The sequence below is a fragment of the Tenrec ecaudatus genome, chromosome 5 (genome assembly GCF_050624435.1).
Source record: "Tenrec ecaudatus isolate mTenEca1 chromosome 5, mTenEca1.hap1, whole genome shotgun sequence".
Classification (NCBI taxonomy): Eukaryota; Metazoa; Chordata; class Mammalia; order Afrosoricida; family Tenrecidae; genus Tenrec; species Tenrec ecaudatus.
In genome coordinates this window covers 48,503,558-48,784,064 of record NC_134534.1, presented here as the reverse complement: position 1 = coordinate 48,784,064, position 280,507 = coordinate 48,503,558, and the positions used below count along the sequence as shown (strand labels likewise).

Sequence of the window (280,507 nt, the reverse complement as noted above, 5' to 3'; positions counted from 1 at the left end):
GTGTGCCTGGGTTGGTAAAGTGGACGTGGCTTTTCCATCTTCTGAGATCTAAAAATATAGTTTCATGATCTAAAAACCACCATTTATGTGGTTACAGCCACATGCATACCAGCCAGTTTCCCCAAGATTTAATGAAATGGGTCATGTGTGTGTTCATCTCTGGTTACAACTATGGAAAAGTTCCACATGAATGACACTGATGAATGAGAAAATGTTTGATGTAAAAGGTAACGTGCTCTCATCCATGTGTGAAATTGTTGCAACTTCAGCTGGTTTTCGTTAAAGCCTCAAAGCAATTGGAGGTCGTAGCACTGAATCATATATTGAGGAACTATGCTTGTTTTTTCAGGCCTTCTGAGTAAGTGAAGGAGAATGACTTAGTTTTGTGCTGTAATCTTTTAATCTCCCCATTAGGGGAAAAAAAGCAGAAGCCTTTCGCTGAAAATTTAAAAAACAATATCTAGGGAAATAATTCTTGTGATACTTAGGTACAAAATTATCTTCTACATCGAAAAAGTACTGGTTTTCTATGTATGGTAGTAATGTATCATAACACAGTCAAAAAGTTACAATTGAAAAACAAAATCCTTGCTATCAAGTCCATTTCTTCTCATAGCGACCCTGTAGAGGAAACTGCCCCCATAGTATTGCTGAGGCTCCAACCTCAAGGAAAGCAGACTGCCACCTCTTTTCCCCTCTGAGTGGCTGACGGGTTCAAACTGCTGACCTTTCAGGCAGCAATCAGCCACTGAGCCACCAGCATTTACTACAACTAAACGATCCTGTTAAGATAATGCATGAACATGCTGTAGATAATGTATGAATGTGATAGCAATTATAGAACTAGTAGGTGACTGAGAGATGAAGATTCACATCAGTTAGGAAGGGGCCCAGTCTGTGTTTTTAATCTCAGTGGTGCTAAGAGTGACATTCGGAGTGTAATTAAAAGTAAGTAGTACATCGAAGTGAGTTCCACAAACCAACAGCAACAGATAACCCAGGAGCTTAGTAGCAAATTAATAGTCCACCTCAGACCTACTTATCAGCCTCTGGAGAGTGACGTCTAAGCATCAGTGCTTTAACACATGCTCCGGATGATTTTGAAGCATGCCGAAGTTGACACTGAAAGATGAGGAAACGGAATTTAGAAGGCTTTCCTCAAACTCTAGAGCTGTGTGAGGCTCACAAAACCCACTGCCTGCCATCAAGTCAATAGTTCTCACAAATGACTGAGTAATAATGAAAAATATCAACTTCCGAATCCCTGAAACTGAACATACTGCCTTTCATGGCAAAGGGGTCTGTGCAGATGCTGTTACAGGTCTTGAAATGGAAATTGTCCTGTAATGTCTGGGTGGATCCAGGGTAATCACCAAAGTGCTGTTGAAGAGAAGGCAGCAATGTGCAGACAGTGAAGATAGCAATTAGGGAAGTAGATGTGGAATGGGCTAGGACCATGAGCCAGGAACTGAAAAGGCAAGGGAAGATTCTCCCCCTCAGGGCGCCAGCAGGAAGGCAGCCCTCCCAATCCATTGTTGGTGTGGGTTCTGAACCATCTTTTGGATGCACAACCTCCGTAACTGAGTTAACCTTGTGTCTCGTAAGTTACTGACTTGTGATGCTTTGTTAGACCAACGACAGGAAACATTCAAATACTAACGCACAACCCATCCCATTAACTGATTCTTTCTATGATCTGTACTCGCTCAAGACAAGTCTCACATAGAAAAACCACCAAGCATAATAAATAAAGGAATATCTGGAGCATCTGTTCTTGACATTTCAGGATATTGGAAAAGAAGAAAGAAATATGACACATACAGAGCATCTCATTGTGTTTCTCAACAACTACCCTGGGAGCTTAAAGGCAATGAAGCAAAGCCTTCAGATTCTGAGGGCAAGTTATTGACAACCTAGACTTCTAGCCCTGGTCAAATCTACACTCAAGTCGGGGGGGGGGGGGGTAGAATGAAGTCATTTTCCTACATGGAAGGTGGCAAAAATTTCTCCTTCCAAGCACACATTTTTTTAGGAGACTTCTAGGAAGGGTAGTTTCCCAAAAATGCGGCAGAAAATAATAAAAGATGATGCTACCCACAGAAAAAGGCATAAGATATAGAAAGCAACATTTTTAAACTGCCCTAAGTGTGTATTGTAATGAATACCAAAGACAACTTTAAAATAATCATTTTAGTATATAGTTTTATTCTGATATATAGGCAATAAAAACTTGATGTGTCTACCATCTCCAAATGTACATTTCAGTGGCATTAATTATGTTTATCATGTTCATCCATCATTAACCTTTTCATCACCTTAACAGACGCTTAATGTCCCCTAAACCTTGTATCTCCCTTTCTGCTTCCCTCCCACCCACCTCCCACAACCACATTAAACTTTGATCACTACACATTTGCCTGGTCTAGAATATTCCATATATGTGAGATCATATCCAAGATGTATATTTTTAATGATATATATTTTATTTTGTTTGTCCTGCCCTGTGCCATCCCCACAATTGTTCTCAATGTTTGAGATCATCAATGTAGCCACTGTGTCAATTCATCTTGCTGAAGGTCCTCCTCTTTTCCTCTGTCAAGCTACTGTCTGTATCAAGCTTGATAACCTTCTCTAGGGACTGGTCTCTCCAGACAATATGCCCAAAGTAGGTGAGATGGAGTCTCGCCATCCTGGCCTCTAAGGAGCATTTAGACTGTACAGATGTACAAATTTGTTAGAATGACGGTGCTGTCAATACTAATGAGAATATTCAAAAAAAGTGCCTTTAGGCCCTAAAGTAGTAGTAATTAATTTTAAAACGATTGCAGTTGAGTCAAATGAGTGTTACCAAGTAGAACTGTGCTTTGCAGAGTTTTCACAACGGTCAACTTTCAAAAGCAGATCATCACATCTTTCTCAAGAGTTCCCTCTGGTGAGTTCCAATTGTCAAGTCTTTGGTTAGTAGTGTCTTTGAGGATAAACCACTCAGATCTTGCATGAAGCTTCAGAGGATTATTTAGCATTACAGAAACATGGATGGAAAATCACCAGTTTCAGAGGCTGAGTTCCGAGTGGGAGTAGTTAAAGAAGAAGGAACAAAAATATTACAATAGAATAATGGATTGGTTCATTGAGGTCACAAAACCCAAAGCTCACTGTGATGGAGTCAAATTTGACTCACAACAACTTCATAAAGAAAGTGCTAAAAAGTGGGGCAAGCTTTTCAGTAATATAAATGCTTAGATATGTCCAGGGAACAGCAAATTTTACAATCAATATCAGAATACCATATATATATATACTTATATATATATATAACCATTCATAAATAAGATAAAGCTGATTGGAAATATTAGTTGAGCCTGGAGCTGATAAAAAGAATGAACATCAAGTTTTGCTCTTTAGAAATTACTTGCTTAAGGGAAACCTAGAACAGTTCAAGATTCTGTTTGGCTTTAATTTTGTTTTTTGCTTTTTCTGTGTGTGCTTTTAAACTTTGTAATGTGAATTAGATGTTTGCTTACATTTCAAATTATCAATTTGGATCCAACAACTTAAACTACTTATCAAAACTCCCAATTCCCACCCCCACTCCCACCCCTTTCTTGGCTTTATTTTTGTTTTGAGATGTTGTTTCTATATCCTTACTATGACACAAATATTTATTTTTTCCTATCTTATTTACTTATTTATTTATAAGGAGTTTTATGAGGACATAATCCATATATCATACAATTTAATATTTCAATCATATCAAGAAGAGTTGTACAATCATTCCCACAATAAATTTAAGAACATTTTCTTGTGATGATGGCAACAAATGTAAAAATGTTCTTGACACAATAATTGCATGTGTGTATTGTGATAAGAGTTGTATCAGCCCCCATTAAATCATTTTTTAAAAGGAGGCAATGTAACTAGATGAAGAGATGCAAAAGCCAGATGGTAATGATGAGAATGATCATATATTGTGAAAAATAGAACTAATATCACTGAAAAAGGGGTAATTGACACCATGAAATTTGTATAAAATTATAAAATGGAAACCTAATTTGTCATTGTTAATTATCACCCATAACACAATATATATTTTTAAATTTTTAAAAACATTTTTCTTCTTTCTTGTACTCCTTGGTATTAGTTCCTCATTCCCCCTAACCTTCCTCGCCAGACCCACCAGAAAGCAGTTCCTTCCCTACAGACTCTCTCATCCTGGTTTTCATAGACCAGCAAACATACACAAACAATCAGGGACGCGAACCACCGTAACAAACTAAAATCGAGGGAAAACCAACCCCATTTGAAAAGAAGACAGAAAATATTAAGACTAGAACAACTTTAAAATGGGTCAAAAGGGAAATCAAATAATAAGGTATTAGATTTTTTTAAAATCATTTTACTGGGGACTCATACAACTCTTTTTTCTCTTTTCTTTTTTTACATTTTATTAGGGGTTCATACAACTCTTATCGCAATCCACACATATACATACATCAATTGTATAAAGCACATCCGTACATTCTTTGCCCTAATCACTCTCAAAGCATTTGCTCTCCACTTAAGCCCTCCGCATCAGGTCCTCTTTTTTTTTTTTCCCCCTCCCTGGGCTCATACAACTCTTACCACACTCCATACATCCCTCCATTGTGGAAAGCACATTTGTACATTTGTTGCCATCATCATTCTCAAATCATTTGCTTTCTACTTGAGCCTTGGTATCAGCTCCTCATTTTACCCCCTCCCTCCCCATTCCTCCCTCCCTCATGAACCCTTGATAATTTATAAATTATTATTATTTTGTCATATCTTATACTGTCCTACATCTCCTTTCACCCACTTCTCTGCTGTCTGTCCCATATGTAGATCCTTGTGATTGGTTCCCACTTTCTACCCTACTCTACCTCCATTCTCCCAGTATCGCCACTCTCACCACTGGTCCTGAAGGGATCGTCCGTGTCCTGGATTCCCTATGTTTCCAGTTCCTATCTGTACCAGTGTACATCCTCTGGTCTAGCCAGATTTGTAAGGTAAAGTCGGGATCACGATAGTGGGGGAGGGGGGGTGGCGGGGCGGGAGGAATATTAAATAACTAAAGGAAAGTTATATGTTTCATCGTTGCTACCCTGCACCCTGACTGGCTTGCCTCCTCCCAAACACCCTTCTGTTAGAGGGTGTCCAGTTGCCTACAGATAGGCATTGGGTCTCCACTCTGCACTCACCCTGATTTACTATTATATGTTTTTTGTTCTTTGATTCCTGATACCTGATCCCTTTGACACCTCATGGTCACATACGCTGGTGTGCTTCTTCCATGTGGGCTTTGTTGCTTCTTAGCTAGATGGCCCCTTGTTTAATTAACTTTAAGCTTTTAAGATTCCAGACGCTATATCTTTTGATAGCCGGCCACCATCAGCTTTCTTCACCACATTTGCTTATGCACCCGCTTTGTCTTCAGTGACCATATCGGGAGAGTAGGCACACACTGATATGATTTTTTGTTCTTTGATGCCTGATACCTGGTCCTTGATGCCTAGCTATCAAAAGTTATAGCATCTGGGGTCTTAAAGGCTTGCAGATAAACAAGCAGCCATCTAGCTCAGAAGCAACAAAGCCCACATGGAAAAAGCACAGCAGTCTGTGTGACCACGAGGTATTAGATTTTAACCAAACTACATCTGCCACAAAAAGTAAAAGGGAAATGAATATTTCTTAAGGTCATTTGACACCAATGTAGCTGCATTAAAACTGTCTTCACTCAGGCACATTCCTTTCACATCCTGGCCTAACTGCATAGACCAAAGCCCCTCCATTAGGTCTGACTTCTGGCAATTAATAGAGAGAGGCAGAGACGGAGCTGAGCAGAGACGGAAACACTGAGGCCCAGGCAGGCTGCTGGATGAAAATAATAGTCTGATGCAGTGAGAACGGAGTTAAATTTAATCACTCAAAAAAGTTTGGTCCATAAGACTATACATTTCTCCCTTTTAGTAGCCAATTTCTTGGCTGTTTGTACCATCCCCAGACCCCGCTTAGACCCCAGTGAGTACAGAGTTAGTCATAAGCTCTGGCGGCACAATAACTGGCTTGAGTGTGCGGTCGCCAACTGAAAGACTGGCCGTTGAAACCCTCCAGAGGCACCTGAGGGAGAAAAAAGTGGTAGTGGTATGCTTCTATAATTGTTGTTGTTGAGCCCCCGTTTAGAGGACTTGGACTAGAGTTGGGGAGTACTGGGAGAGGCAGAAGCAGTCCATGTGCGCTGCAGTCAGAACGCACACGATGTAGCAATGGAGGGGACACTGGAAGAGGGAATATTTAAAGTTACTCCGAGGTGCTGGACCTACCTAACTGGATGGGGAGACTAGAAAGTTTTGTTTGGGTTCTCTTTGGTTGGGGCCCTGTTTGCTTTTGGGCGGTGAATTAAAGAGACTGTTTTGCTTGCAATGAATTTGAGAGGTCTTTTAGATATCCACCTGGACGTTATCAAGTGGGTAGCTATCTGGAGCTCCGGGAAGAGAACAAACCGTAATTTTAAATGCAGGAATCACTGGCGGAGAGATGGTTCTTTTCAACTTTTGAAATTGAATAAATTTCAATAAAATAAAATAAAATTCAATAAAAATAACAAGGTCAATAAGACTTTTTGAATTCTTACAAATACCATCTAATTCTGAGGTGTTAGGATTAGTGTCCCCACCAGACAGGAAACGGAGATTTAAAGAGGTTCCTGAGGTCTAACTGACGAGTCCTAAGTTATTGCACAATCTAGGAAGAGCACCGCTGTTAGCGATTAGCCTGAAACAGCTCTGGCAAAGGCACCCTTCGGTGCCTAAATATAGCCTTCCTCTTTCACTTGCTGAATCCCTGATGATACGCTGGAGCACTTTCCAGAATAAAAGCCAATTCATGTTCCTTTACACTAAAAGAAATCTCACCAGGTCATCCGAAACAAATGGGGGGAAAAAGTAACTATAAGCAAGACTCAGAGACAAATCAGTCATGGGTCATATTAGAGTTAATCAGTCATTCTTAGTCTTCTCGTATAGAAGTACCAATGCTGGGGAGCATGTTGCCAAAGAAATAAGCATAAAGGTGTTGACTGCTTTTCTCAACTTTTTATATTCCAGTTGCAGAGGAAAATATGTGTATACAAAATAGCTAAACGTGGTAGATGGGCGTAGAGATATCTACCAACCAACCAGTTGCTGTCAAGTCAACTCTGACTCATGGCAGCCCCACGGACTCTATAGGGTTTTCCAAGGCTGATTTTCCAGCTGTAGATCAGTATAGGTGTCAGCAGGTGAGGGGTGGAGACACTGGTAGGGGAGAAAGCCATGGAAAGATACCAGTGCAGCCACAAGCCAAGGAGTGCTTGCAGCTACTAGATGATGAAAAGGGTGAAGAAGGACTCTATCCAAGAGCCTTCGCTGGGAAAGCGGCACTGCTGTTTAAAACTTGGAGCTCTGACTTGCAAAACTGTGAGGGAACAATCTCTGTCTTTTGTTGATGCTGTTGTTTTTTAACACTTTTATTAGCACTTCCTCCACATGACATACAATCTAATAATTCCATCATATCAAGAAGAGTTGTACAATTACCACCACAGTCAATTCTAGAACATCTTCTTCTTCGAAGCCATTGTTGTTCATGTAAGGATCATTTTTTCTATTTATGGCAAAAATATACACAACAAACCATTCTCCAATACGGCAACTTCCACATGTGTACTCCAGTGCCATTGACTACACTCTTCGTGTTGTACAACTATTACTGCTACCCTTTCCAAATTGTTCCACCACCGTCAACACAAACTCAGTGCCCCGAAGCAGCAACTTCTTCTCTTTCACCAATGGTGATCATTGGTCAGGTTTGGTTTTGTCTGTTTGTTTTCCTAGTAGCTTTCTTGATAATATTAACATATCATACACGTCCATGGTTAAACTGCTTTTTTAAAAGAGTTATAGATATACTATCACAGTCAGTTCTAGTGCTCCCTCCCCCTTCCTGCTCCTCAATCTCCTTACACACCCTACCCCCATCCCCTCCCCACCTCCCAGATAAACCATTGCATCAGTTATTTTCTCTATGTATCCATTCTTGTGCTTTTTAAAAATAATTTTATTGGGGGCTCATGTAGCTCTTATCACAATCCATACATACATGCATTGTGTCAAGCACATTTTTAAGTTTGTTGCCATCATCATTCTCAAAACATTTTCTTTCTACTTGAGCCCTTGATATCAGTTCCTCATTTTTCCCATCCCTACCCTACCTTCCCTCCCTCATGAACCCTTGATCATTTATAAATTATTATTTTTTCATTTCTTACACTGCCCACTGTCTCCCTTCACCCACTTTTCTGTTGTCCATCCCCCAGGGAGGGAGTTATATGCTCCTGTGCTTTACAAACTGGAAAATCCAACAAAAAATAGTAAGAAACAAAACACTACAAAATTGTTGTTTGTTGTTTTAACCTACCAAGTTTGTTATGGCCCCTTGAGAAATTAATACACATACATTCCTTACTGTAAATGAACTTCATTTCTTAGGCCAGTTTAAGATTTCCAGAATTATTGAAATGATACTGGATTTCCCACATACACAGGGATGCTGTTTCCCTTATTGTTAGTATGTGACATTTGTATGATTCATTTGTCATAATTAATGGTTCAATAAACCAAAAATTTGAAACAAACAAACAAACCCATTGCTTTCAAGTTGACCTCAATTGCAAGTGACTCCATTGGAGAGATGACAGCATTTTTACAGAAGCAGACTTTAATCACCATCTAATGACTTGCTTTGTCCCTTGTGATGAAACTTGCTTTAAGTCTATTTTATCAGAGATTAGTATTGTCACTTTTTCTCTTTTTGAAGGTACTGTTTGCTTGACGGAGCCCTGGTGGTGATGTGAGTTTTGCACTGGGCTGCTAACCATAAAGTCAGCAAACCGAAATCCCCAACTGCTGCCGTAAAGAATGCAGCTTCCGGAACCCTCAGGGGTAGTTCTGCTCTGTCTTCTAAGGTCGCCATGAGTCAGAATGGCAGGGAGTTTGAGTTTTTCCTTGCTTGATATATGGAAAATTAATATGTTAAATTGAAAGTAAGATATATTTAATTAAAAAATTGGTTCCATAACTATAAATATTGATTCAAAATTTATAAATCATGTATTCATGTGCACAATACACACAGACTACTAAAATTATAACCATGTTTATTTTAATATTTTAAAATTATCTGCATTTAAATTTTTTTCTATAATAAACAGATAGTTGTTTTATAATTTTAAAAAATTATTCTTTAAAATTAATGCTCTTTCATCTAGGAGTCAAAGGGCATTTATGGAGGTCTAGACAAAGACATGTACATGCAACTATATATAGGAGGATGGGGAAATAGATCTATGTGTTTATATTTATAGGTTAAGTATTAAGGTGGCGGAAGGACCTTGGGCCTCTACTCAAACACTCCCTCAATGCATGAATACTTTCTTTTATTAAATTGGAACTCTATGATGCTCACTCTCCTGACACAACTGCTGAAGCCAAAGTGGGTGAACAAGTAAATGTGGTGAAGAAAGCTGATGGTGCTCAGCTATCAAAAGAGATAGTGACTGGGGTCTTAAAGGCTTGAAGATAAACAAGCGGCCATCTAGCTCAGAAGCTACAAAGTCCACATGGAAGAACACACCAGCCTGTGTGATCGAGTGGTCCCGAAAGGATCAGTTATCAGGCATCAAAGAACAAAAAATCATATCATTGACTGCACACCTCCATGATAGGATCGCTGAAGACAAATGGGTGCATAAGCAAATGTGGTGAAGAAAGCTGATGGTGCCCGGCTATCAAAAGAGACAGTGTCTGGGGTCTTAAAGGCTTGAAGGTGAACAAGCGGCCATCTAACTCAGAAGCAAAAAAGCCCACATAGAAGAAGCACACCGGCCAGTGCGATCACGAGGTGCCAAAGGGACCAGGTATAAGGCATCATGCAAAAAATATATATATGTGTGTGTGTAATGTATATATATGCGTGTGTGTATGTGTATATATATTCTACCTTGCAGGGCTGGATAGGGCAGAGGTTGTACACTGGTACATATGAGGGCTGGAGGCACAGGGAATCCAGGGTGGATGATACCTTCAGGACCAAGGGTGTGAGGGGTGATGCTGGGAGAGTGGAGGGTGAGTGGGTTGGAAAGGGGGAACTGATTACAAGGATCCACATGTGACCTCCTCCCTGGGAGAGGGACGGCAGAGAAGGGGGGGGGGGGAAGGGAGACTCCGGATAGGGCAAAATATGACAAAATAACGATGTATAAATTACCAAGGGCACATGAGGGAGGGGGGAGCAGGGAGGGAGGGGGAAAAAAAAGAGGACCTGATGCAAAGGGCTTAAGTGGAGAGCAAATGCTTTGAGAATGATTGGGGCAGGGAATGTGTGTATGTGCTTTATACAATTGATGTATGTATATGTATGGATTGTGATAAGAGTTGTATGAGTCCCTAATAAAATGTAAAAAAAGAAAATGATTAGGGCAAAGAATGTACAAATGTGCTTTATACAATTGATGTATGTATATGTATTGACTGTGATAAGAGTTGTATGAGCCCCTAATAAATTGTTTTTAAAAAATTAATGCTCTTTCACAATATCTCAGGATATTATGCATCACAGTGAACTCAATGAAAGTGGAATTTTTAGATTTGTTTTGTTTTTTTATGAGTCATTAGCATAGCACAACCATTAAGAAGGTAAATTAGACCATTTGATATGAAATTAGAAACATGTTTTGTATTTGAACTCAAAATACTACTCATCAGACAAGTGTACATTTAAAATGCCCATACATCATTTTATCATTGTCATCAAATCTGTTTTAGACAATTTTACAAAGTCCTACCCCCAATAATCAAAAGAAATGAGTATGTCGTGTCTGAAAAATCACATTTGTTGAGCCTTCACCTTCCGCTTGAGAGACCCTATTTGATTCTTGGCCAATGTACCTCATACAGTTCCAAGCACCTGTCTCTCACTGGGGCCTTGTGTGTTGAAATGAAGCTGAACAGATGTTAGTGGAACTTACAGACTAAGACAGACTAGAAAGAAAGGCCTGGCTGTCTACTTCTGAAAATCAACCATTGAAAAGTCTATGGATCTACAACAGGTCATGGAGCTGGTACAGATTTAGGTGGGGTTTTGTTTTGTATTGTATGAGACCGGACAGCATTTCATTCCATTGTACTTGCAGTCACCACGAGATAGAGGTTGAACATATGGCAATTAATAATGGCAAGAGCTTAATGAAAATGTATGGAGATTTGGAAATTGAAACCAAAATTCCCATGCTGAAAATTCCAACTAAACTATATAGGACTTTTGTTATGAGATGATATTGCTAGTATTTATTATGAGTTAATATTTATTGAGTAACTGTTTTGAATAATGTTCTCATCTCGGGATCAATAGGGCTGCAGTTCACGTGTCCATTAGTCCCTTGATTTTCTTCATTGCTCCAGACAGTTGCACCTTGGATGGCCATTCACAAGCTTTTAAGATCCCGGTCACTACTCACTGAACTGGACTGCAGAATATTGTCTTTGGAGACTATGTTACGCCAATTGACAAGACTGTGGTCCTGAGTCTCTAAGCCCAGTGTAGGAGAAATCTCTTTTGAGATATGAAAGAGTTAAAGAAACCAGCAGTGAAAGAGGGACCTACGACCACCAAGAAAGAAGAGCCGGGAGCAGAACACGTCTTCTGGACCAGAGGAAATTGATGCTAACACATATGGGCAGCTCTAAGAAGCGTAGAGTCCAAAAATGTTGAAGGGTGACAACAACCTTGTCCCAGAGCAGCCAGAGCCTGAGTTCAAAGTTCCAACTTCCTTAAACTGACCTAAAACATTTTTTACTGTTAAAACCACCCATATGAAAAAAAATTTTTTAACAACAAAAAACCCCACCCATATGTGGTTGTTCTGTGATAGAAACATTCGATAATTACGACGGGGGCCATGCGTACTTGAATGATGTTCTTGGAAGTGAAGATGGAGAAAGGTGGCAGATTCAAGATGTATTTGGAGCTAGAACAAGGCTTGCCTGCAGAAACTGGGAAATACAGAAGGAAAGAGAGGAGTCATGAACAAACCCCAAGAATTTAACTTTAAAATGTGATTGGATGGTAATATGTGATCCTGAGACAGGAAAACGTGAGGAACAATCGGATTTGAAATGAAAAAGTAATTCAGTGTGTGCTACATTAAGTTTGAGCCTACAACAAGAAGTCTGAAATATCAAATCAAAGCCTATGGTAATATAACAAGTGAAATAATTCAGACAGTGAGGGGCTCTTAGGATCAAAGTGAATAATTACACTACTCATCAATTCAGTCAGAGGCCCTTATTTTCACTGTATTACATATAAGCAGAACCACAATAAGCAGAGTACGGGTTATCAGCACCCAGATTCTTCCATCCAAGGGGGAGGTTTTTAGTCAGCTCTATGCCAGCAAGGGAGCAAACGGGAACTCGGACCTGGGGTTTTCATTGTATAAACCAGAGGGGGTATGTTTGCTCAACTGCAACCTGGGGAAGAGAAGTAAGAGGAAGTAGTCTGTGTTCAGGTGCACCTGGCCTAGCCATTGTCTTTTGTTCAAGTGCAAAACACCGTAGCCAGAAAGAATATTCCTTCTGATCTAACTGCAAGACTAATTTTGTAAGTCTGCCTGTTCTGATGAATAATGTAACACGTTAGAAGTCAATAAGAGAAACCGCTTTCCTTGGAGTGCATGCTTAGCAAGAAAGAGAGTGACTGTGAACTTAGAACAGTGGGGCAGGGGGTAGGGGCTTCTCTGATAAGAAGATGGGACTAGAGGATAGAAACCCACTGGCAGGAAGTAAATTCTGACTTATAGGACAGAAGAGAAGAGAGACACCCAATTCCTAGGCTCCTTATCAGAGAAGGTTCTGGGCCCAAGACTGTATCAGTCCAGACCCAAATCATAATGGCAGACCATCTCCCCAGCATTTGTGACAAGAGAAGTACTATTATTCTTTTTTATAAATCCAATTCATAGCAACCCTGTGCGACAGGATAGAGCTGCTCTGGGTCTTCAAGAGGATAAATGTTTGGGCAGTAGCCTCCTTTTCCTCCATCAGAGTGGCTGATGAGTTTCCAACACCAACTTTAGAGGCTTAACCTGCTGTGCCACCAGACCTCCTTGAGAGATAGCTAGTTCGATGACGTTGGGAGTCATAAGTACATAGATCGCACATAGACACTATTAAAATTATATAAATGGTAAAAATTGCCAGGAAAGAGAATAAAGAAAGGTTGTATAGAAAAAAATTTACTGAAATAAAGGAAATAGTGTCTGTGGCCATAAACACTTGCTTAAAACTATCAGCCATCTGAGTTGGGAGGTGTCAGCTAAATCCACATGGAAGGGTCACAACAGCCCCAGTGATTCGAGCATTCTAAGTAATAAAAGTCAAGATCAGGGCTTAAATTCTGAGCATGCAGGTTGCCAACGGCTATGGATGACAGTGAAATCCCAAAATCCATTTATAGAGTCCTCACTCGGATTAAACCTCCATTGAATTCCCTCAGAGCAGAGACCAGGGACGTGACTAGTCAAGCCCTCAAACAGAATGCACGGAAAAGTGGATTAGGGTTGATATAGTTATGCTAAAGTTTAACACATTATCACTTGCTCTTCCTTTTGACCCTTTAAAAATATATTTTTATTGGGGCTCATACAACTCTTATCACAATCCATACATACCTCAATTGAATAAAGCACCCTTATAAATTCGTTGCCCTCATCATTCTCAAAATTCGCCTTCTGCTTCGGTTCCTAGAATCAGCTCATTTTCCTTTTTTCCCTCCCCCTCCCTCCCCTTTCCCCCATCCCTCATGAACCCTTAATAATTTATAAATTATTATTTTATCTTATCTTACACTACCCGGCGTGTCCCTTCACCCACTTTCCTGTTGCCCATCCCCCAGAGAGGAGGTTATATGTAGATCCCCGAGATTGGTTCACCCTTTCTACCTCCACTTCCCTCCCAGTATCGCCACTCTCACCGTTGGTCCTGAGGAGTTCATCTGTCCTAGACTCCCTGTGTTTCCAGATCCCAACTGTACCACTGTGCATCCTCTGGTCTAACCAGGTTTGCAAGGTAGAATTGGGATCATGATAGATGGAGGCGAGGAAACGTTTGAGAACTAGAGGAAGGTTGTGAATTTCATTATTGCCACACTGAACCCTGAGTGACTCATCTCTCCACTACCCCTCTGCAAGGGATGTCCAGTTGTCTACAGATGGGCATTGGGTCCCCATCATGCACTCCCCTCATTCACGATGATATGATTTTTCCCCCACTTTTTTTGCTTGAAGCCTGGTCCCCTTGGCCCTTCATGATCACACATGTTGGTGTGCTGCTTCCATGTGGGCTTTGTTGCTTCTGGGCTAGATGGCCGGTTGTTTACTTTCAAACCTTTAAGTTCCCAAATGCTACATCTCTCAATAGCCAGGCACCATCAGCCATCTTCACCATACTTACTTATGCACACATTCGTCTTCAGTGCTTATGTGGGGAAAGCGATCACACAATGATGGTTTTTGTTCTTTGGTGTCTGCTACCTGATCCCTTCAACACCTCATGTTCACTTAGGCTTGTGTGCTTCTTCTCTGGGGCTTTGTTGCTTCCAAGCTACATGGCTACTTGTTTACCTTCAAGCCTTTAAGACCCCAGATGCTATATTTTATTGATAGCCGGGCACTATCAGCTTTCTTCACCACATTTGCTTATGCACACGTCTGTCTTTGGCGATCATGCTGGGAAGGTGGGTATCATGGTATGACCATTTAGCTGAGCAAGGTCCTATTGTATTGAGGGAGCGTGCGCAAAGAGGCCCAATGTCCACCTGCTACCCTACTACTGAATCTATAAATAAATGCATAGTTCTATTTCCCCCATAATCATAAATATATTTACATATGTACATGTCTGTATTTAGGCTTCTATGGACGCCCTTTGCTTCCTACTCCTTTCCTCTATTCCCTTACACTTTCCTCCTGTCCCACTACCATGTTCAGCCTTCATTCTGGTTTCAGTAATTCCTCTCAGTTACCTTGCCTTTGGTCACTCCCTACCAGTCCTCTCATCCCCTCCCTCCACTGGTTTTGAATCACTCATTCCCTTGCCCCTGGGTTGGCCAACACCTCCTCCCTTCCCCTACCTCCCACACTCTCATGTCCCTCCAGGACCGCTGGTCCCATTATTTTCTTCTCACATTGTTTGTCCAGCTTATCTAGGTGGACCTGCAGTTATAGTAATATGTGCATAAAAATGTGGATGGCTTTGACAGCACCCAAGTGGCACATAAGAATGTGGCGTTGACAGCAGCAACACCTACATGCTGACAAACAAAAAAGCCACTGACATACAAAATTTAAAAGAAGAGGAAAAAAAGAAAACAAAAAGACAAAACAAAACAAAAACCCTGTTAGTAGTTCAAGGTCTGTTTGTTGGCCTTTATGAGTGTTTTCCGGACAAGTCTGATGGGGTGCCACGTCCTGGCCCCAAAGTCCATCCTTTATACTCCCTTGGGACCTCCTTGTGCTGCTTCCCCCACCGCTCCATTGCACACCCCAGTGTTTTGCCTCAGTGTGGTGGAGTCAGCTCAGACACACATCATCCACTGTGTCTCAGGTGCTGTCCCGTGTAGGGCCATGGGCCTTTGGACCCATTTTTTAATTTTTTCTAATTTCTATTACCTTCTACTGTCTCTTAGATTGGGATGTTTCTGTGTTTTAATTCTTTTGTTTTTTTCCAGTAGAAATTTCTTTATATGAACTCCAAAATAAGTAAATCTATAGAGAACGTAGCTAGGATTATAACAAGAGGGGTAAAAGGAAGCTAACAATAATGGATACAAGAATGAAGAAGATGAAATTACTGAAACCCAAATGAAGGCTGAGCATGATAGTAGGACAAGAGGAAAGTAAAAGAAAATAGAGGAAAGAACTAGGTGACAAAGGGCATTTAAGAGGTCTAAACATAGGCATGTACATATGTAAATATATTTATATAGAATGACGGGAAAGTAGATCTATGTGCATATATTTATAGGTTTAGTATTAAGGTAGCAGATGGACATTGGACCTCCACTCATGTACTCCCTCAATACAAGAACACTTTGCTCAACTAAACAGACATTCCATGATACCCACCTTCCCAACACGATCGCTGAAGACAAATGTATGCATAAGCAAACATGGTGAAGAAAGCTGATGGTGCCCGGCTATCAAGATATAGCTCCTGGGGTCTTAAAGGCTTGAAGGTAAACAAGTGGCCATCTAGCTCAGAAGCAACAAAGCCCACATGGAGGAAGCACACTAGCCTGTGTGACCACGAGGTGTCTAAGGGATCAGGTATCAAAGAACAAAATATCCTATCATTGTGAATGAGGGGAGTGTGTATTGGGGACCCAAATCCCATCTGTAGGCAACTGGACATCCCCTTACAGAAGGGTTGAGGGGAGGAGATGAGCCAGTCAGGGTGCAGGATAGCAAAGATGAAACATACAACTTTTCTCTAGTTCTTTAATGTGTCCTCCCCCCTATTATCATGATCCCAATTCTACCTTACAAATCTGGCTAGACCAGAGGATGTACACTGGCACAGACAGGAGCTGGAAACACAGGGAATCCAGGACAGATGAACCCCTCAGGACCAGTGGTGAGAGTGATGATACTGGGAGAGTGGAAGAAAGGTGGGGTAGAAAGGGGGAATTGATTACAAAGATCTACATATAAGCCCTTCCTGGGGGATGGACAACAGAAAAGCAGGTGAAGGGAGTCAGATATTGTAAGACACACAAAAAATAATAATTAATAGATTATCAAGGATTTGTGAGGGAGGGAGTGCAGAGGGAGGGGGAAAATGAGGAGGTGATAGTAAGAGCTCAAGTAGAGAGCAAATGTTTTGAGAATGAAGATGGCAACAAATGTACAAATGTGCTTGACACCATAGATATATGTATGGATTGTGATAAGAGTTGTACGAGCCCCCAATAAAATGATATTTTTAAATGAATGATGAAGATTAAAATATTTAAACCATTGAATTGTATGGCTCTTTTAAAAAATATATATTTTTAAAGAATTGTGGTTCTCCAAAGGGTATTGAATAGACTGACAGGAAGAATACTGCATCATTCTGTCAACTAAGTCAACATTGGAGAAGCACACCATCAGTCACTGAAGGATTGGACATCATATAATCTGAAGCTGAAGAGAGATTCATATCAGAGTCTAAACTGAGAATTCAGTTTACAGAAGGCTATGGATGACAGTGAGAGCCCAAGGACCATTTGTGGGAACTACATAGGAAACAAGCCTCCGGTGAACTCCCTCTCTCCACAATTAAGGGATGGGTAGGAAAGTGGTTCCTAAACAGAGAGCATTGGAGAGATGAGTGTATAAGATCAAAGGCATAAATCTGACTTGAACAGTGAAAACTGTAGCACTTCAGAATGAGTGCATTAGCAAATATGGTGAAGAAAGCTGATGGTGCCTGGTTATTAAAAAAATAGCATCTGGGGTCTTAAATATTTGAATTTAAACAAGTGGCCATCTAGCATGGAAGTAGCAAATCCCACATGGAAGAATCACACCAGCCTGTGTGATCATGAGGTGTCAATGAGAATAGGTATCCGAAGTTCAAAAACAAGCAATCAAATTGACATGAAGGAATATAGAAAAAGTGGAGACCCAAAACCCACCTGTAAGATAATTGGATTGTCCCTCACAGAAGGCCATGTGGAAGGGACGAGATATCCAGGGTGAAGTATAACTGCATTGATGAAACACATAACTGTCCTCTAGTTCTTCAATATTTCCTCCCCCTTACTATTATGGTCTTAGCTTTACCTCATTAATCTTGAAGACCTGCATATATTAATTTGTATAACTAAATCATTCTATGCATGAAATCCAAGATAGAGAAACCCTTCAGAAATTGTAACAAGAGTAACAATTCCCTGAGCATACAGGACGGGGGAAGCAATGATGACTGTATAGCCCCACTCGAGGGGAATGAATTACAGAATTGTAAGTGAACAAATATATTGAATAGTGTAAGATATGGCAGCAACAATAATATATAAGTGTTCCTGGGGGGGTGGTAGAGTGGGAGAAGGAGGGAATAAAGGGAAGCTGATATAAAAGATTTCAAGAAGAAAGAAAATGTTTTGAAAATGATGGTGGTAGCAATTGTACAACTATGCTTGATCTCCCAATTTAGAGAGAGAGAGAGAGAGGAAAAGAGAGAAAGGAGGAGGAGGGCGAGGAGAAAGAAGGAGAATGAGGAGGAGGAGGAGAAGGAAAAAAAGAAGAAGGAGGAGGAGAAGGAGGTGGAGGAGGAGAGGAAGGAGAAGAAGGAGGAGGAGGAGGAGGAGAAGAAGAAGAAGAAGAAGAAGAAGAAGAAGAAGAGGAGGAGGAGGAGGAGGAGGAGGAGGAGGAGGAGGAGGAGGAGGAGGAGGAGGTGGAGGAGGAGGAGGAGGAGGAAGAAGAAATGTTTTTTCAGTTGATCCCAGCTCTGATGGATGCTGGACCTGATCAGATTTTCAACATTTTCTGTATTTTTGTTTTGTTTTGTCTTGTTTATATTAAGGTCTAGCTCAGAGGTGTCATGCCATTGGTGGTCACCCTCATGAAGTTGTGTGATATGTTTTTATGTGTTTCAGTATATGAAACCCAGGATTTGGGGACATCAAGTAGAATCAGGATTTTGAGGAAGGGTGTGGTGTGGAAGGTGAGTAAAATGGAGATGATATGAAGGAGTCCAGGAAGAAAAAAAAAAGTTTGGAACCTGATTGTGGAAGCAATTGTACAATTCTGCTTGATGTGATTGAACTATGTTATGATATGATATATATACTAACTCCCAATTCATAATATATTTTTAAAGAATACTACATCTCTCCCTGCAACATGTACACTCTGTATGTCTAAGTTATCTAATTGTTTTAAGTTACTCATAATTATGAAATATTTAAATCAGGAAGATTAGAAAGAAGAGCATTTATTATTTGTACCCACAAACTCTTCATTTAAAAAAAATTAAATTACGTCCACCTCAGGAGAGAGGTAAAAGATTGACAGGGGAAAAAGAGATACATTTTTTAAGACTCCGGTCTTAAAAAGGACCTGAGATTGACAGTGGAAAAAAGAGATATATTTTTAAGACTCCGGTCTTCTTTTCAGTTCTCTCTCGAATATTTTGCATAATCATGGGTGATGGTCAATAGTGGACCACACTCTAAGATCACAATTCTGCAATAAAACATTCAGCTAGACACCTTGCTTCTTGGTTTTAAGATATGATCAGTTCCAATGGTTTCTAATCCTTTCAGGTATATTTTTTAAAGTAATTTATAATCCCTCTGCCTACAGGGAAGTTTTTTTCTTCAGTTGGAGTTACTTAAAGGGCCTTCCTCTTTGCTACGATCTCTTTCATCTCGTACAAACATACTCAACATAAAAGTTCTCAGGGAGTAGAAGCGCTTTGCTTCAGAGTAAAACTGCCCTTGAACTATAAGTCTTAGTTACCCACCCAGTTAAGGCATTTGGTTATTAGGAAGTCAATTAATATTTTAGGCCAGGTAAGGGAAAACGTCTTCAGATTCATAAAGGAATTATGTCACCCACTGATTTTTATTTACACTAGTAAAATCTTTACTAAGGAAAAAATTTTCCATTAAGGAAAAAACATAACTCCTTTTCTTTCTCATTTCCTGTTCTGGATCACAACCGCCCTGTCTTTCCCTCCTAATTATAGATCCATGGCTGCATTTGACCTGTGTACCCAGACAAAATTGGGCCATGAGACACAATACCCTGGACTTTCCAATGACATCATGGAGTGAACCTGTCCCTCAAATAGGCAGGTCAAGCCTGAGGAGACAACTCTACCTTAGCTCCCCGGTGAACTGTCTTTAGACACCGATTTCTATCTGACTGCTAAAAACTGTCCTTCCCCTGAAAGGAGGAGAGAGTGCAGACTTGAATTCCCCACTGCAAAGGAAAATTTGACTATTGCTTCTATTAAGTTCTTTAAGTTCCATTGCTTCTATTGGTAAATCACAGCAAAATAATTCTAGAGTTATTATAATATGGAGAGAAATACAAGGGGTTGTCCCTTTTCTTTCTGGAATGTGTAATAGGTCTTCTTCAAAGCCGAGTGTTCTGTGTCATACATGTACACGGTTGAAGTCCCCATTTATCTTTCAAACCTGTAGGTCTATACCCCTACAATCTGTTTATCAAGTAAGAGCTAGGATAACTCCAGCAAGTGCTCTGATTGTTCAGAAAGGACACAAATAGGCCTACTTGATATACTCTACTCCCCACCCCCTCAGTCCATTCCGACTCATGGCCACCCTATATGGGGTTTTGTAGACTGTAAATCTTGACGGGAGCAGTCAGCTTCAACTTTCTCCCACGAGCGGTTACCGACCTTGCGGTAGGTACCAAGCCACTACCTCATTATACACTGGGACTTTACTCTCCTGCACTCTACAAACGAGAAACCAAGGAACCTCATGGTTTTTATTTTTCCTTTAACGCCACAGGGAGAAGCTGTGGTTTGCAAAGGAGGATCTGGACTTGATTGTTTCCTTAACCCTGAATTACTTAACCTTGACTTCACGACAGAATTACTTTCTGCGTTGAATTTTTGTTAAAGCCGTGTGTTTTAAGTAATGGAAACCCTTTTAAATGATTTTTATATTTTTAGGTTATCCGGATTTTGATCTTGTTTGGGGATTGGTGAAAGGAGGCCCGGCTTCAAGATTCACGCAATTATGCAAACTCCCACCAGATGGCAGCAGGCAATCAGAGCGTCCCACTAAACCCCACAGGCAGGTGAAGGTGCGCCCCCGTAAAGCCTACGGATCACAAAGGGTTAAAAGTGGCATAAGAACTCTTTCTGCCTGGACCGTGTGATTTGTCTCCCAAAAACTTTCTGCTAATGAGTTTGTGGAGAATTACGTAATCTATCTGGGTCTGGACGAAAGTGTTTCAGAGTCTCATAAACCGACTGTTTTCAGGAACTCAGAGCGTGTGTTTCCTTCCAGATAAACCGACGTTTTTTTGTCATAATTATACTTCGATCCAGTGACCAGTATCCAAAAACATTTCCTTAAATAAATCTCAAAGTGTCAGAAATATTAAAAATTTTGGTAAGACAATATTAAAAAATACAGTATCAACGAAAGAATTGGAGTAAATCTAGTACCTTTTATGGAGGGGTTTTTTTTTTTTTCAGTAACTGTGAGGTAACCTATAATCTATATTTAAAAGTCTTTGGGATCGTGAAAGTGTCCACTGAAAAGCATTGCAGGAAGTCTCCGTGGGGTACCAGAAGAGGGAAGATGTAAAAGCCCCTTAGCACCATCGCTTCTGTGCCTTAAATTTCAGCCACGCTGTACAACACCGTCTGCATTTCCGGTCTTGTGATTCTGCCTTGAAAGGCTTTTTCTCTTCTCTCATGCACAAGAGGAACTTTGACTCGTCATTCCCAAACCGAGGGACACGCCCGTGCACCCCGAGAGGAAGGGGCGTTGGCTGCACATCTGTGAACTCTCTGCAGCCTGGATGCTCCTTCATGTTGGTTTGGTTTGATGAGTAGACTGAAACCCCTGAGGTCAAAAACGATTCTTTTTATTTCCATGATTACAAACTGAATCTCCCAAGTTCTGTAACAGCATATGGAAATGAATACACTGTGAGAACCAAGGTAAATTTTATCCACTTGACGATCATACATTTTGAATTGCCAGGGTTTCCTATGCGATTAACTGCACTGCCTCTGGGCTCCGACTGAGGTCCCAGCCCTTCTCCCGGGGTACGCCTATCTGTGTAAGTGACTTTCCAGTTCTTAAGGATGTATTTTTTTTCCTCGAGGTCCATTCGTTTCAGGTGCTTTGAGTGTGCATTCCTAAAATACAAAATGTATTACTCTTTGCGCTTAAAAAATAATTTTCTTATGTAGACAAAAGAAATCATTTAAAGCACCAATTTTTAAATTATTCTAGGAGACTCAGGGATCCTGACAAATATACTTGAAGATTCCACCACAGTACATGTACATGTATCTTTGTTTCCCAAGAAGATGAGATGCAAGGATTTTAGGGAAAAGAAAAAGGAAGAGCCTGAAGGGTATTGTGCACTTCTTTAATATGACCTGAAATTTCATTTATTTGCAAAGATGCCATATACTGGGTTTAAGTAGGAAAATAGGGCCCCATTTGAGACTATTGTGATCATTCAAATTCAAGATAAAATGTGTAGTGAGCAAATAACTTAGCTAATATATTCCATATGCTTCTTGACAAGAATTTGGGGAAGAAGGGGAATTTTAGAGGACCAGTCTTAAGAGGTGTGGTAGTGTGTTAGTCTGGGTTGACTACAGAAACAAATTCATAAACACTCATATGTGTATAATAAAGAGCTATTTATACACAAGAGAAGTTGAATATTGAGAAAACATCCCAGCTCAGGCCAGATCAAGTCCATAAGTTCGATATTAGCCCATATGTCCGATACCAGTCTATAAAGTCCTCTTCAGACTCATGCAACACATATAAGGACACCGAATGCAGGAAGATCACAGGCCAGTCGGTGGGAAGTCTAGTGGATCCAGTGGCAGTGGAAGCATCTCAGTACTGGCATGCGTCTCCCTGTCGCTCCTCCAGCTCTCTGAGTGTGGCTCTTCAACAGGAAGGTGAAGCAAAGAGGGAGGAAGTTCCTAGAACCCTCACGAGAAGGCCGCACCCACAAGGAGGCCTCTTGAGGCTCTGACCTGATTGACAGGCTAGACTCCGGCCCTATGCTTATCTATCAAATTGACATGAAAGGATGTAACTAGCACAAGCCCCACATGGTTCTGTCTGTTTTTTTCCCACGTGTAAGTAAATAGTGAGCAACGAGACCTAAGATATCCATAGGCCTTTGCACATTCAGTGTCCTCTGCCCCATTCCTGTCCTCCCAGCTTCATGCAGTGAGCTCTCCTATTCAGTCTACCAGTTTGGATTTAGCCTTCAAGTCCCACATTTTAGCACCTATATTACGCTCCTATGGAATCCCTGGACGGTGTCAACATTTTAATACACTCAGCCACTGACCAAAGAATTAGCTTATATTAGCTATTTGCTCACTACATATTTTTTTCTTTTTTAAACATTTTATTAGGGGCTCATACAACTCTTATCACAATCCATACATACATCAATTGTATAAAGCACATCCGTACATTCTTTGCCCTAATCATTTTCAAAGCATTTGCTCTCCAATTAAGCCCTTTGCATCAGGTCCTCTTTTTTCCCCTCCCTCGCTCACTACACATTTTATCTTGAATTTGAACGATCACAATAGTCTCAAATGGGGCCCTATTTTCCTATTTAAACCCAGTGTATGGCATCTTTGCAAATAAATGAAATTTCAGGTCATATTAAAGAAGTGCACAATACCCTTCAGGCTCTTCCTTTTTCCTTTCCCTAAAAGCCATGTGTCCCATCCTGCTCTCTGGAGTGCTGCTGATACATGTGCATGTACAGTGGTGGAATCTTCAAGTACATTTGTCAGGATTCCTGAGTCTCCTAGAATAACTTAAAAATCGGTGCTTTAAATGATTTCTTTCATATACATAAGAAAATTATTATTATTTTTAAGTGCAAAGAGTAATATATTTTGGTCAACCCCACTCCACCCAGAGGCAGCTCAGTAAAAAGGGATGGTGATATACCAGGTACTTTAAAAATAAATCAATAGATAAGCCATGGAAAACCCTGTGGAGAACAGTTCAACTCTGACCTGGAACTAACTCTCTGCCAACTCGATTCCCGGCTGTGCTCCCTCAGGACATGCGTGTTCCTTTCTTTGTCTCTAACTGTACCCCCAACTATGTTTCGCTCGCCACACAAAATACGCCCCACAAAATAAAGCCGGGCGGGAATGTACGTGGTACTTCTTTTCTGAACAACGTCAGCAGAGGTTAGGTGCCATATCATTGCTTTTTTTAGAGATCATCATTTCTTAATGGATGGGAGAGATGGCACAGAGGTGGGGGCGGGGTTGAAGCAACTGCTTTAAACTCTAAGGTCAACCACTTTACCACAGTAAAATCTTCCATTTGGGACATAATTCTTATATTCTTAAATTCTTTGACATCATTCAAACAGTAGAATGTCCTTTTTTTAAATTTTTTTTTTAGAAATTACCATTGGCCACTTCTGTATCCATGCCTATTGTAACCTACATTTATTTGCTGACTAAAGTGGCCTTTTTTGGGTAATCTAGCCAGACTTTCTCCTCTGGCAAGTGGTGCTGTTGCCATGGTAAATTGGAGAACATCAACTGTTCCCTTCCTCCACTGAGACGCTTCGTAACATAGCTACTGAAAATTAAAGGAGAATCGGAGACAGGGCTTGCCTTCAAGGGTGGCAGAGAGGCTGAAAGCTTAGCATTTGAAGCATCCCCTACATGTCAGATACTGGGCTAATTATTATAGAGGGAGAGACATAACCTAGCCAACAATGACAATACGATGCCAGAACTTTAACAGAAGGGAGCACAGAGCCCCACAAAAGCACACAGGAAGGCATTTCATTAGCATTGCGTGTTAGGAAGGCTTCCCATAGCGGAGATGTTCCAGCTGGGTTTAACGAACAGGGGGTGGTGGTGGCTTTTCTTGAGGTCATGAATTGGAAGGTGATGGGTAGAAAGGAAGATATTGGAGATCAAATGGGTAATTTATGATCAATTAATTAGCTAGTCAATTATTCGGGGCTCACTTCGCACTGAGCACTGGATGTGATCACGCAATGAAATGGCAGCTTAACCTTGAACTGGACTTGAGTAGCAGACAGAGTGATCTTTGCAGAAAGTAAACAACATCATTTCACTCTCCTGGCTGAAGACCTTCAAAGGTGGTTTCTTGAAAACACCATGAAATTCAAATTCTGCACCATGAAGTAGAAGACACAGCATGATCAGGCCCTGCCAATTTCCACAAAGCCACCTTCCATGGCATGCACTATCCTCTGGTCACTCTGGTCTTCCCTCTGTTGCACGCGCAGACCTTCCACTTCCCTGGGCCTTTGCAGTTACTCTTCCCTTTGCCTAAGCTTCTCATGCTCAGCAACCAATTCTGAGCCCAAACATTCGAACAAGCCTTTCATTTTCACCCCATGATAGTAGACCTACTCCCCCAATCCACCACCCAGGATGCGTCAGATTACATAAGCATGTTTATTATATCATAGTTCTTATGAAAACCCCAAAACATCTATTTACCTTGAATTATCTGCCTCCTTCAGCTGTCCTACCAGCTGTATAGAAATAAGACTGCATCTCTCTCTTTCAGACAGTGCTGTAATCTCAGCACCTAAGAGCACTGGCAGCTAAATGTTGAATAAATGATTAGAACTCTGAGAATTATTAAGCTGGAGAGTGTTCATGATCCGGAGAGATGAAATAAGTTTAGAAGATTTTGCTGGGTGAGGATAAATGCATGGATCCATTGAGAAAGCTGTTGATAATAATCCATGGGAACTGCAGCATAAAAGATGCTCGAGCAAGTAGCTGGACATTGTAAGTATGACTGTATGCATAGTGAATGTGTGTGCAATCCTAGAAATTTGTATCAAAGAATTTAAATTTTGATCTGTGCGACTCTATGAATAAACTGGTAAGGGATGGTCGCTATGATGCATCTTCTGGAGGATAACATTCAGTGCATCAACTACCATTCTTTCAACTACCGACCCTACCAAAGGCTCTCTATTATAGGATTAGTGTATTTAATGAGAACATTGCCTGAAATACTAAGAGAAGTTAAAGTGAGTAAAAAGTATACTCTCTAGAAGTGTCTCATTATATTGTTTGAAAGTTTTTCAACCCGCATATATTTATGCATTATTTACAACAATAGCAAAAGAAACATGCATCAACTTGATGGAGAAGAGAGTAGCCATTAGAAAGAATATCCATGTAAAACACAGAGAAATATGTATAATAAAATGCTTAACTGAAAACATGCAACAAAAATAATATCCATACTATAATATTTGGGGTCAAACAGACTGGATTATGACAATCCTGGCTAAAGAACATTTAGTTACTAATGAAGGTTATGACCCTGAATATATCTGTGGCAGTTACATAATCTACTGTCAATTTAAGGAAGGGATGTAGTCCAGCCTGTCGGTCAGGTGGCAGCTTGATGACCTCATTTGGAAGCTCACTGGAGGCCAGACACACTCTGTTTGTGACACATTGCTGTTGACAAGCCACAGGTACCTATGCTGATGGAGCCAGAGCCCTGGAGCTGGAGGAGCCATGTGGAGACTCACGCCAGTGCTGAGATGTTTCCACCATCACTGGGTCCACAAGAATTTCCACCCACTGGCCTGTGATCTTGCTGCGTTCGGCATGTCCTTGCATGTGTTTCATGGGTCTGAAGAGGAATTTATAGACATATGGGCAAATATCAGACGTATGGACTTGAACTGGATGGGGCTGGGATGTTTTCTTAATATACAATTACTATTTGATATAAAGTTCTCTCTAACACATCTATGAGTGTAACAATCTTGTACATATTTTTTGAACACTAACAATAATGAAGCTGTCCCATTGCTTTCTACTTCACTAAGCAACTCTTAGGGACTCTGATGGCTTCGTGATTACTCGCTTGGCTTCTAACCATAGGCCAGCAGTTCAAAAGCACCAACCAGCTCTGCCACTGGACAAAGATGAGGCTTTCGAATCCCATAGTTATAATTGTGGAAATTCACAGGGGCAGTTCCACCCTGTCCTATAAAGGGTGCTATGAGTCAGAATTGACTCAATGACAGTGAGTAATAAACTCTTACATCATAGGAACTGTGAACTTTTCCATGTAAGTATCTCTTTTAATGTGCTCTCAATACATCCAATCTTTCTACAGACTTCAAAGGAAGAATTTGCATTAGTGTGTTAGTCTGGGTAGATTAGACAAACAAATTTGTAAACATGTATATGTACATAAGGGAGAGATTTATATACAAGAGGAATTGAACATTGAGAAAACATCCCAACCCAGTTCTGTCTAAGACCATAGTCTGCTATTAGCCCATATATCCACTACCAATCTATGAAGTCCTCTTCAAGCTCATGAAACACATACAATGAAGCCAAATGCAGGACGATCACAAGCCAGAGGATAGAAAGTCTTTGGGTCCAGTGGCATTGTAAGTATCTCAGTGCTGGCAGGGGACTCTGTGGCTTCTCCGGCTTCCGAGGTCTAGTTGCATCCATGTGGCTTGTCTTCTGCAGTGTCTCCCCGGGAGCAGCAGAGAGAGGTGTCTTCTGCCTCTAATGAGGAAGCACCAGATCTCCCAGAATCCTCAGAAGGCCATGCCCACACAGAAGTCTCATTGGCTATCTCCAGATTGACAGCCTAGACTCCACCCCTACAGTCTTAATCCTTAAATTGACACCAGATTAGATGACTACCACAATTAGTACATAGGGAAGAAGGGAAAGCTGAAAAAAATTAAAACTTTCAGGAAAGTAGAAATCTCTGTGAACATTTTCAGCATTGTTTTTGCTGTTTTTTAAGAATACAATAAGCAATCTTTGTAAATCATCTATCCTCATGGTAAACTATAATCTAGCAAATCATGAGATAGGGAAATCAAGCATTTAAAAAGAAAAAGGTGATTTTGTCATATTTTCTCTCTTCTAATAAAAGGTAACGCTTAGATTCTGGCATTATGAGCTAGAGGAACGAGCACTAGAAATGAAGGCTGAGTTCCAGACCTGTCCTGTGGTGGGACACTGCACTGGACAATTCAACTGATAGTCTTACTTACACTCTGAAGTTTCCTAAAATTTCTACCGTTAAAGACTAGGGAATATCACATTTAGCAAAAATTCATAAATCCAAAATCATCTAGACAGGGGAAAAAACTTATCTATCCCGGGCTCCTCCTGTGAAGATAATATTTTGGGTTGCTTTCTTGTCCCGGGAAGACAAAAACACTCCACGGTCAGGTCTGAGACACAGAGCAGATAAAGTTGATTAAGACTTGGTGTAGTAATGACGGGGCATCTAAGGGGCTGTCCTTGGGTCCTGAAGCTGCTTCTCTTTTTCCTAAGGCCGTGGTTGACAGAGAGACCTGGGAGTGGCTGCGCTAGAGAACAGGACACTCTTCTGACAGTGAATTCAAAAGCTAAGAGAATGCCATTGCTGTGATTCTTTCAAATAATGTCTGGAATTAGCAGTATAGCTTTATTGCGTAGGAAGAAGAGAAGGTTAAATAGGAAAACCTGAGAAACGAAACCAAAATATAATACTTATACAAATAAACTGAAAGTGGAAAAGCACAATCACCAAATAAACACTACAAATGAGTATACACTTAGCATTATTAATGTTTTATTGTACATAATTCTAAGCTATGCATAAATGTACATACATATTGTAGATTTATTCAAAAGTGTTAGTAGCTTTTTAAGTTTAATAGGCACTGCATTGTGTTGATGGACAGTTTTCTACTTTTTAAATTGGCCTTTAATGTGGGTTAGACATAGGGCTCTTATCCCAAGGGCAGCGATTCACGCTCACCAGCTGCTCCTCAGGAGACAGATGAGGTTTTTTGATCCTGTAAAGGTTTACAATCTCAGAAACCCTTTAGAGCAGTGGTTCTCAACCTTCCTAATGCCGTGACCCTTTAATACAACCCCTCATGTTGTGGTGACCCCCCAACCATAAAATTATTTTTGTTGCTACTCCGTGACTGTAATTTTGCTGTTATGAATCATAATGTAAATATCTGATTTGCAGGATTTAATTTCATTGTTACAAATTGAACATAACCACAGTTGAATATAAAAAGACCGATCACCATCCAGATTAAGTTCCCTTGGTACAGATATATATTTTTGCAGTAGTTGATGATTTTATAGTACATGATTTTTACATTTACTCAGTAATTATAAATCATGAAGTGTCATTTCACCTTCAATACTGCTGCTTTCAACACAGCAGCCACTTTCTACACAGTACCTGTTCTCTACACAGTAGCTGCTGTCTACACATGTGTGATTGGTCTGCATAAATACATTATGGTGCCAACCCCGTCACATACACCTGTATTTGTATGGGGTGTATGTGACGGGGTTGGCGCCATGATGACATCATGCTGGGTACTCATATATGGGCGGATCTACATGTGGGAGAACCCTCCTGGCAATGGATAGAGAAGCAGTGTCTCAGTTCCTAAGACCGTCAGAAATATGTGTTTTCCGATAGTCTTAGGCGACCCTTGTGAAAGGGTCATTTCACACACACACACCCCAAAGGGGTTGCGACCCACAGGTTGAGAACCACTGCTTTAAAGGGTCACTATGAATTGAAATTGATTGGATGGCTGTGATTTTGTTTGTTGGTGGGTGTGGGGAGACTTTTAATTTGGAAGTCCTGGGCCATTCAAATGTGAAAAGTACAAGATTCTGCTCTTTGTGCATTGTACTTTATAAGAAGGTCTTAATTGTTTGGATGTATGGGGACTTTTTATCTTTTAAATAAAGTTTATATATCCTTGAAGATCATTATAAAAGCATCAAGAAATCAGACTCGTTTTTCTTCACTCAAACAAAAAATTAAAAAAACTCACTGCCATCAAGTCAATTCTGACTCATGGTGACTCCTCTGTGTTTCTGAGCCTGTAACTTTTTATGAGAGTAGAAAGCTTCATCTGTCTCCTGTGAAGCTACTGGTGGTTTCGAATTGCTAACGTCAGGATTAACAGCCCAAAGCATAACCAACTATTCTACCTATTTATTTCATGTTGTCCCCAAGCATGGAAAAATGGAATGAAAAGATAATGGAATTTTTCCATGAGCCTTTAGACGCCACCTCAGATTTAAAGCAAAATTAAAACTCTTTGTCATCTGTATGTACTTAATCATGTTGCATTAAAAGCTTCATCATGCTGTTTTTATCATCACATTAACCAGCTGTAAAGCACTGAACGTTATCTACGTCAGACTAAGATTTCAGGATTCATATACGGAAAACTTAGTTACCTAATTTGAGAAGCAGTGTTTCGTTACAGTTTTCAAGTTGCTGATAAAGCGAATCTAATTTTAAAATGTGTAAAATATTCTTGGAAAATCATGGACTCGTTTTCTACATGCTATTCCTCTTTTCCTTGAACACGTATAAGCATCTTTTTGTGAACAGAACGACAGCCATATCGAGTTTAGCACCCGACCATCGTTCCTGGGAGAATACTTACTGGTAGGTTATTGCAAACCTTTACGACTAGTATTCATGGAGAAAGGAATGTTTTCAGTGGGCAGCCATATAATGTCGTGCCTATGAGCTTGAGCTTTGCATGAGCAACTGAATGGAACCTGTTTCTCTGCAAGACTTCATCCAAATCATGAGAGCATCAGAGAGAGTAGGAGCTCCAGAATCAACTCTCTTGCATTTTAATCTCAGGTCTTCAAAATAACTTGAGGCAAATTGCATTTCTCAGCCTTGTCATTGGTAGAACTAGGGAAGAAGAAAATATCCATATATTGGATTGTTGTTGACACTGATTAAGCACTCTCTACTGTTGATATCACTATTAAGCACTTGATAGGACTATTGTTACTTATCTTTCTATACTTTTATAATTATTTCTTAAGGATTAATTTGGAGAACTGGAATAGTGTTGACGGTCAATCATTTCCTTAAGGCATTTAACATTTCTTTTTTAATGGGAAATGTATGACCTTTCCACTAGTTGTGGGCAGAAGCTACTAGACATGTGTTCACATGGCCAAAGGATTTTATAAAATTTGCATAGTATATTTTCATTTATTTTTTCTTAAATCAGGATCTCTCAATTTTTATATGCTAAGTCTCACAAGATCTAGATCTGGTCTTGGTCCTGGGCTCTTTCCTTTCTCCTCTTCATCTGTTCAACAGCAGTTGTTGGACGTTCCTTATGGTCAGGCACTGCTCTATTCAGGCACTTGGGAAACATCAATGAGCAAGAGTGAAAGAGCTTTACTCACCTGGAACTTGAACTGCTGTGAGAAGATACACACAGAAACGTCTTATGTTAAACCAGTACAATTTTCCACTGACTTATTCTGACTCATGGAGATCCCATGTGTTTCAGAATGGAACTGTGCATCCTACGGGTTTTCAATGGCTGTTTTTGTTTTGTTTTGTTTTGTTTTTTTGGCAGAAGATCACCAACCCAGAGAGGCTTTCAGACATTTGGCTTGCAGCCATGCTTTCAACTGTTTGTGCCACCCAGGGATGCCCTTAAGTTAGAAGGTAAGTACTGTTGAAAACTAGAAGGGAGGAAGATAAAGATCAAAAGTACCAAATGAGAGAACATCAAGATATATATTTCAAAAGGTTGGTTACCTCATGGCCCTAGGGCATTCTCACATTCATGGAGCCACCACTGAAGAAGGTGCTCCAGTAAAGGGAAGAAAACAGATGGTGCCCAGCTATCAATCAGAATAATTTCTGATGTCTTAAAGGCTTGTATTCAAACAAGCAGCCATCTAAGCGAGGAGTCAACTAAGTCCACATGGAAGAAGCACAGCAGCTCGTGTGATCCAGAGATGACAATTACAAAATTTGGATATAGTGAGGAGAAAGCATCAGAGCAAAAAATATGGTCACCCAACTTGTGGAGAGTTATGAGGTATGTTGGGAGCCTCAAACCCACTTGCAGAGCATCTGGTCAGACTGAACCATGGGCAGATCTGCTCAAGCCACAGGCAAGAGTCTAAACAGCCTTTTTATCAGGCAGGGACCATTGTCATCTTGATTATGCTAGATCAACCTTGATACTTGGCCACCTGACCACCCTATAGATGGACCTGAACATGTTCTGGGTGCAGGTATCCTTTACCAGAAATATCCTTCCTGACTTTTTAATGTTGTTGGGGGTCTGCCTCTTCTTATGCATTATTTGTACCTTTGTCTGTATACTCAGGTTTTTATCTTCACCACCTTAGCAAGATCTTGTTTTTTATTGTTTTCTGTTGGGTTTCCCAGCTGTGAAACACAGGAAGAGTGGACACATAGTGAGAATAACTGATACAAGGGGTTTATAGAATACAGGGATGTGGGGGTGGATGACGGGAAAGTAAAGGCTTTCACAGGGTAGTTCCACTAGTTACTGTCAACTGCCTTCCTGTTGTCCCAACTCATGACAACCTCATGCACAGGGAACAAAATGATGTTGGCCCTGACTAAATGGAGATGGGATGGTTATCATCCATAAGGTTTTCAGAAGTAGATTCACCGGTGTTTCTTCCTAGTTAGTCTTAGTCTGGAAGCTCTGTTCAAATCTGTTCTGAAGCTTAGCAGCACACCACTAATAGATGGCGAGTGGCTTTACATGAGAGGCATTGACCTGGAATCAAATCTTGATCACCTGCAGGAAAGTGAGAATTCTAGCACTGACGGACCCCCACCGCCCCAGCTCCATTCCATTCGATTGAAAGGAATGGAAGGCAAAATTCAGAATTTTAATGAATGATAATGAGGAACCAACAAAGGAGACTGAGAAGAGCCAGAAGGAAGGAAAGAACCGAGAGTGTGGTACTGATTAAGGCAAGGCAAGACAAGCAAGTTTCATAAACGAAGATCATGGTTAAGTAATTACGGAGCCAGAGCTGGAGGGAGAGGTACTTCTTGCTTCACCTTCTCCCACAGGGACTGCTTTCTCCTCTCCGGGAGCCCTCCCCTGTGCCCGGAAGCACAATCCGTTCTCCCCTGGTCTTAGTTTTAGTTCCTTCTGTCCTTTGAGAAAACAATGTTATGTAAATGGAAAGGAAATTGAAGTGTTAATTTATCTGAAAGCACTTTCAAATCTGTGGAACATCCTGTACATGAGGCAAGACCGCTGGATGAATCAGATGAATCCATTTAAATGGGAAAAGGTTTTGCAACTGAGGTCAAAGGAGGCCAGCGGAATTCACCATCTAGGCAGGGGTAGCTATCATACGTGACACTTCACCAACAGATTATTCGGAATGTGCCCTGCGTTGCTGCCACTAGATGCTGTCAAGTTGTGTCTGGTGCGCAGTGACTCTACGTGTCATAGGGGATGAAATATCTACTAATCCTGTGCCATTCTCAAAATTGCTGCTATGATTAATTAAGCCCATTGTAGCTATTGTATCAATCTATTTCATTGGAAGTCTTCCTCTTTTTTGTTAACTGACCTGTTTTACTGAGCTTACGGTCATTGTCCAGGAGCTAGTCCCTTCTGATAGCATGCCGACGTACGGGAGATGAAGTCGCACGACCCACTCGTCTCAGGAGCAATCTGGCTATATTTCTTCCCGTAGAAAGTGATTCCTAATTCTGAGAATCCATAGTATAGGCAACATTGTTCACCAACTCCACAATGCAAAGGCTTCATTCTTCCTTGTTCATTGTCCAGCTTTCCCAGGTGAGAGAGAACACTGTGCCTTGAGTCTGGAACCTCGTCGTCCTCAAAGTAACATCTTTGCTTTTTAACAGTTAAAAGAGTTATTTTGCAACAGATATGCCCAGTATAATACATCATCCGATTTCTTGACTACAGCTTCCATTGGCGTTGATTATAAATTCAAGTAAAATGAAATTCTAGACAACTCCAATATTTTCTCTATTTACTATAAACAGCTGTGAGGATTTCTGTTTTCTTTAGCATGAGGTGTTATCGTTCTGAAAGATGTACTCTTTAGTAAATGCTTCAGGTTCTTTTAGTTTCCAACAGGTAAGGTTGTGCCCGCTGCAATGAGACGAGCTCCAATCCTGGTATGGCGTTCATATAGTCCAGTTTCTTGGATGCTTTGCTCAGCATACAAATTAAATTAAGTAACTATGATAAAAGGGCACAACCTTGACACACACTTTTCTGGATTTAAACTCCACAGTATCCTCTTGTCCTGTTTAAACAATGATCTCTTGCTCTATTTGCATGTTCCTCATGAACACGAGTAAGTGTTCTGGAATTCCTACTTGCAAGAATGCTTTCCATAAGATGTTACTATCCACACAGTCAGTGCCTGTGCACAGTCCATCACACGCAGGTCACTGTTTTTCTGGTATTCTCTACTTCAGTTCAGATCCATCAGTTCCACTCTCTCTTCTGAATCAGACCTGGGTTTCTGGCAGCTCCCCACGGATAGACTGTGGCAACCATTGTTGGCTGGTTTTCAGCAAAAGCTTCCTTGGGTGTGGCACTAATGGTATTGTTTGATAATTTCTCCATTCTGTTGAGTCTCCCGTCTTTAGAATGAACAAAAAGATTCATTCCTTAGTTTCTCCTCTGCTTTAATGCCCCTGACTACCAACACTGTTCACATAATCATTGTAGTCAATCACGTGGGAGGCCATTTCTGACCTCCTCTGACTTCCCTCTTACCACACACAAGTCAGGGGTCAGACATGCCTTCACCTTCCACCCGTCTGTACCTTCTTCTGGCATGCACCATTCCTCCCTCGGCACTCTACTTTTCTGCTGGGCTTGATAATTTGTTGTAATGTCCACACCAAGCTCACAGAAAATACTCACAGTTAAGTGGGCTTATTAGGGAACATCAGTTACCACAAGTCAGGCTCAATAAAGAGTAAGGGTAGTCATTAGCTTACAGCACCAACACCTCGCCTCAGCCAGTAGCCAAGTCTCTCTGGTCCTCAGTCTCTCAGCCATGTGGTTCCTTGGCCTTTGCCTCTGTGAAATGAGGAAGCCTACTCGGTGCCCTTAGAAGCCCATTGTCTAAGGCAAGAAGAGGGAAGGAGCTCTTGCAGCCCCAGGACTGTTCCTCTGAGTCTCCCTGACAGTCTCAAGTGCCTCTGTTTTCAGCCTCCACCACAGTAGACAGGAATCTCAAATGTGCTCTTTAAGGGTTTTGGGATTTCTCTGTTTGTCTGAGATGACTCTTACATAAAGAGCAATGGCTCGTGGGAGGTGTGGGTTTGGGTTTTTCATTTGATTTTTTTTAAAGTAATTTGTAATTACTTAGTTTTCTGACTCTGCATTTGTGCCTTCAACACTATCACAATAATTCCCTGCTCCTCAATAAAGAAAGCACACTTGGTTCTGTCCTGGACATATTCAGCACATATGGAACCACCATGACATATCTTCTTGTTTTGGACAAAAAACATCTTTTATTGTCACAAAAAAAAGGAAAGCTGAGTCATTCTTAAAAGAAATCACTCTACACTGGTACAGATAGGAACTGGAAACAGGGACTCCAGGGCAGATGATCCCTTCAGGACCAGTGGTGTGAGTGGCGATACTGGGAGGATGGAGGGAGGGTGGGGTGGAAAGGGGGAACCGATTACAAGGATCTACATGTAACCTCCTCCCTGAGGGATGGACAGCAGAAAAGTGGGTGAAGGGAGATGTCGGACAGTGCAAGATATGACAAAATAATAATTTATAAACTATCAAGGGTTCATGGGGGGGAGGGGGAGGAGCAAATATTGAAGAGCTGATTCCAGGGGCTTAAGTAGAGAGCAAATGTTTTAAGAATGAGGCGGGCAATGAATGTACAAATGTGCTTTACACAATTGATGTATGTATGGATTGTGATAAGAGTTGTATGAGCCCCTAATAAAATTATTTAAAATAATAAGAAATCATATTCACATTTGTGAGGAAAGCTCCCCCTCCCTCTGCCACCCACCAATTGAACTAGAACTGATTTAATACAAACTTAGTAGCCAAGCAAACAGCAATTCTTACTCTCTCCCACTACCAAGCCTGTTCAAAAAAAGCTAGGGTTGACAAATATAAACAAACAACAAAAAATACATCAAATGGCTAAGAAGATGGAAAGAGATATACCAAATCCCTGAGCTAACTCAAACTAGTACAAAAAATAAGGTATTTTAAAAGTATATTTAATATCTTCAGAGATATCCCAGGGAGCTATGAATCTACAAGAAATGAATTACAGATGGCCACTAATCATTTTGGAAGGTGTTTAGGATTTTTCATGTAAAGTAAGAAGAAAGAAGGGGAAAGGGGAAGCAGAGATCTTATGACCTCATGAAGCGCAAGTCATGCCAGTCACCTCATTTCCTCTCGAGAGAGCATCAGATAGGGGAATGCCATTGGCATCACGTGTCTGGATTCTAGCAAGCCATTTCATATATTACACCACAATATCCATAAACACAGAAACTATAGCCTACCAGTGATTAATATTAGAACGTCAAGCTAATAGAAACTTGCACAATCTATTATAGACCATTGTAATGTAATGGATTTCCCCTTATTGATTGTAAACATCTTGAGAAGAGGGACCATTTTCTGTATTGTATTCAGCGGATCTCCACTGCCTTCCATAATTCTTAACAAATGATAGGTTATCGATAAGTATGTATTGAATGTTTCTATGCTATCCATAAGGTTTTCTTCAGTGGCTAATTTCTCATAAATGGGCAGCCTATTCCTTCTTCGTAGTCTGTTCTTATTCAGGAAGCTCTTTCGAAACTTGCTTTGGGTGACCTTGATGGTACTGGAAAGACCAGTGGCATAGCATTCAGCATAACAAAAACCACAAGCCACCAATGTGTACACGCTGGCAGAGGAGTGGTGACTGGAGGAACATATCATGCTTGCTAAAGTCGAAGGGCAGCAAAAAAGAGGAAGACCCCACAAGATGGAATGACACAGTGGCTGCAACAATGGGCTCAAGCATCAGCACAACTGTGAGAATGGCCCAGGACCAGGCAGTGTTTCACTCTGTTGTACACAGGATCATTATGAGTTGGAACCAGATTGACAGAACCTAATAGCAACAACCACGTGGATTGAATAATTAAATTTAATAGTGATTAATACAAAACCTGTCCTAAACACAATGTACAAAATAAAAAGGGAGTAGCTAGCTTCTCAGTACAATTGAGAAAGAGAGAGGTTTTAGTTTATTGACTGCTTAAGGTTGCCAACATTATGACATGGCTGATAAGAGCTATAGATGTGATTTATGTACATCTGTATACACATATTTATATATGAGCGGGTACCCCCCCCCAAAAAAATGGAATTGCGCAGGGCAGATTGGAGCTTTCATAGTACACTTTTTTTTCCTACTAGACAAGCATCTAGCAATTTTCTCTGAGTTAGTGCACCCAGTGGCATCACCTGGGAAGTTCTCTCTGGTCACAGTGAATTTTTATGTAAAAGCAGTTTCTCTCAAACCTCGTTTTTGTGATGCCCAATTTAAAAGAACAGTGTGCAACTGTGAAATTTTGTTTCCATATCGGGAAAAATGCCACAGAAACTTTTGTGATGTTGAACACACCTTGCAGGACAGCACTATGGGAAAAACTCAAGTGAAGTATACGAGTGGTTTTCTCTTTTCAAAAAAGGTTAAGTGCTGATTGATGACAAACCTTGTTCTGGATGTCTGTCAACTTTCTGAAGGAATGAAAATGTCAATTCAGTGCATTTGGAGTTCGTTCCACAGGGTCAGACTGTTAATCTTGCTTTCTATTTAGTGGTTCTGAAAAGATTATCTAACAGTGTGCAACAAAAAAATGGCCGGATTTGTGGCATATGGGGGACTGGTTTTGCCACCACAACAATGCACCTGCTCACACAGCCATCTTTGTGCCATTTTTTGGCAAAAACAGCATGCCTCTCTTGCCCCAGACACCTTACCCACCTGACCTTGCTCCCTGAAACTTCTTTTTGTTTCCATAAATGAAGAGGGACATGAAAGGACAGTAATTTGGTGATGTAGAAGAGGTGAAGAAAAAAATTATGAAGGTGCTTCAGCCATCCAAACAGATGAGATAAAAAAAATGTTTCCAAGAATGGAATTTCAGATTTGACAAATGTATTAATGTAATGGAAAGAACGTTGAAGGTAATAAATTTATTTGTTTGCTTGTTTTAATTAAATACTTAGTTTTGAAAAGAAAATTCCAGGTTGTTTTATTTTTGTGTGTATGTGTACCCCCTTATATGCAGAGTCAACAAAATATCAGTTAAAATGTCAGAGTAAGAGGGTTCTTCATGTGATTTTTATTTTCTTTATTTTAACTTTTGTTTTGTGAATTGGATGACAGTTTACAAAGCCAATCATTTCCCATTCAACAATTCATACATATTTTGTTTCATATAATTGACTGCAATCCCCGCAATGTAACATCACTTACCCCATTTCCTCCCTGTGTCTCTTTTTCTTTTTTTTTATTTAGAGAATACTTTATTGGTTTCTGTAATCAAACCCATGTAGCTAGACCTTACATATTTAACACTGTGCATTACTCCTGTGCAAATGGGAAAAATAAGTTAAAGGTTTCTAGACCAATATGGCTGTTAATTTCTGTACAATGCCAACTCAACATGGTACAAACTGGTCAATTTTTCCAAAGTTGACAGCACAGCCAAAGTTTCCAAAAACTTTCAAATGCGTTTCCTGTTTGTACACCTCCTCCCTTTCTAATCTGCCGTGTCTTCTGAACTTCGTCCTTGGGCAACTTCAGCCCATTTGATCTTGAATTGTTCACTATTCTGAGGAGTATATACCTCCGTAGTGTTATTGCTTATCTTATAGACCTGGTCATTGTTTGGCTGACGATTGGGCCACTGGATTCCGTTCCAGACTGAAGGGTAACTAAATGGCTTAGTCTTGGGGGTTCTACCAGTCTCTGTCTGACCAGGAAGCTTGATGTGTTTCTGATTGTGAGTTCTATGCTCCTTTTCCCTCACATTCTTTTATTTCTTTATTTTACATTTTATTAGGGGCTCATACAACTCTTATCACAATCCATACATATACATACATCAATTGCATAAAGCACATCTGTACATTCTTTGCCCTAATCATTTTCAAAGCATTCCCTCACATTCTAAGCAGGAACTTCTAAGACTGTCCCTTTCAGAGTGGCCAACAGTAGTAGGCAGGTACTATCTAGTGCTTTTGATCTTAGAGCCATAGAGGCTGAGGTTCCTGTGTTCTACTGGAATTTTGGACTGAATATTTCCATGTATATTTAATTTTCTTCACTTTTCTCCTTACAGGAAGAGATCAATAGTTTTACATTAGATGGCTGCTCATGAGCTCTCATGTAAAATATTCTATGTGGACTACATTATGTTAATTGAATCTAGGGCCCAGCAATTGATTCTCTCAAGTTGTTTGGGTATGGTTAAGGAATTTTGATAACTTTAACCCCTGTGGTAGTTCGATGGTTTTATGTCAACTTGAAGATGTATGAGAGTATAGGGTGGAATCCAACCTGTCAATCAGGTCACAGCTTGAGAATGCCTCCTTGGGGTTCTTACAAGGAGGATCCTGGGAAGCTTCTTCTCTTTCTTCTCCTTCGGCTGCCTGCTTACTGGAACTTTGCTACTGACCTTGAGAGCTGCTGGAGCCCGGCCATGCTTTCACCAACCTTGGATTCACATGACACTGCACCCACTAGCCTATGGTCTTCCTGCATTCTGCATCATTACATGTGGCTTTATGAGTCTGGTGAGGGATTTATGGACTAGTATAGGATGTATGGACTTGAGTTGAAAAGGGCAGGGATGCTCTCTTGATATATAGTTACTTCTTGACATAAAACCCTTTCATATACATATGAATGTGACTGGATTTTTTTCTAGTCAATGTGGCCTAACACAACTCCTGTATGCTCTACTATCTTATTATTGATAGATGTCATCAAGTTGGTTCCAACTCATAGTGACCCTCTGTACAACAGAATGAAACACGATATCATCCCACAATGATTGTTATGTTTGAGCCCAATGTTGCAACCACTGTGGCAATCCATTTCATACAGGGCCTTCCTCTCTTCATGGCCCCTCTACTTTACCCAGTGTGATGCACTTCTCCAAGAATTCTTCTCCCCATCCTTGCCCCTAAGGAGCATTCTGGCTGTACTTCTCCAGACAGATCAGTTTGTTCTTTTGGTAGTTCGTGGTACTTTCAATCTTCTTCACCAGCACCAGAATTCAAACACATCAATTCTTCTTCGGTCTTCCTTAGTCAATGTCCAACTTTCACATGCATATGAGGCTATTGAAAATACCATGGCTGGGGCCAGGCACACTAGAGTCCTCCAGGTAACCTCCTGGCTTTTCAGTACTCTAAGCAGGTCTTGTATAATAAATTGACCCATGAAACCTATCATTTGATCTCTTGACTGCTGCTTCCCTGAGCATTGATTGTAGAACCAAGTAAGTCGAAATCCTTGACAGCGTCAGTCTTTTCTCCATTTATCATGATGTTTCTTATTGGTCCAATTATGCAGTTTTTGGTCTTCTTTAATTGAGTTGCAATCCATACTGAAGACTGCAATCCTTGATCTCATCAACAAATGTTTCAACTCCTCCTCACTTTAAGCAAGCAAGATTGTGTCATCTGCACATCTCAGGTTGTCAGTAAGCCTTCCTCCAATCCTGATGCCACATTCTTGTTCATATAATCAAAATAGATCTTGAAATGTCTTTTTCAACTATGAATGCAACATTATTCGTCTTGGTTGTGTCATTCGCAGCCTGGTAAACCATAGGATTACCTGATGGAAAATGGACAATAACAGTCCATTTCAGCTCAGTAACACCGAGGATACTGATCTGTGTGCATCCCATTTCATTTTTGATGACTTCTAATCTCCCGAGATTTATACTTTGCCCATCCAGATTCTGATTATTAGTAGTTCTTGTGTTGAGTCAGGCCTCATCAGCAAATAAAGGTCCCGGAGGCTTTGCTCTCATAAGATTAACTCCCTTCATGTCCTTTTGGTTGACTTTACAGTTCCTAGAAAAGGTGAGGCGACATTTAAATCAGCTCCAGGTTTCTAGAAAAAGACTTTCCTTGGCACCAGTGGTTACGCAGTAGTTCAAAACTCATGCTCTGAGGGAGCAAGCTGGGGCTCTCTGTTCCTGTAAAGAGTTGAAGTCTCAGAAACTCACGAGGGCAGTTTGACTCTGTCCTGTGGGGTCACTATGAGTCAGCATCGACTATATTGAAGTGAGTTTGTTTTCTGTTTGTTAACATGATTCAAGGTGGATGATGATACACAGAGTCCTGAACAAGGGACCTCTTTACCTAGTGCCTCCCTAATATCTACAAAAGGTAGAAAACCAAGCAACTCACCTAATTTTGATTCATGTTCACTCTCAATCCATTTGGAAAATAACTCCTGTGGATTTTTAGGAAAAATTAAATAAAATAGCATATGTGAGGGCTTTTAAAAAAACAAAAGGTGTAAATTATCATTTTAAACTTTTAAGACAGCCATCCATTTTGTATCTTCAGCCATAAAAAGGTGAACTTTATATTAATATTAAATGCTAATATTTTTCTACATTAACTACAAAAAAAGCTTAAAAACACAAATGTCTTCCCACAGAGTTGAAAGCAGAGACATTTGAGTTTTATTTATACTGTTAGAAGATACTTGTGCACTGGTGTTCGTGGCAGCATTATTCACAATAGATGGAAGGTGGAAACAATCCCAAGTGCCCATCCACAGATTAATGGATAAACAAACGGGGTACATATATACATACAATAGAATATTATTCCAACCTAAAGTGATATAAAGCTCTGATACTTGCTTCAACATGGGTTAATCTTGAAACCATTATAATAAATGAAGCAAGCCAGGTGCAAAAAGTGATATCGTCAGCATAACACAGCCGCACTACGAACACACATGGAAGCAGAAGTCGAGCGCAGGTTACCAGGAGCACAGGGGAGGGAAGATGGGAACCACTGCTTACCAGGCACTGAATTTCTACTGATGGTGATGAAAAGCTGTGGGAAATGGGTAGTGGTGGTGGTTGCACAACACGATGAACGCAATTCATGTCGGTGTCTTTAAAATGGATGAAAAGACAAGTTAATGTTTTATATAGATATAGATAGAGAGAGAGGGGCAATTTTTTGGTTTCATTTTGTAAGATTCTTAGCATTATTAGGGTCTCTCAATGTTGGCAAATTCAGAGATGCAATATTTTGGCAGTGACTGTAACCAGACTATCAGCCTCAGCATGAGGATGAGAAAGCTAGAATTCATCTGGCCTCCACTAAGTGACAAGCCCGTAAGTGTGCGATGTCTCACATGCCCACATGCTGTGCCTCATAATATGTTTAATGCACTTACTATGATATTCCTAAGACATACTTTACATACTTTCCAGAGCCAAACATCTGTTTTACCGATGGACTGAGGTTGCGACCAAACCTTAAGGATAGAGTTTAAGAGGGTCAGAGGACTTGCTCGGCTTGAAGGGAAGGAACAGAAGGACAGAGGGCCGCAGAGAGAAAGTGTGTCTGACTGGGGTGTGTCTGCAGACAGTGGAAGCTGGCAGCAACCGAGAATTTCTAGTCAGAAGGGGTGATTGCTAAGTTTGCGAGTGTGTTAAATGAGGTGAGTTAAGTTTATAAAAGTGGGTCTGAAAAAATTTATGGAGATATTTTAACCATGTGCAAAAGAATTTAGACTCCGTTAAGCCAACAAGTTGAGGTAGAATAACCATTGGCTGTTGTTACACCTCCCTCTTCAAATAGAAAAGTATGAGGTGGGAAAGCCTGATGATAAATGACATATGTAAATGAAGCATCCCGGAGACTGGCCCACACATCATTCACAAAAGAGCACATTATAACTACTCCATTTTGTCATGTGCCAGAGAATGGTGAAGCCTCACTGACGAGGCTGGCCACCCGTCTCCCGGTTTGCTGCACTGTGGTATCTTGCGCATGGCGGCGATGCTAGGAGCTATGCCACTGGTATCTCAGGTACCAGAAGGACCATTCCTGGTGAGCATGTTTCTGCAGAGCTTCCAGACGTAGATAGGCTAGGAAGAAGGACCTGGCAATCTCAAACAAACAAACAAGAAAGAAAGCAAACAGAAAACCGTGTAAGAGCCTTACGAATGGCACCAGAATGTTGTGTGGCCTCAGCAGTGAGAGGTGCGCTCTTCATGTTGGAGGCATTCAAAACAAGCCTGGGGAAGCGCTGCCTCCGCGGTGCAGTAGACCTTGACGATGTGGACGGAGTGGAGATTTGGGGGCCTTCATATGTTGATATGGCAGGATTCAATGAAAATAAATATTTGTAAACAGCCACTGACAAACAGAATTTAGAATACACTTAGCATGAAGCTGGGAAAATGAAATGAAATGCATGAAGATCGGTAAATGGAAATGGACTGAATAGGGCCATTTTGAATTGAAAAGATCACATGGTGTGCTACGTGGAGAGAGACAACGGTTCCATGGAGTCAGAGTCAGCGTCTAAAAGAATAATTCAAGATTTATCCTGAAGTGATAGGATAACATCTATGCATCTACCAGGAAGTCCAATTAACATGACCGTTACCCAAATGTATGCACTGGCTACTAAGATGAAAATGTTTACCAGCTTCTGTGGTCTGAAATCAGTCAAACATGCAATACATATTCACCTATATAGTGGTGGTTGGAAAGTTAAATTTAGAAACAAGAAGGATCAGTAGTTGTGAAACATAGCCTTTGTGATAAAAACGCACCTGTGATCACATGATATGATTTCACAGGAAGAATTACTTCACTGCAAATAATTTTTCAATAACACAAATGGCTACTATACCATATAGAATACAGAGGAATCAAATCTACCACATCTGTGGAGAGAGATGACAGATAATCTCAGTGCCATCCATCAGAACAAGCCAGAGAACAACTATGACGCAAACCAACAATAGCTCATGTGCACATTCTGGATCATAGTTCATGCTGAAGACATGAAACAAGTCCACGAGAGCCACAGTACAACCTTGAGTATTCCCCACCTGAATTTATAGACTATCACAGCACTAGACTTGGAGCACTGAATATTTTTAAATCATTTTATTGGGGGTTCTTATAGGTCTTAGAGCATTTCATACATCAAGTGGAGCAATGACTATTAATGACCAAAGACAAGATATTTTCTCAGATGACATCAAGTATATCACACACTGAAAAAGAAAATGTCATTTAAAAGACAGAAAGGAAAGGAAAGAGCACGAGGTGTGCTAGAAGAGATTCTGAAATGTGCATCGATACACGTCCGTGGGTCAGTCCCATTTTAAAACACGTGCATAGACAGCACCACAAGTAGTTCAAGAACATCCGTGCCTTTCCCTCCTATAGTCATTCTTTGCTCCCCATTGCCCTCCAGCCCCTGCCCCAGCTGTATCCTGATAAGCCATTACACCAATTAATCTCTGTATGTCCGTCCAACACAATGGAGAAATTATCAAACAATAGCATTAATGTCACATGCAAGCAAAATTATGCTGAAGACTATTTTAAAACAGTTGCAGAACATTCACAGTGAGCTGCCAGAGGTTCAAAGCTGATTCAGAAGAGGACTTGCCACCAGGGATATCTTCGCTAATGGCAGAGGAATCTTGACTGAAAACTGACCATGCCGCAAAGGTGTTTTTGTGTGTGTGCTTTATTGATGATGCAAAAGTATTCGACTGTGTAGACCATAACAGACTATGGATAACATTTCAAGGAATGGGAATTCCAGAATATTTCTTTGTGTTCATGCAAGACTCTGTACATGGACCAAGAGGCAATTGTTTGAACAAAACAAAGGAATGCTGCCTGGTTTAACATCAGGAAAGGTATGCTTTGGGTTACACCCTTTCACCATACCTATTCAATCTGTTTGCTGCGCAGATCATCAAAGCAGTGAAACTGTCTGAAAAGCACTGCGTATCAGAATCAGAGGAAGGCCCACCACCAGGCCATGATAGGCCACGACACAGCCTGGATTGATGAAAGCTAAGAGAGCTCTGAGACACTTGCTGATGAAGATCAAGGACTGTAGCCTTCAGTTTAGATGACAGCTCAATGTAAAGAAGAGAAAATCTTCATAATTGGACACATAGGCAATATCATGATAATTGGAGGAAATATTGAAATTGCCAAGGATTTCATTTTATGTGGATCCAAATCAATGCTCAGGGAAGCAGCAATTTAATTAATTAATTAATTAGATATTAAAATAAATAAATAAATTTTAAAACATCAGACAAAATCAATGCATTGGACAAATATGTCCCACAAGACCTCTTTAAAATAATGAAGAGCAATGATATCGTGTTGATGATTAAGGTGAGCCTGACTGAAGTCAAGGTATTTTCAATGGATATATATATATATATATATATATATATATATATATATATATATATGTGTTGGACAATGACTAAGGAAGGCTAGTGCCTTTGAATCATGACATTGGCAAAGAATATTCAAAGTTCTATGGACTACCTGAAGAACAAACCCATCTCTCTTGGAAGACACCCACCAAAAATGCTCTTTAGTGATTCTAAAGAATGACTTCTTTAGAAGTCAGGATGACAATATTTCATCACACATATTTTGGACACATTATCAGAAGGAACTAGTCCCTGGAAAAGGCCACCGTGCTTCACAAAGGCAGCATAACAAAGGAATGCCTTCAACAAGATGGGCTGGTGCAGTGGTTGCAATAATAGGTTCAAATGTAGCAACTCTTGCGGGGATGGTGATGGCACAGGACCAGGCCGTGGGCATACATTGGTGGCTGTGGGTCAGAACCGCCAGACAGCAACTAACAGCAATAATCACATAAAACATTTTTAACTGTTGCCATTTCCCTCTTCAAGCACCTTTTTAAAATGAAACAAACTTACTAATATTTCTTTAGTAGGTCAATGTCTACTAAATATATTAGTGTATAAAATTAAGTAAACTAGAAAGTAATTGAATCAAAGTAATTAAATTGAGTTGCAAAATCTAAGCCTCTCTCACAATTATTGCGTCTCTGTCGTCACTAGAGGGCGCACACCACTTACTTTGTATTCTGAAAGCGCCCGGACCGCCCGCAGGGCGCCGCAGCTTGCAGGCCGTCGCTCTCGGTTTACTGGGGTTTCCAAGTCTACCATTGCTGTTCCTGGGAAAGAAAGTGACAGATTAAAGGATTAGCTCACTTGCTTTTCAAGGCAGTTAGGGCCAGCGGAGATGCCTTCATCTCCGTGGCGCCATGCTCAACATAACAAAACCCCTTCTTTGAATGAGACTCTGCTGTGGTCCAAAGTGAAGACAGATTCCTTCGTACTTGATGCAGATGAGCTACAGCTGAGCGGTTTCTGAGTGCCTCTCCTTGGGGCTGGTAGAGGAATCACCACCGCTACAGGAACTGGACTTCAACTGTGCTCTCCTTTTATTTTTAAAATGTCCCCACTGGTTTTACTTAGATACAATCACATCACATAAACGTCCGTGGTTCAGTCCTATTTTAAAACAGTTGCATAGACAGCACCACAAGCAGTTCGAGACCATCCGCGTCCTTCCCTCCAGTAGTCATTACTTGCTCCCCATTGCCCTCCAGGCCCCGGTGACCCAGCTGTATCCTGATAAGCCATTACGCCGCCAATTATTCTCTGTATGTTCGCCCATCCTGTGCTTCATACCCTGGAAAACAAGCCCAAACAAGCAAACAAACAAACAAAAGCTGAAGGAGCAAATATATTTTTTAAAGAACAATGACAATTTAAAAATAAACCAGAGGGGGAAAAAGCCTCTGGCAAGAAAAAAGCAAAGTCAAGTCAAGATCAGTGGAGGCGGGGGCATTTACACTTCTGCTGGTCGTGGGAAAATGGGGAGGAACCGCTTCACATTGGGAAGAGACACTCAACAATAATTTTATAGTACCCATAGGGAGAGTAAGCCTGGCACTAGGTTCCTGGCTAGACACTTGTGACTAGTTTCTCTCCAGCCCTTGGTGACCCAGGCCGTGTGCTCTACCTGAGACTTTGTCCTTTCAGGAACATGGCATCCCTCATTGGCCTCCTCGAGGATTCCATGTGGAAATCCCACTGAATGGATTAGCTTTACCTCCACTTTACCTGTAGCCCTTGGACTCAAGACTGAACCTCTCTGGGGTGAGAAGAAACAGTTGACTACCACCCCAGGGGTGTGGAATTGGTGGTTGCTGGACCTTGGTAGGATCCCTTGCTTGGTAGGCATCTAATGAAAGGTGGCCCAGAATCACGATATACTTATTATTTTAATGCCCTCCTTGTTTTACGATGACATGTATTTATCTGACAGGCAAGGTTCTGCCTTTGTGAATGAATGTTATTGGAAATTGTCCCCTATCCCCATTCCCCATGGTCATTGTCAACAGAGCTCAATCATGTAAGAGTTCAAAGTGTACAAATCAACATTTATGGATTGCTGTTCAGAGCTGCTCTATACTTGCACATCTTCATTTTCTCAACAGGATGTCAAATCCTATGCCATTGGATAAATTAATGACACCATCAATAGAATGATGTTATACCCCAGGAGAATGATTGATAATGTTCTTCATCATAAGATGACAATGGGTTCACCAGTGACATACACAGTCCATAGACAAGGGAATGGATTTGGGGCTCCAATCCAGGGACATTTAGTTCTTATGCTTTGTCGCTGCTCAATGCTTGCCCTCATGAAGAGATCACTGCAGATATGGGTTCTACAGCAAAGAGTGCTGAAGAACACAGACAACGCCTGGCTATCAAAAATAATAGTGCCTGGGGTCTTAAAGGCTTGTATTCATACACACACCTAAGTGAGGTGTTAACTAAGTCCACATGAAAGAAACACACCCACCTGTGTGATCCAAGGATGAATAATAATAAAACCCCTTTTATCCCCCCCAAAAACTTTCGGTAAATAACCCAGCGCATGGCCCATTTTACTACCAGGGCTCCTGTTAAAGAAATGTAAGTAGGGACTTACTAGGCTTTCCTTACTAATCTGTAGTCTCATCAAAGATTTTTCTCAAAGATTCTACTTCTAAGTATGGTTGATATCAGTCTGTCTCCCATCCCATACCATCTTCCAGCTGATTCGAAGCCTCTTTGCAAATTTACAACCTCCGACAGGGACCGAGCGCAGCCATTGGAAACACTCTGGAAAGTTCTGTTCTGACACATGTGGGGTCAGCATGCATTAGAATCAATTCAAAGGTAGCTGGTTTTGTCTTTGTGTTAGACAGGCTTCTCTAGAGACACAAAACCAGATTGCTAATAATTATATATATATATGAATAAATCATAGATAGATAATACAAGAAATGAACAGTTAAATTATAAAAACAGCCACAATTGACTCAGTGCAACTCACTCCCGTGAGAGTTATGAGACACTGGCAGTCCTTCAAGTCTTGAGGGCCGCCAGGTAGTCAGTCCTCTGTAGAGAGATTCAGGCTATCACAGCACAGACAGCAAACAGTAAGGCAGGTCACCAACAGTCAGTCCCTAGTTCAAGAGATTTAAATTCCAATTGTGTGGCGAAGCAGGTCTTAAAGGGACCTCAAATTATAGCGACACAGTCCACAGGTTAGGTGTCTCACAGGTAGTGTAGCCTGCAAATTGAGGCACAGAACAAGCAAGGCAGCTGCACACTGGTCCGATGATCATAGAGTGAGAGATAAGAAAGGCGAGGCTCACTAAGCCATTTATCTCTCTGCCCTTCAATTAATCCCACATGTGTTTATTGGCCAGGCTGGCACAATAAACTAACTATCTCAGTCTTTTTAGGTCAACACCCTGACTTTGGTCAATCAAGATAAAGAAAGTATTCTTCAAAAGTAAAGGATGTGTGTTTCATTAAGAGTTGGGGAAACTTTCCTAGGTATCCACTTCGTTTACACTGGGAGAAGTCATTAACCAATATTACTGAAAATAAGTCATAGGGTTAATAAAATATACTTTGTACTATTGGGTATTTCAAATGCCTTCCAGCCTGAGGGACTCATCTTCCGGCCCTATAGCAGACAAGATGCCCCTGTGGCTTTTTCATTGGCTAATCCCTCAGAAGCAGAATATGCCTATTGATTATACCTTGAAGTCTGTTCACCTTGCTGAATGATATTTGAAACACCAGTGGCATAGCTTTAGCATCACACTAACACACAAGACACCACAGTACAACAAAAAGTGGTGAGATAAAAAGATGCTTTACTTAATTTTCACCCTGTGCCAAGTTGTATGTAAAGCACTTTCCATTTTACATCTATGTATCTGACCCTTACAGGAGCACAATGGACATACTATAGCTCCATTTTAAAGACAAGTAACTGGGAATCCAGAGAGATTATAGAGTTTGTTTAAGTTCTGAAGGTTTGCAGAGTCACTATCTAAAAGGTTTTTATGACTCTAAAGCTCTGCTGCTTCAGCTCTGCTGATTGACTTGTTAATAACCATAACCCTAATTTTCAGAGAGATTGAATTATGTACACAAAATACTAGCATGCTTCTAGTAAACTGCATATTTTTCAACAGCAGCGCATCTTCTTATTGCCATCCCTCCACTATCGGACCCACTTTGGACATGTTGCAGCAGTGATGGGTTCTTGGTGGAGACCCTCGCACCCTGGGAAGTAGAGGGTGAATGAAGCAGAGGAAGACTGAAGGCGATGGATTGGCACAGTGGTGCAGCACTGGGGTGGCACAGGAAAGGTCAGTGCTTCTTTCTGCTGGCCTCGGGGTCACTGTAAGTCAGAACCAACCAGAAGCCACCCAACAACTATCTTGCAAAGTGCCAAACACATATTGATATATAACATATACAACAAATGTTTAATAAAACAATACTTTGTTGGACAATAGAAGTAGTTAATATTTCAAAAACCACATGTTTTGAAATACTTTGATTTCAACGGAAGTCCTGCAAACAAAAACAAAACCAAAACCCAACAACTTTTTTTTTTAAGTACCTTGCAAACTATTTTCATAATGACAAACAAGCCTTCCTTTGTTTCCTACAAGTGGAACTAAAAGTAACTTTCCCACAGTTGGGAAGGGACCATGAAGTCAGCCAGTTCCACCCCAGAATGGAATGCCACTGGGTGCTTTTTCAAAGAGCTGATGGTGCCAGCAGCCCGAGTCTTGGGGAAATGGACATCTGAATTCACCCAGGCCCCTCAGCTCAGGCTGCCAACACTAGCAGCAGGGTTTCCAGTTAATTGACTTAGGTTCTGCTGAGTCAAAGCCCACAATCAGACCACAATCAAACATGATGGAACCATGTTTCTTAATCTTTTTTATTTAGGGGTAGAGGGGGGGGCAATCATGAACTAAAAGGGGAGCCATAAAACCCTGAAGGCAAAACCAATGACCATTTAACATACGGTGGAAAGGCTGAACCACTTTGCCAAATACAATATTTTACTTCCCCACCTCTGAAATATTTTCCATTGGGAATGATTCGGCATGGGTCAAGCATGGCTTTGAGTGGCTTATCTAATTTTTGACACTGAAGTAGTGTTTATTCAGCTGCTGCTTATCCAAGACTACCCTTCTCATGCCGCCGGCACCGCTGAAGAAAGCTCTGTTCCCATCGAGGAGGAAAACAAGCTTAGAATGGACAGAAGTGGTATCGTGGCCTGATTATTGAAAAGAAAACTGCACAATATAATCAAGCAATATATTTTGTTTAGAGGAGGATTGGTGCGTTGTTACGTGCTGTGGAGTCAGGCCCCACTCAAAGGGACCCTGGGACAACAGGGTCAAACAGGGCTTCCTTCTAGGCCGCAGACACAATGGTTGCTCTTTTTAAGTCCCTGTGGTGTCATACATCTTGTTGAAGGACTTTCTGGTTGTCTCCTTTACCAAGCCTGATGTCCTTTACCAGAGACTGGTCCCTTCTGGTCATATGTCCAAAAACGTGAAATGAAGTCTTTCTCCTTGCTTCTGGGGAACATTCTGGCCATGTGTCTTTCAGGACATTTTTGACTGTTCTTCATAGTGTACTCAATAGTCTTCACCAACTCTCTTATCCAAAGAGCTCAGCTCTTCAGTGGTCTTCCTTATGGATCTCTTCCAGACAGCTGGGAGATTGAGAACTCCATGGATTGAGCCAGTCCTCAATCCTTAATATCAGTGGTATGTAGCCCAGCACGTTAGTCCTTAAATCGGTGCTACATTTGCTTTTTAACACTGGCAAAAGGCCCTTTGCAGCAGATTTGACTGCTGCTCTTATCAGTGTTACTTGTGGATCCAAAGATTAAGAGTCTAGGGGTGGAGTCCAGTCTGTCAATCTGGAGATAGCCAATGAGATTTCCATGTGGGCACGGCCTTCTCCTGAGAATTCTGGGAAATCTGGGACTACTCCCTGGGAGGCATTGCAGAAGACAAGCCACATGAATGCAACCAGACCTCGGAAGCTGGAAAAGCCACAGAGAGAAACCTGCCAGCACTGAGATGCTTACAACACCACTGAACCCAAAGACTTTCTACCCACTGGCTTGTGATCGTCCTGCATTTGGCTTCACTGCATGTGTTTCGTAAGTCTGAAGAGGACTTTATAGATTGGTATCAGACATATGGGCTAATATCAGACTTATGGCCTTGGACTGAACTGGGTTGGGATGTTTTCTTAATGTTCAATTCCTCTTCTATATAAACCTCTCCCTTATATACATATGCATGTTTATGAATTTGTTTTTCTAATCTACCCAGACTAACACAATGGTTCAGTGAGCCTCACCTTTCTTGTTCTCCGGTCTCTGGCTCTCTGATGGTCAGACCAATTGTAGCTGCCTTAGCCAGTTCCCTGCTTCAGCTGACAAGGCTCACTTCCTGCAAACATTCCTGAGGAGAAGCCACATGGACGTCCTAACCTGGTGCAGCCCTTGGTGTTGAAGGAGTCACGTGGAGACCCCTGCCAGCACTGAGATGCTTACACACTCATTGATTCAGCTTTCCTCCTGCCTTTGGTGTCATTGTGTGTGTTTTCTGAGTTTGAGGAGGACTTTGTAGATCAATGTCAGATATGTGGGCTAATGTCGGACTTATGGGCTTGGACTGGACTGGGTTGGGATGCTTCATGTACAATTACCCTTTATATAAAACTCTCTCTTATATACATATGAGGTTCTATGAATTTGTTTCTCTAGTCCACCCAGACTAACACACTTCTCCTTCAAAGCACTTAGTGGACTCAAGCCATTGATCTTTCAGTTAGCAGGTAAGTGCTTTAACCATTTTATAAGTAGGATTCCTTTCTTACACATATAAATTTAGCAATTTATGTTGGATTATGGAATACATTATATAGTAAGAAAAGGCTCCCTCCACATGCCTCAAGAGTCAAGACAATTTCCTAACCACTATATTTACAACTAAATTTGACTGCAGTATCTGAGATTGCTGAGAGCACATGCAAGATGGCCCCAGACAATTTCTTGGCAAAATCAGTTTGGAGACTTTTAGCTTACAGATAAGACATGTTTCTCTGTTGTAATACAGCGCCATGTGAAGATTCACAAGGCCACAAAGGATTTTTCCCCATCTGATATTTCCTCTCAGACATTCAGTAACCAAGTATTCTTGACTGACAACTTTGTGAAAAGAATGATGGTGTAAGCTGTTGATGAAGCAAATGCTATCAATCCACTCAACAGCCCACTGTCTCTGGTAAATGTTCTCTTTTGATCCATTATACAACTGAAGATACTGAATTTTGAAGAATTTAAATTCTTCAATATAACCTAACCAGTAGATATCAGAAATGAGAAAACAAACTCAATGACTCCCAATCTTAGTACTACATTGACTTCAGCATATTTTCCTTTAGTAAATGGATATTTAAAATTTCTATTGGTTACTTAATATAAGTACTATGGGGATCCTATAATATAGCACTAGTGTGAATAATACAGAATATAAATATACATTGTTTTAATTCCTTAACACTGGAATATATTCTTATACCTATGTTTGGGTATGGGTACTCCAAATATTCTAGAACAATCCTAAAACTTCTTTTCTCCAAAGGCAAGGTTATCTGAAAATTAATTATCAGATAATATTAATTTCAAAACAAACCTCATATCTAGTTCCCTTCCATTAACTATCAGAATTAGAATTTCTAAATCACAAAAATGAGATAAATGTATTGATAGTAGGTTTTCAGTGACTAATCCTCTGAAGGGAACAGCTTGCTGAAAGTGAGGACTTGAAGCACTTGCTGATGACGAACAAGGATTGCAGCCTTCAAAATTTATTACAACTCAATATTAAGAAAATAAAAATAACCACAACTGACCAATAGATAACATCCTGATGAACAGAACAAAAATTAAAATTGTCCAGGATTTCAACTTGCGTGGAGTTCAAGCATCAATGTTCATGGAAACAACATCATGATGAACAGAACAAAGAATGAAATTACTTGTGGGGATTTCAACCATCAATGCTCCTGGAAACAACATCATGATGAACAGAACAAAGACTGAAATTACTTGCGCAGATTTCAACCATCAATGCTCCTGGAAACAAGAGTCAAGAGATCACTGAGTGAATCTGCTGCACAAGACCTCTTGCAGGTGTCGAAGTGCACTCTTTAAGGAAGTAAAGGGCACCTGACTCAAACTATGATATTTCCAATCACCTCATCTGTATATAATTGTTGGACATCATGTAAGGAAGACTGAAGAAGAATCAATGCATTTGGATTATGATGCTCAAAAGCACCATGTTGAATGTTGACAAGACCATGTATGGCCGAAAAACAACACAAAAAGTCTGTCTTGGAAGAAGTACAGCCAGAATGCTACTTAGAAGCAAGGCTGGTAAGACTTCATCTCATGTACTTTGGACATGTTATCAGGAGAGACCAGTCCTTGGAAAAGGACATCTTACTTGGTAGGGGGGTGGGAGCAGCAAAAAATAGGAAGGCCCTTGACTGGATGGATTGACACGGGGGCTGGACCAAGGGACTCAAACATGACAATTGTGAAGATGATGCAGCGCTGGTCCATGTTCCATTCTGCCGTGCATAGGGTTGCTATGGGTTGGAACCAAATCCACAGCACCTAACAACAACACAATAGAAAGACTGGCTGAAGATTCCGTTTTAAATATTGTCCTAAAAATCTGAAATAGGTAGAACTTGTTTTTGCAAAATATAATTTAAAGGAAAATAGGAAAGGTAATGATGCTAAGAGATAAACTATTAGAATTGACCCAATGAACATGCCATGGGAAAGCAAAGGGCATGATTTATTTTGGGCAGGTCTGTACTCGTTTTGGGTTCATGGGATAAGACAGGTGATACTTTTAGAGCAACAGGGCTTGCTATCTCTAGATCAACAAGAAGCCTGGAAAGTGGCAGCTGAACCAATTAATTTGCAGTGGAATTTCCCACTGAAATGTTAGATTCTATGTTTCTGAAAGAATGACATTTTGTTGTGAGTTAAAAATCTTGGAAAGGAAAAGGTATTTTAAATATTTGGACTAATATTTTCCAATCTACAGGATTTTTTTATATCATTAGAATGTCTGAATTATGAGATAATAATGGAAAATCTAAATAGTTAAAACCATTTTATATAATACGGGATTGTGGTTTTCTTTGAATAAGAATAAAATACTAATATTCAATCAAGAATGAAAGTAGGATATACTTGACACCAAAAGAAAGTAGTATATATCTGATGCAAAAACAAAAAACAAACAAAAAAAATAAACCCATTGTTAATGAATCTCTTCTAAAGAAAGTTTTAAAGCCCAATATACTGAAGGGTAAATAGGAAAAGCAAATTCCAAACCACATGAACCCAAATAATGATGCATTTTGATGCATGTTCTTTTTCCTATATTTGTATCAAGCAGAATGGTTTGTGATTATGATACATAAATATACTCATGCATATATACTTATAGGCCCTGGATGATGGTGGATATCAATTATAGACACACACATACACATGAAGGTATGTTTAAAAAATTGGGTTCCAGTTCATTTATGTATGGATTTATTCTAAATAAAATGTGTTTAAACTCATCTCTGTGATAAGTAGACCACTGCTCATAAGTTCTCTCAGTAGTATCATTTCTCATTGCCTTAGTGGGTTATATGCTGGGCTGCTAACCAAAGGTTAGCAGTTCAAAACCACCAGCCACTCTGCTGAAGAAAGGAGCAGTACTTTCTACTCCTGTAAAAATTGCCGGCCTCATAAACCCACAGGGGCAGGTCTCTTCTGGTCTATAGGGTTCCTAGGTGTCAGAATTGACTCTATGGCAGTGAGTGTGTTTTGTTTTGAAATCACATTAGGGTGCCTTAAAAAAAAAAAAGATAGTCTCTCCCACCACCCCACCCCACCCCCACCCCTCCACGATCATGATCTGAATTCTACCTTGCAAGTCTGGATAGAGCAGAGGATGTACACTGGTGCAGATAGGAGCTGGAGGCACAGGGAATCCAGGGTGGATGATCCCTTCAGGACCAGGGGTGTGAGTGGGCGATGCTGGGAGAGTAGAGGGAGAGTGGGTGGGAAAGGGGGAACCGATTACAAGGATCCACATGTGACCTCCTCCATGAGGGACGGACAACAGAAAAGGGGGAGAAGGGAGACATCGGACAGGGAAAAATATGACAAAATAATAATTAGAAATTATTAAAGGCTCATGAGGGAGAGGGGAGCGGGGAGGGAGGGGGGAAAAAGAGGACCTGATGCCAAGGGCTTAAGTGGAGAGCAAATGTTTTGAAAATGATGAGGGCAATGAATGTACAGATGTGCTTTACACAATTGATGTGTGTGTGGATTGTGATAAGAGTTGTATGAGCCCCAATAAAACGTTTAAAGAAAACCCCCAGGTAGTCACGACTGTGGTTATCAAAGGGCTGCTACGGGTCAGTGAAATTCAAGGACAAGAGGGACGCTCACAAGGTTAGAGCAGCCGTTGGCTTAGTAGGAAGCAGTTTTAGGAAACATTGAAAACCAACGGAAAGGCCGGGAATCTTGTCCTTCACAACAATCCACCTGCTTATTCTTCAGGGCTAGTAAGGGCTATCCTAGGCGAATTCCATTACTAAGCCTGACGCCATCCCCCTCCAGCCCTGATCTTGGCTCTTCTGACTTGTACGAGATGCGCAAATTCAAGGAACCTGTGAAAGGAACACGCTCTGATTGTCTTGAGGATACCCAATCTGTGCTTTAGATGTGGTGTGATTCAAAGAGCACCAGATTCCTGGAGGCAGAGTGAGGGAGAGAAAAACATCACCTTCAAAAGTATCTACGTTATTTTACCTATCGGTAATGTCACATGCTATCAATAGAGAAAATATATGTTGCAATAAAGGTACCTGTAATATCTTTGTAGACCTACATTCTGTCTGCAAAAAAAATGTGGACACTAAATGTTTTCCATTAATTTTGTGTATCCTCATTGGACAATAAAATCTGCCTACAATGAAGTGAGGCTATTTATCATGCTTTACTTCATTTTGCATAAATATTGATACATTTTACTGCGAAAATATTAATCTGTTTGATTATAGGATGCTGCCCAGAGCTTGATGGTGGTATTACCTAATAAATCGTTTTTAAAAATGCACAATTTTTAAAGCCTAGGAAACATAGACATTGTCGAGTTTCTGAGTAAATATATTTTAATTTATTTTGCAGCAGAAAATTTATGTTCCATATTATTTAGTCCATTTATTGCATTACTCATTTTTCAGGTTTCAGTCTATTCTCTGTTGAGTTAATGAAATAGAATACTGTATGAAACAAAACATATTCATATGACTGACAGCCACAGCAGTAAAAAGAACTATACTTATAATTTTAAAATACCAAGATCTTTAAATAGAACTCAGCTAACACATGCCAGGTTTTTGTTTAGAATTAAACTTGTTTTGTACAAAATGATATCAAATGCTTAAAATTTTCATTATTTTTAGAGTCATTTAAATTTGGAAAAAATTGACTGATGAAATAACTGAAGAAATACTTCACTGAGAAATGTAATCATTGGACCATCCCCCAAATTCTCGTTTGTAAACTCCAACATCTACAGCCCTAAGAGTATAAATGAAATATTTACAACAAAAGTAATAATGGAGCCGAGTATATAGTTTAGGAAAAGTGAGTCCATTTTACAGGAATTTCCTAGAACAGAAACAATATGCCTTCTTCGTTGTTGTAAATGCCCTATTGGTACAAGCAAATAAAATTGTTCAATGCAATTTCTAGCAGTTCACATGAACTGAAATTAAGGTAGGTGTTAAAATTAAGTAGTTTACCAATTAGCTTAGCACTAAGACGAAACTGGAGAGCAGAATAATAGGGCAGACAAAGGAAGGAAGCACCTCCCATTCCACCTCGTCCTGTGCTTATTCCTCATTGTAGTTCTGGAAAAGCCAAATTCCGTGTAATGAAGTGATAAATACATGTCCAGCTGGCGAAAAGAAAAGATAAGCCATGGAGTTTTTTTTTTTAATTTAACTTCTTTTGGCCTCAGAAACATCCAGGAGAGTCAAGAGTAAGTCAATGGCCAACGCCATAGCAACTGTTGCAATACCTTGAACCACTTTTCTTTATGATCTACCTTCAGGAGGGAACACACAGCAAGGGTTTGTCCCGTCTAAAGTTCGTTTATCTGCCCAACAAAATCTGAAAGCAGACCCCTGAGAAAGGCCGTGGAGGTCAGAGAGGATCAACCCTAGGCCTACCAACAGAAAAGGAAGTACTGATCTAATGTTGTCCTTACAGGGATATCCCACAACTGCTAGAGTATTATGCTTCATTTGTGGTACATACATTCATATGCTGTATACCACCTCCCACTCACAATCGCTTTCTGATGGTGAATCACGGATTTTTTTTCCTTTAGCTTTAGAGATAAGAAGACAGGTGGGTTGAGAGGTGGAGTGATGTAACCAGACCTCCTTATCTTGCGACTGACGCAAATGGGTGGAAATAGACCCTGATGTCTCAGAGGATAACCGTGGAACGTATAGACTGTGGTCCAACCTGTGAAGGGTGGGATCCTGACTCTACCTTTCTGAGCTAGATCATCTTGGATTTTAAATAAGTGATTTAACCTCCCACAACTGAAAATTTTCAGTGGGCTGTGTGGGAAATTAAATGTGTCAATATATGTAAAGCATTGAAAGAATAGTCAGGCATTTGCTTTTATTAACTCCCATGTACCTAATAGCACTTTTATTATTGTCAATAACAATTATTATTATATTGGGATCTCTTACAAATTTTATGACAATCCATCATTCAATTGTATTAAGCACACTTGTACATATGTTGCCATCAACAATTCTAAAACATTTTGTTTCTACTTCAGCCCTTGGTATCAGCTCCTCTTTTTTCCCCTCCCTCCCCCACCCTACCACCCTTGTGAATCCTTGATCAATTATATATTATTATTGTTATTTCATGTCTTACACTGTCCATTGTCTCCCGTCATCCACATTTCTGTTATCCATTCCCCTCTCCCTGGGGGGTGGGCTATATATCCAATCTTGTAATGGGTTCCCACTTTCTCTCCCTCCCCCCCCCCACCTTTCCCTACCCTCATGATATCCCTATTCCCACTACTGTTCATGAGGGTTTTATCTGTCCTAAATTCCATGTGTGGACAGATCTTATCTGTACCAATGTGTGTACTCTGGTCTAGCCAGGTTTGTAAGGTAGAACTGGGTCATGGTAGTGGGGGTGGGGAGGAAGCATTCAGGAACTAGAGAAATAATGTGTTTCATTGTTGCTATACTGCACCCTGATTGAATTATCCTTTCTTTGTAACCCTTCTGTGTGAGGATGTCCAATTATCTACGGATGGGCTTTGGGTCTACCCTCCAACCCCCTTTGTTTGCATCGATATAGTTGTTTGTTTGGGATCTTTTGATACCTGATACTTGAAACTATTGACACCTCATGATCACACAAGCTGATGTCTTCCTCCATGTAGGCTTATTTGCTTCCCTGCTAGATGGCAACTTTTTAACTTCACGCCAGACACTATATCTTTTGATAGCCATGCACCATCCACTTTCTTCACCGCATTTGCTTATGCACCCATTTTGTCTTCAGTGATCCTGTCAGGAAGGTGGTTATCAAAGAGTGCCGGGTTATTACAATGAAAAGTTCTTGTGATAGGAAGGCCTTGAGTAGAGGCCCAAAGTCCGTCTGCTACCTTAATACTTAACATATAAATATAGGTACATCGATATTAGCCTACATTTATATTAGCCTCTATCCCTTTCCTTATAAATTAATATATTTACATATATACATGCCTACAGCTATACCTCTATAAATAGCTTTTCCTTCCTACTTCTTCCCTCTATTTCCTTTCATCTTCCTCCAGTCCCACTATCATGCTCACCCTCCACTTGGCTCTCAGTAATTCCTCTTGGGTACATTGCACTTGATCAAACCCCACCAAGCCTCCTAGCCATCATTTTTAGATCTTTTATTGTTCCCTCATCCCTGAATTTGTTGGCTTCCACTTCCCCCTTCCTGCCCTGTCTTCTCCCATGTCCCCCAGACCACCGGTCCTATTGTTTTCTCCGCTGGATTATTTGTCCTGCCTATTTTATATAGGTAGATATAGGGCAAAAGAAAAGCAACAACAAAAAGCCCCAAACTGATAGTTCCAATTCGGTCTGCTGACCCTGATGAGTGCTTTCCAATCAGGTCTGATGAGATGCCAAGCCCTGTCCCCCAAGTGGAGAAGTCTATTTTCAGGATTTCTCAGGGACTTGGTTACTTTGCTCCCCTTGCTGCCTTGCTGTACTCCCTTTGCATTTCACCCTGTTGGGTGTGGGGCAGACCGGGCACACATTCTACAGTGTCTCCACTGCTGTCCCCCATAGCTCCATGGGTCAGTGAGGGAATGTCGTTGTTGGTGTCTCTTTCCCTCTTAGTTCACACCCCAGGGGTGTGGACACACCTGCCACTTTCCCCGACCTATATTTTCAGTGCTGTCCTCTGCATTCCATTCTTCTAGGGAGGGCCTAATCGCACTTTCTAATCTCCTGATTTTAAATGAGATGAAAAGTCAGTATCTTTTCTTCTAATTGATGCTGCGTATCTAATCTTTAAATATGACAGCCACTTTCTAAAGAAGGAACTAATGTGGGGGGTGGGGTGGGGACAGCTGTCTTGTGAAGGTACTAAAGGTAAAGAGCAAAAAGGTTATCACTCAACAATGATAATTTATCAGAGGTCACAAAACTACCTGCTATCAGAATGTATATGGACGACGTGGTAGTTCTATGAACTAGCTAGTCCCCTTAAACTGTTTACGCTCACCCTTGCTCAACTATTTCTTACATTGCTGTTGGGTGCCATTAAGATAAACAAAGCAAATTTTGAACTTGTCAAGAATTTTATTCAGCTTGGCTCCACCATAAGTAACCAAGTAGCAGCAGCAGTCAGGAAATCAAATGACATATGTGTATTGATCAAATCTGCTACAAAAGTTTAAAATCTGTTAAAGTGTTCAAAAGCTAATGGAAAGATTAAATGGATTAATATATACGAGTATTTAGAAATTGTTTTTAAAAACCCATAGCACTGCCATGCTGCCAATTCTTAGTAGGGTGTTGCCCTTGTCAGCGCCATGGAGTAGGTCTGGACCCGAGCAGCCCTGCCACCACACAGAAACCCTGCCCAGCCCTGCACCAGCCTCACCGGCATTGCTGGAGGCCGGCTCCGTGTTGAAGCCACCCTGTGAAACAATCTGCTTCAGGGTCTTCTTCTTTTTCACGGACTCTACTTTAGCGACCATGATGCCCTTCTTCAAGAACGACTCTCTCCTGGCAACCTGCCCAAAGTCCGTCAGCCGAAGTCATGCCATTTTCCCTTCTAGGACGCATGCTACGGTACTTCTTCCAAGACAGATTTGTTGGATCATCTGGCAGTCCAGGCACTTTCTATCTTTTTCACCAAACCATAAGTCAAATGTATTCATTTGTGGCCTTCCTTGAAAACCACAGTTCTCCCCTATCCTCTGGGGACAGGAAGAGTCAGAATTGACTGTGAGCTGGAGAGCACCAGTCAACATTTTGACTCCTCCAGTATTTAAACTTAAGGATTGGATTTACTTTTTCTTCATTTCTTTCAGCTTGAAATACGCTGGAAAACTTTTTTATCAGAGGCCTGCCAACTCGGATTCAGAGAGGCCAGTGACAAGTCTCGCCCTTAGCTACATGAAGAGGAGAGAGAAAGGAGCAATAAGTACGTTACTGAGGTCTCAGCCTGGGATCAGGAGGACATTGAAGTAGATCCAGACACTAAGGATATGTTGAAGCCCTTGGACTTGAGTAATCAATCCAACATGCAGGTCACTCAGCCCAAGAGAGTCAAATCTTCCCACAATTCAACATCCCACTGTTTCCTGATTGTAACAATAACAACAACAACAACCACAAAAGGTGGGGGGAGGGGTGGCAGCTAGTAAATTATTCCACATCATTTTAAAAAAGCATTTTATAAATGGGATGAAATGGGATTTCCTCCTTCTTAAAAATGCTTCTAAAGCTACCCAAGAACTTGCATTTACAAAATAGTTGATGATAATATTCCTCTGGGTTGTACAAAAAACGAGATACCGGGCCCACGGAGGAGGCATGGTAGAAAACATTAATCAGACTTGGTCTATTTATCTGAACACTGTCTGCTGAAGCAGAAGCTGGAATCCCCTAATTTCTCATTTCTCCATTTTCAGCAGGTAGATCTTTAATTTCTTAGTTAGCAACTTTAGTCTGTTTTCACTTCGCTTCCTCTTTCCCCTTTGCTTGTACTTGATTCTCAGAGAATGTACCCTTTCCTCCTGCCTTTAAAAACTGGTAGCCAGGGGCAAATGAAAAATCGGTAGCCCATATTTTAGTTTATTTTCTATTGAACCATTTTATTGATATATCATTCTCACACAATCCAGTTCAACGGTTTAAATATATCAAGATGAGTTGGGCAATTGTTACCACAATCACTTTCAGATCATTTTCATTCGTTCTTGTATCCATCATTATGACTAGCTCTCCATTCCCCCCGCCTCCACCCTTCCCTGTCATAACTCTAAAGGACTATTAATCTAGTTGTCATTCCTACAGATTTACCTATCCTGTGTTTCATACAAAGAAAATCATACCAACAACCCTCCCAACAACAAAATAAAACACAGAAAATAAGAACAACTAGATCAAATTATAAAGGGATCAGAAGGTAAAACAATAATACATCTGCAGTGATCTACTTCTCAATGAATTCTATCTGAAGATGAAACTATTCACATCCCAAGTCAATGGTCCCAGATAGTTCGGTAGAGACTTACTCCACTTGAGGACTACAAATGGATTTAGGGCTTTCACTGCCATCCACAGACTCTGCAAACCAGGTGTTCAGAATTTAATCGTTAATATCATTCCCTCCTCTGGTTTTGAATGTTATTATTTACAATCCTTGGATCACATAGACTGGTATGCTCCTTCCATGTGGATTACGCTGACCCCTCAGTTTGATGGCTGCTTATTGTAAGCTGTTAGACTCCAGGTAATATTATTTCTCACAGTCTTGGACATCATCTGATTTATTCGCACACTTTGCTATTAGCACCCATGTTTTCAGTGATGACTTCATTAGTGAAAGTACTGAACAGGGTCACATCATAAGAACTAATTATTTAAAAAAAGAACGAATTATTCTTAGATTCGGGTTTACGACTACGTGTGAGCTCACAGCCACTCATCTATCTAAGGTCTGTACATATCCCTGGTCTATTATAGAAACTCTTGCTACCCTTTTTGGCTTCCTCGCCCACTTTCGCAGGCACAGACTTCACTGACTACCTCGCCAGTTTCCTGTGGAGCTCCTCCTTCACTGCCCCTTCAGCCAAGTGGACCTTCTTCATGGGCCTGTTGGCTGGTGAGAGGACCCTCGCTGGAGACCTGCCAGTCGAGGCAGGTCAAGAGCGTTTTCAAATCTGGGTTGCCTGGCCACTGCCATTCTGCCTGCTGAGCGGGTTCTTTTAGAGTCTGCGTGAAAATTATTAGTTATCAGATCTACATTCCCTGTGTAAGAGTACACTCAGCGGACTCCTCCTGTTATTACTGGTGAAAGAAAGATTGTGCCACAGTTTGTGAGGCATGTTACCAACCTTTCATCAGTTATTTCCACATTTCTAGTCATGTGAGAGAAAGAAAGAGAAGCACTGTTATTTTGGTGTTTCTGTTGCTAGTTGCTCAACTCAAACAGATAACATTATACTATCAGACTGGTTTCTTCTTAGCCTGCTAAACAATTTGGTTAATGGAAATCCTTCTGAAAGTCTATTATCAAAGGTAAAGGAGTTGTGTCTAAAATATAGGTATTACTAGAGTTTGTGGTCAGAGCAAGAAGTGGGGAGAGAGAAATTTACATTCATGTGAGACAAAATTCTACAGAAACAAATTATGGTTCAAAACATAAAAACTTGCTAACAAGCAACAGTATAACTAATGAGGAAGGAAGAGGGTGAAGAAGAATTTAGTTCAGATATAGGCTAGCATTTGCTAAGTATATGATCTTGAAAAAATAACCCCACTTCTTAGATTTCGTTTAGTCAGTTATAAATTATAGATAAAAATAAGTGACTGTCTTACTCTAAAGGGTTTTTGTAAAGATTAAATGAGTTAGAACATGTTGAAGTTCTGTGCGCATATAACACAACTAGCCATAGCAGCGACATCAGGAGCACAGTAATGGAAATAATGAAGGGAGTATTAACTCCCTTAAACAGTAAGTTCCACAGGTCTGTCCAAATACAATAGGCTGGATGAATAATCTGGAGAAAACAATGGGACCCCCAGTGCCGGGGGGACATGGGAAACAGGGAAGTGGGAGAAAGGTAGTGGTGTTAACAAACCCAGGGACAAGGGAACAAGTGATCCAAGTCGGTGGTGAGGAGGGTGTAGGAGACCTGGTAGGGTGTGATCAAGGGTAATGTCACCCAGAGGAATTACTGAAATCCGTGATCAAGAGTAATGTAACCAAGAGGAATGACTGAAACCCAAATGAAGACTGAGCATGATAGTGGGACAAGAAGAAAGCCAAAGGAAATAGAGAAAAGAGCTAGGAGGCCAAGGGTATCTTTAGAGGTCTAAAGAAAGGTATGTATGTATATAAATATATTTACATATGAGGATGGGGAAATAGATCTAAGTGCATATATTTATAAGTTTAGTATTAAGGTAGCACATAGACATTGAGCCCCCACTCAAGTATTCCCTCAATGCAAGAATATTTTGTTCTATTAAACTGGTATTCTATGATGTTCACCTTCCCAACACAATCACTTAAGACAAAGTGGGTGAATAAGCAAATGTGGTAAAGAAAGCTAATGGTGACTGGCTATCAAAAGATATAGTGTCTGGGGTCTTAAAGGCTTGAAGGTAAATAAGCAGCCATCTAGCTCAGAAGGAACAAAGAAGAAGCACACCAGCCTGTGTGACCACGAGCTGCCGAACGGATCAGTTATCAGGCATCATCAGAACAAAAAATCGTATCATTATGAATGAGGCAGGGAGTGCGGAGTGGAGACCCAAAGCCCACTGTAGGCCACTGGTCATCCCCTTATCGAAGGGACTTGGGGAGGAGACGAGCCAGTCACAGTGCAGTGTAGCAATGATGAAGCATACAAACTTCCTCTAGTTCCTAAATGCTTCCTCTCCCCCCGCTCCCAACCCTGCATCATCATTCCAATTCTACCTTGAAGCCTGGCTAGACCAGATGATGGACAGTGGTTCAGATAGGAACTGGAAACACAGGGAATCCAGGGCGGGTTATCCCTTCAGGACCAGTGGTGTGAGTGGTGATACTGGGAATGTAGAGGGAGGGTGGGTTGGAAAGGGCGACCTGATTATAAGGATCTACAGGTGACCTCCTCCCTGGGGGATGGACAACAGAAAAGCGAGTGAAGGGAGACATCAGACAGGGGAAAATATGACAAAATAATAATTTATAAATTATCAAGGGTTCATGAGGAAGTGGGGAGCAGGGAGGGAGGGGGAAAATGAGGAGCTGATGCCAGAGGTTTAAGTGGAGAGCAAGCAAATGTTTTGAGAAGGATGAGGGCAATGAATGTACAAATGTGCTTTACACAATTGATGTATGTATGGATTGTGATGAGTTATATGAGTGCCTAATAAGATAGTTTTTTTAAAGTAAGTTCCTTGCTTCTTGAAGTAGATTTTTTTAAATCAAAATAGTTTCATTGGTCTGGGCAGCATTTTGCACCTTTGAGAGTGGAGTGACTCCTCCTGTGGAGTTGGTCCTAGTCTGGATGCAAACATTACAAATAAATAAATAAAATAGATTCATTGGCATATAATTCACATATCATACAGTTCCATAATATTAATAATAGTTGTAGAATCCTCATCATAATCCATTTTAGAACATTGACATTGTCTTCTTTCTCTCCGTCCCACCCCCAAATAATTTCATTAGGACATAATCCAGCCATCACACCATGCCAGGGTTCAGTCATATCAAGAAGTATTGTACAATATCTACCACAATCATTTTCAAAACATTTTCTTCCTTCCTGTACTCCTTAGCATTGGCTCCCCATTACCCCTTGCCCCTGCCGCTCCTCCCAGAAGCCTGTATACTAGTCAATATCTCTATAGATTCACCCAACCTGGGCTTCATAGACTGAAAAATATAGAAATATACATAACAAAGAGGCAAGGACGCGAAGGCATAACCAGAGCAACCAGCTTTCACATGTAGCCGAGAGCAATCTCTTTGGGATGCAGCTTCAAAGCAGATGGTTGCTTCTAGTTACAAGAGTGTATCTTCCTTATATTCAACTCACTGTAGAGTATCAGCTAGAAGGAATAAAATTTGAAAACGTATAAATTCCTCACTATACCCAAAGACATGGCTAAGAATTCAGAGGGAAAAACAGGATTTTACAGATACCTATAGCTTAATGATTTTTTTTAAGTTTTAAAAGCACTTATAGCAAAAAAAATCTCTGAATATGTGTATAATAACCCTGTCTTGAAAAAAATAGGTGAATTTCTGCTTTAGAAGGAGTAACTGGTCATTAAAGGGGACTTCAAAAATGTGTGGAAGTTTTTCAGAAAAGTATTACATAACACAATAAGATAAAAATAATATAGTAAGTAAATAATGAAATAAAATAACAATGAAAATTAGTTTTATTTTTCATTAATCTTTGAATCTCTCTTGTATTTCTGTAAAAAGAAGAAGAGCTAAAAGAATTTTATCACCCACCAGAGCCTCTATTAATATTTATGTGTATGCCCTGTTACAATCTATATATATGTCCAAATAAATATATACATAGCTATACAGACATTTTTAATCAGCTAGATTAAAACAATTAGTTAGATTTATGGGAATGGAACCACCAAAATGAAAGTAATGAAAATATTGACAAAAGATAAAAGATGTAACCAATATCACTAAGCAATATGTATAGAAATGAAGACACACTTTGCTGTATAAGTATTCACCAAAAAGCGCAATGGAATATTATGATACTAAATAAGCTATTTAAATTCTTTTAAAATGAAATAAAATTTTGCTCTCATTAAAGTCTTAGAAATATTCTTTTAAATCGTTTCCTAATAGTATATGTTTATGTCTTTATTTAACCATATTTTCTCCTGTTAAACATTTAGAAATAAAATATGAGACTTACGAACCTAAACATTGGAAGCTGGTAACTTCTACTCTGAATAGTTTCGTGGAATTTTTATCCTCCATGCTGGGTTTTGACTGTCTCCGCTTTCACAGATGATATTAAAATCAGGTTGGCCACTACTTCCAGAGGGAAGTTCACTTAAGGTACGTGATTCCTTCCCGGAAAAACAAGTTCTTTATCTGGGACCAAACAATGTTGAACTCAGTTAATGAGCTTAAGATGTGATGCTGTCTTACTTACACTGGGTCTCTTAAGAATAACTAATCTGATCTGGAAATGTAGACTCAGAAACACCAGCTAGAAAAAAACATACATAAGGGAAAAAGTTAAGACTCAGATTTTTCTTATATTTTCAGAAAAATCAGCATCATGATTAAGTGCAAATAAGACAAAGTTGAATGGCTAGGTCACAAATTAAACTTTCCCATTGGAAACTGAAGAAGGTGGCTGGTAATGGCAGCATTGCCATCACCAGGCAGGGCAGGGCAGAGAAAGAAAGGGAGGGGGAGGGAGAGTAAGGAAGACTCACAGCCCACCTTCCTCAAAGCCCTCATGAAGTCCTCTTCACTCTGAATAAAAATCAGAAGAGACTTTTTCCATTACGATGGGGTTTGTAGTCAATTCAAAATATCCCCAATGTCCCACAATCAGGCTCATACATTTATCAACAGAATGTGGCAAGTCAGACGTATGAATCTAGGAAAACAGGAAGTCTTGAAAAATGAAATGGAATGAATAAAGATCAATATTCTAGCTACTCCTAAACCAATTTCCTTGCCATCAAGTCCACACCAACTCATAGCGACTGTATGGGACAAAGTAGAACTTCTCTTGTGAGTTTCTGAAACTGCCTCTTTATGGCAAATAGAAAGCCACATCTTTCTCCCAAGGAGCAGCTTGTGGTTTCGAACTGCTGACCTTGTAGTTAGCAGCCCAACATATACACATTACATCAGCAGGGCTATCCTAGCCACTTGTAAGCTAAAATGGACTGGTACTGGTCATTTTGAATCAGGCAATGATATGGTTTACTATGTCAGAAATGACAGATTCAAGAGGAGTGGCATAACATTCATTATCAAAAAAGAGCATGCCAAGATCTATGATGAAGAACAAGACAGTCTAGAATAGGATATCTATGTGCTTACAAGGAAGACCAGTGAATACAATTATTATCCAAAACATTTGCTCAGGTGTTCCGTAATCTGTCACAGATCAATCTATTAGCATAGATTGCCACCAAAGCCCATCTTTGATAAAGAAACTGAAGAGACCAGCTACTTCAGTCTGGAATCTGGAATGAGAAAGTTGGAAACAAAGAGGAAGGATTAGTGGTGTTTTCACTGGATGGCAGTGAGATCTGTGAAAGATACAGCTTATAGTGAGAGTCAAAAGTCTATTTTTGAGTCTCCACATAGACTCAGCCTCCAATGGTTTCTTTCTACTAACAAGCAATGTAAAAAGCTCTGCTGTTGTGTTTTAAAGTAGATTGCTAGCACTCCCCCTAGCCAGTCCAAGAAGCGGAAGTCTAACCCTTAGGGACTTGCCTGGATCTGCCCTTCATGAGGTTGTATGGTCCCAAGTCCTACCTGGACTCCCTTGGTCAGGGGACCTGAACCAATCTTGGAAGCTTTTCTAGCTGAGATAATGTATGGAGCCCATCGTGGTCCTTTTCCTGCTTCTGTAATCCCACCAACCATAGGTCTGTTTGTTTTTTCAGTTTTGTTGTGCTCAATATTTCATTTTTAAATAGACTAGGTTTCCGTGAATCCTTAGGTACTAGTATGGCTTCATGCTGATCACTCCCCTCACCTGGATGTCTTCATCTTGTTTTTGTCCTGTTAAAACTTAGTAACTATGCCTTCAGAGACCGTGCTGGAATTTGAGGTCTATTTTCTGCCCTAGTGAAGCCTTCATGGTGTTGTGGCTATGCATTGGGTGGCTCACTGTGATATCAGCAGCTCAAAACCACAGTTGCTTTGCTAGTAAAGGCAGGGATATCTTCTACTCCCATAGACATGCAGTGTTGGATACTCGCAGGGGAAATTCTACCCTGTTCTATGGGGTGGCTATGATTTGGCTTCGGCTCAATGGCAGTGAGTTTGGTTTAGTTTTATTTTCTTCCCTAGAAGAATATCTTCTAGGATTCCAGAAACACATTGTAGGGTCCTTTCTGACTACTATTTTTCCTGGAATATAACATATCAGTATTACATACATTAAGTTCGAGAGTAACATTAAGTTCTAGGGTAACTTCTATATGTTGGTATCTTCAGTCCGCTGGTTGTGCAATCACACGCCAGCCACATAACAACTCTGAGCAGCACAAAGACAGTGGCTCAAAAGAAGAGAAATCCGTTCCCTCATAGTTGTGGGAGGCAGGAACCTGAATTCAGGGTGTAAGCCATACACACTCTCTCAGAAGTCTCTAGGGGAAGATCCTCCTTACCTCCTCTGCCTTCTGGTAGATCAGGTACTCCTTGACCTGCAACAGCCTAACTTCAATCTCTGGCACCATCTTCACAAGGAGGCCCTCTTTCCTCCGCCTCTGTCTCTGTGGCTCTTCTCAGAAGGCCACCCAGGATATTGGATTAAAGCTATTACCCTTTGTCCAGTAGGACCTTATGTTATCTGAGGACCTTTGCAATACCTCATTTCCAATTAAAGGGACATTCACAGCTGGGAGAGAATTTAAGTTTTCAATATACATTTTTAAGGAGGACATATTTCAATCCATCGCAGAAAAATATGGGGTATAATACTGTTAGGTGCTAATGTGAAGGGACACGTAATTATTGTTTAAACAACAGATTTTAGGTTAATTATTTCAAATAAATAATGCAAGCAGGAGCAAAACACTAAGGGTGTGCAAGAGAGCAGCAAGGGGAGCAAAGCAATGAAGTCCCTGGGGAATGCCACAAATAGACTTTGGGGCCAGGGTGTGGCACCCCATCAGACTTGACCATAAAACACTCCTAAAGGTGAACAAACAGATCTGGAACTATGTATAGGCTTGTCTTTTGTCATTGGTTTTTTGTTGTTCGTGTTTTGTTTTCTTTTGTCTTGTTTTTGTCTCTGCATGTCTCTATAGATAAAATAGGTGGGATAACAATCTGGAGGAGAAAACAAGGGACCAATGGTTCTCAGGGGACACAGCAGAGGAAGAGGCAAGGGAAAGGAAGGGGTGGTGGTATCGACAAATCCAGGAACAAGGGCACAACATGTGATCTAAAATTGATGGCGAAGATGGCATAGGATGCCTGGTCGGGCTTGATCAAGGGCTATGTAGCTGAGAGGAATTACTGAAACTTGAATGAAGGCTGAACATGACAGTGGGACAAGAGGAAAGTAAAAGGAAATTGAGGAAAGAACTAGGAGGCAAAGGGCATTTTTAAAGGTCTAAATACAGGCATGTACATATGTTAATATATTTATATATAATGATAGGGAAATAGATCTGTATAAATATACTTATATATTAAGTATTGGGGCAGCAGATGGACATTGGACCTCTACTCAAATACTCCCTCAATGCAAGAATACTTAGTTCTAATAACCTGGCATTTTGTGATGCTCACCTTCCAGACATGATCACTGAAGACAAAATGGGTGCATAAGCAAATATGGTGAAGAAAGCTGATGGTGCCCAGCTATCAAAAGATATAGCATCTGGGGTCTTAAAAGCTTAAATATAAACAAGCAGCCAGCTAGCTGAGAAGCAACAAAGCCCACATGAAAGAAGCACACCAGCCTGTGATCATGAGCTGTCAATGGGATCAAGTATCTGGCATCAAAGATCCAAAACAAAAAATCATACTAATGTGAATGAGGAGGAGGGCAGAGTGGAGACACAAAGCCCATCTGTAGACAATTGGACATCCCGTTACAAAAGGAAGAGATGAACCAGTCAGGGTGCAGTATAGAACTGACAAAAAATACAACTTTTCTTTAGTGATTTAATGCTTCCTCGCCCCCCCCCACCATCATGACCCCAATTCTACCTTACAAATCTGGCTAGACCAAAGGATGTACACTGGTACAGATAAGAGCTCGTGGCATAGGCAATCTAGGACAGACAAACCCCTCAGGATTAATAATGAGAGTGTAAACAGCTGGAGCCAAAGTGGGTGAACAAGTAAATGTGGTGAAGAAAGCTGATGGTGCCCGGCTATCAAAAGAGATAGTGACTGGGGTCTTAAAGGCTTGAAGATAAACAAGCGGCCATCTAGCTCAGAAGCAACAAAGTCCACATGGAAGAACACACCAGCCTGTGTGATCGAGTGGTCCCAAAGGGATCAGTTACCAGGCATCAAAGAACAAAAAATCATATCATTGACTGCACACCTCCATGATAGGATCGCTGAAGACAAATGGGTGCATAAGCAAATGTGGTGAAGAAAGCTGATGGTGCCCGGCTATCAAAAGAGATAGTGTCTGGGGTCTTAAAGGCTTGAAGGTGAACAAGCGGCCATCTAGCTCAGAAGCAAATAAGCCCACATGGAAGAAGCACACCGGCCAGTGCGATCACAAGGTGCCCAAGGGACCAGGTATAAGGCATCATGCAAAAAAAAAAAAAAAGATATAAGTGTGTGTATGCATGTGTATATATGTGTATATGTATATATGTATGTATATATATGTATATATATATATATATATCATATTAAATGAAGGGGGAAGTGCAGAGTGGAGACCCAAGGCCCAAGTGTCGACCAATGGAGATCCCCTCATAGAGGGGTTTAGGAGAGGAGATGGGTTAATTAGGGTGTGAGGTAGTATCGATGAAGAACACAGCTTTCCCCCGGATCCTGGATGCTTCCTCCCCCCAACTACCATGATCCGAATTCTACCTTGCAGGGCTGGATAGGACAGAGGCTGTACACTGGTACATATGAGGGTTGGAGGTACAGGGAATCCAGAGTGGATGATACCTTCAGGACCAAGGGTGTGAGGGACGATGCTGGGAGAGTGGAGGGTGAGTGGGTTGGAAAGGGGGAACTGATTACAAGGATCCACATGTGACCTCTTCCCTGGGAGAGGGACAGCAGAGAAGGGGGGAAGGGAGACTCCGGATAGGGCAAGATATGACAAAACAACGATGTATAAATTACCAAGGGCATATGAGGGAGGGGGGAATGGGGAGGGAGCGGGGGAAAAAAAAAAAGAGGACCTGATGCAAGGGGCTTAAGTGGAGAGCAAATGCCTTGAGAATGATTGGGGCAGGGAATGTATGGATGTGCTTTATACAATTGATGTATGTATATGTATGGATTGTGGTAAGAGTTGTATGAGTCCCTAATAAAATGTAAAAGAAGAAAAGAGAAAAAAATGATTAGGGCAAAGACTGTACAGATGTGCTTTATACAATTGATGTATCTATATGTATGAATTGTGAAAAGAATTGTATGAGCCCCAATAAATTGTTAAAATAAAAAAAAAAAAGAAAATGATTAGGGCAAAGAATGTACAGATGTGCTTTATACAATTGATGTATGTATATGTATGGATTGTGATAAGAGTTGTATGAGCCCCTAATAAAACGTTTAAAAAAAAATAATGAGAGTGTAGATACCAGGTGGGTAAGGGGAAAGTGGGGGGAGAAAGGGGGAACTGATCATAATGATCTACATATAACCCCCTCCCAGGGTACAATAGAAAAATGGGTGAAGGGAGACAGCGGTCCGTGTAGACATGACAAAAAAAATGATAAATTATCAAGGGTTTATGAGGGAGAGAAGGTGGGGGAGGGGTGGATACCAAGGGTTCAAGTAGAAGGAAAATGTTTTGAAAAGGATGATGGCTCAGACAGGGCCATGGAAGAGGCGATTAAGAGGGAAGTACCCTTCACAGTAGCCAAGAACAAACTGAAATACCTAGGTATATATTTAACAAAAAATACTAAAGACCATTATAAGCATAATTATAAAACCCTAATAGAGGAAACCAAAAGTGACCTCCACAAATGGATGACCCTCCCCTGCTCATGGTTAGGTAAGCTTAACATAGTAAAGATGACAGTTCTTCCTAAAGCACTCTACAAGTTCAATGCTATACCAATCCAATTACCATCAACCTTCTTCAAAGAATTGGTAAAACTGACCACCAACTTTATATGGAGAGGGAAGAAACCCAGAATTAGCAGAGAACTCCTCAAGAAGAAGGACACAATTGGAGGACTCACCCTAGCTGATTTTAATGCCTATTACACAGCTGCAGTGGTCAAAATAGCGTGGTACTGGCACAATGATAGACACTCAGACCAGTGGAAAAGAATAGAAAACCCAGGAGTAAAATCATCAGCATATAGACAACTGATCTTCGACAAGAGTCCCAAAAGCATCACGTGGGAAGCGGATGCCCTCTTTAATAAGTGGTGCTGGAAACAATGGATATCCACATGTAGAAAGTTGAAACAAGACGTCTACCTCACCCCATGAACAAGAATACACTTAAGGTGGATCACAGATCTAGAAGTCAAACCCCAAACCATCAGGACCATTAAGGAGGGAATCGGGACTAATCTCAGAGCACTGGCCCAGGGAGCTCATAGATAGGCTCACTGCAACAGGGAAGGGTACACACACAGGTGAACTGGAAATCAACAAATGGGATCTAATAAGAATAAAACACCTGTGCACCTCGAAAAACTTCACCAAGGGGGTGACAAGACACTCCACAGACTGGGAGAAGATTTTTAGCAATGACACATGGGACAAAGGGCTCATTACTAAAATCTACAACACCATCGTGACCTGCAAAAAGAGGAAAACAGTTAACCCCTAAGGAAGTGGGCAAAAGAATTGAGGAGAATTTTCACTAGAGAGGAGACTCATATGGCCAATAAGCATATGAGAAAGTGCTCGCAATACCTTGCTATAAGAGAAATGCAAATCAAAACAACCATGAGATACCACCTAACACCCCTGAGGCTAGCCCAGATCAGTAAATCAGAGAGCAACAAGTGTTGGAGGGGCTGTGGTGAAGTAGGAACTCTCCTCCACTGCTGGTGGTCGTGCAGATTTGTAGTCACTGTGGAAAGCAATCCTGCGATACTTAAAGAAAATGGAAATTGATTTACCTTATAACCCAGCCATCCCTCTACTGGGCATATACCCGGTGGAAGCAGCAAATAAAACACGACCAGTCATATGTGCTCCAATGTTTATTGTGGCACAATTCACTATCGCAAAGACTTGGAAACAGCCTAAGTTTCCATCGATAGACGAGTGGATTAGTAAACTTTGGCACATACACACAATGGAGTACTATGCAGCACTGAAAAGCACCGATGAGCACATGAAACACGTTATTTCATGGGAAGAGCTGGAAGGAATTGTGTTAAGCGGGGTAAGCCAGACCCAAAGGGACAGGTACAACATGAGTCCCCTGAGGTAAGTACAATCAGCATGACAAAAATAGAAGAATAAACAGCCATCCCACAATAAACGGGGGGAAGCATAGATAGTTGGAGGGAGGGCAGGCCACACTTAGGGAGGTACATGAGAGCCCACCATAAAGAAGGAGTAGTGGGGCAGGGAGAGGGACAACCGGGATGGGGAGAATCCGAGTGGATGGTATGAGGGGGAACAGGGTACTAACCCACCTGGGGGAGAGTATCAGTTGTGACCCCACAGAACTGGAACATGCATACGGACCCCACCACGACACACCAAACAAGGAGGGCAACGTAAAGTACAGAGGTCTACACAAAGAGGCTGGACGACACGCTGGCCCAAACCAGAATTAGGCCAACCCCCACATTCGAAGGGAATACCACAGAAAACGAAAATAGATTATCTGGAGTGGGAAAGGAACTGACCCACCACACCACATCCAGAAAGAAGCTGAAACAAAGGAAGGTGAAAGGACGTAGTGGAGTATACCTGGGCCCACCAAGCCCAAGGACAATAGCCTAGCTCGAAGGGCCCATCATACAAAGAGGACCATACAGCTGGCCACACTGTGAGATGCAACATCCTGCAGCAACACATGGCCCTACACGGGACAGCACCTGAGACACAGTGTGGGGTGTGCGACTGAGCTGACCCTACCACACTGAGGCAAACAATGGGGGTTTGTAATGGAGCAGCGGGGGAAGCAGAGCAAAGGGATCCCGAGGGAGTATAAAGGATGGACTTTGGGGCTAGGACGTGGCACCACATAAGTTTCATCTGGAAAACACTCCTAAAGGCCAACAAACTGACCTTGAACTACGAGCAATTTTTCTTTTAATTTTTGCTATCTTTTTGTTTTGTCTTTTTTTTTAACCTTGTAAATTTTTTATGTTAGTGGCTTTTTTTGTCTATCAGTGTGTTGGTGTTGCTGCTGTGGAAGCCATGTTCATATGTCCACTTGGGCGCTGTCAAAGTCATCTGCATTTGTATGCACATATTATTATATCAGCAGGTCCACCTAGACAAGATAGGCTGGTCAAACAATATGAGAAGGAAATAATGGGACCAACAGTCCCAGAGGGACATGAGAGCATGGGAGGTAGGGGAAGGGAGTAGGTGTCGCCCAACACAGGGACAAGGGAAGAGCGAGTGGTTCAAAACCAGAGGGAGGGGAGGGGAGGACTGGTAGGGAGTGACCAAGGGCAAGGTAATTGAGAGGAATTACTGAAACCAGAATGAAGGCTAAACATGATAGTGGGACGGTAGGAAAGCGAAAGGAAATAGAGGAAAGGAGTAGGAGGCAAAGTGCATACAGAGAAGCCTAAATACAGACATGTACATATGTAAATATATTTATGATTATGGGGGCAATAGACCCATATGCATATATTTATAGGTTTGGTAGTAGGGTAGCAAATGGACATTGGGCCTCCTCATGCATACTCCCCCAATACAATAGCACCTCGTCCTGCTAAACGGTCATTGCATGATACCCACCTTCCCGACATGATCACTGAAGACAGACGTGTGTGTAAGCAAACGTGGTGAAGAAAACTGATGGTGCCTGGCTATCAAAAAGATATAGCATCTGGGGTCTTAAAGGATGGAAGGCAAACAAGCGGCCATCTAGCTCAGAAGCAACACAGCCCACAGAGAAGAAGCACACGGCCTAAGCGAATACAAGGTGTTGAATGGACCATGTAGCAGACACCAAGAAAGAAAAAGAATCATTGTGTGATGACCTTCCTCACATAAATGCTGAAGACGAAGGTGTGCATAAGCAAGTGTGGTGAAGAAGGCTGATGGTGCCCGGCTACTGAGAGATATAGCGTCTGGGGACTTAAAGGCTAGGTAATTAATGCCAATCATGCCGCTGCCTTCTCTCCCTATTCTTACATTCCCATTCTCCAACTCACAACTTTCAGCAGCCATGCTTTGCTTGCTGGGGTTTGGGGAAACACATGAGTAGGCAAAAAAGGAAAAGTGTGGTCTGCCACCTTTCAGTGAGGTTGGGAGAGGTCCCAGGATTTTTATAGAGAGGACTTGGGATCTAGGAGTTCCACGTAGTGACAATACTGAAATAAGCTAGAGCAGCAAAGATTAACAAACTGTGTGAACAATCCACTCAGCCCACATGCTTCATAAAGTATATAAAAGTATATTTATACATATAATATGTACATATATACCTTATCATGGTCCCATTAGAATCACCCTGAAATTTTGAGTCAGAATTGACTCAATGACATTAAGTTTGGAGTTCTCATTATGAACTTTTACAAAGTACCAGGATCCAGGCATGATCCCTCCCCTTTGATATTTATTAAACTTCAGTGGCGCGCGTGTGTGTGTGTGTGTGAATAATTCCTTTTTTTCAACAGTTTTATTGGCGCATAATGCACATATCAGACAATAATTCAATCACATCAAGAAGAATTGCACAATCATTACCAAATGATAGAGTGCTCAACTTTAACCTAACTTCATCTGCAGCAATTTGCTTTCCAAGGCAGTCTGCCTGTTAGCAAAGCTACTCCCATGCCTGGCCCATGATTACCGGGTATCCACCAGGGGCCTCATCCACACGTATTTCCCCTTCCTTTTTTTTTTTTTTAAAGGAAAGAGCTTTAAAATGTGTCAAAGGAAGAAAATAACGATGCTAACATATGTACAAATATGCTTGATACAATTGATGTGTGGATTGCTACAAGAACTATTATAGCCCTCAACAAAATGATCTTCTAATAAAAGAAATGGGTCAAAGGGAAATCAAATGATAAGATAATACATTTTGGCCTAAGGACATCTGCCATAAAGGGCTTTGCCAAGGTCTCTGTCTGATATCAGGGCTATTCGCTCCGCTCACCTATGACTGGACGGGGGTTCACCGGGGGCTAAGTCCACATGGGGACCCTGCAAATGGATGTTGGGTTTTCACTGTTACCCACAACCTTCTGCAAATCAGGTGTTCACAATTTACACCCTGATGACAGTCTCCCTTTAGATCTGGATTATATTATTTACAATACTTGGACCACACAGGCTGGTGTGCTCTTTCCATGTGGACTTAGTTGATGCCTCACTTAGATGGCTGCTTTTAAAATAGCTCATTATCTCTCTGAGGAAGCCTGATAGCATAGAGGGTTGGCTCACTGGGTTGTAACCACGAGGTCAGCAATTCAAAACCATCTGCCACTCCACAAGAGAAAGATGAGGCTTTTACCTCCCATAAAAAGTTATAATCTCCCAAACCCACAGGAGCAATTCTAGCCTCTCCTTATAGGGTTACTATGACCCAGAATTGACTAGATGGCTGAATTATCTCCCTAGAAGAAACATGTTTAGCCATATTATGTAATGTGTTTACAATGCCTTTGTAAAGTGATAAATTCTTCCGAGATAAAGCTGTCCTGATACCTGGGCAGGGACTTAGAGATCAGAACTTTAATCTTGCCTTGATTGTTAACCAGATATATAATACTAGGCAAGTTATGCTACCTCAATTCAAATACATCTATTCTTCTATGGTCTTTCTTAGTCAATGTCAGGCTTATAGAACCTTACATAAAACATATAAGATTATAAGATTATATAAACCACTTATATAAATCATGAAAAGGAGCAATTGGCATAAATGAATTCCAAGTTCTCTTCCTCTCTATTGTAAAATATTTCATTGCCAGATGTGAGCTTGACATGTAACAAGACGCTAATTTCAGGTTGGTTTCGACGTTCTTATCCACACAGGTAGACACGATGCTGCCTTCATTCTTCAAGTTGGATTTCGTGTAATGCTTAAGAGCCCAACTCGTGGAGATAGATTTGTCTCTGTTTCAATCCTGCCTGAACCGCTTATTACCTGTGTATCAACTAACTTACTCAGTCAGTAGACCTTCGTTTGCTTCATCTGCTCAACGTGCATAGTAAAAGTTCCTGTTTTTGTGGGCGTTGTTGTACTTATTGTGACATTGAATTAGATAATCCACGTGGAGGCACTCCTTACAGTGCATGGCTCATGATAAGGGCTCAGTAATTGCCGCCCATTAGCTTTCTATTGATTGATTGATTTCAACTTTCTTGTGTGGTTTAGGTGAAAGTTCACAGAGCTGATTAGTTTCATGCACGTTCTGTGACATCATCTGCAACACCCACAGTATTACAGCACTCCTCCCACTTTGCCCATATTTACTATTCTCAACCCTTCTAGTCCCTTCCTGCCTTCTGAGCCTTGTCCCTGAGCAAATGCTGCCCTTTGGCTTCACACTGTTGATTGTTCTAAAGGTTACACGCCTCTCTGGAGTTCCTGTTCAACTTATTGGTCTGACCAGTACAGCCTTTCCCAGAGCGCCCACACTGGCTCCTAAGTTTGTGCTAGAATGATCCAGGGGATGGGGCTGCAAAAACAGGTACCCACACTTTATTCTGGATTATGGGATATAGTACAAAAGTTTCTAATTGCCAGGTGTGGTAGTTACATAATTTAATACTAATTTGAAGATATATAAAAGTGTAGGGAAATATTCAGCCTGTCAATCAGGTTACAGCCTGATGGTGCTTCCTTGTATGTGTGGCCTTCTCAGAAGGAGGCTACTTGCAACCTCCCCTTCTCTCTCTACTTTCACCTTCCTGCTGGCAAGCCATGCCGAGACCTGCCAGAACCCTGTGATGCTTCCACCACCACTGGACCCACGACTTTGCATCCCCCATCCTGTGATCTTCCTGCATTCTGCCTCATTGCATGTGGCTGTGTCAGTTTGAAGAGAGACTTATGGGCCAGTATTAGACTTATGGATTTTGAGGTGGACTGGGTTGCAGTGTTTTCTTGATATAAAGCTCTTTCTTACACATAAATGAGTGTCACTGGATTTGTTTCTCTAGTCAAAGTGGCTAAATATTGTGGGAATGTCTTATGTTTCTTGGCTACCTGAGTGTCTTCTTTGGTGAAGAGCTTGTTCATGTGGCCCACCCATTTTTCAATTCGATAGTTTTGCTGTTGAATAGCCACTAGCATTTCATGAAATAGTTACCTTAACAATATTTTCTGCTGGTTGAGTTCTTTAAAAGTTCATAGCATTTACATTTCTTTCAAAGGATTGTATTTTTCTTATAACTCAAAAGAATAGTAAGTGTGGGGATAATTTAATTAACTCCATTCATCCATTTTCAGTGACAAATTAGTTTTAGAGCCAGAGAGAGATTTTATTTGGTTGGTGGTAGTAACTAAGCCTTTATTAGAAAAGTCATCAAAAATATTGATTGCAGAAAAATAACTTGCTTTTGTTTTCTTTTATTAAATTGAAGGTTATTGGTTTGATTTAAATACTATTATATTAATTTATTAGTACTGTGTAAACTTGTACCATCAGCATCTTGCAAAATGCATTACCTTCCCTTAATCCATTTGATCTATTTTAAAGGACATACAATTATGGATATCTTTCTAACTAATCCATTCTCTGAAATGATTATTTGCCCATCCCATCTGGGAAATTAAGAGGTGGCAGGCACAGTTATTAATGGAAATACAAAATTATTTTAACTTGTGTTGATGCAATATTAAGGAATATCTGTATACATGTATATGTATATTGTTTTTGAATTCATAATGACATATCTCACTCCTGCCTCATGGCAATTTGGAAAGGTAGAGAAGGTCAAATATGCCCCCCACCCCTTCTGACCATTAACTGCAATATGTGGTAGTCTACCCCCAAGAAGATTTACAACCTCGGAAACCCTTTGGGGGCAAGTCTACTTTTCCCCAGAGCGTCCTATAATTGGGAATTGACTTGACAGCAACTGTTTAATCAGTGCTCCAATGGAGCAATGGGTGGGCTCGTACCTTATATTTCTGGTTTACAGCTTAATTCTTAACCACTGCACCACTAGGACTTCTTAGAATATTATGCACAGGCTTGCCTCATTTGATTGTGCTTAGCTTCATTGCACATCACAGATACTGCTTTCTAAAAACAAATGGACAGTTTATGGCAACTCTAAATCGACCAGGTCTGTTTGCATCATTCTGTGTGTGCTCACTTCACATCTCTGTGTGTGTTAGACAGGGTTCTCTAGAGAAACAAAACCAGGACACTTATGATTATGTATATATAAAAGGATAGGCTTATTATATAGTGAGATGGAACATAATAGCTAATTAGTCTACACAACAGTACAGAGGGCTCAGTTCAACTCCCTTTTGTGGAACAGTTAATATACTGAAGGTCCTTCAACTCATGTGGGGCTACTGGTCCAAGGTCAAAGAAGCAGACAGTGGAGTCTGCACTTGGGCAAGGCCAGAGGGTGGGGCGGAAACAGCAGGAAGATGAGAAGTTGAGGCACAGCAGAGGCCACTTGGCGGGAGCTTAGCAAAGCAAGTCCCAACGGATTGTCAAGCTCTAACAAAGCCCGATAAGGCAACATGATCGATCCACGAGCAGAGTGGCGAAGCAGATCTCGAAGGAGCCGCAAGCTCTAGCATTGCACAGCAAGGCTACAAGATCCATGGGTTGGCTCCGCCCACACTAGCACAGCACATGGTTGAGGTAAAGGACTAGCTCGGGCAGCAGCTTGCTAGTCTGATCATCAGGAAGAAAAAGAAAGCCAGCCAGCCTCAGAAAGCATTTATCTTGGCTGCCCTGCAATCAACTCCGCCCACACGTTACTAAGGAAACAAAGTTGGCAAAATAAACCTAACTATCCCACTGTGTTATATGATATTCTCACGATTTTTTCAAACCATTTCATAGTATAATTGCACACTTAATAAATCGCAAGACAGTGTAAACATAACCTTTATGGGCACTAGAAAACCACAAAATCTGTGTGCCCCACCTTATTGTAAGATTCGCCCTTTTGTGGTTGCTTGGAAGGGTGCAGCATCTCCGAGGCCTGTGCTACATACGGAGTCCTGGAGCTCCTTTCTTTACTGTGTGCACGACATCCATTGTGTGCTCATCTCAGCTCTGGTTTGTGGAACTTGGGCCAGTGGCCTACAGCCTTTATCTGCCTATCTTGAGTTCATCAGCCCATGGATCTCTGCGGGAGAGAGAAGTAGCAGTCAGCTTTCATAAATATTTACAGCCTTGGACCCCCAATGAGACGTTTCTACTCTGTCCCATAGGGGCGCTGTGAGTGAGCAGTGACTAGAGGGCAGTGGGATGGTGGCTGTACAATTTGGCATTCTACCTGCCAAACTGAGCCGCTTTTCTATGGTGCACAGGATCTCTATGAGTGAGGGCCCAATGCAGGAGCATCTAACACAACAGCCCTGTTCTCAATCCCAAAGCAACTTGTCATCAATCTTATGATTAATAGCTTGCTTCATAAATGCGCTATTTATTTCTTAAATTTCATTTCAGATTGTTCACCAATCATGACAGTTAACAGTCATTTGATCAAATGTCGAACTGCCTTTTACCTAGTTATAACTAAAATGTTTCTTAGGGTGTTCTTTGTTGTGGGGAAGGGAGATAACTTGCCAAACAATGGATTTATTGTGTGAATTTTGTGCTAATGCATACACCATGGTTTTAAAAAAATCAAGGTAGTTTCTCACTGAGTATGTGTGAAATTTAAAGCGGCATCCAAAGCTCAGAACAAGAGATCACATTTGGAATTTCTAACGTAAGTTTTGCTATTCTTGATTTCTACAAGATTTCCTTGACCAACATTGGTGAAGCCAATTTCAAGAAACACAAGTAAAACACATCTAGCCTTCCACGTACAATTCTAGAGAGGGAGGCGGGGAGGGTATCATACGCTCCTTTCCTGTTTAAAAATACCTTGCATGCAAGGATTTAGTAACACAAGACGCCAGAGCTTTCATGAAACTAATGAAAGAAAAGAGATTTGAAAGCTATTTGCCAAATACTTTGCCCTCTCTGACTACATGTTCTATTTCCAGTATTCTGTTTTGTTTGTTTACAGACATGCCTGCATTATTTTAAAAGGTGCCTGTTCTTTCATTGTGAATTATATTCCTTCCTTCCTTGCTTCCTTCCTTCCTCACAAATATTTATTTCAAAGTATCTCTCACACTAGATCGTATTCTTTTTTCTGGTCCTTGGTGTGCAAATTCTCGATTTGTTGTGCCTGTTAATACTTTCTCACGGTGGTTCATTTCCTCAAATCGATTATAATCTCTAAATGTATCTCCAATGGAGGTGAATTGAGGGCTTATATTATCTGCCCAGGACTGTAAACACTTAATAATTACACTGTTTTATGTTTGCCTCTGTTAAGACTACATGGATTTCACCAGACCTGGCCCAGTTGTAATGGAAACTGCTCAATTTAAGCTCACAGAGCCAAGCAAGTGGACTAAGTTTGGACTCTAACATACTGGCTTCCTGTGGGTGCCTAGGGGTCCCAAATAAAGGCCAAGTTTCCTCGCAGTTTCTGACAGGGTTAAAGGTTTGGGTTTTTCTATAATGGTTATATATTGGTTACACCTGAGATGGCCAATAGTGAAGTGAGCAGTTTGAAATGGCCAGCCACTCCACAGAAGAAAGAGCAGGCTTTTTTACTCGGGGAAGAGTTATGATCTCAGAAACCCATAGGGGCAGTTCTACCTATGTGGTCGCTTTTGTTTGTAATCAACTTTATGGCAGTGAGCGGGGCGGAGTTGACTTCATATCAGCCCTTTCTGACTCCTGGTTGTATGTAGGGACTGAAGTTACATGTTGTACCCAGGACACTCTTTATGAACACTTATGATAGTTCCAGCATCCCACTATTAAACATAATAATTAATTTCCAAATGTTTGTTACAGAAATATAAAGCCTCATCTTTCTTCCACAAAAACAGTTGGTGGTTTTGAACTGCTGATTTTGTGGGTAGCAGCCCAGCAGTAACCATCATGCCAAAAGGTCTCTGCAAACCAAGACCCTTTGAAACGGGCAGGGAGTGTCTTGCTCTGAAGCAACAAGTGCAACCAGACCTCTCCTTGGCAAGAATTACTGTGTGGCCACTTAAGGTCAAGCTTGCTATGTAAGCTACTTCAGCCTCCACTCCTCCATTACTGCTCCATAGACTAAGTTTCTTTTATTTCTGCCATCTGGAGATTTTCCTGTCAGTTTCTAGTTTGACTGTATAGTCAAAATGTCCATTGATGAAGATGTTTGGATGGGGAGGAAAGGGCCCTTTCACTATCTACTGTGTCTTGTGCTCGAGACTAGGCTGAGGAGACAAAGGAAAGACTTGGACCAGAGACAGGGGCAAGAATGATTCCCTTGCATAATTGAATAGGATAGAGCTCAGCAAAATCCCAGCAATCAGGCTTTGCCTCTTAATAAAACCTTCTAGTTATTTTAAACAGAATGGTTACGGGTTTGTTTACTGACATTCCCAGAATGTACTGTATTTCTCAGAACCGGTTACTACCCTGTATCATCTAGTGGGGACAGAGCTTTGCAGGACTTAAATTCTGAGGAGATTGCCTGAGAGAATCCTTAAAAGTCAAGGAGTGCTTGTACGGAGTAAGGAAGCAAATAAGTCAGCAGGACAGGATATGGCTTCCTTCTTCCTAGGAGCCTATCATAAAATTCTTCAGCATCTGTTCCTCAGGGAGGAGGTTATATGTAGATCCTAGTGATTGGTTTCCACTTTCTACCCTATCCTCCCTCCACCCTCCCAGTATCGCCACTCTCACCACTGGTCATCTGTCCAGGATTCCCTGTTTCCAGTTCTTATTTGTACCACTGTAAATCCTCTGGTCTAGCCAGATTTGTAAGGTAGAATAGGGATCATGATAGTCAGGGGAGGAAGCATTAAAGAACTAGAGGAAAGTTGTATGTTTCTTCATTTCTATACTGCACCCTGACTGGACCAATAAAGAGAGTAGTGATACCAGGAGGGGAAGGGGAAGGTGGAGTAGAAAGGGGGAACCCATCACAAGGCTCTACATATAACCCCCTCCCTAGGGGACGGACACCAGAAAAGTGGGTGAAGGGAGGTGTCACAGTGTAAGACATGACACACAAAACATTTATAAATCATCAAGAGTTCATGAGGCAGGGGTTGGGGAGGGAGGGGGAAACTGAAGAGCTGATACCAAGGGCTCAAATAGAAAATGTTTTCAGAATGATGGTGGTAACAAATTTACAAATGTGCTTGACAATGGATCGATGTATGGATTGTTATAAGAGTTGTACAGGCCCCCAATAAAATGATTTTTAAAAATCTTCAGTATCATCAAAACATATAGCATCTTAAAGATTTGAGGATATATAAGCAGCCATCTAGCTGAGAAGCAACAAAGCCCACATGGAAAAAGCACACCAGCCTGTGTGATCACAAGGTGTCAATAGAATCAGGTATCATAGACCGAGAACAAAAAATCCTATCATTGTGAATGAGTGCGGAGTGGGAACCCAAAGCCCATCTGTAGGCAACTGGACATCCGCTTACAGAAGGGTCACAGGGAGACAAGCCAGTAGGGTGCAGTGTAGCACCAATGAAACACAACTTTTCTCTAGTTCTTAAATGCTTCCTCCCGCCACTGTCATGATCCCAATTCTACCTTACAAATCCAGCTAGACCAGAGGATGTGAGCTGGAAACACAGGAAATCTAGGACAGATCAACCCCCCAGGACCAATAATAAGAGTAGCAATACCAGGAGGGGAAAGAGGAGGTGGGGGATAAAGGGGGAACTGACCATAATGATCTACATGTAACCCCTTCCCTGGGGGACGGACAACAGAAAAGTGGGTGAAGGCAGACATCAGATAGTGTAACACATGAAATAATAATTTATAAATTATCAAGGGTTCATTAAAAAAAGGGTTCATGAGCGAGGGCAGGAAGGGAGGGGAAAAATGAGGAGCTGATACCAAATGCTCAAGTAGGAAGAAAATGTTTTGAGAATGATGATGGCAACAAATGTACAAATGTGTTTGACACAATGGATGGATGTATGGATTGTGATAAGAGTTATACAAGTCCCCAAAAAATGATTAAAAATTTTTTTCAATATCTTCTGTATGCCTGCTCGAAGCAAAACATTCTTTTGGTAAAGACAAGACCTCAACTGGTAACATTCTGTTGCTACATATTAACCTACAATTCATTGGTTTTTCTAATATTTCCTTGTATTTGTTTCTTTTTGTGACTTGTAATTGAATTTATTATTACCTTGTCTTTATAGTTACATTTATTTGTTTCATGGATACAAAAGTGATATGCATACATTCTGTCCTTTTTCCCCACTTGAAATATCAGATTGAATTTTATCGATTATTATTTGGATTCTGACTGTTCACCATTCTTTGTTGTTGCTGCTAAGTTCCTTCAAGTTAGTTTCAACTCTTTGTGATCCCATATACCTTTTAACAAAACAACGCCTGGTCCTGTACTCTTCTCCCATTTGGTCCTGGAGTCATTGGTTCACGTAATCTCATTGAGAGTCCTCTACTCTTTCACGATCCTATACTTTACTAAGTATGATGTCCTTCTTCAAAACTGGTTTCACCTAATTCAACATGTCCAAAGTACATTAAATGAAATCTCACTATTCTTGTTTTAAGAAGTCTTCTGGCTGGGTTTTTTCCAACACAGGTTTGTTCATTCATCTGGCAGCCATGGTATACTCAGTATTTTTTGCCCATCCCATAGATTAGTTGCATCAATTCTTTTTTATTATCATTAATCATTTTACTAGGGGCTCATACAACTCTTATCACAATCCATACATACATCAATTGTGTAAAAGCACATTTGTACATTCATTGCCCTCATCATTCTCAAGACATTTGCTCTCCACTTAAGCCTCTGGCATCAGGTTCTCATTTTTTCCCTCCCTCCCCACTCCCCTCTCCCTCATGAACCCTGTAAATTATTATTTTGTCATATCTTTCCCTGTCTGATGTCTCCCTTCACCCACTTTTCTGTTGTCCGTCCCTCAGGGAGGAGGTCACCTGTAGATCCTTGTAATCAGGTCCCCCTTTCCAACCCACCCTCCCTCTACATTCCCAGTATCACCACTCGCACCACTGGTCCTGAAGGGATCATCCGCCCTGGGTTCCCTGTGTTTCTGGTTCTTATATGAACCAGTGTCCATCCTCTGGTCTAGCCCAGACTTGCAAAGTAGAATTCGGATCATGATAGGGGGTGAGGGGGAGGAAGCATTTAGGAACTAGAGGAAAGTTGTATGTTTCATTGTTTCTACATCACACCATGACTGGCTCATCTCCTCCCCGAGGCCTCTCTGCAAGGGATCTCCAGTGGCCCACAAATGGGCTTTGGGTGTCCACTTCACACTCTCTGCCTCATTCACAATGATATGACTTTTTGTTCTGATGATGCCTCATACCTGATCCATTCGACACCTCGTGATAGCACAGGCTGGTGTGCTTCTTCCAGGTGGGCTCTGTTGCTTCTGAGCTAGATGGCCGCTTGTTTACCTTCAAGCCTTTAAGACCCTAGATGCTGTATCTTTTGATAGCCAGGCACCATAAGCTTTCTTCGTCACATTTGCTTATGCACCCATTTGTCTTCAGCGATCATATCATGGAGATGAGCACACATGATATGATTTATTGTTCTTTGATGTCTGATAACTGATCCCTTCAGCTCCTCGTGATCACACAATCTGGTGTGCTTCTTCCATTGGGCTTTGTTGCTTCTGAGCTAGATGGCTGCTTGTTTACCTTCAAGACTTTAAGACCCCAGATGCTATATCTTTTGATAGCTGGACATTATCAGCTTTCTTCACCACATTTGCTTATGCACCCGCTTTGTCTTCAGTGGTTGGGTTGGGAAGGTGAGCATTATATAATGCCAATTTAATAGAAAAAATATTCTTGCATTGAGGGAGTACTTGAGTGGATGGCCTTCCTTATCATTGTGCACCTTCCACATGCATATGAGGTGATTGAAAATAGTGTGACTTGGAGCCAGCTTACCTTGATCTCCACTGTGACATATTTTTCTTTTTAACACTGTAAAGAAGTCTTTTGCAACAGTTTTGCCCAGTCAGTATGGCTTTTTGGCTTCGGCTTTCATGACTGCCGATTCAAGTAAAATGCACTGATTTTTTTAGAAATAAGAAAAACTTACCATAACTCACCCAATATAAAATAGATTTCTGAGCAGCCTTACAACTAGTAATAAAAACTGAATTTAGAATTTCTTAAATCCTCCAAAGAAATATCCAGGTCTATGTAGTTTCATTAGTGACTTTTTTTTTACCACGCATTTTTTAAGTTAGCATTAAATGCACAAGATCTCTTTCATTACTTTAAAAAGTGAGAATGAGTTCTAAAAAGTTCATGGGAAATTCCATGATCTGTTTTAAAAATAGTTTTATTGGCATGTAATTCACATATCATACAAATTCTTCAATTATATTAAGAAGAATTGTACATTCACCACTGTAATCAATTTTAGAAAGTTTCTTTTTGATATCATTGATGTTAGTGCTCCATTTCCCCCCATCATCCCCTGCTAAGCCCTTGGTAATTATTAATCTAATTATAGTGTCTAGAGGTATGGCAGTTATATAATCAGTTATCAATTTGAGGATGAAGAGCAAAGGGGTGGAGTCTAGACTGTCAATCAGGTGATAGCTAATGAGGCCTCTGTGTGGGCCTGGCCTTCTCCTGAGGATTTTGGGAACTCCAGAATTCCTTCTTGGAAATCAGGAGACACCCTCTCCCTACTCACTCCCTTGGAGACTCTCTATTGACAAGGCTCACTCCCTTTGACATATTTCTAAGGAGAAGTCACATGAAGCTGCCCTGAAGACTCCTGCCAGCGCTGGCTGAGATGCTTACAATGCCACTCGATCCACAAGACCTCCCATCCACCATATAGGCTAATCTGGGATATATGGACTTGGTCTGGATTGGGCTGGGATGTTTTCTCAATGTTCAATTGCTCTTGTATATACACTTTTCTCATACATATATGAGTGCTTATGAATTTGTTTCTCTAGTCTACCTAGAATAACACAATAGGTTTACCTCTCCTGGATTTCAGATCCAGATAATCATACAAAATACAAACAGGAAGAAAACAACAATGACCAAACAAAACAGAAATACCATAGCTCAATCAAAAAGAAAGAAAATATTAAAAACTGAAACAACTTTGAAACAGGTCAAAAGAGAGATCATGTGATCTCTAACAAAGCTATTCCCATCCCTGGACTGTGGTCAGAAGGAGTTCATGGGGGATTTAATCTATGTGGGGACCCTGCAAATGGATTTTGGGTTTCCACTGTCATTCATAACTTTTGCAAACTGGGTGTTCAGAATTTAAGCTCTGATTCCATTTGTGCCTTAAGATTTGTATTTTTATTGCTTATAATACTTGGATCTCACAAGCTGGTTTGCTTGTTACATGTGGTTTTAGTTGATGCCTCACTGAGATGGCTTCTTGTTTTAAACAAGTTGTTAAGCTCCCGGATGCTATTCTTTGATACCTGGGAACTATTAGATTTCCTCACCACAATTTACTGTGGCTCCCATATCTTCAATGATCTTTTCATGAGGGCAAGTAGCATGTAGGGCCACATAAGAAGCACTTATTCTTAGATTGGGGCTAGAATTAAGTGAAAAACCCAAATCTATTCATATATCTATGGTTTACATAAGTCTCTGGTTCCATTTCAGAGATATTATTATTATTTTATGATGGAGAAATTACAAATCACTCCCCTGGAGTATAAGGTAATTCTATTGATAATGTAGCCAATGGTATAGAACTTAAAACATTGTTGAGAAAAGGAAATTGTACATGTACAGACTGGCTTTTTGGACTGCAATGTCTATATCAGTCATTTGAACAGATTAAATTCTTAAGTGACTGGACACTATTTACATCAACAATGAGGGTTGGTAATAGGGCAAAACTTTCCCAAAAAAACCCTCATTCACAAAGGCAGGACTGTGCTTACCAGACTAGCAATACATGTTATAAGAAAGCAAGAAGAGAATTAAAATAGTAATTATATGGTAGTCCTACGACACCAGCATTGGGTACCCTCAAAGCAAGAGATTAGAACCAAAATCCAAGTGCCCACCAATTACATAACCAGAGGACAGCAGTTTTCTGCTTCTCACATGAGGACCAAGCAGCATGTCAGTCCCTTAAATCGGCTTTTGGTGAGTTGAGGTAAAAGCCCAGGTCACTGAATAAGGCTTTCACATCATACTCTTCTGGTGTGACCTATAAAGGGTTTTATGCATTTTGAAAAGACAGAGCCTAAATCCCAGTATTCTATAACACATGGCTGGATCACTAAGAGCTGGATGGGAACACGGTCAAAGGTGTCCAATTAGAAATAGAGGCCTGGGCAATCTCCCCTTCAGTTCTGCATAAGTATTATTCAGCAGTTTTACTGGTGGAAGGTTGTTCCACCCGGTTTACCCACCAATAGAAATGCAATTGCCCTCTTTCAGATATACCCCCTCCCCACATCTGGACTTGAATTTCCAGTAAGGTTCACTTATCACTGTTGTCCTCATCGGGGTGTGTGTTGATTGGAGTGACCTTAGCCCAATGTTGTATGGCAGCAACTGAATAGTCTTGTCCCTCCTCCCCCATCTTGAGAAACTGACGCCAGCTGAAATGAGTTCTCCTCTGCTGAAGTGTGTTTGAAAGATGTACATATAAAAGAAGTGACAGATGCTCCACGGGCACTAAGCAAGATCTCTACCTTAGTGCATGGGAGATCATATTAGAAGATTACAAGACCTGAGAGCAGAATTTTGCCTTTGTGTTGGTGATTGTCTTTAAAGTAGTAGACTCATACAATATTTGATTGATGACGTCACTCAGCATAATGGTTTCCAGGTTCTTCAATGTCATGAAGTGCTGCATCTCTGTTTTTCAGGGTGCATAGAATTCTGGTGTATGTATGGACCAGAGTTCCTTTAACCTATTCTTCTACTGATGGGCATTTGGGCTGTTTCCAGCCTTTTGCTATTGTGAACTGTGCTTCAATGAACATGGGGCAGCATCTGTTCATGTACTTTCTCTTCATCTTTGGGGTATATGCCCAGCAAGGGTATTGTTGGATCATGTGGTATTTCTATTGCCAATTCCCTTTATCTTGTAATTCTATTTTCCCACGAAAGCTTTGAACCTCCCTGATATATTTCTGACTATGTTATTACAGTTATTACTGCTCTGACTTCCATAGTGTGTAAACTTCCTTTTTCAGCTCAGGTATTCTTTCGGTTCTGTGGACTCCTCTTAAAGGCCATTTTCCATGTGGTTATTCACACTCCCCGGAAATGGCCATTTTCGGTCGTGAACACTCCCACAGTCCCTGCCTCGTGACCTTGCAAGTTTTCCAGACATAGTGCGTACGTTCTGAGTGTACTACCCGAAACTCCCCTTTCCCTCATAAAAGTTACTTAGATTACAAAAGTGCTTCTGCCACGTGAATTCTTTCAGTGTTGAGAAGCAGGAACTGAGGCAAACCATTCCAGAAACCTACCAATAGCAACCTTATGCACAATAAAATGAGATACCGTCCTGTGCCACCACATAATTGCTATGTTCGAGTGTACTATTGCAACCACTGTCAATTCAACTCATCTAGGCTCTCTTTTTCACTTATCCTCTACTTTAACAAGAATGATATTGTGTGTGTCCCCCGCCCCTACATTCCTCCCCCACAGCCTCTTCCCGGCACTAAGCTCTCCTGATAATGTGTCCAAAGTCCATGAAACCAAGTCCTGACATCCTTGCTTCCAAGGAGCATTCTGGGTTTTCTTTGTACAGGACATATTTGGTTTGTTCTTCAAATAGTCCACAGTACTTTCAAGATTTTCTCCTAACACCATAATCCAATTCTTCTGCAATCTCCCTTATTCATTTTTGCATGCATACGACGAAATTGAAAACTCGCTGACTCGTATCAGGTGCACATCTTTGTTATTTTAACATTTCAAAAAGGGCTTGGGCTACAGACTTGCCCAAGGGAAGACATCATTTAATATCTTGATGGCTGCTTCCCTGGGTGTTAACTGTTGGTTCAAGTACAATAAAGTCGTAGACCACACTGACAATTTCTCCACCTACCATGGCATCGTCTACTGGCCCAGTTCTAAGGATTTTTGCTTTCTTTACATTGAGTTGTGGTCCATACTGATGTATGACTTTTATTCTTTTTTTTTAATTTTATACAGTTTAATAATTTAATCTTCTTTTTTTTCTGTATTTTTTTTATTTTAACAATTTATTGGGGCTGATACAATTCTTTTCACAGTTCATATATATACACATACATCAATTGTATAAAGCACATCTGTACAGTCTTTGCCCTAATCATTTTTTTCTCTTTTCTTCTTTTACATTTTACTAGGGACTCAAACAACTCTTACCACAATCCATACATATACATACATCAATAGCACTTTAGGTCCTCTCAGTTTTCAGCTGGCTGGGTTGTGTCATCTGCATGTTGCAAGTTGTTAATGAGCCTTCCTCTAATCCTAATGCCACATTCATTTTTACTTCATCCAGCTTCTTGGATTATTTGCTCACCATACAGATTGACTAAGGCTGATGATAGGATGCAATCCTCAAGCACACTGTTCTTGATTTCAGACTAAGTAGTATAGCAACTGTCTTCAGGTCTCCAGACAAGTTCCAGCTGAGCATAAATAAGTCCTGGAATTCCCACTTTTATCCAGTTTGTTAATATTCACACAAACACTTTTCCACAGTCAATAAAACTCAAGTAAATATCTTTATGGCACTCTGCTTTCAGCCAAAATTCACCTAATATTAGTAATGATATGTCTCATTTCACATCTTCTTCTGAATCCACTTTGAATTTCTATCAGTTTCCAGCCAATATTCCAGTTTTGAATTATTGTCACTCAAATTCTACTTGCTTGTGCTATTAACGAAGGCATAGTGATCCCATGTTGGCTGCTACTTGCAAGGTTGGCAGTTCAAAAACACCAGATGGTGCTTTCTACTCTTGTAAAGAGTTAACAGTCTTGTAAAAGCTCCCCAATAAAATGATTAATAATAATAAAAAGTTAACAGTGTCAGAACCCACAGAGGTAGTTCTACTCTGTTGCATAGGGCTGCGATGGGTCATTGGAATTAGCTCATATGAGGACACAAAAACCTGGAATTTTTTTCAAAGCTATGTATTTTTAAATTTTTTTTTTTTACAAAACAACCTTATTACCTTCAAAGTATTTTGTTACACTCAATACATTTGTCAAATGTGTGATTCCATTCTTGGACACATTTTTCAAATTCATCTGTTTGGGTAGCTGACTGCACATCCCTTGTTTTTTTCCATTACTTCTTCTACATTGTCAAATAGCTATACTTTCATGTCCCTCGCAGAAACAAAAAGAAGACACATGGCACGAGGTCAGGAGAACAAGGTGCATGGGGCAAGAGATGCATTCTGTTTTTGTCCCAAACTGGTACACTGAGATGGCTGTGTGAGAAGGTGCATTGTCGTGGTGGCAAAACTAGTGCTCCATCTGCCACAAATCAGGCCTATTTTGTTGCACACTGTTATACAATCCTTTCAGAACCTCTAAATAGAAAATTTGTTAAACAGTCTGACTTGGTGGAATGAACTGCAAATGCACTACAAGCCAACATTATTATCTGTTCAGGAAGTTGACAGATGTCCAGAACGAGGCTTGTCATCAATCGACATTTCACCTATTTTGAAATAAGAAAACCATGCATACACTTGAGTTTTTCCCATAGCCCTGTCCTTGTAAGCTGTGCTCAACTTCACATTTTCTGTGACATTTTTCCTGAGTAGGAAACAACATTTCACAGCCTCACATTGTTCTCTTAAATCAGCCATCACAAAAAACAAGGTTTGAGTGAAACTTTAATGAAGAAATTCACTGTGACCAGAGAGAACCTTCCCAGGCAACGCCACTGGTTGCACTAACTCAGAGCTGGCTGCTGGATGCTCGCCTAGCAGGAAAAATCCATACTACAAAAGCTCCACCCAGTGGAGCTTTTTTACGTTTTCTCCTTTTTTTGGTACACCCTCGTGTATAGAAAGATCTCTTCCAGTTAATTGGCCAGGTAGCATCCAAATTTCCAGCATAGACTAGTGAGTTCTTGCAGCATCACATTAATTTGTTGAAACATTTCTATTGGTATTCCTTCAATTACTGGAGCTTTGTTTTCTGTTAAACAGTGCGGGTTGGTGATCATTCTTCCTGGTTGAAGGTTGACCAATTCATTTTGGTTCAGTGCCTGTGTATTCCTTCCAACTTCTTTATGCTTTCCATGCCGTTCAGTATTTTCCCCATAGAATCGTACAGTGTTGAGTTTTTCTTCAGTTCCTTCATCTTTTGATATGCTGAACATTTTCTTCCCTTTTGGTATTGTAACTCCAAGTCTTTGCGCATTGCCTTATAATGTTTTACTTTGTCTTCTCAAGTTGTCTTTTGAAATGTGCTGTTCAGCTCTTAATGCTTTATCATTTTCTATGTGTTTTAACAGCTCTACATTCAATAGCAATGTTCAGAATCTCTTCTGACATTCACTTTGGTATTTTTTCTTTGCTTTTAAATTACTTGTGTTCTCCTCATGTAAGATCTCATTGATGTTATCCCACAGCTTCTCTGATCTTTGGTGATTTGTGTTTAATACATCAGATCTGTTCTTGAGATGATCTGCAAATTCAGGTGAGATATATGCAAGGTCTTATTTTGGCTCTCATGCATGTATTTTTATTTTCTTCATCTTCTACCTGAACTTGTATATGATTAGTTGATGGTCCATTGCCCTGTTGGACCCTGGCCTTATTCTGGCTGATGATATTGAGTAGTGTCTTTATCATCTCTTCCATAGGTATAGTCAATTTGATTCCTGTGTGTCTAGTCCACATGTTTTTCTTTCGGTGTTGTTGAATCAGTTCTAACTCAGTGACTGTGTTAGTCCGGGTAGACTAGAGAAATAAATTAATTAAGACACTCATATGTGTATAGGAAAGAGGTTTATATACAAGAGCTGTTGAATATTGAGAAAACATCCCAGCCAAGTCTTGATCAAGTCCCTAAGTCCGATATTAGCCCCTATGTCCAACATCAATCTATAAAGTCCTCTTCAGACTCATGAAACACATGCAATGATGCCAAATGCAGGCGGATCACAGGCCAGTAGGTGGGAAGTCTTCTGGCTCCAGAGGCATTATGAGCAGCTCAGCGCTAGCAGGGGTTTCCAAGTGGCTTCTTAAGGTCCAGGGTTCTGGCTGCATCAGGGTAGGTTCATGTGGCTTCTCCTCAGGGATGTCTTGCAGGGAGTGACCAGAGAGAGAGCAGTGTCTCCCACCTCCAAGGAGGAAATACAGGAGTTCACAGAATTCTCAGGAGAAGGCTATGCCCACACAGAGGTCTCATTGGCTGTATCCAGATTGATAGGCTAGACTCCACCCCTTCACTCCTAATCCTCTCAAGTCCCAAACTAACACTAGATTATGTAGCTACCACAGTGACCCTATATACAACAGAACAAAACACTGTCTGACCCTGCCTCATACTTACAATTGTTAAATTGTTGTTATATTTGGGCCCATTGTTGCAGCCCCTATGTCAATCTATGTCATTGAGAGTCTTTCACATGTGTAGTGGTTGCTTATATTGCTGGGAAAACGTATTTTCAATGAAGACGTCGCTGGTCTTGCAAAATGCTATCATCCAAAGTCCAGCTTCTTTTCTACCACTGCCATCATGTCCATTCCAACTCATAGAACTGCCCATGCCCACTTGTGTTTCTGAGACTAAATGTGTACAGCAGTAGACAACCTTATCTTTCTCCTCCAGAGCAGCTGGTAGCTTAGAACAGCTGGTCTTGAGGTTAGTAGCCCAGTGCGTAGCTCATTACATCACTAGGGCTCCTTCGAGGAAAGGATGGGTCTGGGGGATAGGGCTCACTGCCATCCAGTAGTTTCTGATTGTTGGACAACTCTCACCATGTTCAATTCTACAACATTTTTTTCTTGCACTCATTGTTATTCATGTAATTTTTTTCTAATTGTGGCAATAATATACACAACAAAACAGCCTCCAACTCCACAACTCCTACATGTATTTGTAGACTTCTACATGTAAACGTCTACAGTGTTGTTGATTATACCCTTTGTGTTGTACACCATTATTGCTATCATTTTCCAAAGTATTCCACCATCATTAACATAAACTCAAAGCTCCGTAAGCAACAACTCTTTCTCCTTCACCCCTGATAACCATTGGTCAAGTTGATTTCTTTTTCTTTTTTAGTTTTCTTGATATAGTATTCACATATAACTTCCATGGGTACAGCACTTTCAAAAAAGAGTTGAATATATATATCATCATAATCAGTTCTAATGCTTCCTCTCCCCTACTGCACCTTCTAATATACTGTCTGAGGAAAAGATAGTCAACGGTCACAAGAAAATCAATAGAGGAAACGGGAAAATGGATTTAGGTTTTTCACTATAAAGTATAGCCTCCAAAAATGCAAGTGCTCACAATTTAAGCTTCAATATAGTCCTGTACACTGGCATGGTTACTACTGCGAGATAAGCTTCCACACTAAATATGGGGGTGCTGAATGGAGAACTGCAGGTAGGGGATTGTGAGATCTGTCGTTATGGACTACATATTAATTTACACTGCCACTACTGGTGTCTGAATGAATGAATGAATTTCCTTACTCTCTCACCAATCCTACGATTGATATGCAAATAAGAGCTCGCTTAAAATGTCAACATAAAAAATATGAAAACTCTGAAATACCTTAAAACAAACCCAAACTTCTATGGAGTCACTGTGGCCTAGTTTATCAGAAGACATTAGGTGTAAACCATAAGCAATGTTGCTGGTTCACAAGATTTTTATAGAAAGCAGATTAAGCCTGTAATTTGTCACGCTCACTTGGCTTGGTCCAGAAGTGTGCAAGAATATTCAAAGTGATAGCAAAACTATAAAGTTATATACAAAGTACTTCTAAATTAAACTTCTTAATGTATTCCCTCAAACCAACCCAAACTCACAGCCACCCACTGCTGACTCATTGTCACAGTATAGGTCAGGGTAGAACTGCCCCTGTGAGCTTACAAGACTGTAACTCTCTCTCTCTCTCTTTTCCCCAATCATTGTATTAGGGGCTCATATAATTAGCACAATTGATACATCCATCCATTGAGTCAAGCACATTTGTACATTTGTTGCTGTCATCATTCTCAAAACATTTTCTACCTGAGCCCTTGGTATCAGCTCATTCCCCATCCCCTTCCCCACCTTCCCTCATTCATGAACTCTTGATAATTTAGAAATTATTGTTATTTTTTCATGTCTTAAACTGACCTATGTACGCTCTTTATGGGAGTGGAAAGCCATGGTCTTTTTCCTGCAGAGTGGCTGGTGGGTTGGAACTGATGACTTGGCAGTAGCCCAACTTGGCTCCTTTTCTTAAAATATTAGGTGCTGTTTAACTTGTCTGGACTGGCTGGGCACACCCTGTCAGGAATTTGGATCCTTTAAAAAGATAAGATCATGAATGTTAAAAGTGTCCACTTGTTTTACTTTAGGAAAAAGTATTAAAGTAAGGTGAACATATCAAACTGTTAAGAATCCAAAGAAGAAAAACACCCATAATTTAAAAAGTAGTAAATGTGTCCTTGTATCTTAGAACTCTGGAGAGCGGACAAACCATACATTTTTAAAATTCCACAGGACTAAAAATAGTATAATATTACAGTCAGCAATATCTGAGGAAACACGTCGATAACTATATCCAAAAATTAAAGATAATTTAGTATGCCATATAACTGCAACAGTCTTAGGGTTTTGGGGTGGGGGTGTGGAAACATCTCTGTAGAACACGCTGCACCGGCAATCAATTCTTTCCTTTCACTTTTCATTTTTATCAAGCATCAAATAGGGACGTTCACGATTCAGTACTTTTCTCATAAGCAACTGCTTCACAATCGTTGGGAAGGATTTTTTTTTTGTTTGTTTTGTTTCTAGGGGCTCAATAGCCTCCTCTTCTGGATCATCAGCCCATATGTTCCCATCCCATGTTTCAGGATCCCAATTTTTTCCAATGATTACCCACATTTTGGAATCAGACACTGCTCTAGATCTACAATTCAGTTGAATTGTAATTCAGCTACTCGCATAATGAGATTCTGGACCTGGTTCTCAGCAATGTCAGCTCTATTGCTACAGGAGAGAAGGCTCTCCGGGAAGGATTTAAAAAAAAACAAAAACCCTTTCTGTACTTGCTTTTGCTCCCCCACATGAATTCATAGCTCTGGGAAGGAGGAGAAGGGGTAGGGGCAGCAGCACTGGGATATTTTAGCTGCGCTGCAAGTTGTCCCCTAACTCTTGGATGATTGGGCACCCCTTCAAGCTCCACTTCCACAACCTTGGCGGGCGCAGCAGGCACTGAGGTTAGGCGAGTTCTCCGGGCACAGTACTTGGGGGCTTGGGATACCAACCGAGCAGCAGGAGAAAAGGCAGGAAGGGGGGCCTCCGGGGGTTCGCAAGCTGGACTATTCCCGATTGCGTTGGGCGGGAGGACCGCCCGGCGGGCTCAGGCGACAGCGCGTCCCTAGGGTCACTAAGGCCGCACAGTCCCGCCAATCGGTTAGCAGCTCTTCCCGTACGGCCCATCAATTTGCCCACCTGGCGCACATCTGCCGGACTCGGCCTGACTGACCCCGCCGCGGGCCGGGCGCACGTGGAGCGGCGCTGAGGGGCACACCACAGGCCCCCGCGCCGGCTCGCCTATGGACACCGGCCTCAGCCCCTCGGAACCCGGACTCCAGCAGGCCCCGCCCAGCGGCGGCGCGGCTCCACCAATCGCGGGACCCGCCCCCCGCGGCTCCACCAATCGCGGGACCCGCCCCGCGGCGGCACGGCTCCACCAATCGCGGGTCCCGCCCCCCGCGGCGGCACGGCTCCACCAATCGCGAGTCCCGCCACCCGCGGCGGCGCGGCTCCACCAATCGCGAGCCTCGCCCGCCGCCGGGCACCTGCAAGGAGGAGCCGGCGCGCCGCCACCGCCGCCGCCGTCGCAGCGTCCGCTCCTGCCCCGCCCCCTGCGCGGGGCCCGGAGATCACCGGCCGCGCGCGCCGGGCTCCTCGCAGGCGGGGAGCGGAAGCCGCTTCGCCAGGGCGGTCTCCAGCGCGACCCAGCGGGACCCGCTGCGGAGCCGCCGCAACCGGGCAGCCGCGGCACCGGCGAGGCGTGCGGTCGGGGCGCCCTGCGGGCCCACGACCCGGAGTCAGCGGGCGCCCCGAGCGGGCAGCCCCACCGAGGGAGGCGGCGGCTGCGCCCGGGCGTCCCGCGAGCCGCGCTCCATGCCGGTGTGGTGCTGCCGCTGCTCGCTGGCTGGTCATTTCAGGTGACTTCTCGGGCGGGGCGGGGATGGGCAGGGGACCCGGGCGATGCGGGTGGAGGCCGAGCCGTCGGGCCGGCGTGGAGGGCGCGGGCCTGGACTGCAGTGCCCTCCCCGCTTGGTCCTTGTTCGGGGGAGCTCTCTTCTGTTGCTCCCCTTTCCGCTCACCCGGGACCGGCCCAGTGACGGGTTGCGAGACGAGCCAGCTAGGCCTGGAGGGAGTCGGTTGCGGCGACCCGAGACTTCCAACTAGTGTAAAGTTTTAGCAGGAGGTTCCACGAAGCACCGTTTCCCCTGTTTTTATTACTTATTTTTAAAAGATCGCCTTATGACCGGAGTTACTGGGGTGTAGACGATGAGGAAGTGTTTGTTAAATGCAGGGATTCGGTTAAAAATAGGTTCTGAGTTGCTAACCAGCTGTGAGTCATTGTTATTCATAATATGGTGTGGAAATTTGGAGGGCCGTAAACAAAAACAGGTAGTGGTTTTAGGCTCCGCTTGTGGAGGACGTTTTCAGGTTGGTTAAGAATGTTGCATCTGAAAGGCAAAGTGAATCAGTGTTGGAGAACTGGCTCAATGAATCCGACCCTGCTGTCAGGAGTGGGAGAAAGAGCGGAGACTGGTTTGACCCCGGGGTGAAGAGATGTTAAGAGGGATCTCACTGTTGAGCTAAGTCAGATATTGTAGAAAGATAGATGCTGCTTAGCAGGTAAAACTGCTCCGGTAAGACTTGTTTTGTGTGTGTAAAGCACTCAACGCTAGGACTTGGATTTTTGAGATGTGCATTATTGTCACATTTAACCTACAAACTTGCATTTCCTTTACTTATGACTATAAACTACAGCTCACGGTGGCTTTTGTGAAGTTGTCATCCCCAAACAATCGACTATCCAGTTGCCAGGGGCTCGATTCGGATTCATGGCAACCCCATGTGAGTTATGAGGAGAGTTGTGCTCAGGAGGATTTTCGGTGGCTGATTTTTCCAACAAGGTCCCTGGCGTTTTTTTCCCAAGTTACCTCTGGATAGACTTGGGTCACTAACCTTTTCATCTGTCATGGAGTATGTTAACAGTTTACACCCTTGGGGACTCATCAATAAGGCTTTAAAATCGTATTTGTGTCAGATTACAGTTATTATAGACATCAAGAACTATATTCATGCTCCATTTCTTCAGCGTTTACAGTCATCATGACACATCACCAAGTTTATTATTTAATGTGATAGAGCAGTACATATACATATATATTGCAAGTTTCATTTTTATAATGATTATAATATACTTGATATGTAAATCTTTATTTTCCTTCATTACATTCTTCAGCAAAAGGATCCAGAGGCTTCACCAAATTGCAACAGGACTGTTTGCAGAAAAGGTTCAAAGCCCTCCGGCTGTAATGGAGAGCAGTAATTTAAATTTGTCTACCTTTCAGGAAGTTTTGTATGAATCTGTAGGTTCTGGATATTTTAAAGTGTTGGATTGTGTAAGTTCTAGGCATCTATTGACCCCTTCACAGATAGTGGTTTTCAGAATATCAAGCTTCATTTTGCAAAATTTTGTATCAGATTTCCTCTGCAGTTTTCAGAACAAGATTTTCTGACTGAAATCTTGTTAAACTTGAGTGCCATGAAACCCAGATGCCTTTCAGATAACATTGTCCCCCAAGATGTTGACACCTTTTCACACACTCTAACTCTAAGGGGATAACTTTGGGTTAATATCCATTTAGCTAACCCTAGACTGAATTCACTATCTTTACCTTTGTAACTCTGTAAATAAAAGAGGAAGAGAGGATAAGAATGTATTCCTTCTATTTTGGTCTTTTGAGACAGAAAACCAGAGCGTGCTAGCCAGATGATAACGATTATGACTAATAAACCACATTCTTTCATTGTGAAAAATGCTTTGCTCTAAAATTAAACATGTATATATAGTTTGTCAGCCCTAGCAGAGAAATGTTCCTGTTACCAATGCTTTTTTCTTTGAGCAGTTTCATTAGTAACACACATTGAAAAGATAAATTGTAACATCTGTATTTTGGATCTTGTTAAAATATGAGAGGCTACAGGCATTATGAAAATTGATGCAAAGTTTGACTAACTTGATGTGTGACTTCACGTTTCTTGCGCTCTCAATTTGGTCACAGTTTAGGATCATGCTTCCAAAAACTACTCAAATTAAGCAAAGCATTTCATTGGAGTGTGAGTGATCGTTGAAGAAGCATTGTTAGGATTTAACATGTTGATACTCAAATATTATGCCGGTGTCATCTTTTAAAATTGGTTTTGAAGCCCTGAGCTTTAATATTTCAAGAACAACAAATAGGGAATCCCCTAAAATCATCCTTAAGTTTTAAACAGCCTTTCCATTTTTGATGCCCAACAATAATATTTTTCCCATTTAGAAGTGCTATTTTTTAGTATTCCCCAAGTGATAATTTTATATACTTTCTCATTTAACTGGTGCCTCAAATTAAGGAAAAATATTTCATCTTAAAAGTAGAATTACTCAAATACTTTTAAGTAGAATAGATATTTAGCAAATTGAATATCCAGAGTGGAAAGTTAGACTGTCATTAGATCTGTGGTGTAGAATGCATGTACTTTAAAACGTCAGGAACCATACTAAATCTGTAATGAAAGCGCTACTGCTTTTGGAAAGAGCCATTCCTGGTTGTGCTGCAGGCCCACGTTTCCTGTCGCTTTATGTAAAACCAGTGAGCTAGACTTTGGATTTTGTTTGCTTGCCTGGATCCGGAGTTGTTGTGATGTCCGAGTTGAGCTGGTATTACATTTATCAAATAGTGGGCATCTTTATCTTGACTAATTTGTCACACAGATTTAACCATTGGTTATTTTAAAACCAGGACAAATTTCATAGCCTACACTTTTATTCTCCTTACTGTAGTTGGGTGATTGGATACTTGGACCAGATTTTTTTGCTCACAAACACACAAAACAACTAAAACTAATAAATTCAGAAATATTGCAAAGTACAAAAATCAATTATATGCACAAACAATGGACAACTTGAAAATGAAATTAGTAAAGTAATTCCTTTTACAATGGCATAGAAAAATAGTAATTTTCTTAGGAGCATATTTACCAAAAGCAATGAAAGAGGTACATGCTAAAAAGTACAAAAGTTTACTGAGGGAAATTAATGATGGCCTAATTAAATGGAAAGAAATCTTTTGTACTGGGATTAGACAATATAATACTGTTAATGATGGCTGTACCCCTCAGATTGATCTACACATTTTGTACAATCTCTGTCAGGAACCCAGCTGCCCACCTTTGCAGAAATTGGCAAGCATGTGGGAGTGGTGAGGATCCAAGAATAGCCCAAACCATCCTGAACCAAGTTGGTTCACAATTTCCAAAACAAAACTAAGCTCCAGTAATTGAGACAGTGTGGTGGCATAAGAATAAATATATAGGTCGATGGAATATAATTGAGAATTCAAAAATAAGCTCTTATGTTTAGGTTCAGTTGGTTTTCAGCTAGGGTGCCAAGACCGTTCCAATGGGAAAGAACACTTATTGCAAGGAACGAAGTTGTACTGTCTTACACATAGCTCAAAATGTATCAATAGTCTGAATGTTAAAACCTGAACGATACAACTCTGAGAAGAAAAGTAGGTGTGAATTGTTTGTGACCTTGAGCTAGACAGTGGTATCTTAGGTAAGACATCAGAAGGATAAGCAACAAAAGACATAAATTGAACTGCATCAAAATGAAAATGTTTTGTGCTTCACAGGACACCCTCAGGAAGCTGAAAAGACACCCTGCAGAATAGGAGAGCATATTTACAAATCACACATCTGGAAGGATATTTGTTTCCAGAATCTAAAAAGAACTTTTTCCAACAAGAAGATCAATTTAAAAATGGGCTAAGGATTTGACAAGAGAGTTTTCCAATGAAGATGTACAATACCACTTGAAAAAATGTTCAGTTTGAGTCCAGTTGATGGTGACTCTAGAGGACAGAGTAGAGTGTTCTGTAGGGTTTCCAAAACTAATCTACAAAGACTATCTCACCTTTGTGGCGGGTTTGAAATACTTTTTGGTTGGCGGTGAAGCCCTTGACCACAGTGCTACCACTCCTTGACTGTATGACTGTAAATATTCAAGTAATCATCTGGATGCGAAAACCACAAGTTAATTCCAAATGAAATGGATAATGAATCTGAGGTGTTTCTGGCAATGTTTGCCAGTGTTGCAAGTTTCTTCAGGCACAAAGGGCTGGAGAGTGGAATAAGTTTAAGAGGCTTAATTAGACCAGGTTAAATAGAACTTAAACAAGAAAGGCTTCCCCTCACCAAGAGCTTTATTGAATAACAAGTACTAAAGCTATAGGTATAATAAATACTAAAGGTATTTATATTATAGATCGTAACATTGTATATGAACAGCCATTGAGCTGAATCTGAATCATGGCTACCCTACATAGGATTTCTGAGGCGTTGTTAGTCTTTAAATCTTTGGAGGAGCAGAGAGCCTTGTATTTCTCCGGCAGAGCAATTGGTGGGTTTGAATTGGTGGTGTCCTTAGCAGTCCAATGCATCCCTGACAAGGTCTCCTATTGATTTTATATAAAGGGGTTTCAAACGTGTAGAAAAATGGAATTAAAAGATAATGGGATTTTCCCATGACTTTTTGAAGCTCCCTCTTAGATAAAAATCCTGCTAGCGTCCTGTCAAGTCCATGAGTCCTTGGGCGGCGCGTTCAGTTAGGTGCTCCCCGACTCACTGGGTGGCGGTTAGAAAGCACACAGCTTAGAAGAGAGGACTGGTGAACTGCTTCTGAAAGGCCCCACTCTTCCAGACACCACTGAGCACAAACGGGGTCACCACAGTGCTACAATAAAACAATAAACCTCGGAGACTTGCTAGTAATGAAATTGTTTGAGACAGCTTGACTTGTAATATTAAGTGCCTCCTTGTAATGAAGTATATAAAAATTGAGTTTGTAATTTTATTAGTGATCTGTTGCTATTGTAAACTTGTTAAAGTTGCTGGCTTTACTAAATTTATTTTCTCACCGTTTAGGAAGCTAGAAGTCGGAATTCAGGGTGCCAGCTCTTGGGGAAGGTCCATGTCTCCTTTCAACATCTGTGGGCCCCTTGGGCTCCATGTGCCTGGCATCGGCCTTCCCCTGGGTCTTGGAAGTCCCCAGCACAGGGACCCTGGGCCCGAAGGGTGCGTTCCGTTCCTGCTCTTTTTCCTTAGTAGTTGTGAAGCCCTTCTCCTTCCTCTATATCTGTTATGCAAGTGAATAACTGACTTGAGTAAGGGTGGTGACTTGAATAAAGGTGAAACTGAAGATACGCCACATACTGATCCTGCCTCAAGATATTAGGAAAGAGGTTAGGATTTACAACACACCACAAAATACGGGATCATTACATCAGACCACAAAACGGGGAAGACAACCGCATAATACTGGAAGTCATGACTGCGCCAAGTGGACACATTTTGAGGGGGAGAAAATTCAATCCATAGTAAGTTCCAGTGAAAGACTATTGGAGTGTAAATAAACACTCTTAGTGCTAAATATGGTGAATCTATTCTGGTTTGTTCCTAAGGAATGAATATTGAGAATTCATTTCACAGCATTTATTTGTAGACTTAAAAAAACAAAAACAGAACCCAAAAAAGCCCAGCAAGACATTTAGACCATTGGGTTTTGCGTTTAACTTTAAATGTGATTTTAGTTGTTGAGTGATCCCTTGTGTGGTGTAGAACTGCCCTATACATTTTCTAGGTCTGACATTTGGTTAGTAGATTGCCTGCCACGTAAACTGCCACATTTTCCGCTAGTAGTCATATGGTTAATCATTTTTGTCACCCAGTGATTCCTAAAATGCCTTCATTTACAGCCATTTGCTAAGGATCATCTGTTTGTTTCAAGAGAAGTCAGCATCTTTGTACTTGTCAGTATTGAGAGTGGTGCCAGGTGATCATTTTTATTACTTCCCAGGTTCTATCTGAAAGCAGTGGTGTTTGAGGTAGGGCTCTCTGGGGGGGGTGGGGGGGGCGCGGAGTGGAGATAAGATCTGCATATCTGAAAAAGAATTTTGACCTTAGCTACAATAATGATACTAGACAGCCTTGGGGAGCCAAAAGCATTCCAAGGATTTGAGGAATGTGTCCAGGGAAGCCACTCTGGAGAAATCATCCAGGAGCGTATGTTGTATTAGGTGCCATTCGGTAGGTTACAGCCCATGGTGAGTGAGGGACCCTGTGAGCAAGTGGAGGAAACACTGCCTGGGCCCTCACAATTGTTCCTGTGCTGGAGCTTGTTGCAGCCTTGGGGTCCGTCCAGTTCTTTGAGGGCCGTCCTCTTCTGCTGCCCCTCCACTTTACCAAACATGGTGTCCTCCAGACACTGATCTCTTCTGACAATATGCCCAAAGTATGTAAGAGGAAGTCTCACCATCCTTGCCTTCAAGGACCACGTTGGCCATACTTCTTCAAAGGTGGATGAGTTTGTCCTTTTAGCAGCCCAGCACACTATAGTAGATGAGAAGTTAGCTATTCCTAGGAGCTGTCAGAGAATGGGGAAATTGTCCATAAAATCCTTACATCTATGGGGTTAAAAAAAAAAAGTCAAACACTGTCCTTGAGTCAATTGATTCATATGCAACCCTGTAGAGCAAAGTAGAACTGCTCCCTGGGGTTTCAAAACTGAACCTCACTGCCATCAAATGGATGCTGACTCCTAGCGACCCTATTGACTGGGTAGAACTGCCTCTGAGTCCCTGAGACTGGAACCCCGTGCAGCTCCTGGTTTGGGACTGATCTTTGGGATTGCAGCCCAGAGTGTAACCACTATACCAGCAGGGTTTAGGAGACTGGATTTTTACAGGAACTTCAAATTCGGTTCCTTTGGTGTGAAAGTTCTTACCTTGGGTTTCCCCACCTTAAAACAGATTGCATACAATACCTGGCCTTTTGTGATTGACTAACTTCACTCAGCATAATGGTTTCCACAGCCACCCGTGTCATGAGGTGCTTTGAAGTTTCATGTTTTACAGTGATCCCTAGTACTCCATTGTTTACCCATTAGGGAAGCTGGAGCAATAGGCTACACAAACTAGATGGGGTGTTACCTTGGATGAAGTAGAGGATGGTTGTCTATAAAAGGGAGAAGAGAAACTAAGAAGTGGGAGGGGTAAAATATTGGGGGATGATTGGTTTAATATGTTGAAGACAAAGTTGATCTGAAATATATACCCTCACCTAATACACAGTTTAAAGAAACAAAACTTCATGGACTCAGGCAACTTCATCTTCGCCTTGGGGAGCAGCTGGTGGAGTTGAACTGGCTGAGCTGGTGATTAGCAGTCCAACGTTTAGCCCAGTGCGTCCTTAGGGCCCCTTTTGGTTGTAAAGAGCTTATTCAATAGGTAGGGTCTTGCCTGCAAGGTAATAAGGAGGTTGGCAGCTATCTAGGATTTTGGCCTTTCAAGTGATTTAGGTGGACAGCGTGCTCAGCTACCAATTTGAAAGCATGAATTGAAGGATTTCCTTTTTTCTACTGAAATATTTATGGCCTTAATAAATGTAAGAGCCAAGTTAGAAAACACTGAGTAAAGGTGGAATTTTCTAAAGGTTATATTGATGTAGTTTGTTTCTGTCCCATGTTTTTTGAAAGGAACTACAATGACTCTGAAACTGAAGGAGAGATCTTTAATTCCTTAGTGCAGTATTTTGGTGATAGTTTGGGGCGAAAGGTCAAAGCAATGCCATTAGTTGAAGAAACTTCTTTACTTGAAGATTCGTCAGTGACTTTGCCTGTAGTAATAATAGGTAAGTTACTGCATTTTATCTTTTTTTCCTTCATTTTATCTCTTAAAATTAGTTCTAACCCTGACTACTTTTATGAACTACAATAAGCACCAAGTTCCTAGAGATCACATTGAAAAGTATTCTTAGGTTGCTTGATTTGTTAAAACAACAAAAAGGTGAATCTTAAGAGTGTGTAATTAGTTTATTTAACATGAGTTTATGTTGTTATAATGCAATATATTTTATGGAGGGACTAATGATACTATTATTGGTAACTACTGCTTGTCATTAGTAAGTGGTCAGTGTAATGATACTACTGATAACCAAAATTATACCACTGTACCAAACATTCTCTGTACACTGTTGGATTGTACCGTACACCTCTCCCGCACTCCAGTGTTGGTAGGCTGGCTACTGACAGGGAAACTAAAGGTGCAGCTGATGGACACACATTGTAATGTACTGCAGTGGTGAATGGTTAACCATCCTGTTACTGTTACCATATATTCTCTATATCTTTCATCTCATTTCCCCACAAACTCTTTGAAGCCCTTTTGTTTGCATTAGTCTTTATTGCTGCTAAGGGGTTATTACAACCTAGTGGCTGTAAACAAGATAAATGTGTTTTGTTTTTTAATCATTTTATTGGGGGCTCCTACAACTCTTACCACAGTCCATCCATCCATCCAGTGTGTCACGCACATTTGTACAGGTAAATGTGTTCTCAATGGATTTGTTGGACACTCCTGAAACTCATGTCACTGAACTCATATCTGTGTGGTACCAGAGCTGTGTTTGAGTCAGAGGCTTCAGGGGAGAAGCTTTCTTTTTCAACTTTTAGAAGCTATTCTCATTCCTTGGTTTACAACCTCTTATCCTTTTAAGCCAGCAACATTGTATCTCCTACCCATTTTCTTCTGATCACAGCTGAGAAAGGCACTCTACTTTTAAGGACCCATGTGATTGATTTTATTGACCCTACCTGGTATTCCACGCTACTCAATTCTCAGTTTTTGAAGGCATCTACTGAGTACTGATTCAGGCATCTTTGGCTGCATATATGATTCTGTTTACTATCAGATAGTCTCTGAGTTGCCTCTCTGCATGCTTTCTTTTGCTTGGTTTTTAAGTTTTGTGGGTTTCTGTTTGATTTTACTGCTGTGTGTCTATCAACTAAGTTAACTCTGCCTCAGATCCAGTTTCCCACTATTTAAATGCTTTTATTTATTTACCTTTTTACTCTTAATTTTTATAAAGTCACATAGCTGATTTTCCTTCCTAGCTTCTTTGGATTTTGTTTCCTGATTAAAGACTTGCCATCCCTGATTATAGAGAGAACAATCACCCCTTTCTTAGCATGCTTCTAGTTTTAATTTTCATGTCTTTGAGAAAGTTTTATGCAGGGCAAAGTATTAGGCAAGGAAGATAATTTTTTTTTTCCTGGTAGCTAACAATTACTTGATTAAATTTGATTGATGGCAATCCTGACTAAAGGAACTATAAGTAGACTCCGACTTATCATAGGATATTTTGAGGTTGGTTCTGATGTAAGTCAGTAATTGTTTTTAGTTTTTATTACTATGCCTTTTTATTATCAGTATCTTTATAAATCGAATCATTTAACATATGAGGATAACATCAACAGATTATGTTCTGCAACATTGTGATATATATTACAAATGATAAGATATGCCCCCCAAATTACAATACAGATGGTTGTAAGTACATTGTATCTATAATATCATAAAGTCAGGGCTACTGCTACATAAATGGAAGTAGGAACACATACCAGGATCCACAGAGATTTATTTATTTTTTTTACAGAGCAGATCATAGTCTTACATTCAGCTATTTACATTCTCATTCAACTTATCCTTTGCAGCCCCTTAATGTATCATAGTCTCTATAACTTCCTCCTTGCTTTTTTTTTTCTTTTTCTCCCATTCCTCTTTCTTTCCTAGCCCTCTGTCTGAGCTTTGCCTTTGGGCAAATGTTTTCAAATGCAAGTGTGAGTTTAGGTCCTGACCTGAGGAGTGAGGGCATCATCCCATCGATCTCTTATCCAACTAGTTAGCCTGGCCTTTCTTATGATTTTGAGTGTCCCATGGATTGCTCCCACTCTATCCAGGTTCATTTAATCGGATCCCTTTCAGAGCAGTTGCTAATGGTAGGTGGGAACCATTTAGTTTCTAGGCTTTCAGGCTGATGGAGATCGATGTTCACAGCAGCGTCCGTTGGTCCATTAGGGAGCCTTGGTGGTGTAGTGGGCTAAGCACTGAGCTGCTAACTGCAAATGTGGTGGCTCAACCACCAGCTTCTCCTGCCTGTTTCCATAAAGATTTTAAGTGCCTAAGCCCAAAGGGACAGTTCTACTCTGCCCTATAGGGTTTCTATGAGTCAGAATTGACTCAATGGCATTTGAGTTGGTTTGATTAGTCCATTAAACTGTTTCCAGATGGCTTTCATGTTTCCCAAGACTATGGTCCTGAACTCCCAGGCTCAGCATCTAATTTGATTTAAAGTGGGGCTGGAAAGATAGTTGAGAACAACTTGGAGAGCACTGGGTTGTCAGAAACAAGCAATATGACCTTCAGAGCAGAGATCGGGGTAACTTGGTAAGGATTGTGGGTTAGCAAAACCTATCTGAAGGTAGTATGCAAAATGATTTAGGGGAAGGAATGAAGTCCAGGTGGTGTCATGGTTACTCGTTGGCATGTCATCCACAAGGTTGGCAGTTAGAAACCACCAACAGCTCAGGAAACAGACTGGCCTCTTTACTTCCATAGACAGTCTCTGAAACCTTCAGGGGTCACTCTGAGACAGCATTGCCTGCACTTCAGTAAGAGAGACCTCAAAGAGGGAAAACCCAAGGAGACGTTGGTCTCACGTGATGGGGGTAAAGGAGTGGGAATAACAAAGACAGATGCAGGAATCTGGTGGCAAAATAGATTTAGACCCAGACCCTGGTTAATTTGGGAACTTATTAGTAGTGTACTCTGATAAGAGAAGGCACTCATCTGACTAGGCTCCAGGGATTGCTTTTCAACAAACTTGTGTTCCAGTTAGTGGACCCCTCAGGGGAAGAGAGCAGCCTCTGGAAAGGTAGGATGCGTTTTTGTAAAAGAGCCGTCTGAGAAATAGAAAACCAAAGAAAAAGTATCAATGCACATTTTGTACTCCTGATCATCATTTATGTTTTTTTTTTTAATAGGAAATGGACCCTCAGGGATATGCCTTTCTTATATGCTATCAGGCTACAGGCCATATTTATCATCAGAAGTAATACATCCTAATACAATCTTACATAGTAAATTAGAAGACGCAAAACATCTCTCTATTGTTGATCAGGTATTTCTTCTTTTTAATGCTGAAACAAGATTTGTTTTATATTTAAGCATTTTCATAGTTGCAAATCTTAGTCTACATAATAGTTTTCATTATTATTTTAGACTAGTGGTTTTCAACGTTCATACTGTCGCCACCCTTTAATACAGTTTCTCATGTTGTGGTGATCCCCCAACCATAAAATTATTTTCGTTGCTACTTCTTAACTGTAATTTTGCTACTGTTCTGAATCGGGCGACCCCTTTGAAAGGGTCCTTTGACCCACAGGTCGTGACCCACAGGTTGAGAACTGATTTTAGACTATGTATATTTTACCAAATTACTTTGATTTCTTTTCTTAAATTGATTAGGGAAGAATTTTCCAAATTATTTCCTTATAGATTTCCAATAGGTGTTCTCTGTTTAAGTAAATTTGGGAAATGCTGCTTTTTAAAAAAATCATTTTATTAGGGTCTCATACAACTCCCATCACAATCCATACATAAATCATTTGTGTCAAGCACATTTGTATATTTGTTGCCATCATCATTCTCAAAATAATTTGCTCTCCACTTAAGCCCCTGGCACCAGCTCCTCATTTTCCCCCCTCCCTCCCCGCTCCCTCTCCCTTATGAACCCTTGATAATTTATAAATTATTTTATCTTATCTTACATTGTCCAACGTCTCCCTTCACCCACTGTCCGTCCCCCAGGGAGGAGGTTATATGTACATCCCTGTAATCAGTTTCTCCTTTCCACCTTACCCTCCCTCCTTTCCCCCCCAGTATTGCCACTCTCACCACTGGTCCTGAAGGGATCATCTGTCCTGGATTCCCTGTATTTCCAGTTCCCATCTGTACCAGTGTACATCCTCTGGTCTAGCAGATTTGTAAGGCAAAATTGGAATCATGATAGTGGGCGGGGGGAGGGGAGCATGTAGGAACTAGAGGAAAGTTGTATGGGGAAACGTAGCATTTTATTATTGGAATGTGTCACTAGACACATTTAAAGGCTTTTAAAAGTTAAGTGGTAAAAACATCTAGTTAGCTTTATTGAAGCTCAACATTTTCCCTTATTCATCTGAAGAATCTCTCTAAAGATCTTAAGGAAATGCTGGGTTCGATTAGTGACTTTTACTATTATCACTGTTTTTTTTTTGTTTGTTTTTTTGCCATTGCTAAACTCTTACCCTCCAAACCCTCCTGTTTTAAATTTGCTGTAGGACTTAGAATATTTGTCTGAAGGCCTCGAAGGCCGGTCATCCAATCCAGTGGCAGTACTTTTTGACACACTTCTTCATCCAGATGCTGACTTTGGATATGATTATCCATCAGTTTTGAATTGGAAACTGGAACAACATCATTATATCCCTCACTTAGTTCTTAGTAAAGGTCCTCCTGGTGGGGCTTGGCACGTGAGTACTTTTTCTTTACATTTTTGTCTATGTATATGATATGTCCTCTTGATTTGATCAGCTTGATTCCTATGCATTAGGAGAATGCTGTCATGCATGATGTTTACCAAGTTTTTATATAAGGAGAATTTTAATGCAGTTCAGTTAGTTAAATATAGGCTAATGGCTCGTAGTAGTTAAACTAACTTGCGATAATCTAAGATTGCATTTGCTGATGAAGATCAAGGATTGCAGTCTTCAGTGTGAATTACAGCTGTATATAAAGAAAACCAAAATCTTCACAAGTGGACCAGCAGGTAACATCATGATAAATGGAGGGGGAAAATGAAGTTGTCTAAGGATTTTATCTTGCTTAATCTACAATCAGTGCTCAGGGAAGCAGCAGTCAGGAAATCAAGCAGCCTTATTACATTGGGTAAGTAAGCTGCACAAAATCTTCTAAAAGTGTGGAAGGGCAAGAACGTCACATTGAGGTTCAGAGTGCGTCTGGAGCAAGTCGTGGTGCTTTCAGTCACTCCAGATGCGTGTGAAAGTTAGACATTGAATAAAAAAAGCAGAGGAGAATGGATGCGTTTGAATAGTGGTGCTGGTGAGGAGTATTGAAAGTACCGTGCACTGCCAAAAGAACCAACATCTGTCTTGGAAGAAGTACAGCCAGAATGTTCTTAGAGGCGAGGATGGAGAGTGATTGCCTTAGATAGTTGGGCTTGTTATCAGGAGAGCCCAGTCCCTGGTGAAGGATATCGGGCTTGGTAAAGTAACAAGGCAGTGAGACAGAGGAAGGCCCTCAACAAGCTGGCTGAGCACTGGCGGCAAGAAAGCACTCCAGCGGAGGAATAGTGTGAGGCGGGCACAAGCCTGGGCCGTGCTGCTGTCCTTTGTGAGCTGGAGCCAACTTGGCAGCACCTCCTAACAACAACAGATAAACTAAATTTGATTACTGATTTAGCTTTAGAGTTAGGAGATCTATTTTTTATGAGAATGATATAGAAAACATTACAGGGATGTTTTGTATAATAAAACATTTAAATTTTAGTTATTAGAATTAGAGATTATAATATCTCATATTTCTATTTCCCTGCATTTTCAAAATCTTGAATGAAAAACGGGTAAAAGAAAGATATTTTAAACTGATGAGCTGGTAAATGATTTATTCAATTGCATTTCAATAAGGCATCAAGCTCACTCTGCCTTAGCAACTCACTCATAGCAACCCCTTCAGATAGAGGACAACTGCCCCTGTGCATTTCTGAGACTCCCGCTGTCAGAGGCAGTAGTTTTCTCTCCCTTGTGTGCAGTAGTTAACACAGTGTCTAGCAGATAGTGAATGTTCATTTGTTGTGTAGGTAAATGTTAAATATTTTTACTCATCAAAAATTAGACTTCATCGGAACTTTAATTTGTATTAAATATCATATTTTGAGTATAAATTTCAGCAGCATATTTCTGTATTAGTGCAGTGTTATACGTGAACAAATGTTTATATTGATCACATGACTGTTTGGGGCCAATAGGGAATTGTTCTTGATAACATCACTTTTTTAAAATCTTAATTTCTTTTATCATAATAAGTTACACCTACTGGTATATCTTTACTTTTTAAGTATACTTCTTTGTATGTACTTTATTGTATAGTATCATTCTTAATAAAACTGTATTTCTTGAAAAGGCCATAATGCATATCTAAGGATTTTATACTTCCTCCTCTAAATTCATGAGATTTTAATTACAATTATATCTCTACTTAAAAATATGCAGGTGATAAAATGTAAAGAAAAATATGCAGGTTCAGTGTTACTCCACGTCTCCCACATTTATATCGTTCACTCACTGCAATCAAGTGGATGCCTGCTCCCATGAGACTGACACAGGGTAGAACTGGCCCTGTGAGTTTCCTCGACTGTAACTCTTACGGGAGTAGAAAGCCCCTTCTTTCTCTGGGGTGCAGTGGATGGTTTCAAAGTGCAGACTTTACGAACTGCAGCCCAGTGAGTAACCACCGTGCCACCAGGGCAAATATAGACACATGTTGATTTCTGAGAACACATGTGAATCAGTGGTATGTCCCTAAACCTTTTCACGCATTTATTATAGCCACCAGAATAGTCATACAAATTATGTTTGAGCCGCAATCCAGTTGTTTAACCTCACCTTCCTAACCTACTAAGTCCCACTTGTGAGTGCATCTCATCCTTACTCTTACTGTGCTTGCCTATAGAACTGTATGCGGGTTTCTGCAGCCCTCTCCTCTATCATGCTTCATGTCCTTGGTCACGATCTGAGATGGAAGCTCCTTAAAACCCAAACCAAACAAAACCCATTGCCGACGAGTCAGTTGCATCTTGGAGAGGCCCAGTGTGGCAGAGCGGAATCGCACCGGGCGATTTCTGAGTGACAGCAGAGGCCTCCTCTGGCTCTTGTGCAGTGGCTGATTGGCAGCCCAGTACTTAACCTTTGGTGCCACCTGGGCTCCTTAAGTTCCTTATATCCTCTGTCATCCCTCATATTTATCCTCATGTAGTTCTTTCTCTCTTCTGTGATCTAAGTTCTCACCACTCTTCTTCTTCCCAGACTTTTCAGTTAAGGCTTCCTGAATCAGTTAGTGGCGAATAGCTCTCCTACATCCTTACTAATTTTGACCATCTGCTTCTACTCTTCCTTAAAAGTTTGCTCTTTTCTGAAGCTACTGCTCCTGCTGCAGACTCACTGCCATTGACCCGACCCTATGGAACAGGGTAGAACTGCCCATGTGAGTTTCTCAGACTTTAACTTTTACAGGAGTAGAAAGCCCCATCTCTTGCCCCAGGAACTACTGGTGGCTTTGAACTACTGATCTTGGTGGATCATAGCCCAACTTGTAACTAGTATGCTTTCTTCACTCCTCATTGCATTGTAAAAGCCTCTGCTCCTTTGAACAAGCCAAATGATGAAAGCATTACTTGGGACCAAGTTTTAGAGGGAATTTATAAAATCATTTCAAACTGCTGTTAGCACTCCTTATCTAATTGGGATGATTTGGTAAAGAGAAAATCAATTATTTCTTAAATACATTTATTAATTGTGATTCTTTTTAATTCTCAAAGAATATGGAAGGCTCCATGTTAACAATCAGCTTTGGAAATTGGATGGAGTTACCTGGACTTACATTTAAGGATTGGGTGTCTAGCAAACGAAGGTAAAGATCAACCTTTATTAAAATTCTTTGGTGTGCAGTAAAAAGAAAGCATTGAGTAAATTTCAAAAAGATTGAAGCAGTAATTTAGATAAATAATAAAAGTGTACATTTCTTACGAATAAAAACTTTTCAGCATTGGTTGTAATAAAGTAGATTCTATTTAGAGGTATTTTGAAACTAAACAAAGTGGTGTAAGGGATTTTCTAAAGATGGTCATGTATGTATATCTCCGATACACATATTTAAAATGTTTGACTTTGAGGGTAGAAGAGTATATGACTAATTATTTAGAATGATGGAATAAGATCGAAATATAGTTAAGTAGGAAGATGGGATTGACTAGTATGGTAGCAAATACTTAATAAATATGAAAGAAATAACAAATTTCAGTTTGAAAGAATACCAGTTTATTTTTGGAAAAGAACCTAAAAGAAAGAAAAAAGAAAAGCCCTAATATTTTCAGACATGGTAAACACTAGATAGGAGTTACTAACATAGAGAATGTATTCTATTTTTGCCTCCTCAGGGAAACATGAAATTACGTAACCTTTGTTGAAAAAGAGATATGTAACACTTGAATGCTGACATTTTATTAGACACCAGATTAATGTATACAAATTCTACTTAGAGAAAGCCTAATCTAGACCAGTTTGAATAGTTAAGATTAAGTCTTACCCCAAAACTTCATTAACTAATTTTTTTAAGTCATTTTATTAGGGCTCATACAACTCATCACAATCCATACATACATCAATTGTGTAAAGCACATTTGTACATTCATTGCCCTTCATTAACTATTTTTTATAGCAATTACATAAGAATTTAAACTTAAGGTTGCAAAATCAGGCAAATTGTACAAGTTCTTTTTAAGTAAACAAAGTTGCTCAATATATTCTCCTTTTTGACATGAGCAAGTGAGGAAGTAGTGTATTTATGCACTTAAGTGTTCTTTCTAATGTGTGCTTACTGGACAGGAAAGCCGTATGTAAAGATGATTGTTTTAATAAGTATTTTATTTTAGTTGTGGCATTTGCACAGTGTTCAGGGCAAACTAGTCACTAGAGATTGGCAATTTCAACCCTGACATTCTAAACTGGAGTTTTCTGACCTTGGGAAAATAATTGAAACTAGCAGTCATTCGATAGAATGTAAAATGGGGATAATAAGCATAGTCACTGTTACAGAGTTTCTCTAAGAACTAACACAATCTAAATGTTAGTCACCATTAAATTTAAAAAAGAAATACATGGGCTTCTATTTGCAAGTTACATTGCATTACGTCAAGACAAATTGCTTACTTTTGCTACCGCTGATCCTGATTGGAACACAGTATTGAGGAGCACTAATGCTTGCTATTGTAGTGTGCAAATTGAAAATTAAAGCTGTATAAGCACCATTTGGTTTCATAAAATAATTATAGTTTTAGGTATTTTTAAGAGAAGAGCACAAATATTTTATCATAATTTCTTAGATGTAAAATCCTTTTGTTCAACAGAAGATATTGATTGGAGTTATCTTTATTTATTTATTTATTTTTAAAATTTTTATTAGTGGCTCATACAACTCTTATCACAATCCATACATATACATACATCAATTGTATAAAGCACATCTGTACATTCTTTGTCTTAATCATTTTCAAAGCATTTGCTCTCCACTTAAGCCCTTTGCATCAGGTCCTCTTCCCCCCCCCTCACTCCCCGCTCCTCCCTGCCTCATGAGCCCTTGATAATTTATAGATTGTTATTTTGTCATATCTTGCCCTATCCGGAGTCTCCCTTCCCCCCCTTCTCTGCCGTCCCTCTCCCAGGGAGGAGGTCACATGTGGATCCTTGTAATTAATCGGTTCCCCCTTTCCAGGAGTTATTTTTTGTTGTTGTTCCTAGGAAAGTAGAGGTTACCAAAACTCTTTCCAAGAAGGTCTATGTAGTCTTTAGGAAGTATCTGCATCACAGATCTCCAACAGCCCACAGTAAGGATCTGAATGCTTTTTGACATTCTGGTTTCCAGACAGCTGTACGTTTAGTTTCTACACTTAGTGAAAATCTATCAAGGTATTTTGAGCAGACACCATGTAAGGCACTGCAGAAATTTCTGTTAAATACAGCTCCTGCCCTCTGGGGACTTTCTCTATTGATAAAATTAATTCACTGATATTTTTAAATGAAGGAAAGAAAAAAAAAGTTTGTGAAAAAAAGCTGTGATTCTAATTTGTAGCTGAGACAGTTAATCCAGAGGAATTAAAAAACAGAGAAGCTTAACTGTAGAGAAATAACAGTTGTGGAAACTGAAAGAATATTTTCTCTTCTTTTTAAGGAACTTAAAAGGGGATCGAGTAATGCCAGAGGAAATAGCTCGCTACTATAAACATTATGTAAAAGTTATGGGTCTTCAGAAGAATTTCAGAGAGAATACGTACATAACCTCTGTGTCCAGACTCTACAGAGATCCGGCTGATAATGATGGTCAAGACAGAGATATCTCCGCAAAGCATTTGCAGATAGAGAAGCCATCATGTATGAAGAGAAACTGGGAGATCAGGGGTTATCAGCGGACAGCCGATGGTTCTCAGGCTCCCTTCTGTCTCTTTGCTGAGAATGTCGCTTTGGCAACTGGCACGTTGGATTCTCCTGCCCACTTGGAAGTTGAAGGAGAAGATTTTCCTTTTGTTTTCCATTCAATGCCTGAATTTGGAGCAGCGGTAAACAAAGGAAAGTTGCGTGGCAAAGTGGATCCTGTGTTAGTTGTAGGTTCGGGGCTTACTGCTGCTGATGCAGTACTGTGTGCTTACAACAATAATATCCCTGTGATCCATGCATTTCGCAGAAGAGTAGCTGATCCCAGCTTAATTTTCAAACAGCTTCCTAAAAAGCTTTATCCTGAGTACCACAAAGTCTATCATATGATGTGTACGCAGTTGTCTTCTGGAGACTCGAATTTATCTGAGTATACCAGTTTTCCCGAGCACCGTGTGCTTTCCTTTACGCCTGACATGAAATGCATTCTTCAGAGTGCATCTGGATTGAAGAAAATATTTCAGCTGTCTGCAGCAGTGGTACTGATAGGTTCTCATCCTAATCTGTCTTTTCTGAAGGAGCAAGGGTCATACCTAGGCCATAACCCAAGCCAGCCAATTACATGTAAGGGTAACCCAGTGGAAATAGACGCATATACCTATGAATGTGTTAAAGAGGCCAATCTTTTTGCATTGGGCCCTTTGGTTGGGGACAATTTTGTTAGATTTTTAAAAGGAGGGGCGCTAGGTGTTACACACTGTTTAGCTACAAGACAGAAGAAAAGGCAGCATTTATTTGTTGAAAGAGGAGGAGGAGATGGGGTAGCTTAAAGCCCGTGAACAAGTAATTAATGGACAGTGTACTTTTAAAGGATGAACATAGTGGTTGTACGGTGTACTGAGATGGCTTTTCTGGACTTGAACTGCCGGGAGGAGTGTCAAGCTCTACTAATTATTTTCCGAAAGCTGTAAGGACTTGCTGTGCTGTTTACACTGTAATGGATCAGAGGTGGTCAGACAGCAGAAGCACTGCCAAGTGGTCTGCTTTATGTTCTCACTTAACAAAAAATTTTCTTTTCTTCCAAGACTTATTTCTTATGACCTTTGATTTTTAAAAAAATTAGAATGTTTGAATCTAAAATATGAAAACCACAGTCATTAGGCCAGATAGTGTCTCATTTGGTTTAAGGGTCGTTGAAGGACCAACCGCATCAGCTTCATCTGTAGCTACTTAGGAAATGCAGAGTCTCCGGCCCACAACAGGATTATCCAATCAAAATCTGCATTTTAACATGGTGTCCCCTTGTGATTTCTTTGCACCTTAATGTTTGAAACACACAGAGCTAAAAGAAAACTGGTATGTAAGATATGTAGGCTGGGGGTTGGGCAGGGATGGGTATAGGGCATTGAAAACTCAGGTCTTATTTATTTTGAAATTACCAACTGTATAAATCTAATATATATTACCAATATGTTGGTCTTTTTAAAAAAAAGATTTTTATTGCTGAAACCGTGACAGGAACTTCACATACTTTGCGTTCAATCATTTAAACAGTCTAATGTTGGCGTATGCTCTTAATCAGAGGACCAGCTAAGAGCCAGAATATTTTTTGGAGCTTTATTCTTTTCTTAGCCACTGTAACATTTAATTACTCTGATTTGCAATTCAGTAAGCTGCTGATGGAACTGCTTGTCCCTGTGTGACCAGGGAGGTCAGGTCTGTCTGGTACTGATGGGCACAGCAAGTACTACTCCTGATACTGTTTTGGCATTGCCAGGATTTCTAAAGGTGAGATGTGAAAATCAGATTAAAACCTGTCTCTTCATTCCCAATGATGTCAGAATTTAGAAAACTCTATCCAGAGTATTTTCATTGGAGATGAATAAGCAAGTCACGTATGGATATTTATTATATATTTACTTTCATTACCTTGATTTATTTAGATGTACTTGATCTCTGTATTTTCACACACATTCCTGGAATTTTTTTAGTGTTAAACTGAAAAACAAAAATCCTTGTAATTGAATTTCTTCATGGTAAATTGAATTTATTCATTTTTCTTTTGGTGAAATTTATTTCCTACTGGAATGTCATCGAACATCTAATTTTCCATTTTTCTTAGAATTAAAAATGGTAGACCCAATTTTCATCGTCTTTCTGTCTTATTTTATCAGTGTTAATGCTTAGTTTACTGGTGATCATAATTGTCTGGTGAGCTTATGCTGTGCGCCTCTGTCCTTCCTGCTCCCCATAGCACTCCACTCTTAAAAACTAGCACATATCTGGCAAAATCAATACCCAGTATTGCTGAAGAGTCAATTTAGAATTCTTACAGTGATGAGACAGAAACAAATTTGCTCATCTTAGTATTTTACACAGTATCTGTGGACTTTATGTATGTGTTTCATTTTTTTTAATCTTAAGGGCTTTACCATGTAAATGAATGTTTCCAATGTGGGCAGCACCACCCGAGGGGCACTGTAATGATCCCCAGGGGTACAAGAGCAGGTACCCACACATTATCCTGGATTATGTGCTAGAGTATAACAGTTTTTAATTGTCAGGGGGGCACTGAGTAATTTTTTCTCTGAAACCTGGTGGTAAGCCAAATTATTTTGGGAACCTGTGATCCATGTTTTAAAATATCTACTTACTGGAAAATGAGAAAAATTCTTAATCTTGTGTTAAGTACCAGCCTCTCCAAAACAGGTATTAAATGCTTCCTTCCCCCCCCACTTTCATGATCCCAATTCTACCTTACATATCCGGCTGGACCGGAGGATATACACTGGCACAGATAGGAACTGGAAATACAGGGAATCCAGGACCTATGAATCCCTTGGGATCAGTGGTGAGAGTGGCAATATCAGGAGGGTGGAGGAGAGGGGAGGGAGAAAGGGGGAACAGATGACAAGGTCTACCTCCTCCCTGGGGGACGGACAGCGGAGAACTGGGTGAGGGAAACGTTGGATGGTGTAAGATATAAAATAATTACTTAAAAATTATGGAGGGAGGTGGGAGGGAGGGGAAAAAGCTGATACCAAGGGCACAAGTAGAAAGCAGGTGTTTTGAGAATGATGATGGCAACATACATATGAATGCGCTGGACACAAATGATGTATATACGGATTGTGAAGAGTTGTATGAGCCCCTAATAAAATGATGTAATAAAAAAGAATGAAATAAAATTTAAGTTGAATTTAAAGAATTTGAAAGTTTAACTTTGTTGCAAAGACTATTGTGTAAAGCTGTTTTGATCAGATGCAGTCACATAGTCTAAAAACCCATTTTCTAGAGATGAAAGAGATCCAGGGCCAGGGACATTAGCCTGAGAAGAATTTGTGGAATAAACATTAAACTGCCAATCTGTTGGTCTTGAGTAAATTCACCCTCCCAGGGACATAAGGAGGGGGAATCTGCCTTGGGAAGGAGCAAGGAGAAAAAAACTACAATGAAAAGCCATAAAAACTTCAATGCAAAGAATTGACTTTTGGTTCAAATCTTGATGGAGTAATGAGAATTTATCCCTCACAGTGATAAAGGTATAAACCTAAAAAATATGTAAAGCAGTATTTTCAGGCACTAGACAACAACTCAGGATAAAGTTTAAATTTTAAAGTGAGAAAATGTGTCCACCGTTCTTTGCATGTATAATCCAGTATCACTAATATTAGCCAAGTTTTCCATCATTATAAAACTCAGGAATGGTTTTTAAAGGAGTAGGTGGTGAGCTCCACAATTCTGACTTCTGCCTGAGGGCACTTGGAACACCGGGAGTCTACCCACTTCAAGACCAGCAGATGCCTTTTGGTAGGTGTTGCCAAGTCGTTGTGATTCAGCAATGCTCCGGACAAAATGAATCTGAATGCACCCCACCATTATCCTAAGTCCTGTGCCAGCCTCATAATCTTTGAATCCTTGAGAATATTGCTCTTAGCTGATCAAACAGGATGTCCTCCGGGGACTAGTTCTGATAACATGTCCAAAGTATGCCAGATGATGCCTTGCCATCAATTCGAAGGAGCATTATGGCTCTCCTTTCAAGACAAGATTTTGTTTACTTTCTCTGCCAGTCTGCAACTCAGACACAGCGATTATCCGGTCTTACTGTCCAGCTTTGCAGGCATAGGATGCGGCCGACTAATCCCATGACTTGGGGCAGACTCCACCTTAGTCTCAAGGTGTAGAAAAACAAGTTTGCAGAGAGCTGGACTTTGTAAGGCAGGAAATTGGACTGGAGCAAGTTCCAGAAATTTGCATGACGATTCATTTAGGTCTAAGCACCAAACTAAAAATTGTGTGACACGGAGGTTTTCCTAGGCTGTAGGCAAGGTCTTTTCTCCTGTAGAGGGGCTGGGGACTTCAAAGCTCCAACCCGTTAACAACGAGTATTTGATTTCTGTCCCAGCAGGGCTCTCTTGCTAAACTGATTTGAGAGAGCGAAACCATGATCCTTACCAGAGATTGCCTAGTGAGGGTTAGGAACGGGATGGACACTTTGGAGGCTGTACAGTTCTGGCAGCCACTGGACTTCTGACCAGTGAGACTTAGCTGAACACCTTCTATTTAAGAACCTCAGAACAGGATAAATATAAAATACACCGTGCACATCACAATCAAATTGATGGACAAAATTTTAAAGCTTCCAGAGGAAGAAAGACTAAGAATGAAAATGGACCAGGAAAAATTCTATGACAATGGTGCAACAATGTCTTTTATAACCCTGTCATATTTTCTAGTGAAAAGAATAGTTCAAAAACAGGTTAAGTGTAAGACACAGTTTTGGGTTAAATAAAATTGGGAAGATTTGTTACCATGAGTTGTACTGCAAGATTGGCTTGAGGATGTTCATGTTGAAGGTATGACACCAGATCAAACATGTCTTTATGAAGTAATGTGACAAGCAGGAAATACAATGAGGTCTCATGTTATCCAAAAGCCAGTGGACCATTGAAAAGAAAACTTCACAATAAAATACTTTAAAACAAGGATAACAATGTGTATGGTTTAGCACACATGGGAGTAAAATATATAACAGCAACAAGAACAGTAAATAGAAGTACTGTACATACTCGAATCTAAGCCGACCCGAGTAGAAGCCGAGGCACCTAATTATTACCTGGGAAACCGGAAAACTGATTGACTCGAGTATAAGCCTAGGGTGGGAAATGCAGAAGCTACTGGTGAGTTTCAATAATCAAAACAAATGAAAATAAAATTACTAAAAATTGAGACATCAGTGGGGTAATGTATTTAAATATTTATTTTAAATAAAAATAAATAAAAAGGACAAGTCATTTACCATTAGTAAACCAGCACAGTAAGTGGAAAATAGGTTCAACAAAAACAATAAGGTATCAACAATGATACCTTAAGAGTACTGTTCCCTGAGCTCAATCAGCAACCAAGCTAAAAGGTAAAGAGTTAAAATCCTTCAAAACTGGATTCCTCATCATCCGTATCCCAATGCAGAGCGTCAGCTGGTGTGAGGTCATCATAGACACTGTCCTCACTGAGATCGCCATCATCACCATCACTGATGTCATTTTCATACAAAGTGCAGTCTTCACTGCCATCCATAGCATTACTACTACTACATTTCTGGAAGGCCCGTCGCACCATGTCTTGTGGAATGTCTTCCCATGCATCTCCAACCCACTTTGCTATTAACTCTATGTCGGGCTTTATGAGATTTCCGCCTTTTGTGAGTCAGGCTTGACTAGATGACATCCATTCATTCCAGATCCTTTGCACGTGGTCTTTAAAAGGCTTATTCAAAGATACACATCATAGGACGGCTCTGATTGGTTAGATGCGAGTAAACAAACATTCAAAGCCCTGTAGTGTCAGCGGGGCTTCGAATGAATAGCAGACAAACAGCAATTATCCGTGAGATAACGGGGGTGGGGGGACACACCGAGATATTACACCTTGCTGGGGTACCACTGACCCGTGTATAAGCCGAACCCGTTTTATATGTGCTGAAAAACTCGGCTTATACACGACTATATACGGTAGTTTTATAAGAAATGTATATACAATGGTATAATTTTAGGTTGTGATGAGGCTGCACATCTTTATGGGATGTACTAAAAAAAACGTAAAATAAATGCTATAATGCATTCAAATGGAGGCAGAAGGGAAAATGAAATAATGACCAGACAGGGCAAACAGAAAACTAAATGACGTCCACCCAACCACGTCAATAATTATATAACAAGCATAGCCTAAGCCCCACCGATTTAAAGATTATCAAGCTGGGTAATTATCACACTGGAAACAAGCTTCAACGCTATGTTGTTTACCAATGTGCTTTGGATTACTTAGTGTGGTCCTTTTAGTCTTTACTCCCACTAAATAACTAGGTAGGACCATGCAAAAGGGAGGTGCTTGTGTCTCACAGTGCTGGCTGGCTTGCTACTAATGTAACGAAGGGGCGTGGCACTTTTGTAGAGGCGTGAGCATGAAAACAGGTGTATGAGGATTGGCCATTTTTGCCATCCTTAAAATGAGTCATCCTAGAAATGAAGGAGGATTTCACACAACTCCCAAGAAAGCAGCCTGGAGCAAAGTACACCCTTCGGGCCCCAGGTCCCTGTGCTGAGAACCTCCTCAATCCAAGAGACGAGAACTCTACACAACATGATGAGAAGCAGTGACAGGTAATGGCGGCAGCTGAACTGAATGTGGCATGACACAGAAGAGTGGGCTCTGGCTCGTGAATGGAGAAAGCTTGAGGAGGAGGAAGCCTCCGAACACTGGGTAGCAGAGCTTTCAAAGCTTTGTGACCTTTGTCTGACAGGGTAGGGGGCTAGGCCTGCGGGCTGAAGACTAGAGAGAAATGTGCCCGTGGGCACAGCTAAGAGGCCCCTGTCCTGATTGAAGAACTCTCTTGAATCTTCCTGATCTGGAATTGTAATCTGCTACATCCTTAAATCCCGTGATTTAATACAGCCTTGACTTCTGCGGCCATTTCAAGGAATGACCGAGGCTGGAAGAGCAGCGGGGAGTGCCGTGGAGGGATTGCTGGTGGGAGAGCTGGAGAAAAGGGTAAGTGGCGGCAGGTATGACTTCGCCCCCTAGGGATCAGACGGGGCAGCTGACGCTGATCACTTATTCTCTCACCTCTCCCTCTGAAAGCTACATCAACCGAGCGATACGTTAGAAGCAAAGAAGAAGAGTGTACATTAAGCATTAGTTCATAATGATGAATTAAGAAAAATTAAAACTCTAAAAGTAAAACATTTTGTACCATGAAGATAGGATGACTGAAAATAGAACAAGCAATGGTCCTTGACATACACACGAAACTGGAATCTTGGATATTTTATTTAAGAAATGCAGGCCACACAATGTTTGTCACTTCAAACTTCTGTACACTGCGCTCATGTACCCAAGGAGACGAGAAGTAAAGGCTTGCCAGGACATGCTCTCCACGTCTTGGGTAAAACTCCTGTTATCTTCGCCTTTTCATATTAGGGTTGTATCTGCAATGAACGAGATGGAGTCAAATAACATCCAGATAAATGACATTTCCTTTTCAGTTTTAAAGTTAAAAGACTTTCAAACCAGAGTCTCTTCTTTTGGGAAACAGGATGAGAATGCCAATTGGGTCCTTAAGCAGCATAAGCACTGCCATAATCCTTTCTCTTTCCCTTGAGAAGTACTTAGGAAAAACAAAATGTAACAATAACAAAATTCCTATGGAGCACCAAATACGTGAGCAAAAGTAGTAGCTTCAAATTTCACATGTACTTATACTTCTAGCTTTGACTCCACACACAAAATAGTAGATAGCACTTGCACAAAAGAGCACTATGAATCTAAAATATAATTACCATTTTACAAAAATTTCTCCTGACACAAAGAACCGCATGGAGCTGGGGAACTATTCTCATTTGACCACTTATAAAAAATTAATATTGTTAGTATCTTCACCAGTAATTCATATCACCAAAAATGAAATCAGGGAGTCAAACTACCACATTAAAAAAACATCATGCAGGTACACTGCGTATTGCCCTTCACTGTATTATGACTCAGATATTGCCTGTTGCCTGGCAACCCTGTGTCACATTTTATTAATTGTAACATTTCAAAATGCCATTGCACATTCCAATATAGTATAAGTATCAGAGACCAAGAAAATGTGTGTGACTTGCTTTATTGCAGTGGAATGGGACCCAGCTGCATTATCTCTGAGGTATGCCTGTATGTCATAATTCTATTTTTAAATAAGTTGGGGAAAATGTTACCTTCCCCTAGCCCTGATTTACCTATATTCATTCAGATATAAGTTGTTATGAAGTGTATTAAGCCTGCAGGAATGCTGAAAATAAATCAGAAGTTACAATCACCCAATCAATATTAGGCCTCTAAGGCATCTCACAGAAACCTGCTTTGAAATTCTAATCTAGCCGTTTGTTGTTAATGCATACACCAATTAAAACAAAGCAAGTGGTCTGGCATTTCACTTTCCTTAATTCAAAAGCCTGTCCAATCAGGATCCTCTCAACGCTGAAAATGCCACACGTGTATAGCCAAATTAATCCAGCTCAGGAGCTTCTTTTGGCTGAATGTCCCCATACAAGTTTTAAGGACTCTGATTCAGCAAAACTGAGTAAATCCCAAACCTCAAGGCCATATCCAGTTAGCCCAAAGAAAAGGTACTCAAAGAGCAAAGACATGTTAAAAACAAACCCACCCCCCCAAAAAAAAAAAACCCTTAGGTGACGGGACAATGTGTCTGTGACGAGGAGGAAACACAGGCAGTCTCTGGGATTAGCAATGGTTATGCGGCTGGTGCCAGGCTGGTCGTGGTTCTGTTGGGCACAGGGTGGTTGTGAGTGGGAACTGACCCGAAAGAACCTAACAGCACCAACAGACATGATTGTTAGGTACATTTCTCACAGGGATCTGAGAAAGCAGACATTAAACTTTACCTGAAGAGATCATCAGCAAGAGACTCTTCTTTTGCATGTTGATTTTGCACCTGTCGAAAGTAAAATAACTTAGAACATCCGCCCCGTGCTGGGTGTACACAGTAATGAGCCTGCAGTACCTGGCGCTGTCACTGAGGTTTCCATGAGTCTGATGAACTCTTGCCCAGCAGATCTCTGACTTTTCTAAACTTTATGTCAAGATTAGTGCAAAAATTGTGCTGCTTAAGACCACTTTCTCAGCCATCTCCTCTCCAAAGCCACCATATTGCTACTCGTTCTTAAAAATTCTTCCCAGGAAAACGCAATGAAATTTCAGTGCTTCAAGGTCAGACCCTCGGGGAAGAGTCTGACCGGGCAATATTGACCCCAACCCTTCCTCCCAACTCCACATCAGGGCAAAGAAGCCGCTGCCACTGAACCTACCTCATCCACACCACGTTCTTAAATACAAACACACCAAAGACCTAAACATCGCCAAGAGGTGGGATCTGAAAGATGCTGTCCTGGGTATAGCTTCACAGCTCCAGCTCGGATCCCATCATTTGCCATAGATATTAGATGGACACACTAAAATGCTAGGTTATTTTCTGTGGGGAGAGGGATACACACCCAGCAAAGGATATATGTAGTTGAAATGTCAGTAGTGAGTCAGCTCGGCTTTGACTTAAGAACATAGTTCCGGCTGAGCCTCTCCTTTCCCCGGTGAATATATTTCGGCAACAGAGACTGGATGGAAGCAGCAGTGTGCCTGACGGTGGTGCGCGTTGCCAGGCTTAGGTGATGGCCAGGGTAGTTCTGTTTTCTCCCCGTAAACTAAGAGGGCTAAAAGCAATTCAGACTACATTGAGTCGTTGCCTCCTACAATGTCCTGAGAAGCTAATCCCTACATAGATGGAACTTGATGCTTCAGCGCAATTTTAAACAGCTGCCCATGGAAGAAAATGGCAAAGTTAGTCTATCTGATTAAAAACACAGGACTTAGGTTGAAACAGAGTATGCAAGATAAATGAAGAACTCCGTCTATAAAAACTCCAAACATTAAAATAGTAATAATATGAAAGCAGTAAAACAACAAAAAGATGAGATGAGAAAACCACGAGCAGAAACATGTCCATTGACCTTAGGTATTGGTATTTTCAGGCAAAGAATATAAAAACTGTTTAATATACTTAAAGACATAAAACAGGAGTTTAAGATATCAGCAGGAAAGGAGATTTTAAAAGAATGAATGAAAGAAATACATTTTCAAGAAACTATAAAGAAAACAGACTAAACATAGAATAAAAGACAAGGAGAAAGTGAGATTTAACTTAATGTCAAATTGAAGTTACAGAGAAGACAAAGCAGGCAAAAATCATGATAGCTACTCCTCACTCATCAACTGTCTTGTGGTCCAACCTTTTGCATCTGTGACCTGAGTGAAAAGGCTGATCTGTTGGGTGCTAAGCCGACAGCACGGCCCGCTCCCAGTGGGTGGCTGAGCAGCTCTGTACCCATGCAGTCGCTCTCCACTCTGAGCACACGTGGTCATCTCCCACATTCACCTAATGCTGCTTTTTGTCCCAACAATGTGGGTCTTTGGAACCCGATCGTGTTGATAGGTGAGGAGTGAGTGTATTTGAGAAAATGATTACAAATGTTCAGAATTACAAAATGAAAATTTCCAGATTTCGAAAATCAATACTTGTAAGGTTATCTATAGCTATCAGTTGTATAGTATACAACTGATTAACTTGCAATAACCTTGATGTGACTGTATGCCCATCTTTTATCCTTTATTAATTTTGAAGCCTTTACTTTTCCTTTACATTAAGAAACATACATGACTAAGTTTAGTTCTCATTTTCTACATACACTTTTCACTGACAAAATAAATCTAGAGTCCCCTTTGAAAGTATCATAGAATGGTGCAAATTAATCTTCATTTGCCTGAATGAATGACTGAATGAGCTTCAGTCACTTATCCAAAGGTTAGTTTTAAGAAATTATTCTCAGACCATGATGAACTAAAATGCAATTCAAGAAAGTTTCTGGGCTTCACGTCCTACAATTTCCTCCTCACCTCCATTTCCTGCCTCAGCCACTCTTCCAATTCTGTGTTCTTCTGAGCCTGATGGGCAACTAGGTCTGATCCTCCAATGATGTGGGGAAGTTTCCCTGCTCCAGGAAAAGAAACCTGTTAAATAACACAAGTAATGAGATGAAACATAACTTAAGATGGCTACTTTTTCTTTGAAACTTAAAGAGCGAAAACTTTAAGTTCAGGATGGCCAAAGAACTACAGATGTCGACATCCTGAAATGAAAACGAGTGAGGCAGCTGTACCTCGGGCCTCCTCTCTTTGTCCTCACCCTTTCTACCGAGAACAAGACACTGAAACTCCAGTCAGAAAGTACTGCTGCTGGGGTCTAGCATGCACGCGCGCGCACACACACGTTTGTCCTAAATCATCATGGATGGCTGCACTCAAGGTCTCCACAATGCCCTTGTCCTAGCGTCAACAGGATCCCTTCAAAAAAGGTCAAATCCAAATACGTGTCTGAGAAGATCTGCTAGGCCAGAGAAATTCAAGGAAGAGAAGTCAGCTCAGAGGGTTGTAGTGACTGATTTTGGAGCTTTCAAAGGGGGAACTCTGAAAGATTTTCTCAAGGACACAGGACTATCAGGAGGTCATGTTATGAAGAAGTTATCAGAAATTGGAAAACTCCACTGGTGAGAAAGAGGCAAGGAGAAAGTTGCACTGCGGGCTGTCCTTGTTTAAAAAATCATTTTATTGGGGGCTCATACAACTCTTATCACAATCCATACATACATCCATTGTGTCAAGTATTTTGTACATTCGTTGCCCTCATCATTCTCAAAACATTTGCTCTCCACTTAAGCCCCTGGCATCAGCTCCTTTCCCCCCCCCTCCCTCCCTGATCCCCCTTCCATCAGGAACCCTCGATAATTTATAACTTATTATTTTGTCATATCTTACACTGTCCGACATCTCCCTTCACCCACTTTTCTGTTGTCCATCCCCCAGGGAGGAGGTTATATGTACATCCCTGTAATCAGTTCTGCCTTTCCACTCTACCCTCCCTCCACTCTCCCACTATCGCTACTCTCGCCACTGGTCCTGAAGGGATCCTCTGTCCTGGATTCCCTGTGTTTCTAATTCCTATCTGTACCAGTGTACATCCTCTGGTCTAGCCAGATTTGTAAGGTAGAAATGGGATCATGATGGTGGGTGGGGAGGAAGCATTTAGGGTGGGGAGGAAGCATTTACAATGTAGGAAAGTTTTGTTTCATCGTTGCTACATACACCCTGACTGGCTCGTCTCCTCCCCGAGACCCTTCTGTAAAGGAATGTCCAGTGGCCTACAAATGGGCTTTGGGTCTCCACTCCCCACCCTCATTCACTATGATAAGATTTTTTGTTCTGATGATGCCTGATATCTGATCTTTTTGACACCTCGTGATCACACAGGCTGCTGTGCTTCTTCCATCTTTTGATAGCCGGGCACCATCAGCTTTCTTCACCACATTTGCTTATACATCCATTTGTCTTCAGCGATCGTATCATGGAAGTGAGCGCACAATGATACGATTTTTTGTTCTTTGATGTCTGATAACTGATCCCTTCGGCACCTCATGAACACACAGGCTTGTGTGCTTCTTCCATGTGGGCTTTGTTTCTTCTGAGCTGATGACCGCTTGTTTACCTTCAAGTCTTTAAGCCCTTAGATGCTATATCTTTTGATAGCTGGGCTCCATCAGCTTTCTGTACCACATTTGCTTATGCACCTGCTTTGTCTTCAGCGATTGTGTTGGGAAGGTGAGCATCATGGAATGCCAGTTTGATAGAACAAAGTATTCTTGCATTGAGGGAGTAATTTAGTAGAGGCCCAATGTCCATCTGCTACCTTAATACTAAACCTATAAATATATGCACATAGATCTGCAATGCACCTGTTCAAGGATTTTAATGGTGCTTCTATGAGAATTTCCTTAGGAAAACTTACCCCAATCTGCCCCACAGCCCTGAAGTTGTCCCTGCAGACTTCTTTTTGTTCCCCAAACTCAAAAAATATTTAGAGATAAATGATTTGAATCTCTCAAGGATGTCAAAACTGCCATTTTAATGTGGTGTAATTTAAAGAGTGCAGGATTCTTCAGGGAAAAGGTTACAGAGATGGAAACATTGCCTTGGGAAAAAATGTTCTCCCAATGAGATAGTTTATTTAATAAATATTTCTACGATTTTCCTTTTTGACTTACCCTCCTACCAGGGAAAATTTGTTTTTAATCTAGACTTTTTCAATTAAAAAATAGCCTCAGCTCATTATCTAACAATTAAAGCAACTAACAGTGAACACACTTCCTATAATTTAAAGCAGTATTTTTTGCTTAAACAATTTAAAATTTTAAGTCAATTGTTTATGAAAAACTTTTTAACTTACTCGTTCATAGATTTCTAGCAAAAGATGTTGATGTTGGTAATAGATTATATATATTTTTAAGAGATTTTATTTGTTTATAAACAGGGGCTATAAAAAGGAACATTCTGTTTGAAAAATGTTTATCAAGCAAACTATGAATATTATATTTAGGGAATAAGTAATAAATTCTTAATACTTATGTGTTACACTTAAAAATTCCTGTATATGAAATGGAAATTTAAATTAGTATGCCTCATTAAAAGTACAAATAAAAGATCTCATTGATTTAGACCCTTAATGAACAACTTGGTCAACTGCACTTCAATACAGACATTACGTGACAGACTTAAAACAGCTATCTGTAACAATTTTGGATTGAATTTTTCTGAGAGACTTAAATGAATTCCTAGGTCCAAAGACTATAACCTTCTTGAGGGTTTTAAAAGATTTTCCAAAACACTTTCCAGACGGGACTGTAACTCTGAATTGTGGTAATAGCCCTATCTTGTTCCTACGTGCACCTGGAGGCCATGTCCTGCTGATCTTGTGTGCCACAGCTCAACCTGTTACCTCTATCTGCCCCCAGGGCTCACTGTAATGTCTGCTGTTTTCATTCCTTAATGTGCTCAATCACCTTTAAACAGTCTACTATTTTCAGAAAGGCCCGAATGAGAGAAAGCCTTCAAGTTGTCATCAATCAGTATCAGAACTGGTAGAACCATGTGCTAGCAAGCTAGAAACCTGGTGCTAAAGGTGGGGAAAACCAGGTAAATAGCATCCTTTCAAGAATCCAATCTTACTGATTTATGGATTATTATAATATCTGTCAAGAGCCGCCAATAAAATGATTTAAGTGGAATAAAAACTTTAAAAGAATCCAATCTTGAGGTGACAAAGTTTATCTCACTCTGAGGATATAATATATTAATTACCAGGCCCTGTTTTTCCTAGTATACTTTTTAAAAAATGTTTTAAGAAGATTATTGTGATCAACAGAAACTGCAGTATTTCTTAAAAACGTTTCAAACACTGCCCTCTTGTGTTGTAAGAAAGACCTACCTTTCTGAATTTCTTAAAGTTCTTTGATTGACCACAATGACTGTTTACAATGGCTGCATTTCTGGAGGCTGAGTTATTAACCACCAACGATCGAAATTCGGTCAGGATCAACTTCCGTGGAAGCAGCTCATCATCCAGCTGACCTTCATCCTTGTTCTTAAATAGGGTAAAGATGGAGACAAGAACAGGGAATTACAAGGGATCGAAAAAAGCTCACCCTCGTGACAACAGAAAAAAAAAATCTCTGAACTTTTTATTTTGAACCAAATCATCTTTATTTCAAAGCCAGTAGAGTAACTAATTGCCCAAGAGCCCTGAAAAAAGTTATAACAAATCCATCTCAATAAAATAATGATAGTCATATTTTAGATTAGTAGCCTTCCTAATATCACCTCAATATACAGTGTACTTTCCAGAGCATATATTTTTGACAAAACTTCAGCAGTGTCTGCTTTTGTCCCATTAAAAATCAACTCCAAGATCATCATACATTTTATTGTAGTTTTTCACACTTAAGTTTTATTGGATTTTCAATTGCTTATATTTATTATTTCAAACACTTCAGTTATCAATTTTAGACAAACTGCCTTTTCAAATTACAAGCCACTAATTTTATTTCTGACGACTTATATGACTACATAAATTAGCCTAAAGATTCCTTCCTGTTATCATTCAAGTGCTGGATAAGACTCTGATTTACTTGTCAGTTAATATGAGCTGCCTAGCCTGAATCAACATTTATATGGCTGCTCACAGCTGATGATCTTAGTTCTTCACAGAAGCTAGTTACTAACAGACCTAACCAAGATAAAGAACAAAGGCTAAAGGACTCAAAACAGTAAGGGACAAGGCTTACAGATTAGCTGGCTAGAGACAGGTCCCTTCATTTTGTCATACTTCAGAAGTTCCAACCACTTAGGATCAAAAGGGAAGCATTTATCCAAGGAAAAAATTCAGAAGGTTAGGAAGGAGGAGGAATGGGAACAGAAATACACACAGGAATGTGAAAAACAATGGTACAGGGAGGAGACTGCAATGGATGAATTGAATCAGAATGTGTATACGAGTACCTGCCTTGTAAACTTTCACTTAGTTCACAATCAAAAAGTTTTTTAAAAGTAGAAAAGGTTCGTGTCATGGTGACAGAATGTAATCAGGGTCTGTAATAGAAGAAGAGTCTAGTACTTTTGAATTATGAATTTCCATATAGTTCACATGGTGTTTTCACTGTGGTGAACACACGACTCAGTTGAAAAGATATAAACCTCATTTTAAACAGATGACTTGCTGCTCAGAAATGCGATCTGTTCAAACCCACGACACCCAGGTCTCCCTCCAGACTTTTTACTCCATCGGGTTATGCTCTGTATACTTGCTGCAAACGAGTCCATTATGACTCACAACGAGACTCTGCCCCTTTGAGTTTTCAAGACGAAGTTTCAGGAGCAGAAAGCTTCACTTTTCTCGTGTTACAGTATGATATTTTTCCAGATAAGGTAGAATTGTGAAACAGAACAAAATCACAGGACAGGAAACAATCCTACCATACTGTATATACTCGAGCATAAACTGACCCGAATATCAAGCAAGGCACCTAACTTTACCACAAAAACTGCACTAAAATGGGCTGAAAAGCTCGGCTTATTCACGAATATAAATGGTAAATAGACAAAGTGGTGAGATTTGGTCAAATCCTTATAAAAATAAGATAAATAAAAAACCTCCTTACAGATAGTTCTTCTTTTTTTGACCTCAGTGAATCTTCCTTGATTTCACATTTCTTTCCCATTTCACTCTCTTGCTGAAGAAATGAAAGGAAAAAAAATTGCTCTTTGGAGTATAAACTGATACCTTTCAGAAAACGTCAGGCATACCCATAATCCTTGGCCTACTGATTTCCCTTTCAAATATTTTTCTTACAGAAATTAGCAGCAGTGAAAATAAAAACACAGAGAATGACACATTGCATCATGAATTATACCAGCAAACTGGAAGCAACCTAAGTTCACACATTTAGGTAATATGTAAAGAGAAAATGATAAGTAAAAAAGTGATTTCAAAATTACACTAATAGCTGATCCCAAGTTTGCAAGGTAAGCTTTTAAAATACTATCCAAATACAGAGTCTGGGAAATTGAAAATACAGCCAAGACTCAGTACAGGTCTCATCTGCACCGAATAAACTGGTAGGAGTATCCAGCCAACAGTCTTCCAAAGGCTTTTAATATTTCAGTGCAACTGCATTTACAGGCATATTTAATTTATACTTAGATCCCCAAATAGAAAAATAGCAGTTCTGCCATCAACATGGTTTAGAGACTGTCTTTTAGAAATAAAGGGGTCTAGCATTAAAGAGAAGCACTGGAAGTCATTCAAGGACAGCAGGTACATTTTATTGCAGACAGCGTCAGTCATCTTTTCCCCTCCCAGGTGGTTCCCATTGCTAAGAACACAGAATGAACTAACCAATCCTGGTGGGTGATTAGAATACGAAAGTTTTTTTCATCTGGTCTCTACTCTCATCTAATGAGCTTACCAGTCTATAGATAGTAGGTCACCCACCCCAGCCCCCACACAAAATACCCAGTGTCATTAATGATATATAAAGCAGGAAATAATCTTAAGGATTTTCTAAGCCAAATTACTAACATTCACAAAAGCAGAAAAAGATCTTAGAAACCAAAATTTAAAATTCTAGTGTTATCAGGAGCCCCAGTGAGGCTATGGTTACAGGTCAGCAGTTCAAAGCCATAGGCACGAGGTGAGGCTGTCTGCTCTTAACCTTTAGGGACAGCAAGCGGAAGGGGTCCAGTGTGGTGAGGGGTAACAGGGAGACGGTGTCAAGTTCAGGAAGAAAAAGAATGCTTGGAAACTGACCGTGGTCGCAACTGTACAATTCTGCTTGATGTGACTGAACTATGGAATGATATGTATTAATTCCCAATTAATAATGAAAAACAAAACCAAGAGCAAGCAAACAAACAACAAGAATTTATAATTTTGGAAACCCGCACAGGGTCGCGATGCGTTAAAATCATCTTGATGGCAACAGTGGTTTTTAAGATACTTAATCCTCTTAATTTTAGTTAATTTGCTTCAGGTATTTTTGCTTGTTTATTAAGGTATCATCTGTATGTCACATCACGGCCAAATTTCTGATATACTCATTTTCTTCACATACTCATAATACATCCTCATACTACTTACACATAACTTAATGTACTTAATACTATTTTAATTTTCATGAATCCAACATTACTTACAGATACTTTGCTACTTTCTGATCTTGCTTCATCATTCAAAATGCCATTTGATTCCACAGTCAATCTTGGTTTTTTCCTAATATTGACATCTTCATCTTGCTTTTGAATTCTCGCCTCAATTTCCAACTCTGGTTTTGTGTTTTTGAATAACTGTTCTAATACTTCATCTTCTAAGGCCAAATCATCCATTTCTTTTCTTTTGCTTGATATTAGCTTTTCTGTAGGAAGGCATTTATTGGTGAAATTTTTTGCATGAGGTTTTAAATCTCTATCTGAAAACAGGTGATCTGAATTTCTCTGTCCAGGCTCATTCTGAGACGGCTGCTGCTCTGTACTTTTCCAGGTTGTGAGTGCAGCTGCTTGAGTTTGTTCCAGAAGACAACAAGACACTTCTAGTCTTGCTGCTTTGAATGAAGACATTTCTAAACTCTCTTCATCCCGTTCCCTGCATTTAAAAAAGAAAACAGAACCGGAACATGAATCCAGTCAAGTGCTATATACATTGCATACTTGATTCTTATACATAGACCAAAGCCAGGCATTTTAAATCAGTGGCGAATTCACACAGCCTCGACTGCTGCGATACCACTGATCAAATCTGGGGCTGCAGCCACATGGAGATCCCGATTTTCTCTGCGGAAGCAGGACTTGTTGACAAGCCAATGTGTAGACAGCCCGCAGACAGCACAACTTTATAATGTAAAGAACTAGAGGGCAGGGAACACCTCCCCTGGGAATATAACATGATGGGCTAATGAAACGGGACACTGGCAACAGAAATAGGCAGAATTTATATGACTTTGAAAAGGAAGAGGTCACGATTCTGATCAGGCAAACCCTTGCCGAACAAACAGAAATCCCAAACCGTGAGTCAGAAGAACTTTGAGGATAGAATTTGGAACAACAACAGGAAATTCCTGGGGGGAGGGGAAGCGAAGCCTAACGGAGAAGTCATCACCAAGCAGGCTGGTCATCCACGCGCTGTCACGAAGCCAGCCATCAGGCAGAGTGCGCAGAGCACTGGGAGCAGGAGGGCCGGGGCAGAGGATGGGATACCATCAAACCAAGAGGAGCTCTCAAGCAAGAGAAAGGTCCCACAGCCGAGGGCTCCCAAGTGCGCCCAGCGAGTCACTCTACGAATTTCTTTTGTCATCGCCAGGTGACAAACGCACGTTAAGAAAGAGTTCGTGCAGAAACGGAAGCTAGGAGAATAATATTCTTGGAGAAATTTAACAGTGACTGAAGAAAGAGAAGAGGCAGTAGCTAAGGGAAAAACAGATCAAGGAAAAGTTCGACAAAATGAAAATGGGACAGCATTTAAAAATGAGAGAAGGTTGGAAAAGAAGAGAAACTAAGTGATGGGAGGAAGTGAGAACAAGGGAAGGGTCAGAAGGGGTATTTTGGAACTCACACATGGGAAAGCGCTTCTTCATCAAAGGAAGAGAGGGAATCGGACAGGAAGCACACGAGAGGAAGGAACAGACAAGCTAAGAAACAGAGAGGAACTCACAGCAAACTCACCACTGCCGAGTGGATTCTGACTCACAGTGACCCTGTACGGGCAGGCTAGAACTGCCCCTGTGGGGTTCAAGACGAGGTCTTTACAGGAGTGGAAAGCCTGTCTTTTTCCTGTGCAGCGGCTGGTGGTTTTGAAATGTAACCTTGTAGTTACAGCCCAACTCGTCCCTAACCTTGGGTTATCAGTCCACGAAACCATCAGGCTCCTCAGAAAAAGGAAGAGGAGGGAAGATCTTATCTAACAATTATAGAGAAGAGGCTGTTAGAACAGTTAAAGTGAGTGAGGGCTAAAGGCCACGGCTCTCCACAGAAATTAACTTAACCAGAACACAGAATCCAGCCAGTGCCATTCTACAAGTACAACAGTACACCCTGGACAGGAGTAGAGTAATTAAACCTGTACCTTTTGGGGGTGGATGGCTGGAAGTAGTTTTTGATGGAGTTGGTCTGCTGCTGTTGAGAAGGGCGCTCTCTACGCTTACTGACACTGGGGAATTTACTTGGTGAAAGCTGATAGCTTGGTATTTTTGTCTTCATCAGTGAAAGAGAGCCCAGATTATTTTCGCTGATATTTGCCTTGGGAGGTTCTTTCACAGGGGATGCCTCCTGGGGAAGCCTTCTGAATTGTTCCATTCGGGAGCTTTTCAGTTCTTTTGGCCTTTCACTGAAACTCATACTGTAGCAAAAGAAAAGAAAGGAACAGAAATCAAGGCTGCAGTAGCTGTTATCTAGAAACAAAGTGGCTTTACAAAGTTTTCACTTCATAGCACTTTAAATTCTCTTTATACTTTGTAAATGTATTTTACAACCCCCATGAGTTAGTTTATTGTGCCAACCTGGCTGATAAACACACTGGGGTTAATTGAAGGGCTGAAAGACAAATGGCTCGGTGAGCCTCGCCTTTCTAGTTCTCTAGTCTCTTGCTTTGTGATGGTCGCACCAGGGTGCAGCTGCCTTAGCAGCTCCCTGCTTCAGCTGGCAAGGCTCACTTCCTGCAAGACATCCCCAAGGAGAAGCCACATGGACCTACCCCGATGCAGCCCTGGGTGCTGGAGCAGCCGTGTGAAGACCCCTGCCAGCGCTGAGATGCTTTCACGTTCACTGACTCGGTTTTCCTCCTGCAATCGGCATCATTGCCTCTGTTATGTGAGATGGAGGAGGACTTTGTGGATTGGTGTTGGACATATGGGCTAATGTTGGACTTGTGGGCTTGGGCAGCACTGGGTTGGGATGTTTTCTTGATGTGCACTTAACCTTTATATAAATCTCTCTCTTATTCATGAGTTGCTGTGGATTTGTTTCTCTAAAGTACCCAGACTAATACACCCCCCAAAGTAGCTCCTTTGTCATCAATCCCTCTCCTTGAGAGAGAGAATCTTATTCCTCGTCGCTCAGCACACACAGCTGGGCAAGCTCTGCTACAACTAACCTGCCATTCACACATGGAGAGTCAATTTATTAGTCTATTGTAAAGTCAACTCCGTGCCAATACTAAGTAATTTTTTAAAGAACTTTTTACTGTGAATGAGGTGGAGTTTACATTTTAGATCATCCGGGGAAATTTTGTTGAAACAGTTTAAATTGTTTCCATGCAAAATATTAATAAAAGGTAAAAAAAACATAAAGGGAATCAGAAAAAGAGTAATTCACTCACTCCGAAATCACATGTAAGGGATTATTAGATTGCTTTGGCTATTTTAGATGGCTCTAGGCAGCCCAGATGGCAGTCTCAGGAATAGAATGAAATGCCAAACCACCATAAAAATTACACACACACACATCTACAGTTCTAGAGCCTAGAGTTGAATAGATACTATGCAACCCTTGCTGTCCTCAGTAGACACACAAAGCAGTAAAGGGGCATCCAAATGACTTTCAAAATAAGAACTTCCCTCCAAAAAGGCTAAATCTGGTCTCAATATAAAACACAGATGCAGTAAAATTAAGATAAGTATGTTTTCTGTAGTAAAACCTGTGCAGTTCTGTAAGAGTATCCTTCAAAATGAATATGGAATTTGTTAAAGTACAATACCCAGTCTTAAACAAGAGATATCAATGAACAGGGAAGAGCTACTGCTCTTCTCTCCCTAAAGACTCCCCTCTTCAAGGACAGAGCCACCAAAAACTACATTTTCAAGCAAATATTAACTACTTAGGTAGCAGGTAGACACATAAAATACCTCCAAAATCTTAAGTAAAGTTGACATTACATAAGCAAATTTGTTCCCAATTTACTTTACCAGTTTCACAATAGTGTAATTCTTTATAGTTTTCTGTGTACATTTGCATGGCATTAAAACAAAACAAGCCTTCCATTTATCCTAAGACAAGAGTTGGCAAACTATAATCGATAGTCCAAATTCAGCCAAGCACCCCTTTTCACGAAGCTCTTACTGGAAGCAGCTGCACATCCAGGTTCAAGCACCTCTGCTGGCTCACGCTGCGGTGGCTGCAGACGCAGCAGCTGCAACAGCAACAGAAACCAACCCGTAGGCATCGCTCTCTTCTCTTTGACCCACTACAAGAAAATTTGCCAATCTCTGTCCAAAGGTAGTGTTTTCCCTGACATCCACTTTCTTATGCTTTACATCCCAAGAGACGCACTCACTAACTTTACTTCTTGAGTAGGCAATTAATTTGTGGACAGATGACTAACAATAGCTTACCACAAACACTTACCATGTGTCAGCTTGCTCTGATTCTGAATCAGGTACACATGGTGTGGTGTTCCCTGTGGCCCTTGGCTTTAGTTTTTCATCGAATGACCAGCCTTGGGAAAGGCTTGGCCCTGGAGTCGTTGGTTTTAATCCTGTAAACCACACAAGTGAAAAGAATTACCACAGCAAGAGGGGCTTTGGTCACTTAAAGTGGTTATACTATAAGAGAATGAACGAGGAAGCAAAGCACACACTTAATGAAATAGCCTAAGAACTGTCTATTGGTTTCTAAGGTGGGTCAATTTTAAAGCCAACCATATTTTTGTGGTAAACATTTGAACTTGAATAAAATTAAAGTCAATTTACATTTTAATTTAAGTTATACCTTAAGTCAGTAGACAAAACAATTACAATGTTTCCCTATGTAAAGCAGAATTAATAGTTTTTTTAAAAAAAGAATATACTATATGAACTGAACCCATTTATTGACTTAGATATACATTTTGGGATGTAGACAACCGTAATGATTACCTATCATTTCATTTACTGAAATCAAGTGCCAGCCTACTGAGATATCTGACATCTCACATGTTGAATTAGGTAACACTCACTGCTGCTCCCGAACCTCTCTGTGCTTCGCTCTGGGAATACACTCATCATCTGCCTTAATTTTCGTGTCTGTAAAATGGAGGCAATTACAGTGCCTTCCTTACAGGGTTGTTTTGAGGGGAAAATAAAGCCACATATGGATGGAGAGGGGAGGGAGTGTGTGTAGGGAGGGTGAGAGAGAGAGAGAGAGAGAGAGAGAGACCTCAGACTGATGGTGATCTCGTGTTATAGAGATTTTCTGACTTTAAACTTTTAAACTTTATGGAAACATTGTATCGGGGTCTTTTCCCACAAAGCTGCTGAGAAGGAAACCAATTATTTCCAAAAGCTACTCTACTACACTTGCCACGAGCTCACATCAACTCACTCGGTGGCAGTGAGCTGGGTTTTATGCTTGCATGTTACTTTCCCTGCATGAGAAGAGGGACTGAGTCTTGTTCAACTTCAGCGCCTACATCAATCATTTGAAAGATAGCAGATATCAGTAAGTTAATGGAATTAGATTTGTAAAATGGCAAAAAATTTTAAAATGGGCATTTCATTTAGCATCTCAGCTAAATTTATCACTGTTAAGTCTTCACGACACAGGGTGTGCTTAATAAATGTTCATTATAGATTCCAAATTCAATTCCTTAAATTACATTGACCACTTGTAAGCCCACCTTAAAAGTTTATTGGCATTTCCTTAGAGACACTTATCCCTACAATTCATTTCAGCTTATGCAGGTATTTGCAAAAGATAATAACAAATGCTTACAGAATCTCTAAAAGAAACAGCTATGAATCTAACACCCAGAATAATGCATTTGTTAATAATAAAATTATTGACAATGTTCTCCTTCTTAAAAATACCAGCAGGGTGGGGAAATGATTGGATCTGCTTACCGTTTTACTCTAAGCCCTAAGCATAGTTACGCACTAACCATAACAACTGCTCAGTGGACTTAAACACATGAATGGACATGGAGAACACATGTGTGGTGCATAGGCCGAGAGACATGCCTTCAAGTCTGCTGTGTTCTAAAACTGTAAGCCAGAGACTGTAACTTGGAGCCCATGCAGACCAACTTATGAATGTGTACAAGTCCAAACCCTGCTACATTATAGTGCCTGTTTTTACTCACCCTTTATGATCTTGCTTCTACATGGAAAGACACAAAAGAACAAATATTGCCTCTTAGTCAAAACAATTGAGCTTTAAAAACTAGCTCAGTCGTGAAGTGGACTTGCAATTTCACCTGCACTCAGCCAGCATTGTTCACTCTTTGTTTTCACAGAATGACAGAAGATCTCTGAGATGCTTTCAGCCATAAACACCATTCCAACAGTGCATGGCTAAATTCGACGGGCTCCCACTGACAGAGATAATCTTGTGCACCAATAAAAGCCAGCCGTTGATCTGAACCATCGTGACTCTACACTAGGATCCCGAGAGGACATCGTTACAGGAGCAGAGAGCCTCACCTTTCTCCCTTCGAGCAGCTAGTGGGGTTGAACCCCAGACTTTGCGATTAGCAGCCCAACAGCTAGCTTTCAGTGCTCACGGGGCTGTTTTTTGTACCGATAGCCTTGTTCAATTAACAACACACAGACCTCCTATACGTAAATGATACACCTGTTGCTCTCAGAGGAGCCAAAAGTGAAAACAATGTATGCCCAGATAGCTGAGAAAAGGATGGAAAGTGGTTATACTGCACAGTAAGGAGAAAGAAAATATATGACTGGAGTATATCTGTCACCTAGAGGATATAATCAAAAACGTAATGTCATCCTAGTTTCTACAAGTGCATTCTGGCTGTGCTTCTAACCAAACAGACTGTGTCTCATGCACTTTGGACATGTTGTCAGGGGAGACCAATTCTAGCAGAAGGACAAAGATGATTAACACTGGGCTGCATCCATGGGCTCCAGCACAGGCACACTCCTGAGGATGTCACAGGAGCAGGCGGTGGTGCGTTCTGCTGTCCTTAAGGGTGTTAGGAGTCAGAACTCACTCGATGACATCTAACAAGAAGCAACCAGGATTGTCGAGGACTGTCATTCAGGTAGTACATGGCCAACCTCCTTGCCCGCCTAAAAGATGGTAATGTGAACGATACTCCTTGGAGGACACAGTGAGGTGGTCCTGTGTCGCTTTTAGCAAGGTCCAGTAACTGTTAGCAAAACCACTCATGAAAGGACCTAGAAGTAGATGCATATAGGAATACAGGTGGATGCTTGTGGTCGCTAGGCAAAGAAGTTATCACGGAGAATAAATGTAAAAATCTCTACGGTAAAAAATCTGGAAAATGTGGCTAAAAAACCCATCTCTATAAAGGCAATATCAGCTTAGTTTCAAGCTCGGTACAGGAATGTTTTCTATACGACAAAGAGATTAACAGTACTGTCAACTCGGAGATGATTATCATATGCATTCTTCATTTCTGTAAGTGGCCCTACCATCTGCCCACTTATCCATGCCAGAACACTAAAGAGTTGTTTCTGATTGCCCCACCGCCAAGTTCACCGGGTCTAATTCCAAAACAAATCCTAAATCTGTTCCATTTTCCTGCAGCTCCAGTGTCACCTGGTCCAAGGCATTAGGCTCTCTCATTGGCACCCTTACCTGGGTGGGTCCATGAGCCTAAAGATTGGCAGTGGGAACCCATCTGCTAGCAGTGTGGCAGAAAAGGCCTGGGACCTGCTTCTGTACAGATTCCCGCCCACCAAGAAAACCTCACCCAGCTGTACTCTGTAATACGTGCGGTCGCCTTGAGTCAAGATCAAATGCAGTACACCTGCAGGATAGTCAACTCAAATACAACAATGGGGTACATGGCCACACAAAAGCCCGAGGGACCTGCACCTTTTACCACTCATCCTTACTCTGTCATACGAGGACACAGGAGATGCAAATGCCGTATCCTGTGAGACCTCCCCTGACCACTTCATTTAAAATCACTGACACATAGCCAGTCACTGCTGCCGGTCTCTCTCTTTATATACCTGTCCCTCTCTGAAATGATCCTGTGTCTGTTTATGGTTTGAATCCTGACCATCAGCATATATGAGGCCAATGGCGGTTGGGGCCTTTCCCTTGACAACTCTGAGAATACCGCCTTGTACGTGACAGCCACATGTAAATAGATAGATCCATCAGTGTTAAAAGAAAGGGGAACCTAACTAATCCTGGGGGTAGTAATGTACATATAACTCATACCAATTTACAGAACAAAATTACTAACGAATGAATCATGTTTTCATTACCTATACTGGGCTGGCCCAGAGGATCACAGTAGTTCTCTGTGTTCATGAAAATAACAGCCAATCCGATTTCTGATTCGGGAATAGGTCTGTGACCCTTCCTATTAGAAAAAGACAGTTTAAGTATACTGGTATTTTGAAATTAAGAACGGTTATTAGTAAGATGCTACCAAGCTAGATCACGCATGCACACTGCCCCCCTCCGCACACACAAAGAGATACCACAATTTGTGGCATGAAGAAAATGTCAAATACACATACAGTTGTTATTTTTAAGTCTTCTCAATGATCAAATTACCCTCCTACACACACACAAAAAAAAAAAAGACTAGAGGAGAAAATGTCCACTCCTGACCCAGGACGAGCTCTGAGCCGCCTTCCTGGGTGTCTCTAGTTCCTACCCACCCAGGGCCCTGACCGTGCTGAAGGACCGCGTGCCCTCCCGGTGACATGCTGGGAATTCTGGAATGATTGTGGGAATGAGTGGCTACATCCAGATTGATAGCTTCTCTTCTCGTGGCCTGTGCCTCTACTCAGTTTCCTCCTTAGAACAGGGCCCGTGGCAATAAACAAGACAGAGGAACGTGTGAGGACAAAATTTTCAGATGCCAACGGGCTTTAAGATGCTTGTGGGAAAATGAAGAGAGAATGGAAATTTCCCAGGAGGTTTTTGAAGGCCCTAGGTGTGTCAGTTTTAGACAAGATCTGTTATAGAGCAAAGATGACAGCTGTGACTGGATTATCGCTGTCTGTCTGGCTCATTCTTTGTTGAAAGACTAGCCCTTTCAGGCCACAGATAAAGTATCACCTCAAAGACGTCTGCTCTAGAATATGCCTCCTTTCTGCCTGCTATCCTGTTGCTTTACACACATTTGAACATTGTCCGCCTCCTTGAGTTCACCTGCAAGGCTCAAGAGGGGAAGGACCAGGCTGTCTCGTGTACTACTGCATTCTGAGTGCCTGGAGCATATTCAGTCCACAGTGATTGTTATAGTGGCAAGAAAGCACTGCTGTTCACACAGTGTCATTTTGATAGCATGCAACAAACCTCCTTTAAATAAAAGCTTCATGGGATAGACGACTAAAATATTACTTTTTATTTCAGCAAACCCATAAGGAAAAAAGCAATTACCCTCTGACCACTATCATGCAAATGCATCAGAAAATGGATTGTTGAAAAAAAATTTTAAAAAGGAAAAAAAAAGAAAATGGATTGTTGCAGCTACAGTTAGGTTAAAATTTAACACCTATTTCAAATTTGTTCTAGTTTTTAATGGTTTTCTACTTTCTTTTCAATTAAGGATTTTGTTTTACTTTACTGTTATTTTTTTGTTTGTTTTGTTTTTAAATGTTTTTCTATGTATGAAATCCAGGATAGATAAATTTACAGAGACAGTAACTGGAATAATTACTTCTTGAGGTTAGGTCCAGAGAGGCTGATGGTGGGGGTGGGGTGGGAGAATGGGGAACTCATAACAAAAAATGAGAAGAACGAAAAAAAAATAACTATAAAAAAGTCTAAAGTTAATTGTGGTAATGATTGCAGAACTCTTTTTAATATGATGGAACTACTGAATTGTTCAAAAAATTAAAGTTTCATTGGAAAATTTTAAATTAAATTTATAAACAACCTAGGAAACAAACCCCTTGATTTCATTGTCAACCAATAAATATTGATATGAAATTGTCAGACATTCTAATTCAAATACACTGAATTACAATCAATTTTCAGTTATCTACAGAATAAAAATCTACATAGTAATTCTTGTTTCCACTTTTTTTTTTAACATTGGGAGGTAGGGTGCAACCAAATTTACATAGGAAGGAATCTAACTGTATTTTCTGACAAATAAAGAATAATTCTGTACCTTGTGAGCATATTCAAAACAGACTGAACCAAGTTTTTTTGAGAATCAGGAAGTAAAGTGGGTGTATTGGTCATTCCTACATCAACAACACATGTTCCAGGAGCTAAAAAAAATTTTTCATCTTCTTCATTTTCTTCAGTTATCAACCTAGAATTCCCGCCTCCAAAATCAACTGCTGGACTTAATTTCCTATGCTAAAAATGGAAAGAAGAAGAAAGTAATTAAACAACCAAAGTAAATTTCTTATATTCTTCTAATTTAAAATTTTTCAATGCTAGAATTACAAAGGAAGTTGAATTGATGTGAACTCGGTGCTACTTCTTGAACACGCCTCCACCCTGGGAGGCCCATCAGTTCGCCCGGTCCTCCCAGCCCGGCCCTCTCTGCTGGTCCCCTCATGCTAACTGCACAGAGCTGCCAGCTGGGCATCCCTACACGCTTCCTCCAGGAACACAAACTCCTGGGACCCCCAGGGAGGCACCCAGAAGACTTTGTGCAATATTTTCTAAATCAACAAATGATTGGAGCCAAATTTTTCTGTGTACCACCTCTGAGAACTAATTAAGAGGCCAGTTACCAAAGTGTATCAGGGCCAACTGGCGAGCAGCTAAAAACAATCAAGATTAGAATCGTGTTCACGGTCAATAAGCAGGCTCTAGAGCAGTGGCTCTCAACACTCCTATTGTCGCGACCCTTTCGTACAGTTTCTCATGTTGAGGTGACCCCCAACCATAACATTATTTTTGTTGCTACTTCATAACAGTCACTTTGCTACCGCTATGAATCATAATGTAAATATCTGATATGCAGGATATATTTTCATTTTTACAAATTGAATATAATTAAAGCATAGTGATTAATCACGAAACAATATGTAATTATATACTGTGAAATATTTGTGTTTTCCGATGGTCTTAAGAGACCCCTGTGAAAAGGTCATTTGACCCCCCCCCCAAGGGGTCGCGACCCAAGGATGAGAACCGCTGCTCTAGAGCCTGATTGAATATTTCATTCCACTTCACCTTGCTTTACCAAGTCCCAGGATGAAAGTAATGCAGAGTGACTGGTAACACATTGCAATGGTCTTTTACTGTGAGGGAAACTTAGCTGATAATGCTACCTGTTTAGCATTGAGAAATACAAATGTTTTCCCTTTAAAGATCTGTCTTCTTTCCTGTCGCCTGGATAGGTCAACACTTTTATTTCCAATAGCTGGTTCATCAATCGGTGGGTAAAAACTATAAAAATAATTAACACAGATATCAATGATATGCTACCCCACACCTTTGCTATTTATAAATGGGTAACTAAAATCATTAACACACTTTCTTTTAAAGTCAGATTTTCATTTAGGTTAAAATACTAAAAAGCTAGAATTGTGGGAAAAGGTGCTAGATCAACAAGATTGTTCCTCAGTTTCTAAAAATATATAATCCAAAGTAGACAAGCATTAACAAGAATGTGTTCGACATATATGAATCCAAAAAAGTTATTCAAATTACAGGAAGTTGAAACATCATCCATAAAGATCAAATTGTATAAAAATCTTATGTTTGGTTGGTGGGTAATTATGTTCATGTTCCAATACTTAGACCGGTGTGGTAGTCTCATAACTTCATGTCAACGGATGACATGACCTGGAGGTACAACTGATATATAGCTCTCTGGAGAGAGGTCTCTCCTTGCACCCCCTGCAATGCTTCCACCAACACTGGATCCATACGACTTTGCACCCACTGGCCTGCGATCTGCCTGCACTCTGAATCATTGCATGTTGCTATGTGAATTTGATGATGGACTTGCGGACTCGTATCAAACTGATGGACTTTAGTTGGACTGGGAGGGGATCTTTTAAAAATATATAATTAATCCTTGATATAACGGTATTCCTTACATACATATGGTGTCACTGGATTTGTTTCTCTAGTCCACCTGGCCTAACACAAATGAATACTGTGTTTGTTATAATCTCTTTGGCGAAGCTTAGGAAATTTTAAAACTTGCATTATTTTCTGTGTAAACAAATTTCCAATGTGAGATTAAAGAATAATATAATGTTTTAGTTAAAGCATGTAAGCTTCATAGAAAGGATTGAATGCTATGAGAGCATATTAATTGTCCATGGAAATGGGGAAAAGAGAAAAAAGAAAAGTCATGAGACATCCTTATATCTTTTATCAGTTCATAGTTCCAACTAACTGCTTGATCAAGTCTTTTGCTATAGTCATCCCTGACTGGCCCCACATTACTACTGTGTCATGGCAGTCCACTATGGGCAGACAATACAAGAAGGCTAAAATCCAGCCAGTCAATCATTAAGGAATCAGTGCTTAGAGACTCGAGAATTAAATGTCTGCACAGAGCAGCATCCGATGTGGTAAAAATACTTCAATCATTAGAGCAATCATTCAGTACTTTAGAATTAACTTGTTTACATTTCCCCCAGATTTTTACTTGACAACATACATAAAGTCATCATCAAACACTTCGAAAATGTTTTTAAAGTATCAATTAGAAACACAAATGTAGGTGTTTTAATTCACGACAATTGCTGTTCTAGTCTATTCTAAAGTAGGGATTTCTGGAACCCACAGGCTTTTAAAAACAAAGTGTACACTAATGTTCAGTGTAGTACTATTCGTAATAGCAAAAAGTTAAAAGCAACTTACGTGTCCCTCAACAGATGAATATGAGATATTTACATACAATGGACATTCTGTAGTCATAAAAGGGATGAGCTACTGACACAGTCTATGGTACTGATAAGCTTACAAAACATTAGGTGAAGTGAAATAAGTCAGGCACAGAGGGAAAATATTGTACAATCCTTAGATGAAATCTCTAGAATGCATAACATACCTTTCAATTTGTGGAAGCTGTTTTTTGGACTGAACTGCTTGAAGAAACTCAGTAAAATATTCTGGTTTTACAATCGGACAGCCACAAATGAGTGCACATATTGTCTAAAATGAAGAAATGCTTTTTAGTGCATGTAACAACGTAGACATACACATTAACTTAACATGCACCGCAAATTAAATACCATGAAAAGATTAAACGTATTGCTTAGAAGTGAGAAACAGAGAGACTATAAAGAGATTACCACGAGAGAGAAAACCTTTTCATCTGTACACACTGACTTTCACACACATTGTGACTGGATCTTTTCCAGAAAGTAACCATGGAGTAACTGTTAGGGGTTGGGGAAAAGCTCTAAGGAAGTCCACATAATTAAGTGAAGAAAGACACTTTACTGAAAACCTGAGTTAAGTTGTAAATCTCACATACGATCTACAAAATACATGAAAGATTTGGAAAGATGATCTTTAGCAACGGAAATGAAAATGTAAATAGGATTTGGCACACCTCTAGGGAATCAGCAGAGTACAGACACTTAGTGACTGTGCTTCCAGGCACACAGAGGGCAGCCTACATAGAGGAAGCAGTGATGTTGAGGAGGGAAGACAGCATTGGGTCGACTAAGCACCAACACATCTGGTTCTAGACAAGTTCTTTAATTGTCCTACAACTAAGAGTCTTCTTCAGAAAATACATGCTGAAATAAATACCCTAAAAGTTCCTTTGTGGTTCTAACAGTCGATGGCTTTAACACGACTGAACGTGCATATCTGGAAAATTTACCACCACTACACCCGCCAAAAAAAATGACAGCACAAATATCTGTCACCTATAAAAGTATAAAAGTAGATCTCTACTGAAAACTAATACACGGACATTTTGATTTATGCATCCCGTAAGTGTGGGTTTATAAGCAGAATTAGTTTTCCTGTGGCTAATAAATGGCTGAATTTATAAAATAACTTGTATAGACTTACAACGATGAGGCCCTTGAGCAGAGGTAATTCCACTACGGTACAGACGTGATTTGAGGTTTAATCTGTGCAACCAGCCCTTCTCTGTTGCCTCTTCAGCTGTCATATGTATGCCCTCATTGCATTAATTATATTAGCCACTGAATCCAACATGTAAGGATTTTTAGGACTTCTAATAACAGAATCTAAATATTTGTTGTGCTTTGCTAGAGATAATAACCGAAACGAATCTCAGAGTAGACATGAATGGCTTGTTAAAAAGGAGAAGAACCACTTCCCAAAGCCATTTTTCAATTAACTTTTAGTATCAGCAAATCTGATGAAGATGCAACACCAGAAAATATACCAAATATGTCACGGTTTTAATGAACAGCCTGAAAGTGCAATATATATTTATCAATAGGTTGTGAAGCTGAATTAAGGTAACATTAAACTAAAAAAAATGATAAAGCCCTTTGACATTAGACACTTAAATGAATCCTAATTCACAGAGCATGAGGTGAAGAGAGGCTATCACAGATGGGAAGAAGACAACCAGAAAGAAGAGAAACTAGATGCTAACTTTGAAGACTGACAACTGATCTCAACTAAACAAGAAACAAAACAAATTTTTAAAAATCCCCCAACCATTGTAATAATCTTCTGGATGAAAGGATAACATACAGTATATACCCAAGTATAAGTCAACCTGAATATCAGCCAAGGCACCTAATTTTACCACAAAAATTGCATTAAAAGTGTGCTGAAAAACTCAGCTTATACATGAGTATGCATGGTCAGTGATTTTCTGAAATGCTAAGTCAAAATTAAATTCTACTTTTTTATGCTTGCCTCGGATAATAAGTTATCAGAAAAGCCATGTTCACCTACTTAGTATGTAATGGCATGGGGTTGAATTTTTAAGTCCGCAACTAACAATTCTGATAGTTTCTTTTTCTTTTGTTTTACATTTTATTAGGGGCTCTTACAACTCTTATCACAATCCATACGTATACATACATCAATTGTATAAAGCACATCCGTCATTTTCAAAGCATTTGCTCTCCACTTAAGCCCTTTGCATCAAGTCCGCTTTTCTGATAGTTTCTAAGGTACGTGACTTATGGTCTAAGTACGAGGTGGTAACACCCCAAAACAGAAAAAAGCTCTCCTGGGTGGAGCTTTGGTAATATGCATTTTTCCCTGCCAGGTGAGCAACTCACTCAGTGCACCCAGTGGCATCACCTGGGAAGGTTCTCTCTGGTCACAGAGAATTTTTTTGTAAACACAGTTTCACTCAAACCTTGTTTTTTGTGGTGGCTGGTTTAAGAGAACAACTTGCAGCTGTGAAATCTTATTTCCTACTCAGGAAAAATGTTGCAGAAACTGTTGTGATGTTGAACATAGTTTCTAAGGTCGGTGTTATGGGAAAAATGCAAGTGTACAAGTGGTTTCCTCATTTCAAAAAAGGTAGAATGTCAATTGATGACAAACCTCATTCTGAATGGCTGTCAACTTCCTCAACAGCCCAAAATTTTAACCCTTCGTGCCACCAGGTCAGACTATTAATCAAGATTTCAATTTGGAGGGTCTGAAAAGATTGCGTAACAGCCTGCGACAAAAAAGGCCTGATTTGTGGCAGACAGAGGACTGGTTTTCCCACCATGACAGTGCACCTGCTCACACAGCCATCTCAGTGGACCAGTTTTTGGCAAAAAACAGCATGCCTCTGTTGCCCCACACATTTTACTCACCTGACCTCACTCCGTGTGACTTTTTGTTTCCACAAATGAAGATGAACTTGACATGACAGAAATTTGATTACGTAGAAGAGGTGGAGAAAAAAAATGAGGGAGGTCCTGTCAGCCATCCAAACAGAAGAGTTTGAAAAATGTTTCCAAGAATGGAATCTCAGATTTGACAAATGTATTAAGTGTAATGGGGTACTTTAAAGGTGATTAGGTTGTTTTGTAAACAAATTTAAATACATAGCTGGTGGGGGCAGTGTTCCATTATGGGAGCTACCCCTCATACTCTCTGATTGAACTCAAACTCAGAGAATTTATTTTAACCTAATAGCAGGACATTATACCTACTTTAATGGTAACTTTAACTGATACCATGACGAGGTGAGTACATTCTTCTGTCCAACTGTTTACACAGCGTCCTCCAAGTTGAAAAATAGCTTGATTTAAGGCCGTTTTCCCAGAGACATCTAAACAAGAAGAGCATGCAACCAAAGGCTCATACACTACACTGCAAAACAGAGACACACATTACGTTAGATCAGCACAGTTACAGAGATACAATTCACAGCACCTTAAAACTTTTAGCTAATGTTTCTCAAAGAGGGTAATACCATCCCCTGGGAGGGTGGTGGAAAAATGAAGGAGTTGGGAGCCAAAGCAGATATTTATACTTTATCCTGGATTGTGGGCTATAGTCCAAGTATACTCTCCCCCCCACCCCCACACACACACCTGAAAAAGGGACACCAGGCCAAATAGGTTTGGGAGCTTATGCTTTAAGTTGATATCAAGTATATTTTTACTTCTATGTATCACTACGCTGTTTAACTTATGCTATTATCATTTGCTAAGTCCTGAATCCCAATTGAGAAAACACGATGATGAACGTTAACATTAGACTGCCGCACAGAGTCCTAATCAGGCTCTCGGGCCACTCGGTCTCCCTCCGCTGCCGTCATCACCCATGGCTACCACTGGACGCTGCACAGAGCTGTGGCATGAAGTCCACTCCTAGTTTAAGGAGGAGCTAAGTTGTAAGACTGTCAAGTCCTCGTCCACAGATAGCATCGCCCCTTAGAATATGATCAGTGTCCAGAGTCATCCACTTTGATACGCATATCAATTTAAAAAATTCTTACCTGAATTTACTGTCAAACACTCCAAAGGTAACTCGATCCCCTGTCTTCAAAGTTTGGGAAGCACAATTCTCCATTTTTTCCTCATTAACAAAGGTACCATATTTAGAATTATCTTTTATTGTCAATATGGGGATGTCATCTGACTGACTCTGAAAAATCAACAAGTTAATGTCTTACTCTCTCAGGACATTAAATTCCCAGAGGGAAAAGTTTCCAAAGAAAAAGTGGACAACTTTTGAATAGGTAACAGATGGTGGCTACCCTCCCAACACGGAGGACAGTACAGTCATTGTCTTGGTTGCCTGCTAAGAATGATCACTCAACTACTAATTCAAATTTTCTCAGGAAAATTTCTCAAAAAAAACAAAACCAAAACTTCGGGTAAACAAACAAGCCAGTTGCTGTCGAGTGGACGCTCACTCAGAGTCACTCCTGTGGATCAGCAGAGATGGCGTCACCAGCTCTGCAGTGGCTGCCTTTGCAGAAGTCAATAGCGGTATCTTTCTTCCAAGGTGCCTCTAAGTAGGCTTTGAAGCCAATAATGTCAACTGTAATAACTACCCAGGGACTTCACCAATCTCCCTACAAGTCCCTAATGACATCGCTCAGGGAATACATTTTGTTTTTCTTCAGTTTTTTTTAAGTCAGTTGAAATTATTCCTGACCCCTTAGTTTTAAACATTTGAGAACCGTCTTTGCAAATCCTATTTCATCTGTAACATGGCAGTGTCATTCCTAATTTTTTTTTCTGTTTACATTATCAAGATCACATTGTAGAAACTGGCTGGATGAGAAAATGGATATTACAGTCTAGTTTCTGATATGTGTAACAGCCGTTTTACTTTCACTGTAGGAATTTCGACAAAACTGTTTCTATACCTAAAACACACAGACATAACTTAAATATGACTGAACGCAGCATTTGCTGTATGCAATCTTTGCCCAGGATAATGGCTTTGTTTCTTATTACCAAGAACATTATCATGAGCAGAGCTATTTGTATATATAACCTTTATATCACATTTTATCTCCTGCAGTTGTGACTTAAAACCCAAACTATAAAACAAAAGTCATCCAAAAGAGCTACATAGCATACGCAGTAGCTGTTCTTCCGTATACAAGAAGTCAGTGCCCACTGTGAGAACTTAATGCTCTATAGGAAAGGACAGTGTTCACACGGCTCCATTCAAAGCAGGATCCACCAAGGTCTGTTCACTGCTGTATCACCAGGTACAGTTCGTGACAAACAGTAAGTACTAAGTAAATACACACGAACATATGCCACTTCCTCTCAGTTTCTATGTCACAAAATAAACTGGCTTTTAAAAAACACATTGCCGTCAAGGGGTTGTGACTCACATTGACCCTCTATGATAGAAAAGAACTTGAGGTTTCTAAGACTGGAACAGGAAACAGTCTTATCTTTCTCCTGCGGAGCAACTGGTGGATTTGAACCAGTGACCTAGCACACAAACTTTAGTCCATTTATTAACAAATATCACTGGCACTATTACCAAACATAAGTAAAATAAAATGAGCTCCATACCAGGTTAGTTCCAGAAAAGTCAGCAGTTAGCACAGCATGATTTCTACTGATTGATTGATCATCGTTAATTAGAATGTCACAGTTTTTCCTTCCAACAACATAGTTAACACCAGTCAAAAGTCTGTATGGTTCTCCTAAAAGAAATATTTTAAAAGAAAAAATTGATTTGACAAACACACATATTTATCATATGTACAAAAACAGGCATACATGGATGTACAGACCTAATATAGTTGTGACAAATGTTTAACATTTAAGAATTTTACTTAAGTGCTACTCATATAAAATCAAACTTGTGCCTTATATTAAAGTCGTACTGAATGTACTAGCTAGAGTTTAGCCTGTTAATCAGGTCACAGTTTGATGACCTCCTTTGGAGGCTTTAAGGAGATAAATAGCTCACTGGAGGCAGGACACACACTCACTCCCTGAAAGACATTCCTGCAGACACGACACACAGAGCTATGCTGAAGGAGCCACGTGGAGACCTGCCAGCACTGTTTCTACTGCCACTGGATCCACAAGACTTTCCACCCACTGACCTGTGTGATCTTCCTGGGTTTGGCATCCTTGCATGTGCTCGGGAGTCTCAAGAGAAATTCATGGGCGAGTATCGGACTTACAGGCTAATACTGAACTCATGGACTTGATCTGGACTGGGTTGGGATGTTTTCTCAATATACAATTGCTCTTTTATATAAAGCTTGTTCTAATAAACATGAGTCTCTCTGGATTTGTTTCTCTAGTCTACCCAGACTAACACACTGAAGGACATAAAAGATTATCTAAATGGATGGAAAATCATTCCATGCTTCCGAAAGGAAAAATAGATATAGATATATAGATATTGCAAGGAGTTACTTCTGCCCCAAATTAACTTATGTTATAGTTAACTGCTGCCGAGTTGATGCTAACCCATGGAGACTCCATCTGAACAGAAGGGGCTTTCTAGGCTACGCTCTTTGGAAGCAGGTTGCCTGACCTGTCTTATGAGACACCTCTTAGTAGGTTTGAACGGCAAACCTTTCAACTAGTAGTCCAGGAGCTTAATTATATTTGGTCCCCCCCCCCCACTTTCCCAGACTCCTGGCACTTGATAAACTGATTCAAAACTTCATTTGTAAAATACAATATTAAATAATAATAAGGGAAGACGAGTGTTATTGCAGGCATTTTCCCTACCTGATAGCGAAAAGTATGGTTTTGGGATCAGGAACATGTTTCTTGGATAGAGGGTAAACAACATAAATCAATGCAATAAATCCACAGGAGATTCATGTGCACTTCTCTATCAGTATTTTTATGTTAAAGACAGCATTTCGAAATGCGGTGGAAAGGGTTATTGTTTTAAATAAAAGTGAAAATTGCAAGTAGCCGAGTTAGAATTTGGTCTGGAAGAAGAGTCTATCCGGGGAGAGATCACAAGATGACTAGATGCACAACAGGAACAGAAGGGTAGCTACACGAGACAGGAAGTGGTCCAGCAAAGCCTTTCAAGCAGCTTTGGTCGCCTCCTGTCAATTGGAGATTCTTAAGAAACAAGTTTTGGGTTGGTTTATCTACATTTCCCCCTCTAGTAAGAATGGGCCCATCCTTTCCCCAAACTTCGGAATCATGACCGCCACAAAAGTTAAGCATGCTGGCCATCAATGCTACAGACATTTCCTTCTGCTACTTGGACATGTTATCAGGAGAGACCCGTCCCTGGAAAAGGACATCATACTTGGTAAAGCCAACAGGCAGCAAAAGTCAATAGGTCTTTTGACAAGATGGATTGGCCTCGTGGCCACAACAATGGGCTGAAACATAGGAACAATTGTGAGGGCAGCGCAGGAGCAGAGTGTTTCAGTAGGTTGTACACGGGGTCGCTATGGGTCTGTACTGACTGCAGGGTACCTGCTCACCACCACCACGCTGTGGGAAGCCACAGTCAGACACAGGGAGTGCCTGCCAATCCTCCTAAGGACCTATCTCGACAAAGTTTAGGTCACACAGCTGCCGGTCTTGCAAGTCACGGGGAGGGCTTTATCTCCAAGCCGCTCAGTATTCACCTCCCCTACCATTAGGTTAGCCCTCTTCCTGCAGCCTGGCACTGACCCTTTGGATCTGCATAGAAGTTACTGATCCCAATCCGAAAGCAAAGGAAGTGCGGACAAGGGCCAATCACAGGCTGGAGCCCGCCCCTTCCGACCAGTGCCCGGGAGTTCCAGGCTTGAGCGAACCAATGGAAGCGGGCAAACGCTTTACCACGCAGCACATGCAGAAAAGAGAAGACACTACTTGTTAAGAAGACCTGGTGTGTTCAAAAAAGAAAAAGATCTGACCTAAGACGAATGGCAGATTGCTATGGATGCCATCTCTGTGCAGCTTTACAGTAAAAACAACGTGCCGGGAGATCCCCGGCCGCGCCCCAACTTCGCACCCCAAGAGCTGGAACGGCCGGGCGGCGACGCGGGTCGTCCGCGGGCCCCGGGGCCGCAGCCGCGCCCGGCCCGGAGGGCTGGCCCCCAGCGCGGAGCGGAGCCGGGCTCCGCGGCGCGAACGGCGCGCCTAGACCCGCTCCGCCCGAGGGAGGACCGCCTCCCCCGCCCGCGGCTTCCAGGACCCCCACGGAGGCGGCGCCGGAAGCAGCCGGAGGGCCGGGAACCGAGCGGAAGCGTCGCTCCCTAAACCCGGGAAAACGCCGCGCCGCCCCGCGCGCCCTTACCTCGGGCCGGGCCCGTGGCGGGAAGCAACGTCCACATGGGTCCGGGGGCGGGGGCGGGGGACCCGCGGCTGGGCGGCCGGCGCCGGGCGCTGACACGTCAGCAGCGCCCGCAGGAGGCGCGGGCTCTGGGGCGTGCGCGCTCCCGGCCCTCGGCGGCGGCGCCGCCGGGAGAACGGGCTGGAGCGGGATGTGCGCTCCCGACGCCCTCTGGCGGGCAGGACGGGCAGCGCTCGAGATGCGGCAGAGCCGCTCGAGCATGGGGCGGGGCCAGACGAAGCATGCTTGGCAACCAATTGTGGTAGCAATTGTGCAATACTGCTTGACGTGGTGGGATTATAGAATGATATATGATAGATGTAGTATCTCCCAATTAATAGTGAAATTATATGTAAAATTATGTATGGATAGTTACGTGTGCATATATGTATATGCATGTGTATATGTGTGTATGTGTGTATGTGTGTAAGTATATACATACATAGAGCCTACTTTCTACTCCCATAAAGATTTGTGTGTGTGTGAATGGATAGATAGATAGATTTGTATAGATAGATACATACATACATAGAGCCTGGATGAGGCTTTCTACTCCCATGAAGAGTTAGTCTCAGAACCGCCCCGGGCAGTTCTACTCTATCCTCCAGTGTCCCATGAGTCGGTACCGATGGCAGTGATTCTGGTTTTGATTTGGGTGGTGCAGCTGTTTTGCTTTTCAATCAAGATTGGCCATTGGAACCCGCCTGCCCAGTGTCTCCGTGGAAGACAGGCATGGGGTCTGCTTCGTAAAGATGACAGGAGAACTGTATACTGAGTTCTACTCTCTCACATGTGCGGTCCCCACGTGCTGGAAACCAGCTCCCAACAGCAATGAAAGGGTGTGAAGTAGAAACCTAATTTTAAGGCAAGGACAAAATAGAAGATAACTTCATTTTTCTGATTGTGAATAAGAATTTTTTAATTAGCTCAAGACTAACATAAGGAGCTGCTACCTGTAACCATTAGGTGGGGACCACCGACTACTCCACGGGAGAAGGCTGAGGCCTTCAACTCACGTAAAGAGTTACGGTGTTGGAAGCCCATCAATCAAAACTGGCTCACAGGACAGTAGAATTGTCCCTGTGGCTCTCCAAGACTGTGTATCTCTCTGGAAGTCAAAAGCCTCATCTTTCACTCTCCAGTCAGATGATAGTTTTGAACTGCTGACCTTGTGGTTAGCAGTCTAACACATAATCCACTATTCCAACAGGGCTCCTTTAAAGCCATTAAAACACTGCCCTTGTATGTAGAAATGTCTACTTGCCATTTCTTTATTTGCAGAAACTGCTTTGTCCGAGGTCTAATGATAGCAGTAATAATGGTGAAGATAAGGATTTCATTCTAAACCCAGCTCATCTAAGACCAAATCAACGTCTGACTTCTTTGTTTGAAGTTACATTTGCAAGTCTGATCAGGTGTTCGGAGCACCAGCGTGTAGTGGCTATGTGTATGTCAGCAGATCAAAACCAGCTGTTTTGTGTGAGAAACCTGCCCAACAGGGTTTCTTTGAGTTTGCAAAGATTCAGTGGCAATAACTTTTTGTTTGTCTGTCTGTCTGTTTTGTTTTAATGGGATGCTAAATACTGGAAAGTCCACCCTCCCTCTCCATTTCCAGCAGCACCAAATGGTCCTGGCTTTCTCTGTAATACGGCCCCGAGCTTTTCCGGCTCTCTAGCTTGAAGGGCCACACTCCTCTCTGTGGCTGGTTTGGCTGTACCCCTTAGCAGTCCTCCAAGCATCCGTCAAGCCTACAGTCAACCTTCTATACTGAGATTTCTGCCTATCTTTGAAAATATGGAGCAGGTGCAAAGTCATAAATTCTAATCTCACTTGAATTACAGGCTACCACATTCATCAGTTCTTTTATCTGCTTTGGTTTTTAGATCCATATTCTATTACCCTGAGAAATTACTTCACACTGTTGCCAAATGCCTCAAATATATTCATTTCCTGCTCCTCTCCAAAGAATATAGCATCGTATCTTATGAAGAAATTTATTCAAGAGCTTCCTTTTCACTTTTGAGTGTACTGCTCCTGTCCCTATCACAAAATGAACTCTTTTCAATTATATGTCTACACCTCATTCTTCTGTTCTGATCTTTAGTTTAGAGTAAGATTTGACCTTCCTTTCAGGACCAAACCCTTCATTTGTAGGGAACCCAAAACCATCTTTTAGAATTTGCTCTAGGGTTTTATTTCATCCACGGCCCTCTCCTATACATTTTCAACTTAAGAACAGCTTAAAGACTGTCTTCTCTTCCAAAAGTTCTGTTAACCTTGACTTAACTCTAATGTTAAGTTAGAGTATAAATTTAATAAGAGTTGGGTTTTCAGGAGGCAAAGAACATTTATAGAGGCCTAAATACAGGCATGTACATATGTAAATATATATATAATGAGAGGGGAATAGAAGTATGTGTTCATATCTATATGTTAACAAGCTAGCAGATGGACATTGGGCCTTAACTCAAGTACTCCTTTAACACAAGAACATTTTGTTCTAACAATCTGGCATTTTGTGATGCTCACCTTCCTGACGATCCCTGAAGACAAAATGGGTGCATAAGCAAATGTGGTGAAGAAAGCTGATGGTGCCTAGCTATCAAAAGATATAGTGACTGGGGTCTTAAATGCTTGAAGATAAACAAGCAGCTATCTAGCTCAGAAGCAACAAGTCCACATGGAAGAATCACACCATCCTTTGTGATCATGAGGTGTCGATGGGATCAGGTTTCAGGCATCTAAGACCCAGAATGGGGGTGGGGCATGAAGTGGAGACCCAATGCCCATCTGTAGACAATTGGACATCCTCTCACAGAGGGGTCACAGGGAAGAGATGAGCCAATCAGGGTGCAGTATAGAACCAATGAAACACACAACTTTCCTCTAGCTCTTTGGGGTTCCTTGCCCCCACTATCATGACTTCAATCTTATCTTACAATTTGGATTAGACCAGAGTATGCACACTGCTACAGAAAAGACCCCGCAACACAGGGAATCCAGGATAGATAAACCCCTCAGGGCCAACAAGGAGAGTAGAGGTACCAGGAGGATTAGGGGAGGTTGGGGAGAGAAAGGGGGAATCAATCACAAGGATCAGTCTATGACTCCCTCCTAGGGGGACAAAAAATGGAAAAGTGAGTGAGGCACTCGCTAAGGAGGACGATGTAAGATATGGAAAAAATAATCTATAACTTACCAAGGGTATATAAGGGAGAGCAGGAAGGAGAGGAAAGGGAAAGAAATGGGGAGCTGATATCAGGGGCTCAAGGGGGAAGAGAATGCTTTGAAAATGATGATGGCGGCATATTTGCAAATGTGCTTGACACACTGGATTGTGATAAGAGATGTAAGAGCCCCCTATGAGAGTATTTTTAAAAGAAAGTTGGGTTTTAACTTTCTTGTGATAACATAATGGATAACAAGCAAATGTAGCTCAGTTTCCTCTTAAATATAAGGAACTTAAAAAACCTTGTGGGAAAACTCTATTTTCTTTAAACTGTATTTTCCCAGAAACTTTTTGAAGTTCCCCTTTTTAAGTTGTTAGCTACTTTCAAATTGGCCTCATCTCATGGCAGCTTCAGACACAGTGAAGGGAAACTCTGCTTGGTCCTGTGCCAGCCCCACGATGGGTTTCGCATGGGACCATTGTGATCTATGGGGTTTTGTTGGCGAATGATCACAATGGTCAGCCTTTGCTTTCAAGTTCATCTGTGGTGGAGTGAAATTTCTTCTTCTTTTTCTTAAATCATTTTATTGGGGGCTTGTACAACTCTTATCACAATCCATACATATCTCCATTGTGGCAAGCACATTTGTATATTTGTTGCCATCATCATTTTCAAAACATTTTTCCTACTTGAGCCCTTGATATCAGCTCCTCATTTTCCCCTCCCTCCCTCTCAAACCCTTGATAATTTATAAATTATTTTTATTTTTTCATATCTTGCACTGCCCGATTCTCTTCACCCACTTTTCTGTTGTCCATCCCCTATGGAGGGGCTATATGTAGATCATTGTGATTGGTTCCTCCTTTCTCCCCCACTTTCCCCTTACCTTCCTGGTATCTCTTTTCTCATTATCTGTCCTGGATTCCCTGTGTTTCCAGCTCTTATCTATACCCGAGTACATGCTCTCATCTAGCCAGATTTGTAAAGTAGAATTGGGATCATGATAGTGGGGGGTGGGGCTGGTAGGAAGCATTAAAGAACTAGAGGAAAGTTGTATGTTTCATTGGTGCTACCCTGCACCCTGACTGGCTCATCTCCTTTCCGCAACCCTTCTGTAAGGGGATGTCCAGTTGCCTACCGATGGCCTTTGGGTCTCCACCCTGCACTCCCCCTCATTCACAATGATATGATTTTTTGTTCTTTGATGCTTGATACCTGATCCTATCGATGCCTCATGATCACACAGGTTGGTGTGCTTCTTCCAAAAATTTCTTAACATGGCTCTTCTACACAAGTCTCTGTAACTTCCACTGAATGATTGGGTAGGGCTATGTAAACAGAGTGTGTGTAACATTCATTGAGGGGATTGGTCCCGTTTTCATTGCTACCCTGCCTGGCAGTAGAGAGCGAAGTCATCCAGGACCATCCAAAGAGCCTGTCCCGGGTCGTTGGTATGTCAGAACCACAACCAGAGACAACAGAACCTCTGGCACAGAGAGTCAGAGGAGCAGCCCCCAGACCATGAGGTGCCTTCTTATTTGGCTGAGCCTGCAGAACTGTGAAACTGAGCGAAGGCTGGCTGGCTTTCTGGCTCACAGAGGCAGCAACCACGTGAGAGACGAGAGACGTGTTTCTGGCTGAGGAGAGGTGTGGGCTGTGCACTAATTACAGTTTCCTTACTGTTTACTGACCTTGATTTATGGTAACCTATTACTGTAACCTTCCTCAGAAACCTTCTTACTAGTGAGTTCTGTCTGGGAGTTCTGTATGGCTATTGTAATGAACCCTTGAACCCCGCATAGATGGAGAGGGTTGTGGGAGGAACGGTTGGTGTCATGGTAGGTAAAGATGGATGGACCACGGAGGCATGTCTTACTCAACAGAGAAGCCAGAGAAGGTCAAGTATGGCAACCCCCATGCTATGTACTGCACTCTCTTCATGTTCAAGCTCTGTTGAAACTTGTTCAGCATCATGGCAACACAAGCCTGTACTAACAGACAGGAAGAAGAGCCTGGAGCAGAGCTGTCCTTTGAATTAAGGACCCCAGTATCCCTGCACTGAGAATCTCCTAGACCTGGCAGCAAGCGCACATGGAAACTGAAGCTGGTGAGAGCTCACCCAGTCCACAGGGCAGAGGGAGAGCTGTGTGTCTTCAGGCAGGAGGCTTGTCGCGAGCTGATGGAGTTGTAGCACCTGCACACTCATGTCAGAGGCCTGTGTGTGCCCTGCATAGGGGAAGGAGGCTAGCCAGCAGAGCTAAATGAGCTGTAACACATACGTGTACAGAGCAAGAGGCATGACTGTGTCCAGTGTATGGTTTTCATGTGCTCCCTACTCCTCTGCAGTGAGGGTGAGAGTGGGGTGGGGGTTGGAGATAGAGTGGTGGGAGCCTGTAACAGAAGCTTAGAAGGACCCAGTTGCAGAGGCTCTGGAGAGGGGCTTCCAGGCAGGACCAGCAGCAGAGAAGGAGCCTTGAGAGTTGTGCAGGACACGCCACTCCTCCCGCAAGTATCGTGGTGGTAGCTGGAGGCATCTGACCTGGCCGTGGCCCAGCACCATGAGCATGCCAATGGGTAATTTGGGAAGGTAGGTGTGTTAGTCTGGGAAGACTATAGGGAAAAAATCCATGGACACACATATGTATTAAGAAAGAGGTTTATATACAAGAGCAATTGAACTTGGAGAAAACATCCCAGGCTAGTCTAGATCAATTCCATAAGTCTGATATTAGCCCATATGTCTGATACCAATCTATAAAGTCCTCTTCAGACTCATGAAACACATGCAATGGAGCCAAATGCAGGACGATCACTAGCCAGTGGGTAGGAAGTCTTGGGGTCCAGTGGTGTTGTAAGAATATCAGTGCTGGCAGGGGTCTCTCTGTGGCTTCTCTGGCTTCTGGGGTCTGGTTGCATTCATGTGCCTTGTCTTCTGCAGTGTCTCCCAGGAAGTAGCAGAGAGAGAGAGGTGTCTTCCTCCTCCAAGAAAGCAGTACCAGATTTCCCAGAATGCTCAGGAGAAGGCCATGCCTACACAGAAGTCTCATTGGCTATCTCCAGATTGACAGTCTAGACTCCACCCCAACACTCTTAATCCTTAAATTGACACCAGATTAGGTGACTACTACAAATAATACAAATGGCTTTCACTTTGCTAACAGTGGGTAAATCCATTTGAATCACAGGCATATAGAACACCCATACAATGATTGATGCCAGTGGGTATCTATGTCTTCTTCCTAGCAATCCGATGGCTCGTGGAAGTTTGTGGCACAGCCGTCTGCCTGTGTACTGCCAACACACACATTCATGCAGTCTCTAATAACTATTCACCACTGTGATAAACACATGGGGGCCGCACCATTTCTATTCGTTAAACGTAAGTACTCACTGACCCTCTTTTGCGCTTCTTGGCAAACTGCGTAGATTGGAGCATGGAAGATGGTGTGGGGTATGGGGCAATGAGATATGCACGGCGGGCTGCCATCAAATCACGGTTATTTATCATGTGAAGAATACTTGATACGAAGGAGAAATGAGTTCTGCTTTAGGGTCAGGAGGGATCAGCCCCTAGAGATGGACATCATGTTTGGTAAAGGAGAAGGTCAGTCGGTGAAGAAGAGGAAGACCTCGATGAGGCAGAGTGACTCGGTGGCTGCAGCAACAGCCTCAAACATAGCAGCAGTTGCGACAATGCACACGGCCTGGCAGTGTTTCCTTCTGTTGGACCTGGGTCGCCATGAATTGAAACCAACAGACATCACCTAACAATGGCTCCTTAAGTCATTGTTTTACTAGAATAGATCATTTTACTTCTCTCTGTGACTTAATTGGTTGTTTTTTTCTATATGTGGTTGTGTGGTAGTTACATTATCTCATGTCAACTTGAGAGTATTAAGAGAGAAGGGGCAGAGTTCATGGCCTTCTCATGACGATTTCATGAATTTCCTCTCTCTCAGCCTTTGTCTTCTTGTTGACAAGCGATGAAGAGACTTGCTGAGACTGGCGAGGAGCCCCTCTCTCTGCTTCACCTTGCTGTTGAAGAGCCACACTGGGAGAGCTGGAGGAGCCACTTGGAGTTGTGCACCAGCGATGAGATGCTTCCACCAGCATTGGATCCACAAGACTTTGCACCCACTGGTCTTGATCTTCCTGAATTTTACATTATTGCATGTGCTGCGTGAGTCTGAAGAGAGATTTATGGACTAGTGTAGGACTTATGGGCTAATATCACACCTATGGACTTGATCTGTATCAGGATGGGATGTTTTCTTAATGTACAATTACTGTTTGATATAAAGTTCATTCTTATACATATATGAAGTCTCTGGATTTGTTTCTCTAGTCCAGTGGTTATCAACCTGTAGGTCGCAGCCCCTTTGGGGGTCAAATAACCCTTTCACAGGGGTTGCCTAAGACCTTCAGAAAACACTTATTTCTGATAGTCTTAGGAACTGAGACATCACTCCTCTATCCATCTCCAAGCAGGTCCGCCCACATGCAGGTACGCCTATATACATACAAGTACCTGGCACAATGACATCATCGCACTAACCCCATCACATACACCCCGCCCAAATAGTTGTGTGTGAAAGGGTTGGCACCATAATGTACTTATGTGGACCAGTCACACTTGTGTAGAGAGCAGCTACTGTGTAGAAAGCAGCTGCTATGTTTAAAGCAGCTACTCTGTTAATAGCAGCTATTGTATTGAAAGCAGCTGTATTAGAAGTAAAATGAATTATACTTACTGAGTAAATGTAAAATCATGTTTTTTAAAATTATCAACTACTACAAAAAGTATCTGTATCATGGGAACTTAATCTAGATGCTGATAGATCTCCTTATATTCAGCTGTGGTTGATGTTAATACTGCCCCCTTGTGATACTAACAGGTATGTAAAAACAACAACAGAGTTGTAAATCATAGGAAACTTTAATGCAGTGTATTGACAGAACTGTGCCATGTATCATCTTTTGTATTATTAAAGCTATTGATATATTTTTCATTAGCAAACCATCCCATGACAATGGATTGTGTAGAGAAGAACGTTAAGAAAAGAAAATATCCCTAATAAAATGTAAAAAAAGAAAAGAGGAGAAAAAAAGAAAATGATTAGGGCAAAGAATGTACAGATGTGCTTTATACAATTGATGCATGTATATGTATGGACTGTGATAAGAGTTGTATGAGCCCCTAATAAAATGTTAAAAAAAGAAAAGAAAATACTATAGTGAGGATATTTTACAGTATGGTTTTTACCTTAATAATTACAGCAGGAATTGAGAAACCACAATGTGTTATTTGTTTTGAAGTTCTATCAGGCGAATCTATGAAGCCAAACAAAGGAAAATGCCATTTTGATAGCAAGCATCTGAGGTTTGCCAGCAAGGATATCAACTATTTTAAAAGCAAAGCTGAAGGACTCAAAAAAGCCAGACTTGACACTGGTGGCAAGTAACACAAACCAAAGTAGCAGCCACTGAAGCTTCATATTTGGTGGCACTCAGAATCTCCAGAGCTATGAAACCTTACACCATTGCTGAGGATTTACTGTTGCCAGCAGCCAAAGACATTGTTCGAGTTATGATCAGAGATGAATTTGTTATGAAATTGAGTGCAATTTCTGTATCTAATGACACTGTTCTCAGAATAGATGACATGTCTGCTGATATTCTTGATCAGGTCATCCAGGAAATTAAATCTGCTCCACTTCCAATATTTAGCATCCAGCTTGATGAATCCACAGATGTTGCAAACTGTTCACTGTTACTGGTTTATGTGAGGTATATTAATGATGGCGACTTTAAAGAGGAGTTTCTTTTTTGCAAACCTCTTGAAACGACAACTACTTCATGTGGTTTATTTGTGTGGTTTATAAACCACACATGTGGTTTATTTGGCTCAATTGTGAAAGAGCATAAGATGTCTTGGGAAAAGGTTTGTGGTGTTTGCACAGATAGTGCTCCAGCTAGGATGTCAATCCGGATTTCAATGTTTGGTACTGAAGGAGTCACCAAAAGTCATCAGAATTCACTGTATGATTCACCGGCAAATATTAACAAGAAGATTCTGCCACAAAAGTTATAGGAAGTAATGTTAAGCATCATAAGTTCTGTCAATTTTGTAAAGGTGAGCACTTTAAACGGTCGACTGTTTTTGCTACTGTGCAACGAGTTGGATGTGCCAAATAATGCTCTGCTATTTCATACTGAAGTGAGATGGTTGTCGAGAGAAAAAGTTTTAAAATGTGTTTTTGAGCTTCGTGGTGAACTCAAAACATTTTAAAATCAGAAAGCAAGACCGTAGTTCAAAGCACTTTTCAGCGATAAAAGTGAATTGCAGGGATGGATATTGGGCCTCCTCTCAAACACTTACTCAATGAAAGAACACACTGTTCTATCAAATTGGCATTCCAGGATGCACACCTTCCCGACACGATTGCCGAAGAAAAATGTGTGAATAAGCAAATGTGGTGAAGAAAGCTGACGGTGCCTGGCTATCAAAAGATATAGCATCTGGGGTCTTAAAGGCTTAAAGATAAACAAGCGGCCACCTAGCTGAGAAGCAACAAAGCCCACATGGAAGAAACACACTAGCCTGTGTAACCACGAGCTGTCGAAGGGAGCAGGTATCAAGCATCAAGGAACAAAAAATCATATCATTGTAAATGTGGGTGAATGCAGAGTGGAGACTCAAAGCCCATCGGTAGCCAACCGGACACCTCCTTACTAAAGGGTTGTGGGGAGGAGATGAGCCAATCAGGGTTCAGGGAAGCAACAATGAATCATATAACTTTCCTCTAGTTCTTAAATGTTTCCCTCTCCCCACCCCCCACTATCATGATCCCAAGTCTACCTTACAAATCTGGCTAGACTAGAGGATGTACATTGATACAGATAGCAACTGGAAACACAGGGAATCCAGGACAGATGACTCCTTCAGGACCAGTGGTGAGAGTGACGATGCCTGGAGGGTGGAGGGAATGTGGGGTAGAAAGGGGGAACTGATTACAAGAATCCACGTATAGCCTCCTCCCTGGGGTATGCACAGCAGAGAAGAGGGTGGGGGGCGACATCAGACAGTGTAACATATGACAAAATAATAATTTTTTTTAAATTATGAAGGTGTGTTAGACAGGGTTCGCTAGAGAGATAAAACCAGATAGTAATTTTATATATATATTTATAAAGATAGAGATATAATGTGAGAAATGAACTGTTAAAAATTATATACAGATAGATAGATAATACAAGAAATGAACAGTTAAATTATAAAGCAGTACAAATGGCTGAGTGCAACTCACTCCCCTGAGAGAGTTGTGAGACACTAGCAGTCCTTTAAGTCTTGAGGGCCGCCAGTTCCTCCTCTGTAGAGAGAGCTGGGCTATATATACCCAGGCAGCAAACAGCAAGGCAGGTCACCAAATGTCAGTCCCCAGCTCCAGAGATGTACATTTCAATCATGTGGATTTAAAGGGGCCTCAACTTACAGCGACACAGTCCACAGGCAGGCATCCCACAGGTAGTGTACACTTTAAATTGAGCATAGAACAAGCAAGGCAGCCACGCGCTGGTCCAATGATTAAAGAGCTAGAGATAAGAAAGGCGAGGCTCACGGAGCCATTTATCTCTCCGCACTTCAGTTAATCCCACTTGTGTTTATCGGCCAGGCTGGCACAAAAAACTATCGCACAAGGGTTCATGAGGTAGGGGGGAGTGGGGAGGGAGGGGGAAAATGAGCAGCTGATATTAAGGGCTTAAGTAGAAGGCAAATGTTTTGAGAATGAAGATGGCAAAAAATGTACATATGTGCTTGACACAATGGATGTATGTATGGATTATGATAAGAATTGTACGAGCCCCCAATAAAATTATTTTTAAAATATAGTGAATTGCAAGAAATAACTTCCTTGGTTGACATCTTTGCCATCTTGAATGAGTTCAATTCTTCACTGCAAGAATCAAATGTAAAATGCCTTGATTTGTCCGAAAAGATCCGATCACTCCAAATGAAACTTCATCTTTGGCCAAAAAAAAAAACCAAAAAACTTGGATGAAAATAAAATTTACATGTTGCCTACCTTATCTGCCTTCTTTGAGGAGCATGATATTTAACCAGACAAAAGGATTATGATGATAATTTCTGTGAAAGAACATTTGCACATGCTTGCAGACAAAATTTCATCATACTTTCCAAATCTACCTGACACTCCATCTGCACTTGCCAGAAGCCCATTCACAGTCAAAGTTGAAAATGTTCCTGAGACAGCACAAGAGGAATTCAGTGAACTTATTAACAGCTATGCAGCAAGGACTGATTGCTGTACAATGCCAGTTACAAAATTCTAGATCAAGTGTTTGCAGTCATATGCTCTTCTGTCTGAGACTGTGTTGTGCCTTCTTCCATTTTCAACAACCTATCTTTGTGAAACAGGGTTTTCCAGCTTGTTGGTTATCAAGTCTAACTACAGAAGTAGACCTGTTGTGGAAGATGATATTCACTGTGCTCTTGCAAAGACTGCCCTGAGAATTTCTCATCTGCTGAGAAGGACGCTATCTCAACCTTCACACTGACATTGGCTTTTTGGCTTTTTACACATACTATCAGAAAATGTAGCAATGTAGTTTACTGTTGCTATATTAAGACTGTTATCCATGCTATACCATTTATTTGTAATTAGAAATAAATAAATATTTTACACCATATGCTTATGTATTGTTTTTGTGATTAATCACTATGCTTTAATTATGTTCAATTTGTAACTATGAAAATACATCCTGTGTATCAGATATTTACATGACAATTCATAACAGTAGCAAAATTATAATTATGAAGTAGAAACAAAAATAACTGTATGGTTGTGGATTGTGATAAGAGTTGTATGAGCCCCAATAAAAAAGATTTATTAAATTTTAAAAAAGGCAGGTTGGGAACCACAGCTCTAGTCAATTCGGCCTACCACAGGGAGTATCGGTATATGTAAGGATAATCTGTGCATAATTAGTAACATCATTTGAAGCATCAGTAACTTGAATCAAACTGGTGGGCCATAATTTATATTTTAAAAAGAGGAACATCAAAGAATGTAAGATCTGAAATTCCAAAGACTTGACTTTATAAAGTCAGAACAAATTAGCCTCTGTGATGGGGGCATGAGCTAGTCTCCTTTCCAGAAGGCGTTCAAGAAGCTAATTAATAATTGTGACACACTCTAAAATCTGAAGCTTAACAGTCATCTAAAATGTGTAAATTAGATGCAATACTCAAACCCCAGAAGTTCTGAAGAGCTAATATTCTAAAGAAAGACATATCTCTCATATCATAACAGCAATTCACAATGACCTCCTTAATACCTCACCAGGTGGCCTATACTGAGACTGCCAAGTTTAGTTTATTTGTAAAATCACAGATATTTAGAACTACAAGTGATCTTAGAGATACTTTTCACCAATGACAATTTTATGAGTGAAGTAAAGAAAACGGACAAAAGTTTATTTTTGCAGTTCAGAAATTCGCAGTGTAGTAAAAGAGAATATAAGCAGGTCTTCTCTATGAGCTCTCTTAGATCGCTTCAGCCCCAGGTAGGGTCAAGTTCCTGGAGCTTTAGCATAAAACATTTAGCATAAACTCTGTGATGTGCAGCCTGGGACGCGGACTCTAGTGGACTATCTCAGAGTCAAACCTGTGCCTTTGAGTCTGCTTCTGATCCCTTTCCTGTACCACCAGGATGAAGCACTATACCCAGAATGCTCCTTAGAAGTGAAGGTGTTGATGTACTATGCACATGTTATCAGAGAGAACAGTCCCTGGAAAAGGATGTCATGCTTGATAACATAGAAGGTGGGAAAGAGGAAGATCCTCAACAAGATGGATCGACCCAGTGACTGCAATTGTGAAAACCAGTCTAACCATTGAGATCTATTCAGCATCATCCCAAACCAAACCAAACCCACTGCCATTAAGTCAATTCCAATTCAGAGCAACTCTATAAAGGATTTCAGGGAGCAGATAGCTCCTCTTTCTCCTGAGAAATGGTTGGGAGTCACCGAGCTTGTGGTTGGCAGTGCACTGCTTATCCCACAACGTGCCACCTGGGCTCCTCGCTCAACATCAGAGCAAGAAACAAGCCCCCACTGACAGGCAGGTTCTACACTGGACAGCAGTCAAACTGGGTCTCGTCAAAGCAAGTGAGAAGTTTGTCGCTGACCTGACATTACTTACTAGTAGGGAGTTGAAGAGTCAAGAAAACTTTCCCTGAGAAAATGACATCATTGCTGATCCCTGATGATAGGGGTAGGAGGTGATGGTGGGGTTGTAAGGATTGATCATTAACCAGAGTGTAGGTGTCTTTCAAACACTGAAAAAGGCACTGTTTGTTATTCTGTGGGTGGCAGAGTGTCCTTGAGTTGCCTATGCTTACACACCATCAAGATGTGGCCTGGCTTTGCCCCATTTTATTATGACCTCAGAGTAAACTTGCCTGGGGTTGGTATTCTATGACGCGGTTATGTCCAATGGAAGACTAAAATGGCCTGCCTTTAGATGCTAAGGATTTCTGGTGGTCCAGTGGTTAAGTGCTTGGCTGCTGAAAGGTCAAAGACTCAAACCACCAGCTACTCTGTTGGAAAAAGATGTGGTGATCTGCTTCTATAAAGATCCCCACGCTGGAACCAAATCCCTTGTTCTGGAGTTGATAATGACATGAGAAGACATAGTTCCTCCTTAGAGTTTTCAAAGCCATACATCTTTATGGGAGCAGAAAGCTGATTATTTCTCTTTCAGAGCAGCTGGTGGGTTTGAACTGCTCGCCTTTTGGTTAACAGTCCAGCTTCACGCCATCAGGGCTCTTCCTTGGAAATCCTATGGTCCCATTCTCCTCTGTCCCAGAGGGCTGCCATGAGTCAGACAACTGAGTGCCAAGCCCAGCCCAGCTCTGCAAATGTGCCAGGCTCAGATAAACTCTGAATGTCCTCTGCTATAGCCCCTCAGCCTGCATTAGAACCAAGAGACATGTCAACAGACATGTAGATAGTCAATGTTGTACTAAAGATTTGCATCCATTTAAAAACAAAGCAAAACAAAACCCAGAAGTGGTAGTGTTGATTCCAACTCATGGAGAATTCACGTGTGTCAGAATAGAGCTATATGCCATGGGTTTTCAGTGACCGTGTTTTCAGCAATGGATTGCCAGGCCTTTTTTTAAAAAATGTTTTATTAGGGGCTCATACAATTCTTATCACAATTCATACATACAACAATTGTGTAAAGCACATCTGTACATTCATTGCCCTCATCATTTTCAAAGCATTTGCTCTCCACTTAAGCCCTTTGTATCAGGTCCTCTTTTTCCCCCCTCCCTCCCTGCTGACCCTTCCCTCATGAGCCCTTGATAATTTATAAATTATTATTTTGTCATATCTTGCCCTGTCTGACATCTCCCTTCACCCCCTTTTCTGTTTCCGTCCCCCAGGGAGGAGGTCACATGTAGATCCTTGTAATCATTTCCTCTTTCCAAACCACTCTCCCTCTACCCTCCCAGTATCACCCCCTCACACCCCTGGTCCTGAAGGTATCATCCGCCCTGGATTCCCTGTGCCTCCAGCTCCTATCTGCACCAGTGTACAACCTCTGCTCTATTCAGACTTGCAAGGTAGAATTCGGATCATGATGGGGTGGGGGGAGAAGAGGGGGAGAGGAAGCATTTAGGAACTAGAAGAAAGCTGTATTCTTCATCGCACCCTGACTGACTCATCTCCTCCCCTAGATCCCTCTGCAAGGGGACCTCCAGTGGCCCACAAATGGGCTTTGGGTCTCCACTCTGCACTTCCCCCTTCATTCACTATGGTAAGATTTGTTTTTTTCTGATGATGCCTTATACCTGCTCCCTTCGATACCTCGTGATTGCACAGTCTGGTGTGCTTCTTCCATGTGGGCTTTGTTGCTTCTGAGCTAGATGGCCACTTGTTTATCTTCAAGCCTTTAAGACCCCAGATGCTCTACCTTTCGATAGTCGGGCACCATTAGCTTTCTTCACCACATTTGCTTATTCACCCGCTTTATCTTCAGCAGTTGTGTTGGGAAGGTGAGAATCATAGAACGCCAGGTCTTTCTTTAGAAGCACCTCAACTTTTAGTTTGCAGGCTAGCTGGTTAGCCCTTTGCATCAATCTCAACTAACATCCTTTGCTGTCAGTTTCATTTCAGGGCGACCCAATGGGACAAAATAGAACTGCCCAGTAGGGTTCCAAGGCTATAATCATTATGGGAAGAGAGTGTTGCCCACATCTCTCTCCCCTGCAGTGCTTGGTGGGACCACCTGGCTTGGAAATCCTTTACCATTGAATTGATTCCAACTCAGCCATGCGGGCTCAGCAGAAAGCTAGGAACCTGAACCCAAACCAATCAAACACTAACAACAAAAACTGAAAACTGTGTGCTTGGAGCCAGGATGCAGGATTCAGCTCTGTGATGGGGACAGTATGTGCTGGGGAAAGTCTTAATCACTCCAAGTGCAAGCTTTTATTCAATTCAGACCCTTGAAACTGTTAGATCTCTCTGGGGCTAGAGTTGTACCTCAGTCCTTGGCTTCACGTGAGAAACAATTCACGCCGAAGCCTGGTTCGTGATCTAAGTGCGTTTTATGAGAGTTAGAAGTTTCTGGTTTACACAGCACCCATAGGACTCCTCCCGACCATGCAGCCTGGCGGAAGCAGCTCGGCTTCACGCAAAGTCTATCTGTAGACTCTTGGCTCCTGCCTTTTCAAGGACTCCACGGGGAGGTGCAGTGGAAGACCCCTGATTGACCCCATTGGCTAAATTGAATTCACCTGACCTAGGTGGGCCAATCCAGGTGGCCTAGGTGGGCCAATCCAGGTTTAGCGCCCACCCATGCCTATGGGAGGGGGGAGGGGAGGAGAACATAAACCTCAGCATGTGCAGTGCGCCACTCCTTGTTCCCATGCTTGGCTCTCGGGGCATGCGTTAATGGACAGTTTTTAGCCCTGTGCTAGTCTGCTAACCAAACCAGACTCACTGCCATTGAATCAATGCTAACTCATAGTGACCTACAGGGCAGGGTAGAACAGTTTCACAACTGAAACTGTTCAGGAGAGTCAAAATCCTGGTCTTTCTTCCAAGGAGGAGTTGGGGTTTCTGAACTGGCTACCTTGGGGATCACAGTCCAATGTGCCATCTCTACACCAGAAGGGTGGTCCCAAGGGCTAAGTGTTGGGCTGTGTGTCAGAGTACACCAGCCTCTGACAGTTGCAGGGTCTGTAGGCACAATTGTATGGAGATTAAAAAAAATTATAGTTAAGTCATAGACACCAGGAGGGATAGGAGAGAGTAAAATAAAGCTGTCAGACACATTTTGTTAGGTAGCTTAGCCTAGGTAATTGGGAAGTCCATTTACGCATGCCCAGGAGAGCCAGCAAAGGACAAAGCTCGTTTTCCTGCCGGTGGGCGCAGATGGGTGTTGCACCTGGAGCGGCCCACCTGGGCCAGGTGACTGCAATTCAGCCAATGGGATTGATCTGGGGTTGTTCACCACGCCTCCCCCGGGAACCCTTAAGAAGTCAGGAACCAAGAGGGAGAGGGTCTTGCTTGGGTGGTCTGCCTGTCTTCGTGGAAGGAGAGAGATCCTTGCGTGACCTGGGGCAGTCTCTGCCAGGCTGCAATCTCAGAGGAATCCTATGGGTGCCGCGTAAAACCTGAAGCTTCTTTTAACTCTCATTAAATTCACTTGGATCACGAGCCCAGTTTCGGCATGAAATCTTTCTCGCGCGGATCCAAGGACTGAGGTTGGGATTTAGGCCGGAGAGAGAGACCTTACAATTTCATGGTAGCATGCTCACCTCCAAGAGGGCCATGATCTCAGCAGTCAAGTCTGTGCAGAGAGAGAGAATATATTTCCAATCATGGCATATATACACTTTCAGGGACATGCAAGCCCCTCTGATTACATGATAACGGGAAGGGGTTGGCATGCATTAATCGAAGGAGGACAAACGAGGGGTGTACTCGCAATCTGAAGGCTGCACATGTGACAAGATGGGCGGACCCTAGATTTAAGGTGGCAGCCTAAACCAGGTCTTCCTTGAGTTGGCTTGACCTTGTCTCCGGCTCTCCTTCAGGGCGATAATCTATCCTCAGAAGGGAGGGAACACTACTTAGGGTGGGATAGGCTGATGGCTGATACTCTCAGGGAGATAGCCTCTAAGCAGCTGACGCGTACCTCCAAGTGTACAGTCACTCACCATGTGTAACATGCAGTGTCTTAGGTTTGCAATATATTTGGGGGCAGGGGGAAAACCGTTCTGCATCCCACAGGTGTGTAGACAGCCTGGCGCCTTCTATTCCCATAACATTTACAGTTTCAGACTCCCTAAGTAGCCGTCCTACCCAGCTCTGCAGGGTCTCCTGGAATTGGAATCTATTTGGGGTTTGCCTTAACACAAATGAGGCAAAAAGAAAAGAAAAACTGTTAAGCAGATAGGCAGGGATAGGATGTCCATTGATGCATGCCCAAGAGAGCCAAGTAGGAGAACAAAAGCCTAGGCTTTCCCGTCGGTGGGCATGGATGGTCGTTAAACCTGGATCGGCCCACCTGGGCCAGGTGAATTCAATCCAGCCAATGGGGTCGATCTGGGGTCATGCACCACGCCTCCGCTAGAATCCTTGAAAAGGCAGGAGCAAGGGGGAGGGAGGAGAAACGAGGAACTGGGGAGAGAACTTGAGAAAGAACTTGAGACAGGTCTTTTTTGGAGGAAAACTTGGGAGAGAGATCTTTGCGTGCCCCAAGCAGTTTCTGCCAGGCTGCCTGGTCGAAAGGAATCCTATGGGTGCTGGTAAAACCTGAAGCTTCTTTTAACTCTCATTAAATTCACTTGGATCAGGAGCCAGGCTTGGGTGTGAATTCTTTCTCGTGCAGAGTCAAGGACCCAGGTGTATCTCTAGCCCGGAGAGAGATCTTACAAAACGAGGATGCGTTTAAAATACAATACACTATTATTCTGATAATAATTGTAATACCAACCACGAATGTAAACATGCATTTAAAGATTAAGTGGAACTATCTTTAACAAAGGCAGGGCAGCGTGTGCATTTCACCTGTGTTTGCAAGTTACACAGACACCGAAACTACCGCATGAAGGACCCTGAAATAGCCCCTGCTGAAATAGCCCTAGGCTCCAGCCGGTGGCTGGCGGGGCTGGCTTCCCTGCATTCTGGGAGCCGGCACCGCCCAGGCCCCCGCCCACAGCCGGCGGGACCTTAGTTATGTCCGGGCCCGCCCCCTGTGCCCTGCCGTTCCGGCTCAAGTTTAAGTTCAAGAGCTTCACCATGGCGCTGCGTGGCCGAGTTTTCTTTGCTTGGAGTCCCCGGCTGCCCTGCGGCCTTGGTCCTAGGCGGGTAAGGAGGCGACGGAGGGCGTGGCTTGTCCCCCCCACCCCCCCAGAACTCCGTGCCACTGCAAGCCTCCAGGGCGGCGGGGAAAGGGGGTGCACGGCTTAGGGGGAAGGGTCTCAAGACGCGGGAGACACGGCCCAGGTTCCTGGAACAGAGGACGGGGCTCGGGGTGCAAAGACCGAGTCTCAGGGCATCAGGAGAGATCTGGGATAGGGAGAACGGAAGCTGGGGAAGCTTGGAGCGGGACCCCAAGGGCCTGGCGTTTAACCCGGAGCGGTGGAGTCGGTGCGGAGACAGGTTAGCAGGGGGAAGGTCAACATGGCCCCGTGACTGGAAGCCATGGTGTGGGGGCGTGGAGAGGAGGGTGCCCTGGCGGCTCCGTCGGGTCAGTGCTGGACAATCTGTTAACCGGAAGGTTGGCGGGGAGGCTAGCCGTTCGGGTAAATATTCACAGCCTCTGGAGCCCATATTGCATCACTACTAGTCGGAGTCCCTCCTTGGCAGAGCGTTTATTGTCGGAGGAAGCCTGCATGCGGGTGGAGGGACGTGGAGAGGGCACGGGGTTTCTCCAAGATCCCACATTCTCGAAAGTCTGAAAGCTGCACCGAGGGGGAAGAAGTTTGGAAGGACAGGCCCTCGCCACCTGAGAGCGGGCCCCATCGTGACCTTGACAAACCCGCGCCCCTCTTTTACCTTTTTACATCGATGTTTTGGTTAATTGTGTAAACCCAACCCAAAGTCACTGCCATCGAGTTGATTCCGACCCACATTGACCGTGTCAGGGCAGAGCAGAACTTTATTTAGGGTTTCGGAGACTTGCTCTTTTAAAAGTCAGGCATTCATACAACGAAATCACATGAAAAGAAAACCCAGTTTCTAAACTCTCTTTCAAGAGCTAATTCGGGGGGGGGGAGGTGTACTTCAGCGCTGGTTTCTCCCTCTTCCTCAGTCTAGCCCAAAGCTTCCTTATTGAGTTTGGGCCGTGGTGCTCTATTGGACCTACAATTGCTATCAAGTATATGGAAAGCAGGTCGGTCGGGAAGAGGATAAGAACAAAAATAGAAGAGAAGTGGGACTACCCAACACAGCACCCCCGCTCCCCAAGTGAAAAACTCCATGCCCAATGCACCGCTACCAAGTCCACTGACTCACAGCGGCCACTGTAGCGTTTCCGAAGCTCCAGGTCTTTACGAGATCAGGCGGCCTCATCATTCTCCCAAGGAATGGCCCCTGGGTTTGAAGCACTGGCCTTGCTGATTATCAAACAGCACAACCGTGGCTCTTTTTTTATTAAATCTTTTTTTTTCAATTCAAAAACATGTTTTCAATATAAGGCTTGGCTATGTGCAATGCAATGAAAAACTATATCACAGCGTACAGATTTTGGTAAGCATGATTTGCAAAATATCTTACTTCCCATCTAAGTTTGTGCAAGAACAGTCCCTTGGGCTGAGCTGGGACACAATCCTCACTGGCAATCACTTAGGACCATCCCTTTCAAAAGTATGTTTTCTTTTTAAATAATTTTATTAGGGGCTCATACAACTCTTATCACAATCCATACATGTATCAATTGTGTAAAGCACGTTTGAACATTCATTGCTCTCATCATTCTCAAAACATTTGCTCTCCACCTAAGCCCCTGGCATCAGCTCTTCATTTTTTGCTCTTCCTTCACCCACTTTTCTGTTGTCCCTCCCCCAGGGAGAAAGTTATATGCAGATCCTTGTAATTAGTTGCCCCTTTCCACCCCACCCTCCCGGTATCCCTACTCTCACCACTGGTCCTGAAGGAATCATCCATCCTGGATTCCCTGTGTTTCCAGTTCTTATCTGGACAGTGTACATCCTCTGGTCCAGTCAGATTTGTAAGGTAGAATTGAAATCATGATAGTGGGGTAGGGTAGGGGGGAGGAAGCATTTAGCAAATAGAAGAAAGTTGTATGTTTCATCATTGCTACACTGCACCCTGATTGGCTTGTCTCCTCCCCAAGACCCTTCCGGTGTAAGGGGATGTCCAGTTGCCTACAGATGGGCTTTGGGTCCCCACCTCACATCCCCCCTCATTCACAATGGGACCTCGTGATCACACAGGCTGATGTGCTTCTTCCTTGTGGGCTTTGTTGCTTCTGAGCTAGATGGCTGCTTGTTTACCTTCAAATCTTTAAGACCCCTACACGCTCTATCTTTCTATAGCTTTCTTCACCACATTTGCTTATGCACCCGCTTTGTCTTCAGTGATTGTATCTGAAAGGTGAGCATCATGGAATGCCAGTTTAATAGAACAAAGTATTCTTGCATTGAGGGAGTACTTGAGTGGAGGCCCAATGTCCCATCTTCTACCTAAATTCTAAACCTATAAATATATGCACGTAGATTTATTTTCCCATCCTCATAAATATATTTACATATGTGCATGCCTTTATTTAGACCTCTATAAATGCCCTTTTCCTCTTAGCTCTTTCCTCTATTTCCTTAGACTTTCCTCTTGTCCCAGTATCATGCTCATCCGTCATTTGGGTTACAGTAATTCCTCTCGGTTACATTACCTTCATCACGCCCTACCAGGCCTCCTACACCCTCCTAACCACCGATTTGGATCACTTGTTTTTTCCTTGTCCCTGGGTTTGTTAGATTTCCTTTCCTCCCACCTCCTACCTTCTTCCACGTCCCTCTGGAACTGTCCGTCACATTGTTTTCTCCTCCAGACAACTAAGGCTCTTATGTCATCCTAATGAGCATAAATTAAATTGAGCTAAACCAGAACACAAAATTAAAAAAAAAAACATTTTATCGGCAGCTCTTACAGATAGTATAACAATCCATAATTCAATTAGATCAAGCATAATTGTATAATAACTGCCACTATCATTTTATTTTTAAAAATCATTTTTAAAACAATTTATTAGGGGCTCATACAACTCTTATCACAGTCCATACATATACATACATTAATTGTATAAAGCACATCTGTACATTCTTTGCCCTAATAATTTTCTTGTTTTTTTCTCCTCTTTTCTTTTTTTACATTTTATTAGGGACTCATACAACTCTTATCACAATCCATACATATACATATATCAATTGTATAAAGCACATCCGTATATTCCCTGCCCCAATCATTCTCAAGGCATTTGCTCTCCACTTAAGCCTTTTGCATCAGGTCCTCTTTTTTTTTTTCCCTCCCTCCCCACTCCCGCCTCCCTCATGTGCCCTTGGTAATTTATACATCGTTATTTTGTCATATTTTCCTTATCCGGAGTCTCCCTCCCCCCCCTCCTTCCCTGCCGTCCCTCTCCCAGGAAGGAGGTCACGTGGGTCCTTGTAATCAGTTCCCCCTTTCCAACCCTCTCGCCCTCCACTCTCCCAGCATCGCCCCTCACACCCTTGGTCCTGAAGGTATCATCCACCCTAGATTCCTTGTGCCGCCAGCCCTCATATGTACCAGTGTACAACCTATGCCCTATCCAGCCCTGCAAGGTAGAATTAGGATGATGGTAGTTGGGGGGAGGAAGCATCCAGGATCTTGGGGAAAGCTGTGTTCTTCATCGGTACTACCTCGTACCCTCATTGACCCAACTCCTCTCCTGAACCCCTCTGTGAGGGGATCTCCATTGGCCGACACTTGGGCCTTGGGTCTCCACTCTGCACTTCCCCCTTCATTCAATATGGTATATATATATATACACATACATATACACATATATACATATACACACACACACACACATATATATACATATACACACATATATCTTTTTTTTTTTTGATGCCTTATACCTGGTCCCTTTGGCACCTCGTGATCGCACTGGCCGGTGTGCTTCTTCCATGTGGGCATTTTTGCTTCTGAGCTAGATGGCCGCTTGTTCACCTTCAAGCCTTTAAGACCCCAGACACTATCTCTTTTGATAGCCGGGCACCATCAGCTTTCTTCACCACATTTGCTTATGCACCCATTTGTCTTCAGCGATCCTATCATGGAGGTGTGCAGTCAATGATATGATTTTTTTGTTCTTTGATGACTGATAACTGATCCCTTCGGGACCACTCGATCACACAGGCTGGTGTGTTCTTCCATGTGGACTTTGCTGCTTCTGAGCTAGATGGCCACTTGTTTATCTTCAAGCCTTTAAGACCCCAGTCACTATCTCTTTTGATAGCCGGGCACCATCAGCTTTCTTTACCACATTTACTTGTTCACCCACTTTGGCTCCAGCCGTTGTGTCGGGAGAGTGAGCATCATAGAGTTCCAATTTAATAAAAGAAAGTATTCATGCATTGAGGGAGTGTTTGAGTAGAGGCCCAAGGTCCTTCCGCCACCTTAATGCTTAATCTATAAATATAGACACATCGATCTATTTCCCCATCCTCCTATATATATTTGCATGTACATGTCTTTGTCTAGATCTTCATAAATGCCCTTTGACTCCTAGCTCTTTCCTCCATCTCCCTTGACTTTCCTCCTGCCCTGCTACCATGCTTCGTCGCCACCTGGGCTAGAGTATACTTCTTCTCTACGCAACCTTACCCTTGATCATTCCCCACCAGACCTGCCATTCCCCCCTCTCTACCATTTGGGGTCCCGTGTTGTTCACTTGTCCCTGTGTTTGTTAACCCCACTTCCTTACCCTCCCCCCCCACCCCAAGTCCCCCCGGAACTGTCGGTCCCGTTGTTTTTCCTCCAGATAGTTCATCCAGCCTGTCCTATTCAGACAGTCCTGTGGAGACACTAACATGCACAAAAAGAAGACAGAGGAAAACAAAGCAACAGTATACAACCAGACAACAAAACAACAAAAACAAACCACTGAAAAAGAACAAAACAAAACACCTCACAAGAGAAAAGCTTGTAGTTAGTTCAGGGATCGTTTGCTGGCCCTTAGGGGCATTTTCCAGTCCAGTCTGTTGGGGCACCACGCCCTGGCCCCAAAGTCCACTTTCAGCATTCCCTGGGGACCTTGCCACTCCATTCCCTTGCTGTTCCGCTCCACTCCCCCAGTGATTTGCCTCGGTGTGGTGGGATCAGGTCAGGTGCAATTCCCACACTGTGTCTCCGGTGCTGTCCCCTGTATCGCCCTTAGTCACTGAGTGGGATCATTTCTCATAGTGGGGCCAGCCATGTTTTTCTCTCTGTGGACTGGTTTTTAAAATCATTTTATTGGAGGCTCATACTGCTCTTTTCACAACACATCCATCCATTTATCCATTGTGTCAAGCACATTTTTACATTTGTTGTTATCATTCTCAAAATATTTTCTTTCTACTTGAACACTTGGCTCATTTTTTCCCTCCTCCCTCCCTCCCTCCCTCATGAATCCTTGATAATTTATACATTTTTTTTCCATGTCTTACGCTGACCGTTGTCTGCACTCACTTTTCTGTTGTCTGTTCCCCTGGGAGGGTGTTATATGTAGACCATTGTGATAAATTCCCCTCTCCTCCCACTTTCCCTTCCTTTCCTCGTACCGCTGTTCTCATTACAGATCCTGGAGGATTTATCTGTCCTGGATTCCCTGTGATTCCAGCTCTTATCTGTACACTGTACATCCCCTGGTCTCGCCGGATTTGTAAGGTAGAATTGGAATCATGATAGTGGGGTGGAGGAAACATTGAAGGACTAGAGAAAAGTTGTAGTTTTCCTTTTCCTTGTGACCCTTCTGTAAGGGAATGTCCAATTGTCTACCGATGGGCTTTGAGTCAAAACATTTTCCTTCTTCTTGAACACTTTGATATCAGCTCCCCTTTCTCCCCTCCCTCCCCAACCTTATCCCCCAGGAACCATTATTCTTATATTACAAATAATTATTATTTTATATTTTTTCCGTATTTAACACCATCCACTGTGTCTGTTCCTCTACAATTCTGTTATTTATTCCCCTTGAGTGGGGTTATAGCCATCTTTGCTATCAGTTCCCCTCTCCTACCCTCCCCATACCCCCAGAGAATTGTTGCTCCCAATTACTATTTCTGATGTGCTTATTTATCTTGGATTTCATGCATGGAACGATCTTCATTATACAAATGAATATTCGCAGGTCTAACTCAATGAGGTAAAACTGGGACCACAATAGTAAGGGGAGGAAATATTAAAGAACTAGAGGATAGTTATGTGTTTCATCAGTGCTGTACTGTTCCCTGGATATCTCTTCCCTCCCACATGGCTCTTCTGTGAAGGACAATTATCTTACAGGTGGGTTTTGGGTCCCCACTTTGTCTACACTTCTTCACATCAATCTGATTGCTGCTTTTTTGAGCTTCTGATACCTATTCCGTTGATATCTCGTGATCACACAGGCGGGTATGATTCTTCCCTGTGGGCTTTGCTGCTTCCTGCTAGATGGCTTCTTGTTTAACTACAAGCGTTTAAGACCCCAGATGCTATATTTTTTGATAGCTGGGAACCATTAGCTTTCTTCACCCCATTTGCTTACACACCCATTTTGTCTTCAGTGATCCTTCAGGAAGGTGAGTATCGTATATTGCCACATTATCAGAAAAACTTTCTTGTACTGAGTTAAGATTTAGAGGCCCACAGTCCATCTGCTTCCTTATTGTGTGTGTTATATATATACACACACACACATACACACACATGCACACTTATACATATATACACATATACATTGACTAGTACAACAATATATATTTACATATATACATGTCTATATACCTATATATATGATTATTACTTTCTAATTCTTTCCTCTTTTTCTTTCCTCCTATCCCACTATCTTGATAAAACGTGATCTAAATGCTACACCCTTTTCCTGTAGACTTTATTTATTTATTTTTCATGTCTCCTGTAGACTTTATATTTCTTGATATTACCCCTGTCTCTGTGTTTATTGACTCCTCACTCCCCTATCTACGCCTCCTCCTCTCCCATTCCCCCTCACCCCACAACCTTTGGTCCTGAGGCTGTCTCCTTGCGATTGCTATCCTGCCTGTCATATATAGGTAGACAATAAAAGAGAGATCATACGAATAGTTCCAAGTCTAGCCCCTGCCCTGATCCAGAGTTGATGAGAACCCCGCTGTTAAATAGCTGGCAGACCCTGTTATAATACATCAGTCCAATCTCCTTTTCTTTCAGCGATCCCTTTCCCAAGACCCACTTACCTAACACCCCTTATCTCCTCTTAGTCCTCAGAGTTCATGTCTACATAGGGGCACACCTACAAGCCCCCACTGTTCTTCCTGTAGTCAAGATGGAGCGGTCTAGTGCCCTACCCCCATCCCTTACACCTTCAGACTTGCTGTGTGACCCTGGATGCCCAGGGCTGCCCCCGTAAGAAGTCTACAATTGAGCCTCCTCAGGGACTTTGTAGCTTTGCTCTCATTTCCGGTCTGTTGCACTCCCACTTGGTTTGCCCCCGTGAGGGGTGTGTGTGTGCTAGGGCTGGGTCTTCAGTGCTGTCCTCTGTAGCACTGTCGTCTAGGGTGGTGACCTCACGTCTTGAGCTGAGGCGGCCCTGTGGTCCTCTGCAAGATAGAGCGGCTCTGAGCAGGAATGTTACCCTCAAGGCGTGGCGTACTGGAATGAGCTCTATTCTCTCTCTCCCTTTCCTGTGGAGACATACAATCCACCCAAGGGAAGGGTGGATTAGTGCTCTGTCCCCCAATTGCCATCCTCCTTCCCGCATTCTCTGTAAGCGGTAAAGGCATAAGGGGGTGGGGGCTTCGGGGTTGATGTTTTTCTGCACAGGTGCTATCTGCATCTTAAAATTTTTTTCTTTTCTTTTTTTAATGACATCTGCATCATTGTGCTTGGTCTGGCTCTTGCCAGAGTATCTGTGCAATATGTATACTTTCCCCTGTGCCCGTTCTGTTGCTTGAACTTGTGCTTGGCTGACTTCGCTCTGTGTAATATCCTCCAACTCTTTCATTGAGACAAGGGGCTTCATCATTTCAGCACTATTTTTTTAATCACTGTTTTTCAGGGATGCATAATATTCCATTGTGTGTATATACCATAGCTTTTTAATCCATTTGTCTACTGATGGAAATTTAGGCTGTTTTCAATTCTTAGCAGTTGTGAGCTGTGCAACAATGAACATTGGCACGTAGATGTCTAGTGGTGGCCCGTTTCTTATTTCTTCTGGGCGTATGCCCAGTAGTAGAATCACTGGGCCGTAAGGTAACTCAATTTCCATCTATGTTAGCTATTGCCAAATCGCTTTCCACAGTGGCTATACCTATCGACAAGACCACCAGCAGTGACAGAGAGTTACTGTCTCACCACACCCCCTCTGACATCTGCTGCTTTCTGTTTTTTTGAATTGGGCTATTTTTGTGAGTGTTAGGTGATGTCTTGTGGTTGTTTTGATTGGCATTGCCCATGTCACTGTTTATTAGGCTTTTGGGTTTCCTCTTAAAAAAAATCATTTTATTGGGGGCTCGTACAACTCGTATCACAATCCATACATCCATCCATTGTGTCAAGCACATTTGTACATTTGTTGCCATCATTGTTTTCAAAACATTTGTTTTCTGCTTGAGCCCTTGGTATCAGCTCCTCATTTTTTCCTTCCCCTCCCTGCACCCCTCTCCCTCATGAACTCTTGATAATTTATAAATTATTATTATTTTGTTATATCTTACACTGTCTGATGTCTCCCTTCACCCCCTTTACTGTTGTCCATCCCCCAGGGAGAAGGTTATATATATGTAGATCCCTGTAATCAGTTCCCCCTTTCAACCCTACCCTCCCTCTACTATCACCACTCACACCACTGGTCCTGAAGGGATCATCTGCCTTGGATTCTTTGTGTTTTCAGTTCCTATCTGTAGCAGTATACATCCTCTGGTCTAGCCAGATTTGTAACGTAGAATTGGGATCATGATAGTGAGGGGTGGGGCAGGGAAGGAAGCATTTAGGAACTAGAGGAAGGTATGTTTCATTATGGCTACTCTGCACCCTGACTGGCTCTTCTCCTCCCCACAACCTTCTGTAAGGGGATGTCCAGTTGCCTACAGATGTGTCTTGGGTCCCCAATCTGCACTCCCCCTCATTCACAATGACTTGATTTTTTGTTCTTTGATGTCTGATACTTGATCATATTGGGTTTCTTCCTTTGTGAATCTTCTGTTCAAGTCTTTTGCCCACCTCCTCAGTGGGCTGTTGGTTAAAAAAATTTTTGTTATTGTAAGGTTGCAGGGCTCTGTAGATTTTAGTAATAAGACTTTGTCTGATATGTCATTACTAAATATCTTTTCCCAGTCGTGGACTATCTCATTACTCTCAATGAAATCATAAGACACACATAAGTGTTTTATCTTCAGTATGTCCCTTATGTCCATTTTTATCTTCCTCTGGGTGCATACCCTTCATTACTGCGGATATCCCATGTATTCCCTGCATTAAGGTTCTTAGCTTTGTCCCAATTTTTTCATTGATGATCCTGATAGTTTTGGGTTTTACCGAGAGGTCTGTGATCTACCTTGAATTTGTCCTTTTAGATGGAGTGAGGTAAGGGTCTTAGTTCATTCTTCCGAAAGTTGATATCCACTTTGTTCAGTACCATTTGTTGAAAAGGACATCTACTTCCCATTTGATTTTTGGGCTCCCTATCAGAGATCAGTTGTCTGTCTTCTGCTGGTTGTATTTCTGGATTTTCTGTTCTTATAAATTGGTCCTGAGTCTCTGTCATTAGACCAGTAGCATGCTGCTTTGACAATGTGGCTCTATAGTAAGTTTTAAAGTCAGGTAATGTAAGCCCACCCACTTTATTCTTTTTCTTGAGGAGTTCTTTGCCTATTCTGGGTTTCTTCCCTTTCCATATAAAGTTGGTGTCAGTTTTTTTCATTTCTTTGAAGAATGATGCTGGTATTTTTATAGAGATTGCACTGAATCTATATAGTGTCTTAGGTAGGATTGACATCTTTTAATATTGAGTCTACCACTCCATGAGCTTCGGATGTTTTTTCATTTGTGAAGGTCCCTTTTGGTTTCTTATAATAATGTTCTGTGGTTTTCCTTGTACAGATCTTTTGGGGTATTGGGGGCGGGTGTTATATCCCTAGATATTTCACTTGATGCTTGGTTATTGTGAAGGGTACAACCTTCTTGATTCCCCTTTCTGTAATCCCATTGGATGTGTATAGCAATCCAATTGACTTCTCTTTGGTGATTTTGTAACCTGCCATTCATCATATTCCTCAAACACATCATATTCCTCAAACACTTCCTATTGTGGGGTTCCCAATATATAGAAACATATCATCTGGAAATAATGACAGTTTCCCTTCTTCTTTCCCCAGATGTATACCTTTGCTATCCTTCCATTGCCTTATATTATTAGCTAGGGCCTTCCAGATGATAAAACACAATTTCTTTAATCAGATGAAAAAATTTATCTGCCAAGGATTAAAAACAAAAAGCATTTTCTTCTTCTTTTTTTTGGTTTAATAGAATGGGTAGCCATAGTGTTCTTTAAAAGAAAAAAAAGAAAAGAAAGGCAGTTGTGGTAGTCACCTAATCGGATGTCAATTTAGGGATTAAGAGTGTGGGGTGGAGTCTAGACTGGAGATAACCAATGGGACTTCTGTGTGGGCATGGCCTTCTCCTGAGAATAAGGGGAAATCTGGCACTTCCTCCTTGGAGACTGAAGACAGACACCTCTCTCTCTCTCTGCCACTCCCTGGGAGACATTGCAGAAGGCAAGCAATATGATGTAACCAGACCTCGGAAGCTGGAGAAGCCACAGAGAGACCCTTGGTAACCCTAAGATATTTCCAATGATACTGGATCCAAAGACTTTCTACCCACTGTCTTGTGATCTTCTGCATTCGGCGTCATTGCATGTGTTTCATGAGTCTGAAGAGGACTTTATAGATTAGTATCGGAAATATGGACTAATATCGGACTTATGGACTTGATCTGGACTGGGCTGGGGTGTTTTCTCAGTGTTCAGTTGCTCTTGTACATAAATCTCTTTTTCATACACATATGTATGTCCGTTAATTTGTTTCTCTAGTCTACCCAGACTAACAGCATTAGATTGAAATGTGAAGCAAGGAACCGATACATCTCTCAGTTAAGATGATTCTTTTTTAGAGAGATGTTTTTCATGGCTGGGGACTTCATTAGGAGCCCTGGTGGCAGCACAATGGGTTAGGTATCACCCTGCTAACCATGGGGTCAGCAGTTTGAAAGCACCGGCTCCTGGCTTGAGAAAGATAAAGCTTCTATCCCATAAAGATTTAGAGTCTTGGCTATCACCTATTTGCTATTTTCACATTTGTCTTTGCTTTTCTTTGACATGTCTTAGTCCAACAGGCATAGTTCTGCCTTAGTGAATGAGTTCTTGAGAGTTTTGTCCTATCTCCAACGCTCATTGTTTGCATAATTAGTGCCTAGTCACAAATTTTTATGCAAGTCAACAATTCATGTGTTGTGGTCTAAAAATTGTCATATACATGTATACTTTCCTTTTCTCACCAGTATTTTAAATTCTGTACTATTGGCTAAAGTGATACTACCAGTAGAATGATCGTATGCCCCGTGGGGATGCTCTGTATTATTCCCCAATAAAATGATAATGATGTCTAACGTGGGCCAGAGGCAAATACAAAAAAGGAGAGATATGGAAGGATATTGAGTTCACCTTGAATTGTGAGCCCTAATCTAAGAATAATTAATTCTTATGACATGCTCTACTTACTGTTTGCCCTCACGAAGAAATCATTGAAGATGTGGGTGCTATAGAAAAATGTGGTGAAGATTGAATGGTATCTGGCTATCAAAAAGAATAGTGTTTGAGGCCTTAAAATAAGAAGCGCTGTAAGTGATGTGTCAGCTAAATCCAAATGGAGGAAGCACACCAGCCAGTGTTATCCAGGATGGTAAATAATAAAATCCATGAGAAAAGGAGGGACTCATATTAGGGCTTAAATTTGGACCTTCTGGATTGCAGAAAACTATGGATGACATTCAAAGTACAAAATCCACTTGCAGGTTCATATGGATTAGACTTTGCCGCAGTTCTCAACCTGTGGGTCGCGACCCCTTTGGGGGATCGAACAAGCCTTTCACAGGGGTCCCCTATGACCATCGGAAAACATAAATAGTTCACCATATATAATTACATATTGTTTTGTGATTCATCACTGTGCTTTAATTATGTTCAATTTGTAACAATGAAAATACATCCTGCATATCAGATATTTACATTACAATTCATAACAGTAGTGAAATTACAGTTATGAAGTAGCAATGAAAATAATTTTATGGTTGGGGGTCACCACAACATGAGGAACTATATGAAAGGGTCGCGGCATGAGGAAGATGGAGAACCGCTGCTCTAGAGAATCCCCTCTGGCAATTGGGAATGTTGACCAGGGATGTGAATACCTTGCTACCAGACAGAGTGTGTCAGAAAGTGGACTAATGCAGATGTAGTTAGGTTAAGATTTAACACCTTATCATTTGTTCTCCATTTGACCCACTTTAAAATTTCTTGTAGTTTTTATTATTTTCTTTGTTTGGGGTTAAGGTTTTCCTGTGTTTTATTTTGTTATGTTGTTGGGATTTTTTCTTGCTTTTTTTTTTTTTTTTGGTATTTTATCTTTAAATAAATAGGGATAGATGAATCTACAGCGACAGTAATTGGAGGAGTAATAGTTTCTTAAGGTTATGGCAGGTGGTAGTTGGTAGGGAAGCTAATAATAATGAATACAAGAATGAAACATGTTCTAAAACTGACTGTGAGGGGAAAAAAAAGAGGACCTGATGCAAGGGGCTTAAGTGGAGAGCAAATGCCTTGAGAATGATTGGGGCAGGGAATGTATGGATGTGCTTTATACAATTGATGTATGTATATGTATGGATTGTGGTAAGAGTTGTATGAGTCCCTAATAAAATGTAAAAGAAGAAAAGAGAAAAAAATGATTATGGCAAAGACTGTACAGATGTGCTTTATACAATTGATGTATGTATATATATGAACTGTGAAAAGAATATATGAGCCCCAATAAATTGTTAAAATTAAAAAAAAAACTGACTGTGGTGATGCCTGTACAACTCTTTCTAAAATATATTTACACCACTGACTTGTATGATCTGTGAATTGCATGCCAATCAAAAAATTTTAATTAAAAAGAAGAATAAGAATTACAGTCTTGGAAAAGCGCAGGGGAGCCTCTTCTCTGCCCCACAGGGGTGCCCTGCATTGAAACTGAGTCGATGGCAGTGAGAGGGTGTTGTTAATATTTTTTTCTTTCTGTAACGTTACGGTGATATATAGTTATAAAAGTAGTATATTTTCTGATTCTTTCTTTGCTTTTAAATCATTTCATTAGGGGCTGATACATCTCTTATCACAATCCATACATACTTCAACTGTGTAAAGCACATTTGTACATTCATTGCCCTCATTATTCTCAAACATTTGCTCTCTACTTAAGCCCCTGGCATCAGCTTCTCATTCCCCCCCCCCATGAACCCTTGATAAATTATTATTTTGTCACATTTTACACTGTCTGACGTCTCCCTTCACTCACTTTTCTGTTATCCATCCCCCAGGGAGGAGATTATATGTAGATTCCTGTGATTGGTTCCCCCTTTCCACACCACCCTCCCTCCACCTTCCTGGTATCAACACTCACACCACTGGTCCTTAAGGGATCATCTGCCCTGGATTCCCTGTGTTTCCAGTTCCTATCTGTACCACTGTACATCCTCTGGTCTAGCCAGACTTGTAAGGTAGAATTTGGATCATGATAGTGGGGGAGGAGGAAGCATTTAGGAGTTAGAGGAAAGTTACGCGTTTTATCGTTGCTACATAGCACCCTGACTGGCTCATCTCCTCCCCGAGATCCTTCTGTAAGGGGATATCTAGTGGCCTACGAATGGGCTTTGGGTCTCCACTCTGCTCTCATTCACTATGATAAGATTTTTTGTTCTGATGATGCCTGATACCTGATCCCCTTGACACCTCGTGATCACACAGGCTGGTGTGCTTCCATGTGGTCTTTTGTGTCTCTGAGCTAGATGGCTGCTTGTTTACCTTCAAGCCTTTAAGACCCCAGGCACTATATCTTTTGATAGCTGGGCACCATCAACTTTCTTCACCACATTTGCTTATGCCGCCATTTGTCTTCAGCGATTGTGTCAGGGAGGTGAGCACGAAATGATATGAATTTTGTTCTTTGATGCCTGATAACGGATCTCTTCGGCACCTTGTGATCACATAGGCTGGTGCGCTTCTTCCATTGGGCTTTGTTGCTTCTGAGCTAGATGGACGCTTGTTTACCAGCTTTTTAAAATTTTTTTTATTTTAACAATTTATTGGGGCTGATACAATTCTTTTCACAGTTCATACATATACATACATCAATTGTATAAAGCACATCTGTACAGTCTTTGCCCTAATCATTTTTTCTCTTTTCTTCTTTTACATTTTATTAGGGACTCAAACAACTCTTACCACAATCCATACATATACATACATCAATTGTATAAAGCACATCCACACATTCCCTGCCCCAATCATTCTCAAAGCATTCGCCCTCCACTTAAGCCCCTTGCATCAGGTCCTCTTCCCCCCCCCCCTTCCCATTCCCCCCTCCCTCATATGCCCTTGGTAATTTATACATCGTTATTTTGTCATATCTTGCCCTATCCGGAGTCTCCCTTCCCCCCTTCTCTGCTGTCCCTCTCCCAGGGAAGAGGTCACATGTGGATCCCTGTAATCAGTTCCCCCTTTCCAACCCACTCACCCTCCACTCTCCCAGCATCGTCCCTCACACCCTTGGTCCTGAAGGTATCATCCACCCCGGATTCCCTGTACCTCCAACCCTCATATGTACCAGTGTACAGCCTCTGTCCCATCCAGCCCTGCAAGGTAGAATTCGGATCATGGTAGTTGGGGGGAGGAAGCATCCAGGATCTGGGGGAAAGCTGTGTTCTTCATCGATACTACCTCACACCCTAATTAACCCATCTCCTCTCCTAAACCCCTCTATGAGGGGATCTCCATTGGCCGACACTTGGGCCTTGGGTCTCCACTCTGCACTTCCCCCTTCATTTAATATGATATATATATACACATACATATATACATATACACATATATACACATACATACACACACTTATATCTTTTTTTTTTGCATGATGCCTTATACCTGGTCCCTTGGGCACCTCGTGATCGCACTGGCTGGTGTGCTTCTTCCATGTGGGCTTATTTGCTTCTGAGCTAGATGGCCGCTTGTTCACCTTCAAGCCTTTAAGACCCCAGACACTATCTCTTTTGATAGCCGGGCACCATCAGCTTTCTTCACCACATTTGCTTATGCACCCATTTGTCTTCAGCGATCCTATCATGGAGGTGTGCAGTCAATGATATGATTTTTTGTTCTTTGATGCCTGGTAACTGATCCCTTTGGGACCACTCGATCACACAGGCTGGTGTGTTCTTCCATGTGGACTTTGTTGCTTCTGAGCTAGATGGCCCCTTGTTTATCTTCAAGCCTTTAAGACCCCAGTCACTATCTCTTTTGATAGCCGGGCACCATCAGCTTTCTTCACCACATTTACTTGTTTACCCACTTTGGCTCCAGCTGTTGTGTTGGGAGAGTGAGCATCATAGAGTTCCAATTTAATAAAAGAAGGTATTCATGCATTGAGGGAGTGTTTGAGTAGAGGCCCAAGGTCCTTCCGCCACCTTAATACTTGACCTATAAATATAGACACATAGATCTATTTCCCCATCCTCCTATATATATTTGCATGTACATGTCTTTGTCTAGACCTCCATGAATGCCCTTTGACTCCTAGCTCTTTCCTCCATCTCCCTTGACCTTCCTCCTGCCCTACTACCATGCTTCGTCGCCACCTGGGCTAGAGTATACCTCTTCTCTAAGCAACTTTACCCTTGATCATTTCCCACCAGGCCTGCCACTCCCCCTTCTCTACCATTTGGGGTCCCATGTTTTTCCCTTGTCCATGGGTTTGTTAACACCACTTCCTTACCCCCCTTACCCCCCCACCCCAAGTCCCCCCGGAACTGTCGGTCCCGTTGTTTTTCATCCAGATAGTTCATCCAGCCTGTCCTATTCAGACAGCCCTGTGGAGACACTAACATGCACGAAAACTAGACAGAGGAAAACAAAGCAACAGTATACAACCAGACAACAAAACAACTAAAACAAACCATTGAAAAAGAACAGAACAAATCAGATCACAAGAGAAAAGCTTGTAGTTAGTTCAGGGATCGTTTGCTGGCCCTTAGGAGCGTTTTCCAGTCCAGTCTGTTGGGGCACCACGCCCTGGCCCCAAAGTCCACTTTCAGCATTCCCTGGGGACCTTGCCACACCATTCCCTTGCTGTTCCGCTGCACTCCCCCAGTGATTTGCCTCGGTGTGGTGGGATCAGGTCAGGTGCAATTCCCACACTGTGTCTCCGGTGCTGTCCCCTGTATCGCCCTTAGTCACTGAGGGGCATCATGTCTCATAGTAGGGCCAGCCATGTTGTTCTCTCTGTGGACTGGCTGCTCTACTCAGGAACATCATCCTCACGGCCTGGTGGGCCAGGCTGTGCTCCACTCTCTCCTCCTGCCCCTTCATCTGTTCCCGTGTGCTCTGATCAAATATGTCCATCTCCCATAGCTGCAGAGTCAATGTCGTCCTTTGGAACAAATTCTTTTCGGGGGAGGGGCAGGAATTCAGTTAATTTATGGTGCTGGGGCCAGCCTCCCAGACCTCTCCACCGGTTCCCTCCTCCACGCCGGGATATTGCATTCACACCTTGTGACACTGGGTTGAAGTCTGTTCCCACTTTCCCTGTGGAGATATAAACAATACCCTCCCCTTGGGTGGATTAATGCCCCATGACCCCACTACCCTTTTCTTCCTTGTATTCATCCTTTTGTTTACCAGCTTTTAAGACTCCAGAGATGCTATATATTTTGATAGCCAGGCCCCATCAGCTTTCTTCACCACATTTACCTATGCACCTGCTTTGTCTTCAGCAATCGAGTTGGGAAGATGAGCATCATGGAATGCCAGTTTAATAGAACAAAGTATTCTTGCATTGAGGGAGTACATGAGTGGAGGCCCAATGTCCTTCTGCTACCTTAATACTAAACCTATAAATATATGTACATAGTTCTATTTCCCCATCATATATACATATATTTGCATATTTACATGCCTTTATGTAGACCTCTGTAAATGCCCTTTGCCTCCTAGCTCTTTCCTCTATTTCCTCTGACTTTCCTCTTGTCCCACTATCATGCTCAGTCTTCATTTGGGTTTCAGTAGTTCCTCTTGGTGTTACATTACCCTTGATCACGCCCTACCAGGCCTCCTACACCTACCACATCACCAATTTGGATCACTTGTTGTTCCCCTGTTCCTGAGTTTGTTAACACCACTATCTTTCCCCCTACCTCCCCCTCTCCCATTTCCCCCCAGAACTGTCGGTCCTGTTGTTTTCTCCTCTAGATTGTTCGTCCAGCTTATCTTATTTAGACAGACCCATGGAGATAGTAACATGCACAAAAACAAGACAGAGCAAAACCAAGCAACAATATGCAAGAAAACCACCACCACAACAAACCAATGACAACAAAACAAAACAAAACAAGAAAGGAAAGCTTATAGTTAGTTCAAGGACTGTTTGTTGGCCTTTAGGATTATTTTCCTAAAGTCCAGTCTGTTGGGGCACCATGCCCTATCCCCAAAGTGCACCTTCGGCATTCCCTGGGGACCTTGTCGCTGCTCTGTTGTACCCCCTTAGTGCTTTGTCTCGGTGTGGTGGACTCAGATCGGACACAATTCCCACACTGTGTCTCCGGTGTTGTCCCCTGTAGGGTTATGGGTCAGTGAGGGACATCATGTCTCAAAGTGGGGCCGGCCATGTGGTCCTCTCTGTAGACTGGCTGCTCTAATTGGGAACATCGTCTTCAAGGCCTAGTGGGCCAGGATGTGCTCCACTCTCTCTTCCTCACCCTTTATCTGCTCCTGTGTGCTCCGATCAGACATGTCCCTCTCCAGGAGCTGTAGATTCAATGCCGTCCTTTGAAATAAATTCTTCTGGGGGGAGGGGCAGGTGTCAACATAGTCATTGGGATTGGGGCCAGCCCCTCTGACATCTCCACTGGTTCCCTACTCCATGCTGGCATGTTGCATTCACATTTTGGTGCACTGGGTTGAAGTCTGGTCCCTCTTTCCCCATGGAGATATAAACAACACTCTCACCTTGGGTGGGTTAGTGCCCTCTGCCCTTGCTACCCATTTCTTTTTTATTATTATGTTTTCCTTTCCCGACCATATATATCCCTGTATTTGGTCTGGGCCCTGCAATACTACCTGGTCCTCACCCCAGGGATGTTTGTATATGGTGTCTTTTTCCCTATGCCCCCTTTGCATTTTTTTTTAAAGCTTACCTCAGCAGACTCATGTTGTACTTGTCTTTTTGTGCTTGACTTACTTGATTTTTTCTTAAAGAACTTTCTCCTTTGAATCCTAAAACAGATCTGTGAAGTAGAAAAACCTTCAGGATGTTTTCAAGAACACAAACCATTAGTATTCATTATAGGATCACACATAGCTTATTCCAGCCCTTGTTATACCTTTAGCCAATATTGTTGAGAGGAGGAAAATGAATCTGTTTAAAAATCAATTATAATCTGACAATATAAAAATTCCCCCAGTTAAGAAACATTGGAAATTTGTAGGGCCAGGGTTTTGGGGCAAAAGAGGCACCTCCGATTGTGGTCTGTCTCTGGCACATGGAGTCTGGGTTTGCATTCCTGGGAGAAAAAAAGTCTTCACATTTGTGAAGTGGGAGGTTGTTCCAGGGAACATCATGTTTTTGTGGGCAAATACAATTTGTTACAATTAAAATTCCTATTTGGGATATTTTTGTCACCAAGGACAAAGAGAAATGTTTTATTTGTTGTAAGCCCATTAGTAAAGCGCTGCATGTATTGGCTTGTGCTTGTTAGCCAGCAGACCCAGGAAACGCTTTGAGCACTGGCCCTGTGCCCGGTGCTGTGCTGTGCATGCCGTGGGGTTGCAAAGATGAAATAAAAAGAAACCTTGCTTTCACAGTAACCTTGATTTGTTCTCATTCCTATTGAGGAAAACATCCAATCATTCTGTTGTTTATCAAGAAATGCTAATTGAGTGCCCAGACCCTTGGTGATGAAGTGGGTTGAACCACTCGGACTACCAACCCCAAGGTCAGCTGTTCGAAACTACCAGCTGTTCCACAGGAGATGGATGAGACTTTCTATTCTCATAAGGATTTACTTTCTCAAAAATGCATGCAGCACTTCCTCTCTTCCCTATAGGGTCCTGATGAGTTGGAATCGTCTTGATGGCAGTGAGTTTGGTTTTTAGGTTTAAGTGTTGAGCACTTTTTTGAGATCCAAGGTTGAAAAGACATGTCTGCTTCCAATGAGCTCATAGTCTGCCTGCTTTTCAAGCTTTGATCAGCAACCTCGAGTGGACCTTGAATTAAATGTATACCCCAATGCCCATGGAGGACACTGCTCTGTCGGCACTGTCATGTTAGCATTGTACTGCTAATGGCAAGATTGGTGGTTCAAAACTACCTGTTGCTCCTCAGAAGAAAGATGAGCTTATCTGTTCCCACATGATTCTTAGCCTACGTAACTCTAGGGGGTGCAGGGGCTGCTATGCATAGAGTCAACTCTATGGCAGTGGGTGGGATTCTATGGAGTTGATTCTAACACAAGGCAACCCTCTAGGACAGAGTAGAACTGCTGCTCTAAATCGTTACTGGACTAGAGAGGCTCATCTATCTGCTGGGTTTGAACTGCTGACATTGAGGATAGCAGTCCAATGCTTAATTCACTGTACTACCAGGGGTCATTTGCAACCAAGTTGGTGAAGACAAATAGCATTTAAAAACTGGAGACTTTAAAAAGTAAAAACTTGCCATAGATTATAAAATACAAGATGTCATCTCATACAGTAAGGTTTACTTTGTCAATTTTTTAGAGACTTAATGTAAAGTGGCATTTAGGATGCGAAGTGGTAGGCCTTAGTGATTGGTTGGTATTGGGGGATGAAGGAGGAAGGTCAGATCCCACCAAGGAGATGGATCCTGCCTTAAAACTGTGAGCAGGAAGGTGATGAGTTCAGGTAAGATGGCACAGGAAGTCCAGACACCAAAACAAAAGTACAGCAGATTGGAACCAAAGGCAGGCAGTGCAGGAGTCCTTCATGATTGAAATGAACCAACCACCTGGATGGTTTGGCATGTGACGTGTGAGGAAGCCCGGCTTTCTGATTGTGCTCCCAGACTAATGGCAGCGTCCCTCTTAGAGCGAGGGCAGTGGTAAAGGGAACTTGTAGGGCAAGGAAAGGATGCCTTGTGTCAGTCTTGAACCTTGTAAAGGGCTTGGGGACTTGGAAACTCAGTGCCCCTGTAGGACAGAGTAGAACTGCCCTGTGAGATGTGCAAAGCTGTAGCCCATGTAGATGAAGACTACCACATAAAAACCCCCATTTTATTGGCATTTAGTCTACATATCACACAATTCAATAGGTCAAACATGACAAGAAGAGTTGTATTCAACACCACAACCAATTTTAGAATACCCCTACCTCCCCAACCCTGGTTAAATCATATTTAATTGAGTTGTATAATCATCATCAGTTCTAGAGAGTGTTTCCTCCCCACTCCCACATACGTTGTTTACTCCCTCAACCTCCTCACCCTCCCTATCACCCACCCCCCTTCTCTACCTCCCCTATAAACCCTTGCATCAATTCTTATTTTTCTGTCTCTACTCCTTCTGTGCTTCAGTAAAACAGAAACAGTAAAAAAAAAGTTAAGTGGTAAGGATAACATAATAATAATAATAATAATAATAATAATAATACAGAGATAAAAATACAAATAGTGGGTCAAAAAGAAAATACCACCGTGAATATGTAAGACACCAGAGAAGAACTTTTTGTCCTATTGAAACAGAAAAGGAAATGATTGTCAATCATGTCCCTGGGGTGTAAGGCCATTGCACTTGTCACATCATCCGTTTGTCCAGTGCACATCAGTCTGGACACTGTCGGAATGAGGAGTCTGTGCAAGTACAGTTCCACCATGAGCGGCAACCCCAGTGTGGTTGCTCCCCAGCTTTATCTCCTATTTCTCTGAGCTCTGTTGAACTGAAGCATGGGTGTTGGTACCAGGGGGAAACTTGTTGGATCAGTTCTTCCAAGGTCAACCCCCTACCCAACAAATCTAAACCTGTAATGTCGCTGGGAGCGGGGCATGGAGGAACTAAATCTATGGTGATTCTGAGTCTCTTTCCATTGGGCACCCACCAATCCGGGCATTACCTCCAAGGTCCAATGACTGTCCCTTCCACAACTCTGGGGCAGCCACTCTGCTTCCCATCTGAGTGCCCCTGGCCTCAGTCCAAGGGTGCAGGCAGCTTTGAGGCATGGCTTGGTTCATTCTGCCAGGTCTCTGTGTTAAGTTCTTCTGGTGTAGCCCCTGGGTTAGCCCTCAAGGTCGGCATCCAAGGTCCTCATGGTGCTGAGTCCATGGCGTGGTTCACTGAGGGTTGGGTAGAAACATATTTGTAATGTCTACCAGGAACCTAAAACCTGGCCCATAGCTCCCCATCTCCCCCGGTTCTCAGCACTCCTGTTTTAGCATCCCTTCCCAATGTGAGGTCACTTCTCCCCAATCACCCATCACACTCACCAACAGAACTTTCAGTGTCTCCCCCCAAATGTAGATGCTCTACTCTCCTAGATTTGGCTTGATTTTTTTTTGTGGCTCCTTATAGTAGTGGGTTCATACAATACTTGTCCTTTCGTGATTGACTTACTTCACTCAGCATAATGGTTTCCAGATCTTCCACGTCAGGCGGTGTTTCATGCTTTCATCACTGTTTTTAGGGATACATGGTATTCCATTGTGCATGTGTGTCATAGTGTCTTTATGCATTCCTCCACTGTTGGGCATATGGACCACTTCCAGTCTCTTGCTATGTGAACTGTGCTTCTATAATCATGGAAGAGCATGCCTCCACTTGTGTTGTGTCTCTTATTTCTTCAGGGAATATGCCTTGTAGTGGTATTGCTGGATCATATAGGATTTCAATTCTCAGTTGCGTAAAATATTTCCATATCGTTTTCCACAGTGGCTGTGTGGATTCATAAGTTCACCTAAAGTGTATACGAGTTCCAATCTTTCCACATCCTCTCCAGCATTTGTTGTTTTCTGTTTTTTTGATTTGAACTAGTATCATTGGTGTAAAGTGTTATCTCATTGTGGTTTTAATTTGCATTTCTCTGATGGCTAGTGATCAACTACTCTTTCAGGCACAGAATGCCTGGTAGATTTGGGCCACAGGCCCTTTGATTAATGTTTGTGAGCTTAACCATGGCACAACCAGAGCTTCTTCAAACTAGAATATAAACAAGTTACAGTGTGCTACAAACGTGGATGAGAACATGCTAATTCTACCTGAGGTGTTAAGGGAGATGGGGGATCTCTTGAAGCTTAAAGATGAATGCTAAACGGTGGCAGGGGTCTGTTTGTGTAAAGATAGACAGGGAAGTAAAAGGGGGTGAGCCGGGAGAGATAGGCAAGAGCCACATCATGAAGCCTTGGTGTTCTGTGTGAAACTAAGGGATAGGGACTTTGTGTAGACACCAGAAGCTATCAAAGGGCTTTTAGATGTTTGTAGGGCTCTGGAAATATGCCACAGGTGGGTTTCAGTGAGTAGAGACTGAGACCAGTTAAGCGATGACACAGTATGATCTTGGAAGTCTGGCAGTGGATGCAGAGGAAAGGTACTGGGGTAGTTGAGTGCATGGAATTGAAGGGGAATCACATAGATTTAGTGCACAAGGAGGACACAAGGGACTTACTGCAGGGGCTGCAAGGCCCAGATGGATGGTTGACCTCCGAGGTCCTGCACACAAAGCAAGAAATATCAAAACAGACTCCTTTGCCAAATTATGACGCTAACTTTGTGTGGTGTCAACATAATCTGGTGTCAACTTGGGATTTAAGAGCATTAAGAGTGAAGGGGTGGAGTCTACTCTGTCAATCGGGTCATAGCCAGTGAGGTTTCAGTGTGTGCATGGCCTACCCCTAAGGATTCTGGGAATTCCAGTATTTCCACCTTGGAGGCGGGAGATGCTTCTCTCTCTCAGCTCACTGCCTTGTAGACTCTCTCTGTTCACTCCCTGAGAGACGCTCTAGTGATAAGACACATGGTGCTACACCCTGGGAGCTGGAGAAGCCATGTGGACCTACCCGGATGCAACCAGACCTCTGGAGCTGGAGAAGCCACATAGAGACATAGAGACCCCTGTGAGAGCGGAGACGCTTACAATGCCACTGGATCCACAAGACTTCCAACCCACTGGCCCATGATCCTCCTGCAGTTGGCATCATTGCATGTATTTTGTGAGTCTGAAGAGGACTTTATAGATTGGTATTAGACATATGGACTAATATCTGACTTATGGACTTTATCTGGACTGGGCCTGGGATGTTTTCTCAATATTCAATTGCTCTTGTATATAAACCTCTTTCTTATACACATATGAGTCTCCATGCATCTGTTTCTCTAGTCTACCTGGACTAATATACTTTGTAATCTTCAACATCATCAAAATGCGAACCTCGGGTAGTTCTCCAAAGGTCAGTAAGAACACATGAAAACCAGAAAAAACCAACCAACCAACAAACTCATTGCTATTAATTCAATTCTGACTCATAGCAACTGTTACTGGAAATCAAGTTCCCAATGCCCTGTCTCAGGACCCTGTGGACTGAGGAGAACTGCCTCTGAAGGTCTCTGAGATGTCAACGCTTTACGGGAGAAAAAGCCTCATCTTTCTCCCATGGAGCAGCTGGTGGCCCACACTGTTGACTTTTCAGTTAGCAGCCCAACACATAGCCCACTATACCACCACCTGAAAGAGTAGGGAGACTCCAAAATTCACCAGCATTTTCTATATCCCATATTAGTAGACATTGCCATGACATCTGGCAATCTTTGGTTTTTAAAGAAAATTCCAGGTAGAAAAATGATTAGTAAATACAACAGTTCTCTTCCCAAGGTGATGATTCACATTGAGACCCGAAGTGTCTGGAAAACTAGTGATTACTGCTAACTGAGAGGTGAGCAGTTCGACAGGACTAGCTACTCCTTGGGAGAAAGACAGGCTTTCTACTCTTATGAAGAGTTACAGCCTTGGAAACTCACAGGGGACAGTTCTACCGAGCTAGTCAACACTCCCAATATATACCTATGGAAAGAAGAAAGAAAACTGCCTAAATAAGTAGGCTGAGAATAAAGGGACACCTGTATTTTGATTGCTTCCAGTCTGGGGACACCTCCACACTGGAATGTGTCCTAAAATTAGTGGTAGAATTGTAGGTTTTCATACTTGTTGAAATGATGAAATTATGTTGCCATTCTTCACCTTTAGCTACAATTTATGTTCTGTGTTTCAAAATCTATTTCCAGCTTCAGATTAAATATCTCCACTTGTATATTCCACAACCTTTCTAAGTGTGTCAATTTTAATAGGAGTACAGAACTTGTTACCTTCCTTTCTCCATGAAGACCCTTTTCATGTCAAACCAGCCATCCCAGGGATAGCACCGCTCTGCGTGCAGCTGTCTACACAAGAAAACTCCGTCACTGTCAGCTCTCCTCCCTCTCACTCGTTACTTCTGGGCTCAGGGTAGGTGTCAGTGGAATAGGCTGCCTTTATTTCTGATGTCTTTAGTACCTTGCCCCTGGACACCTCCTGTCTAACTGACCTTGGTTTCTTTTTCCAGTTGTTCGGAAAAGGGCTTCTTTCTGAAACACATCGACAAGGCAAAAGTTGTTTCCCACCTAAGTCAGCATAATGGCTGACTCAAGCCCGTTACTGACCTCACCTCTTGCTGGTCTCTCCTTCTACTCCTTCTACTCCTGCCGTGCTGTTCCCCAGACATGCAAGACACGTTCCCTCCTTCAGGCCATTGCTCTTTTCCCTCTGCTGGGAATAACCCTCAACTCTTCCCTTTGTTCAGTGGGCACCTTCCTAGTGAGGCCTTTTATGATCCTGTTATCCATAGTCTTCGTAACTCCCACCGAATGTCTGGGTAGGACTACAGTGTGCAGTGGGAGGTGCAGTGGAGCACCAGGGGGACTGGATCTCTTGCTAATAATGTGCACAGGGTTCCATGGCACCCGCATGCAAGTGGGAGCATGCATGCAAGGGGAATGGAACCTTCTCATGGGGATGGGTTAGTTTTGCCATTCCATTGCTGTGTAGTCTGGGTAGAACAGATTCATGGACACTCATGTGTATAAGAAAGAGCTTTATATTCAAGAGCAATTGAATATTGAGAAAACATCCTAGCCCAGGTCAGATCAAGTTCATATATCCGCTATTAGCCCATATGTCTGATACCAATCTAGAAAGTCCTCTTGAGACTCACAAAACACTTGTAATGATGCTGAATGCAGGAGGATCAGAGGCCAGTGGGTGGGAAGCTTGTGGATCCAGTGGCATTGCAAGTATCTCAGCGCTGGCAGGGGTCTCCATGTGGTTTCTTCAGCTCAGGGCACTAGCGTGGTTCCATGTGTCTTGTCAGCTGCAGTGGCTCTCAGGGAGTCAGGAGAGAGAGAGAGAGAGAGGGAGGGAGGGAGGGAGGGAGAGAGAGAGAGAGAGAGAGAGAGAGAGAGAGAGAGAGAGAGAGAGAGAGAGAAAGTCTCCAGCCTCCAAACAGGAATATCGGAGTTCCCAGAACCCTCAGGCAAAGGCCATGCTCCTATGGCTATGAACTGATTGACAGGCTAGACTCCACCCCTTCACTCTTACTCCTCAAATTGACACCAGCTTATGGAAATACACAACTGAGCTTAAAATGAGCTATCTCAGAGATGGGACCTCAGAATCATCAAGAAAGAAGGACCAGAAGTGGAGAATGTCCATTGAACCTGAGTTCCCTGCACTGAACCTCAACCCAGGAGATAAGTGTTGTAACACGTTATAGACATGGTAAGAACCAGCTCCATAGGGTGGCAGTGGAGCCAAGAGACAGGCGGAATTAGCATGGTGGTCTTTTGGAGCAAGAAAGCTGAGTGCCTTTGACAGGGGGCTTGCAGGCAGAGTGGACTGTCTCCGGGCACGTGGTGGAGTTAAGTTTGCCAACCCACAGAGCTAGTGTCATGTCTTCAGGCCAAGGCTTTGTAGCAGAGTGCGGTGCCTCTGGATACTTGTCCACACAGCTGAAAGAGCTTTGTAACACTTGCCCAACTAGAGAAAAGGCCAAAGGGCCACAGGTTGAGAGGCTGAGGGCCAGGTTGAGGCATGCTTGCGGGTGTGGGTGAGAAGTTGTACCTGATTGAACATTTCCCGAGTTGCCTCTGGTCCTAAATTGTGAGTGGTCACTTTCCTGATTAATGCCACAATCACGAGTATTGTCTGGGTTCTTTGAGGCCATTGCAATGAATTATTGAATCCAGCAGAGGTGTAGAGAATGCTGCGGAAGGAACAGCTGCAGTCAGAGTTGGTACAAAGGTTGGTTATGAGGCAAGTCTGGCCTCATAGGAATCAGTCTTGGATTAATGCTGATGGGGATTCTTGACCTCTCACTTGTGAGATGCCACCACCCTGACATTAGCAACTTTCTACTCTTCTATGGGAAGTGGCTATTCAGTGGTTGAATTCCCTTCCTGCCTTCCATGCAAGAGAACAGCATTCACTTCCTGGCCAGCGCACCTCAACACACAGCCATTGTTTGTTTTGCGGCAGAGTTTTGCATGTCGCTGTGATGCTGAACAGATTTCAGTGTAGTTTCACAACGTTAATTTAGAAAGAGAGGCCTGGCTATCTACTTGTGAAAACTAACCAGTTCGAACCTTGTGGCTCCTAATTGTCCAATGTGCATGGGAGCATCATGAATCCAAGGCTGGCCTGATGGCAGTTAACAGCAATTAATTTTCTTCTGTTCAGTATTTTTCTTCCTAGCTTATAACAACTTGAATATACGATATTAAAAACACAAAAACTAACGCAAATCGAAACTCACTGTCATCAAGTCAATTCGGACTCACAGTCACCCAGTAGAACAGGGTAGAACTGCCCCTGTGAGTTCACGGTGACCATGGCAGTAGAGGCCCCGTCTTTCTGCAGCAGAGGCGCTGGTAGTTAGTTACAAACCAGTGACTTTGGAGTTAGCAGCTCAAGGGCTCCTTTCAAATAATGTCATGGCAGTATTTCCCTCAAAGGTCACATCTCAAAGAGTAGAACATTGGATCTGGACCATTCACTGCTTTAGTCCGAGTCTCTACAGCAGAGCCTGGAACTGTCTAAAAACAAGTAAACAAACTCAAACTCACTGAGTCAACTGAGCCTTTGAGTCAATTCTGGTGGTATAGTTTGAGCCTTTGTGATGTAGTGGCTGTTTTACGCTGTGAATTGCAAGGTTAGCAGTTCAAAACTACCATCCACTCTGTGGAAGAAAGATGAGGCTTTCTTCTCCTGTAAGGATTTGACAGTCTTGGAAACTCAGGGCAGTTCTGCTCAGCATGATAGGGTGTTATAAACCTAGGACTGTAGAACCCCAATAAAAAGTAACAGAAGAATACATTATCATATGAGCTATATAGTTAATTATAACATGATGTTTATACCTAATTTCTTCCCATATAAGCACGTCTCAACTAACATTGTGCCTTTTTCAAGAGCTGGGATTCTGATTTAAGATAGTCATATTTAATGTTGATTAATGTCATAGGGAATCAACCAGAGTTGATTTGGAAGAGAAATTAGAGGAAATGAAGCCTCCCAACAAAATTTCAAATTGTATGCTCAATTATTTCTGTTTGTTCTGTAGTGTTGGGGAAGGATCTGTTTCTTTACATCTGACTGCAGAATGATAGGAAATAACCCTGTAGCACAGAGTAACTTCTTTTCTAAGGACTCGTGTTCACCCTTCTAAGATGTATCATTACTCTAAAACGTAATTTCTGTTTGTATTGGTCACTGCCTAATTCCTCCGAAGCCCCCGGAGCTCAGAGTCCAGGGAAGCACTGGCTTTGATATTTGCTCAACCTTTCCTTCAAGTTGCTGTGACAACAAGATCTGTGCTGTGCGGAAGCTTAGAATATCAGCAGCCTCTGCAGTGATCTGCTTTGCCGTAAGGGATGGGTAGAGATACTTAAGTGGTTCACATGGTAACAGAGCACGGGATTACCACTGCTGTGACAAGCCATGCATATGGCCAGGGTTTAGACACTTAATTTCTCTTAAAATTGGCAAGGTCACTGTTGGCCTTTGGGGTGGGACAGTACTCTGTGCAGGACTGTCCTTTTCAGGCTGAATCACTCCATCAAGCACAGTCTGCCTAGCTGCCCCAGATTTTTCTGGATGCCTCCAGTTAAGGACTGCGTACACGGTGCTCAAGTAGCAGTGGTCTGGGTATTGAAGAGACTGCGTGGGGGGCCCAGACATGTACTTTCAGCCACCTGGGAAAAATAAGTCAAGTGGTAGTGCTTGAAGAGGTAGTATACACTGAGGCAATATGTAAGGTTTGTTGGGGGTGCAAAATGCCCAATTTTCTAAAGTTATCTTTGGAAAAACAGGCTTGTTTCCAGAGCTATTATTTTCATACCGCAGCTGAACCCACTTGCAACTTTCCTCAAATCTGTATTTGAATTGTGATTTGGTCTAAAAATATCATTTTGACCAACCAACAAGTAATTAGAATTAGGTGTCTTCAAAAGGGTCAATGAAATGCACAGAATGAAAAATAAAAACGGTGCATGGATGACAAACAATTGTTACACTGAAATAACCTTGCACTAACTTGCTATTACTTGTCTAAACAGGATCTAGCTTGAGATACTAAGCAAGTTAAGCCCCTTGTTTGGAAAGCACTCTTACCAGAGCAGCATGAATTCTGCTAAAATGGAAGTAAGCCAAAAAAAAATCCATTTATGGTGAAGCTTGGGTAGACGGATGGTGAAATCATTGATTCTTTACGAAAAGCTTATGGGGACAATGTCTTAAAGAAACCAGCCGTTTGCAAATAGATACATGGGTTTAAGAAGGGAGCAGAAGATATTGAGCATTAAACCCCCAGCTCAGACTTTATCCTGCAACGAAAGTCTTGTTTGTGCCCTGATTGCTTTTCAATGAGTAGTGTGAAACTCCGGAAGCCTTTCTGAAGACAAAACACAGAGCAGTGGTCACCACGGGGTGGAGTTGATCCAGTCGAGGAAAAAGTGGGCAGATCCAGAGCAAAAGGTCCTGGCAACCAGTTTTAGGATGCTCAAGGCATTTTGCTTGTTGACTTTCCAGACGGTCAATAACATCTGCTTATTCTGAAAGTGTTTTGAGAAAGTTAGACAAAGCTTTAGCTTAAAAAAAAGCGTCGGGGGTGGGGCAGGAAAACGTTCCCCGGGCCATTCTCCACCCTGACTGTCCTGCTCATCCTTCTCATCAAACAAGGGTAACACTGGGAGAAGTTCAGTGTTATTAGCCTCGACCTGGTTCCTCACTTCTTTTTCTTTCCTTTGCTTTTTGTCTTAAAGCAAAAATTTTCAAAAGCCACCCCTTTTTCTTCAGTTTCTGACATTAAAAAAAGCTGCATTGGCATGGTTACATTTCTAGGGCCTTCTGTTTTCTAAGGATAGACTAAGTGGCAGGTACCATTGATTACAAAACTATCTTATAGTTGGGACAGCTTATGTTGAGAAACAAAATATGTCTCTTATTTTTACTTTTTAAATTTTATTTTTCCATAAAATTTTGAAGTCTACTTCTATTTCATTTTCTTTATGAATATTAGGGAAAGATTCCATTATTTTTAATTTACTTTCTCTACAAAATCTGAAGTCCCTTTGTATGGCTCACACGTGACTGGTAAATATAGAGTGCTTGTCCTTCAAACTTCCTGGTGTGCAGGAATCGTGGGCAAAGTTTATGCTCATCATGTAGGCTCTATCTCACTCTTTTAACAGATATATAGTACTTTGGTGTATGTATGTGTCCAAAATGACTAGGTATGTCTCCTGTGGGAAGGAGCCCTGGTGGAGTAGCGGTTACGTGTTTGGCTACAGCTCGCATGGTCAGCAGTTAGAAAACCACCAGCAGGAGCTTTCTACTCCTATAAACAGTTAGTGTCCGGACACAGTGTGGGAATTGTACCTGACCTGATCGCACCACACCGAGGCAAAGCACTGGGGGAGTGCAGCGGAACAGCAAGGGAATGGAGTGGCAAGGTCCCCAGGGAATACTGAAAGTGGACTTTGGGGTCAGGGCGTGGTGCCCCAATAGACTGGACTTGAAAACACTCCTAACGACCAACAAATGATCCTTGAACTAACTACAGGCTTTTCATTCTTGATGTGTTTTGTTTTGTTCTTTGTCAGTGGTTTGTTGTTGATGTTTTGTTGTATATTGTTGTTTGGTTTTGCTCTGTTGTGTTTTTGTGCATGTTATTATTTCCACAGGTCTAAATAAGGTAGGCTGGATGAACAATCTGGAGGAGAAAACAATGGGACTGACAGTTCTGGGGGGACATGGGCGAGGGGAAGGTGCGGAGAAAGGAAGTGGTGTTAACAAACCCAGGGAAAAGGGAATGACAAGTCATGCAAATCGGTGGTGAGGAGGGTGTGGGACGCCTGGTAGGGCATGTCAGATGCTCACATCCATCCTCCCAGTTGCCAGACTGCAGTAGGCCCCACTCCCTGCTGTTAAAGACAATGGACACCTGCAGACATCTATTTTGTTCCAGTAGGTGGGGTTTATATCCTACTGATAATGGTTCCTATAGAGATCTAGGGAATAGGTCAAAGTTAAGCCACCATTCTAAACGTAGGATCTGCGCATCTTGTCACATGTATAACCCCAATTCCTCCCCTTCCTATTGCGTGTACGTCCTTAGACCACCTCCCTCTCATTACTGTATTACCCATAGGACAGCCCTTTCTAGTGACGTATGTCCTCACCTGTAATTAGGGGGCTTGCACGTCCCCAGAGAATATAAAAGGCCTGGGCTAGCATTAAATCACTCTCTCTCCCTCCATGTGGACCATCAAGGTGGGCAGAGGTGAGCATACTACCATGAAACATGTCTGACTCCATTTATTTCAATACTTCACGTCTTTCTCTCATGCTATCAATAACTTTACTATGATCTTTGCTTATTATTGCTGTACAATTGCGCCTACCAGACCTGTAATGATGTGTTAGGGGCTGGCTTCCCCTGACAGAATTGCTGAAACCCAGGTGGGACAGAGCATGATAGTGGGACAGGAGGAAAGTCAAGGGAAATAGAGGAAAGAGCTAGGAGGAAAAGGGCATTTATAGAGGTCTAGATAAAGACATGTACATATGCAAATATATTTATATGAGGATGAGGAAATAGATCTATGTGCATGTATTTATAGGGTTAGTATTAAGGTAGCAGAAGGACATTGGGCCTTCACTCAAGTACTTCCTCAATGCAAGAATAATTTGTTCTATTAAAGTGGCATTCTATGATGCTCACCTTCCCGACACAACTGCTGAAGACAAAGCGGGTGAATAAGCAAATGTGGTGAAGAAAGCTGATGGTGTCGAGCTATCAAAAGATATAGCATCTGGGGTCTAAAAAGCTTGAGGGTAAACAAGCAGCCACTTAGCTCAGAAGCAACAAAGCCCACATGGAAGAAGCATACCAGCCTGTGTGATCACGAGGTGCTGAAAGGATCTGTTATCAGGCATCAAAGAACAAAAAATCATATCATTGGGTGCACACCTCCATGATACAATCACTGAAGACAAATGAGTGCATAAGCAAATGTGGCGAAGAAAGCTGAAGCTGCCCGGCTATCAAAAGGTATAGCATCTGGGGTCTTAAAGGCTTGAAGGAAAACAAGCGGCCATCTAGCTCAGAAGGAACAAAGCCCACATGGAAGAGGCACACTAACCTATGCGATGAAGAGGTGTCAAAGGGATCAGGTATAAGGCATCATCAGAACAATAACATTTTACCATAGTGAATGAGAGGGGGAGTGTACAGTGGAGACCCAAAGCCCATTTGTCAGCCACTGGAGATCCTCTTGCAGAGGAGTCTAGGGGAGGAGATGAGCCAGTCAAGGTGTGATGTTGCAACGATGAAAATGACAACTTTCCTCTAGTTCCTAAATGCTTCATACCCCTCCCCCCCGCCCCCGCCACAATCACGATCTGAATTCTACTTTGCATGTCTGGCTAGACCAGATGATGGACACTGGTACAGATAGGAACTGGGAACACAGGGAATCCAGGATGGATGATCCCTTCAGGACCAGTGGTGTGCATGGCGATACTGGGAGGGTAGAGGGAAAGTGGGTTGGAAAGATGGACCCGATTACAAGGATCTACATGTGACCTCCTCCTTGGGAGACGGACAACAGAAAAGTTGGTGAAGGGAGACGTCGGACAGGGTAAGATGTGACAAAATAATAATTTATAAATTAACAAGTGTTCATGTGGGATGTGGGAGCTGGGAGGGAGGGAAAAATCAGGACCTGATGCCAGGGGCTTTATTGGAGAGCAAATGTTTTGAGAATGATGAGAGCAATGAAAATACAAATGTGCTTTACACAATTGATGTATGTGTGGATTGTGATGGGAATTGTATGAGTCTCTAATAAAACGATTAAAAACAAAGCAAAACAGTGTCAGAAGTCAACATTGACTCGGTGGTTTTGAGTTTGGTCTTGGTTTAGTTTGGTTTCTTGTGGATATGTAGATTGTTGCTAGCATGTGGTATTACAAGCAAATTATGAGTATCTTTTGCGATTCTGGGTCTTTTGCGTTTCCCTATGATATTTATGATCAGTGTGGCAGTGTCTTTAAAAAAAAGACAACTGAGATCTTGGCAGGGATCATGTTATATCTGTAGATCTATGTGGAGAGTGCTGCTTTTTAACAATATCCAATCCACGGACACAGGGTGTCTTTCCATTGACTTAAGTCTTTAATTTCTTTCAAGGTGTTTGGTGGTTTTCAGTATGCAAACCTTGTGCTTCCTTTGTTAAGCTTATTACTAAATAATGTTTTTAGATGGCTATTATGAATGTCCTCTGCTGACCCCACAGCTCCTCCCCCCTAACTGAGTGAGTATTTTAGCAGGACAGAGTCTTAGATGTGAACTTTCTGGGTCAAAGGGTATTTATATTTAGCATTTTGATAAATATTGCCGTTTGTTTCCAAGGTAGTGGCTCCAGGCCTCATTAACAGAACATAAGGGTGACTTTAACCGGTTGTTTTTCTGTGTTCTGCTTTTGCTAAATTCTTGAATTTACCTAAGTGGAAGGAGGAAAATGCTATGCCCTGTTGTTTCACTATACGTTCACTGAATTCTAAGTATGGTCGTATATATTTGTTAATCAAAACTTCCTTTTACTGCATTTAAGTCCTTTATCCATTTTATCCCCTGTTGATATTAATTAATTAATGCGCATGTCTCAGTGGAAATATTTATCCCTTTCAATTTTTCCCCTTGGGGTTTAGAGTAACTCTGAAGAGTCTACAATTTAGAGTCATGGGAAATGACCTCTAACTCTTTGAACACGCGGCACAGAGCAGGATTTGGGTCCTGGACCTTAGAAGACTGTTTGGCTGTACCCACGACCTTTTGTAGAACTGGAAGCTGGCCAACTAGTGCTGCTCTTACTACGACAAGCATTTCGTGAATGCCTAATGATTCCAGACCACCCCTGTTGTGGTAATAGGATTCCTGTTCTGCTTTCCTGGTATGACAGAGTCGAGTGGGGAAGCCAAGGAACATCGTGGAGGTAGGGATTTATCTGACTTTTTAACAGAGGCGCCTGCTGTCCAGTGTTAGCAGAACGGTGAAGGTTGATTCTGCTAGGTTGAGCAAGAAGTGGGTGTGGCTAAACTGAAAAAGAAGCCTGGACAAAGGTCTGAGGGTCAAAGTGTACACCAGTGTGGAGAATGCTGAGGAGCTGGGGAGAGGGGAGTTGACTGCAACATGTTGAAACTGGTAGGCTGTGGGGCTAGGAAGGCAGTTTGAGGTCATATTGCAAAATAGCTTCTATCTCAAGTTAAGGGTGAAGTTTGGTTTCTTGACTCTAGAAGGCACCAGATGCTTTGAAGGATAGAATGTGGTGGTCTTCCCAATGGTAATAGAGATCGTGTCGTGATTAGTAAGCTAAACACTATAGAAATATTAACTCTGGCTGACAACCTCTGGTGAGGGGCTATTATTATATCATTTTTCCAAATGTGAACTTGGATTTTCTTAGTGTACCTAGCTTGTGAAACCATTGCTTCGCAGGTATTTATTCTACGTTAAACTTTAGAAATTCTTCTATAATGGTTACAAAAAAAGTCCACCTTCTTTTCTTTGTCCATTTATAAAAATGGTTTCTTGGGTTATGTTGAGAGGCGGGGAGGGTATATCACACATTCCAATGCCACAGGGCCTTGAAGGTCCTAATAATGAGAACCCGTGTGTGCAGTGTTCCTTTGTGAGAGCCCGTGACTGCTGGACAGAGCCAGGCTTTGTGTGAGGGGTCATCAAGGCGGTTTCCAGCACAGACCATGCTCATGCCAGAACATGAATTTCATGCTGATGGAACTAATGATTTTTATGTGAATTCTCCCAATTTTGAAATGTTGCCTTAAGTCTTAAAACATCCTGTGCTGGCCTATCAGAGTTGATTCAGGATCCCCTCTAGTTTAGGGGTTTACTCTCCATGTTTCAGACTGACCAAATGAATGAAAAAAAAGCAGTCATAAATCCCATTGATGTACCATGCTCGAGAGAAGGGGACCCTGCTGGAGCAATTTAGTAAGCATTGGGCTCATAATGGCAAGGTTGGTGGTTCAAAATCACCAGCCATTCTCAACAAAGATGAGGCTCTCTGTTCCCATAGAGATTTATAGTCTTGGAAACTATATAGTGTCTCTGAGTGAGAATCACCTCAGTGTCTCTTTCACAATTGGTGTTTTTAGGATTACACATACAATGAATCCTACTTAGTTTAGGTACTATAATTCAGGAATGCACAGATAGGAAATTTATACAATAAATATGTATCAAGAGGGAGAAGGATGATACTTCATTTGGTATGGAGGCATGTAGAGATTCGAACATGCCAAAGTCACTCTGCATTACCAAAACTGAAAAGACTTTAGAGCGGTAAGGATTCTACATCACTAGCTTGCCAAAGAAGTCAATCCTGTTAGGAGATTTGTGATTTCCATTTCCAAAAGAAATACTCCTCCAAGTTATTCTAGGAAAATGATAAGGCAATGTTTGAAAACATGTACAAGCTTGTATTATATAGGTTTTTTATGATTCAGGAGAAAAAAAGCTAAATTGCTATTTTAGTTTATTCAGGATATTTCTTTTTAGAAACGGGAATTAAATACAATATAATCAAGTGATCTGTTCATCTCTGTGGGGCTGAATGTTGAAATGAACAACTTGCTTTTAGGCAAACAAATGTGTAGAATTTCACATTCAGCAATATGTGTCAGGAATCGTCAGAGGTGATGTGAATTAAAATGGTACATCCATTTCCTCACTTTGGGGCTTGTAAGGGGGAGGATTTATAAAACCAGGACCAGTTAGACCAAATAAGAACATTCATGAAATGCTAATGTCAAAAGCTGTTACATTATGGACTTTTATCAAGAATTGTTATTGTAAAACAAACCAAAACAAAAGAATGTTATTGTTGAGTATGATATTTTTACCTTTAATTGTTCCCTCTATCCACTAGAAGGTTGAGAAAGTGCTTTAAAATGAAAAAATTTAAAAAGTTTGTGAACCACGATATTACTTAATTTTCTCATTTTTCATAAAGCACCACTTCAACTTCTCTGTACAAATCAACACTACATAGATAGAAATTCTTATTAGAGCCTTTGGTAAATTATAATGCAGGATTTTTCTTATTATTAGCTGATGATAAACTTACCAGCCTACTCTCTGAAACTCCTTGATTCATCATCTCAATGCAGCAGTTCTGCGGGTGGGTGACAATCTTAAATAAAACTGCCATTTATGTTGAGGAAGGTTGTATTAAGCTAGGTAGTCTAGAGAAATAAAACCAGTGGCACTCATATATGTATAATAAAGAACTTTATATTAAGAAGTAATTTTATATCAAGAAAGCACCCCAGTCCAGTCCAACGCAAGTTCATGGGCCCAATGCCAGCCCTGGCCTTCTTCAGACTCCCTTAGCTGTCGGCTGATGAAGCAGAAAGGCGAAGTGGAAGCTGGGAGACCACAGGTTGGAGGGTGCAGAGTTCCGAGGGTCCAAGATTGGTGGGAACCTGGCAGGAAGCCGAAAGCTCAAAGCGTGGATCCCAAGGAGTCCCAGCAAGCAAGGAGGGCAAAGGAGCAGAGAGATAATTTCCTACTGTCTCTCTTATGAAAAGGGCACACTCTCAAGGAGATACCAGGCTGCCACGTGATGGACAGATTGGTGATGGACAGATCCACTCCTGTGCAAGTTGACATAAAACTCAGTCGCCACAAAGATTATCCTAGGTTGTGTGGCTTGCAAGGAAGACCTTGGTTAGAATTAATTTAAAAAAAAAGAAACCAAAAACAGCCAAAAAACCCCCGAACTTTGTTATCATGAAGCTAGAAGAAATATAACCACATTTATTACTGTATCTTCCTTAATTATTCTATACTTGTGCAATATTTTGTTTTTCTATATCATTTATTTTCTTCTACAAGCAAATCATACTTGGTACATTTTGAAAAGTCAGAGAAGTAAACAAAAAGAAAAATCACCCATAGTCAACACTACTTATTTCAGTTGCGCCAAGTAGTAAATGAACTCTAAAGTCAGAGACGATTTTGAGTTTGAGTGAAGTCTTTATGACTTATTGTTTGTCTTTCTCTATGTTGCTTCACTTTTCTGTGTTTCAGTTCCCGTATATAAAAATATAAAGTAATAGAATTTACCTTATACAGTGGTTTTAAGGTAATGCATTGGAAGTTGTGTAAGCAGTCCTTGGCTCATGTCAAATATAGAATACATGACTTACTATTGTTATTTCATTCTAGTCTCGCTTCTGAGCATACATTTTAAAAATAATTACAATCATACTGTAAATTTATTTCTTATTGCACTTAATACTACAGCATAAGCTTTTTCTTGTGCCATGTCTTGTTGATAAAGAGCCTTATTCTAAATCATTGACCTAAATCTAATTATTTTCTTAGGATAAGTTTCTAGAAATCCCTTTTCAACTGGTGACAGCCCATGGAGCTTACAGACCGACTAGAGTAGGAAATGACAGATTTTAATCTCACAAAAATGACCTCATGAGGAATGTCTCATACTTTATTGGTGTTAGTTGCTTGACTGCTAACTGGAAGATTGGTGGTTCAAATCCAGAATTGACTTCTTGACAACTGTTTGATTTTATTTGAAGTGGTTTAATGAATCTAGAGAGGAAGCATGCAAGACAGTTAGAAAGGAACATAGTGTTCAGCCTGTGTTTGAATCTTGGTTCTGCCACTTGAGCCATATATTCAACCTTCGGAGCCCCTTCTAAGGAGCCTTGGTGGTACAGTGGCCAAGTACTCCTCTGCTCTTAGCTGCGTCTGAGGTTGGGACCCACCAGCCACTCTGTGGGAGAGAGGTGTGGGTGTCAGTTTCCAGATACATTGTAGTCTTGGAAACCCTATGGGTATTTCTACTCTGTCCTGTAGGGTTGCTATGACTCAGAATGGACTTGATGGCAATCCCTTCCCCCGCCCCCACCCCACTCCTTCTTCTATATCCAACCCAACTCACTGCCATCAAGTGCAGTCTGACTCATAGTGACTCTGTAGGAAAGGATAGAATTGCCTGTATGGGGTTCTGAGATTAATACTTCCCAGGAGCAGAAAGCCTCACCTTTCTTCTGCAGAGCAGTTGGCGGTTTTGAACTGCTGACTTTGTGGTTAGCAGCCCAACATGTGCATCATCATTATGCCACTGGGAAGTCCTCTTCTATACAATGCAGTAAAATATAATACTTAATTCATGGGTAGTTGTGAAATTAGATATTTTGATGATTATGGCACATGGTAAGAACTTCGTGGTAGACCATGCTGTTGGTTTTTAACATTTAAAGTAGGTTTTCATAGCTAAACATGAGAATTGCAGTCATTTTCCACAGGTAATGTGAGAGTATAAGTTACAATACAGAGAGTTTTTAGTTCAAAATAGTTTGATTTTTCTCCTATTTTAAACATAACCGAAACATTTCATTGGTTTTGCACTCACTGGCCAGAAGACAACATGGGAAGATGTATTTGATTTAATAAATCTGTTTAAACAACTTTTTATAACTTACCTTCAGTGATTCAGAGTGGAATGCTATTTTTGCCCATATTATGAAAAGACAAAAATGCTTTATCTTCTATAAATTAAATGTAGGTAAAACATTTGCAAATAGTAATGATAACATTTATAGGTGTACACTATGTGGTGCACACTTTAAAAAATACTTTTATTGGGGGCTCTTACATCTCATAACAATCCATAGATTCCTCCAGTGTGTCAAGCCCATTTGCACATATGCCGCCATCATCATTTTCAAAGCATTCTCGTCCCACTTGAGCCTCTGACATCAGCTCCCTATTTCTTCCCCATCACTCCCCCACCCACCTTCCCTCACGAACCCTTGATATATTATAGATTAATTTTTTTCTATGTTTTCCATAGTCCTCCGTCGCCCCTCACCCCCTTTTCCATGATTTGTCCTCCTGGAAGGGAATTCTAGATCGATCCTTGTGATCGATTCCCCCTTTCTGTCCCTACCCTCCCTGGTATCTCTACTCTCCTTGTTGGCCCTGAGGGGTTATCTGTCTTGGATTCCCTGCGTTGGGCTCTTATCTGTAGCAGTGCTACACAGTTTTCAAGGTAGTTCTTTTATATTAGTTTATTTTGTCCTCATTACAGCCAATCAAGAAGGTTCTACTATTGTTCAACTTTATAGAGGAGGAAATGAAGACAGAGAAAGGTTAAATAATTAGCTGAAGGTTATTTTAACTATTATGGAAAACAAGTATTCCATTCTATGTAGACTCTTAGACTCTGTCTATGTAGACTATTAGACTGTGCAAGTTAATAGTCAGGTAGAAAAAAGAATAATCATTGACTAAAATCAATGCCAATTAAGCTTAGAGTGAGTTTATATTCACCCAAGAAGTTTTTAGAAACTTTCTTCTTTTGTGAATACATATTGCTATAAGCAACATTTCATTTTCTTTCCTTTTTTTTTCTCTTTCAGTTTTTCAGTAATGGAACAAAAACATATTTTAGCCCTGGAACTTCCCGGTCTCAATTCTTTCCACCCCTTAAAAAAGCAATGCTCCCACCTGATAGTTTCCAAGGGAAAGTGGCGTTCATTACCGGAGGAGGGACGGGCCTCGGCAAAGGAATGACCACCGTCCTATCCAGCCTGGGAGCCCAGTGTGTGATCGCTAGCCGGTGAGTCTGTCTCAGCCAGTTGCCAGAGACTCCTTTAAAGAAACAATTCCATTGCCACAGTATTGAAAGCACTGTTTTTGCCAAAGGCGTTTAATTTGCTTCTTAAGCTCTTGTTGGTAGTTGTCTTGGAGTGGGTGCCTCCTCGCGGTGACTCCGTGTGTAGGGCATGCAGAATTGCTCCATGGGGGGTTCAGTGCTCTGGCTTTTGGAAGCAATTTGCCAGCTCTGTCTTCTGAGGTACGTTTAGGTGGATTTGAACAGCCAACCATCAATTAAATTGAGCGCTTAACCATGTAATCAATACAGGAAATTAAGAACCCCCAGACTACATAAATACATTTCCTTAGAAAAAGTCACATGTAATTGGAGATGGCAAAAATGATGATGATTATAGAGCTGATGAGATGTCCATTTTCCAAATTCACGGATAGAATATTTTTCTGTCCGTGAAGATGAAATGGAAAAGTACTACGTCAAGACTGCTTCATTATCTGTGGGTGTAATGACGATTACGCTTTCAATAGATAATCAACCTTGAGGAGAATGGATGTAATCATTCCATTTTTCTCTAAGATAGACAAGTATTTAAAAACATTTTTGTTGTGATGGATATAGGACGCATCAGGCACGTGGAAGGAATTTCTTCTTTTCGGCACATTCTGGTTCTCTGTGCCTCTATACCCAGTGCTGGTGGTGGTGTGGGCAGGTGCTGGTCTGCCAACTGAAAGACTGACAATTAGATGTTCACACCCACAAGCCAAGACAGCCCTGGCAATCTGCTTCCATAAAGATCGCAGGCAAAATGATTAGGGCAAAGAATGTACAGGTGTGCATTATACAATTGATGTATGTATATGTATGGATTGTGATAAGAGTTGTATGAGCCCCTAATAAAATGTTTATAAAAAAAAAGATTGCAGGCAAGAAAGCCTTAGGGGGCAACTCTTTTTGATCATTGGGGCCACTGAAAGTCACACTCAACCTGACAGAACCCAACTTTTTAAAAAACATGCCTGGGGGAAGTTTAGCTCCAGAGACTGGTGAAATCCTACCCAGTCTTCTAATTTTGAATCATGTAAAATGTTTCAGTAGACCAATAAAGACTAATTTCAATGACAATCACTCTGTCACTCAGAGGACCACAGAATTTTTCCATATGTTTTTCTTTAATACAAATTGACTAGGATTTAAAAATAATGTTGTGATGTATAAGAATTTTAAAATGATCAAATTCATAGTATGTACTCATGGTTTATATTTCTGTGTTTGTCTCAAGAACACGAGAGTCTGAATGGATATAGGGTGTCCAATCCCATCAATTTTTAAAAATTACTAATGTTATGGCAAAAAATGTATTTTCTTTTTAAAGCTGGTTTGAGGAAAGGAGCCAATATAAAGAATTACAACTAAGGAAAAGATTTTAATCTTTGTAGTAGACAATACTAAAATAACTGAACAATTTTTGAACAATTCTACAAATCAGGGAAAGATTTACAAAAGTGTTTTGAATTTAACTTTTGGAAAATACATTCATTCCTACTAATTTGTAGATGAAGTGTTTGTGTCTTCTCAAGAATTCAAAGCTCACTGCCATCCAGTGTATGGTGACTCAGGAACCGCTGTGGGTTTCTGAGACCGTACCTGTTTAGAGGCGCAGAAAGCCCAATTTTCCTCCCACGGAGCTCTTGTGGTTTCAAGCTGACATGTCTCCATATTTTTGCTATCGATTCTCTGTGTCCATTAAAACAAAAAAACATACAATCTGAAGTCCTTTAAAAACTCACATGAAGTAATTGTATATATTCTAGGAACATTGATGTTTTGAAAACAACAGCTGAAGAAATTTCTTCTCAAACTGGAAATAAGGTACATTAAAAAATTACTTAAATGTGGACATTGGAACATATTTAAATATCTGCCTTCCTGTTTCAGTTTGAAAAATTGGGAGACAGTCGGATTGCCCTTTATCCTTGTTATTTTCCAGGTTCATCCACTTCAGTGTGACGTGAGAGATCCTGCTATGGTTCAAAACGCGGTGTCAGAACTGATCAGAATTGCAGGCCATCCTGATGTGAGTGTCTTGGTGAGGGGGTCAAAGGAGGAGGCATTGAGATGGAGAACACCCACCATGATCGTTTCAGGAAATAAGATGTGGATGGGAGCCAGTGCCGGGCTGAGCAACCCCTTATGTTTGGTCATTAAGAAATTGTACTCTTATTTTAAAACGTTATTTATTTATTTAGTTTGCGATAGTTTTATTAAACTTAAAAAATTATTTTTTTAGAAATTATACTATTAAAGATGCCAACTCTGCTTGAAGCAGAATGCAGAGGAGCTGGACTGTGATGCCACTGTCTTTCAGGAACACTTAAAAAGAAATGTATCTGCAATCATATAGAACAAGTTTCATAAGACCATGGAATAACAAGAGCCAGGATCTAAGGGCTAATAACTAGTTTAGGTCATCCATGCTCTTTATTTTATGAATAACTTGTGGTTATCTCAGTTAGTAGAAGAACACAATACAGACAAGGAAAACTACAGGAAATCCAAATTATTCCTTGTAAGATGTGAGATGTGTGGATATTTTGTTGAGCTTTCACTTACATATTGGAAAATGATCCCCTCTAAGAAGCTCAAAGACAGCATTTTTCTGTGTTAAAGATAGTTTTAGACAGACCAATAATACAGAATCCGTTATAGACCTCAGCAGAATGTTTATTAATAATGAAGATACAGGTTACCAGTCAACCAGCTTTTTGGGGCATATTCCATCAAAATGACAACCAGTAAACCAGATATCATTGAAGTGGTTCTGACTCCGGGAGCGTTCATGTGTGTCAGAGTAGAACTGTCCTCCAAAGGGGTGTCAGTGGCCGACTCTTGAGACCGCGTTTGAGATTATATTCCCTTTATGAGATGTCTATGGCTATATTTGAACTCCTACCCTTTCAGTTGGCAGGTGAAAGAGTTAACCATTTGCATCACCTAGGAACTGCAAATAAAAAAAACAAACAGAAATTAAAAGTGATTTCCTGAGATTCCCTGAAATCCAGTGTCGTTCCAGGGTTGTGGCTGCTGTTAGTTGTTGTGAGTTGCTTCTGATTCAGGGTGACCACGTGTGCACAGAGTAGAACCTTTTGGTAGCAAATGACTAGAAGTGCCTTTAGGCACCCTAGTGGTGGATGCAGTGGTGATGCATTGGGAGAAAGAGGAGGCTTCCTGGTTTAGTACAGAGTTACAGCCTGAAACCCCACAAGGGCAGTTCTACCCCACCCTATAGGTCACTGTGAGTTGGAATCAACTCAATAGCAGAGAATTTTTTAAAAGGCCTGTCTTCCCAGGTGCCTCTGGGTACTTGTGAGTCATCAGCCACTCAGCTTGTACTTGAAGGTTTCACCCTTCAGCTCCAAGTAGGGACAGGGACCATCAGTCATATGGCCAACTAGCTGAATCTGCATTTATTTTCATAATATTACACTATGCCCTAATTTCCAGATAGTGGTTAAAATTCTAAAGGTTGGTAAATAACATTGTTTTTTTGAGCCTCAGAAATGTCAGTCAAACCCAAACCTCATGGTATTGTTTCATAGTTGGCTTTGAACTTCAGTGCTATTGTATTGTTCGCATTAATACATGCCAGAAATCAGTCCTTGAGAGAAAATGCCCTTCCTCATCTAATAGCTTCTATGTTTTGCTTGTCCACTTGTTAGGTAGTGATAAACAATGCAGCAGGGAATTTTATTTCCCCCAGTGAAAGGCTCTCTCCTAATGCTTGGAAGACCATAACGGACATCGTTCTAAATGGCACCGCCTATGTGACACTAGAAATTGGAAAGCAACTAATTAAAGCACAGAAAGGTATGTTTATTTGCCCATCACCCATTTAATGTGCCCCTACTGTGTGCACTTTAGGCTAAGTCCTAGGAAACCTCGAATAAATTGTGAGGTAGTAACTACAGTTAGATGACTTTCAATCTCATGGGAAAAAAGATACTTAGCTATCTGCAGTACATTGTGCTATTGTCTGTACCAAGTGTATGTTCGAAGTACCATGGAGCCCTGGAGACAGAAATGACTGACTGACCAGGGTTGGTGGGCAGGCTGAGGAACATGATGCAATTTAAGTTGACATCTCTGAGCTCTCCGTGTAGAGAAGGGAGAGGGGAAGGCAGTGTCCACAGGTGGAGGGCTGGGAGAGGGTGAAAGGAGCAGGTAGGGAAGGAAGAGAAATGTGGCGTGACTGTAAACGGGGAAGGGAAAGTAGGGCAGCCTCATTTTGGGATGATGGGTTGAGGTCTAATTGAAAAAGTTCCCAACACCAATGTAAGGAGTTTGCAGTTGAGTTGGAAAGAAAAGGGGAGCTTTTTTTTTTTAATGGATTTTCCTAGAAGGTGCTTCGTGAAGAAGAATGTGACTTCATTAGAGATGCGACAAGCAGCAGTGCGGGGATGGAAAAGACTAGAAAGACCCACCAGTTCAGGTGGGATGGATGTGTCTTTTGGCATATGGATAGAAGGTTCTCTCAAGTTCACTGCCGTTCCATCAGACAAAGTAAAACTCTCCTGGTAGGTTTATGAGGCTGTGCCTCTTTACTGGAGTAGAAAGCCTCAGTTTTCTCCCAGAGAATGGCTGATGGGTTCAAACTGCTGACCTTGGGATGAGCAGCCAACTCAAAACCCACTCTACCATGAAAGCTCTTGGATAGATAGCAAGAGGGCTGAATTAGACAACATTTAAAATATACCATCAACAGGACCTGCTGATTTGAAAAGAAAATCATTGTAGTTGTCACTCGCTGTCACGGAGCCTGTGCTACAGTGGATTCGAACCCTTGTGATGTATGCAGTTCTCACTGACTCACTTTTGTGAGTCGATTGGCAAGCCTTTCTTTCTGTCCTCTTTTAGCCTGCATGCTCTGCTGAAACATGTTCAGTGTCATAGCAACGTTCAAGCATCTGACGATGACACATGGATGGTGGCTGTGTGTGCAATACACTCGGTGGGAAGTGACCCGGCGTCTCCTGTGTGGAAGGAGAGAATTCTACCACTGACCACCAGTGGTCTTCAAGAGAGTTTTTGTTGTTGTGCTACGAGGTGCTGGTCCAGCCCGCTCCAGCTCCTAATAGCCCCATGTACATAGAACGAAACTGCTTGCTCCTGCGCCATCCTTCCAATGCGGCTGTGCTAAGCCTAGTATGTTAATCCATTTCCCGTCCTGCTGAGGACTCCCGTCCTTTTCACTGACCCTCCAGTTTTCCATGCATGATATCTTTCCCCAGAGACTGGTCCCTTCTGATTATGAGAGGGGGCAGAGAAGGGGAGTGGGGGAGAGAGAGCATAGTTTTACAGGGAAGTTATTGGAAGGACAGTTTTCATATGATGAACAGGCTTTCTTGTAAAAGTTCATGCACCTGTAGCTAATATATATGGTGTATATATGCATATGCCTAGAGCCATTATATGATGATTTAATAGACACTCTGCTGATGACTTATGCCCTGGCCTGAGGAGGCACACAGCAGAGGGGCCAAGACTGTGTCCCTGAGTAACTGAGGGATGTGAGTGTTTTCTCCGAGCAGGTAGAATATGCTGATCAAGGACTTCAACAGAGCTTCGCGAAGGATGTCCTTGGAGATTGAGGGGGAGAAGGAAGGCGTGGAGCTGGCCGGTTTCTTCCTCTGTCATAATAGACTCAATGTCTTTGCCTTTGGTGCATGGAGTGTCCTCAGAGTAACTTGAGAAAGAATGCAGGGAAGGCCGGGAGCCCAGTTGCTGAAGGGTCAGTAGGGGGTCTTTCTTTTTTGATGCTAAGAACTTCTTTTCTTTCACCATGTATTCAATGAAATTGAAACGCCAGATGCATCAAAGTGGGTGTGTGAAATTTGAAGTTTGGGTACTTAAAAAAATATGATTATTTGTTTTTTTCAGAAGGGATGGATGATTGGAAATAGGGACAGAAAAGGATGGTGAGCTGACTCCTCTCTATCTCTCCCTACTCTCTGCCAAGGGCTTCTATTTCCCCATTGTTTACTTGTCTCTTCATTTCTTTCTCTGTCTCTGTCAAAGTTTCCCTTTTGGTTCCCAATTTCTCTGTTTGTCGTGGTTTCTTGGATCACTCTGTTTTTCACTGTCTCCTTTATTTCTTCCCCTCATCTATCCTGCCCTGTATTTCCCTTCTTTCTAATTCTTGTCTTTCCTTCCAACAGAGGCTTTGATCTATTTTTATTCATCACATGGGATTAAAATTCTATGGGCTTCATTAAAAATATAAGAGTTAAGTTTTTAAAAGATGGAAGCCAGTTTTTATTCTTCCGAGATTCCTGTCAGTTATTGATGAAGGAACCTGACAGTTTTAAGGACTTGGACCCCTCATTTTAGGAGAGTCCTGGTACCAGGTCTATTCTGGTTTTGGATCAACAGCCAGAGAATTTAGGAGCTCATGATCTTTAAAGTATGACAAAGTGTGTGAATCAAGAAGCCAGCTCAGAGGGCAGCCGTCTCCAGCCATCTATTGTCAGAAGTGTGTTTGATGGTTCAATATCTAGAAAAGTTAATAAAGCCATCTGAGAAGTCACACTCAAACCCAAAACACCAAAGTCACTGCCACCGAGTTGTTTCTGACTCATCACGGCCCTAAAGGACAGGGTCGAGCGCCCCGTGGGGCTGCGAAGGCTGTAACTCTGTGCAGAGGTGGAAAGCCCCAGCACAATAGAGAAGGATGTTTTCATAATCTCCAAAAGTGCTTTCTGGCCACCTCCACTTTAGTCCATCTGCCTCCCCGCATCCCCCGACCTCCATTTATAATTTTTCATTATGTTTTAGGCAAAGGTTTACAGAGTAGATCCCTAGTTTTCTATTCCACAATTCACACACATTTTGTTTAATCTCATTCTTTGCAATGCTCTCAATGAACCACCATTTCCTCTACTACTTCTGTTCCCACGCCTCCTTATTTACTAACACTTCCGACCTTTGGAGAAACTTGTAATTTGGAATTAGGGGAACAAGGTTCGGATTTCTATTCAGTAATTTATACGTTTTTCCCATGTCACTGATTATAATCTATTTTAAGTTACAAAAGAGACCCCACTCTCAAGGAGAACATTTATTAAATTTTAAACCAGGACACAGACCAGACAAAGACACATCATCTGGATGAGGGAGGCCACTAACAAGAGGATTTATAGCCAGGGAGCTAGTTAAATAAGGCCTGGCACAAAGGGAGCTGACGCAGTTTTATGATTGGTAGCAGATCAGTACATCAGAGTTACAGATGGGGCTACAGAACTGGGAACAGGACTGTGATTGGGTCATGTACCTTCTATTAGATAGACGAGCTTGCAAAATCGGTGCAGGACCTTCCAACCAAGGCAGTCAGGGCAAGATGGACAGGGCATAACTCATGACTGTAAAACACCCATCCCCCCCCCAACTTCTCTGCCCAGTACTGTCCACCAAGGACATGCCTGGGAAAGACCCTAAGGGTTGGCTGGAGAGGGGTGGACATGCTTTCCAATGCACTCTGCCTGAGAGCAAGAGCTTTCTCATTCCTAGTTACTAGCCAGAGGGAATCAATGGAGGTTTAGATTCGGAGGGGAAGGGCAGAACCCTGCAAATGGATTTTGGGCTTTCACTGTCACCCACACCCTTCTATAAAAGGGGTGCTGAGAATTTAAGGTTTAATAAAAGCCCTACAATATAATGTCGGTCATTCCCACTTCTAACTATGTTTTCGATTTCCATTCCTCTTTCTTTTTTTTTTTTTTTTTATTTATTTATTTTTTTAAAACATTTTATTAGGGGCTCATACAACACTTATCACAATCCATACATAGACATACATCAATTGTATAAAGCACATCTGTACATATTTTGCCCTAATCATTTTCTTTTTTTTTTTTCTTTTACATTTTATTAGGGACTCCATTCCTCTTTCTTTTAAAAATTTTTATTTAATCATTTTATTGGAGGCTTGTACAACTCTGATCACCATCCATCATCCATCCATCCATCCATCCATCCATCCATCCATCCATCCATCCATCCATCGTGTCAAACACATTTGTATGTTTGTTGCCATCATCATTCCCAGAACATTTTCTTTCTACTTGAGCCCTTGTCCTTTTTCTTTTCTAACCTTTTTGAACTTTTATCTTGAATAAATGCCACCCTTATGGCTGACTGTGCTGAGGAGCTTGTACTTCCTTAGTGTTACTGTTTGTGTTAAAGACCTGCCTTGTTCTTGGTGCCTTTGAGCTTGTTCTGACCCATAACAATCTTATGTACAACAAAGTGAAACACCACCCGGTCCTACAATTGCTCTTATATATGAGCCCATTGCTGCAGCTACGGTATCAACCCATCTTGTTGAAGGTCTTCCTCTTTTGGGTTGCTCCTCTGTTTTACGAAGCATGGAGTCCTTTTCCAGGGGCCGGTCCCTCCCACCACACGTCGGAAGTACGTCAGACAGTCTCCCCATCCTTACCGCTAGAGTCATTCTGGCTGTGCTTCTTCCAAGACATTTTTGTTTGTTCTTTTGGCAGTCCATGGTGCTTAGGAGCCAGTGGAGCTTCAATTGAACAATTCATTCCTCGGGGTGAGGGTCATCCCGGATCTGAAGGTGCCTAAGAGCCTCAGTCTCAGGGTTCTACCAATCACTATCTGAGCAGTAAATCTGGTCTTTTAAAAAATTATAATTTAGAGTTTTGTTCCACATTTTTCTCCTATGCTATTCAGGACTTCCAACAATCACGTTCAGAGTGGTAGTGGTAATGGCCACCATCTAGTTGCGGTCGCCATGAGGTAGAAGCTGAGGTTCCCAGTGCCTATTAGTTCTTCAGACGAATTGTTCCATGCAGCTTTGATTACGCCCCCCACTCCCCTTTATTCTGTACAGGGGCACAGCAATCGCTGCACTGTGGCTGGGCTTCCACAAGCTTTCCCCTCTGCTTTCCATGATTATGGAATTCATTGTGTTGGTTAACAGGTGACAGTTGGAATCAGAAATGGTGCCAATACAGCTCTTTGGTCTGGAAAGCTTCTTCTCAATCATGCCCACAGGCATCGCTTTCTCTGGTTCTTAGCATCTCAGTCCTGCGGCCAGCCCGTTGGCCTCTGCCAGACGTGGGCAAGGTTGGCCAGCCCTCTTACAGTGGTTGATTAATGCCCAAAGGGCACACGAAATACCAGAACCCTCAACCTCAAAGCACCCAGCTCTAACTTCCTCACAAACTGTTAAGACCTCAGTTGCTATTCACCAAAGTAGGCTGTAGAACATGTTATTTGTGAACTAATGTGTGCCCGTTAACTTTGATGCCCTCTAAGATTATGGTTCTGAGTCCTTCGGGCCAATGACTTACACCCTCAAGATGTTGGGTAACATCTGGCTCGAAGGCCATTTAAGGCCCATGATATCATCAATACCAGCTAACGTCACATGCCTCACCAACGACACGCAGTTCTGCCCACCACATTCCAAAACCAAACTGACTGCCATGGAGTCCTATTGACTCATAGTGACCCTATAGAGCAGCAAGAATTGCCTATGTGCGTTTCTCCGGTTGGAACACTTTACAGGAGGAGAAAGCCTCGTCTTTCTCCCACAGAGCCGCTGGTGATTTCAAACTGCTGACCCAGAGGTTGGTGGCTGCTCACTCATCACATTCTCACGACCTCTCAGTCTGCCAACTCCTAGCGACCCTGTAGGACGGGGTAGAACCACCTCTGTGACTAGGGTTTGAGACAGCCTCTTTCCAGGAGCAGAGTAAGGGTGGATTAACGAAATGTGTGACCAAATGCAGCAGGGTAATTTTTAAATGGATAATTTCATATGACCCGTGACTGATGTTATAAATATCTAAATGACCCTGGGCAGGAGAAAAGGTTCCCTCCCCCTGGGTTATAACTGTTTCAAAATGTGTTTCCTATGATTATATTCGCAGCATATGTAAATACACAATAGAAATAGCCTCGGTCAGACCTACATTTATTTGGGGCGTGGTCCCGTTTCCCTTCCACCTGGTCCAGCTTTGTGCCAGTCTCAGCATCACTCTGAGAGGACCACGGTGACTGTCATTCCGGACTCCGCATGCAGCCATGTGTGCTAGGGCTCCCCCGGCATCTTTCTTGGCCTTGATCGCTTTTCGCTTTAGCCTAGTTTTCATCTGCTTGTTTGTTTTTCAGTCTCGATGGAAAGAAGTCCTCCCTATAATCTGGGCTGAGTACTTTGTGTGTGTTTTCATATCCCCTCCCCCATCTATGCTTTTCTTTTCATTCGACGCCCACCCCCCGCCCCAGTCTTTGGATAAACAGAAGAACGTTTAAATATGAATGATTTTATTAAACTGTTTTCTGCTCTGTCTGCACCATATTGCACCCTAACATCTTCCAAGTTACCATCGCTCCACATCTATGCCCAAACCTGCTATTGTGTCATTTCAAATGTTAGCATTCTTCTCATTGTGGGTTTTCATCTGCAGTTTTAAATTACATTTTCCTAAAGACTAATACTATTGAGTATGTTTTCATGTGCATGTTTATCATTTCTACATACTCTTTGATGAAGTGTCTGTTCAAATTCTTTGTCCATTTTAAAATTGGGTTGTTTGTATTCTTGGTATTGAATTGAAAGAGTTCTTTAAAAATATATTCTGAATACTAGTCTCTTCTCAATTATGTTTTGAAAATATTTTCTCTCAGTCTATTTGTACTCTCTGCCACCTGAAGGAAGGCATTTTTTCCCCTGCTCATCAAAGGCACTGTTAAGAACACAAAAAGGCAAACCACAACCTTGGAGGAAATATTAAAACATATACTGATAAATGCCTCATGAAGCAAAAGGTTTTCATTTTGATGTTGCCAAACTTGAGAAAATATTCCTGCTTTTGGGAATCCTGTCTAAAATATATTTGCCTATCCTAAGGCCACTTTCTCAATTTTTTTCTCTAGATGTTATATTGATCCATTTTGTGTAACATTTGATACCATATGAGATTGGGATTCCTTTTTTTTTTTTTTTGCACATGGATAGCCATTCTTTCTGCATTGAATAACCTAGGAACATTTGTTGAAAGTTTAACTAAATAAAACATATGCTGCTTTTGCAGATAAGTTATAATAAATGATTGGGGAAAAAATAGAACTTTTAACCATCCTGCTATTCTCCCGGATTATATAACACATCAACTTGTCAGCACAAAAATACATTTTAAAACATTCTTATTTCCAGATCTGTAAATACGTGGCCAGTTACTCTTCCCTCATTTTCTGTAATCTGACTCTCGCCACCTGTCCAGGATTGTATCCTTCTAGAACAGCCTCTTATTTGACTGCTCCTTTACATAGCCTCTAATTAGAATCATTCTTTATTCCTTATGAAACGAAACCAAGCCTACTGTTCTTGACTTAGATAGAGAGTTCTAGGGACTCTACGTTGGGTTTCTGAGATTGTAAATATTTACAGGGGCAGGCAGCCTCACTCCCTCTCTTATTGAATATGGAATATTCACACCTATCTTTAGTCAGACTGCTCCGTGAAGGAGGCTGTAATGAGCATGTCAATGTTTAAAACTCTGCTCCACCTGTTATTATACCATGCTCGTAAGTCTCCATTTCTTATACACCAAGGCGGGCACTGCTCTTACCCCATCCAGATATCCTTTTCCTGTCTACTTCTTCCTCATTGCTCCACCATCATTTCCCAAGTCAACACTACATAGAAAAAGGGTTCTTGGTTTTCGGCAGGGAGCATAACTTGGAGACCCATAAAAGAAAACGAGGTGAGGACCAGCGAACGCTTCTTTCCGCCATGCCTTGATCATGACCGCTACGGGAGAGGAGAGTGAACCTGGTCAACGCTCACGGAGCCACGGGCACCTCCTTCAGAAGCACGTCCAGTGCCGCCCTCATCATTGTGGTGCTGTTGGAGCCCGTTTGGTAGACTCCGTGTCAACCCGTCTGTTCACGATCTCCCTTCTTTTCACTGCCCTTCCGCTTGACCCTCATGATGTCCTTCTCCAGGGACTGGAGTGTCCTGAAAACTTGTCCAAAACAGGAGAGGAAGTCTCCCCATTCTTGCCTCCAAGGGGAAATCTGGCTACTTCTTCCAAAAGCAGCGTGTTCACTTTTGTGGCAGTCCGTGGTATCTTCGGCATTCTTCACCGACATGATTAATTCAAAGGCATCCACTCTTCTTCCTGCTTTCTTACTCATTCTCCAACTTTCACATGGATATCAGGTGACAGGAAGCCCGGCGCTGGAGTCGTTAACACTTGCAAGAGGCCTTGTGCAACAGATTCACCCAGTACAACATGTTGTTGTTGTTTTTATTTGTTTGATTTCGTAAATCCTGCTTTCATCAACTTTGGCGATGGATCCAAGCAAAATGAAATCATCGACAAATTCAATCTTTTCTCCATTTGCCATGACGCCCATGGATCGTTAGACTACTGTTCCAGGTATAAGGATTTTGTTTGGTTTATGTTGAGTTGTAATCTGTACCCAAAACTACAGTCTCTGGTTTTCATGAGCAAGTGTTTCAAGGCCGCCTTGCTTACAGCAAGAAGAGTGTTATCTCCATGTTGACTCTAATCCTGAGGGAACATCTTCTCCATCTAGGTCAGCTGCTCATCTAGTCCAGTACACAGACTAACTGTAGTGAACATCCATTACGCTTTTCCTATCTTTTCAGTGACCTTTGTCTTTCTTCATGCATGATGGTCTTGATGCCATCTCCCACCCAGTTCAACGTGGGTGGCCCTGCTTGTGTTTGAAATACCAGTGGCATCGTTTCCGGCGTGACAGGACCACACAATGACATTTCAGGGATGGAGAAGGCCGAGTAGACTCTGTCTTATAGGCTCACTATGACTTGGAATTGACGCCACAGCATATTCAAACAACATTTTTAAATTAAGAGATTTTAAAGCTTTCTAGTCTATTTTTATTGGAGTGTGATCTTGCACACAATTTATCTTTTTAAATAGACAATGTTTCTTTGTTACTATATGTTTTTTCCATTCTGAAGGAATGAATGATGGATCACACAATATCCATATCATCTAAAGCTCCTCTTATTCATGGTCCCGACCTGGCGGGATGATAGAGATTCATTTCTGTTGCCCACACCTGGCGGTTAGAAACTTCCCACTTCTAAACTTCTTCCATGGCAATTATTGTAACGGAAATAAATGACCTTCTTATGAAAAGAACAACAAAAAGAATAAAGATGTTTCTGTGACTAACCCTGGATTTGGGGATTTTCATATTTTGAAATCCAATTGCTAATTATTTTACTGTGCAGCATTCTTTCCACTGGAACAGTTCAATTTCACAATTTTTTACCTTCCTTTTATACCCAGAGAGAATTAAAAGCAGCAGGATCTCATTCCAATCAGTGGGCTACCCAAATCTCCCAGGCTACAGGCATAAAACCAGAAGGGAGAAGGGGACAATGATTTCCATTTTCAGCACCTACACGCTGTAATCATGGCTTCATTCCGCTCTTGTACCACAAGAGAGATTGTTGTTCCATTTTAATTGAAAGATAATGCGCTTTGTTGGGGAATTTGCTTGAAGGCCCACTCTTTGAAGACGTTTTCATGGCTGTGCTGTAAGACTGCTGCTGTTCACATCTGCTGCCATCGTTCGGTAATGAATACACGGAGGTTCTAGATTCCTCTTCTTATATGGAATCGTGGTTTGGAAGCTAAGTAATGTTCAGAGATTTTAAAAGGTTGACTTTGATATAAAAAAGCAGTTACCAGAATGACTAACATAACCATTCTGATTTCTCATTTCCTCAAAATGGCATTCCTGCCCCCTCCTCCCACCCCCAGGTGGTACTAAAAGTGCCGAGTTTTGCTTCAACTCTGGAAAATGCAGAGGGAATGGGAAATTACATATGTGCAGAGAAACGAGTCATTTTCCTTTTAGTTTTTCACATTTAAAGTTCATGAAACATGCAGTATTTTATAACAATATAAATATATGTAGACCCGCTCCCAAATATTAGAGTTTGTCTTATCCAATGTGAATAAATAAAACGTAGAAGATTACTGATTTTTTTGGAGCCAAAGGATACCTTTTTATGCTTTCATTTATTGGGTCAATTTATTAAACCCCCTCAATTGGGGTTTGGGCTACTAACCACAAGGTCTGTGTTTCAAACGCATCCCTAGTTGTTCCATGGGAGAGAGCCGCCGCCGTCTGTGCCAGCGAGGTTCACCACCTCAGAAACCCAACATAGGTCAGCTGCGATTCAGAGTCGTGGGTTTGACTGTGTGCCGGGCATTGTTGTCAATGTATCTACATTGTTACTTTTAACTTTCGCTTTATAAAATCTATTTTTTAAAATTAGAAAACAAGGAAACATTTGTGTTTATCGACATAGTTTCTATTTCTGACAGTCTTCATTTTTTGGGAAAATCTGCATTCATATTTAGTGTCATTTTCCTTTAGTCTGGAGGACTTTCTTGAGCATTTCCTTAAAAACAACCCCCCAAAAAACATTTCTGTGAGAATATCTATGTAGCAACACATTTGCTACTAAAGTGTTCTTTTTACACATAATCTTCCCTGGTTTAGATCACACCCATTATGCCCTCTAATTTTTCTTATGACTTAGGTCTGCTGCTAATATATTCTCAACATTTGTTTGCCAGGAAAACATCCTTTTTATTTTTAAAGGATAAGGTCACTGAGCCTAGATTTAAAAAAAATCATTTTATTAGGGGCTCATACAACTGTTATCACCATCCATACATACATCAATTTTGTCAAGCACATTTGTATGTTAATTGCCCTCATTATTCTCAAAACATTTGCTCTCCACTTAAGCCCCTGGCATCAGCTCCTCATTTTCCCCCTCCCTCCTGCCTCCCCTCTTCCTCATGAACCCTTGATAATTTATAAATTATTATTTTGTCATATCTTGCATTGTCCGACGTCTCCCTTCACCCACTTTTCTATTTTCTGTCCCCCAGAGAGGAGGTTATATGTAGATCCTTGTGATCGGGTCCCCCTTTCCACTCCGCCCTCTCTCTACGCTCCCGGTATTGCCACTCTCACAACTGGTCCTGAAGGGATCATCCACCCTGGATTCCCTGTGTTTTCAGTTCCTATCTGTACCAGTGTACATCCTCTGGTCTAGCCAGATTTGTAAAGTAGAATTGGAATCATGATAGTGGGGGGGGGGGAAGGAAGCATTTAGGAACTAGAGAAAACATGTATGTTTCATCATTGCTCCACTGCACCCTGACTGGCTCTTCTACTCCCCGTGACCCTTCTGTAAGGGGATGTCCAGTGACCTACAAATGGGCTTTGGGTTTCCTCTCCGCACTCTCCCCCCTTCCCCTTCACAATGATATGATTTTTTTGTTCTGATGATCCCTGATACCTGATCCCTTTGACACCTTTTGATTGCACAGGCTAGTGTGCTTCTTCCATGAGGGATTTGTTGCTTCTGAGCTAGGTGGCCGCCTGTTTACCTTCAAGTCTTTAAGACTCCAGATGCTATATCTTTTGATAGCCCGGCACCATCAGCTTTCTTCACCACATTTTGTTATGCAACCATTAGTCTACAGTGATCTTATCAGGGGAGGTGAACACACAATGATATGATTTTTTTTGTTCTTTGATGCCTGATAACTGATTCCTTCGGCACCTCATGAGCATGTAGGCCGGTGTGCTTCTTCCATGTGGGATTTGTTGCTAGATGGCCTCTTGTGTACCTTCAAGTCTTTAAGACCCCAGATCCTATATCTTTTGATAGCCAGGTACCATCAGCTTTCTTCACCACATTTGCTTATGCACCTGCTTTGTCTTCAGCATTTGTGTCGGGAAGGTGAGTATCATGGAATATCAGTTTAATAGAACAAATTATTCTTGCATTGAGGGAGTACTTGAGTGGAGGCCCAATGTCCATCTGTTACCTTAATACTAAATCTATACATATATGCACATAGATTTATTTCCACATCCTCATATATAAATGTATTTACATAAGTACATGCCGATATTTAGACTTCTAAAATGTCCTTTACCTCCTAGTTCTTTCTTCTATTTCATTTGACTTTCCTCTTGTCCCACTATCATGTTCAGCCTTCATTAGTGTTTCTATAATTCCACTTGGTTACATTACCCTTGGTCACGCCCATTAGGCCTCCTACACCCTCCTCACCACTGATTGGGATCACTTGTTGTTCCCTTGTCCCTGTGTTTGATAACATTACTTCCTTTCCCCCCACCTCCCCCTCTCTCATGTCCCCCCGGAACTGTCAGAACTGTCAGTCCATTGTTTTCTTCTCCAGATTGTTCATCCACCCTGTCTTATTTAGACAGACCTGCAGATGTAATAACATGCACAAAAACAAGACAGGGCAAAACCAAGTAACCAAATAAAACAAAAAAACAACAACAAGCCAATGACAAAAACAAAACACAATAACAAGAAAGAAAAGCTTTTAGTTAGTTCAAGGACTATTTGTTGGCCTTTAGGAGTGTTTTCCAATCGAGTATGTTGGAGTGCCAAGCACTGACCCCAAAGTCTATTTTTGGTATTCCCTGGGGACTTTGTTGCTCTGTTCCCCTTGTTCTGTTCTACGCCCTTAGTGTTTTGCCTCGGTGTGGTGGGATCAGATTGAGCCTAGATTGTTGTTGGCAAAATTTCCCCTTCAGCATTTTAATGATGATATTCCATTGTCTTCTAGTTGCATTGTTTCTGATGAGAAGTTACTGAATTTTGAAGGGAAAAAAATCTTTGTTACCATTCTTTTCCCTCTTGACTGCTTTAAGATGTTTTTTTTTTTATCACTGATTTTAAACAACTGGATCTTGCCACCTCATGGCGTAGTTTTGTGTGTATTCTGCTTGAGATTTGTACAACTCCTTGGCTCTGTGTTGTTTTTAGGTGCCATTGAAACAGTCCCAACCGTAGATTGGAACACGGCCTGGTCCTGTAGGGTCTTTATAATTGTTTCTAGGCGTGGGCCTATTTTTACAGTTTCTGCATCAATTCATCTTGCTGAAAACTTTCCTCTTTTTCACTGCCCCTCCACTTTACCAAGCGTGCTATTCTTCTCCAGGGATCCAGCTATCTTAAAAGCATGTCCAAAATCTGTAAGAAGAGGAGGCAGGCCATCCTTACATCTAAGAGGCACGCTGGCCGTACTTCCTCCACGACAGATCGATCTTTCTTTTCATCAGTCCATGATACTTTCAATATTCTTCACCAGCACTATAATTCTTTTTTTAAATCATTTTGTTTGGGGCTTGTATAACTCTTATCACAATCTATACATCCATCCATTGTGTCAAGCACATTTATACATATGTTGCCATCATCATTCTCAAAACATTTGCTTTCTACTTGAGCCCTTGGTATCAGCTCCTCATTTTTTCCCTCCCTCCCCAGTCCCTCCTCCCTCATAGACCCTTGATAATTTATAAATTATTATTTTGTCATATCTTACACCATCTGACGTCTCCCTTAACCCACTTCTCCACTGTCCGTCTGCCAGGGAGGAGGTTATATGTAGATCCTTGTAATCTGTTCCACCTTTCTTCCTCACCTTCCCTCCACCCTCCCAGTATCTCCACTCTCACCACTGGTCCAAAGGGTTTCATCTGTTCTGGATTCCGTGTGTTTCTAATTCCTATTGGTGCCAGAGTACATCCTCTGGTCCAGCCGGATTTGTAAGGTAGAATTGGGGTCATGGTCGTGGTGGGGAGGAAGCGTTCAAGAACCAGATGAAAATTGTATGTTTCTTCATTGCTACACTGCACCCTGACTGACTCTTCTCCTCCCCACAGCCCTTCTGCAAGGGATGTCCAATTTCCTACAGATGGGCCCTGGGTCCCCACTCTGCACTCCCCCTCATTCACAATGCTATGATTTTTTTAATGCACTGATTTTTTTTGTCTTTCTTATTCAATTTCCAACTTTCACATGTGTATGAGGCAAATGAATAATATTACTGTTTGGGTCAGGGTATCCTAGTCCTGAAAGTAACATCCTTGCTCTTCAGTACTCTAAAGAGGTCTTGTGCAGCATATTTACCTAATGCAACACATCTTTTGATCTCTGACTAGGTTATAGTTTTGACTACATCTGAAAAAATTCACTCTTTATTTCTCCAAGTATCCTCCAAGTAGATTTTGTTTTTGTCTTCTTTCTTCTGGGATTTCAATTACTCAGGTGTCAGAACTCTTGATACCATTACAGATTACTGAGAAGCTGATTCCATTTTTGCCTCTGTCTTTCATTAGGGGAGTTTTTTTTATTACTGTGTCATCAAATTCATGGGACTTTAATATTTTTTCCATAGATAAACTCATGTATTTAATATTTTATTTCAGATTACATTGTTCAGTTATACAGTTTAATTTGGTTCTATTTTTATATTTTCCATTTCTCTCTTATATATTTTTTTTACTTAAAATGTTTTATCATCTTTATCATATGATTTTAAAGGTTTTTATCACTAATTCTATACTCGTCATTTCAGGATCTCTATTAACTGATTTTTCATCTGGTTATGTGTTGGGCACTTTCAACGTCTAGTAATTTTTTGTTATAATCTCTGAATGTTATATTAAGGGTATTAAAACATTATTTTCCTTTGTAGTATGTTAAGTTTATTTTTTCAAGCTGCTACTTGCGAAATATCTGGATCATTTGAAGGCTTATTTCAAAGATTTATTTCATTGACTGTGGAACAACCTTTAGTTTGGACTACCCTACACTTCCCAAGGAGCCCTGATGGCAGTGTGCATTAGGCATTGGGATGGTAATTGTAAGAATAGAGGTTCAAAGCCACCAGTCCCTATGTGGGAGAAAGATGAGGCTGTCTACTCTTGTAAAGATTTCCAGTCCTGGGATCCCTATCTAGGGTGTCACGATGAGTTGGACTTGACTTGATGGCAGTAGGTTAGGGATAGAATTCTAAGTGAGCATAGGGTGCTTCAGCCTGAGTGTCAGCAGGATTAGCACCAAGATGTAGCAACTTTACCAGGTTGATTTCCCTTTAATTAAGGACTAGCTTATGTTTTCTAAAAATGCTGTCGGTTTTGGTATACCTGTAGGAAGCAGATCCCATTTGGGTGAACAGTGTTTTCCTGATGTGTGTTGATCCGGTTGTATTGTTACTCAACTATTCTTTTCAACTTTTCAGGGGCAGCATTTCTAGCTATTACAACCATCTACGCCGAGACAGGATCAGGCTTCGTAGCACCAAGTGCTTCTGCCAAAGCAGGAGTAGAGGCCCTGTGCAAGTGAGTAGGACTGCCGCAACCTTGCCCTGAAAGCGCATTCTTTGTCTCCCCCAGAAGAGAGGGGAGTCAAGACTGATGCAGATTCCCCAGGCCTATTCTGTGTCCTGGGAAAGTGCGCTGTGTTTATAGAATTTGGCCATCTGGTGGCATAGTGGTAACTGTTAGCAGCCAGTCTGCAGTTCGAACTCACCAAGTGCTCTGTGGAAGAAAGACGAGGCTTTCTGCTCCTGTAAAGATGTATAACCGCAGACACCCAAAGAGGACAGTCCTCCTTTCTCCTGTGGGATCAACATTAGTCCCAATCGACTTGATGGCAGTGGGGTGTGGACTGATCGAACTTTCTACTATGATAGAAATATTCTAAAAAGCTCTGCTCTCCAATAGTTTTTGTGTTTGTTTCTTTAAGTCAGATGATAAGACGACTCCAGACTGTAGCTATTGTATTATTGCTCTCCTTGAGTCAGGATTTGTACTACACCTGACCTGGAAACATGCCTTTGTGTTCATTTTGTGCCTGTTGTATAAGATTGGCAAGATTTAGAACTGTGACCACTTGTCAGGCCTAGTAGCCTTAAAAAAATTTTTATTAAAGCATCTATGATTGCTTTTTAAAGTGGTTCCCTCCTGGCTTGCCTCTTGCCTGTGATATAGAGTCTCCTCATTGCTTGCCTGGCTTACTGCGATAATGCTCTCCTATATTTCACTACTGCCAGTCTCTGCCTTCCTTCTTTTATTATTCACATACCTACCAGAATTATCTTTCTAAAAGCATATATCTCATGATGATACTCTCTAGCTAAAAAAAAATCTTAGAGTATTTTCTATTATCCTCTGAAATTAAAATCAAAATGCAGTATGGTGCTGTCAGTAGTCTTGTTTCTGGCCTTTCTTTCTAGTCATTTGCTTAGTCGTAACCAATTCAATAGATCCATATTTGTTGAGTGAGTGTGTTATGTGTGCCCAGTGAGGTAATGGAAATAGACCAGGCTTCAACCTTCCCAGTGCTCACAGTCTCCCACCTTTCTACCCATGATGACTATCCCTTAATTTTTGTTTAATTACCATATATGTCATTCACCTGCCATGTAATTTCACCCTCTGTTTCTGGGCTACATTACTGTTAGAATTTGTTTTTGGTATGTTGCATACCACCACGTCTCTCATTACATCACCTCCTCTCAGATGTTTTCTCTCATTTCATAAGACATAATTAGTCATTCCTGTGCACTCATAAGGATTTACTTCATCCAGTCTACTGAGGATATAAGTATACTAATTAATAAATGGTGTCCAGTGTTGGGTATTCTAAATTGAAGGCAGTAGAATTTTGTGTAGTACATCATTAAGTTCACGACACTGCTAATCCTTTTTCAAATGCCAGATCAACTGACAGCTCTTCAGGGAGTCTTCTCTCTTACTCCCTGTAGCCTGGGTGCCCCTCACTTCAAGCAGCCGAGGCTCAATGAATACTACCCAGTTCGGTAACTCATTTATTATGAAACCAAGCTGACCTCCCTCGAGACAGGGACTGACTTTTTATTTGAGTGTGATCCACACTTACGGAGTGTCGGCATGGAGTAAGTACACACACACACAGAGAAACATTAATGGAAAGAGCACCACAAATGACTAACGCACACAGAGTGTGTTGTGCATAGTAAATTAAACTGTACGCGATGCATTCCATGTTGCTTGGCCAAACTCGCTGCCGCCAGGTTGATTATGACTCCTAGTGACCCTGTATAGGGTTTCTGCATTTGTAAAAGACAGCCTCATCTTTCTCCTGGGTGGCAACTGGTGAATTTGAACCACCGATCTTGTGGTTATTATTCAAAAGGCCAAGGGAAAAATATCATTATCTTTTCGTGTAGTTTTTCCATGAACTTCCTGAGCCCTCCTCATGGCACAGTTCTTCAGATTCTGAACTGGTTTCACAGGACCGTGCTAACATTGATTACATTCATCCAGTGCACCTTGAAGAAGGGTTAGGATGGATTTCCTTCTAGGCAGTTTCCCTGAGTAGAATACTCAGGTTTTTTCCCCAGGATTATGTGAGTTTTGGATTTCTCAGTGATTTTGTTAAGAAAAGAGGTTAATAACGGGTAGTAAGAAGTTGGTGTTGTTAGACACCTTGTACGAAGAACCTTCTTTTAAAAAAAAGCTGAGCAAACAAATGAAACCAACAACTTTGGAAACCTGGTCACGGAAGGCGAGGCTGAAGAGCTGGGTCAAAGGTCAAATGGAAGGAGAGATTATGCAGAAACTGTGTGGACACAGAGAATTTGGGATCTGAAGCACGCTAGCCCATGAGTCCACAAAGCACGTCCACATAGAGACAAAGCAAACACTGCCCGTAGTTGAAACCCCCAATTGCCTGGTACAGTCTAGCAGCAGGGACTCCGTTCCCACCTCAAGAGCCAGGCAGGGATATCCCCACCTGTGAACATTAAGTGCGTCACCTCATCTGCTGTGCTGGAGGTCTGTGTGCTTGCAGGACCCCTTCTAGACTTCCCCACCGCAAACGTTATCACCCTACCCTGAGCTGGGCACCTATAGACTCAGGGCACCCACCTCCTCACTCAGCCACTTATGCCAGGGACCCACAAACTGGTGACACCTGCCTTGTACATAGCTTCCAGAGCTGGGCGTCTGCAAAATGGTAGAGCATGCTCCCATGCCCAACTTCTTACACTATGGCCTGGCAGCACTGCTGCTCCATCTAGCCACTGGCATCAGGGGTCTACACGCTGTAGATGTCTGCTCCTATCCCCCATAATCTATGCCTGTGACCCACCGAACAACATGGGCCTACTCCTTGTCCCACTTGTGCTGGGGGCCCAAGGACTGGAAGCACACCTTCCTCCGTGTTGGGTTGTAGTGGACAGAGATATGCTTTCCTAGGAGGCTTTCCCTACCATAGCTGTACCACATCACTAGGACTTGCGTCCTCTTTGACTACTGAAGCACAGTCCTTCCTACCAGGGATTGTTGGTGGGAATTTCCATACCTGACTGCCAATCTGGGGAATCTCCTTACTGTCTACTTGGCAACCAGCAATGTACACATCCAGCATTTTACCCGACACCTTGTGAGGCCGCTCTCTGCACGCATGAGCTGGTGAGTAGCCAGACATACGACCTCACCAACAGTACCAGTTACAGCCTCCGACTTGCACCAGTCCCTGCTCCTTTCACCAAGAGACAGGTGACAAGAGCTCCAGCGTGGCCAGACCCATGACCAGCTTAGTCAGATATAGCAAACCAAACAGAAATCAACATGCAGCAAATAAACATGCAACAAATGCATAAACATACTAACACCTTTATGCTTCAGAGACACATTGCTATAAAATTTGAAATCACTTGCAGGAAGAGCAAGAACAGAAAATTTTTAATTAGAAACTGAATAGAACAGTACTGGGTTAAAGAGAACGACAAATCATATATTTCTCTATCACAGGACTAGCAGTTCACCAACTTTTAGTTGTTTCTGTTTTATATTTCTGTACCTGTAATAGTGTTCAAACAGAAAGCACTAGCATATATTTAGCTTATTAACTCCTGAATAAAAAATCACACAAACTCACCTGCATTAGAAGCCTGATCATGGTGGAAAGAAGAAACACACAGGCAATCCTGACGTCATAAACAAGCTCTGCACCCAAGCATGTCTTTCAGAGAATTTGTAGGCAGATCTGAACAGGCCAAAACAAAACAAAAACACTGGGTGATAAAGAAAATCAAAGACAAAAATGTGCAATTCCTTGAAATAACCAAGACTCAGAAAAAGCCGTGCTCAGAGGTCAATTTATAGCAATGAATGCACATCCCAATAATGAAAAATGACCCAAATAAAAGCATTACAGCTTCAATAATTTAGAGCAGCCAAAGAAGCTCACATTTACAAAGGAATAATAAAGATTAGGATGAAAAAAAGAAAGAAACCGAGAAGAGAAAAACAAAAGAAGCCTCAATATGATCAGAAGCTGCTGGCTGGTGAGGGCTTCCCGTGCTGTGCCCGCCCGCTTGCTGACACATATCAGTTGATGTTTCCAGCCGTTGCTGGAGCTGTGCTTTGGCCAATGCTTTGGGGCAGTTTGAACTTCTTCGGCACCATGGGTTCTTGCTCAGATGCTACCTCCTGAAGCGGTGGAATGCTGGCTACTTCTTTTGGTACTGTGCTTGCCTCTGTGCATTCTTCCTACTTCTTCGGATGCTTCCTGCATCTTTCAATATTTTTCCCACAAAATCTTTCGATCTTGCAAGTTGAGGCTTGAGCTTTTACATAATTTTTTTTCTTTATTTACATTTTATTAGGGGCTCATACAATTCTTATCATAATCCACACATATACATACATCAATTGTATAAAGCACATCCGTACATTCTTTGCCCTAATCACTCTCAAAGCATTTGCTCTCCACTTAAGCCCTCTGCATCTTTTTTTCCCCCTCCTTCCCCGCTATCCCCTCCCCCCTCCCTCATGAACCCTTGATAATCCACAGATTGTTATTTTGTAATATCTTGCCCTATCTGGAGTCTCCCTTCACCCCTTCGCTGCCATCCATCTCCCAGGGAGGAGGTCACATGTGGATCCTTGTAATCGGTTCCCCCTTTCTAACCCACTCACCCTCCACTCTCCCAGCATCGCCCCTCACACCCCTGGTCCTGAAGGTATCATCCACTCTGGATTCCCTGTGCCTCCAGCTCCCATATCCACCAGTGTACAACCTCTGCCCTATCCAGTCCTGCAAGGTAGAATTCAGATCATGGTAGTTAGGGGGAGGAAGCATCCAGGATCTGGGGGAAAGCTGTGTTCTTCTTCGGTACTACATCGCACCCTGACTGACCCATCTCCTCTCCTAAACCCCTCTATGAGGGGGTCTCCAGTGGCCGACAAATGGGCTTTGGGTCTCCACTCTGCACTTCCCCCTTCATTCACTTTGGTGTGTGTGTGTATATATATATACACACAGACACAGACACACACACACACATACATACATACATATACATATATACACACATGTATATATATATATATATATATATTTGCACGATGCCTTATATCTGGTCCCTTTGGCACCTCATGATCGCACTGGCCGGTGTGCTTCTTCCATGTGGGCTTTATTGCTTCTGAGCTAGATGGCCGCTTGTTCACCTTCAAGCCTTTAAGACCCCAGACACTATCTCTTTTGATAGCCGGGCACCATCTGCTTTTTTCGCCACATTTGCTTATGCACCCGTTTGTCTTTGGCGATCGTATCATGGAGGTATGCAGCCAATGATATGATTTTTTTGTTCTTTGATGCTTGATAACTGATCCCTTCGCGACCACGCGATCACACAGGTTGGTGTGTTCTTCCATGTGAGCTTTGTTGCTTCTGAGCTAGATGGCCGCTTATTTATCTTCAAGCCTTTAAGACCCCAGGCACTATCTCTTTTGATAGCCGGGCACCATCAGCTTTCTTCACCACATTTACTTGTTCACCCACTTTGGCTTCAGCAGTTGTGTCGGGAGAGTGAGCATCATAGAGTTCCAATTTAATAAAAGAAAGTATTCATGCATTGAGGGAGTGTTTGAGTAGAGGCCCAAGGTCCTTCCGCCACCTTAATACTAAACCTATAAATATAGACACATAGATCTATTCCCCTATCCTCATATATATATTTGTATGTACATGGCTTTGTCTAGACCTCCATAAATGCCCCTTGACTCCCAGCTCCTTCCTCCATCTCCCTTGACTTTCATCCTGCCCCACTACCATGCTCCGTCCCCACCTGGGCTGCAGGTATACCTCTTCTCTACGCAACCTTACCCTTGATCATTCCCCACCAGGCCTGCCACTCCCCCCACTACCATTTTGGGGTCCCATGTTGTTCCCTTGTCCCTGTGTTTGTTAACACCACTTCCTTACTCCCCTACCCCGCCCCACCCCAAGTCCGGAGGACTTGGAGCTTTTACATAATTAATAAAGATAATAATGCATTCAAAGCACAGTCATGGAAACTTCTAAAACATAATCATACACCTTGTGGGATGAAGTTTCCAGGCCTGTAGGCAGGGGACAACTACATGAATAAGCATAACATACTTCCAAAAGGACAATTTTAGTATTCTGCTTAGGTGAGTAATGTCTGCCTGGGATCACAACCGAGGGTCTCATAAAGGGTGGAGAAAAGAATATAGTACAGACAATCAAATTCACACACAGACACAGACACACACACACACACACACACACACAACCGTCCCATACTCACTGATCTGATTACAACCGAGGAATTCCCAAGAGTGTGGCCATAAGACACCCATCTGATGTGACACTGAAGTCATCCTGAGGCTACCTTTCATCTAAATAATACATATAAACAACTGATAGGAATACATACTTTAAAACAATCAATTATATGACAGCAAAAGGACATTTGCCACAAACCAAAAATGTGGAAGGCAAGAAGGGGCAGAAAATCCCTGTAGAAGGAGTCAGAACCTGGGGCAGAACTGGGAGGGGGTCGACACATTGTGGAAAATGCAGCCAATGTCACGAACAATCTACGTGCAGACTGTCAAATGGGAAACGTTTATGCTTTGTAAACTTTCACTCAAAGCACAATAAAAATTTTTTTTAATGAGTAGGTTACTATTTCCTGGTAAATTTCCAGCAGATTCACTGGTAGTGTAGTGGTCATGTGTGGGGCTGTCAACCACATGGCCAATAGTCCACCAACAGGTCCACGGGAGAAAGACAGGATTCTCTTGTCTTTACAGAGCTACAGTCTCAGAAATCCACAAGGCTCGTTCTGCTCTGTCCTATCAGGTTGCTATGAGTCAGCATCAACTCTCTGGCAGTAAGTGAGTTTTCAATGCAAATACCCTGGAACCCTGGTAGAATAGTGGGGTGTGTATTGAGCTACTAACTGCAAGGTCAGCAGTTCAAACCCTCTAGCTGCTCTGCAGGAGAAAGATGAGGCTGTCTGCTCATACAGAGGTTTAAAGTCTCAGAAGCCCAAAGGAGCCATTCTGTTCTCTCTTCTATAGGGTTGCTATGAGTCAGAACTTTTATGACTCATAAAAAACAGTGAGTGTTCTAGTTTTTCTCTAAGTACATGCTGGGTAAGTATGTGATAAACTCTTGTCAATTTTTTAAATGAAGTCTTTGTCTGAAAGAGTCTTGATAGTGCAGTAGATTACATACTCACCTCAAGGTCAGTGGTTCAAGTCCACCAGTTACTCTAGAGGAAGAAGATGACACTTTCTGCTATCTTAAAGACTCACAGTCTTGGAAACCATAAGGAGTGGGTCTTTTGCTGAATTGAAATTGATATGGTGGCAGTTATTTAGTTTGGGGTGGTGACTTAACACTTTTTAAAACATGCACCCCTCCCCCAACTAATTTAGTTTAATTGATAGTACCGGATTGCAGAAGGGTTCTTTAAAATTCTCAAAACCAAAGATGTCATTTTGATGATCTAGATGCACCTGACCCAAACCCTTTTTCAATCGTCTCACATGCATGTGTAAGTTAGATTGCGATATGGGAAAGCAGAAGGAGAGTTAATGCATTTGAATTTGGGGTTAATGAACAATATTGAACAAACTGTACACTGTCAGAAGAACAAACAAGTTAACATTAGAAGAAACACACCTGGAATGCTTCCAAGAAGTCAGGATACAGGCAGCATTTTGGTCTTTTATATATCAAGTTTCCAAGAGTCAGGGCTGATTTGACTTCTAACAGTATCTTACCCCCCACTGACTGTCATACTGCTTTTGCCGAATTAGCCAATGAAGTGGTGCAGTCCGGCCATATTAATGGATATCTCACAGGTTTGTAAAGTGTGTCCTATTTATCTATTGTAAGGGTACAGTATCTTAATCACATTATTGATATTATGCAATTCCCTTCATAAAAGTATTTGAGAAAGAAATGTTCTGACCTTTGTATCAGAAATAATCGTGTTATTTATTTACTATTTTCATTTTTTACATCAGTTTGGGCTATGTCATAGTCGGTGTGCCTACCTATATAGGATAGGCATGGGAGGCATGCCCAAGGAGAGAGCAGCGGGACCAGCGGTCCCGGGGAAACCTGGGAGATGAGGGCAGTGGGGGAACGGGGTGAGCAGGCTGCACCATGGACAGGGGAACAACTGGGGTGTGGGAGTCAATAACAAGGAGGAGATAGGGATCCGAGATAGGGAGGGTGGTGTTGGAGCAACAGCAAACTAGCTCAGAGGAGGTACCAAGAGGCGGAAATAAATAAGGGGAGAGTGACAGCAGGGAAGGAGGAAGGTAAAAGGAAACAGAGAAAGGACCAAGGAAGCAAAGCAATGCATAGAGGTATAAACATAGCAGTGTACATAAGTAAATACATTAATCCACAAAAATAGAGGTATCGGCCCATATTAATATATTTACATGGCGGTACACTGAGGTAGGGGGTGGACTTTGGGCCTCCCTCAATACAAGAACACTGTTCTAAAAAATCCGCAGTCTGAGATGTTCACCCTCCCAACACAATCACTGAAGACAAAACAGGTGCATAAGCAAATGTGGTGAAGAAGGCCGATGGTGCCCTGTTATTAAAAGATATAGCATCTGGGGTCTTAAAGGCTTTAAGTTATGCAAGCTGCCATTCAGCAGAGAAGCAACAGTCCACAAGGAAGAAGCACACCGCCTGTGCGATCATGAGAAGTCATAGGGACCGGGTAATAGGCATCAGCAGACACATAACAAACAAAAACATATTTTTGAGAACAGGGGGGCTGGAGCAGAGATCCAAAGCCCATCTGACAGTGGAACAATCCTCCCATAGAGGGGCCACAGGAAAGGGATGAGTCACCAGGGTGCAGTAAAGTATCCATGAAACACACTATATTCCTCTGGTTCCTTGAGGCTTCCTCACCCCCCACTACCATGACCCCAGTGCTGCGTTTCAATTCAGACTAGACCAGAACATGTACTCAGGTATAGATAAGAGATAGGAGCTCATGACACACAAAATCCAGGAACAGGGGTGGGAATAGTGATACCAGACGGAGAGGGGGAGAAGAAGCGAGAAAGGGGGAACCAATTGCAATGATCAACACATAACTATATACTCCTCTCCAGGGGGAAAAACAACAGAAAGCATGGGGGAAGGGAGACAGCAGTCAGTGTGAGAGATGCAAACTATAACAATCTACAATCTATCAGGGGTTTATGAGGCGTGGGGAGGGAAGGGGGGTGGAGTGGAAAAAGCTGATACCAAGGGCCCAATAGAAAATAAATGTCTAGCATGAATGAAGGCAACATATGTACAAGCATGCCTGATTCAATTGAAGTGTGGATTGTGATAAGAATTGTACAAGTCCCCAAAAAATGATTTCAAAAAGAAAGAATTGTGATTTTTCCAAACAACTGCTTTTTCTTTTTTATTTTATGGCCAATGTGAATTGCCTTAACTGGTAAGGCTTTCCTTTTTACAAATGATCTACCTATTGCAATTAAATGGAACTTCACAGTACATTGCACATTTAGGTAGTAGGTTTATGCCTGGCTTTATTGTCTATCATTTGCCATTGTGTTAGGCATATACATATATATCTATATATGGATAGGTTTATATAGCACAAAGGAATCTAACAGCTAATTAGTCCACACAGCAATACAGAGGGCTCAGTCCAACTCACCTTCGTGGAACAATTAATACTCTGGAAGTTCTTCAACTCATGTGGTCTGCCAGATCCAAGGTCAAGGAAGCAAACAGATGAGTCAGGGAAAGACAGGCAGTCTGCCCACAGGCAGCAAACAGCAAGTGAGTCAGCAAGTCAATAGCTCGGGAGTTTACCGAAGCAGAGCCAGAGGAAATATTGAACTTAAGCAATGGAAGGTGATTGGATCCACTAGCCTCAAGCTCAAGCGGTGTATGCACCAGCAGTGTGGCGAAGCAGGTCTCAAAGAAGGCTCAAGCTCTAGCAACACGATACATGATCCAGGGGCTGGTTTTCCCACAGTTGGTGTAGCACACAGGTTGAGGCAGAGAACTAGCTAAAGCAGCAGCATGCTGGTCTGATCACCAGAGAGCAAGCAAGAAGGGGGTGAGCCTTGCACAGCCATTTATCGTTTTGCCCTCCAATAAAACAGTGACCTTATTAATCCCACCTGTTCCTATGGCCAGGTTGGCACAAAGGATCTAACTACCACAGCCTTGTGTCTAATTCTCTCTTAATTTCACATTATCTTTCATTTAGATTACATGCTTCTGTCAAGCGACCACAGTCCTCTTTAAAAGTTACCCAAAGAGTATGTAGACACAAATAAATACACAGGCCAATCTAGATTCCTAAGATACGTCTAGATAATACAAACTAGAACTGTCAATCAAGGACTCTGACCTTCCTGCACCTGTGCAATCATGAAGATGGTATGAGACTCGCCGGTTCTTTGTTCTGTTATACATAAGGCTGCCACGAGCTGGAGCTGATACAGTGAAAATGAATAATAACAGCATTGTCTTTGAAGCAGATTGATTTAGGGTTCTATGTTCATATTTCTGCATTGGTGTGTTTAGCAAAATTATATTCCCATTTCCTTTCGTGCTTAGTTCACCGATTGTACTAAAGGCTAGTTTAACATGGATGTGATTAATATTCTAAATCTCTGCAATCCATCTCTTTTGCAATTAAAACCCTTGTAAGGTGACAGATGTTATGAAATAGGTGTATATAAGGTTATAAGTAAAGTTACATATAATTTTCTAAATGCAGGACTGAAAACATGGAGGGGCATGAATCTTTCTCCTTTTTATAGTAATTCATGAAGACTTTAAATATATATATGTATATGTTGAACTTGGTTTTAATGTTATAGCACAGTAGTTGAAGGCACAAACTCTGATGCTAGACTTCTTGAGTTTAGCTTATGGTCCATATGTCCTTGAACAAATGCTTTTACCTCAGTGTAAATCAGTTTCTCCATGTGTATCATGTGTAATATAGAATGATAGTAGTTCCTACCTGTTGGGGTTATAGCCTCTGGCATGTGTAACACATGCAGTGACTTAGGTTATTATGTTTTAACATACGGTATAATCATTTTAAGTCTGTGTTATCTTCTTTAATTTTTAGATCTCTTGCAGCTGAATGGGCTAAATATGGAATGCGATTCAACATAATTCAACCAGGACCTATAAAAACCAAAGTAAGTTTTAGTTTATTATCACATTGTGAATGATTAAGGAAGACAGCATTGCAATAGGTTGATTTGGGGGTGGGAGGGGAAGAGAAAAAATGAGGAGCTGATACCAAGGGCTCAAGTAGAAAGCAAATGTTTTGAGAATGATGAGGGCAACAAATGTACAAATGTGCTTGACAAAATGGATGGATGGATGGATTGTGATAAGAGTTCTATGAGCCCTCAATAGAATTTTAAAAAGGAAAAAAAAAGAAATAGGTTGATTCAGAGTTCCATATTCATATTTTGCATTGATGTGTTTATATAAATTCTTGTTGCTTTGTGGGGGACTTGCCAGGAATTAACTAGGTTTAGAGAGATGGTGGAGGGAAGAGGGTTTTACGGGTTTCTGATATAAGAAACATAGAGATGGGCAGGAACTACTTCTTGTTAGTGTTGTTAGGTTCTGTTGAGTTATTTCCAACCCATAGTGAACTTAACCTGTGTACAACAGAATGAAACAGTGCCATCCTCACAAGTGTTGCTATGCGTGAGGCCATTGTAGCCATTGTTGCCAGTCCGTCTTACTGAACATCCTCTTTTTCACTTCACCTCTTCTTTAGCAAGCAGGGGGCCCTTCTCTAAGGCCTGGCCTCTCCTAATTACATACAATGAAATCTTGATATCCTTTTTGTTCTGAGAGCATTTACATCCATTTCTACCACAGATTTGCTTATTTTTCAGGCAATAAAGGAATATTTAATATTCACCAAAATCATCGTTCTAGTGCATTAATTGTCATCATTCTGATTTATTGCCTAGCTTTTACATGAGTGGATTAAAAACACTGTGGCTTGGGCCTAGTTCTTCAAGGTGGTATGTTTGCTCTTTAACATCTCAGAGAGGTCTGTGCTAGTTCGTGTTATAAGTCAACTTGGCTAGACTGTGATTCTCAGTGGTTTGGAAGGTAGGTTCAGGTTGCGTGCAAGCTACTCTGCCGCTTGGCCCAGCAGATCCAATCAATGGTACTTGAAGTGTTAGTAGCAGGCAGCAATGCTATTTGGCGTCTTGCACAGATTCCAACTGGTGACGCAGCAGTCACCCATTGGATTGTAGAGCAAATCCCTGGCAGTCTTTGTAGGTAACTCCTCTACCTTTGAGAAGCAGATGTTGACTTGTGACTGAGCCTTAGTAGAGACTAAATGCTTTATCATGGGCCACTAAATTTCCATGTGGCCCGAGTTGCCCATCATGAACTGAGTGTTATCTGACATGACCCCTCCCCACCCCAAAAAGTCAGTCATGCATAGCAGCACTGTATCATTAAGTAGAAGTAATGTATATAAGACTGGTCTTGAGCAGGACTGGTAGGCACACATTAGATTTATAAGTAAGTGACCCAAATGCCCATGTTCTCCACTCCAGTTATATTACCTTTCATCTCTCAGTTCACACCCATAACCCCATTGGTAGTTCCTTATTACCATTTGGCTAAGCAAGAAAAAGTGGGTCTCTGGTTTACAGATGGTTCTGCCCCATATGTAGGCACTGCTTGAAAGTGGACTCAGCGTACTGCAGCCTGGTTCTGGTTCTAAGGTGTCCCCAACTTAAGCCTGATATTTTCAATCACCTAATATGCATGTGAAAGCTACATAATGAATAAGGAAGACTGAAATAGAGTCGATACCTTTGTTGTGCTTTTGGCAACAATTATTAAATATATCACATCGCCAAAATAAAAAGAACATATTTGTCTTGGAAATATAGCTAGAATGCTCCCCGGCAGTGAGGGTGGCAAAATTGTCATCTCATATACTTTGGAAATGTCATCAGGGGATATCATGCTTGGCAAAGTTGAGGACAGAAAAAAGAAAGAAGACCTTCCATGAGACAGATTGATACAGTGGCAGTGACCATGAGCTCACACAAGCAACACCTGCGAAGCTGGTGCAGGGCCAGGGAGTGTTTGGTTTCTGGTGGACATAGGGCCGGTGTGAGTCTGGATCGACCCCGCAGCACCTGACAACAGCACGACCATTCATATAGGTGTCGCTGCTTTTGCTCCTTTAGAGATCCCAATCTAACAAACGGCTTTTTTCAGCATATTTACCCAACGTAATCCGGTCAATTTCAGTGCATTAATGGCTGGAATATCGCTCTTTATGCATTCCATTTCATTTTCGATGACTTCCCGTTTTCCTATTCATAATTGCATGTTCCAGATTCCAATTACTAATGGATGTTTACAGCTGGTTCATCTATTTTAAAGTATACCACATCAGCAAAGGATGCCCTACAAGTTCACCCCAACCACATCTTTAAGATGAACTTCCTCTTGGAGGCAGGGCTCACCTAGCTAGTCTGCCAACTTGAGGGACTCCTTCTGGCCGTGCACCAGGTAGGGTTACGCTGCTACTAGTACGGTTTTCACCAGCCAGTTGCGTCCAAAGCAGAGCTCTAGGTTCTTCTCAACCTGTCTTTGCCTGCAAACTCCACAGAATATTCTGCACCGCGGGGCGCCCGGCTGGTCTTTGAAGTACCTGTGGCTGTAGCAGAGACTCCAGTGTCACACCACCACAGTCACGCCGCCGCAGTCACACCACCACAGTCACGCTCCAGTCACGGCGCCACAGTCACGCCGCCACAGTCACGCCGCCACAGTCACGCCTCCACAGTCACGCCGCCGCAGTCACACCACCACAGTCACGCTCCAGTCACGGCGCCACAGTCACGCCGCCACAGTCACGCCGCCACAGTCACGCCTCCACAGTCACAGTGCCACAGTCACGCCTCCACAGTCACGCCTCCACAGTCACACCTCCACAGTCACGGCGCCACGGTCACGGAGCCACAGTCACGGCGCCAGTCACGCCTCCACGGTCACGCATCCACGGTCACGCCTCCACAGTCACGCCTCCACAGTCACGCCTCCACAGTCACGGAGCCACAGTCACGGCGCCACAGTCACGGCGCCACAGTCACGCCTCCACAGTCACGCCTCCACAGTCACGCCTCCACAGTCACGGCGCCCCGGTCACGGCGCCAGTCACGGCGCCACAGTCACGGCGCCACGGTCACGCCTCCACGGTCACGCCTCCACGGTCACAGCGCCACGGTCACGGCGCCACGGTCACGGCGCCCCGGTCACGCCTCCACGGTCACGCCTCCACAGTCACGCCTCCACAGTCACGCCTCCACAGTCACGCCGCCACAGTCACGCCTCCACGGTCACGGCGCCATGGTCACGGCGCCACGGTCACGCCTCCACAGTCACGCCTCCACAGTCACGCCGCCACAGTCACGCCTCCACGGTCACGGCGCCACAGTCACACCTCCACAGTCACGCCTCCACGGTCACGGCGCCACGGTCACGGCGCCACGGTCACGGCGCCCCGGTCACGCCTCCACGGTCACGCCTCCACGGTCACGCCTCCACGGTCACGGCGCCACGGTCACGGCGCCACAGTCACGCCTCCACGGTCACGCCTCCACGGTCACGGCGCCACGGTCACGGCGCCACGGTCACGGCGCCACGGTCACGGCGCCACGGTCACGCCTCCACAGTCACGGCGCCACAGTCACGCCTCCACAATCACGCCTCCACAGTCACGGCGCCACGGTCACGGCGCCACGGTCACGGCGCCACAGTCACGCCTCCACAGTCACGGCGCCACAGTCACGGCGCCACAGTCACACCTCCACAGTCACGCCTCCACAGTCACGGCGCCACAGTCACGGCGCCACAGTCACGGCGCCACAGTCACGGCGCCACAGTCACGCCTCCACAGTCACGCCTCCACAGTCACACCTCCACAGTCACGCCTCCACAGTCACGGCGCCACAGTCACACCTCCACAGTCACGCCTCCACAGTCACGGCGCCACAGTCACGGCGCCACAGTCACACCTCCACAGTCACGGCGCCACAGTCACGGCGCCACAGTCACGGCGCCACAGTCACGGCGCCACAGTCACACCTCCACAGTCACGCCTCCACAGTCACGCCTCCACGGTCACGGCGCCACGGTCACACCTCCACAGTCACGCCTCCACAGTCACGCCTCCACGGTCACGGCGCCACGGTCACGGCGCCCCGGTCACGCCGCCACGGTCACGGCGCCACTGTCACTGCGCCACAGGAGTCCAGACAGCCGGGGGCTCTGCAGGCGAGTGCTGCCGCTTCTTAATAAGGTTGATTTCAATATCGTAGTTTTCTGGGGTATTTGTTGACATCATTTTGTCCAGTCTGATTCAGTGATCTGTTATTGTTTGATATTTAATTTTTATCATACTATAAAGCCTTACTTTGATTGGCATTCTTTCCCTCCCCCCTCCCCCCCAAGATAGAGTTTCAAAACTTATACAGGTTTGGTCTTGTTATTGGTAGATTTTCTTTGGCTCCTGTCTGTGCCTTTTCGCTTTGAAACTCACAATCACATCTGTCATCTAACTCCCACTTCTGTCTGATTAAAACCCTTCTGCTGGCATCCATTTCTGCTCTAATCAATAATCTGTACAGATCGTTATCACAACGCATAATTATCATGAATGCTTTTGCCAGTGTTGCTCAGAAGGTTCACAGGTACTCTCTTCTCGCACGTTTCCGCAGACAACTTTCCTTTCCACTTTCTTGTGATTTCCTGAAGAGCGAGAATGTATGATCCAGACTGAGATATAGCTATGAAGTCTCAGCCGAAGTTAGATAAACAAGGGACAATTGGGTTTTAGGCAATAAGTATGACTGAGGGGTTATACATGAACAGGGAAAAGGCTGTCTTCGTTTATTGAGTGGAGTAGTAGAAAATGGAAAGAAAAATTACTGATTGAAAATTAGTTGAACATCTTTTTTGTCTGACACTTCAATAATATACTCCAGAAACATTTAGACATGTATGTATTATGCATGCATCACGATATAGGATGGCACTGTACTAAGCACGATCTGAAACGAGTAACATAGTCCCAGAAGTGCTGTTCAGAGGAAGTCCTTGAGTGGGGGTGTGAATGGTCAGTGCATTCGGGTGTCGACCAAAGGTTTGGAGTCTGAAATGCATCCAAAAGTACAGAAGAAAGGCAACTTCTACAAAACAGTCATTGGAAAGCCTGACAGAGAACAGTTGGACTCTGGCACACACACATGCTTGCCAGGGGTTGGAATCTACTCAAAAGCAATTCGTTTCTGGCAATATCGAGGATGACACACTTACTGTGTGCAGAGATAGTGAGAAAAAAATCGAGACAATGTACTTGACATCAAAGGGTTTATGCGTATTAGTTGAGATATGACATACAAAAATCACTAGTTTTTGGTTTTAGAGAGATTAAAAAACAAACCATAGAGAGACTCTCCAGATTAAGGCTGCTATTGTTTGCCCCCTTGCATTACACGTGTCAGGGAGACAAGGTGGTCTGTCCAGGAGCACAGAGGATACTTATTCTGTCTCAGTCCCATGCTGTTGAGAAAAATTGTCACCTCGGCTTCATTGCTGATGTTAGATGGAAAACAGAGAATAACAAAAAGATGTTTGCCTCTGTTTTACTAATTTTTCCAAGGCTACAACTGTGTGGGTTATGACAAACCATGGATAAATTTGAGAAGACTGAGAATTCCAGAACCCATTATTGTGCTTATGCCAAACCTATATTTGGAACCAGAGGCAGTTAGTTGTATGAACAGAACAAGGGAATGTTGCATGGATTGAAATTAGGGAAGAGGTACATCGGGGTTGTATCTTTTCACCATATGTATTGAATCTGTACACTGAGCAAGTAATCTGAGAAGCCGGACTGGGTGAAAAGAATGTGTGGCATCAGCATCAGGGGAAAAACTACTAGTAACCTATGAAATGCAGAATACACAGCCTTCCTTGCTGAAATTGAGGAGTATTTGAAGCACTTGCTGATGAAGATCAATGTCTTCAATATGAAATAATACATTTCAGTATAAAATACAGCCCTCAATATGAACTACGATTTAATTTCAAATCCTCACCATTGGACTAATAGACAGCATCGTGATACATGGAGATAAGACTGAAGTTGTCAAGGATTTCATTCTGCTTGGAGCCACAATCAAGTCTCATAGAGGCAGCAGTGAGGAAAATCAATGACATATTTGATTGGGCAAATCTGCTGCACAGACCTCTGTAAAGTGCTGAAGAGCAATGATGTGGCTTCATAAAAACTCACTTGGATTACAAGAAGGGGTGGGTGAAGTCCCCACGTACAGAGCTGGGGACTCTCCAGACGGCCCGCAAGTGCACATAGGAAGACAGTCCCAACCGCTGCCTGCAAGAAGCACCTGAGCAATAGCAGCATCAACGAGAGGGTGGGGGTGGGGGTGGGGGACGCTGCGGTCTGTGTATGTAACCCCTCCGGCTGGGAGGCGTGGCTGAAATTGGCTGATTTTACTGGTTAAGTTTAGGTCCACCTGTGTGATATCATGTGGTTGCGTCTAGTCTGTGTGCCCAGGTGGACTGCTCACCTGGGCCCAGGGGCTTGTGTCTGGGCATGCTCTGGATCTTTCCCATAGGTGTCTAATTAGTGCCTGATTTCTTTCCAATCCCACTATTGTGGCATGGACAGGCAATTTCCGGCATTAGGGAAGACAACCCTCTTACCCCTAGTCAAGCTATGAAAGGGGGATTTGCAAAAATGTGTTACCAGGGTTAAGGTCTCAGTAAATAGCCATATTATTTACTATTATAGTTATTGTAGATCCATTTCTTAAGTAGGAAGAGTATTGCTTTAAACAATGCAAATGTACTTTTTATTTATTTATTTTTTTGTGATTGCTTCATCTTTAGGGTGCCTTTAGTCGCCTTGACCCAACTGGAGCATTTGAGCACACCATGATCGACAGAATTCCCTGTGGCCGGCTAGGAACTGTGGAGGAGCTGGCGAACCTTGCTGCCTTCCTTTGTAGTGATTATGCCTCTTGGATTAATGGAGCAGTGAGTGTTGTTATTTTTCTTGCATTTGGGGGGGACAGGCTGGAGATTGGGGGCAAGTTGAACTAGTCTTAAAATGCTCAATGAATGTATGATTTAAAATATTTATCTGAAGAGCCTGCAACACAGGGAATCCAGGATAGATAAACCCCTCAGGGCCAACAAGGAGAGTAGAGGTACCAGGAGGATTAGGGGAGGGTGGGGGGAAAAAGTGGGAATCAATCACAAGGATCAATATTTAACCCCTCTTCCCCCCAAGGAGGATGAACAATTGAAAAGTGGTGAAGGGCAATGGAGGACGATGTAAAATATGCAAATAATAATCTATAACTTATCAAGGGTTTGTGAGGGAGTGAGAGGGAATGAGGGTGGGCGGGGGAGGGTAGGGGAAGAAATGGGGAGCTGATATCAGGGGATGAAATGGAAAGAGCATGCTTTGAAAATGATGATGGCAGCATATGTGCAAATGTGCTTGACACACTGGATGAATGTATGGATCGTGATGAGATATAATAGCCCCCAATAAAAGTATTTAAAAAATAAAATACGTATCTGTGTATAATACAGAAATATATATATATATTGTTTAGGCCATGGAATGAATTTATTTACAAGTTAAATTAATTACATTACTTTTATTTCGTACAAATTTCCCTAGTGGACATGCCCTTAAGGCAGTATTAAAGGCTTGGTAGAACTGAGTGTGGAAGATAGGAAAAAATATTCTAAAGAGAAATAAATCAACTCAGGTTTAATAATTAGTTCTCCCTTTAACATTTATTTGGACTCTGGAAGTGTCGAGGAGTTTTCTCATTCATCACGAAACACTGATAAATGATCTTTATTTAAATCACTATTATTATTTTTTAAATATTTAAAATTTAAAATATTTTCTTTAGGCTATTAGATTTGACGGTGGAGAAGAAGTATTTATAGCGGGAGAATTCAACAATCTGAGAAAGGTAATACCATTTGTGTATATAATAATGGCAGCTAGGACAGTAAGCTTTAAAACACGTGGGAACCACATTCAATTGACATTTTCGTTTTGTGTTAGGTAACCAAGGAACAGTGGGACACAATGGAAGGCCTGATCAGGAAGACCAAAGGATCCTAGGTCCACGTTGGTATTCATGCTTGGTGAAGAAAAAAGTCAGTGAATGGAAATGACCCAAGCAGCCTCTAATCGTTTTCTATTTTCAAGCCTAATAAACTTTTAATTAACAAACACATATCGATTGTGTGTTGTGTGCCAGGCTGATTGTGAGACCTTCTTTTTTTTATATTGTTTTTTTTAACACTTTATTAGGGGCTCATACAACTCTTATCACAGTCCATACATATACATACATCAATTGTATAAAGCACATCTGTACAGTCTTTGCCCTAATCATTTTTTCTCCTCTTTTCTTTTTTTACATTTTATTAGGGACTCATACAACTCTTATCACAATCCATACATATACATACATCAATTGTATAAAGCACATCCATACATTCCCTGCCCCAATCATTCTCAAAGCATTTGCTCTCCACTTAAGCCCTTTGCATCAGGTCCTCTTTTTTTTTTCCCTCCCTCCCCTCTCCCCCCTCCCTCATGTGCCCTTGGTAATTTATACATCGTTATTTTGTCATATCTTTCCCCATCCGGAGTCGCCCTTTCCCCCCTTCTCTGCTGTCCCTCTCCCAGGGAAGAGGTCACATGTGGATCCTTGTAATCAGTTCCCCCTTTCCAACCCACTCACCCTACACTCTCCCAGCATCGCCCCTCACACCCTTGGTCCTGAAAGTATCATCCACCCTGGATTCCCTGTGCTTCCAGCCCTCATATGTACCAGTGTACAGCCTCTGCCCTATTCCAACCCTGCAAGGTAGAATTCGGATCATGGTAGTTGGGGGGAGGAAGCATCCAGGATCTGGGGGAAAGCTGTGTTCTTCATCGGTACTACCTAATTAACCCATCTCCTCTCCTAAACCCCTCTATGAGGGGATCTCCACTGGCCGACACTTGGGCCTTGGGTCTCCACTCTGCACTTCCCCCTTCATTTAATATGGTATATATATACACACACACACATATATATATACATACACATACATATATCATTTTTTTTTCATGATGCCTTATACCTGGTCCCTTGGCACCTCGTGATCGCACTGGCCAGTGTGCTTCTTCCATGTGGGCTTTTTTGCTTCTGAGCTTGATGGCCACTTGTTCACCTTCAAGCCTTTAAGACCCCAGACACTATCTCTTTTGATAGCCGGGCACCATCAGCTTTCTTCACCACATTTGCTTATGCACCCATTTGTCTTCAGCAATCCTATCATGGAGGTGTGCAGTCAATGATATGATTTTTTGTTCTTTGATGCCTGGTAACTGATCCCTTCGGGATCACTCGATCACATAGGCTGGTGTGTTCTTCCATGTGGACTTTGTTGCTTCTGAGCTAGATGGCTGCTTGTTTATCTTCAAGCCTTTAAGACCCCAGTCACTATCTCTTTTGATAGCTGGGCACCATCAGCTTTCTTCACCACATTTACTTGTTCACCCACTTTGGCTCCAGCAGTTGTGTCGGGAGAGTGAGCATCATAGAGTGCCAATTTAATAAAAGAAAGTATTCATGCATTGAGAGAGTGTTTGAGTAGAGGCCCAAGGTCCTTCTGCCACCTTAATACTTAACCTATAAATTTAGACACATAGTTCTATTTCCCCATCCTCCTACATATATTTGCATGTACATGTCTTGGTCTAGACCTCCATAAATGCCCTTTGACTCCTAGCTCTTTCCTCCATTTCTCTTGACTTTCCTCCTGCTTTTTTATATTGTTTTATTAGGAGCTCACACAACTCTTATCACAGTTCATATATACATCAATTGTGCAAAGCACATTTGTACATTCATTGCCCTCGTCATTCTCAAAACATTTGCTCTCCACTTAAGCCCCTGGCATGGTGAGAGATTGCCAATTGCCTTTAAGGAATCTGAAAAGTAGAAAGAGTGGACATGGGTTTTGATAGAGGTAAAAAGTGTTTGGAAGTGTGGGTAAGGGAGCAGATAACAGGGAAAAATCAGGAGAAATTTCATGGAGGAAGTAGCATTTGCATATAGATGAAGCCATACTTATGGGTGTGAGGCCAACAGAAAGAAGTTAGTGACTCTTTACTAAACTTAATGAACAAAACCTTGCCAATTTACTTTGTTTTCACTGAGTTTTGCATGATCTTCTTTAGCTACCTCAATATTAACTTAAATTTTAAATATTTACCAGTACCTATTTTGTATTTTATTTGGTATTGAGGATTAGAAAAGAAGGATCTATTGCCCTTGTCTTAAAACTCACTCTCTTGGAGAATTGGCAGAAGTAGAAAGAATTATTTATGACACAGAATGATAATTATTACTCCAGTGATGTTAACTTTAAAAGAAATCATTCATTTTGACTCTGGCTTTTGGAGAAAGTGATTCCGGGGAGGTCAGGTTTTATCTCTGCATGGATAGAAGGATCGAATTCTCTGGGTAGAGAGGAGGATAGCGTGTTAGATATTTTCGTGTGTATATAATTGAGACCCAAATAATAAGAACACCAAATTCTCCAGTCTATGTAACTTTAATTTTGAGCCCATATTAATTTTAAAATGCCCAATTTTCTCTCATCAGAATCACTGATTACCTATTCACTGGATTGTCTCCATTATCAAAGTTATCTAGAGAGATAACTGGTTTCCATCTCACTTTCTCTAAATTTACCTACAAAGGCACACGGTTTGCTTATTTGAATTGATGTGCTATTTATTAAACTTAATTGTGTACATAAATATTTAATACATTTGGAATACATACCCTTGTTATCCCAGTGACACTGGTTGTTTTACGGCTGTTTTCTGTTACACTTTTCTTCATTCTCAATGCAGGATCCCATTATACACTTCAGCATCTTCACCTCCTCTCACTGAGCAATGCCATTAACAATTTGTTAATATCTCTTGTGACATAAACTGTCATTGTATAATGTGGGACAGGTTTCATCTTTGCTTATTGTCTTCATCTGTAAACATCAGGACTATAGTTTCGATCACTGGGTGTTTTATGCGATGGCAAAGGTAATTTACACACTTGGCTACTGAACGAAAAGTTTGGAGGTTCATGTCGTATCTGAGGTGCCCTGGAAGAAAGGCTTGGCGACCCACTTCTAAAAAATCTGCCACTGAAAACTGGATGGAGCACAGTTCTTTTCTGACTGACTCTTGAGGTTAGCATGAGTTGGAGACTGTGACAGCGAACAATAAGCTCACGGCGAGAGGAAACAAGTAAAACACTTTGTGCAATATGAAACATACAAATGAAAATGGGATCCTCTCTCTCTCCCTCTGTGTCTCTCTTTCTACTCATTCATTTTGTTGGGAGCTCTTACAGATATTGTAGCAATTTGTAATTCCATTAGATCAAGTGTGCCTATACAACTGTTGCCACCATCAGTTACAAAACATTTTCATTCTTCGTAAACTCCTTGATATCAGCTCCCCTTTCCCCCTCCCTCTGCCCAACCCCCTATCCCTTATTATGTTATATATATTATAAATTATTATAGTCCATGACTATTCCATCTAATATATCCATTCACTTACAATTCTGTTACGCATTTCCCTCGAATGGGGTCATGTACTCGTTGTTTTCTACTCATTCATTTTTAAAACCTCGCTATCAAGGAACAAAGCGAAAATATGGAATTAGGAAAGAAACAACTGCTTAACAACTGCTTAACACTTTGGTATATTTATTTCCTTTTTTGCTGTGTATTTTTATTAAGGTGATTGTATATGTATAACTTGCATTACCAGGCACTACTGCACTCCCCGTTCCAAAGCTCACTCCACACAGCAGCTGCTTTCCACTCTCTGTTTTTCGTTTGGTTTTATGCACCCATGGCTGGACTGCTAACTACAAGGCTGGTGCTTCAAAACCCCCAGCTCCTCTGCAAGAGAAAAATGAGGCTGTGTGCTTCTGTAAAGGTTTACAGCCCCCCCCCCCCAAATCTCTTATGTAGAGGGCCATAAGTTGAAATCTGCTCATGGGCAGTGGGCTTGTTTGTGTTTAAGGCAATGTATTTATTTCATTAGTTTTGTTCTTTTTTAATTTTAGAAATGTTGCCGCCTTCTACGAATGTCGGTTTAGCTAGTGTATTCATTCCATTCCATACCTGCCTTTCAACTTTCAGCAAATAAACATGGACACACCCAAAGATATTTCCTCTGCTGATTTACTCAGCGTAACCAGATTCATACTTAGTGTTGACATTTTGATAAGTTTATAAATATTTTTATTCTTTCCCAGTGTTTTTCCTACTTCTCTCTCAGTTTTTTAAACATACTTGAGACTATATTATAAATAAGACACTACTTTTTCCACAAATATATTTAGAATTCAAATATTTATAGGCATCATAATTTACTTAAATTTTTACTATAGCCAATGGAATAGTTTTATTTGATAGTGTTATAAAATTGTAGTGACTAGCATGCAGAAAATATTTTTAATATTTGGAAGCTTTCCCTCATGATAACTTTCTGGCAGTAGTGTTATTAATTAAATGTTATGAAGCTTTTAAAGCCCTTGATATGTGTCTCCAAGTTGTTATTCAAAAGACTGTATGAGTTTGCACTCCCATGAGCCGTATGTGACAGTAACAATTTCAACAAGTAGCTAACATGATAGTCTCATTTAAAAAATGATTTACCAATTGTATAAGCAATGTGTTGATTGGATTATTGCTTAGATTGGATACTTTTTTATACATTGGTGATTTTCTTGCTTGGCCTTTTGCCTATTAATATCTTACTAGGCTATTAAAGAGAGAAAAACAAGAGCTGTAGTGTCAATACACCTTTTCTCCTGTTAATGACCAGTTACAGTTTGCTTCAGTCCTCTGCATCTCTCACAGTGAAGGAAGAGTTAGCACTCAGATAAATTAGGTGAGGACTATTGGTAGCAATGTGGCTGAGATCGTAATTCCTGTGTGAAAATGGAGTACCTTCAGGAAGCGCCAGGCAGGCATGGCATCGGTTGTTTTTTTTTATTCTTATTGAAAAGCTGAAGCAGCAAGAATTTAAGAGGCTTTAAATAGTAGATTTCTAGAGCTGGAAAAGGCCTCAGTCAGGAAAACAAAACCAGTTGCCTATAACTTGATTGACTTAGACTGGGCTGCGTATATAGATCATTACAAACCAAGGTTAGCATGCAGAAGAATGGGATTCCCTTTACGCTTCATTGTGCTCTCGTGGACTGAGAGGCCATTGTTTGAGGAGCTAAATCAAAGAATACTGCATGGTTTAAAATCATGGTTGTGTCCTCACACCACATTTATTCATTCTGCTTGCTGAGCAAATAATCAGAGAAACTCTATTGTATGCAGAAGAACTCACCATCAGGATCGGAAGAAGGCTTATTAATGCCCTGCGATATGCGGATGATGCAACCTTGCTTGCTGAAAGTGCACAGGAATTGAAGCACTGCTGATGAAGACCAAGGATTGAAGGCTTTCAAGATGGGTTGCAAATTAAGGAAAAATAAACAAAAATCTTCACAACTGGATGGAGAAAAGATTAAACTTATCAGTGATTTCATCTTGCTGGGATCCATAAGCAATGCTCCCGGAGGCAGCAGTCAAGCTATCAAACAATGCACTGCACTCTACCAATCTCCTGTACAAGACCAATAAAGTATTGAAGAGCAAGGCTGTGACTTTGAGGCCTAACTTGTGCCATGGTATTATCATTTGCCTCATCTGAATGTGAAAGTTGGACATTGAATAAGTAAGTGAAGAAGAATCAATGCATTTGAATGGTGGAGCTAGAGAAGAATATTGGCACCAAGGACTGCCCACAAAGCAAACGCATCTGTCCCGACAGAAGTACAGCCAGAGTCCTACTTGGAAGTGAGGATGGCAATGCTTCATCACTTATCAACAGAGGGCAGACCCTCCAGAAGGACATTGTGCTTGGTAAACAAGATGGGGCATGGGAAAGGGGAAGACCCTCCATGGGATGGAGTGACACAGTGGCTACACCAGTGGGCTCAAACACAAGAACAATTGTGAGGAAGGTCCGGGACCAGGCAGTGTTGCCTTCTGCTGTGCATTGTCACTGAGTCAGGACGGACTCAATAGCACCTAACAGCAACAACGTTTCTCAGTAGAACTGTGTGTGTTCCAGAGAGTTTTCAATGATGGGCTTCTATACGTAGGTGCCTCTGGGTGGTCTTGAACTTTTAACCTTTCAGTTCACCGTCAAACATACTGAGTATTTGCACCATTCTGGATGCCAATGAGTCTATACTGATGCACAGGGACCCTACAGGACAGCGTAGAGCTGTCCCCGAGGGTTTCCGAGACTGTAACTCATGAGAGGAGTAGAAAGCCTCGTCTTTTCCCCTCAGAGTGGCTGGTAGTTTCAAACTGCCTGACCTTGCAGCAAAATGCATAACCACTGTCACCAAGGTTTAAAAGCTACCAACTCTCAACCCCTTCGTTATACAGTTTAGGAAGCAGTTTCAAGGAAGTTAATGTGACTCGCCCAAGGTCACACAGCTTGTCCAGCTAGTCTAGAGTTCACATTAATTTCTTCGTATCATAATAACCAAAAAAATCCAAGCAAGGTTTTTATGAAGTACAGCTTATTTCAAAAGCCCATTAAATTTTAAAGCATTTTAATTGAAGTATGACATCTAAAAGTACACAGATCATGAATTATCACTAATGAATAGACTCATGTTATAATTTCAAAGAATAAGAACACCAGATTCTCATCACTTGGGTGGTGGTACAGAAACTGAACAGCACAAGGAACCCAGACGTTTCCTTCCTGCCCCCCATCACAACTCCTTTCTTTCTTCCTAAAACTAATCGCAATGTTAACTTCCCAACACCACAGTTTTGCTGCTTTTGAAATCTTGGAACAGAGAAGCCCACAATATTTGTTGTTGCTGGCTTTTTTCCTGGGTAGCAATTGTTTCCTCATTCTCACTTCTATATATTATTCCATTCTATTATCATAATGTCATGTCTGCTGTTTGAGTTGTTTCTGGAAACTAACAAATACAATGCTTCTTGCTTTTATCCTTCAGTGATGATCTGTTGACATTCCTCTGTCAGGTTGATAATACCAAGAAGTTAGGTTGTTGGGGGAACATAGAACACGTTCAAGGTTAAAATTCATCAGGTATTGCCAAGTGGCTTGCCACAGTGTTTATGAGGTAACCTCCCACCGAAAGGTGTGTCAGTTTTCTCTGTGCCACGTTATCACCAATTCCCAGCATTCTGTATTCCAAGTTTCATTAGCTCTTCTGATGAACATACTGTAACTATCTCTTTGCTTTTTATTTTCCTTTTTCAAGAGTAGTAATAAACATGATTAATTTTTATATTAAGAGATTTTTAGAAATCTCTTAATTCAGGAAATACCCATCCAACTTTTTAACATATTTTTTACTGAGGTAATTATTTTGAAGTTGATTTTAGCAGTAATAATTATGAATTTACCTCATACCTCATCAGTTGCACATATCTTTCTTACTGTGAGGTATGATTTTTTGAATCTTTACTCTTCAAAAACATTTTCCATGAACAGGAGTTTGAAGAGTAACACTTTAATTCATGTTTTATTCTTAATCGATTCATGAGAAGACACTCCTGTGGTATTCTCTACATATCTATCACATTTAGGTTGGTAATATCCTTGCATGAATTGTGTGATATGCTGTGAAGTGTTAATCCAGCCATTGTCCATTTGCTCCTTTCAGAATTAGTTTCACTTTAAGCCCCCACCCCAATCTCCTTTTTTGATTTTTTTGCCCTGGGAGGTTGACCAATCACTGATTTGCAAGTATGCCCAATGTAGGTTGGTTGTTATAGGCTGAGAATAGGCTGGTGCTAGGTTCACGATCATTATTGTCAGCTTTGACAAGGTCTCTTGAGAAATACTCTGAGTCAAAAACCAAACACACTGTCATCAAGCCAATTCCAACTCATATATCCTTCCTTCCCCCACCCCCTGCTTCTTTTCTTTGTTTTTACATGCTGCCATTTTCACAGGACCAACACTACTATAGGTTTGTATAGATATTGTAGTGGACAGCTATTTGTTCTACAGACTAAATGTAGCAAAATTCTGTAGGCTTTTCTTATTCTTTTGGAGAAGGTATTTGACTCTGTCAGTTGGACACACATGCCAATATCTGGATTTTCTTAAAATTTACATTTCTTTAGTTATAAATCCAAATGCCAAAGGCACTCCTTGATCCAATAAAACTAACAATTCATTGAGTCCGGTTTGCATTTATTTATATTATTGAGATATCTTTCCACCCAACCAGATCCACTGCCAGCATGTTGACTCCAGCTGATAGCAACCTGGGAGGCCAGAGGAAAACTTGCCCTTGCCTGTCAGTTTCTCATGCTGTGGTGGCTTGAACATTGCTGTGATGTTGGAAGCTATGTCACCGGTACTTCAAATACTAGCAGGGTCACCCAAAGTGAACAGGCTTCAGGAGAGTTTACAGACTAACAAAAGACCATGAAAAAGGAATATGTTCTGCACTTTGGAGAAATTAGCTGCTAGAAACCTTGGGAATAGCATTTAAACATTGACAGATACTGAAGACCCAATGAATAGAAGTAGAACATTATCAGGATGAGACCCTCAGCCCAGCAAGTACCCAAAAGATGAGCGAGGAAGAAGTGCCTTCTCACATCAGAGTCAACCACAATGACAGGAACGGAGCAAAGCCTGTGGGAGTAAAGTCTTTGGGACCCTCATTTGTTGAAAGCAAATGACTCAAAAAGAGTAACAAACTGTAGGAACAACCAATTAATTGGAACTTGGAATGTGTGCGGCATAAATCTAGGAAAATTGGAAGTCATCAAAAGTGAAAAGGACGGGGAGGGAGGGGAAAAAAGAGGACTTGATGCAAAGGGCTTAGGTGGAGAGCGAATGCTTTTAAAATGTTGAGGGCAAAGCATGTACAGATGTGCTTTATACAATTGATGTATGTATGGTTTGTGATAAGAGTTGTATGAGTCCCTAATAAAATGTAAAAAAATAAAAAAATTAAAATAAGGGTCATTTCAAAGGAAAAAATTGATTTTACAACTCTTCGTAATATGATTGAACTGTTGAATTGTATGATATTGAATTATATGCCAATAATACTGTTAAAAAAACAAAAAAAGTGAAATGGAATGCATAAAGATCAGTATCTTAGGCATCAGCTAAAATGGACCAGTATTGGCCATTTTGAAAATCATGTGGTTTACTGTGCCGGGAATGACATACTCAAGGGGAATGGCATGGCACTCATTGTCAAAAGGGACATTTCAAGATCTATCTTGAAGTACAATGGTGTCCCTGATAGGTTCATAGCCATCCACCTTCAAGGAAATCCAATCCCTACAATTATCATTCAAATTTACGCACCAACCACTAAAGCTAGAAATGAGGATATTGAAAAATTCTACCAACTTCTTCAGCCAAAATGGACAAATATGCAATCAAGATGCAGAGATAATTGTTGGCGATTGGAGTGAGCAAAAGTTGGGTACAAAGAAGAAGGAACAATAGTTGGAAAATAAGGCCTTAGTGATAGAACTGAATTTGGAGATCACATGATAGAATTTTGCAAGACCAATGACTTGTTCATAGCAAATACCCCTTGTCAACAACACCAATGGTTCCTATACACATGCCATTCTCCAAATAGAATACACAGAAATAGATTGGCTACATCTGTGGGAAGAAACACTGGGAAAATCTCAATATCAGCAACTAAAACAGGCCAGACAAACAATTGCATATCTGTAAATTCGGGTTGAAGCTGAAGAAAATGAAAACTAGTCCCTGAGAGCCAAAATACGACCTTGAGCATCCGTGGATTTCAAGAACACTTCAAGAACAGATTCACTGCGGTGAACACTAATGACAGAAGACCAGTCTGTGTGCTGAGCAAAAAGCTTCGAAAATGGCTTACATGTAAAAGAATGTGGCATCAGAATTGAGGAAGGATTATCCACAACCTGGGATCTCTGTGGATAATACAACCTTGCTTGCTGAAAGTTAGGAGGATTTGAAGCACTTGCTGATGAACATCAGGGATTGTCACCTTGAGTATGGATTACAACTCAATGTAAAGAAGACCCAAATACTCACAACTAGACCAATACATAGCAAACATCATGATAAATGGAGAAAATATTGAATTTGGCAATGGTTTCTTGTTTGTATGCACAATCAACTCAGGCAATCAGTCAAGAGATCAAACTACACATTGCACTAGGTAAATGCTGCACAAGACCTCTTTCAAGTTTTGAAAAACAGAGAGGTTACTTTGAGGACTGTAGTAGTTTCCATTGCTTCTTATGCATGTGAAAGTTGGTTGCTGAAGACTGTTTGGATTATGGTGCTAGTGAAGAATATTGAAATATCATGGACGGCCAAATGAACCAAAAAATATGTTTTGGAAGAAGTACAGCCAGAACGCTCCTTAGAAGCAAGGATGATGAGATGTTTTCTCCTGTCCAGAGACAAGTCCAGAGAGACTAGTTCCTGGAGAAGGACATCATTATTGGTAGAGGGGAAGGGGGAAAAAAAAAAAGAAAAAGAAGAGGACCACAACAAGATGGAGTGATACAGTGGCTGCAAAATCGGCTCAAACATAAGAACAATTGAGGATGGCCCAGGACCAGGCAATGTTTTGTTCTGTTGTTCATTGGATCTCTATGAATCAGAATCGACTCTATGACACGTAACAAGAAGAAAATAATTTTTTGAGAATAAATATTCATGGGAGTAAACAGTTTTAGCTTTCTCCCACAGAGCTGTGGTTGAGTTAGAACTGTTGACCTTGTGCTTGGTAGTCCAATATTAACAGCCAGATGCGTAATCCAGTCTCCCCCCAGAGCTCTTTATTTAGGTTTCTTAGGTGTTACTAATTTGAGCATTTTACCTTTCCACCTGGATTAATCACAGCATACATGGTAACTGACAATTTGTAGACAGCACAAAAATACAAGAGATGAAGGTTGTTTTCCTCTTTATTTATTCTTAGTTGTTAAATTTAGCCTAAGATCAGTGTTTCCATTTACACACTAGAGGCAAAGCCTATCTACCACTCACATTATTTGGTCAATTTTACTTTTTGGCAAATCTCTTCTGTGCATTCTTGGGCAGGGGGGTAGGGCTGGGGGATTGGTCACAATTTTTCCCTTTTAATTTAGAAAATCAATGTTGAATTTATAAAATGGGGCATTATTCCAAGAATAATGATTAATTCTTTGGTGGTAACTTTGTAGATTTCTCCCGGACAAATGTCTCAGGACTCCCCACTTCACACTCAAAGAATCAGACAGCATCATGGCAATTTTACATGTCAATTTTAACCAACATAGAATCGTCCACCTACAAATAATTAAAAATTTATGTGTGGGTCATAAGATTGCTTTAATTCCCCTTAGTACATATGATAAATGATTACATTAGCACTTCTCATCAGATAAAAATTTTAACTCATTTTAAACTATTTGCAGGCCAATCTCAATATGAAATGTAGGATCCACAAAGTACACAAAAGTACTTGATGATATAACATTCAACACTCAAGATGCCATGAATTTTACATTAAAATTCAATTATGTAGTAAAAAATAGAATTGCTGTAGCTAGAAAAAAACAGTGTTAGAGGCAGCAGATAATGACCAGTGGGAATGAACAGTTCCATGAAGAAAAAAAGCCCAGGAAGTATGCAAACTAGACATCAGGATACTCAGTATATGAAATTTAATCGAGATTACACAGAATATAATGTAAAAACAGCAGTTTACTAGAATAATTATAATCTGCAACACGTGAAAACAGCTTAGAAAATGGATCAAGGTCTTACCTTCGGACAGTAGGCTTACTGGAAGTACAGCTATAGAATCAAGTGTTACGTATCAAGCCTGATACTGCCTTTTTTGAACATCAAATCAACTTGAACCAATAGCTTGGTATAAATTCAAGCAGTAGTCACGGCGTTGAGTAGTGAACTAAATCTTTTCTAATGAGACTGTTAAGTTCATAGAGCCACAATGAACTATTTCTCGATAGTGATAGTTTGGTAAATGTTTTAGAGTAAAAGCATGTTCCTGCTCAACGTTGGAAACATGGCTCACAAATGTCTCCTGGGACAGTCCTCAGCTTGGCCGAAATAAGAATGCTTGACTTGTTGCATTTAACTCGTCACTAACAAATGTGCAGTTTCACACCAGAGACTAGAAGGTGAGTGATTAATCCCAGTAGAAATATTTGGGAACTGTAATTTTGAAAACAAGAATATCTTAGATAATTATTTTTTTAATTGGGTATATTGACTGGCCTAAGCATAGACATTCTCCTTGAACAATCATAGAGTTACAAAAACTGTACATTACAAACAGGATAGAAACAAGCTGAAAAGAAAGTGCCACACATCCTGAATAATTATCTATATGCAAATAAATTTACAGATATAAAAGAAAATACAGCCTGATAGTGCACAGTTATTCTTTAGATACAGTGTATCGCTAGTCGATAGTGGTCACCCGGGCTAGTTGTCACCAGCACAGAGAATCAGAGCAAGGTCTGTTCGGTACAGCTTCCCTCCATCCGACAAAGCCATTATGCTCTTCTTGTATGTTGGGATATTATTCATGTCGAGCTCCTGCACAGACAGAGACAGCATTGTCATCCAGTTAAATATGGAATTCAATTAATCACTGGCAGGGGTAAAAGGTGGGGTGAAAACTGCTTATTACATGAACCCATTAAGAAAAGCTGGATTAAATTCTTATTCAAATATGGACTAATCATAAGACTGTTTTAAAATCTCTTTATGACAGTTACACTGAATTAGGCTGTAGCAAATCGAGTTAAGAATTGAAACCGATTCGTCCTGGACGGATCATTCAGTAGATCTCTAGGAGGGATATTGCGGTTAATTCTGGATAGGGCTGCGGGATTCCTTAAAAACGTGTCAGAGGAATCCAGTTACCTGCTTATTCTTTTCACACAGATCCTTCAGCAAGGCATCAAGTTCATTTTCATCTATGTATCCGTTTCCATCCTGGAGGCAGACAGGGTCAGAGAAATAAAACACACAATCAACTCCATCTACAATAATGGAGCACGACATAAAACGGAAATAATAGAAATACTCAGGAAACATCCCCACGGTCTATTTAGCAGACACTTTAAACTCCTGGGAATTCAAAAACCCCCGTGTTGTTTGTGGTCTGGTTGATTCTGTTCGCGCCCCGCTGTGCACCCAGTGGGCCTGCTCCACCGGGATTCAAGGTTGTCATTTTAGGAGCAGATCACCAAGGCTGTTTCGGAGGTGCCGCTGGGTAGGTGCGGACAGCCAACTTTTCAGCCAGTTGAGTCCTTCACTGACGCTCCCATCCGGGGATTTCAAAATGTTTAGCTGCCCCGAAATTCCAAAATAGCTACGAAGTTGCCTCTCACTCAACACTTGGATTTTGGAAACACCTTGTTCTATGTACTTTCCCAGCTCGCTGTTGACTCTGTGTTCCCAGCACCGCCTCGTGCTGAGGTCAGTCATCACAAATGTGAGTCCGTCCGGCCCGTGCGATGAGCTCTTGTTGACAAATGAAGAACGTGGAGTTCAGAGGGGCTTGGCGCCTTATTCAAAATCTAACAAACAGCGGATCCGTTGTGGTGGGGAATTTGAGTCAAGGTGTGTCTAGTCGGGACCATACCATGAAACATTTTGGAATGAATTAGTAAGGAATGCATTCATTCGTTGTGTCAATTCTCTATCTATCTTTCTTTTAACTTGGAGTTTGTGAGACATTTTCCCTTAGTGAAATTCCCCAAATTCTTCTAAAGACTCACGTAGATAAGAGCAAACGTGTACCTGATCATATAATTCAAACGCCTTATTGAACTCTTTCCCACACATTTTGATTCCCTGAAAGAGAGAAAAAGTTCACATGCTATTATTATAGATGGTGTGATTCTCCTGGTAAAGCTACCATGTTCTGAATTTTCAAGAAACATACAGCATTATGGCAGAGAAAAAGTTAAATACCTGAAATTTCAGAAGAAAATTCTCCTGCACTGGTAGTAACCTTTTGAAAGAAAAACACTGAAGTAATACATTCGTTTTTAGGGGTTCTTCCCCGCCCCCAAGGTCAGCTTACTGTAGTAATATTTGCATGGTTTCTAAACTCACCTGGCCATCTCAGTTAATTCCAACTTCCCATCATTATTTGAATCAAACAATTTCAGCTGAAAGATAGGAATCATTATTCTAGCCACTGAAGAGTGATTATCAAATATGTATATAGACAACATTCTAGAAACTAGAATATACGATTAACTCCCAATATATAACTTGAGTCAATTTCCAATGTTTGTCACACTAATACCGATCAGTAAAATAAAAGTGGCCCTTACCAGGCTTCTAGCCGATCCTCATTGTTTTGTAAGTGTGGGTGTGGGGGAGAGAGAGAGGGGCGGGGGAGAAGGAAGGAAGGAGTCTGACAGTATGTGGTACCCCTGGAATCCCTCCAAAATGGTATGAAAATACATACATTGATATATTTTCCCTTCTTTACAAAATAGAGTAAAGAGAAAGGGGTGTGGATGAATCCTTAGTGAACAGAACTTTTGAACAAGTTTGAACACATTTATTTTCCATTGGGTGCTAGATGCTCAGAAACGCCCCTGTTAGACTTATGTACGCAGCACTCAATCACACTCAGATACGACACTGTGAAAGTCATATTTGAGAAGCAGGGTCACAATTTGAGAAAGTTATATGACTTTTTCTATGTTATATATAAATACTACATCAGATATACAATATAGTCTAAATTTGAATATTAAATGTGTGAAATAAGTTTTGTTTAACGAAGGCTTAATGTTTTAACAAAAGGGTCGATATTTTAATGGAAGGATAGTGATCATGGTTATGCTGAAAATAGGTTTGGGAATGTTTCTTTTGGAAGAAAAGGCAAAGCATTCTTTGGTATGATATTCTAAGTAGGCAGCTTTTTTCAGGACTCTATATCAGCACATTTTATTGTTCATTGAACATAAGTTCTAATATTGTCACACTCTTTTCCAAGGTACTACACAAGTAGATCACAGTTTAGTTAGTGTCCATAGGGAAATATTTCCCCAAATATATATTTAAATTTTAATTAGTTTTTGATTAACTTCCTCCTGAATTTGAACTGGTTTATGACATTTAATCAGATATGCTAGGCCAATCCAACAGGGGCAAAACTCCCATCTGAGTGGTTTTTAAAAGCTACTTCAAATTTCTACCTGGAAAGGAGTCTTTACTTTAAATAGATAACCCATAAAATTGGAACAAAACAGAAAACTGATAAATGTAGGTTACTGTCCCTTATCTAAAAGTTACTCAGAGTTTAGATCTAGCTGAACATTACAACATTAGTATACCCAAATCCACCTGCATACTAACACGATGATAAAGGACAGTTCTGCATTATAATGAAAACTATTGTCTAGTGAATACGACCACAATGAAATCCTAGAGGCTCGCTACTCAGTCTTTTGGAGTCACCATGAATCAGAATAAACTCCACGGCATTGAGTTTGACTTGTTCGTTTTGTTTCTTTGGGTTTTTGAAGTGTTATTTTCTTTTTCTCTAAGTAAAAGTAAGCTAAAAAGCAGAAAGTAAACCTTATTTCCCTAACACAGAATCAAATTATTTTATGATTGTGTCTCAAGGTAACTGAAAAGTTTAACCCCTTCATTGATCTACAACAGGAGTTTTTATGATAGGCAGCTATGTTTTATTGGCTTATTTATTTAAATTCACAGGGTAAGAATTCACCACACCTTCATAGCATTTGAGGTATGGATCAATCCATGTATCCATTTGTGTTATTTAAAGCCTGGCTTTAATTTCAAAACATAAGTAATTAAAGTGATGCCAAAATAGGGGCCAATGAATTGAGTTTGGGCAAGGCCTTTTTCTTGGTAGCCCTGATCCTGTAATGAATCAAGATGAGCAAGCTTCAACTATTTGAAATGAATTAGCTTCGAGGATAATGGGTTATTTCATATAGAATACCATTAATTTATTTTTACTACTTGCTGTGTAAGCAGGCTGGCCATATTTGGATTTCCATACTCAGATCTCCAGCTCACTGAATGCAGAGGCTAGAAAGTCAGCTCTGATGCAACCTCTGGTTTCCTAAGCCATGATGAAAATGGGGCCAGAACTTCCATGAGAAATTATTTTTAGAGATATAATTACGATGACTTTTTAAGAAACATACATCTCTTGATGGATAAACATTTCCTAGCTCCAGGAGAAAGAAGTGTTTGTGTGCGGAACCTTAGAGCCAATGCCTGCAGCCCTCAGCATCACATTTGTCTGTGATAAGCATCCTTACGTAATTTCACTTTTCATCTGAACCAGTCCGGCAACACAACAGAGCTTATTAGGACATGCTTGGTAGCCATAGGAATCACGAAGAACACAGTCATACGTCATAATCTCTAGGCTACAATCTTTTCAAGACCAGTCTTACCATTAGGTCTGTGTACTCGGCTAATTTTGTATCATCCACAGTTTTGTTTGCTTTTTCTAGCAAGTCCTTTAGAAAGTTCTGTTAAGGCAAAGAACATTCAGGTAAATGCCATAAATAATGTGCAATCTGCTTCCATTTCAGCATGCCTTGAAATGGAACACCCCAGGAAAGCCAGGGGAGTTTCTTTTTGAGGAGAAAGAGTGGAGAAAGGGTGTTAGAAATGGGACTAAGAGGTCGGGTCCTGTCGGCAGCATCCCAGCCATGGAGCCACTAGAGAAAGGTACGGCATTTACCTTTTCCTCTGACTGGATCCTTCAAAGTCTGTGCGGAGAAGCATTTTATGATGTCAATTAAATGTGTACGTAAGTTAAGAACTGTGTAGAAGTCTGAATAAACCCCTTTTCAGATCAATCGGCTCAAAGGATGCCTTTCTGTAGAAAGGCATCTTCATATGAAATACAAACCTCCTCCCTCGATCTGTGCTTTGTGAACTGCATCAGTGAACCAGATAAAGGCTAGGTCTAATTGCAAATGTATATTTGCAATCTTCCAAGCTGTATTCCGCATCAGTTGGTAATCTATTTTACAGGAGGGTTATCTGCTTAGCTTTTAAAGTCAACGGGTCCGAAGCCCTTTGTCAGAATGCTTCTGCACATTTTAAATGGAAATGGCTGGTCAGAGATGATGTCATCGAATCCTTGAAGGATATGTGAATCATATTAAAATAGAGATTAATGTGGGAAGAATGAAAAAAGATGATTATTAGTTTGACAGTTGGAGTGAAGAAATGGATTTCATTTTTTAACAGAAATAAATCAAATAAAAGCTATTCAAAGGCTTGCCACATAAATGACAGTGTGAGTACTTAAACTTATAATAGTTTTTAGTTTCTCTAGTGATGTTCATTCGAAATGCCTTTATTGTTCAGAAAATGAATTAATGCAATTATGGAAAAACAGCAGATACAGTGCCTGGATATAATTGAGGAATTGGGTTTCTTTGCTTATGCAGTAATTTAAATTCTCCCTCTCCTCTCTCAAATGTATCAGTTCTCTTGAATTGAATCGACTTCACTCTTTTTAATGAAGAAGGCATTTTTCCTAGTTTGATAAATTTACTTTCACTTCAAACATTCCATTTCAAATCCAGAGTGAAACATGGAAAATTCAAAGGAAACTGCTGGAGGAGAATTTTATCTTTGAACTTATGAAGCTTCTGTCAGAGATTAATTGGGTCAAAAAGCCTCATCAGCGACTAAAATGGTGGTCACAAAAATAGCCTGGGAGAAACCTTGGGACTCTGAGATTCAAAGGTGTATCTGTGGGGAAGAGATGTTTTACTGTGTTACACATCTTAAATTTAGCTCGCTTGAAAGATCCATTAAAAAAGAATGCCAACTTTAAAGTTCTCTAGGGAGGAGGTCTTCTATTTAAAATCTCTTTCTGGGAATAAAATTTAGAACAAAGAAGGCGACCTTTAGACTACTTTGAGGTCAGTATAGAAAATGAGCTTAGGTTGTTATTTTGAGCTTGAAACTGTTGTTTTACATTTTTCTTCGTTAGATAAACTGTTGTGGCAATGGAATAGAAACACGATAGCCTGATTGCCACCTTGTAGACTCTCAGTTGCTGGGCCGCAAGCACGTTGTAAACAGCGTTGCTTTGAGTGATTCCGTATTTACATTGCTTACACTTTAAAGAAGACTGCCGCCCAGTGCGCTTTAGCAATTTTGCCATGGTGCAAAGGTGCTAGTTCCATCTCTAAAATTTTATACAACACAATTTGAATTATGACCAGGAAACGATGTTTGCTACTTATATTTCCCTACATAACCCCCCAGGCCCCCAACCAAAAAAAAGGCACTCTTGCTGACTGAAGCTTGAAAGCACGTGGTGTTGACTTGAGGAAATGCTGCCCCTTTAGTCTGAAGTCATTGTTTTTCTCAAAGGCTATGCACTACACTGGTGTCACTGTTTCCTTTAGGCCTAACTATTGTTTCAATAGGGAGCCAAATTGAGAGTTCACTTCCAGACCTAAAGGCCATGTCTCTCAGGAGATTCCACTAGTCACTGTCTGAACAGATAGAGAAACTTTTTTATGATTTGAGATTTCCTTCAGACTTTTCTCCTGGTTTTCTCAGAAGCCTTTAATGTGACCCCTTCTAGAGCAGTTGGAAGTGGGAAGCAGGTGCCATCTTGTTCTGATCTCAGGGTTATAAAGACCGATGCTTGGGTGGCCTATTAGTCTATTGGACTAGTTTTTCCCTTGCACCTTAGATTTCTTTCCTCTTCTATGTAGGTGTTTGATGTATAGATTGTGATTCCATTTTTCAAATCAAAGGGCTGTCCCACGAGGCTGAATATAACAGGTATATCTGTGCTTCGATACATCTATCTTAGAGAACAATTTGTATTCACCATGGAGAATGCTAATTTCTTGCACTGCTGAGCAGAACTTCAAGAAGTACTTGACGTCTCTTTTTTGATCTAGTACTTCATTAATGATATGTAAGAGTGGGTGAAAATATGCCATTGCTCAACATTAGTTTCTTTTGTGGGAGGTTTTTAAAAAAGATCTGAAGCCCTTAGCAGTTCATAATTGTATTTGAAAAAACAAACAGGAGAACTCAGAGCAAGTTTTCTTCACTTACCTTAAGTTCCTCGGTTTCTATGAAGCCGCTGTGATCTGTATCATACTTCCTCCATGTCTGCACGCCATTTTGAATAAGGAAAACCAACAGATTAGAAAAACCCCAACAGTCTTCATACTCTGAGCAGCTTTCTGAGGACCTCATTCAATGATGGCTTTCTCATACCTTCATGAATTCCTCACAAGACTTCAGCTGCTGGCATCGGAAAAGCAGCAGGAAGTTTTCTTCCGTGGGTAATACATGAGCCAACTGGAAGAGATTTAGGAAGAGAAAGGCCATTGTCAAGAGCTCTCAAGGCAATTTCTATCACAGGTATCACTTGCTGGTGAGTTATTCTTCCTTATTTTCTCTAGGAGCAGTTTCACTTCCCAGAGCGCTCTACACTCATGGCCATTGAGTCAATTTGGAATCATAGGGATGCCATAGACAGGTGAAACTGCCCTTGTGGGTTTCCAAGGCTGTAACTTTATGGGCGTAGGAAGCCTCATCCTTCTCTGGCAGAGTGGCTGGAATTTCCAACTGTTGACCTAGGTTAGCAGCCCAGTGCGTAACCACGGGGAGAGGAAAAATATCAGTCAGCTTTCTCTTTCTGGTACTTTGTTCTTAGACAGTGACATCGTATTTGAATGCATGCATGCCAATGGTGCTTGGTTCTTCCCTCAGTGTGGAGGCTGTGGCAGGTACGCTTCCTAGGGCCCGTCTGATCACTCACAGTCTGCTCACATCTCTTCACTGTCACCAATGAGGTCTCCCTTCAGGACAGCACGCTTAAGGGTCATAAATTTCATGTATGATGGGACCAAACTATGACAAATGGGGAGGGAGGGGAAAGGAAGAAAAGTGTGCATTTCTAAGGCCCTGACGATGCAAGGAACCATCAACCAAAGCCAACTGTAAAGCCATGGAAAGAAAGGTAGAGATGCCAATTCACAATGAACAGTGGGAAATTCAACATGAAGAGGAGCAAAACAGTTCTCAAAGAACTGGCTTCTTCTAAAAGTATATCTGCAGTGTGAACCCAGGGCTTGGAGTTATTTTTGATCTCTCTTTTCCAGGCTCTATGGCATTTCCCTTTAGATCTCATTTCATAACTTCAATGAGGTTTTTTTTAAAGAAAAATGGCTCTAGATCCCATTTTGAGACTAATATAATCTATCTATTGCAGTGTGGGGAGGTAGGGAGCTGGATTGATGGCCCACATCAGATGTGGACTCTATTTCTGGCTCAGCAGCTAATTAGCTGTAATCCCCATCAACTCCCTCAGCCATTTCTGGATTCCAGTACCCTCATCACTAAAATAAAGAGTTGAAATAGAAACCAGTGTTTCTGAACTGTACTGAGTTCAAAATTCCTTTGGGAATCTCTTGAAAGTAAAGCATCTTCCTCATTAAAGAATGTATGTAATACTGTATTAAATTTTATTTCCAGGTATTGATAAGTCTTATGAAGTTCCAGCATGGACCCTGATCCTAGGATTTTAGGACAAAAATCTGTAGTTTTGATCAACCTTAAACTCAGTTCAAGTTCTAAACATTCTATAAAATTATAGGAAAGGCTTAATTTTTTGAGGGAGCGAGGGAGGAATTTTATTCATTAGTTTCTATTAAAAACATTTAAGAGTTAAAAGAAAACACAGCAATCTCCCCTACGAGCAAGCAGTCTGATCTTCCAGATGCCCTTGCAGAATGGTCTTTTACTTATCTTGCTTTTACATCTTTGAAACCATGTCTTAAATTAGAACCATTCAACTCTAGGCAGTCCATGTGGGGGTGAGTCTAGGCAAAGGGCCTAACATCTTATTAGGATGTTTCATATGATGCACTCAGAAAGCATTTTCTTATTGATTTGGAAATAAAGGTCATCATTGTGCAAAAATGATAATATATCCAAAGGAGAAAATAGAAAACTACAACTTGGCAGCAATTTTTTTTTTTTGGTAATCAGCCTTTTATCTTTAAACAGGTTTGTGTATGTATGTGTGTGTGTGTGTGTGTGTGTGTATGTGCATATACAAGTGTGTTGCCTATAAAAACCAGGGCACATTCTTGTGACTTTAGAATTCTTGGATCATAGATTATTACACCCCAATAATAATTTAATTCAATGTAATCAAGAGGACAATATTTCTTATTGAAGAGTCTAAAATCTCATGAGTTTGAGTAGTTGAATTAACTAGTGGCTGACGTTGGTGGATTTTGTTCATTCTTAATAAATCAAGTCACCAACATGCTTACTGGAGAGAGTAATTGATGATTTGTTTATTCTTCACTCTTGGGCTCCATTGGTGATTTTTACATGCCAATGACAATAATAGGAGAGAAAAAAAGTACAAAAGCCCAGGTGTGAGAAACTGTCTCCACTCCTTGAAACACGGACTCTATCTTCATTCAGAGCTTCCTTCTCTCCTCATGCTGTAGACAGTTGGCTACAAGAGAAAGTAGCTGTGTAAACAGTTTACATTCTCAAACTAAGCAGGGATTCGAAAGCTGTACCTGGAGAACAGGTTGCTAAAGGAAGGTTGGTGTGCGCATTGGGACCAGAGAGGTCTTGGTAGAGGAGAAGTAGCCATGCTGACACTTCATAGAGCCCTGCCCTGTCTAGAGTAATATTTTCCACAAAAGGACGTTCCTTTCAAAGGAGGAAATGAGGGAAGGCAAGTGAGTTGGAGGGAGGGCTCTTATGAAGAAAAGAAGAAGAAGAGGAATCAAGAATGAATAAAAAGAAAGCACCATCTCAAAGAGGGTGAAAACACATACAAGAGAAAGAGGATGGGATTGTGAAGAGCAGATGGACCGGTAGAACCGCATGGTGTGTGCCCATATCTGAGAGGGCTCCGTGTAATGCTGAGCATCTGATCAGGGTGGCATAATGGGATACAGCGTTTGTTGTAGGAACCAGAAATACAGCTGTCAGATGTCAACGTACGTTTTTGGAGAGGGTCTCCCCAGACTCTCAGTTTCAGGAATTACCGAGAATATTCCTTGTTGGCACTCTTTGAATACGCAGTGTGTTGCCCAGCAGAGTGTGAGCCTGACTTAAATGCTTGCACATTGGTTGGTACTTTTTCTTCATTAAAAATACCTACTTAGCATAATTTTTAATGAGTCAGTTTTTACATTCTTCACTGTGTCTATATGGCTAAATTTTAATAACGAATGGGGGGACATGAGCAAAAGAAAGTAAATTTCCCTGTAAAAAACCCTACTTACTTAAATTCATTGAGTTAATGAAAACAGAAAAAATAGGAAGTAATAAAAAGATGAGCTAGTAAGAAATGGTCAAATGCAACATCCTGTGAATTTTAATCATCTTTGTTTCACAAATTAAAGTTTCTGTCACTCACACGAAGCTCAGCGGTCCATGGAACAGACAAGTATAGAGATGGCAAAATTTCTCTTCATATCTAATGCCTATGTTTGTTTCTTTGCCCCTATCATTAGGGTGCCACTTGGTTTTACTCTACCAAAAAAAAAAAAAAAGAAACAAAACAACGCCCCCAAAAAAGAACCAAACCCTGAAATGCTAATTATATCCTGCAACATATTAGTTTGCAGTGATTTCATTCAACTGTAATGTTAAAATGAACACCGCACTATCTTGATTCAAAGATATTATTAATGAAAAAAAAGATTATAAAATGACTAAAGAATTTAAACATGAGAAGTAATGAACATGTATGGATAGGATGCAGCTATATTGGACATAGATAAAGCATCTATTTTAAGGTTCCACATGCGCTTGTCCTATGTTATATGTAGATCTATGCACTGCCAACGAGCTTGTGTAGTCAGATTTAAGTACATTGCCTTTGTTCTCAGAGTTTGCTAAGTCACTGCTGTTCTCCTCTGTGCTCTCATTGCCATCGAGTCAATTCTGGGTCCACTGGGTAGGGTAGAATTGCCCCTGTGAGTGTCGGAGGCTGCAGATCTTTAGGAGAGCAGAAATCCTGTCTTGCTCCCATACAGTGACTGGTGGACTCAAACTGCTGACCGTCAGTTAGCAGCCTCACATACAATCCTCCATTCAACTAGGGTTCTTGACTGCTGCTCCTGCGAGTATCCAAATGCCACCGGACCCGAGCTTATTAGGGATTTCGTAATTCTCGGGCTGCATTTCTGCTTTTTTATAAACTCTCCCAACTTTTTGATTGGTTGGAGAAGCGAGAAAAGAAAATTCATGGGATAGGTACAGGTAGATGTGATCATAAGGAGAATCCTTCTCAGTTTCACATATGAGAACTGGTTGCTTGTCACTGGGATCCAGGATAGGTAATCTGTAGACACAGTAACTGGATTAATGGTTCCAGAGAAGGTTTGAGGGAAATTTGGAGCTAATAATGATGAGTACAAGGTTGATAAAAAATGTTCTAAAATGTACTGTGGTCATAATTGTATAATCCTTCATGTGATTGAGCTATTGAATTGTATGATATGTGAATTATATGCTAATGAAACTGTTGGGAAGAATGAAGAAGAAGAAAAACAACCTTCTTCATAGTTGGTGGCCTCTCTACCAGTCTAGAACACTATTTGAGGTTGAAGTCATGTATCTTATTTACTGTTACTTTTCTCAAAACCAAGACAGCAAACTCACTGCCATCAGTCATTTCTGACGTATAGTGACCCTATAGGACAGGGAAGATACTGGCCTCGGAAACTGGGTGTTTCCAAGACGATAACCCTTCATATAAGTGGATAGCCTCATTCTTCTCCTTTGGAGTGGCTAGTGGTTTTGACCTGCTGACCTGTGGTTAGCAACCCAACATGCCATCAGGGCTCTTTTTCTTTGCCTAGCATCTGTAAATATTTCACTAAAACAACAAATGAAGACAATTGGCCATTTATCCAACTCAACAAAACATGGAAACATGGTTTCATGGCTCCGAAGACCGGGAAACATGGTTTTTAAAGAGCTACAAGACAGCCTGTGGAAACGGGAATCCGTGTAAGGCAGACACCTATCAGACGAGAAAAGTTTCTTTATTTTCCACTAAAACAAGCATTAGAAACATGGTCAAATTGTACCTCGTCAAAGGTGGGAAACTTGAGAGGCCAGAGAAAATAAGGCAACCCCGCTGCGTTCCAGCGCTCACAAGTTTGGCTGTAATTCAAGTCCCATCTTCACGACAGAGGGGGGTAAGCACTGCTACATGCCACCCAAAGCGCCCTTCTGGTGCTGGGGGTGCTGCTGGCAGGCAGCCCTCAGCTGTCAGTACTCTTTGGGAACTGTCTGCTCTGAAGAGAGCTTTATGCTGCAACAAGAACTGACGCACCTGGGAATGTCAAGGCCCACCCTCTTGCACAAAACCCGAAGCATTTCTGAAGGGTGACCCCGGCTGCAGAGCTCACTGAAGGACCAGTTGAGGCCTCTGTTGGGTCTGTGTTATCATAACCCTTTGCCTTGTCCCTGTCCTCTCCCTTTCCCCTCCCTTCCCTCCACAGGTATTGATTCCAAGAACCCAAACCAACCTGTGGCCATTGAGCCAATTTCAATTGATAGCGACTCTGTAGAACAGACATGTCCCATAGGGTTACCAAGGCTGTAGTCATTCAGAAGCAGACTGCCGCATTTTTAGCTACCATGAGTTGCTTGTGGGTTTGAACCGCCAACCATTCAATTAGTAGATGAGCACTTTAAGCACTGTACCACCAAAAACACTTCCTAATAAATCTGTGCTAATCTTCAACTCAGAATCTGCTTCCCAGGAACTGATGACGGAGAACTTAACATCTTTCTTCTAATCTTATCTATAACATGAATCCCTTGTCTTGGTTTTGAAATAGGTTGAAATCCCATATTCTGAGATTCACCTGAGATTCAGAACCTACTAACTACAAGGCATCCTGCTGGATACTGGGAATTCACAGTCATTGCTGATATGTAACTTCCAGAGAAGCAGATGGGTAAACACAGTTTCAAAGATAAAACAATGAACAAGCTAAGTCCTAGGTTCAAGGAGCGCATGCAGGAAGAGTAACATAACGGGAGACATAGATAACAAAGTGGACGTGACGATCCCTAAGTCTTCTAGGCTGTCATGGTATGCACAAGCCTCCTTCAACCTACTTTAGGAGATCATTCACTTTTTAAAAACTTAGAAATGAGAGACATTTTTTTCTACCCTGTGAAAAGGTGAGTTCAGGGGATGTGCTGCTGTTGTGTGCTATCAAGCTGATTCAGGCCCGCTGTGGCTTTCCCTCGCAGAGAAGACCCCGGCTCACAGGGCTTCCCGGGCTGTAATAATCAGAGCAGCAGATCGCCAGCTCTTTGCCTGTGTAGTCACGGGTAGGTCCAAGCCACTGATCTTTCAGTTATGTAGAAGGCAAATAATTTTCATATAAATTTAGTTCTAATTGAGTTTAATAATGTGAATTTGACACTGTACAAGAAGTGGCTAAAAATCTTGACATTCTACAGAATAGTACATATTTTCAATATGTTACTGAAAAACAAAGGATAGCAAATATGTACAGTTATTGTCTGTTTTCAGTGTGCCTGGGTTCATTTGTCTTCTTGGCTGTGCTATCTCGTTTACTCTCCATGCTCATAACAACACTGAGAAGTTAATCTAGTGTCATCCCTGTTCACTGCTGATAAAACAGACGCTCCAGGATGTTAACTGGACTCTTATCACATAGCTGATGGCTTGAGCCAGAGTTGAAGCAAATCATCCTGTCGTTCATGTTTTGGGGTCCGTCGTCCCTTACCTTTATCACCCTCCATTCAAATCTTCCATCCCAAAAGTTTCTCTGATAAATAATTTAAAATCCCTCACCAGAGCAAAGTCTTTAAATGGCTACCACTGTCAGACATTTCCCCAAATTCGGAAGTGGAAAGTAGTTCACAGGGGAAAATTACACTCACCCCGGCTAAACTCAGCCTCAGACATACTGTAGAAGAAAAGCGGAAAAGGCTAGAGAAGTGCTTGCTTCCCTGGCAGGGCTGTTACCGTTTAGGGTTAAAATAGCTTCTAGATCTATTTTTTCTCCTCAGTGGAAGCACTGACCCGCCAATCTGAACAATGAGGCTGAGTGAGAGGATGGCAGGTGCCCACACATTACTAAAAGCATCGGGAGGAAAGCTCTCAGGTTTGACACCCAGCTAAGGGAACTAGCTAGACAAATGTGAACATCAGAGAAGAAAAATCTGCTAAATCATTCCATTTTCATCTTTACTTGTTTTATTTAGCTTTCTCTGCAACAGAGTATAAGCCTGAATGCATTTAGATCCTTTTTTGACTGTTACGGTGGTTGTTAAATTATCTTGGAATTTTAGTCGTCCTAGTTTGTGCTCATTTTTTTTTCTTGTTAGGTTCATTAATCATGGGTTTCATATACTGAAAAATGAAAAAAAACCATAATACATCTTCATGAAGGTGACCCCAAATGACCTAGCCCCTCTAGGATACACCTTAATATGTACAAACAAAAACCAAATCAAACAATACAAACCAAAAATACTGAACATTTTGGAAACCAGATCAGGTCCAGCATGCATCATCAAAGGGATCTGCTGACAAAGTTTTAACTGTTCAAGTCAAATTTATGCCTTTGATCGTCTATATTCAACTCTCTAATGCACTCAGTATAGTGACCACTTTCCTCTTCTCCTTCAGTGGTGGACAGAGGAGACCACGAGGCTTCTTTCCTGTGTAGTTCCCATGGAGGGGTCCTGGGCTCTCACTGTCATCTGTCGCCTTCTGCAAACCAGCTTCTCACACTTTAGGCTTTGAATCCTTCCACTTTGGATTATGAACACTCTATTACAGAACTGTATCTATGTATTTAAAATCACTTTAAGGACACAAAATTACAAAGAAATCCCATCTGCTCATTAGCCTCCCTCTTGCACCTTTTGAGATGGCATGATGCTGGAAAATGTCTGTCAACTTCATTAGGCCAGAACTTGAACATTAGCCACGTTATGGAGTACGGTGGGTGGGTGGGTGGCGGGGGAAGGGGGCGGTGTGGGTTCAAAAACTAAGTGGAAATATTGAAGGGGAGGATAATGAAATTCTTCAAATTTTTGAAGCCCTTTTATATTTTCCAATTTTTGGAGCAGCATTTCAATTAGAACCATATTGTTTGGGCCTGTTCCATCAGGAAGGTAGGCTGTACGCTCCTCATTTGCCCACTTTCACTGGATTTGGATTGAGTCCATGAACACCGGTACTGAAAGGGGCCTAGCCTACAGATCCAACTTCTCTGTTCCCTTTGAATGCCAAAGTTATGGTGGGCTTGACATGAGAAATCAGATCATTACAAATTTTGGAAAACAGGAAGTTTTCTGTTCTTTCATACCTGATTGGGGGTAGGGGGTGTATTTGTGCCTTATGCACAGAGACTCTTAGAAAGTGCACCGATATCAGCTTGGAAGTTAGCAAGAACGAAGTCACTTTACTATAACTGCCTCGTGGCACTTGGTGGCGCAGAATAGTTTTAGGCCTTTGCTCTTCTCCCTGTCTTCATTTTCTCCATCTGTTCTGTAATGTTAATTTTTTTCTCTAATAGTTTTCAGATTGCTTTTTTTTTTTAACCTCCTTTCACTCCTGTTTCAACACCTTCGTTCTCCTCTGTCCTACAGGGTTGATGTGAGTCAGAAGTGACTGGATTGCCGTGGGTTTCTGGAGGATTTGTTAGACTGAGTCATCATGCATCTGAACTACTGCAGTGGTACCCCCGTTCTCCAGCAGATAACTGAGGTTATGAGAAGAGCTCTGTAATCAGACACACATTTAGGTTTCTACTTGGCCATGCTTTGTCAGTGGACCTGGAACAAATCATTCAATCTTTCTAAGTTTCAATGGCTTCATCTTTAAAAGATGATTTTTTTTGAGTAATTCTTCTTACAGGTTCTGCTTAGTAAAGCATTTCATGCCCTAGAACACTGAGCCTTTCTTGTTAATTTTCCTGCGTCTCATGTCACTCCCTCCAAACTCTTTCTAATTCTGCTTATCTAAAAAGTCGTGCCCAAATTGGGTCTCAAGTGTTTTGACCAAATCACTTTTACATACTTAGTGCATCTTTTTTTGGAACCAGACTAAAACCCTTGCCATATGTAATTGATCAACCCAGGCTTGAATGTTTTTTCATTGAAGGCAGAAAATGCATGCTTTATATCTTATAAAAAAATAGAGTATTTTAGAGGAACCTGGCTGGGTTCTGACTGTATTATTACTATTATTTGTCTCTGACATCAGGTTTCCTGAGGTTCATTGCCTATAACATAGATACTCATCTTATAGTTAGTCTTTTTTTATTGTTATAAGGATCAAATGAGATATTGCATTTTGGTTGCACTTAAATTATATCTCATATAAGAGTAAATTATTTTTTAAAATAGTAAATAATAAAGCTCCTTAATTCTTCATTGCAACCTGTATTAACTTGCTAACTTTCTCCTGCTCCCGATCTTTCCTTCTCTAGAAAATCTCTTTCCTATGACAATTTTCCCCTCTCAAACTTCTGGGGAAGTTTCTTTCATCAAATGTTCAAAGCAAGGAATTTGTTGAGTAACCCTTAGTTTCTTATTCAAATTAGACCTGAAATCATTTTCTGAATATACAGTCATGAAATATCAAATTATATTAAATATTGTAAAACATAGATTCAAAAGAGATTTATCTAGCTATCCTTTAAGCATGTACAAGCCATGTGAATTGGATTCATCATGCCCTTTACATTACCTCACAACCGACTTTCCTCTGGAGAAATTAACTAGAATAAAGAACTGAGGTCATT

At 41.5% G+C, this 280,507-nt stretch overlaps 4 protein-coding genes across 10 annotated transcripts in view; 2 read left to right on the top strand and 2 right to left on the bottom strand.

Annotated features, from left to right (window-relative positions):
- The first annotated feature begins 98,128 nt into the window (after positions 1-98,128).
- On the top strand, positions 98,129-119,530 carry OSGIN2 (oxidative stress induced growth inhibitor family member 2). 2 transcript variants are annotated; one of them, XM_075549511.1, is made up of 7 exons: positions 98,129-98,198; positions 98,242-98,330; positions 105,983-106,137; positions 109,328-109,464; positions 110,663-110,854; positions 113,938-114,029; positions 116,346-119,530. In XM_075549511.1, the coding sequence occupies exons 2-7, from the start codon at positions 98,287-98,289 to the stop codon at positions 117,373-117,375; spliced, it is 1,650 nt and encodes a 549-aa protein (XP_075405626.1). In that variant the 5' UTR covers positions 98,129-98,198; positions 98,242-98,286; the 3' UTR covers positions 117,376-119,530. The 2 variants fall into 2 exon arrangements, with proteins under 2 accessions (XP_075405626.1, XP_075405625.1); XM_075549510.1 differs by lacking the exons at positions 98,129-98,198; positions 98,242-98,330 and adding an exon at positions 103,367-103,524 and having other exon boundaries at positions 116,346-119,529.
- A 4,326-nt stretch (positions 119,531-123,856) lies between these two features.
- Positions 123,857-155,239, bottom strand: NBN (nibrin). 4 transcript variants are annotated; one of them, XR_012784495.1, is made up of 16 exons: positions 155,081-155,239; positions 152,374-152,507; positions 150,828-150,976; positions 150,037-150,196; positions 146,988-147,091; positions 145,249-145,366; positions 144,129-144,322; positions 142,264-142,361; positions 138,431-138,560; positions 136,155-136,427; positions 134,234-134,678; positions 132,700-132,771; positions 130,971-131,126; positions 127,550-127,644; positions 125,488-125,537; positions 123,857-124,032 (listed from the first exon to the last, which is right to left on the bottom strand). XR_012784495.1 is itself a non-coding variant. In XM_075549506.1 (16 exons), exons 1-16 carry the CDS (start codon positions 155,115-155,117, stop codon positions 124,002-124,004), a joined length of 2,265 nt encoding a protein of 754 aa, XP_075405621.1. In that variant the 5' UTR covers positions 155,118-155,239; the 3' UTR covers positions 123,857-124,001. The 4 variants fall into 4 exon arrangements, 3 of the variants coding, with proteins under 3 accessions (XP_075405621.1, XP_075405622.1, XP_075405623.1); XM_075549506.1 differs by having other exon boundaries at positions 127,550-127,663; XM_075549507.1 differs by lacking the exon at positions 155,081-155,239 and adding an exon at positions 154,796-154,970 and having other exon boundaries at positions 127,550-127,663.
- Positions 155,240-173,538: 18,299 nt separating this feature from the next.
- On the top strand, positions 173,539-251,753 carry DECR1 (2,4-dienoyl-CoA reductase 1). 2 transcript variants are annotated; one of them, XM_075550620.1, is made up of 10 exons: positions 173,539-173,697; positions 212,948-213,147; positions 214,956-215,013; positions 215,132-215,218; positions 216,861-217,008; positions 232,320-232,419; positions 243,531-243,603; positions 250,382-250,528; positions 251,425-251,487; positions 251,583-251,752. In XM_075550620.1, exons 1-10 carry the CDS (start codon positions 173,566-173,568, stop codon positions 251,640-251,642), a joined length of 1,068 nt encoding a protein of 355 aa, XP_075406735.1. In that variant the 5' UTR covers positions 173,539-173,565; the 3' UTR covers positions 251,643-251,752. The 2 variants fall into 2 exon arrangements, with proteins under 2 accessions (XP_075406735.1, XP_075406736.1); XM_075550621.1 differs by lacking the exon at positions 173,539-173,697 and adding an exon at positions 207,320-207,471 and having other exon boundaries at positions 251,583-251,753.
- Positions 251,754-264,134: 12,381 nt separating this feature from the next.
- The window catches only part of CALB1 (calbindin 1), a 22,890-nt gene continuing 6,517 nt past the window's right edge, over positions 264,135-280,507 (bottom strand). For both annotated transcript variants that reach the window (XM_075550618.1, XM_075550619.1), the window contains 8 exons: positions 270,933-271,016; positions 270,768-270,824; positions 268,118-268,195; positions 265,779-265,834; positions 265,635-265,674; positions 265,461-265,514; positions 264,579-264,650; positions 264,135-264,248 (listed from right to left, as the gene is read on the bottom strand). In XM_075550618.1, the coding sequence (XP_075406733.1) occupies positions 264,135-264,248; positions 264,579-264,650; positions 265,461-265,514; positions 265,635-265,674; positions 265,779-265,834; positions 268,118-268,195; positions 270,768-270,824; positions 270,933-271,016 (555 nt within the window). The remainder of the gene's footprint in view (positions 264,249-264,578; positions 264,651-265,460; positions 265,515-265,634; positions 265,675-265,778; positions 265,835-268,117; positions 268,196-270,767; positions 270,825-270,932; positions 271,017-280,507) is intronic.

Excerpts from the sequence above, each read along its gene's own strand:
- NBN (XM_075549506.1), bottom strand. The coding sequence starts at position 155,117 with ATGTGGACGTTGCTTCCCGCCACGGGCCCGGCCCGAG. Across the intron at positions 150,977-152,373 it reads ACTTTTCTGGAACTAACCTG|AGTCAGTCAGATGACATCCC; the intron begins GTATGGAGCTCA and ends TTGATTTTTCAG. Across the intron at positions 131,127-132,699 it reads CAAAAAAAGAAGAACTATCT|AACAAGGATGAAGGTCAGCT; the intron begins GTAAGGAGGTTT and ends ACCCTATTTAAG.
- OSGIN2 (XM_075549510.1), top strand. The coding sequence starts at position 103,421 with ATGTCTCCTTTCAACATCTGTGGGCCCCTTGGGCTCCATGTGCCTGGC. Across the intron at positions 103,525-105,982 it reads AGGGACCCTGGGCCCGAAGG|GAACTACAATGACTCTGAAA; the intron begins GTGCGTTCCGTT and ends GTTTTTTGAAAG. Across the intron at positions 109,465-110,662 it reads ATCTCTCTATTGTTGATCAG|GACTTAGAATATTTGTCTGA; the intron begins GTATTTCTTCTT and ends AATTTGCTGTAG.
- DECR1 (XM_075550620.1), top strand. The coding sequence starts at position 173,566 with ATGTCCGGGCCCGCCCCCTGTGCCCTGCCGTTCCGGCTCAAGTTTAAG. Across the intron at positions 215,219-216,860 it reads GAATTGCAGGCCATCCTGAT|GTAGTGATAAACAATGCAGC; the intron begins GTGAGTGTCTTG and ends TCCACTTGTTAG. Across the intron at positions 250,529-251,424 it reads CCTCTTGGATTAATGGAGCA|GCTATTAGATTTGACGGTGG; the intron begins GTGAGTGTTGTT and ends TATTTTCTTTAG.